The sequence below is a fragment of the Colias philodice genome, chromosome 5 (assembly GCF_061535455.1).
Source record: "Colias philodice isolate Cphi_HAF_F1 chromosome 5, ilColPhil1 Martin Lab GWU primary, whole genome shotgun sequence".
Taxonomy (NCBI): domain Eukaryota; kingdom Metazoa; phylum Arthropoda; class Insecta; order Lepidoptera; family Pieridae; genus Colias; species Colias philodice.
In genome coordinates this window covers 8,697,283-8,985,640 of record NC_143090.1, presented here as the reverse complement: position 1 = coordinate 8,985,640, position 288,358 = coordinate 8,697,283, and the positions used below count along the sequence as shown (strand labels likewise).

At 32.9% G+C, this 288,358-nt stretch overlaps 10 protein-coding genes, 1 long non-coding RNA gene and 3 other non-coding genes across 22 annotated transcripts in view; 4 read left to right on the top strand and 10 right to left on the bottom strand.

The window, feature by feature from the left end:
* LOC149488568 (uncharacterized) overlaps window positions 1-1,135 on the bottom strand; it is a 2,669-nt gene extending 1,534 nt beyond the window's left edge. Inside the window, exons 1-2 of the mRNA XM_089695253.1 lie at window positions 1,069-1,135; window positions 529-610 (exon numbers count right to left, since the gene is read on the bottom strand). Coding sequence (XP_089551379.1) covers window positions 529-610; window positions 1,069-1,135 — 149 coding nt within the window. The remainder of the gene's footprint in view (window positions 1-528; window positions 611-1,068) is intronic.
* Window positions 1,136-4,012: 2,877 nt separating this feature from the next.
* On the top strand, window positions 4,013-4,086 carry TRNAT-AGU (transfer RNA threonine (anticodon AGU)). Its single transcript has one exon. It is a non-coding gene; the product is annotated as a tRNA-Thr (tRNA).
* Window positions 4,087-7,338: 3,252 nt separating this feature from the next.
* Window positions 7,339-7,412, top strand: TRNAT-AGU (transfer RNA threonine (anticodon AGU)). Its single transcript has one exon. It is a non-coding gene; the product is annotated as a tRNA-Thr (tRNA).
* A 253-nt stretch (window positions 7,413-7,665) lies between these two features.
* LOC149488565 (glutathione S-transferase-like) lies at window positions 7,666-10,591 on the bottom strand. Its single transcript, XM_089695252.1, has 4 exons — window positions 10,439-10,591; window positions 8,844-9,011; window positions 8,416-8,555; window positions 7,666-7,869 (listed from the first exon to the last, which is right to left on the bottom strand). Exons 1-4 carry the CDS (start codon window positions 10,572-10,574, stop codon window positions 7,702-7,704), a joined length of 612 nt encoding a protein of 203 aa, XP_089551378.1. The 5' UTR covers window positions 10,575-10,591; the 3' UTR covers window positions 7,666-7,701.
* A 2,675-nt stretch (window positions 10,592-13,266) lies between these two features.
* Window positions 13,267-15,546, bottom strand: LOC149488564 (uncharacterized). Its single transcript, XR_016315614.1, has 3 exons — window positions 14,972-15,546; window positions 14,784-14,863; window positions 13,267-14,709 (listed from the first exon to the last, which is right to left on the bottom strand). It is a non-coding gene; the product is annotated as an uncharacterized LOC149488564 (long non-coding RNA).
* Window positions 15,547-53,896: 38,350 nt separating this feature from the next.
* Window positions 53,897-54,104, top strand: LOC149488563 (small nucleolar RNA U3). Its single transcript, XR_016315671.1, has one exon. It is a non-coding gene; the product is annotated as a small nucleolar RNA U3 (small nucleolar RNA).
* Window positions 54,105-58,463: 4,359 nt separating this feature from the next.
* LOC149488562 (uncharacterized) lies at window positions 58,464-96,676 on the top strand. Of its 3 annotated transcripts, none has more exons than XM_089695721.1 (5): window positions 58,464-58,622; window positions 89,751-89,933; window positions 90,830-91,050; window positions 91,277-95,195; window positions 95,285-96,676. In XM_089695721.1, the coding sequence occupies exons 2-5, from the start codon at window positions 89,798-89,800 to the stop codon at window positions 96,241-96,243; spliced, it is 5,235 nt and encodes a 1,744-aa protein (XP_089551847.1). In that variant the 5' UTR covers window positions 58,464-58,622; window positions 89,751-89,797; the 3' UTR covers window positions 96,244-96,676. The 3 variants fall into 3 exon arrangements, with proteins under 3 accessions (XP_089551847.1, XP_089551848.1, XP_089551849.1); XM_089695722.1 differs by having other exon boundaries at window positions 58,472-58,658; XM_089695723.1 differs by lacking the exons at window positions 58,464-58,622; window positions 90,830-91,050 and having other exon boundaries at window positions 89,793-89,933.
* Window positions 96,677-97,637: 961 nt separating this feature from the next.
* On the bottom strand, window positions 97,638-102,319 carry YL-1 (Vacuolar protein sorting-associated protein YL-1). Its single transcript, XM_089695720.1, has 9 exons — window positions 102,028-102,319; window positions 101,776-101,899; window positions 101,097-101,223; window positions 100,579-100,755; window positions 100,123-100,198; window positions 99,865-99,980; window positions 99,160-99,301; window positions 98,412-98,564; window positions 97,638-97,947 (listed from the first exon to the last, which is right to left on the bottom strand). The coding sequence occupies exons 1-9, from the start codon at window positions 102,156-102,158 to the stop codon at window positions 97,755-97,757; spliced, it is 1,239 nt and encodes a 412-aa protein (XP_089551846.1). The 5' UTR covers window positions 102,159-102,319; the 3' UTR covers window positions 97,638-97,754.
* A 1,491-nt stretch (window positions 102,320-103,810) lies between these two features.
* Window positions 103,811-255,555, bottom strand: CASK (peripheral plasma membrane protein CASK). 5 transcript variants are annotated; one of them, XM_089695107.1, is made up of 23 exons: window positions 255,047-255,555; window positions 254,537-254,649; window positions 250,403-250,508; window positions 250,193-250,270; window positions 249,601-249,782; window positions 248,612-248,680; window positions 246,711-246,886; window positions 246,336-246,458; window positions 245,867-246,041; window positions 245,142-245,263; window positions 243,602-243,793; window positions 118,000-118,191; window positions 116,898-117,062; window positions 115,853-115,921; window positions 115,495-115,524; window positions 114,891-114,989; window positions 113,965-114,103; window positions 112,193-112,237; window positions 111,451-111,570; window positions 111,023-111,133; window positions 109,685-109,792; window positions 109,048-109,223; window positions 103,811-107,742 (listed from the first exon to the last, which is right to left on the bottom strand). In XM_089695107.1, the coding sequence occupies exons 1-23, from the start codon at window positions 255,103-255,105 to the stop codon at window positions 107,563-107,565; spliced, it is 2,829 nt and encodes a 942-aa protein (XP_089551233.1). In that variant the 5' UTR covers window positions 255,106-255,555; the 3' UTR covers window positions 103,811-107,562. The 5 variants fall into 5 exon arrangements, with proteins under 5 accessions (XP_089551233.1, XP_089551234.1, XP_089551231.1 ...); XM_089695108.1 differs by lacking the exon at window positions 112,193-112,237 and having other exon boundaries at window positions 255,047-255,553; XM_089695105.1 differs by lacking the exons at window positions 112,193-112,237; window positions 115,495-115,524 and having other exon boundaries at window positions 255,047-255,552.
* LOC149488560 (kunitz-type serine protease inhibitor homolog calcicludine-like) lies at window positions 206,812-208,780 on the bottom strand. Its single transcript, XM_089695251.1, has 2 exons — window positions 208,196-208,780; window positions 206,812-207,138 (listed from the first exon to the last, which is right to left on the bottom strand). Exons 1-2 carry the CDS (start codon window positions 208,287-208,289, stop codon window positions 206,915-206,917), a joined length of 318 nt encoding a protein of 105 aa, XP_089551377.1. The 5' UTR covers window positions 208,290-208,780; the 3' UTR covers window positions 206,812-206,914.
* Window positions 213,311-218,281, bottom strand: LOC149488559 (uncharacterized). The gene is made up of 2 exons (XM_089695719.1): window positions 218,179-218,281; window positions 213,311-213,926 (listed from the first exon to the last, which is right to left on the bottom strand). The coding sequence occupies exon 2, from the start codon at window positions 213,647-213,649 to the stop codon at window positions 213,344-213,346; it is 306 nt and encodes a 101-aa protein (XP_089551845.1). The 5' UTR covers window positions 213,650-213,926; window positions 218,179-218,281; the 3' UTR covers window positions 213,311-213,343.
* A 2,550-nt stretch (window positions 255,556-258,105) lies between the features above and the next one.
* Window positions 258,106-268,454, bottom strand: Kal1 (anosmin-1 Kallmann syndrome 1). The gene is made up of 9 exons (XM_089695145.1): window positions 268,302-268,454; window positions 266,460-266,646; window positions 265,040-265,238; window positions 261,107-261,291; window positions 260,465-260,607; window positions 259,559-259,697; window positions 259,104-259,248; window positions 258,697-258,772; window positions 258,106-258,554 (listed from the first exon to the last, which is right to left on the bottom strand). Exons 1-9 carry the CDS (start codon window positions 268,452-268,454, stop codon window positions 258,390-258,392), a joined length of 1,392 nt encoding a protein of 463 aa, XP_089551271.1. The 3' UTR covers window positions 258,106-258,389.
* Window positions 268,455-272,457: 4,003 nt separating this feature from the next.
* Window positions 272,458-276,359, bottom strand: LOC149488556 (uncharacterized). 3 transcript variants are annotated; one of them, XM_089695716.1, is made up of 4 exons: window positions 276,327-276,359; window positions 275,583-275,655; window positions 274,506-274,659; window positions 272,458-273,824 (listed from the first exon to the last, which is right to left on the bottom strand). In XM_089695716.1, the coding sequence occupies exons 2-4, from the start codon at window positions 275,649-275,651 to the stop codon at window positions 273,649-273,651; spliced, it is 399 nt and encodes a 132-aa protein (XP_089551842.1). In that variant the 5' UTR covers window positions 275,652-275,655; window positions 276,327-276,359; the 3' UTR covers window positions 272,458-273,648. The 3 variants fall into 3 exon arrangements, with proteins under 3 accessions (XP_089551842.1, XP_089551841.1, XP_089551844.1); XM_089695715.1 differs by lacking the exon at window positions 276,327-276,359 and having other exon boundaries at window positions 275,583-275,734; XM_089695718.1 differs by lacking the exon at window positions 276,327-276,359 and having other exon boundaries at window positions 272,458-273,821; window positions 275,583-275,733.
* An 899-nt stretch (window positions 276,360-277,258) lies between these two features.
* Window positions 277,259-282,796, bottom strand: Karl (lipocalin/cytosolic fatty acid-binding protein Karl). The gene is made up of 5 exons (XM_089695180.1): window positions 282,588-282,796; window positions 279,189-279,297; window positions 278,490-278,636; window positions 277,967-278,138; window positions 277,259-277,659 (listed from the first exon to the last, which is right to left on the bottom strand). Exons 1-5 carry the CDS (start codon window positions 282,705-282,707, stop codon window positions 277,503-277,505), a joined length of 705 nt encoding a protein of 234 aa, XP_089551306.1. The 5' UTR covers window positions 282,708-282,796; the 3' UTR covers window positions 277,259-277,502.
* Between the last annotated feature and the right edge of the window lie 5,562 nt (window positions 282,797-288,358).

The following is a 288,358-nucleotide window of genomic DNA, read 5'->3' as shown; positions in this document are numbered from 1 at the left end:
TTGCACAGGTAACCATCGTCGTGCAGCCATTTACGAAAATCGCCATGCCATACTTTTCGGACGATTCCAAATGGTCGCCATACCGCCGAAAATCTGCAAAATTTTTTTATTTCGCCTATCTTTTTGTACCAGTATTGCATTTGGCTTTTTGGAGAGTATTTGATAAAATGTGACCATTAATATATTTGCCATACTTCTAGTAGGGGGAAAAAGTGCTGTCATACTTGAAAAATAAATTTATTATTAATTTATATAAGTGAAGATTTCCAACACCTAGATCTTTGAAATTTTGTATTTATATTCGTTGATTCTCAAACTTACAGGAAAAATAAGTGCCATACTGTTACAAATCGTTTGACTTTCGCTATTTTCCGATGAGTTCGACTAACGCCCACGCGTCTAAGCCGCCGGTACCAGCGTTCACACCATCATTTTTCTTTTTGTCATTGCGTACTAAGAACCCTGTAGAACCGCCATCCTGTTACAAATGACTCGAAATTTTGTGTCAGTATCTCCCGGTCTACTAGTTGACAGTACATTTTGGAAAGATGGTCACACGTCTCCGTCGATCTTAGCGAAGCACTGAAGTAATAGTCTGCATCGATATTTTCTGAAATATAATAAAAATAGTCTTCTTATTCAGATAGATTGCAGTATATATTGTATTATTCGACAGAATTATTAGCGTTATAGAGTTTGTTCTGCAATATTATGCTGAGCTAGAGCATTTTTGTTTATCGTAAGGTGATTCTCCTTTTTAAAAAAAAAATTTTTTTTTTTCAATATGAACTATGCTATAGTTGAAATACGTTTTATTTTGTTTGCTTGAAAAAATTAAGAAGAAAATATAACATCAAATTCATTTTTATTTATTTATAAGATCTTTTTCTTCTCATAATCTCTAAGAACGAAGGGAATTACGCTGAAGAGGACGATATAGTTCACAGAATAGATTCTATATACCTACTGTACATAGTAATATTAATAAATACTTTGCGATGAACAATAGAATAAACAGTAAACTAACGTAATATATTTCTTTATTCAAGAATTAATTTAAACATTTACCTTTTGAACTTCTTGCTTTAATAATAATAAAAACAGAACAGAATAAAACCAAATCTCGAACGCGCATTTCGACGTTCAGTAGATTCGTGTCGATTCCGTTAAATGAATGTTTTAATTGATTTTTCACTTAAATTAATGAGTTCGCAGTAAATATTGGAATTGATTACCTCTTCTACTCAATCTTAACGAATTTTGCGACTTTATATCAACAGTTTGCTGTGGCTTTTAATTTTTTAGTACTTAGAATTACGTAGGGAAGTAATAATATTTTACATCGTATTTTATACGATTTTCATCGAAATTTGTTACAACGATTGTTTATAATTAAAATTAACTAATTAATTGGCAATTAATATGTTTTCAGTTTCTATAATTTTCGTACCATAAAAATTGCCTTTAATCATCACAAGCTATATAATATCATGAGCAAATATATAACATTTTATACAATAAGGTACAAATTAAATAAAAGTACATTTGAAATGACAGTGAAGACTGAAATCAAAACAAATGTAAAAGTCATAAATAAATGAAATCTCCAAAGACAAGTTTCAATACGTAACTATTCCTATATCAATCTAGTTTTTCTATAACTATAGCGAGAGAGCTATATTCTCAAACATTATATTAATTATACGACAAGGAAAAGAAGAAATACTTTTTCTTCTAGTATAAGTTCCTGAACGGAAACTGATGTTAGACAATACGAACTTAACTCCAATTACATACATGTCTCAACGACTCTCGGGTGACTAAAACTTCATTTCCTTATAGAACGCAGTATTTCTTTCAAAGCATTTTCAAAGACGTAGTTGTGAAGTCTTGATATAAGGAGACTGAATTACAAAGATTTATGGTAATGATGGAATACAATCGCTTTTTATATGCATTTGTTATATTTTACTTCTATTATATCTTATGCTTATGCTAGCTTTCCACAGTGTCTTAAATCTAAAATAATAATTATACATTTTAAAATTTCTCTTTAATCACGCTTTCATCATCATCATCAAAAAACCGCATCAAAATCCGTTGCGTCGTCTTAAAGATTTTAGCATACATAGGGATATAGGGATAGAGAAAGCGAATTTGTTTTTTAATATGTAGTGAATAAATTGTAAACTTTAGACGCAACTTTAGAAGCAATTATTTTGTTGAGATATTGTTTATTAAGGGCTATTATAGTAAATACTAAACACAGCCCAAGCATTTTCTAATGTCCGGGGATGTCATCTACTTAATATACATATTAAAATAAGTCTACACCTAGTCCATTTATCATGTTCATATCTATATTTCCTAAAAAACTAACGCAAAATTACCCTCTTCATTGTAAGTAAAAAGCCGTAGTCAGAAAAAAAACGAAAAATGTTATCGCTTTAATTTCATGGTAATTACGAGAAGAAAGGCTACACAGGCTAACAAGCCGGTATTGTTCTTACAACTTCCATGTCTATGAGCATTGAAAGGACTCGTTATTCGACCATGAAAAAGCTAACTACGCCATTTTTAAAAAGGATTTTATAACTAAATCGGGGGCTCCGGCAAACAAATAATTATTGTGTGGATATAATGGTGTACATCATTATTATTATATTATGTATTTTTCGTAGACTTTATTGGGATAGGAATAAATAGGTTGCAGTGTAACTTTATGTTTTTCGTCAATTCTGGATAAATACCGGTATCTAGGTAGCAGGAAAGGAATTGATGCATGGATCCATCAGGCATAAAGAACTATTTAAATTACTTAAAAAAAGTGCATTTGATCACACATGCACATCTATCAATAGTATATTTTTGGAATAAATAATTGATTTTACTGTGTATTTTATTGTCAACACAATACGATGAATCGAAGAATAATATTGGAAAGCCCTATTATATGCGTCATAAATTACTTAGAAATAGCCTCTTTGAACACAATTAAATAATCTCTCTCTTTTTTAGGAGCTTAGACAACGATTTTGCCGCACCATTCATTGACATGGGGTATCTTGTTTTCAAATATCTAAAATGTCACCCCCAATTCATAGGGATACAAAGTTTGAGCAACAAACATGGCATTTGCGCGTTAAACCATGGGCTCATTAAAAGTTGTATAGCCTTGTCTAAATCGAATTGCCGGAGCAAGTTTAACAAGAATTTTCCAGAAACTTTTGACGGATCACAAAGCAGGCGAATAACTTTCAAAAAGCAATTAGGGCCAAACTAATTTACCAGTTTTCACCTTGGGGACCAACAATGAGTTGGAATATCTAACGGGATAGAACACAGCTTTGAAATCCGGTTAACTTTGAACAATCTGGTTTATGTCACTGTATAGGATACTTATACATATCTCTTGACATACTTTTATGTCATGTACAATGTACGGTAATGTGTCTGTGTCGAGTAGCTGTGTCCTTTATTGGGTACTAGAGGTCCGCCCCGGCTTCGCCCGTGGTACATATGTCGCAATAAAAGGTAGCCTATGTCCTTTCTCGGGTATCAAAATATCTCCATACCAAATTTCATGCAAATTGGTTCTGTAGTTTAGGCGTGATTGAGTAACAGACAAGACAGACAGAGTTACTTTCGCATTTATAATACCTATTAGTATGGATGTATGTTTGATATATCATATTATCATACAAGTTTCGTGGAAGAGAGTCGGAGAATTTGCACGTAGTCTTCCAGTTAAATACCCCTCCAGTTAAGACAATGTTTATACGCTCAATAATAATATGTATATATTTTCCATTGTATCCTTTGTTTTTCTTGACTTAGCAATTAAAGGCAAGGTAACTTTCAGAGATTACTGATATATTTAGATTTATCGTAAGTATATAGACCAAAGTAAGAGTTATTGAAACTATATATTCACATAACCGAGTTGATTACATTTTTATATTAAAGGATTATAATTTGTAAGTGGATTTGTTTTTCTAGTTCGCCCCTTGCCGGCACCGTGGCTTAGTTGGTTAAAGCGCCTGTCTAGTAAACAGGAGATCGTGAGTTCGAATCTCACCGGCGCCTACACTTTTATAGAGAAGGAAAAAATAATATTTTTAATGTCCAAAACTAGAAACTGATTTCAAAAGCACTTCACTAATATGTACATAGTTTATTCTATTGAAGAAAAATACTGAAATACATTCATTTAGATGAAATCGAGATGAATTATAATGCCTTACAAAAATAACAACAAAATATGGACGTATATTATGACGACTTTTCTACTTAAAAATAATAATGGAAAAATAACGATCTCAAGAGAATTTTGTACTTCTCATAATATGCGCCGCTTCTTACGTTTAATAAAAGATGCCTTGTTGTCTTACATTTCTCTATTTTTCATTGAAAATACTTATTTATAAATTCTAAGAATTACGCGAAGGGCATTGATTCTAACTAAGTTAATTGTATATAAGATGGATTCATAGCTTAATTAAACATCATGTATAACACCAAAAATAGATACATGTGGTCAAAATTTATAGTTCCAATTGTGATGATTTTCTTTTGTGGCTTAGAAAAAAAATAGATTTGTGGATTAATATGAATGGTCACTCACCTTCTGTTGGTGCGTTTTAATTGCTGTCTTTTTTGCATGTTGTCATTCACACATTGTCTATAATATCTAAATATACCTATTATTAACAGACAAAAGCTATGGAGCCTTATTCGAGTACCGTCACATGACCGTCACCGTTGGCACCTGTGGTTGGCACCGTGGCTTAGTTGGTTAAAGCACAGTATTACCATTATTTCCTACAGTAAGGAATCGCCTTTGATGTCGCGCGATGCCGCCGCCAGCGTAGGTAATTACGCTGCCACACGAAAATACGCTAGGGTTGCAACAAATGGGAAATAAAACAATTGTGATTATTATGATGAAATCTTTATTCATATGTACATTCAAAATAATTGCGATTATTAAATCTGATGTAATTATTTGTTCATAAATATATAATTACAGATATTGCACTGCTAAATATTATTTACGTGGACACTTTATTTTTGGATGTTCTTAATTGTAGGTATATTATAACATTTAACTAAGTAATGCATTCGCATTGGGATGTACAATCTGATTAGAAAATAATGAGGACAACATATACATAGCTTTGATTTTAATTCAACAGATACAATTAATACAATCTTTCTGAAATATGGTTTCCTTCTGGGATTTCAATGTAGATTTACATCCGTAAACCGAACAGTTTGTGCGCGCCATAATAGAATATGTAAGTACCTATGTATAATAAAATTATTACACAAAAAATACGACTGCGTCATCCTTTCGCGCTAGGTAAAGCAAACTAAGCGTGTTTGCTTTACGCGGCCCGCGTCGCCCGACCCCCGCCAGTTCCCCTCCGTTTCTCTGCACAAGTACATTCGTCGCACTACTGTAGGAAATAATGGTAATACTGTGGTTAAAGCGCCTGTCTAGTAAATAGGAGATCGTGAGTTCGAATCTCACCGGCGCCTATTCTTTTTTATCTGCTACTAGCGACCCGCCCCGGCTTCGCACGGGTGCTATGCTGATAATAAATACACTATGATACACTACAGAAAAACTGTGAACGTTGTATATAAAAACATAGCGGCCTGCTCCGTCTTCGCACGGGTATAAAATATATAGCCGGGCGGCCGGCCCGTGCCGCCGCGAACGCTACGTCCCGCAATTTTTAAATCTGTAATATCTTCGAAAATATTCACTTATATCATACGGTGTAAAGGGCCATATAGATCTATATTAAATGAACAATGTATTCAAGGTATTTAATTGGTTAAGGATTAATGCTGTATTGGTTAAAATCGCTTCGAAAATTAGCCATTATTTGTCGTAAAAAGTAAATGATAAAAAAAGTTATTGTGGGTTATCCATAAGAGATAGACATATACCACCGCGGGCTTTTCTGTAGACCTTTTCAATGTGTATAATACTTAGTACATTATTTTGATAAAACTCGTAGGGTTCAGCCTGCGTTTGCAATGTAAGCGGAAAAAATGTAATTTTTTACGACATCACATTAGAAACCTCGAAAATAACAGTACTTCTCCACTATTTAATGGATGTTATTATACATATAAACCTTCCTCTTGAATCACTCTATCTATTAAAAAAAACCGCATCAAAATCCGTTGCGTAGTTTCAAAGATTTAAGCGTACAAAGGGACATAGGGACAGAAAGCGACTTTGTTTTATACTATGTAGTAAGTACAACAAGTCAATAACTGCGTTAAAAACAACCGACTTCAAACTTGCACTTGCAACATTTACAAATACAGACAAAAATGCTCATAAAATAAAAACTACTGGGCCTATCCGAATAAAATTTTTATGGGACCAATTCGACACCATCCCGCATCGAACAAAAAAAGAATCACGTAAATCGGTTCAGAAACCACGGAGTAAACGGTGTACATACATAAAAAAAAAAAAACATACCGGCCGAATTGATAACCTCCTCCTTTTTTTTGAAGTCGGTTAAAAACAAGGATATACCTCTATTAAGAGAATATTAAGATAAAAAAACTACACCATGTCTAAATACCTTTACAAAATCAAATAGTGATTAGTTTTTTGCTTTCTATTGTATTGTTGAAAATAATTTGATCAATACCACATCACTACATAGTATAAAAAACAAAGTCGCTTTCTCTGTCCCTATGTCCCTATGTATGCTTAAATCTTTAAAACTAGGCAGCGGATTTTGATGCGGTTTTTTTATAGAGAGTGATTCAAGAGGAAAGTTTGAGTATATCATTTATAAGGTTATAGACAAGGCGGGCGAAGCCGCGGGCGGATAGCTAGTATATTTATAAAAGACTTGTGGTGCGCCCCGACTTAGATCGCGTTATATATACTAGATATTGTAACACTGTTAATAAATAAACGTTCTCAATGCTTGAGTTTTAGTTTTAGTTTTTTGTTGAGTCAACAATTATTTTATGCTAAAATAAATACACACATATTTTTATCATAAAATTATGAATTATGCAAATAACAGATATCTATTCGGATTCGTTGTTTTATGGCAATATCAAAATTTTCTAGAAATTTCAAATTCTTATTAAAGGGAATTTCGGAAAATGGCCGATGGCACTTTCTTTAACAAAGCACTATAGTTAATTTGCGTAAGTATTTTGTTTTTATTATTTCTGATTTGTAAAGCTTGAAACTATTTTTGAAGGGCAAATACTGGTCCATTCTAGAGAATAATATAATATACAGTCCATTGTTTACGCAATACTACGGTTATTTTCTGCACGTTGCTCGCCGGCACCGTGGCTTAGTTGGTTAAAGCGCCTGTCTAGTAAACAGGAGATCGTGAGTTCGAATCTCACCGGCGCCTTTTTTTTCAATATTATGAACTTTTTACATCTTTTTAATATTTTAAAGTTTTGTTTACTTTTACCATGATTGAGTGCATCATAATATTATAAACAGCTTCATTTTATGTGCTTTTACTGCTGATTATGAATTAAAAACATGAACTAAATAGGTACTTCATCCAATTTGTGTGATGATTAAAACAATTGAAACAGTTATAATAATTTAATAATATGAATTAATTCATGAAAATGTTCTTTTTTGCAACACATGCCAAAAGGTCTATAATGTTTTTTATTGTGTAAAATAATTTAAAGGTTGTAAGGAGCTCTCTTCGCGATATAGTCTTTGACACCAGGAAGTGCTCGCAGTTTGTTAACCAGGCTCACAATTGTGGGGTATTTTGTGTGGATTTCCGAGCCCAGGAATAAGTTGCTGGCTTCGATGATACCAAGGAGGATGAAATCGGCCCAGCTTAACTGAAAAGAAAAGAAATTATTAAATAAAAATTATGTATATCATCTTTAGATGTATTTAAATGATTAAATGTATTTGTCGCGATGTATTGCTTGAATCTTAAGAGTAATATTTGAAATATGACAGAATAAACAAAAATTTAGTTTTTAATTTCATTTGTTTATCTTTAATATTGTAGATGCGAGAACAAATAAATAAGTGTGTTATCCACAGGTGTTATCTACCTTCCAGTTAAAATTGACCGAGTTATTTTTGTGTGATAACAATAAGATAAACAATAAAGTGTTTATAAACAGTGATTAATAGTATCGTATTATGAACTACATATTATTCAATCTCTTCCACCGATATTTATTTTTAATATTGATTTGCCACACCATAGAAACTACATAAATACTGTATAAAATGTATAAAATGTACTACTTACTGTATAAAATGTTGTTGTTGTGTTACTTTATTACATGCTTTATCAAACCCATTAACTTATATAAGTATTATATATTGTAATTTTTTTAAAACATAAAAATGTAAGCATAAAATAAACAAACCTTTTTGCTGAAATGTCCATTGTTCTTCTTTAATTCCTTCTCGAATCTAGAGAAGTAGTAGTTAACTGTTTCCTCAAGAACTTCATTCTTGATTGCTGCTTTTTTAGCGGGATCACTCTCCTTAATGTAAGCGAGGACCTCTGAAAATAACGTTTTATACGTAGATACATTAACTTCACGCTCACACAAACGCACAACATACTTAAATACACATGAATATCCACTTTTTCACCCACACACACACGTCTGAACATACTCACTGGACCAGAAGTCATAAATGTTGAAAACAATAGCATCAAGTTCAGCCTGGTCATCAGCTGGGAGGAGTTTGATCTGACTGGCCACAAACACAACATTCACACACACACACTCAAACACATACACATTCCCCGCCCACATACTCACATGCACAATAAATGCATACTTACTTGACCAGAAGTCGTAAATGTTGAAGACAATAGCATCAAGTTCAGCCTGGTCCCATGCGTCAGCTGGGAGGAGGTTGCTCTGGCTGGCCACGTACCTCGCGATGGCGAGAGATTGGTTCAGGGACTTGCCATTCTCTTCGTAAAGAGGGAACTGGCCGTAGGGCAGAGCTAGTATGATAGAAAAAGTTTTAAACGGGGTAAAAGTAAAATAGAAAAAATTAAGAAGAAATTAAATTGTCACTTCATAACTCGTTAGGTTCGAAGTTGTTTGTTTTGTGGGAAGTAGTATAAAAATTAATGGCTATTAGCGGCCGTAATTGGCCGATCTCTCTTAACCCTTAGCTGGTATCGCCTTTTTTGGCAACACTACCGGTATCGTGGGTCAAATTTTACCCATACCAAACAATCTGTTGTAGAACGTTGATTTTTTATAATTTGTATAAAATATGGTTAGTTATGAAATAAACAAATATTTTTTTACAAAATTAACTTTGTTTAATTTTAGAATATAAAAAAAATATTATGTTTTACACGCATTTGTAAATAACCTTATTTTTTGGCACTTTTTGGTTAGTGTGAACTTAAAACATAAAAAAAAATAGAAATGTAAGAAAAAATTTAAGTAAAAGATATTTATGGCACTTCTTATATCTTTATAATAACAAAAAAATAAATTACTTCTGTGATCAGCATAAAATAAAAAAAATGACAACCAAAACCAAAATGACTTCTGACTGACCATCTTCTTCGCTCTCATCTCTCGTATTTTCTCTTATTCTCGTATTCTCCTCTTCGTTTTCACTGTCGTCAGAACTTACTCCAAAATACAAGTCACAACACAGTCTTCTGAGCAACTAACAGGTTAGGGACTGTCTCGATCGTCGTCGATGATTTCGTCGTCACAAAGTTGGGTTATATTTGGTGTCCTTTCATTTTCCGATTCCAAATCATCACTTAAGTCGTCTATATCAACTCCTCGATTTGTCTGTCGTTCAGAAAGCCGCCATTATAGTACAAATAAACACTAAAACAAAAAAAGTACGTAATTACACTCAGTGAAAAAAGTTACTTATTTGGTGTCGTGGGTCAAACGTGACCCAGACAGCTACTTACCTCCACTCCTAAGATAGTCCCAGCGCTGCACTTCCACCCCCCGCCGCAGCTAGTGACGTACTGAGAATACGTAGAAGCGCACAGTCGTTGCATAAATATTAAAAGAATTATAACCGAAAATGTTCGCTTCTGGGTCAAATTTGACCCACGATACCTGCTAAGGGTTAAAACAGATCTTAGAAGACGCCCGTAAGGTATACGCTATTGTAAGATAACCTATAAAGGTCTTAGAAAAAGCATAAGGTACACTCAATGTTTTAAAAATAATAAGTAGAGCATAGATTAGTCATTTCGTGACTTTTTTGTACTTTTGTTTGAAGTAGGTAATTACGAGGTAAGACTTGTCACTGTGCCTAAGCACTGTGCGGTCTGAATTATCGACTGCTAATTAAGGGTTACAACGAATAAACAATAGATTAATTCTTTCAACAATTTGATATAAAATCTAGGCTTGTGATAAACGAAAACCTTTTAATACTCACAGTCCTTAATGCTCTGGATAGGCCATTTCTTAAACTCATAGTGGACGTCTTCGAACTTGTGGCCCGCGTAATGCAGCATATACCTGATTGGCTCAGCGAGGCCATTGAAGTTGAAATAGTGCAGTTTTCGGGCCATTGTTCACACTTACACTGTTACAGCCACTGAAACAATGAGGTGGGGTGAAAAAAATTGGTTTATATAAACTTATGGTGATGCGATAAGAGAATTAGGGTTCCTTGGGCAAGATTTGGATATAATATTTTGCCAATATAATTTTATTGCATATTTTGTTTAACTTTTTATACTTATTAGTTATTACCATAAGCAAATATATTAAATTTTAGAATATATTGTATTATAATAAAAGTTTTCTGTCAGATAATGAATTAACAACTGATTAGTCGCTAATAAAGATACCTATAGGTTTTTGTACTTTTATTTTTCACATATTAGGTATTGTTCTAGAAAATAGAGTAACCAACATCGAATTTAGTAAAGATTAGAACCCCTCATCTTTCTGTGAAGTTACGACAACATATTTTTAAGCTAACAAACATAAAAAGCATTAAATTTTATGGTTATTTATACGACTTGATAATTCATGAACTCTCATACACCATTATCAATGTCCACTATCAATCACGTTACATTATTTTTGTTTTTTTTTTATTGTTTTGTTTGAAAAAATGGTTAATTTAAAGGGAGTAAAAGTGAGAGAAATGCTAACATTGACTATATTTTATTATTAAAAATAAATAAGAAAAAACGATCTACATCTAAAAAATATACAACTGTGTGATTAATTTGAAAAAAATATTTTTATGAAACTCAATATGAATTCAGATAGAAATATAAAAATATGAAAGCTTTAGTACAAGGAATATCAGAAAGGTAACAACGCGATCGTAAAGCTGGTCGTATTTTTATATTTTTGTACTGAATTAAATTGGACCGTAGAAAACAGGCTGAGATGTACAATTAAAATATTACTCATAATATTATTTCGTTTAATATTATGTATTACTAGATTTCCGCCCGCGGCTTCGCCCGCGTTTGCAAAGGAAAACCCGCATAGTTCCCGTTCCCGAGGGATTTCCGGGATAAAAACTATCCTATGTGTTAATCCAAGTTACCCTCTATATGTGTGCTAAATTTTATTGTAATCGGTTCAGTAGTTTTTACGTGAAAGAGTAACAAACATCCATACATCCATACATCCATACATCCATACATCCATACATCCATACATCCATACATCCATACATCCTTAAAAACTTTCGCCTTTATAATATATATTAGATATTAGATTACACGTGTTCCTGCTTTCGAAGAATAATATCAACCTAAATGAACATAAAACTGAGTAATATTAATTTTCGTGAAATATGAAATAGAAAATAATGAATAACTTTAGCCATATCTCTTCAAGAAAAATTATCATTTTATAGTTTATCCTATATGTATGGATACCTATATATTTCACATACATTAATCTAGTTTCCTCTATTTATAAAGTAAATTCTTATTATAACGATCCAAGGGGAAAGATTTTTTTTTTATCCAACCAATGTTCCACTCCTGTTAGTCTTAGCGTGATGAAAATATAGCCTACCCTTTCCATAAATGGGCAAGAAGTTCCTGAGAATAACGCGTTCAAACAAACAAACAACCCCTTTAGCTTTATATTATTAGTATAGATTTCGTTCCCAAAGTTGTCTGTCATTTGTTATAGGTAACAGTTGCAAGACAGTCGTAGGTCAGGCGCTATGTCGTCTGAATGTCACGGTCGCTAGATAAGATAAGGCAATGACAATAAAAACACAACCAATTATATTCATAGATTGTTATTTACGATTTCTTTGAGCTCTTTATTTCTTAGTAAGGGTAAATTTTTATCGGTAACATTATTGGCAGCCTCTAACCAAAGAGGGTAAAGAGACTAGACTTAGACTCCTAGAGATTCCAGTTCTTGGAAGGTCTCTGTAAGGATTGGTAATATTTATCCTATAAGTACATTTATATTTGTAATCTACATTGTTGTATAGCAAGCAAAAGGTTGCATAAATACAAGCAGACGGCCTTATTTACATAGTTGAGAAATATAAAACTAAATAATTTTATTGTAATATTTGTATCACGCTAATAATAAAAATTGGCATTCTTCTAAGAAAGCCTGGGCAGAAAATACGTAGACTTTATATTATAATATGATTATTTAGAAACCCATAACACCTCATATATTCTTTTCTTTAGTGTCTATATTACAATTTACAAAAAGTAAATAAAAGTAAACCATTACCTAGCTAATAAATTGAAGGAAAATACAAATATACAACAAAAATATGCGGTGTGTATGTTCAACCTCGTGAGTGCTTTCTTAGGCACAACTAGCTTGGAACCCGTAATTTAGTAGAGGTTTCCATTGTCGCCTAGTGGTTAGTATGGTTTTACTTTAAGCGTAATAATATGTTAACGATAGTGATATGGTGTGTTGTGTAAACCTTAATAGGAAGCAATTTAGAGTGTTTTCAAGAAACAAATGTTTTGACTAATGTCATAACGGTGAAAGCATCAAGGCATATTGTAGTGAGAATTATGTTCCAATTTGAAAACCTATTGTGAAGAGCGATAGATCAATGAAATTAGTTAAGGTATGGAATAAAAATATAAGAAAAACGATAAAAAATAGGAACTTTACATTGAAATATTATCTAAGTTGGATGATTCCTGTATTCATAGAACTACAAAGCGAAACCAAACTATTTAAAGTAAAATGGCATAAAGGAACATTAATTATTGTGAGTATATAAAATCCTTGTCCTTAAGACGATACACAAAAAAAAATCTACTGCTTGGCGGGCGGAGTCTAATAGCTCGCTATCGCGAACGCGGGTGTGCGCGAAGTCATTCTTGCAAACTCGCCGCGCTGCCGCTGGCCGACTCGGGACAAACATGTATGGAGTCGTCATACAGTTATAATATTCTTATACATATATTTAATTGTTGATTTATTGGTTTTATTTTCTTGCTTATAAACAAATAATCTTCTTTTTAACAACTACTTAGACATTATTAATAATTATTATTATTTCGTAATGTTTACTTTATTACAAAATAATACAGGTTATAAATAATCTTTAAAATAACAAAAAATATTGTTACTCTGAAAAAATGAAATGGTACTCAATAACGCGGACTACTGAATGGATTTAGATAGAATTTGATGCTGACGTAGATATTACGTCATGCCCAGAAATGAAAGGTAATATTTCTGAAAGAAGTTATAAACCCTAATTCTTCTCAGTCAAAGTCAAGAGTGGAAGATATCACTAATACAGTAAAACTGATGCGAAACTTTGGATGTTAATTTGTATATTTTTTTGTTAGTTGTTACTTAATCACGTCAAGACTACATTACCAATTTTGATAAAATATAGCTAATTGCCTGGATTTACACATAGGATACTTTTTATCCGAACTGAACACTTCTGTGGGATAAGACAGGATTCACGATATAATCTAATTCCACGCGGGCAAAGCCGCGGTCGGAATGATATTTTTTTAAATAAAAAAATTGTTTAAAAAAAACACAAAATATATTGACGCATGTATTTATTTTTTGCACTCTATTATAATTGTAATTATTCATTACAAATAATCAAAATAAAATAGCCAGAACAAAGTTAGGCCCTGGTAGGGTAGGTAGGCAGGTACAGCAATGTGAGACGAACACTGGCTTATTTATACCAATAATAATGTATTATAAACATTAAATTAAGTTTACTTTCTAACAACAAAAATACATAATATTAGCTAATGTGAAAGCGAATCAACCAATCATCCCACAAAAATGAAATGTGCACACAAATATTCATCCAAATCGGTTCATGTCATTAGGAGGAGTGACTGCAGCGCCATCTTCCGGGCCCAATTGTGTTTCCAGATCACCCAGGAACTCAATTTAATATACTTACACAAAATTTTTCGAAATGAAAACTCACATTACTATGTAAATATGAATATAAACCTGTTTTATTACTAAGCAATTTCCCGCACAGGTGTAGTAAGTATAAATGAAATAAATATCAACATCAAATTCTTTATACAACATACTTATCTACCACCTTCTAAGAAATGTAATTCTTGAAATTATTTCGTATTTTTTTTAAATATAATACTACTCCAATGAGCTCCTGTTCCATATTATGTCCGCCATACTTCCACTAAGTTCACCATGATTTTTTATTTCTTTGCACTTTGTTGCTTTTTGCTAAAAATGGAATCATGCGATAAAACCAGTAGAGCTTTGATAACATACATTTTTGACTGAATAAAGGTACTTACGAAGGAGTGGATTCACATTGTGAACAATCAGTGGGTTTATTTTCCTTCTGGATTCCGGATTTCTGAACAGATTATTTATGCTATAAATGAAAAAATCTTACACATTCGTTATGTACTTAAAACAGGGGTACATATTAAACATCGTCTATAATACAATTATCATCAAATTTAAAATAAAACCAACTTACTTCATTAATTTGTTCCAATTGTAAGCATTCTTTTTCCTCCAACCATTATGTTTCTTCTTCTTATTTTCTTTATTGTCCCCATTTGTCTCATTTTGTCTTATCGTGTTGTCACCCTTTTTTACGATTGCGCGAGCGACACAAGTTCCCCGTGTGACGGCCGTAGCGGGAATGACTCGTGCAGCGATCGGGGTAGGAAGGTACAGGGCGGCTCTCGCTATATTGGCTGGTCGCGCGCTAATTTCAAGTATTGCTTGTTTATTTCAAAACCATCGCATATTTCAAAATTCTAACACGGTAGACGTATAGGTTGTATATTTTAAAGTTAATATCCAAAAAGTCGTAACTTTACGTTTGTTATTTTGAAGATGCCAGAGATTAAAAAAAAATAACAATGAGAACTTTGTATTTTTTTTCTATCGAGAAAATATCATGGAATCATGTTTCTAAAACGGTAGACGTATTGTGTTACTATTGAACTTTCTTGTCAAGAATTTTCATCACGACAACTTTAATAATATAAAAATTACGAAGGTTTGAAAAGGGCCGTAAATGTTAGAAAAATTAATTCATCACCTTAAACAATTGGCATGTTCAATTAAATATTCATGGATTCCGAAGTCAATCACAAAAATGCCTAATGAGTGTTTGTCTTGCAAATTTATAGTTCAAGGATAAATATTTCATTTGTACTGATACAGAATCAATAATGATATTTGTATTGAATGCATAGTATTGCCGATAGTGTAAAGGCTAAAATGTTTATAATATTTAAATATTATATTTCGTACGAATATTATATACCTACCTATACAAGATTTTCAACTTATGTAACAATGTACATATTCTTCTTACTGACGAAATACATTTATTTAAAACCTTTTCATGTAGGGTCTTGTTCACGTATAACTTTCATTTGTTTACTTTATCCACCATATACAATAAATATTTTGGGTGTTAAAATGAAACAAATTTACATATTAAATGAACACAAAGAGCTTAGAGAGCTTAATACACATTTAAAAGAAAAACCGCTGCAAGCTGTACCCTACCACTAACCACAATTCCAAGTAAAATATCCGTAAAAGGATGGTGTTTATTTACCCGCTGGTGTTATAGCTAGGTAAATGCGGTAAATAATGCCTGTGTAAGCAATTGTTGGATAAATTATACTGGCCCCCGCCTCAAGGGAAATCTACCAAGTATTAAGGTTCTTTTTAATTGTTACACGTTAGATTAATAAGAATGGAATTGAAATACACAATTTGCACAACTAATTAATACTATTCTCAAAATATAGAAGCAATTGATTAGGTATGCCTGTAACCTGTAACTAATGTATTAATGGTTTCAGAACAGCGCCAACATTGCTGAAATAATGTGATGACGGGCTTCACCGTACTTAATTTATATAATTTTATTAGAAAATAATCATTACTTACTAATATTATATAGCTGAAGAGTTTGTTTATTTGGGTGGTATGGATTGTTGGTTGAACGCGCTTATCTCAGGAACTGCTAAGTAGTTCTAATTGAAAAAAAATGCGTTGGATACTCCACAACACGCTACTATCAATATGAACGGAGCAGTAAAGAAAAGAAGATGCAAAAAATATACCTCATGAGAGCAGATGTTGTATGGATCAGCTAGTTACATTATTGTAATTAACTACGATATCCCTAGAAATATCTATTATCTATCAGCTAATTATCTGGAACTACATTCTTACTATTTACGACGAAACTTATCGATAAGTGAAGCAACCTTTATTTATTAGCGCCATTATTCAGCGAGCAACAAGAAACACCCTTGGGCCAAATTGATTCCATTCAATAAGCCTCTATTAGGGATTTATTTGCTTGATACTTGCTACCTGGTTCACTTGTCTATTTAATGATTTGAAATTGGAGGGTACTTACATTTCAATTGTATTACAAGTGGTGTTTTGATTGTTGATTGTTTAGAAATAGTAGAGAAATGATTTAATATTTCACAGTTAATGACTTCTTATTGTAGCAAACATACACTACAGTATGTTTAAGCTATTGCATAGCTTCTATCGCGGGCCTTGAGCGCGGAGACCGAATCCAGAAATTCCGTAACGAAAAAACCTCACGCTCCCCACTCCGACGGGCGCGGAGGTGTGGCTTGAAGGCATAGCAGCTTTACCGCAGCAGTCCCCGAGTGCCACACGTCTTTTTTTTAATTAATTACTTCAATGAATAAACAATTATCTGCAACTGTTTTAAAACGGACTAACGTTGGTCGTTTTAAATACTTTATATTATCAAACTACCCGCACGATATTTTACCATTATTAATGTATAGAGGGTAGATAGTTTGATGGCATACTCCTACTTTGTTTGTACCGTCATTGTACTAAATTGAATATTCTTGATTGTTGTTTCTAATAACGGCGTATCATGCCAATGCAAATGTAGATATTTAGATCAGAGTCGTCATATGAAATGCTCATTTGAGTCAGATTGTATTTCATTTTATATTAAAATATATCAGTAGGTATATTCGTTAGCAAAACATATAATAATTTTCAACGAAATGAATGTAATTATTTTTCTTTAATTAGTAAAACAAACCTTAATTAATACTTATTTCAGATATTATACCAGAAGATCTAATTTCATCGTAAGTATACCTTACTCACTCAGCTATTGGAAAGAGATGTGTAATTAAATTGTGTTTCATATTCCAAGAATATATTTTCTTGTTTTATATTTTTATTGAAAACTTGCTTGGAAATTAATTTTTTAATAGAGCGGTGCTATGCTCAAAATTAATCAATACTTACTAATATTATAAAGCTGAAGAGTTTGTTTATTTGTTTGTTTGTTTGAACGCGCTAATCTCAGGAGCTATTGGTCCGATTTGAAAAATTATATCGGTGTAAGATAGCTCATTTATCGAGGGAGGATATAAGCTATATATCACCACGCTAATACCAACAGTAGGCGAACACTGCGGGTAAAACCACGGGGCACAGCTAGTAACTAATACTTATACCTAAAAAGTCTATTTTTGACTGCACTATACGGTTAAATTTTCGTGTGTCATTGTTTAACATGCAATTTTCGTATAAACTTATTAAATAATGATTATTTTTAAGTAATTTAAATGATGGATACGTTATAATAATATTAGCCCAAAGTGTCACCAGCGTACTGCGGGAAGCGCAGCCGATGCTTTCGCCTTTCTGTGCCAAATTGTTTTAAAATTTCTTCGCTCGTAATTTCAGTTTAAAATTTTCGGCTAAGTCATAATATCACAGGTTACTAAATATTACTACGTAAGTCATATCGTGTTACAATTGGGAGATAATTTGAGTGTCGCAAAGGTGGTTAAAAAGGTCTCGAAGAATATGATTTGATCGAAGTAAAGTAATCCTATTTATTAAAAAATAATTAATAGTGATACAGGTACTAGATATGAATATGTGAAATGCATCTAGAAAACTGAGGTGTTTTATTAAAGAAGTAGAAGTAGATATTTTTAATGAAAACTGTTTAATGTTTATATTATGTTGTGTCCATGAATCAAAACAATTTCAATGATGGAATAAATAATTATTATTATTGGTTTTTTAAGTTTATAAATTTATAAGCGTATTAAAGTTTTTAATCCGTCTGATTAAAATAATTATAAGCAAACCGCAAACGTGTTTCAGTACCCAACTATGCTTTACAGTTTACACTTTTGACCGGATTTTAAATCAAAATCTGTTTTCTGCTTTTATGTGAAAGCGTACCAGAAAGATACTTATATAGGATACGGAAGTACCATTTCTTTTAATTTCCTTACAATGAGTATATTAGACAATGTACCAAATTTCGTTACTTACAAAAGCGTCAACATATTATTAAAATATGAGCAGATACGCCACGTGAAAATAGAATAGAGATGTTTTCATAAAAATCCATTTTCCAAACCCATAAGCCATTTTCCAACCCTCCGGGCTGATGGTTTGCAACGCCCTAAGTCACTTCCATCAGGCATGATCAAATATGCACCCCTACGTTTCTATCTCACATCTTTCTTCTATCTACCACGATCTACCCATCAACTTCAAACTTTATCCGCTCTATACATTGCCGTTTTTGTTCCGATTCATCTTGTATTTCGACTGATGAGCGTTCAATGGAATTCGTGTCTCGTTTTCCATCGTTCAAAGAAGCTTTGTTTACAGTGAGAAAGTTTGATGTTATCGATAATGCGTTTTCTAGCAGCCACGTCAGGGATATTTGTGAACGCGACAATGTATGGCCGGGGCATTGTCCCCTTGTGTGTTCCATTTAGCATCAAAAGAGTTGCCTTGTCAGTTTTACAATTTGTTGGCTGGCTGAGCTTATATTATCATGCAGTTGACCGCAGTTGCGAATTGTACGTTTTATCTGAGCGCCATTGTTTGTTGTTTAATGTTTTTATTTTGATATCTGATTAAAAATGAACACGACATAATTAAAATAAAGATATGTGATACGGTCACATACCCAATATTTCAGACTATGGTTAACGGTAGTCAACTTGATAAATAATTTAATTTAAGTATATTTAGTTACATTATACGAAACTGGTTCATAATTTAATTTCATCGTCATTTTATTGAGAATTATGAACTTGAAATGAACTTACATTTTACACGTAGGTACTACATGATATTTCTAACATTATTTAAATAAATGCCTAGGTATCAATTAAACAAAAACATACAAAAAACACAACCCTTACTACAATCATAGGGTAAAAGTGGGATAGATGCCGCACCGGGATAGATGCCTCATTTTCAAAAAACCTCACTTCCCAGAGTCGTGACTACGAATTAATGATTTAAATAGGAGCTCCTATCACCCCGCACCTCGGGTACGCATGAGCTGTTGTTTGGTGAAGACGTGTTTCGCTAGTGCGTGTTGTAATATCCGCGGCGAACTTCACGAACACGTTAAAATTTAAAAAGGTTGATATTTGCCTTTGCATGACTTTATAAGCATTAATAAATTTCACTATATTTCTTATTATGTCTATACACTGGTTCATTAATTACAAATCTAAGTGAAAATAGTGGCTCTTTTATTTTTATTTAATAAAAAAAATACTGGGGCAGCTATCCTTATCAAAAAGTATAGTTGCCCCTTTTTTTTCGAGGGATAGATGCCCTTAGGGGCCTCTAAGGGCATCTATCCCTCAATACATATTATGTATAATATGCTATTATCGATAATCACAGGTACCGTTTATATTTTTACCTGATTGCGCCAGAGGTTTTCTCTATGTTAACCGATTTTACTCGTTTAATTTGCTTTTTTTTGTTTTGTATACTTACTTATTAATGATCTGCCCTTATACTGATTGTAGGAGAACCACGCCACGAAAATACAAAAGAAAAGAAGGAGTGCGAGCGCAAGTATATTCTTGGACAACAGAACAACTATGTTAACATGACATTTGCTGGTTTATCATATAAATTTTATTAGATTTCGCGTTTATAGAGTATGTAAGGCATCTATCCCACTCTGCAGGCATCTATCCTCAAAAAAGGTGTTCTACAAAAATGTTTATTACACATTATCTATAAAAGAATGGAATAAAAAATATATATAGTAATTCAAAACAGATAATTAACCTAGCTATATTCATACAAAGTGTTCGTATAAGATTCATGTTTTTAAAATTATGAGGCTATTTCAAAAAGTGGGGCATCTATCCTACTTTTACCCTAAATATTGAACATCAAGATTGTTTCACATCCAGCGTCCACCCTCTGGAACACATCAAAGCGAGTGCTTATTAAGATGAATATCGTTTCATTTCATAAAGCAATGTTATATTCGACTTTTTCATTACATAGCCCATACTGTGTCCATTAGTCCGAGTAATGGACTCCCCTCGTTAAGCAGAGAGCTCCGCGATTAATTTAAATTAAAACAAATATAAATGTATACGAGTAAAGCGATATTGTTTCAACTATATGATAATCTGATTATAATCACGCTCGTACTTTATTTTACTTTACAGGAAATTTGCACGAATCTTGTCCTGAAAATAAAGAGTAAAGAATTTGGTGTACCTATAGTCATTTAAAAGTTGTGCGCGTACCGATATTCATTTCGGCAATCCATACTAATATTATAAATGCGAAAGTAACTCTGTCTGTCTGTCTGTTACTCAATCACGCCTTAACTACTGAACCAATTTGCACGAAATTTGGTATAGAGATATTTTGATACCCGAGAAAGGACATAGGATAGGTTTTATCCCGGAAATCCTACGGGAACGGGTTATTCTTTGAAAACGCGGGCGAAGCCGCGGTCGGAAAGCTAGTTAATAATAATTTTCGTAAATCGAAAGAAGTAGGTAGTTAATATAGAAGTGCGTTAAAATTATATGTATGTAATTGGTTATTAAATTCTTATTTACTGAATTTTTTTTTAATATTTTGATACTAATTGAAATAATAAAAAATGCTACCAATTAAGAATCTCAAAACGTATATATTCTGGAACTGTAATGTTAATAAAATATTATTTCAAACAATTGCTAGATGTGATATCTAATTTAGACTAACTAACGTTCATTTTGTGAGTTAAAATATCTCTTGAAGCGAAGTATTTGAAAATATGAGTTTGAGGTCCATTTAGTATTTTCATATCACGTCCAATTTAACATAATTTTGTGCTTATCTGAATAGTTCCAAATGTTTCTAATTGAATAATCATACAAAATTATGACTGATTTTAATTATATAAGTAAATGTGAGAGAAGTTAGCGTTGGCTTATATCTAAATACTCATTTTTTATAGTTTAAATAAATTTCCGTTGTTACTCACAACGGAACGAACGAAACAATAAGGATTTTCACAATCGTCAACTTAAACTTGAGAATCGTAGCCATGAGATATTAATTATTATAATAACATTTGAGCAATATTTTTACTATCGCCTTGTTCGTATGTATCGAAGATTGACAACAAAAAAAACATAGCAATTGGCTTATTGAGCTAATACAATGCAAGCCAAACCACCCTACATTTGGCGTTGTCGCTTCAGCAAGGTCCATCTTTTGTAGCTATTTAATTAAGATTAACATCCGGGTGAATTGTTTTGCGGCGGTAATATATCGCGGGGAAAACCGCCGGTCTGAACCAGCTGTGACCTCAACTTTGAACTTTGTTTTAATGATGCGACGCCCAACATTTTGCTTTTAGTACTTCTGAGCCAAATTTACGGTCCAATTCGTGTTGAGATACGGTTTTAATTGTTAACTTTTTACTCAGCGACGAACGTTAATAATCATTGTTTACGTTTTATGTTAAGTATAACCAATGTACACGCTTTTGTAATAAGTGATAAATTTTTAGCGCCTGGTCGTTTGTAACAATTCGCCGCAGTTCACGATTATTGCTATTAAATACTGTCAGGCGTATATAAATTATTGTATTCAATAACGTAAAATTACTGTTATAACTATATAGTTATTACACTATTAGACTCCTTAGGGTATATACTCTAAGGAGTCTAAGGTTATAACCTTGCCGTAGTGATTAAGTCAAGGAATATCTTTAATATTCGTAATTATGAATTATGAGTGGACCCATTAAGAGATTCATTAAGCTTTTTCAATATCAAAGTCTCCGAAAATTCATTACGCACTTATGCAAAATATGTATTTGAATGACCGAAAAGAAATGATAATAAAGAAAGTTATGAGAATCCCAGAAGGAAAATCTTCGGACTTAGGCAATAAAACCTAGCGTTGGTATTACATAAATCATTGTCCCTCCTTCGTAATAAATGAAAAAGGAAATTCGGCATATTTTGGCAGCGCCAAGTCATAAGAGAAAAGCCATTCAAGGACTAAAAACATTATATGAACGATAAATTATGACAGATAATGAAAAGTAAATTCTATAAACGGAACGTACAGAGCTTTATTTCAATGAATATTTGTTTTAAAAATATGCTGTTTTATAGATGTGGTACTACTTCATTAAATATTTTAATTTTTGATTCACCTTTCAAATATGTTGGAACACAAAAAATGTTTTGACATGAAACCTACGTCGACTTGAGTAAAATCAATATAAAACCAATTAAAAGAAAGTGAATTTGTTCTTCATTTGTGTTTTTACTTACCTATCAATACTTCACATAATATCAAAATTTGCCCTGCTCTTTCAAATATATGGATATTTAACCCTACTTATGAAAAACAGTGACGAACATTTACCGTAATTTAGACCAGACCTCATAAACGAGGTCAATGGGCTATGGGCTAGGTAATTTGACATAAATCCGTTGAGAGCCATCGACGCGCCTCGTCGAATGTATTGCTATCGGAACTCCTTTACAAAATTTATTTTATCACGTACAAAATCCCTGTGTTATTGTACCCTTTAATTTTTCATGGATACTTGCCAAATGGGGTTGTAAATAAAGTCATCGGTATTGGGAGTGGATTGTCTTATTTTTGATGGTGGATAAACATAAATAATCTGTATTCTGTTGGTACAGTTATTGCTCGTGTAACGGCAAAGTTTTATAGGCGCGTAAATGCATGTACAAAATTGGTGTCTTTCGATGAGAGTAAAATAATGTGTGTACTAAATGTTTATTGAGGAAAAGCTTTCTAAAATAATTTTGTGATATTAATGTTACCATCTGTAATATGCAGCGAAAAGGTAGCATAAGAAATTACGAATTTCACATCGCAAATTAAGTAAAGCACATAATAGTGTTGTGCGAGTACGTTTTACTCTACCTACTTACGTATTCATATAATATTCTTTATACTGTATGCAACCTGAAAACATCACGATCTAGAACTAGTATTCAATTCTTAATACTACTGTTTTTTGGGCCAATAACTATATATAATAAATAATTTATTACCATAATATTACCTCAGAATATTCACATTTATCTAAATGTTACCGCATTTATTTATAAAAAAAAACCATCATACAATGGTGCACAGAGTAATTAAACATTTGAAAAATCTGGAAATCTGGATTATGTTTTGTATTTTATTTATTCTTATAACATCAAATTTCATAGAGTAATTATGTCGAGTATTTCTTAAATATGACTTTATAATAATTAGGCATTTATGTATGAGTATGACAAATTAACGCTGTTTATCTCAAACTCAATACGAAACAATGTTCTTTATAATTTAAGCATGTAGTCGAAGATATGAGCATAGAAGAGTGTAGGATTTTGGAGTGATTGTATTTTATTGACCCGAGACCAACCCGCGACAAATAAAAGTATTTCTATAGCTTATATTATGTTACTCTGTAACTAACATCATGGCCAAGTATCGTCAAAACGTGTTCACTGGTTTTAAAGCTTTCAAGATTATTAGGCCTACATATTAGCAGAATACAATTATTATACAGGATAAAATTTAGATTAATCTCGATGAGCACATAGGCTGCTTTTATATTTTTTTTAATCCTAAAACAGTTATTTACATAATTATTATTTAAAACAAAAATTATATTATTCATAGTCTAAGCTTAAGCGCCTCCTGTCATTTGTAACAGGATGGCGGTTCTACAGGAGTCTTAGTACGCAATGACAAAAAGAAAAATGATTGACTTTTGACATTTGGCGTGATTTCTGTCACACGTGTTTGGGTTATTAATTTAGTGTTTTGGCTATTTTAACAATAATATATTCACTTTGAGCTGTTTTGTGTTCGTCTTTAAGTGTTTAGTCTGTGGTTATAGTGGTAAGTGTACTAACAATTCACTAATATGGGCCCTGATCCACCCGATCCTAAGCCCCCGGACGTCCAGAAAAGAAGCATGGAATTGGACATCTCTCAGAATAAGAGGCAAAGGTGTCCGTCACCTGAGTCTACAGATGAATCTCCAACCAAACGCTTTGTTCCATCTGATCCCATTTCACTTGTTAATCCGTCTATATTTGTTGATCCTATTTTAAATAATCCTATAAGATATAGTGGTGATGAAGTTGGACCATACATTGTCCACGTATCTCGCGTAGAAAACGATCCTTCTGCCGGCCTGACCATCCGACCGATCAAATTTGGATCTTTCTTATATAGCCAAAAAGTACCTAATATTTTAAGAGACGGAGTAAAATCTGTTGGCCGCAACCGGATATCGGTTGAGTTTGCATCAGCTGAGGATGCTAATAATTTTTTATCTTTACCTGCTTTGGCCGAAGCTAAGGCATTCATTCCTACCTATCATATCACCCGCATGGGTATTGTAAAAGGAATACCGATAGAATGGACCATGGATGATTTGGTGGAGTGTGCAGAATTCCCTAACAGGCACGGTCGCATACTTAAAGCACGTAGACTTAACAAAAAAGCTAGCCTTGATGGAATTACAACTTGGGTTCCATCCCAAACGGTGGTTCTAACTTTCTTAGGTCAAGCAATGCCATCAAAAATCTATTGTAGATACACTTCACTTCCTGTAGAAATTTACCATTACCCAACCATCCAGTGCCACAAGTGCTGTCGCTTTGGGCATATCTGCGACCAGTGCCGCTCAAAAGAGAGGTGCTACAAATGTACACAAAACCACTCGGGTGACTCCTGTCCCATTCAAGAATCTCAATCACTATGTGTCCATTGCAATGGCACTCACTTCGCCATTGACAAAAATTGCCCGGAACACAGCCGGCAAAAGTCAATTAAACTTTTGATGGCCACAGAAGGTATCTCATTCGAGGAAGCCTCTAAGCTTACCCCTTCAGTGTACAGACCCTTTTCGGAAACAGCCAGTTTCGTTTTTGCACCCAGATCACAACAATCACCTGTTTTCCCCACCCCTTCTATGAAACAATCCAATAGTGTTCGCCAAACTCGTCCTCTTAATAAAACTTCATACAAAAAGACCTATTCTATACCCCCTCGCACTCATGCACCACTAGGTAAAACATATGATGTAGCTGCACACCGCCAAATAACTCAAGAATTACCCTCTACTCAACCGAATGGTTGTGCCTTATCCCAAAACCCAGACCCCCCGGTTGTACTTAGCTCTAATGTTGAGCTTTATGTTTCAGCCTTAGAAACTTTTCTTAAAAAAACAGATACAATACCGACCAACGTTGCCCATAGACTTATAAATCTCATCTCTCTATTTAACAGTAATGTCCCTCACAATCCTCCAGTGGAACGCTCAAAGCATTCGTCCGAAATGTCATGAAGTACTTGACCTTATTTCAACCCACAACCCTATAGCTTTTGCCATCTCGGAGACATGGCTAGTTCCCGGAAGTCACTTTCGGATTCCTGGCTTTTTCTGTCTGCGAGATGACAGAGCCGATGGGTATGCTGGAACAGCACTTTTACTTAAACATTGTTTAAATTTCTCTCGTATTCTATTGCCTATGCATGATCAGCGTATTAACACTGTGGCTGCAAGATGCAATAATGTCTCTATTATTTCTGTCTACATTTCTCATCCTCATCCTTCTATTATACCTGATCTTTCACTTATACTTTCCTCCGTACCGTCTCCTCTTTTAGTATTGGGCGATTTTAATGCTCAGCACACTTCTTGGGGATCTTCTGTTTGCAATACATTTGGGCACCTGCTAATGGATCTGCTTGATGACCTTGACCTCTGTGTAATTAACGATGGATCTCCCACTAGGAGAGTCCTTCCTAATCAGAGTCTCTCCTCTGTAGTTGATCTATGCATTTGTTCTTCCTCCTTGGCTCCATCCCTCACCAATTTAACTCTTTCTAGTACTCATGGTAGCGACCACTTTCCTCTTCTCTCTTCCCTTTCCCAGTCTGTTATCCCATTGTCTTCCCCTTTCCCACCCCTACTCATTTATAGACTTTGTAAAGCAAACTGGCAGGATTATGCTACTGGTCTTGACAATCTGGTTGAGTCCCTTCCTTCCGTTTCTCTTGATAATGATCTACGTACTTATTCTGACTTTGTGGATTGTATTAAAAACGCAGCAGCGAATAATATCCCTCTTAAATCCGTTTCTAACTCTGGTTCTCGCAAAGTCTCTCCGCCATGGTGGGACGATGAATGCTCAGCTTCTGTCAACTCAAGGAGAGAGGCCGAAATTCAGTATAATGCTTCCATGTCCGTTGACAATTTTATATATTATAAAAGAATAGCCGCTCGTACCAAGCTTTTTCTTAAAAATAAAAAGAAAGCAGGCTGGCAAACCTTTTGCGAGAGTCTGTCGCCTAGAACACCTGCAACAGTTATTTGGAGGAACATACGTAAATTTCGTGGCTCTCTTTCTTGTAATGACATAGATTCCAATGACTCCTCAGTGTGGCTTGAAGAGTTCGCTGATAAGTTCTCCCCTCCCTTTGTCCCGTCTTTAGATTCTTTCCCTATGGCCACTGGTCCGCTCGTCTCGTCTCATGATAACAATATGGAAGCCATGTTCTCCCTGGAAGAGCTAAATGTAGCCCTCAGCGGTCTCTTAGACTCCTCTCCCGGATTAGATGGCATTCCTTATTCTTTCATACGCCAATCCGGTCCCATAACCAAACAGTACTTTTCAAACTTAGTAAATTTATTTTATGAATTCGGTTACATCCCTGACTCTTGGAAATCGCATCTCATAATTCCTATACTAAAACCAGGCAAACAAGCCTCTTGTGCCGACTCCTATCGACCAATCGCTCTTTCTTCGTGTCTGTCTAAGATAGCTGAACACATGGTTAAAAATAGACTTGAGTGGCTTGTAGAAAATAGGGGACTGTTATCCAGGTCTCAATTTGGATTTAGAAAGGGTATGAGTGTACTGGATTGTTTAGGCATTTTATCCACAGACATTCGATCGGCCTTTGAAAGAAAACAGTATTTGGTAGGCGTCTTTTTAGATATAGCGTCAGCCTACGATAACGTACTTCTTCCGTTACTCAGAAACAAATTGTTACAGCTGAGTATCCCAGTGAGGATGATACGATTTATCTGCAATCTTTTAATGTCAAGATTTGATAGATATGCGGAAGGACACGAATGAAACGCTAGACGGCTGTTAACGAACTGACTTTAATGTCACGTAAGATGACAAATCAATGCACATACATAACAGTCCCTCCCCCATAGTGAAACATAATTAAAAATACTTTTTGAAGTCAACCTTGGGACGGTTGCGCTTCTCACGCGCGTTAGGGGCCGATTGGTACGGCTGGACTTCATCGCGCTGCTGCTGGCTCGCTTCCGCGTCGTGGAAGCACTCGTCTTCCACATCGGTCTCGGGCGGGCGCCGCACGCCTCGCGTCGTCGTCACCCACGACGGCCGTGGCGGCGAGTGCTGCTGTCCGTCAGTGGCCGGTTGAGGCGAGCCGCTGTTTACAGGTGAATCTGTCACCCTGTCGTCCCCTCTCTCATCCGCCTCTGCTCTCGGCACGGACGCTTCTCGTGTCGCGGACGTTGAAGGCGTCGGAGAATGCGATGATAATGTGCCCGATACGTTAGAATTTTCTAAGTCCCAAGGTTGCTTATCTAAAATATCGCCTTTGTATAGAATTATTTGATTCTTGTGTTTTTTAACTATTGAATTTGTTACAAAATCTTTAATACAATATAACATTTTCCCCATTTTTCTTATAATAGTACCCTTATACCATTTATAGTTTTTCTTATTAAAATGTTTTTTATATAAAACGTATTGTCCAGGCACAAATACTACATCTCTTTTATGTACATTTTTAGTTTGTGAACACTGATTAAAATATGTTACATTACTATTAGCGGATGCGGTCGATGAAAGCGGAAAACGAGTATGATTAATTATATCAAAACGGCACCTCAGCTTGCGCCCAAACACTAACTCAGCCGGAGAAACATTTGTTATCGAATGCACAGAGTTACGGTAATCGAATAAATATTTGAGTAAATTTAATCTACTATCTTTCATGTTTTTATTACTCAAAATACTAGATTTAATGCCTTTTTTTACAATTTTAACGTATATTTCGGCTTGGCCGTTACTAGCCGGGTGGTAAGACGGTGACGTTAACTGATTGATACCGTTTAACTGACAGAAATATCTAAATTCTGTTGACGTGAACGCTGTACCATTATCAGACACTATCGTATTAGGTAGCCCAAAACGAGATATAAATTCATACATTTTATCCGTTACGGCGCTCGAGTTACAACTACTCATATCATAAACTTCGACCCATTTACTATAAGCATCCACTATGACCAAGTACATTCGACCATTTAGAGGCCCAAGGAAATCCAGATGTATTCTATAGAATGGGTGCGGTGCGGCGGGCCACGGAACAATAGGCGCCTTTGGTGGTGATGACCTTAATTGATTACAAACATCACACGTACTTATCATTTTTTCAAGCGTTTCGTCTATGCCGGGAAACCAAAATCTCGCCCGGGCTTCCGCCTTAGTTTTAACTATACCCAAATGGGACGTATGCAATTCCTTTAAAACCTGATTACGTAAAGAACTCGGTATAACTATCTTGTGCCCGCGCATAAGACACTCATTTTCATATGATAACTGCAACCTACACGCAAAATATGGTTGAATTAAAGCATCGCTTACCTTTCTAGGCCAGCCGTTTAATACATAAGTAATAACTCGATTCAGTATCGGATCTTTAATAGTTGCTTCTCGCAACTCGCACATAGTGATCGGTAACGCGCCCTCAAAAACAAATCGAATATACGCTGCGCGGTCGCAGGTGTCTGCCTCCCCGCGCGCTTTCCCCCCGTCCGCTGGCGCGAGCGGTAGGCTCGCCCGCGATAGATAATCAGCTGTATTATCTTTACTCTTTACATATTCAATCTCGTAATTGTAGCTACTTAAAAATAACGCATATCGTTGTAACCTATTTGCCGATACTTCCGGAATGCCCTTATATGGACCGAATATTGATAGAAGAGGCTTATGATCAGTTCGTAAAATAAACGGTGAAGTACGACCGTACAAGTATTGATGAAATCGCCGCACACCAAAAATAATAGCGGTAGCTTCTTTTTGTATTTGCGAGTAATGCTTTTCTGCGCTATTTAAGGTACGAGACGCAAAAGCAACTGGTCTTTCTTGCCCATCACCCGCTATTTGGGATAAAATTGCCCCTAAACCACTTGGTGATGCGTCCACCGTTAAAATAATTTTTGCTTCTGCGTTGTAGTGTGCTAACACTTGATCGGAAGCTAATATTTCCTTTATTCGGATAAACGCTTTATTTTCTAGGTCTGACCAATGCCACTTAATACCTTTTTTTAATAATTCATACAGGGGACTTAATATAGTCGAAGCATCCGGTATAAAACATCTATAATAATTAATTAACCCCAAAAATGATTGTAGCTGATTTAAATTAGCTGGAATGGGGGCTTCCAATATAGCTTTAACTTTATCCGGATTTTTTTTCAATCCATCCTTATTAATAATATATCCTAAGTAGTTAATCTCATCCTTAAAATATTCACATTTCTCCCGCTGTAAAACGAGCCCGGCTGCTTGTAAGCGTTGTAATACCGTGTGTAGCCTTTCGAGATGTTCAGCACGGTCGCGGCCCGTGATACAGACATCATCTAATAAACACAGTACGCCGTCGATACCAGAAAGCAACTCGTCCATTGCGCGTTGAAAAATAGCAGGCGCGCTCGCTAACCCGAAAACTAGCCTTGTAAATACAAAAAGGCCGCGATGGGTATTGATGCAAGTGTACTTTTGTGACTGATCATCTAGAATGAATTGGTTATAAGCCATTGATAAGTCTAATTTGGAAAACTGCTGACCGCCGTGAAGCTTCGAAAATAATTCTTTTATAGTCGGTAATGGATATTTGTCAACAACTAATTGTTTATTTAGACTAACTGAGTAATCAACACACAATCGAACCGATCCGTCGCGTTTTAACACAGGAACGATCGGCGACGCGTACTCTGAGTGTGATACGGGTTTTAGTATTCCTAAATCTAGAAGCCTGTTTATTTCCTGGTCTACTTTATCACGCAATGCGAACGGCATGGGGCGTGCTTTGAAATATAAGGGTTTTGCGTCTAGTTTCAAATGTAATGAAACTTTATGCCTATTAAATTCGCCTAATTTATTAGAAAATATATCTGGATAACGTAAATGTAATGAATGTATATCACTTGCAACTTTACAATTAAATACCGGTGATAGTTGTAACTCGAACTTCGCTATAAAATCTCGACCGAGGAGGGGCGGTCCGCCGTGACGAACAACATACACTTGTAGTTTATTCGTACGTCCCTTCCATTCGACCGTCATAGGTGCACAGCCTATGCATGCAATGACCTCCCCCGTGTAACTGACGAGTTTTTTATTAGTGTTCGATAATGGTACATTCGGAAAATACATTGAATATGTTCTATTAGATATGACAGTAACGGCCGAACCACTATCCACTTCAAAAGGAATTTTTACCCCGTTTACACATACTGTTTCCACTAATGGCTCCCCTTTAATTGATCGAATAAGATATAACTCACCATCGTCATCGCTCTCACCGGTCGCATCCGTATTTACACATTTGATCGCTTTGCACATTCGACGCAAGTGACCCTTTTTATGACATCTCTTACAAATAAAACTCGCGAAACGACACTCTGACGACTTATGATTTTTATAGCCGCACACTGAACACTTTTCTTTATTTTCACTATTGTTCTTGTTATATGGCACTTTATTCGCGATTTTAAACAAAGCGTCTGATGTATTTGGCGTAGCCGCAATGGCGGCCGCGCGCGCACTGCGTAGATTCTCGACCAGCTCCACCGCTCTGGCTAATGTCAGCTCTGCCAGGTCCTGCACGTACAGCTTCTCTTTCTCGGGTCCCGGCAACATTCCCATTATAAATCGATCGCGCAACACCTCTTCTACATTACTGAAGTTACAGTATGCTGTGAGGCCGCGAAGTCTCGCCGCCCATTGTTGCGTCGATTCCGTAGGTAGCTGTTCTGCCGAATAGAATTTATGCCGTTCACCAAAACCAACTTGTTTCGGCGTAAAATGTGCATCTAAAAGGCGTAGAATGTCTTCATATGGCACCTCTTGCAATTCTTTCGGCAACGCAAGGTCAGATGCCAACTTGTAGGTACTATCTGACAATGCACTGAGTAAGAACGCTCGTCTTTTCACTCCCAAGGGGTCTTTCACCGCATCTATGTCGTTCGCGATGAACCATTGAGCTATCCTGCTTTTGAAAGTCTTCCACGTTTGCAGACTGTGATCGAAATTGGATAAAATGCTCATATTCGAAAACGACATTTTTATTTTATTTTTTATATCGCGGGTATCTCGTCGCCACTGATAGATATGCGGAAGGACACGAATGAAACGCTAGACGGCTGTTAACGAACTGACTTTAATGTCACGTAAGATGACAAATCAATGCACATACATAACAAGATTCATCCAAGTGCGCCATAACTCTCATATTTCTTCCACTAGGCTTACCTGGAAGGGGCTCCCTCAAGGATCGGTATTAAGTCCCCTCCTATATGCTATCTACACTTTCAACTTGGACACGACGGTCACATCATTCTGTGACATACTTCAATATGCAGACGACATAACCTTATTTGCTCAGTCCCATGACATGGATGAAATCACCTCGCGCCTTAATTCAGCTTTGTCGTATCTTCGTGATTGGCTGTCGGATCATGGTATGACTGTATCTGTACCAAAATGTTGTGCTGTAGTTTTCACTAAAAAGCGCCACATTCCCGCACCAACCTTAATACTGGGCGATGAACCAATTCCAGTCACTAATAAAGTTAAGTATCTAGGCGTTATATTGGATTCAAGGTTATCTGGCTCCCCACATGTTAACTACATCAGTCAAAAATGCGAAAAAGGGATTAATATATTACGATCTCTGGCAGGAGTGTGGTGGGGGGCCCACCCATACTGTCAGAAACTTATTTATAATGCTGTGGTGCGTAGTCACTTAGACTATGCTTCTTTCATACTCGATCCATGCAATAAGACGGCACTGAATAAACTAGACAAAGTGCAATCTCGTTGTCTACGCTTGATTACCGGAGCAATGAAATCTACCCCGGTTAACGCCCTGCAAGTTGAGTGTGTTGACCCTCCCCTAGCTCTCCGCAGACAGTATCTGTGTGATAAATATTTTTTTAAATCCATCTATAACTCTTCCCATATCCTTTGGCCCAAACTCCATAATCTCCTTCAAATCTCAACTAGTCAAAATCTCCGACCCTCTGCTAATTTTTCTTGTTTACTAAAAAGCTTCATAAGATTCACCCGTCTGCCTGATCCTACTGTTCAGTTTGAACTTTACCCTCTCTTCTCCGTTAACTTCCAGTCACTTACGTACAATCCACCCATACTTTTAAATTGTGGCATAACTAAAGATACAATTAACGCTAATGCTACATTTAATGAAATTGTAGCCAATAAATGGCCCAATTGGCACCTCTTTTTTACCGATGCCTCAAAAATGTCCGACACGTCATGTGTGGGAGTCGCTGTTTGGTACCCTCAATCCAGCATTATTCTTCAGTTTAAGTGCCCCCCTTTATCTACTGTTTACACTGGTGAAGCTACAGGCATTCTCGAAGCCCTCAATTTCATTAACTCTCACAACCTTGATAAAGCTGTTATATTTTCCGACTCATTAAGCTTCGGTTGTGACATTTAACATTTGGAACTGAGTGGGAAAATGCAGAAATTTTGATCAACTTGGAGCGGCTAGAACAAACACATAAGACAATACAGGTTATATATATTACAGACTACAGGATACACTAATATAGTTTATAAATATAATAAGGGGTTAATACTTTAGTTTGTTAAAGGAAATAAATTTAGATAGAATTTCAAGCTGCCTCCAAGCCCTTCTATCTAATCCTTTTCGATCTAAATCCTGTCACCCCTTGATTTTAAGTATACGTGTGGTGCTTCTAAATTGCCTCAATAAGGGTCTCCACATTCAAACCACTTACATACCCGGTCATACTGGTATAGGGGGTAATGAGATGGCTGACTCTTTGGCTAAGTCTGCTACGCAAGTGGGTTGCAATACTCACTTCAGTAATTATAGTCAAGACCTTGTTCCACTATCAAAATTGCGTTTGGATGGGAAGTGGTTGAATCTTTGGCAAGAGTCCAGCCGCACAAAGGGTAAATTCTATTGGGATATTCAGCCTACTATTCCACACAAACCGTGGTTTTTCCGTTTTCGCAAATTTGACAAACCAGTAACATCCACTATCTGTCGACTCCGCTTCGGCCATGCTTGTACTCCTGTCCACCTGGCGAAAATTAGAGTACGTGATCACTCTATTTGTGAGTGTGGTTTGGATGAAGGTACTACTGACCACTTATTCTTTGAATGTACCAAGCTTCGTTCTTCATTACTGGATGTCCTCCCTCCTGAAATCCCTCGTCCCACAAATTTTAAATGTTTGTTGACATTAGTGCCTTCCAAATTTGTTGAAATTCTATCTAAATTTATTTCCTTTAACAAACTAAAGTATTAACCCCTTATTATATTATTTTATAAACTATATTAGTGTATCCTGTAGTCTGTAATATATATAACCTGTATTGTCTTATGTGTTTGTTCTAGCCGCTCCAAGTTGATCAAAATTTCTGCATTTTCCCACTCAGTTCCAAATGTTAAATGTCACAACCGAACAAGTCTAACTGGCTGAAATTTGAGTCCTGTCTCTCCCATATATACTGGATATTGGCGAAGTCCCTTTTTATTGGGTGGAGCCATTAATTAAGAGAAGAAGAAGAAGAAGAAAAATGATGGTCCGAACGCTGATACCGGATGCGTTAAGATGTTGTAATATAAAATATAACAGTATCTTAAGATAAAATATTATAGTATCTTCACCGTGTGTGACGCGCTTTATAGTTACTCTGTACTGCAAATGTCGACCATTAGTTAAGTAACTGCATTATGCCCTCTGCTCCGCGGAAAGCTTTTTGTCAAGAACGATGGACTTATTTATTAGAAAACATTCTCTATTTACTATTTAAAAAGGAATTTTAGTTTTTAATACAAATGTTAAGAATTGTTGATATTATTATTTTCTATTAGGGTCAATTAATGAAGATGGCATAAAAACTGCATTAGATAAATTACTTCAATATATTTTTTGCGACCAAATAATATTAGAAGCAATATTAATAGGGTTGTACTCCAAGATCGCAATCGGAAATTAAAAATATAAATAGATTCTAGGGAGAAAGATGATCTAAAGAAATAATTTTCTCATTGTTAGCTTTTGAAAGACAAACAGGGCAGGTTAAATACTCGCCGCGGCCGTGTGGATTACATGTTATTTGTTACGAAATGCATACATTTTTCATGTTATTTTAAATATTTCAATTGCACAGCCGGAGCATTCGAAACAAAAGCGTTTATCGTGATATATCGGGTCACTTCGAATAATAACTCATGTTGAGAAATTATCTGGAATTACATTTGATTTATGGATAAATATTATGCATTGTTGTCTCGTTTATACGTGCGCTAGGCGCCATTTTGGAATTTTGGCTCGTTTTAATACTGTTTCGATTCGAGTAATTTTTGCATTGTTTATATTTACATTTTAATTAATATGTTGACGGGAAATAGTTAAAGTTTGATAAAGAAAAACTACTTACAAAAACGTATGAGGGCGCTTGTGCACTACAAGGAATTTTACTGTCCGGCATTCCGATTTTTTACGGTCCGGTGTGGCATGAAAAAACCGATGAATTGCTTGTGCACCTGTCCGTCTTTACTCGGATCAGTGCGGTACAGTTCAAGGAAGTATGGCGGTATAATGCTATCATAAATGATTGTTTTCGCATTTTACAAGAAACGAGTAAAAATATAGAAGGTGAAATATTATATTACTTCGTTATAATAAAAAGTAAAGTTCCGTAAGAGATTTAAAATGCGTGTTTCACTTATTTATTTTAATCGGTGACGAGGAGCTAAATCTATTCCCACTTGAACTTTAACTTACCAACACTTACTTAGATAATAATTATAGGTCAATGCTTGGTCAATGTATATAAAATAACAATACCGACTTCTCAAATCTCATTGCCAGCTAAAAGAAAGTAAAACAAGAGCTTGCTTTCAATTGGCATATGCAATAAAAAGAGTAAAATCCAAGCAAGTGGGCACTCGAAAACAATTATACCTACAGCGACTCGTAAACTCAAAAACCATCCGGAATAGGGAAAAGTAAAATGTCGGACAGTAAAATTACGTATAGTGCACAAGCTAGTATTTAGATTAATTGCGTGCCATACCGGACCGTAAAAAATCGGAATGCCGGACCGTAAAATTCCTTGTGGTGGACAAACGCCAGGGCGCTTGTGCACTACAAGGAATTTTACTGTCCGGCATTCCGATTTTTTACGGTCCGGTTTGGCATGAAAAATCCGATGAATTGGCTTGTGCACCTGTCCGTCTTTACTCGGATCAGTGCGGTACAGTTCAAGGAAGTTTGGCGGTAGAATGCTATCATATTTTTTTTGCATTTTACAAGAAACGAGTAAAAAATATAGAAGATGAAATATTATATTACTTCGTAAGATATATTATTCTATAAAAAGTAAAGTTCCGTAAGTGATTTAATCCGTCAGTCCTCGGATCACAGACACAATAGAAAATCTATTTATTTATTGTGTCTCGGCCCGATCGGGCCGCTCGGTGGTCAATGGGTTAAAATGCGTGTTTCACTTATTTATTTTAATCGGTGACGAGGAGCTAAAGCTATTCCCACTTGAACTTAACACTTACTTAGATAATAATTATAGGTATATAAAAATAACAATACCGACTTTTCAAATCACATTGCCAGCTAAAAGGAAGTAAAACAAGAGCTTGCTTTCAATTGGCATTAATGCTGTAAAAAGAGTAAAATCCAAGCAAGTGGGCATTCGAAAACAATTATATGTACAGCGACTCGTAGACACAAAAAACCATCCGGAATAGGGAAAAGTGAAATGTCGGACATTAAATTACGTATAGTGGACAAGCTAGCATTTAGATTAATGGCGTGCCATACCGGACCGTAAAAAATCGGAATGCCGGACAGTAAAATTCCTTGTAGTGCACAAGCGCCCTGACGGTATAAAGTCTCATGTCAAAAATGTAATATACAAATAAATTCCCTATCATTTTTACTAATTTTTGAAATCATATTTTGCGCACAGAAAATAATCTGAAAGAAAAGCAAGCACCTATTACTTTATCGTAAGAAAATGATGAATTTTATTAATATAGATATTAGGTATATACGAGCATGACACGTCTTTCTAACATCCCCTACAGAGCTGAATAGTGAATACAAATGATTAGATAATCCAGTTTGCATAATTATTACAATTATATCCCAAGCCTGTCTGAGTAGGTAAATAAGCCATTAAGGAGGGGAGACTAATGAGTCTCCCCTTAACACTTTTGTTTTACCCTTAAGTCTGATTGACCCTGGGTAAATACCATTTACACATACCTAAGTATATAATACGTTTTGATTTAATTTGTACCTACTATATTTAAAATTTTCATGCATAAGTGTATAAAATTTGCAAATATATAATTAACTAGCTGCTCCGCGCGGTTTCACCCCCGTGGCTCCACTCCTGTTGGTCGTAGCGTGATGATAATATATACTCTATAGCCTTCCTCGATAAATGAGCTATCTAACACCGAAATAATTTTTCAAATCGGACCAGTAGTTCCCGCGATTAGCGCGTTCAAACAAACAAACAAACTCTTCAGCTTTATAATATTATATATAGTAGGTATAGATTAAATCACATTTAACAGTAAGATTGTCACAAAATTGTCGATGTAACAATTTATAGATATAACATATTAATAATACTTATAGTAGCCTTGAAAAAATTAAGAGAAAATAAAAACGATTCATCTAAACTTGTTACCATCAAAGAAGATTTGGACAATTGTAAATATATTTAATACAAAATGAAGTACCTACCTACACACGAACTCCCGAAGTCCATTACACACAAGTCATAAAACTACGACCTGCTGAGCGTTTAATTCCAACAAATATATTTCCCCAGACAGATTCGCGCTGCAGCTAAATCTAAACGCCATTAAACGAGCGATTATTACAAGCGTGTTTAGTTTGATGCAATACTTTCTTTGCTACGTGGTGTAGTGGAAGAAAGAGATGCTATAATGATTTTTGATTGGTTACCTATTTTAATAGTAAAATTTTAATTCTTATTGCTATTGTTGATAGGTACTTACCTAATTATAGAACTGGAATAGTTCAATGATACAGAAATAGGTGTGCGGCAATAACAATATGCCAAAAAGTAAATAAAAGTCTCGCATTTTTAAGAGGCCAACTCGAAAAGTTAAGAAGCCGTGCATAGTATGTTAGTAATTAATATTTTAAACACATCGTTTTGAATGTGTTCATAGTATTTATAGAACTATACTCATTGTTATTATATGAATACCATATTTGCACAAATCAAATTATTTCATAGCAATAAAAATATATTTAAACGTAAAGAGGTAAGCCACGGGTACGATAAATTATTAGATTTTTTATTTATTAATTTCTTTCCTTTACATAAACAAATTTGTGATTGGAACACTCCTAGCAAGCAAATAAAATGCTTGTGTCAGGAGGTTCCGCTCTTCCTTAACACTATTACAGAAACAGAAATAAAACAATATGAATGAATACAATGCCAAAACATAAAAGAAAATAAAGAATTTAATAAAAAAATATCGGTATCGGTTGATTTATTATCGGCGATACCGATATATCGGCTTGCCGATATATCGGTATCGGTATCGGTATCGTTACATCCCTAGTTTTAACCTACATTCATACCTCTCGGACATTCACAGTAACATAAATATGAACCTACATAATATAATACTTGCACCTTAGTTTACTACATTTTCTATCACAGGCTCAATAATTGCAAACTACCGTCATGAATACCGTCATTATTGTTGTTAAAAAGTTTGCGATTATAGTTTGTTTAATTTGGACATTAAACAATAATTAATCGTTTATAAATTACAAAATACGAAAGCTAGAAATTTAGATGTTTAGATAATCTCCGTAAATTAAAAGGCCCGCTAAGTTTGTGGCCACACAATGTACGCTCTGGGTTTATTTTGTGCAGAGTTAAGAGGAATCACAAATGAGGCGACGCCATACGTAAATATATTTCATTTTATTCCTTTATTTCATAAAAATACTAAAGAGTGTACCTATTAACATACTGGAATATTTATCTGCTTGCGTTTCTAATATTAATTAATCTGTGCTTTTACGTAGAGACGTAAATTCAAATATATAGGTACATTTGCTTATTTTATATGCAAACCGCTCATTTACCAGAAAAATTTTGTTGATGATTGTAAGGAATACAACTAAATTGTAACTGTATATTCGTATGATATAATATATTATTAAAAGGTACTTTTATAGATGCGTTTCAATCAATTTAATAAAGCTTAACGCCTTCACATCTACAGTCACATTACATATTGTAGGAAATTAATTTTCCGGTTGCATATACATAATTCATTTACTACGCTTCATGTAGGTTGATGGAAGTTACATAAATGGATGATTGGAAGCCTACTTCGTACTTATATTATAAATGCTAAAGTTTGTGAGGATGTATGTATGTTCGTTACTCTTTCGAAAGAACTATTGGACAAATTTGGATGAAACTTTACAGTATTGTACCTACATCAGAAAAAAACAAATGAGATATAGGTATAAATACTTAATTTTTCGGCACAGCAGCCAGTAGATAATATAATTATCTACTAGTAAAGATATCATTAAAATGACTCGAAATGATAATAAAATAACTGTAAATTAAATGCATAAAAGTAATTTAATAATATGATAAGTATTTACTGTATATTACTAATTCAACAGACATTAAAATAAAGTTTTTAACACAGTTATGAACTAATTCACTTAAAGTACAAGTGTATTTAATTAAGCGATGAACGCTCATCTAAATTAAAAATCTTAATTTCTTAACTTAATCAGGGATTTCAGGAATAATAAATCACTGATATTTACTCAGACTCGAGCAAGAATTTTAGGAAAATATTAAATGGATCCATTAATGTCGAAGTAAAAGAGTGTGGTAAAAACTTGTATAAAAATATATAAAATTAGGTTATTATACTGATTTAGCTGGAAGAGAAAAGGATAAAGGATACCAGCAAATAAATAGAGTTCAAACAGTTAATAAAAATAATAATTATTATTATGAAAACAATAACTCGACTGCTATATATGTAGCCTCTCCTCATAGCCTACCTATGTCACAACCATAGTTCTGATGATAACACCGACATCTCATAAGTCAAAATCCGTCCAAGGCTGGATCTATAGGCCTTGCCAAATAATACATACAATATCCATACATATAAATAAAATACATACCTATCCGAAAAACGTAACCCTTCTCTTGCAGTCGGGTTAAAAAGTTTCAACCCCAAAACAATTATTTAGTTCTAGCTATTATATGCAACTTTTCACGGGTAGCCGATGTAGCTCTCCTGGGGAATGAATTTTCAAACTTCCCTTAGTGCCATAAGTGGGCAGGTTACGTCATCTAGGATAGCTTCATGAAACTTTATAGCCTTCTGAAGTCTACGTAGGTATGATCTATGCTGATACATATAATAAATAAATAAATATTATCGGACATTATTACACAAATCGACCTAGTCCCACAGTAAGCTCAATTATGGCTTGTGTTGTGGGTACTAGGCGACGATAAATATAATATTTAATAAATACATATATAGATAATAACACCCAGACCCAAGAACAAATAATTGAGTTCATCACACAAATATTTTCCCTGACCGGGGATCGAACCCGGGACCGTCGGCTCAGTAGGCAATTACATTACCACTGCGCCAACCGCGTCGTCAACGCGTCGTATGTATGGTATTTATCATGTATGCAAATGGAATTTTATCTTTTCCAGTATACTAACATTTTATAAGTATACCTACTGCAATAAATTAATTTAGGTATATGACCTAGGAAAACTTTTACATATAGGTACAATAAACATTGCTGGGACATGTCTTCAAAATAGTTTGACAAGTTAAATAAAATAATATCTACTAAACTTTACAAGTATAGAACATAAGTATATAAATATTATAAACTACTTTTATTGAACTAGGAAACTTTATGAGCAAATTAACAGCGATGTACTTAAGAAATTCTATTATTAGGTATAATAATAAACCAATGTCAAATTAAAAATAAAATATAATATGAAACTTGTTCGAATATCAAAAGGTAGTTAGGGACAGAAAAATTTTAATTAGCAAAGTTGAATTCGATTCATTTTGTAACGTATTTTTCTAAAACATTTCATTTCCACTTTTGTGATCGTTGTCTTTGAAAACATTATTAATTTGATATAACGAATTTTGGCAGTTTTATGCTAAGATATTTTATTATAACATAAATATGAAAGCTTAGGTATATGAAATGTATCGTAAAATGTATGTAACGTAAAAAAAACTAGGTTTTTTTAGTTACATACATTTCAAGCAATTTTAGAAATTTAATTTTAAAAAATATTCGATAATTTAATTAGTAATACGTTAGTATTATAATTATGCAAAAGTGAGTAATCTTTTACTTTGCAACGGATCGTTTTTATGATTTTTCTCCTGTCTCCAGAGTGCTCCAGACGCGTAGACGCAAGCAAAGCCGCGGTCGGTAGACACTAGACTACTGCAAAATAATTAGCTTAAATGTCTGGTCTGTAAATCTAAAGTTCAGAACTAAACTCAATATAATTTCTTTGAAAATGTTCATCAATACGCCTTAAAAAAAGTTATGTATTATCCGCATATAAGTAGATGTACTAATTCAAGAAACTACGGTAATGGTTTTTCAAGAACATGTTACGGTAGGTTTGTATTTTCTTTTTACAAATAAAGCATTAACAATTTTAATAACTAGTAATACATAAATAAAACCGGCCAAGTGCGAGTCAGACTCGCGTACCTAGGGTTCCGTGTAAACCTGTTTTTAATATGTTGAAACTGTAAATTTATACTTTTCATAAATTTTTAATTATCTGTGCTATAAGACGTTGCTACTTACTAATTTTCAAGATCCTGTGTTCACGGGAAGTACCCTGCATGTTTTGATTCCCTTGCGAATGTCGAAATCTGCTAATATTTGCAGCATAAACGGCTGTATCTTTTGATTGCGTTGGCTTATAAGTTTGATTTTTTCACAACATCAAGGGACCGTATACTTGAGTATTCAATATAATTTCCAGCTTGATACCTTCACGATTTCCTGAGAAAAAGGGTTGCTTGACAGACAAATAGACTAACAACAAAGTGATCCTATAAGGGTTACGTTTTTTTCTTTCGAGATGCGGAACCCTAAAAATAATAAACAGAAAACACACATAGTCAGAAACCCTTTAAGCGCAGTGATTCTCAGTAATTGCATTACCGTGCTTGCCTCAAGCCCTAAAAGTAAACATAGGATAAGAAAATTTTCTCTAACGAGTGCATTCTGGATTTCATTAGCACTTAATTATTATGAGGGGGAAGTGTATATGACGTTAATAACTGTATTAATTTATGCAATGGGCTTTTTAATTTGTTTCGTAGTTAGGATATTGAAAATGTATGCAATACAAATACTTTTTTATTCGATTCGAGACATCACTAATTAATTATGACGTAATAGAAAAACTTTTGCGTATTTTTGTTACCTTTCTACTACTACCAATACAAAGACACTAGAAACGCTTCTATACAAAAATTATTAGGTCCTTGCCTTGTACCAGGCTAGTAGAATATTTTAGGAGGTGTTTCCCTGATAGTGACGTCACAGAAGGTGGCGGGAAACCATTATGTCATTTCACTTTCGCACATTATTATCTATAAAATCGCTTCCATACAAAATTGAATCAACTTTCGCAGTCACTTATGTAAATATTGATCTGAATGTAATTATAAACGATTAGAATTATAATTTTGTCATGCCAGAGTCTATTAATGTCAATACGAGTCGCATAAATCATTGGTAAGATCAGTAACAAGAAATGCTTGATGGAGAGAAATTAATACAATACGTTGTGGACAATGTGTTTCATAATTTGACCTTGTAATGATCACGAATTCTGGGTCTTTGTTAAAGTATATGATTAAATTTGTCATGTTAATAATGTATAGCTAACTAAAATTATATAGGTAGCTGAAGAGTTTGAAAGTTAGTTTGCTTGAATGCGCTAGTCTCAGGAACCACGGGTCTGATTTGAAAAATTCTTTCATTGTTAGATAGTCCATCTATCGAGGAAGGCGATCATCACGCTTAGACTCATAGAACGGAGCAATTCGGGTAAAACCGCGGGCCACAGTTAGTCATAATTATAAATTACGACTAGGTACATGGTGAGAATTGTACTTACATAACATTTAACAATATTCATTATTATCCATCGAATCTTAAGGTTTTATGCCTTACCTAACAAATTTTCTGATCTAGGTACTCATTATTTTTATTACATTTAGTTCCAAAAAGATAGATTCATTTTTTTATTCTTGTGCTGGCATTATGGATATTAAGTCGTATATTACCTACTTGATATTGTCTTCGTACAGTAAAAGTAGGTTGCCTAAGCGGTAGGTTTACTTTAGGTTTATGTCCCATACAAGTTTGTGTAAAGTAGCTTATAATATACCTAAACTTTTGTGAACGTCCATCCGTCCCGTAATATGGAACTATAGACTTATAGAGCATCCATACTAATATTATAAATGCGAAAGTAACTCTGTCTTTCTGTCTGTTTCTCAATCACGCCTAAACTACTGAACCAATTTGCATGAAATTTGGTATGGAGATATTTTGATACTCGAGAAAGGACATAGGCTACCTTTTATTGCGAAATATGTACCACGGGCGAAGCCGGGGCGGACCACTAGTTGTATATAAATAAACATTTCTATCAAAGCATAATAATATAAAAGCATGCAGTTACTTGGTGGTTAAGTATTCAGTATTTAAAAAACAATTTGTGGCTATAAAATATAAACACATAAATGATAAAAATATTATACGAATTGACAACTAACAACTAACGAGTAAACGATGGACGTTTTTACAAACATAATCTAGCCAAAAAAATATTACCTATATAAAAAATTAAAAAATCAATAAATGCAATAAAATGTTCTATATTTTAAAATTGTGTTTATACTTTTTCGTGTTCTTTAGCTCATTAAATTGATAATTTTATATAAAATAATAATAAATCTTCGTATATATGAATCGGTGAATCCGGTCTAAAACACATTAGAATTTGAATTATTATCAGTGCCAATATAATATGCATATTATTACATAAACTTTTATATGATATAATTAAGCAAATGGTCTTTGTCATAATAAACTCTTTCTACGTAATAATAAATTAGAGAAATTTCGCAAATTATATACAACTATTTATATAATTTTTTAGTTTTAATTGAAGTTTGTTTTAGTTGTAAATAACCTTAATTTAGTAGTGTGAATCTAATTATGATAATAAAGTAAAGTTAACAAATTTTAATAAAAAGAATGGCATTTATTTTAGGGGCCCTGCAATATTTTTATATATTTTCTATTCTAATTTATTATTATAAATATGTGCAATGTGGATTCTTAACTATCTTGTACAAGAAAAAGTACACCTTAGAGCTCTGGTAACAAAATTATCTAGACTTGTGAATTACCTACCCACTTGAAAGTCTGGTATTTTTTTACAAGATAGTGTTCAACAAATAAAACATCTACCCACTTACATTTTCCCTTGGCATAATTTCCTTTGATATAACCCACTTGTATTATCATAATATTTCTTATCTACAAAGCGTCTTGCAATAAACCGTTAGCTTTGTAAATTAATGAAGCGTTTAAAGTACTTTTTAATTATAACAAAAAACTCCATTATTATCGTGGTATAAATGCATTTGAGATAATGAATTATTGTCTCATAAGTACATAATATTATTATAGCTTTCTTACTTTGCTGTATTTATTACAATTTACCATTATATTACAATACCATTCAATAATCTATTGAGGATATTTTACCACAAACTCAATCTCTAATTACTACTTTTGATATTTTATTAACTATATTAAATATATTATTTCTCGTAACACCTTAATGTAAATTAAAAAAAAATGTACTTAATGGTTCTTAAGTTTATTGCAGAATCCTAAAATTATATTTTTTCCATTGATTTCGCTGTTTTGAGTTGTAGTGCCAGTTTTGAAAACACTTTGTTTTGTACAAATGTACATATTATGTTGAAGTTTTTAGTGACTATACCTTAATAATATTGACCTAGGCAATACCATTAGAAGGCCATCCGGGGAAAATGGTACCCCGTTCCCAATAGAATGAAAAGACACTTGGCGAAAAATTACCCTCATAGTGTGGCGAATTTTGATCACGTTTTAGCTTGATGATACTATATTGATGGTGGCGGTTAATGTCGGTGACTTTTTCGATAGAGTGTATACTGTATAGTCTTTATTGTATGGAAATAGTCAGGGTTGTCTTGTCTAATACGGAGTTTCTGTATTGGGAGGAGTTATTAAGAAGAAAATGTGCATAATAAATAAATACTGTTATTTCCTTTTAGAGAAGCTACTGGAAAGCTATTGTACCTATGTGTATATACTTAGATATTAATGAAAGAAAAAATGTTCAGTATGTTTTTCGGTAGTGATTATCAGCTCTGCTGAGTTTGAAACAAGACGGCATTATGTAAAAAAGTACAAGTAAATGTCTCGTTTGGTTTAATTTATTTTCTTCATAACAGATCACATGTAAATGCATGTTACGTTCTACCGAATGCTTTCATGATCAATTTTGTATAATTACCGATTTACATACTAAATACCTAGTTACTGTGAAAAACGCCGATGAAATCGCTTTTTGCTGACACGCGTCCAAGTTTACATGATTCCTGTTCTTCTTAGAAATTATATTCAAATTACGTAATGCTTTGTTCTCATAATTCAAACGACAAATAAAATTCAATTATGAGCTAGTTTTGCACCCGCGGCTCTTTGCTTGCATGCATTTCACGTAATCCCGTGACATCCTTCATACATATTTAGATCCCCTGTTTGTCCCCTTTGAAGGTGGTCTCCAAGGTTATCAAGGCTCTCATAGTTCAAACTACAAATAAAATTCAATTTTTAGCTAGTTTTGCACCCGCGACTTCACTCGTATGCATTTCACGTAATGTCGTGACAACTTACTATAGGTACATACATATTTAGATGCCCTGTTTGCCCCTTTTGAAGTTATATTGCAAAACTAGTGTATGTCACTCTCCAAGGTTATACTCCAAGGCTTATACCTTAGAGAATACATAGTATACTATGTAATTAACATGAACTTCTAAAAACTGTTAAATATTTAAAAATAGCCATCTTAAAATAACATGTAACGAGAAAAGAAAGTGAATTTGAATCTGTTACAAAACACATCTATTGATGAAATCTGCTTACGATGAATCTGTAATCATGATTTGACAATATTATCGACGTCTAGATGAATAGAAAGTGAAGATAAAAGTTACGCTATTGGATTAATGTTCAACACATAACATTATTTTATGTGTATAGCTTTCTTGGTGACTTGCTTCCTGAAAATGAGGAAGTGTCCATTTTGATAGTTTTGAAGGCTTCAGGTAAATATCTTTTTTGTCATAGAGTTATGAATTGCAGCTGTAAACACTTGACTAAAAAATAATGCTAATTAAACAAAATCGAACACAAGAAAATACTAATTAAACATGAGTTTTTGTAAAAGAAAGATAGAGATGAATATAATCTTTACAATATTCTTAGACAGAATACCCTTTTTGTTAGTACGAATTGCACAGTTTTTATATCATTCTTCGGTCAGTTAATTTAAAGACGTGTGTTCGAAGGATGGCAATTTATTTCATACTAGCTTTCCGCCCGCGGCTTCGCCCGCGTTTTCAGAGAAAAACCCGTTCCCGTAGGATTTCCGGGATAAAACCTATTCTATGTCCTTTCTCGGGTATCAAAATATCTCTATACCAAATTTCATGCAAATTGGTTCTGTAGTTCAGGCGTGATTGAGTAACAGACAGACAGACAGAGTTACTTTCGCATTTATAATATTAAGTATGGATTGTATAAAGTCGTTTTTTATTTCATATTGTATAAAGTCGATGAACTTTAATAAAAAAATATACCCATCACGCCAACGCATATATTATATGAATAAGTAATAGAATAACAATTTTATAGTGCACTCTTTTGAACTATTTAAATGTTTGCTTTTTAATTTTGCTCTGATGAATTTCATAAAAATACATCGAAACTTGGAATATAACACTACAAAAATAATTCACGAAAATTAGTACAAAAACTGAAGCGTAGAGACAACATTGCAATAATAATTACAATTTAATATTTGAATAGTAGCAGTACAAATGACATCGATTTAGGGCCGATTTTTCAATGCTTGAATAAAACTTATCCGTCTATTAAAGTATTACACGATAATATTAAAATGTCACGTAAACTGTCAAAAATACGGGCAATGAGAATACCTACGTTTTTAAAATGGTAGTTTTATACATTAATACAATCTAGTATAGCATAGCATATCTATAGAATTCCTACAGGAAATACTTACAACTTCCCTTATTCTTCCTAAAAAAATCATAGTTCTCTTACCATTGTGGCACCTTTATTTTAAAAAGTGATTATGAAAATTTGTTACCTACTCAAAGCATGTAATAAAAATCTCGTGTAATATTTATAAATTAATGATGTATTAAAACATAATACAATGAATTATCTACAGATTGACAAGGCGTGATAAGTCGCACCGTACTAGGAAATGACTTGCAACTTCTTATAACAGTAGCTTCGTGTTTTAAAACGGAAAGTTCACTTTCATTGTTATTTAAAAACTATATAATATTAGGAAACAGTGTTATATTGAAACCTGTTAAATTTTGTAGAAAATCAAAAACAGGTTAGGTAAATAAGTTAAGCTACTTCTTGTATAATTTTATCCTTATATAGCTGCTCCGCGCGGTTTCACCCCCGTAGTTCCACTCCTGTTAGCCTTAGCGTGATGATATAGCCTATAACCTTCCTCGATAAATGGGCTATCTAACACCGAAAGAAATTTTCAAATCGGACCAGTAGTTCCTGAGATTAGCGCGTTCAAACAAACAAACAAACAAACTCTTCAGCTTTATAATATTAGTATAGATTTTATAGGTGTGAAATTGAAATTTATGCTGTGTAGGTAATCAAAGCAAATTCTCTCTGTTATCGATTGAAATCTGTTCCATGGCAAAACCGGCAGCTGAAGCTAGTAAACTTTATTACAAAATAATATTAGTACTTGCTATCAGATAAATTTTATCGGCACTCTAAAATTAATTGTGAAAATTCGTAGTCAAAACAGTCGAGCCGTTCTGATGTGATGTGACTTTAACAAAAATAAATTTGTTTGTATTTTTGTACATAAACTATAAGATACAAATATAATTTATAACATCGCTCTTTTGCAGAAAACAAAATATCTGTAAACCCAATAAATGTTATATCCATTGCAACAAAATATTATGAAATATCCTATAACCTTTAAAATAATGGTCATAATTGTATGATTCCGTACATATCCATAACTGTCGAAATACAAATCGAGGTTAGTCAATAAATACTATTAGAAAACAATAATACGCGTAATAAATTATAACAGTAATGTCGGTTTTAGATGTTAATCTTTTAATTGTACAATCCTTTATAATCTTGTGTATTTTCTGACTTCTTCAATATTAGCCAACCACACTGTTTAGAATATATTTGTTTCTTCTCATTTGAAAATTAATAGTAAAATCAGCGTTCTATACCTTCAGGTTGAAGATAATCCTAATCCTTAACAAGGAAGATCGAATGGGACTTAGCTAATTAGGTAAAATTATTATAATATAATAAATACAAATCTTAATATCTATCTCTATTTATCTTAACTATCCTGTCATATCCTGCTAATATTATAAATGCGAAAGTTTGTGAGGATGGATGTAATCATGTATGTGTATATACGTATGTTTGCTACCCTTTCACGCAAATACGACTAAACCGATTACAATGAAATTTAGCACACATACAGAGGGTAACTTGGATTAACACATAGGATAGGTTTTATCCCGGAAATCGCACGGGAACGGGAACTAGGCGGGTTTTTGTTTGAAAACGCGGGCGAAGCCGCGGGCGGAAAGGTAATTAAACATAATAATAAGATATTTTATGTTGAAAAAACATATTGCAATTTTTTGCTATAAACAATTACGTAATAGTGAAACATAATTCACCCATAGAGAATAGGCACTAATTAAAAATAACCCAATTTCCCTTGAAGGCCCTTGGTTACACAACTTTTCCCTCTCCACATATGAAACTGTTATAGCATATTTTCACGCACCCAATTTCCCGTGATCCAAATTATCGGAAATGTATTCAATTATCAATTGTTCACGATCGATCTGTAACACGAAACGAACTCGATTTCAATCCCATCTCTGTCGCGTGTCTCGTGTTCCGTCATGGGCGATTAGCTGCAATTGTGTATAAATTGCGATATAATGGGCCCTCTTCACAATGGACAGCGTTGGCCCAACAATCGTCCATGTTTGCCGCCACTACGTCGATTTTGAATAAACAATAACAGCCGATCACAGACGGTGAATACGTGAACGCCCTTTACACTATCGTGATTGCCTATACTCGCCTAACGCTGCCCATTGTGAAGAAGAGCATAAGAAACGTCACTTATGGAAAACAATAGAATGGTGATGCAGGGTGCTTTTTCACCATTGATGTGCGAGGGACGTGTTAGCAAAGAACCAATAGTATCATACAACGCTTAATGAAGTGCCCTTATAAAAAGCACCCTAATATTATGTGATCTAAACCTTGGTAGGGGCAACAATTGCTCTAATAAAGTCAAAGATGATTAACTGGGTCGTTTTTAGAAGTTTGAAATAGATACATGATAATATAATACATATTATGTACCTCTGTTAAGAAGGAGGACGGCAGTGTTTAAAAAACAGTCTAAGTATAAAACTACATTTAATAAAAAAAATAGTGGGTGCAAACTAAATACCTATATGGTAACTATAAAATACGCTGATATAATTGTAGTTTTAAGGAAATAGCCCATTGAAAACTATTGTCGTCGTTTTCAAAAAAGCGTTCTTCTCCGTGTGAATTTTAAAATATTATAATTAACTCACTATAGAGCGATAGTTAGTACCTATAAAAACAAAACCTAAGATTGTAAAAAATGTTCCCGGAGAAAGTAATTCACATATTTCACATGGTCAAATTATCATACTTCCAAGTAAGATAATTAACCTTCTTTGTAAACAAACACTTTTCATTCTTCCTAACTAATAAACAAGAAAGCAGTTCCACTTAACATTTCTAAAATTTGAAAACAAAAGCATTGATGTTGTTAAAATCTCATGTTTGTTACAAGTTACAATAATTATTTGGGTTGATAAAGAAAATAAGTAAATAGTAATTTGAAACCACAAGATCTGAATATAATAATATAATATACATATATATAATAATGATATTATAATATATTATAGATATATTATATATAATAGATTTGTGTTTCTTTTATGAAGGATGATATTTGACGCACCTCGTAGGTTGTAAAATGTTTTAACAGGTAATTCATATAAATCATTTCCAAATCCAAAAGCACAACTGACGGTAGGCAATGAAGCCATATAAAATTTTATTTGAGACATAAATAAATATACTTTAGAAAACAACAAAAAAATAGATTATTGTATTGTCACCATTGATAAGTGTACTTTGAATAAAGTCTATCTGTATAGAGTGGGTCAAAATCCTATTTAAATGAGTCGGTTACATACAAACATACATGTGAAGGTAATATAAGCGTGTTGAAATAACACCTTTAGGTAAAACCAATAAAGCGAAACCAATAAATAAAAACTAACGACGCAATCCAAATTCTCAATTAAATTAAACTACAAGTGAACAAGAAACTGTTAAGTAAAGGTTGAGTTGACCTCAAATCGTAGAAACCGTTGACCCAGTGCTGTATAACAATGCCTTGTTTTAGTGCATCTTTTGAGTTCACAGCGCAGCGGTACGAAACTTTCGTTCTAGTATTTCTTAATTTGTGTGATTTTCTAATTGACTACCTCTTTATTAACAAAACAATTAGCAATTTGGTTTGTCAAAGTTTATAAATATAACTACTTATGCTTTTCAATTCCTATTCAAAAGCTTTGGCTTTGTAGATGTAGATGACTACGGAAGGATTGCAAGCGTTTCCCGCTCTACAAGTAATATTAAAAATACATGTATAGTGAAAATACTATACACAATACAAGGCTTCATACTCTTATTATTAAGTTAATATGTACCTACTTATAATATAATACAAGAATAAATATTTATAACCTCTATTATGTTCATTGTTAGGTAGATATATTTATATTGTATGCTGAAAAATAAAAAAAATAATTCTTTATCACTACATAGTCCCTATGTATGCTTAAATCTTTAAAACTACGCAATCGATTTTGATTCGGATTTTTTTTTAAAGATAGAGTGAGTCACGAGGAAGGTTTTAGTATATAATTGATTAGGTTTTAGACTAAGCAGGCGAAGCTGTGGGCGTAAAGCTAGTTATTTATATAGGTTTATAAAAAAGGGCATTAAAAAGGCAGCATTTATTGTTAAAGCAAAGTAACTACTTCCTTTTAAATGTTTCTATAGTTATAAGTTACGTACTTATTCTATCCAATTAATAATCAAGCAGAAAAATTGGGCAATTGATAATTGTTCATAAGTGCGTCTCATAGACGAGGGTTACTAACGACGAGACGGGAAGCATTTGTATTGAAGCACGCACGTGACTAATACAAATCATATCACGTTTATCCCCTATGTTATGTCTGTTTTGTTTTTGTACAGAATACTTGACTTATATTATATTCTATTATATTGTATATCTGTTGGTCTTGAAGTTTTATGTAAGTATGGCAAACGAAATCATTATCAATTTGGCTAAAATAGTTTACTCAAATCGGTCAAGCCGTCTCGCAGGAGTTTGGTCACAAACTTCTCCTTTCTGTGAGCTATTATATATTCTTATGTTTGACATAATTAAACACACACAACACAAAATACACACAATTATAATACAAAAAAATAAATTTAAAATTGTCTATACGACAGAACGAATCTTTTCTTCGATATAAGCATACATAAGTATGTACAAACAATTAAAATAACTCTGAAAACGGGTTAAACCTGAAGCCGTACGCTATTGAGGTTAGAATTTACTTAGAAGAATAAACTTGTTAGAAAACATTGTGCCCTGTATTTTAAAATTATTCAACTCTATTTCCTTGCGTTGTTTGCTCTACAATTTACTTGTTAGTGTACAATTTCTGAACTCATTTTATTATTGAATTAAAATATGTTTATATATTATAGTAAATAATGTAGAGACATAGTATAAGTACAAGCTTCTATATACTGATTAATATTTGTTGTTGTCTGCTTTAGAGACTCTACACAATTGGTAAAAATGAGCCTTAACATGTTGTCGTCAAAATTCGTTTTAGTTATTATAATAAAATATAATATTGCCATTTGAACCAACATTTTCTTATTTATTTTACCCTGTATTTTAAAATTATTCATCTCTATTTCCTTGCGTTGTTTGCTCTACAATTTACTTGTTAGTCTTATTGTTAGTGTACAATTTCTGAACCTATTTTACTAGGTATTGAATTAAAATACAGTAGAGCTATAAATAATAAAATAAAATGTATGTAGAGCTGAATTTATATAGTTCTTATATTATATACTATATACATAATACATTTGTTGTTCGTCTATTTTTAGAACACACATTATACCTATTACATTATTCAAATATAATGTCACTTTGGATAAACATACGAGTTTTTCTTATATAGTGTTATTTAATACAATTTCTTTAGTCAGTAGACAGGTACTTGGCAAGATACGTTGTTCGGCGTGACGTATATGACTCGCACTTGGCCTATATTTATTTTTAGAGTATCTTGAACCTGTCCTATAAAAAGTTCTGAAACATACACTATACATTAAAATGTAGAGCTGTATCACAAGCTGTATCTATTTATACAGTGTCAGTATTAAAATGTCACATGCATGGACGTATAAAAAAAGACGGACGCCATATTACGAACAAACAACGTGAAGCCACCATAGTAAGCTAGCGATCGTGTAAAGACAATAAACACGCACACACTCTCACCATAGTAAGCTAGTCGGCCGTCATTACGTCGTGAACTACCGACTGATTAACTGCGTCACTGTTTCACAAAAAATATTTAAAATGCCGTCTTGCGTGATTAATTGGTGTCGCAACAGTACAATTTTAAATAACAAAACACAAGGGATTACATTCCACAGGGAAGCAAGTTATTTCTTTTATGTTTTAATAACAAAATTATTACGGCAATATTTATAGAAAAAAATACAGCCGCCATTGTCATCAGGACAGCTGTTGCCATGGCAACATGGCACACACACATGGATGTTTCGCCGCCATTACTAGGCTCCACTCAATGTTTAGGCGATATACCGTCCGTCTTTTTTTATACGTCCATGGTCACATGTTATTGTAATTGTCACATATTACTCACATCTGTCATCTTATCTGTACTAAATACCAAAACACTCAATAGATGGCGCTAGGTGGGTATTCGCATGTTCTATATCGCGCTATTGAAGTTTATTTCCAAACACACAATTGATTTGAGAAATGTACCAGCGGACAAGACCTTACTTCATAGGATCATTTCTATAGTAAGCTCTTCACGAGAACTCTTACATTATGTAGGATCAGACCAGCCATGATGAGGAGACGTGGCGCGGTGCCCTGAGCGTGAGGCGGGCGGAGTCAGCACTCAGCTGGCTCTAGCCCTCGATGATCGTTCATCCCCTGCTTGCAGGGGGCGTGGGGTGCTGTCGCTGTCTGAGTGGCTTTTTTTAACAATTATTATAAATTATAAAATAAAATATAAATTATAAACTATCAAAAGTTATAACAATAAATAGCAAACTCTTACGTATTATATAGAGCTATTTTAGTAATATTATATAAACATTGAGCTGATTATAGAGACTTTTTACAACTGTTCAAATATCATGACAATAGAGGTAATTTCACCAAAATATGCCTACAATTGAAATTTAAAACTCACTTCAATAATAATTATACTTAGCGATACAAGACTTATGAAATTGATATGTTGAACTTTTAAAAGTTATGTCTGTCTGAACCTGCAACTGTATAAGGACAAAAAAGCATCGACTGAGAGTGTTTTGTTAAACCAGTAGCAAACATTTTGTGAGTAAACTACTTCAATAAAAACATAATGAAATTCAAAAGCGCAAACATGTACAAATAACGGTAAGTTATTAGCAAATAAACGGTTTTAAAATATTTCCCGCATAAACCTCAATACGATTATCACGACTAACTGTAAAAGAGGTTAAGAAACTGTACTGTATATCCACATTGCATTAGTCAGAATATACAGAATTTTATAGTCGCATTGATTTTGAAATGTTCGTTCGTTCGTTCGTTTCAGCCTTGGGACGTCCACTGTTGGACAAAGGCCTCCCTCAAGGATTTCCAGTACAACCGGTCACCGGCGGCCTGAATCCAGCGGCTCCCAGCCACTCGGACCAGGTCGTCTGTCCATCTTGAGGGAGGTCGTCCCACGCTTCGTCGACCCGTTCGTGGCCTCCATTCCAGAACCTTTTTGCCCCAACGGCCATCGGTTCTACGATTTTACATTTACTCGATTATACCAACAATAATTTTTTTATATTACTTGTTACTTAGGAGTAAAAAAAATTATTCCGATTAATATCATATTAAAAAACTTCTGTAATATTGCACAGCTCTTGAACATTAATAATAGAATTTGTCTTTAAGGCTGGGGATTAAAAGTTCACCAAATAATGTACCATCGTCTATTCTCATTTTAAGCAATAAGATCGTCTAATAAGATTCTGGAAGTATATAGGATCGAGTTAAGAATTTAATGAAAATTAATTATAATGAAAAATAGTTCTTTGAAATACCAAGATAACTTTAATGATTGTAATGGGTATATTTTTTTTATTTTAGGAAAATCTCATGTTTTCGTTACATTTCGTTTCTTAAAAATTTCGACGTCTGTCTCTTCTAATTTTGACCATTCCGAATCAATTAAATTCGAATTCGTGCAAAGCAATAGGAACTGACTCCCTTCACTATTACACTAAGAGACTAAACAATAAAAATAACATCATCTAGTGAGGCAAATAGAAATTGTAACAGATAACAAATAAATTACAAGTATATTCTTAATTTTACGAATGCGACAATCGTTTTAGCAAAGATAGATCCATCGATCCTATTTTCATCAAGCAATGACAACATTCAACAAGTGATGAAAAATTTGATTGATTTCTCAATTTACTAGTCATTTTACACATCACAACTAAGCCTCTACCAGTGAAGGAAAACATGAAACATCGTGGCATGCCAGAACGAGGACTGTGCATTGGAAACATAGCTACGCTGATTGATATCTGATTACTCGAGGAAAATATCATCATCATCATCATGATCAGGTCATATACTTTCCCACTGCTAGAACACGGGCCTCCTATGAGAGTACAGGCCATAATCCACCACGCTAGCCAAGTGTGGGTAAGCGGATGACACGTCATGTCGTCGAACTTTTTGATTCTTCGACATGTCGGTTTCCTCACGATGATTTCCTTCACCGTTCGAATAGTGGTGATGTTATCAACATGAAACTTTTAACCCTTTCTTTGCATGGTTAATCATGATATTGTCTTAGAATATTTGATAGAGTAATATCAGAGCAGTGAACAGCGCATTGCGACTAATTGTAAATTGTCTGAACTCATTGTTTCTCCGAAAGACAAACACGGTTCATTAGGCAATGCTGTTGTGAAATTTGAAACTCACGCTGAAAATGTTTACCGTAATGACAACCAGTTGATAGCCTGGATTAGGTACTAGGTAGTAAGTAATAGTAGTATTACGTGTTTATATTTTAGATATTTTAACGCTATAAAATTTAAGTGATTCTCAAATCTTTAAAGATAAAAATATAGGCTAGGTTTTTTCGGCAGTTCAATATAGACAGAGAATATACATAGAGAGTTATTTCCGACTCAATCTTATTAATTATATATTAAATGCACATATGGCATAGCCAAAAAGCTTGTACCTACGTTAAATAACGCTGAAACATGTTTAAATTTCATAAAGATTAAAGAATATCACTTTAAAACACCAAATCGATAATTTTATAACGACACTGGCGTATCAAACTATATAGGTAACTACATATTATTATGTACAGTGTAATTTTTGCAGTAATACCTGCTTACATCAGTGGCTAATTCGTCCATGCCACCACGTTATGATTTTATCTTATAAAATAAAAACACGCACTTATGCATATTAATTAATTGTTTAATTTTATAATTCTTATATAATTCCGGTCTTCCGCATACATTCATAATGTTCATTAATGTTATACTTAATAATTTTTAAATATTATGAAAGAGTGTTTGACATTCTTTCACTAGGTACTAAAGCGTATAAACTATTTTTTTTATAAAAGAGTGGGCAAACGGGCTTGTGGAGCGCCTGATCGTAAGCGAGTCCACCGCCCATATTCATCTTCAGAGACTTCTGCAGACTGCAGATACGTTGCCGTCTTTTTGAGCTGGAGGTACACTCTCTTCTTGAAGACACTCAAGCTATAGACATTAGGAAATATCGCCGCGGGAATGCTATTCGCTAATTTGGTATTGTCTGGTATAAAGTTACGGCAAATATGTTCTTTTATATTGTATCTAATAAGATAAATAATTTTTGGGAAGTAAAATATAAAAGTAGAACGTTTTAAATATTATTGATGGAATTTATTTTGTACTAAGTACATAATCAAACTTAATTAAACTAAAATATGTTTATTTGCCAGTGAAAGTGCAACTGTTTGACGTATATTTATTACAACAAGAAAAACCAAATAAAATTGAACTAAATATGGCTCTACATCTCAAATGTACAGAACTAATCAGAATTAACACACTTGTTTACCGTTTACATATAAAATACGTGAATTTCCGCTCTGTTAGATAAGATAAATTACGAAACTAGACTACTATTTTGGAGTTTAGGAAGTGAATGTTACGTCACATCGGCTACAAAGAAATGACTATAAAAAATATTCATAAGCAAAACGTGAACTGTTTTAGTGATTTATTGTGTGTAAATGTTTCGCATGCGATAATTTCTCGCGTGATGTCTTTCGTATGTTCTTACTTCTTCAGTGAAGTCCCATGTCCCCTAGTGGGGTAAGGGGCAGATGCATTTTACATCCGTTCCACTGATCGATATTCTTTAAGTTGGTGATCAATCTTCTGTCCAGACCGAGACATTTTTTTTCTTCGTCTCCACCGGGAATCAAACCTCGGACCCCTCGATGCTACGTTCACGCGTCAACCACTGTATTAAAAGACGGTAGTCTTAAGTTAGGCTACGGTTTGTTGTTTGTTGTAATTAAACGAAGGATTTATTCTGAAGCCTTATAAACCCATCAGAGATTAGATGCCCGATTATGTAAATAAGAGGATGAAAAAATCTTTACAAGCTTTTCCATTGTTACATATATGCATAATGTATTGTAATTGGCTTAATTCATGCATTTATAGCAAAAAGATACTATTCTCGCTACACATGCGAGTTTTTTATTTTTTTAATAGAATTTAACTACCGTAACAATGTTGCATATGAAGATCTTAATTTGCATGCATATGTTAATCATATTAAGTCATCTGTTGCAACATAAGATGGTTTACGTAACGAATAAAAATTAAAAGTAGATAAGTATTAAAAAAAACTTAATACATAATAATAAAAGTATAATAATATAAACTACTTATTAGGTCCTTAGGTATTAGATAGTTAAAATTAAAAAAAAATCAAGTACTTTGAGATAAAGATAAAAAGGTCACTAATTAAATAATTTATTGGAAATATTTGCCAATAATAAGATTTTTTTGTCACTAATTATTTATTGATTCTAATAATTCTTAAAAATATTGCTAATGATAATTAGTGACCTAAAAAAATGTAATTTGAATTAGATCAAAAATGTAGGTCAAAAGCTTCGGTAAATAATCCACATCCAATGCATTAGCGTCCAAATCTCAGTACGGCCCAGTTCCGAAAATTTTGAACTTGCACTTTCAATACTTTCTCCAATTGGTCAGCAGTAACCTTTCTTTTCGTGACGTCACTCGATTGTGGTGCTTCGGGCCGTGTGTTGCGGCTTGCAGTTACAACGCTGCTCTTAAGCTGGCCGGTTTTGCCAGACCAAAACGCGGTTATATGGTTCTGAGTGACGTTTGTTATGGTTGTTTTTGTTTAACAGTTCTGATGGGATAATGGGATATCATTGAGGTGAGTTGCAGTGTTGAAGTTTGCGTGCACGCAGGTGTAAGTTTTGGGAATTGTTTTTTTGTTTTTTTTTTAAGATTTTTAGATTTATTTTTTATAAAGATGAAAAATGTGCGTGTGGTAAATATTATATATATAATAATGAATAATGTTTTTAATGCAATGTGTGTATTAAGTTAAAACTATATATTATATATTAGGTACTGCATTATATTTTATATTTATGATTTAAGTTATAAATTTTATCACCGTTTAAGTCGTAAACAATGCGCATTCATGAAGTCTACGTTTTATTTATATATTTTACGTCAGTTACCTACATTTCCAAGTATTTTTATCACATAAAAAATGATTTATATACAAAACATCCATCAATTTATTATAAGTTAAATAAATAAGAGTATGATCGCATTGGGTCATGAAAAAAAAACATTTTAATATTATACATACAGTAGAACTCCTAGGTATCTACCTTTCAGATATATTGACATATGTAATTAGCATATATTTCGTAATTTATCTACTGAAATTTGGTCACTAATATAAAAGAAACTCGTTATATTTATCACCTAATTTTTGCGCCGACGCATTTGGTTGCCGGTTACAATAATTCTTAAGTTGTCATTCGAAATGTATATAATACTAGCTTTCCACCCACGGCATCGCCCGCGCAGTCAAAGAAAAACCTGCATAGTTCCCGTTCCCGTGGGATTTCCGGGATAAAACCTATCCTATGTCCTTTCTCGGTTATCAAAATATCTCTATACCAAATTTCATGCAAATTGGTTCAGTAGTTAAGGCGTGATTGAGTAACAGACAGACAGACAGAGTTACTTTCGCATTTATAATATTAGTATGGATTGTATAGTGTGACTCTACAATTTTTTTTTAGTTTGAATCTACATTATTTTATTAATATAATTATTATGATTGTATATTTGCACGTGAAGGGAACAATGCCTTTATAGATGAACCTTAAAAGAAAAAGTTCAATTTTAAAAAGCCCACTGTAGAGTCAGAGGCATACTTAAGTTAATTTATGAGACGCCTGTGTACATATTATATAATATTAATATAGATATAATATAATTAAAGCCTAAATATGCGATACTCTACCAGTCTGCCGGAGATGTCACGTGGTTTTTGATATATCTTTATATATAAAAATGAATCGCAAAATGTGTTGGTAAGCGCATAACTCGAGAACGGCTGAACCGATTTCGATAATTCTTTTTTTATTATATTCCTGGAAGTACGAGGATGGTTCTTATGTAGAGAAAACGTAAACATGTACCACGGGCGAAGCCGGGGCGGACCGCTAGTAGCCAATAAATTACTGAGATTCGGGAACTAAGATGCAGACCGTACATTACAAAAGTTTGACATAAAAGTTTTTAGAAGTACTCAGCTTCTAATCTAGAGTTATAAATGGTTGTGGATTGTGAGAAAAATAAATAAAATATTCCTTATAGGTAAATGGAATATTATAACCCTCATAAATGTAAACATAAGGATATCTTGTCATAAACGTACATGTAAAATTACTTAACATTAGAAAAAAATACAGTCGAATTGAGAACCTCCTCCTTTTTTGAAGTCGATTGAAAAGTAAAAAAGCCTATCAAGTAGGTATCAACTTTATTGAATATGTCCATGTCTATGTCTATGAAAGAATAAGAAATAAACATTATTTATTTATTTTATTTATTATTTAACTAACTTAACATTAAAATAATATAAAGTCATGTTAATTTGCGTTAATTCAATTTTCATTACATGCATCCTTGTAAGTTTGTTACTAGAACCATACAGCAAAATATTGTAAACAGCACGAGTTATATTTAAATATTGACTTTGTCAATTTATATGCACAAACTATTTCTAATGAACTTTGTTACGTCTTACAACAAAAAAAATACTATTATATTAATATTATGCTTGATAGAATATACTTGTATATAAATGCAGTGTAAAAACAAATTATTGTTCTGGCATAATGATTGATCCCTCCCAAAGCTTGAGTAGTTTTGAATTCAACTGGTGAAGAAAGCTAAGTATGCATTCACTTAATTTTTTTATTTTTAAAAAGTTCAGAAATATAGGTAGTTATAGTATAAACACTTAATTTACAATCCTGTTATAAAATATTGATTAAATCCAACTAGTCCTAGACTCCAGACTTCTTAGTTGACTTATGACAAAAATAGAGGTTAATTTTTTTTTTTATAAATAGAGACTTATATAACATTCATTTTAATTGTTTAGGTTACATAAACATACATGCCATGTATATTATTTTATAAATATGGTAAGCTGGATTAAATGTTCAAAAATCAAAATATGTAATGACGATTCAAAAGTGCTTTTAGAAAAAGTCTAATTGAATAAATAAATGTTTGAGTTTGAGTATGGAAATAAGGATTGCTGGCTGGATTCTGTAGTTTCATGTTCGGTATCCAATAAAAAAATATACAAATTGTCAACTGAAGAAATCAATCACTAATCACTAATGGATAATGGATATCTTGATAATTATAATGTATCGTTATTATTTATGACTTTTAAAAAAAACAAGAATTCTGTATGAGACAAACTTGCAGGCATGATATGACAGAAGAAATTCATAGCCAATGAAAGATGTATTAACATTTTTTACATGAAACAATGTTGGGGAATTTTAAAAGTACAATTGATTCATAATTATTATTAACAAAAAAACATACAACGTCGTATTGTATCCTATACTAGCTGTGCTCCGCGGTTTTACCCGCAGTGCCCCGCTCCTGTTGGTCTTAGCGAGATGATATATAGCCTATACTCTATAGCCTTCCTCGATAAATTATTATTTAATTTAATAATTAATAAAACATTATAAAGCAAGCCTTTATTTATTTAATACCTAGATTAACTTTATATCGGATCACACATTTCAACTCTTATATAATACGAAAACATACTAAACGTGACATTTTTCTATTCGGTTGTAAATCTATTAGCTGCAACGAGATTATAAACCTCTATATATAACCTATTTACGTCATGCATTTTACTGTACATCTAACGGTGTACAACTTGCCTAGAAAATTGCTCTCAGCGTATGTGTAGTGGTCTTCATATTATGTAATATTGTGTGATAAAAATTAAATAATGGATATGTTATATATGTTTAAGATATTATTAATCATAATATAGAGAAATAAAAATTGTATGAATTACTAGCTTTCCACCCGCGGCTTCGCCCGCTTTGTCTAAAACATAATAAATTATATACTAAAACCTTTCTCTTGAATCACTCTATTAAAAAAACCGCATCAAAATCCGTTGCGTAGTTTTAAAGATTTAAGCATACATAGGGACATGGGGACAGAGAAAGCGACTTTGTTTTATACTATCCTAGTGATAATTTCGCGAAAGGTTATGCAAGTCTATTTACTATACACATTATACCTATAGAGAAAAATATTGTATCAATTATAATTTCGCAATAGGTTATGTGTGAGACTATATTTTACTGGAGTTAAGATAATAATAATAATTCATTAAGCGGTTCTGTAATAATTGGATCACAGAATAATAGAAAAGAAAATATAAATTACAGAAAGATATAATATTATGTAGTTAAATATATTTTCACATTTAAACTAAAACTAGGCTAAACAATTAACAAAAAAAATATATTTAATAAGTTATTTAAAAAATTCAGAGTTCCAGTTAATGCACATTTTGTACACCAGTTTATTAACCGCTGATGTAACACATGAAAGTATTTGCATATTGCAAGGTAATTATTTGTTAATCTATTGATCTTATCGTAAAAGATAAAACCCAAATTCCATATATTATAATAGACTAGATTTCCGCCCGCGGCTTCGCCCGCGTTTGCAAAGGAAAACCCGCATAGTTCCCGTTCCCGTGGGATTTCCGGGATAAAAACTATCCTATTTGTTAATCCAAGTTACCCTCTATATGTGTGCTAAATTTCATTGTAATCGGTTCAGTAGTTTTTACGTGAAAGAGTAACAAACATCCATACATCCATACATCCATACATCCATACATCATTACAAACTTTCGCCTTTATAATATATATTAGATATTAGATTAATGTTATACCTGTTCATTAGAACACAGAAGCAATTAACCACTTGCACTTGCACTTTATCAATTTTGAAATTTCCATCAAGCCTAAAATTGTAACAAAAAACAAATGAACACACTATAATATATAAACATAATAGTATACTTTATATGAATAAATTTGCGTATGCTTAGCCGAGTCTAAAATTCTGAGGAGATAAAAACTATAACGATATGCCAAGAACCACTGTCTACTTTTATAATAATATTTTTAAGCCTCCGAAAAAAAAAAGTGATCAGCATAATTACACTTTTATGTAGTTTAAAGTTGCAATTATTAATAATTCTATCACAACTTTTAAACTGCGTAAAGCTTAAGATAAAAACTTTCCAGACATCGATACAGAATTCACTATCTCTATTGCTACTTAAATTTAACTATTACCACAGACTAATAATAATGTACTACGTATAGAACTATTACAAACTCAGATTACAGATAATTTTCGGTAAAGAAAATTCACGAATCTGAAGATTGTAGCAGCAATTTCTTTGAAGTGAAACTTCTTTAGGCACGTTAAGAGTAAAATTTCAAGGTCGTGTCATGGGAATACCGTCACGTCATGGAGTAAGGCAACGATTTTGGTATCTTTGAATCTTGCCAAAGAAGTTTCACTTCAGACACGTGTGCGCGGCACACACGCTCTTTTTTTTGTTATAGTTGCCATACTTCAATTAAGTGATTTTTATTAATTAGAGAATAATATTTGCTATTATTAAAATCACAGTTGACAATTCAAAAGAAGACATACAGATATTAAGTGCATCTGCCATAAAAATGACTGCGAATTATCTATTTTCTATCTCCATATATCGAAAAACAGGTGTTCACAATTAAATCCATTTGTCTTACGCTAATATGATTATCATTGGCTCCCGTATAATTGGTCACGAGATCGATCCGCTCAATTTAATATATTTGTTCGTGCTAATCTTAATGTTATGAAGTTATGCAACGATAAATCAATATCTTCTGTATGTTCGCACTATTGTTTCTCGATACATATACGATTACAGGTATGACACGAGATTTCGCCGTTGATTTAATGTGCATGGCGAACTCACGCATGAATCAATCGGGTTTTAAATCCGTTTTTTTATGTTTGATAACGAATGACAATGAGACGCAGCGGCAAAATATCAGCTTATTTTTGTTTCCAGTATAGGGATATTTAGAATTAGGTACATACTGCTGCCTCATTCCACGCAAAATGATTCAAAATATATCAGTGCAGTTTATAAGTATTAATTACCTATTACTAATGACTACTGAGTGGAATACTTTTGAATCTCAATTAATTGTCAACATTACTAGAAGAAATGGTTAGCTATTGTAGGTTTATAGGCAAATCTATACTAATATTATAAAGCTGAAGAGTTTGTTTGTTTGTTTTAATGCGCTAATCTCTGGAACTACTCGTCCGATTTGAAAAATTCTTTCGGTGTTAGACAGTCCATTTATCATCGCGCTAAAACTAACAGGAGTGGAGCACTGCGGGTAAAACCGCAGGCCACAGCTAGTCTATAATATAATTGCAGTAATTAAAGTAGGTACTAGTACAGTTTTTTACCAGTTATTACCTACTATTGTTTTATAGGAAAAAAAACAATTAAAAGAAACGTACCTTCATAATATTATCAGTCACGTATTAAGACTATAAAAATCTTTTATGTAAATTTTTATTGACGACATAATATTTTGTTATATAGGTACCTGTCATTGTTTGCATGCTTCCAATAAACCAATTAAAAAATTTAATAGCATCACTACATAGTAAACAAAGTCGCTTTCTCTGTCCCTGTCCCTATGTATGCTTAAATCTTTAAAATTACGCAACGGATTTTGATGCGGTTTTTTTTAATAGAGTGATTCAAAAGGAAGGATATAGTAAATAATTTATTATGTTTTAGACAAAGCGGGCGAAGCCGCGAGCGGAAAGCTAGTAGATAATATTATAATACTATAATATCATGTTTAGATGTTACCTATGACGCAAGAACGTCTCGTACGATTGGATTAAATTTTAAGCACAAACAGTTTATAATCCCAATAAACAAGTAAAGTACTTTAAACAAGACTTAGTCTGAGCTAAACCTGGGCAGCCAGTAATAGATAATTCAGAAATAAAAAAAAATAATAATAAAAATCTTTATTTATCCATACCTTCAATTACACTGTGTATGTCACTCATTTTATATAAGCACAATACTTAAAACTATATGGACATTATCGTCTAAACTAGGCCGAGCACAGGCTCGGATACAGATCTTAGACGATGATATCTTCCCAATATGTAATACTAGCTGTGTCCCGCGGTTTCACTCGCATTGCTCCGCTCCTGTTGGTTTAAGTGTGAAATCAAAATCAAATCGGACCAGCATTTCCTGAGATTAGCGCGTTCAAAGAAACAAACAAACAATATCTTCAGCTTTATAATATAATATGTAATATAAACTAATTATTCACAATAATACTATGAAATAGTATGAAGAAGTTGCTCTTATGATTGAATGTCATGGATATATGTATGTAATTTCATTTATTGCAAAACTGAGCTTTTACTTCGATTTTTGCGTGTGTTTCAGTAATTTGAAGTTTCTTTTAAGTAACTTTTATATAATTTAAACCATGCTCCACACGCGAGTCAATTTACGTGTGAGTTTACGGGTAGAAATCGATTTTCATTAATTTACAGCCCATTGACCGCGAAAGTACAATATTATGTATTTTCTCTTTTAATTTGTCATTTAAGTATGTTGCAATTTGTTATTTTATTGATTTTCTGAGAGACTCAGTGAAATTTTGCGCTAATCGCCCATGTAATTTACTTTTATCTTCTCTTGCTTTCATGAGCCATAAATTTGACATGATTACTTTTTAATCTTTTCGCTCATTGTTGCAAATAACAAACTTTATTAATTTAAAAAATAACATTTAAACAGGTTTTCTATATTCAACACCAAATCTAATAATTATAAAATCGGGTAATTGGCCTTGTTCCTACACTAGCTTTCCGACTGCGGTTTCGCCCGCGTTTTCAAAGAAAAACCGCATAGTTCCCGTTCCCATGGGATTTCCTGGATAAAACCTAGCCTATGTTGCTTGGTGAAGACGCAGCTTTCTAATGGTGAAAGAATTTTTGAAATCGGTCCAGTAGTTTATGCGTGAAAACCATACATACATACATACATAATTACAAACCTTTCCTCTTTATAATATTAGTATAGATACCTAGGTAAAGTTAACAATAATATGTATACGAATTTAAAATCGTTCCCTTTTTTTTAATATCAAGGCTGTAACCTAATCGTTGTCCTTGTAAGATGTAGCTAGGTACTATATCAATGCATAAATCTTATTTTATCACACGATCGTATAATAAAATAAAAACATGAACTTGCGTGAGTCTTTTAGATTTTAGATGGTTTCACACAAAAACAGCTGATTTAATCTATACAGCACTTTTAAGCAGACGTAATGTGTAAAGTTAAGTAGAAAAGGCTTGTTTAACCCTGGTGGATGGAGTATCTAGTCTCTATATGGATGTTGTTATCTCCAAGTTAACAAGATGCAACTAAGAAAAGGGCATTCAACTTACACTGACATGCATGGCTTAATAAATGAAGCATGAACATTACATACCAATAACCGTAATGATTTTGATCACCACATTCTTAGATTATGTCGATATTCATCTAAATAGAGAGCTATTAATTATAGGTGCATATCATTCGTGATTTGACGATTAATTCTCGAGATATATATGTCACGGCTAAAGGTAGGTGAGAACATAAACTTAAGATTAGCCGGCTAAACTTAGGTTTATTTTCGACGAGGTGTTAATGTTAGTTTGTTCTATCTTTAGCCGGCTAAACTTAAGTGTAACCGCAGGCCCGTGGCTAAAAATGTCGGGGTGGGTAGATTTGGTTAGCGCCGGGCCGGTGGAGGGCTTGAGGGGCCCGCACAGTGCCAGAAAACACTCGCCCTGTTCCTTACATGTATTATAGTAACCAAATCTACCCACCCCGACTCAGGGCAGAAAGCTGGTGGCTAGGTTAGGTTAGGTTAGAACTCTTAAGACCCGCACGAGCCGAGCGAGCGCAGCGAGCGTGCTGCGGCAGCAGCCGGCGAAGTGCCAGAAAACACTCGCCCTGTTCCTTACATGTATTATAGTAACCAAATCTACCCACCCCGACATTTTTAGCCACGGGCCTGCGGTTACACTTAAGTTTAGCCGGCTAAAGATAGAACAAACTAACATTAACACCTCGTCGAAAATAAACCTAAGTTTAGCCGGCTAATCTTAAGTTTATGTTCTCACCTACCTTTAGCCGTAACATATATATATCTATGTCATAGACCTTTAGTTTCTGTGATCTGTGGTCATAGACAATCACAGTATCTAGTATTTACGAATAAAAAAACTATAATACCTATCTTAGTAACTTTTTAGTACAATCTAATACTACTTACTTTTCTTATCTTAAAACTAGATAGCGTTAAAATTTCCGAAAATAGGTACCTACCTGCCTATGTTTTGTTAATTTTCATACATAATGCATTTTACTGCAATTTACAAGGATTAGAACAGCATTAATGATGAAGCATTTAATGATTTAACTTCCAATACTTATCTTCCTTTCTACCACAATTGTTGGTACAACAACCTAGCCACAAATAATTTTATTATAAACTAGCGGTCCACCCCGGCTTCGCCCGTGGTACATATTTACGTTTTCTCTACATAAAAACCATCCTCGTACTTCAAGGAATATAATAAAAAAAGAATTATTGAAATCGGTTCAGCCGTTCTCGAGTTATGCGTTTACCAACACATTTTGCGATTCATTTTTAGGGTTCCGTAGCCAAAATGGCAAAAACGGAACCCTTATAGTTTCGTCATGTCCGTCTGTCCGTCTGTCCGTCTGTCCGTCTGTCACAGCCGATTTACTCGGAAACTATAAGTACTACAGTGATGAAATTTGATGGGAATATGTGTTGTATGAACCGCTACAAAAATATGACACTAAATAGTAAAAAAAAGAATTGGGGGTGGGGCCCCCCATACATGTAACTGAGGGATGAAATTTTTTTTTTCGATGTACATACCCGTGTGGGGTATCAATGGAAAGGTCTTTTAAAATGATATAAAGTTTTCTAAAAAACATTTTTCTTAAAGTGAACGGTTTTTGAGATATCAGCTCTCAAAGTCGTAAAAAGTATGTCCCCCCCCCTCTATTTTTATAACTACGGGGTATAAAATTCTAAAAAAAATAGAGGTGATGCATGCTAATTAACTCTTTCAACGATTTTTGGTTTGATCAAAGTATCTCTTATAGTTTTTGAGATAGGTTGATTTAACTGTAATTTATTATATTTGCTGCTACGGAACCCTTTGTGCGCGAGCCCGACTCGCACTTGGCCGGTTTTTTATATATAAGACTAGCGGTCCGCCCCGGCTTCGCCCGTGGTACATAATATTTACGTTTTCTCTACATAAGAACCATCCTCGTACTTCAAGGAATATAATAAAAAAAGAATTATCGAAATCGGTTCAGCCGTTCTCGAGTTATGCGCTTACCAACACATTTTGCGATTCATTTTTATATATAAGAAGATTATATGCTTAACATAATCCTTGTCACAAATAAAAATCTATGTGCTCCAAGCCATCTATACGGTTAATTATGACGTAATGTAATAATTGTTACTTGGAAAACGTTTATCCGTGCATGATTTAAACGATTGAATAATATTATGTGAGTTGTATCGTGTCATCTTCGAAAGCATTTATTTTTTAATCTTTCTTGTAAAACCTAACTTCTATTTTTTAATAAGAATCTTACGTAATAACCCTTTTTTGAATATTTATATACAATGTATCGCGAAGATTGGATTTTTTGTATGTTTGAAAACTCAAAAACAGTTTAAAACTGGGTGCAATACGAGCTATTGCAGATAGATATTAGAATTTGAATTTCATCAGAAATGAGGAGATCCGTAGGAGAACCGGTGTCACCGACATAGCTCGCTGGATTAGCACGCTGAAGTGGCAATGGGCTGGGCACATAGCCCGCAGAACCGATGGCCGTTGGGGCAGAAAGGTTCTCGAATGGAGACCACGTACTGGGTGACGAAGCGTGGGACGACCACCCACAAGATGGACAGACGACCTGGTCCGAGTGGCAGGGAGCCGCTGGATGCAGGCCGCCGGTGGTCGTGGTGGAAAACCCTGAGGGAGGCCTTTGTCCAGCAGTGGACGTCCCACGGCTGAAACGACGATTAGAATTTCAGAGAGTAAAAGCAACAAACGTAAATGGGTATTTTCAAATTTAACATTGGTTTGATTTATTTTAAACAAAAAAAAAAACAAAATAATGCACAGAACTTTGTCATGGCGTCCCGCTTTGTCACGAAAACATGGTCACGGTAGTTAGGAATCTCACGCTGTTATTTTCTTATGATATAAAATTTGACCTACAAAGATAAGAGATATAATACCTTTATACCGTTAACTTCACATTCAAGAACTGCATTAAACGTAATCTCAAACAACCGTGTGACATTAATAGCTAAAAACAATAGATTCTTTTAACCTCTTGACCTCGAAAATGATTGTTTCTCAGAATAAATCAGTAGATAAACATTCCATTGATTGAATCTGAGTCGATTGGTTTTTTTTTTACGTAGGTATTATTGTTAAAGAGACATTTTTTTAAATATATTTTTCTTGATTTATTTTTATTACAAATATTATATTACATATTAAGCTATTAGCTTAATTCAGCATCGTCTGATTTCACTCCAGATATTTTTTGTCCTAAAGATCTAATATAATTAAAATCAGTCAAGTATTTTTAAGTTAGATGTTCCTAATTCAATAAATTCAAATCTTTCGTATTTATAGATATTATTAGAGATAGGTATGCTTATCATGCATAACATAGCTGTAAGGTTAATAACACCGAATAATCATGGTAAATAGTATTAATGTTTAAACTTAAAAGCTAAATGGTACTTATATATAATTAAAATACATATTTATTGCATTCTGGATGACATACTACATGGACGTAATAATGCGGAAGGAGAGCATTTAACTGACAGTAATAACTTTCACTGAGAATTGCAATGTTTTGTCACTTTTATAAAATAAACTAATTTGCGTGGAAAACACGTTTTTAAAATGTGTAGAACGTGGTTTAAATCAACAATCAACACAACATTACGTTATAAGAGTTAAATTATCGGACTAGCATGAGTTCTTTATGAATATAGATAATGTATAAAGGAAACTGCACTTTACCATATTATCTGGCATACCATCATACCTCTCTACTATCAATAAATAACATCTGTATTAAAAACCATATAAATATTAAAAAACCAAAGTCACGACAGCACTTTGTTCAATGTTGCTCATCACATCAGAGACAAATCTAATGAGACCAATCTTATAAAAACCCGTATAAAAAATATAGCTATTGTCAATTTTCGATAGTACCTAATGATTCTAATTTCTAGCTAAGCCAAGCATTCTAATTTCTCAAAGCATTAATAAATAATTAGTGGCAACATAAAAACGCACTTATTATCATCATCTTAAAGTAGTTCTCATAACGCATAAGATGATCTTTATTTCATCTCTTTTTTGCTCTCCTTTTAATGCAATCATATTACTTACTAAACCATAGTACTTCTATTCTAAACGGTATCTATATCAAAACAACACTATTTCATTACGTACTTGTAACGTATCTGAGCAAAATTACCGTGACGGCTAGCAGTCACGAGTAACTCATAATGCAAGAATAGTGTATGTTGCAGGATGTGTGCACATTTTAAATTATTTTAGTATATGTGACAAATGTCGGTATGACTCGCCTAATGTTACAAAATGTTTGGATTTTAAGAGTTATCTAAAAAAATAATTAGAAACGTTAAAAAATCTTGGACTGCAATATGACCTTTCAATATTTTCAACTGTTTAATTGATCAGTCAATATGAATATAAAATATTTTCTAGACTAATATCAATAGTTAAAGATAAGAAACTTTTAACTCAAGTTTTCTTCTTGTACAATATGAATATTAGGTATAGAATACCTATATTTATTTAATTCTATTAAAAATGTATAGAATACTTTTCATAAAATACAGGCAGCTAAAAGTAGACAAAAAGAAGCCGAGATAAATATTATAATTTATATGGTACTTACCTATAAATTTTCCATATTTTCCTTGGTACGAAAAATTATTTATTAATATAATATTATAGAATATTCCATACTCCATATATCACATAACTAGTGCATGTTACCTACATACATACCTATTATATACCTACATGTATAATATCCCACTAAACATCGCTTACCATTTTCCTAACTGACCATTGATTGTTGTAACAGTTACATGCACAGTAAGCTATACTTTTGTGCTTATTTCTTAAGTTATTGCTTGTGAAGATGAATTGGTTTTTGCAATGCTATTACGTTTAACGATGTTTTTATATCGCGTGTGTTGTGTAATTATTATATGGAGCTTTGGTTGGATAAACTGTTCCGTTAGAAGTTAAAACTATTTCAGTTTATAAACACGTACTAAGAAATGATTATTAATAAAAACGACTTATTGAAGAATGTTAAAAGCAATTCGAATTAAACGTCAGGATAAAAAAAAATTGGCAGTGAAAATCTGGTAGGTAACTACCTACCTAAGTAAAAAATATCAATATTAATAATTGCGATATTTTTCTGAAAAAGATGAAGAGTCAAGAAAATTTTGTATACTTAAGATATTTATTTAGAAGTTACTGACCTTATGTTCATGTCACATACAATATACATCATATGATAATTAAACTCAAATTAAAAAGTTAATAAAGAGTGAAATTCAATAGTCCTACATTGATGTGAATGAAATATAATGATTGACATATCAAGCACAAGCTAGCGATGTAATAAATTAATTATTGACTTTGGACGTAGGTGTATTGTAATCAAGAGAATAGATATGCATAGACAGACATATTGTAATGGTTGCAATGTGTAAATAGGTTATTTTATTCTTTATGAATATTCATATACAGCTTAAATTATTATTCATATAAAATTATAGATTATAGGGGATTAGATTCATACATCCACTTTCACCGACTTCAAAAAATCAAGAGTCATTACATTTTTAAGGTATTTTCATCATCGACCGATTTAAATTTTGACTGAAAATGCAGAGGTTTTGTGAACCTGATTTGTTCCCCATTTTAACTGTACATAATCTTCTTATATATAAAATGAATCGCAAAATGTGTTGGTAAGCGCATAACTCGAGAACGGCTGAACCGATTTCGATAATTCTTTTTTTATTATATTCCTTGAAGTACGAGGATGGTTCTTATGTAGAGAAAACGTAAATATTATGTACCACGGGCGAAGCCGGGGCGGACCGCTAGTTTAATATTATAGAATAACATGGTATGAAACGTTTCATAATTTAACCACATAATATAGTATAATACTATAGTACCTAGTGCTTTTACTTATTGAAGACGTCTTCACTCCTCATATTATCCCGAAATTATCAGTTAAAAACATTTAATCTATCAAAAGAGATCTACCCAGGTCCCAGGCAGAGTCCGGCTAATTGCTATTTCTTTATTAATATTTCTTCTAACAAAATGGCGCCCTAACTCATTTAACACTAAACATCGTATCAGCCTATTAATTTTCTCGAAGGAGTGACGTTAACCGTTACTTTATAACATAATGAGGAAGGCAATCATTATAATTAAGGCCAAGATCTTGACAAAAACAATATTACGAATACCGTAGTTTATTGCTCTTACTGTTTTTAGACGTAATTATATTAGATTAGGATCATCTCTGGTTCTTTAGCATTTATGATTCAAGTAAAGAATGGAGAATAAATATATGAATAATGAATATTTACACAATCTTATTGGTTTACTTGGATGGAAAGTTTTCTGGTTTTCAAATGTTTATCTTTAATTCGTATTCGCGTCAAGAATCATGCTCAGATACCGTATTTCGTTATTTTTTAAGGAAATCACAAAAATACCTACTGGCGAAATAATACAACTTAAAACTTAAAAGCTGTAGGTACATACTTACTTCTAGTGCGTAACATTTCTGTGAGGTTTCATAAAAAGCCGTTGTTCTCAAAGTGCATATATAAATTCATATTTATGACTAACTTTCAATCGAAAATAGCGGTATTTAACCATTATTTGGCACAGTTTCTTCACAAGAATGAACCGGCACGTTTGAATACCTACGCCGCGGTTTGCGGTCAAATTTCTATAAACTATAAAAAGATTGGTGATTTTACGGTACTCGTTATAGAATAAAAGAAATGCATTAGCTGCAGACAGAAGACAATCGATAGAAATGTTAATAATCCCTTAAAAGCGAGAGAAAACAAAATAAAGTTTACATCGCTGTGTAGGTGTGTTGTATTGACCGATTCATTATGAAAGTGAAATGGAAATCTCAAATCGAAAGACATCGATCATGGGTGATATTTGCATAATAATGTTAAATAGACAGTGCTCATTGCTGTGTAGGTGGTCTTTTATTTTAAACTTATTGTATACAATATACATGTACCTACATACCAACGGTGACGTTTTCTTTAAAAATTCTATGTTCTCAAATCGATAGAAGATTTTCAATCTATAGCAACTTTACCTATTTTTCAAATGTGTTTCAACAAAAGAATTAACCAATTAATCGAATTTAGTACAATAACTAATGTGAAACAAATTTAATCGTTATTTAATGTTGAATTTAAACATTGACCCAATTAAATGTATTTTAGGCACATCTAATATTTGTTATTGTTATCGTTATAGTTGATAGCAAAGAGATTGTTAATTGTGATTTCATGAACTATTTTGTAACCATAAAGATGCAGAAGATTAATATCTCACATACACACACACATACACGCACACACACAAATCCGCAACATTATAGAGCCATGAAGTAGAGAGCGTTGATCGAGATTTTAAGTGATATAATTATATGATATTGCATTTTTTTGAATTTATGTATACATATTTATTTAATCTGAATGATTAAATTATATGCGTAATGCCTATTTTTTATTTTATTCCTATTTCCTAAATAATTTATATTTTAGACCATACTAATGTAAATAGCACAGAAAAGTTATGATTCATGTAGTCATAATTTATATGAATATTTACTTAATTTACTACTCATTTGTCTTATTGACTAATGTTATAAAAAAATCTAACTACTCAGAGTACTGGACTTACGCCAGAATATAGAGTTATGGCTAATAGACTTGCTTACCAAATCAATTCTAAGAGAATAATAATTATTGTAGTAAAGTATGAAATATCACCTATAAATCCGAAGTTTATAGAACCAACTAGGGGATAACAAACTTAATTTGTCGATAAATTTTTTTTATTTAGCTTTAAAGAAGTAATTTTCAAAACATACAATACATTTTACCTCTTAAAATAAGTAGGTACAAAAGCTAGGATAGCTACAATGTTTCTTTAAGATTTGCATTATCTACAGAAAACTTAACTTTCTTATTGTTTCCTCTAGCTAATTAATTCTAATAAAAGACAGTGACAATTTCTCTTCACAATAAAAATAACCTCATTCTTATATTGTAAACAAATACTTTGACAGACACAACAAAGTAATACAGTAATTAAGTACAGAAAATATCGTATAACAGACATTAACGAATGTTGATCGCATTTCTATTCGTACGAATACTACTTTCTTTGTTATTTGATACTTTAGGGGCTGTGCTTGAAATTTTGGTGTAAGTGAGAAGAGGCAGCGTTTGTAAAATCATTAAATAATCAGCAAATACAATATTGTATCCATAATATTATAAATGCGAAAGTAACTCTGTCTGTCTGTCTGTTACTCAATCACGCCTTAACTACTGAAACAATTTGCATGAAATTTGGTATAGAGATATTTTGATACCCGAGAAAGGACATAGGATAGGTTTTATCCCGGAAATCCCACGGGAACGGGAACTATGCGGGTTTTTCTTTGACTGCGCGGGCGATGCCGCGGATGGAAAGCTAGTTTATTATATGTAATAAATAACAATAAGCATAATATCTAACATTTTAACCCGTACCCATTTACTTGTTAATAGATCCTCCAGCTTCTGCTGTTGTAACTACATTCTTGAATTTTTTAACATTATAATAACGCTTTATAATATGTATTATAATGGATATATCTGTCAGAGTACTTACTTCTTCAAATTTGAAGCTATTGCTGCAATATAAGGATTGAATAGCACTTTTAATTCTTGGTATAACAAGAAACTATTTATATTTACTATAACGTAACCTTTCGTAATAAAAATGCAGGGTTTCAGAAACCTTACGAAAAAGATACATTAAGAATATAGGTAGGTACTTAAATAAAACTGTAACTGTGTTACATTCTATATACAATGAACGTATTTTATGTATGGTTTCTTCTATAATATGCTTTAGGGATGCACTTTATGTTGTAAACGAAAACTTTTTATCGTGGTTGTCTGGAACAGATCACTTATGTATAGTGACAAGGCCGCCAAATATGTTGTACACTTTCATTTCTGTCAGTAGTTGTAAGTTTTCTTATTTGTACAACTACAGTTGTAAAAATAAGAAATTTAATACATTAAAGTGTTATATAAATAAATATATAAATGAACCGCACCCTCTTGTACTTTACACCAAACCAGCGAAGACCTGTTTGTTTTAATGTTCGTGCGAATGTTTTTCTTTATCGCGTATCGTATGCCGCGTACAATACTGCTGTTACAGTTTTATTTACTTTTTATTGTTGTTTCACAAAAAAATGCTACGGTAGCGAAAATACGGTGCTTCGTGCCAAACTTGGAAAAAGGAACAATTATCTATTGTCCCTTTATCCTTGCTCGAGAATGATGAGCCTTTGTAATGATTCTGTAGGTAGGTATATTGTTCGGATATTAATTCAATTTTCCAAGTATTTCGTATCGATGTGGCTTATAAAAAACGTGTGAATGTTTGATTTCTTTGAAAATATGTAATTTTTGGTTTTTATTGAATTCATCGATAGGGTTTTATTTTATTTGTATTTGTTTTTATTCCTGCGAACATGTCGCGCCTTTCTCGAATATTTGTATAGTGATATATAGCTATAGCTGAATATGAAGTAAGACAGTGCGCGCACGAGCAACTTTGTCTCCGCAACTTTTTTGTCTCCGCAACTATTTTGTCTCTCCACCCATGGGCTAGGTATGAAAGTGCGCGCACGTAGCGACGCAACTCCCCATACAATTGATGGGATAGACAATATTAGACAATATTTTTAAACTGTCCTCAGCCTCATATAAATACTTGTACCTATTCTTTAGAATACCTAGTAGGTATGTTATGTAGCGTCAATTTTAGCTGTCCCGGCAAACGTTGTTCTGCCTTACTCTTATTACTTAGGAGTATGAAAAATAGATGTTGGTCGATTCTCAGACCTACCCGATATGCACAGATTTCATGAGAATCAGTCCAGCCGTTTTGGAGGAGTATGGTAACTAACATTGAGACACGGGAATTTTATATACCTATGAGATAAGTTATTTTTCCCAAGTATATCCAAAATCAATGATATCAAGAGGAAATAATTTCAGTGACACAATAAAGAACCTTTAATGTTCATTACGGAATTTAAGCCTAATATTGGAGCAGGCCTAGGCATTAGCACTCTGAATTATGCGCCATCTCCCTTTAAAGAGCTTTTCACCTAATTAGGACTGAGAAATTGACACAGTATATACCTACTTACCCACAAAATAATTTCAAGCTATGGTATAATGGTCCTTTGCATATCTTTTATAATTGTTTTTAATATTGATTGAATAAGAAAAAAGTAAGGATTGAAAATATGAATTATACGGACAGTATTTTGACAAACGATAAATTACAAGTGATGTTAAATTACGGAGGATTAGACACATAATTAATAATTATATTTATACGATAATTTATGCCCATTTACTAGTGATTTTATGTTAAGTAACTGTGTCATTTATTCTTAATAAATATCAAGTTTCTTACCGATTCTATTTTGTGGATATAGGTACCTACTTTATATGATATAAAGACTTTTAACAGTTTAGAACTATTAACTAGCTGTGCTCCGCGGTTTTACCCGTCCACTCCTGTTGGTCTTAGCGAGATGATATATAGCCTAAAGCCTTCCTCGATAAATGGTCTATCTAACACCGAAAGAATTTTTCAAATCGGACCAATAGTTCCTGAGATTGCCGCGTTCAAACAAACGAACAAACACTCACAAACATCCAAACATCCTCTTATAATACCATCCGTCACGCAATAGATATGGTAATTAGTCATTACACCGGCTACGTCTCCTTCCCACGAACACGCAACAAAAATCGAAAGCATAATTACTTCGAATTAGGTGATAATACTGATCTCATTCCATTACCATATTAAGCCATTATGAAATTTAATTAATTACACTGTAGCATGACTGTGAATTGCTGTTTTTATCGCTCGATTTAGTTTAATGTGATCAATTTTGTTATTAGAGACTTATATGAGAAATAGTTTTCTATTGTTAACATCAGCGACAAGCTTCTTGCTTACAACCTTTTATAATAGGTTGGAAGGTAATGATTGCGATGCTAATATACATATATACAATATACAAACAGGTCATTTTACATTTTTAATGCGTATAGTTTTTAAAAACTAATAAAAAATTATTGCACTACCCATTTATGTATTTTAGTATTTATTCCTCTATTGTACCAATGGTTGTCTGGAAGAAATCGCTCTAAGCGATAAGACCGCCAATTGTACTTAGTGTAAGTTATATTTAAGTGTTTGGATTTCTTGTTTTGTTATCTTTAAGTGCAATAAAGTATTTATAAATAAATAAATAAATAAAAAAGTAGAAAATCTAAATGTAGAGCCAATAATTCATAATTCAGTTTAAAGTATAATCCACTAAATTCTAAATATTATATTCTTTTGAGTTTAAAGCTCAATTTGATCTAAACAAAATGTAAATTTGTTTATCAGCATTGCTTGATAAATATCCTCGAGAAACAAATGCAATACAACGATATGTTACTGTTTGTATAATTATCAGATGAATCTTGCATTTGTTTGCATTTTTAACGTATTTTCAAACAACATGAGATACCTAATAGGTGGAATAAATTCTTAATGAATTCTTAATACTCAAAATTATGTAACTACGAATACTTTTGAATCCTTTTGATGTTAATTGTTGTTGTCCCAAGTCGAGTTAAGTGTAAACCAGTAGAAGGAATTTTCCTAATCTAATTCATAATTATGACATTTCAGAATATCAATGGTCAGATAGATTTCATACAAAAAGTATGTGTACCATAAGATCTTTAGGCAAATTTTTAGCTAACACAATTATTCATCCCTAATAATATTATAGTCGTAAATGCGAAAGTAACTCCATCTGTCTGTCTGTTACGCTTTCCCGCTTAAACCTCTCAACCGATTTTGATAAAATTTGGCACAGACAATCGTTAGACCCTGAGAAAGATAATAGGCTACCTTTTATCAAATAACCACGCGGGTGAATCCGCGGGCGGAAGCTAGTCTTGAATATAATTTAAAACAAAGGTAGCATCGAGTTTTACTAAGTTTAATATAAAGAAAAGTACAGAGATAACATTTATAATTTCTTAACCCACATACGCATAACAACATAATTAGATATATTATAAGATAGTTATCAAAGTAGGCGCTGTAGGTAACTAATTCTTACACTTCTGAATCACGCAAAATAACTATTTAATTATGTTTTATTCAATAGGTACCTAGAATATTGCACATAATATAAAAATCATTTCATATAAATACTTTTATACGAAAACCTGTACAACATATTTAAGAAAGTAGAGTTAGTTACGCAACATATAACTTAAAAATGGCTGAATGGATTTTAATGAGTTTTAGTTTTTTTTTTAATTGCTTTGTAAATTATTGTGTTTTGTAAACAATCGGGAAGCGCTAACTCCATCTCACCAGCTCTTAAAGCAAAGGTGTGGTCTAAGATACCTACTACACTACCTATGACTCTATTATGACTCTACCCGCTTAAAAAAAGCGTTAAGTACACACGCACGCACACGTGTCAGAATTGAAACTTCTGTGGCAAGATTCAAAGATACCAAAATCGTCGCCTTTTACATGACGGTATTGCCATGACGCGACCTTGAAATTTTACTCTAAAGGCGGCTAAAGAAATTTCACTTCAAAATTTATTCTGTGCATGCATTTAAAATATATAACTAATAGACATATAAATGGGGATACTTTGAAAGCTAAAAATAAACAATTTCAATCAGAATTATTTCGCAAATCAATGGTATTTCAGTACTTCATGTTTCCTCAAACACTTGAACTAATCTCACAATATTTCTGATAAATTTGTTACGACCAAGTGCGAGTAGATACAATTGTAGTATTGTTTTAATGGACTAACTTCTTCACCTGGTTTCGTTTATCCAACTATTACAACCAGGTTATGAGGACGATTTGTATCTTTATAATAATAATAATTTCTCTACTAATATTTTTTTTCTAAGATAAATAGAGAGCTAAATTACAGAAAGAGCGATGTTTTAAAACAATTTTTTTCAAATCAATTAATTAATACTCAATAAATATGCCTGTTTATGAGCAATTTTTGTTAAAAAATCTAAATAAGGGTTGTCAATTTGATTTTTTTTCAATCCAGATCACAAATATGTATACCTATAGGTTATCCTAGTTGTTGAAATGGCAACCTAGCATTTGTATTCCTTTATAGTTTTGTTCATAATAATATTACGAAACAGAAAGACTTTAAATGTTTGTGCCATAGGTATACTAAGTATATATTATGTACATTAAAATTTACATTGTTTCACTTTCTACGAATAGGTTTGTGTTAACCTATTGTGTACTTAAATTTAAAATCTTAGTGCGTTAATATATTCATATTGTATCAGACCTTTTCAAGTTAATAACACATATTTCAAATTTCTATTTTTTCCGTAATTATTCACTTTCTTCTAAAATAATATATTATAATTATGTATATGCACGTAATTAGTAAACAGTATTATAATGTTATTATGTAAGTATATACAGACGGACGAACATATAGAATACGTAATATCACAGACTAATAATAATATACTACGTATACAAGTAATATCTATGCTCTAAGGTAATAACAAGTTATATAAAACAATTGATAAGAAGCTTGAAAAAAATCCGACAGTCCTCTTACTGCTAGCGTGTGAGGTGATGCGTATAAAACGAAATAAATAAAAATAATAATAAAATCCTGTTTTTAATCTGTGGTCATTTTGGTGGCAGAGGATATAAATAGTATTGAAAAGCAAAAAATGTGAAGTGAAACCATAAATTGTATTAATCCAAGTTTACGTCATGTAATGATGCGTATTATAGATTAATTAATGAGATGAATTTAACAATGCTTAAGTTCGGGATAGGCTGTGTTTTAAGTGTGCAAATATAAAAATATTTGTGTGAAATCATAAAGGAATGGTCAGATAAGGTCGTAATCTATTTTGCGATAATAGATCTGTTTTTCTTAGCATTTTTCGTGAAGGGCTGAGGTGGGAAGTATCTTCGACTTCGCAACTAGTTCGTGCGTATATCATTTCATTATTTACACATAAAGTTGTTAATTGTTTGTTTTGGCGATAAATATACCAAAACAGCAAATGAAAATAAAAGTAACCTTCAATTACGTAAATATACAAATTCTCTATTCCTAAACTGATTATTTATTCAAAAACTAGCGGTCCGCCCCGGCTTCGCCCGTGGTACAGGTTTACGTTTTCTCTATATAAGAACCATCCTCGTACTTCAAGGAATATAATAAAAAAAGAATTATCGAAATCGGTTCTGCCGTTCTCGAGTTATGCGCTTACCAACACATTTTGCGATTCATTTTTATATATAAGACTAGCGGTCCGCCCCGGCTTCGCCCGTGGTACATATTCACGTTTTCTCTACATAAAAACCATCCTCGTACTTCAAGGAATATAATAAAAAAAGAATTATCGAAATCGGTTCAGCCGTTCTCGAGTTATGCGCTTACCAACACATTTTGCGATTCATTTTTATATATAAGAAGAAGATATGTCTTTATATACGTAATTCAAACCTAATTTCAATAACTAAGAAAACTCATAAAATTTGAAATCATTTCAATCCGGTAGACTCACTGACCACTGTAACTATAAAATCGTTGTAACTCATAATGTATGTAATTCAATTTCTTATTAATTTCATCAAACAATTTTTTTAAACATAAATGACCTAGAAACTCAAATCCCATTATCTCACAGATAAGAAACACAAACTGTCGAAGGATATGTGTCTTTCATCACCATCTGAATCATGAATTCTTGAAGCATTTGTCATTACAAATCGTTATATGGCTTTACGTTTAAAATACATAATATTTTGACACTCAAATATTATATATAAATGTTATCTAATATTTGGTAATCTATTAATAAAATATTATAAATAAATAGTTATTGTATCATCTCATCAATTAATAATAATTAATATTTGATTGTTAATAACATTTTTCTTGTATAAAAACATCGCCCTTGAAATAGACACGTGATATTTGACAAAATACCCTCATCATTCAATATTCGACATTATCTCCCAAATAATCTTGAGTGCTGAAATCTTAAATTTATTACTACTAAAAATGTTACAATTTTTGGCAAATAAACAGCTCTCTCATCAACATAATATATTAAATTTTGTTTTGAATACAAAAATTTTCGTATATTGTATTTTTAACAAAGAAAAAATATAACAAAACAATTACAATATTTTCGAGACAAATTTTTCTAACCTCGGATATTATATCTTATTCGCAGACATTCTAAGAATTTCTCAAGATATAGATAGTAGATAATATGATAAAACTTATAAAGGTCCATAACAATGACTCTATAAACTGAGCGACATTGAATTTGTAATGACATTCTCACGTTATTTTTGAACAATATAGTAACTTTTCAAGTTTAATTACTTTACGAAATAAAACCGCTGATGAAACATTTGAGTTTGTTTTTTTTTACCACAGAAAATAAATTGAATATCGCTCCTTCCTAAATATTTTTTTTTGTGTTTAGACTAATGACTAATGGATGCTGGATCCATTTAACAGTGTACTAATAAAACGTGTGTTGTATTGAAAATTTAGTTACATTTAAAAATATAATTTTCATATATGATTTTTTTAATGAAATCAATAGCATGCTATGATGACGCACGTTAGCTTGTGCGTTAGCTCATAAATTCCCGCCAGAAAAAAAAGAAAATCTGCTTCATGTAAAACGTCTGTTGTAAGAACACTTGTTGTTTATCTCTTCGATAAAATTGACAGGCATCATTGATAAGATCGTAGGTATCACGTACACAATGCATTACGCATTTATTTGCATTCATATTTCATTGAATAGATTTCTAGTTAATGCGTAAATGTCTACTATCAACGTCTAGTCATTCATTAATATGTTTATTGTTTATCTTAATCACTACATAGTAACTATAAAACAAAGTCGCTTTCTGTCCCCATGTCTCTTTGTATGCTTAATCTTTAAAACTACACAACGGATTTGATGCGGTTTTTTTTAATGGGTAGAGTGATTCAAGAGGAAGGTTTTAGTATATATAATTTTCTATGTTTTAGACAAAGCGGGTGAAGCCGCGGGCGGAAAGCTAGTTATTTATAAAACTGAAGAGTTAATATAGTCTGATAATGTTATCAAGCTATTCCGATGTTTAGTTTTATACAAGTAAGATAATTATCTAATGGTCTGATTAATCATTTTTATCCGTATTAAAATAGATTAATAGTAAGTAGACATAGCATTTTAGAGATATTAGAGAAATAGGTAAGTTTCACGGTCATACGAAATATCTGCTAGTTATTGATAAATGGAAAAATTGAAATAATAAATATACATACTTCTTCCCAAACACATTAATTGTTTCATCTACCATTGCTGAAGCTGAGATCGCAAACAAAAAAAGTACAGATAAAACACACGATTCAGATAATTAAGGACTTAATTAATATAGCCCTTATCGTGTGGTATTAAAGTCGGATTTACGTACGAGAGTTAGATGATAAGATTATTCTGTTTACCAAACGGCTAATGAAATTGGACAGTCGACAATACCACTTGGTCTCTAACTGGACTTTTCAAGAAAGTGACGGATATTCATAGATTGGATTTTGTTTCTTTGTCATTAAATGATTCTTGTGAGTACATTGTGCTGTTTAAAATTTATCTAATTATTGGTGTTATCTTTCGATTACCTTTCACTTGGCGTTCACAACATTTATCAATTATTTAAATAAAATTATCGCACGTGCTTTGCATATTAAATATTGGGATTTATTTTGATACCAAAAATTAAATAATTCGTATACATATTACCTATCATTTACTTTAAATACGATATTTTTCAATAATCTTAATTATCAAGGGAACGCAAATAATTAAAACTGTAATTGAAATTAAAAATAAAAATAAAACGTATTAATTAAAAATAAATATTATCATTATTAATAAAATCTGTCGCCTTCATCCACTCTGCCGCCAAAATTAAAAACGTGATCACAGTTTAAAAATAGAATTGGTTTATACTCATTTTTGTTACGATTCGATAAGGATTATAATGGCTATTTCCGAACGAGTGTAAATTGTGTAAAACGAAAAAAAAATGTCCGATCGAATCGAAACTTTATCAAAGGAATACGACGAAAATATAGTCAATGTAGAGCATTCTAGGAGTGTTGGTTAGTTAATATTTATGTATGTTTTTTATATATGATATTTTCTATTTTTTTCTACATCATTTTTTTCACATCCATTGTTATGTACAATGATAATAAACATAAACTAAAGTTCAATTATTAGAGATTGTAATTAAGAACACACAGCTTAATTTTCCCTAACAAAAACTCATTTTGGTAAAATTTATTCTACATACCTGTAAAGAAAAACCTATCAGTGAAACAGATGTGCCATCTATCGATCTTCTATTCTCAAGGGACTCCACGTCATAGCTTAAAATACATTGAAAGATCAAATCAAATCAAATCAAATCATTTATTTATTTCTCCTCACAATTCCCAATCACATAAATTAATCTACATGCATACAAAATTATCAAACAATAAGTTGGAGTTGGAGGAGCTGGTGTCTGAAATGGGTTTTAACCGGTATCACAGATCACCAGGTCCCCGCCCTCGGAACCAAAAAACAATTACAAAAATATGTTACACATAATTCATAAGTTTGTGGTTAGGTAGTGAGAACGACATAAGTTTATTGTTATTTAAAATTTACAAAAATAAAAATTAAAAAAAATATACCTACATATGTGTTTGTGTGTGTGTGTTGTGTGTGTGTGTTGTGTGTGTATGTTTGTGTGTTGTGAGTGTGTGTGTGTGTGCGCGCGTTTATGTTTGTGTGTCATACATATTTTAAAATTCATCCATTTGTTTATTTATATTTTAAATAAAAATAAAAATAATTTACACTGAAAGCAATTTTATCATTTTACCTACTGTAATAAATAATTTATTATTAGATATACTATTAATATTAATTTCATATTTACTAACATCACAAATTTCACAATTTAAAGCAAGTTTTCTGTAGCAGCATAATCCAATTTTTGAATCCATTCCTTTACCACACGTTTACACTTGTCAGTTGTTAGTGAAAAAATTGAGAGAATTTCGTTTAATTTATTGTAGATATTAGGGCCCTGGTAACAAAAAAAGCGATGTGAAAATTTTGTACTAAACTTATTTGTTTCACAAATTTTGCCCCTTCTGCGTGACGCGTTAGCCCGCTCAAGGCTGAAGGTAGTAAGAGAATGTTGGCGTACAGCTGTGTGAAGAATAAATAATTGTCGTACAGTTAGTACCCTGGTCATCACATAAACGTCCTTTGTAGGGTGAAAGAAAGGCAGAAATTTTATAACTTTTAAGACAGCTCGTTGTGCTCTTTCTATCTTAATAAAATAAGTTTTAGGAGCACCACCCCAAGATGTTATGCAATAGGTCAACAGTGACTGGCATAGGGCTTTATATACTGTTATAATGAGTTGTTCATCAGCAACATGTCTTAAGTTTTTGAAAATTGAGATAAGCTTACGGGTGCGAGTGGCTATTAAGTTAATGTGTGATTGAAAATTCAATTTATCGTCTATAATAACGCCCAGGTATTTTATTGATTCAGTACTATTTATTCTAGGACATGTGCAGTTTGGATCATTTTTGTTACAAGAGTGTGTAATTAAACTATGCATATCAGTTTTATCAGTATTTTTCATAGAGAAAGTTATATACTTTGTCTTATCGATGTTTAATGTTAGGGAATTTTCATGTAACCACTCAGTAACTTCATTTAGTCCTTGTTGGGCATTTAAAAATACTTCATTCCACGTATCACCGCTGAATACCAAAGATGTGTCATCAGCAAAGGTAATGATTTTAGCTGATGGAAATTTAAGTTTACACAGATCATTAATATAGACGAGAAACAAAGTAGGGCCTAAAATACTGCCCTGTGGGACGCCATAGTTGATAGGAGCCTCATCACTGATAACATCGTCAATTATTACACATTGCGTTCGATCAGTCAAATAGCTTTTGAACAGATTCAATTGTATATCCCTAACACCTAAGCATTCAAGTTTGTTTATCAAGATCGGGACAGAGACTGTGTCAAAAGCCTTGGCCAGATCCAGAAATATTGCTAATGTTTTCTTCTTTTTATCCATATTAGTCACAATAAAATTTGTAAGTTCGTGTACAGCATCAGAAGTCGATTTGTTAGCTCTAAAACCGAATTGAGCTGAAGACAAAAGCTTATTCTTCTCTAAAAAGTCAACAAGCCTTTTATTCATGACTCTTTCCAAAATTTTTGACAAAGCTGGAAGGATAGAAATTGGCCTGTAGTTATTAACACAGTCCCTGTCTCCGCCCTTGTGGATTGGATGGATTCTTGATTTTTTTAAAACTTTAGGAAATTGTCCTGTTGATATTGACAAGTTACAAATATATGTTATATGAGGAGATAAAATTTCACAAAAATTCTTTAGGATATTGGAAGAAATCAGATCGAGACCAACAGCGCAATCACTTTTTAGATTCCTTATTATAGATTTGACTTCATCTTCAGTGGTAGGTAGCATAACAAAAGAATGGGGGTTGGAAACATGTGCTGAAGAGCCTGTCCGTCTGATATGTTTGTTTCGGTTTATTTTTTCTGCCAACTTTTCGCCAATATTAACAAAGAAGCTATTAACGTCATTTATAGATTGCTTAGAGTTATTGCTTAATAGGAGTTCGGATGAATTATTTTTAATTTTCGATGTATTTGTGATCTCTTTGATGGCTTTCCATAGTCTTTTATTATTATTTTTAGCATTTTGTAGTTGTAATTTCTCGTAATCTCTTTTTAATTTTTTAATCAAGGACGAACAAAAATTTCTGTATCTCTTATAAGTAACTTTTAAGATATCGTTATTTGGTTCTTTTTTAGTTTTTTTGTATAGATTATCTCGATTTTTGAGACATTTTAAGATTCCTTGTGTCATCCATGGCTTAAGAATTCTCCTTCTCTTAGACTTTACGGTCTCAGTAGAGTTCGCAACTATCAGAGTTCGAAGACTATTTATAAAGAAGTTAACAGCATCATCTATATCAGGAAATGTGTAAAGAGGTTTAAAATCTGTTTCATTTAAATCAATACCTAATTTATCATAGTTTATATGTGTTACATGTTTAGTGGGTTTTAAGATTTTATTTATGGAAATATAAAGAACTACACTATTATGATCAGTAAGAGATGTTGGAAGTATAAGACAATGAGCAGCTAGTTTAGTTTTAAGTAAAACGTGATCTAAGCATGATTTATAGCGAGTAGGAAGAGAATGAGCCGGTTGAATGCCATGGAATGCAAGCATTTCTAAATAAGTGAAGGCGTTTATATCCGAGCAATTTTCGCTAATGTCAATATTAATGTCACCCACGATAATTATATTCTGAGTGGAAGAATAATTCATCAAAATGCTGTTTAGAGATTGAATAAAGTTGTTTATATTTTTATACCCTGGAGGTCTATAAATAGCAATAACGATAGTATTACGATCTGGTTGAAGAATAACACAGTTTGCGTCCACTATTTGTGGTTCCGATACCAGAGTAACTAATTCATTTCTATAATACACCACGACGCCTTCGTTTTGAGTACGATTGTTCGTACTAGCGTGATAGTGGTACCCTTCCATAATTGGTATATTATAATTAAGTGACAGCCAACACTCCGTCAAGACAACATAGTCCCACAAAACTCCACTGCTGGTAAGAATCGCTAATAGGCCATCAAAATTACAATTTAAGCTACGTATATTTTGCTGGAAAATTTTTAAACATTTTTTAGAAACTGGAAGGTGAGACCGACAGTCTTCAATATCACACATAGTAGATTCAGCTATGTTAAAGGAATCTATGTCTTTGTGTATTTGATTAACATCATCGAATTTTAAATAATATGATATAATACTGATTGTTCATTATATAAAAGGGCGTAGACGATTTTTTAAGACAATACAAAATAACGATACCTTCTACATTTGTACATAGAAACGTATATAGTGTATTTAAAATTGGGGTTTTTTTAATTGCGACAAAGAGAAAACCTAATATTATAGCCTTACAACAACAAGCAGTTGTGTCTAAATTAGCTAAGCAATATTTACTTTTTTTTAAACGGATTATAAAAGCGGTTGTATTGTAGAGGAAGTGCAAATAACATTCAGATCCACAATCAATATAAATGGTAGTTATGATGTAGTACTGGAGGATGAATTTGAATTTGGTGTCGTTTATAAAATGATAAAAATATGTGTTTCTGAAAATAATTAATGTATAATAATTAATATGTGTATATGTAATGTGTTTGTTGAAATTGTTTACATTCATTTTAGCAATAAATACATAATAAGTTGGAAGTAAAAAATAGTTTACAAAACTAAAACAATTAAACTTTACAAAGATTAGTCATTTTGATATACATAAGGATGTTAGAATATCTTGCGAGTTTACGCGAATTGCTTGACTACCCTCCTTTTTCTTCAAATAAACAAAACCTCGGGATGTCCAACAATAGCTGTAGTTATTGGTTTTTGCAAAATCTCGGGCTAAATAAAAAAGGTGTCTTGTTTTTGCGGTAAGAGATTCTGACATATAGACCTGTTTAGACGGTCCTTCAATTTCCAGATTTGTAGAGTTGAAGAAATTTGGTTTATTTATCTGATTATATTTTTTTAATGACTGTAAAAATTTTTCCTTAGTTATAACTGAATTAAATTCAACTATCAGAGATTTCATGCCTTGAGAATTTGCTTTAGTACGGAATACATCAAAGATATCCGAAGTAGCGACAGGAACACTTAGGAATTTGCCCGTGTTGATTACTATTTTAAAAAGGTCTTCTTTGGATTCCGGTATACGTGAAGGTATGTTTCTCAATTCTAGGCTAGCTCTTTTTTGATGCCTTTCAAAGTTTTCGATTTTATCTACGAGCATATTCGTGTTATTAAGAAGTGCTTTCTTTTCGCTTATTAAGGTATTACATTGTTCTTTTAAATCATCGTATTGTTTTGAAATGAATTCCGTTGTCTTACAGAAATTTGATAGTGATTTATTCATTTCTTCAAATCTGTTAAGCAAGGAGGCATATTTCTTTTCTTGTTCATCTTTAAATTCCGTAAACACCTTTTTAAAATATTCCTTTAAATCACTCAATTCTTCACCGTGCTCCAGTTTGCGTTTACGTCTTTGGCTTATATTTATAGTTTGTCTTCCATAAGACGGAGTATTTGAGTCCGATTCGGTATCACATTTTGATTTAGATGAGCCAGTCGGTGGTGTTCTTTTAAGGGGCATTATGAGTCCCAAAAAATAAATAAAAAGAAAATAATAAAAATAAAATATAAAAAATTCAATATATTCTGTTGGGACTAGAACTCGCTTTCCTCAAGACGTTGTCTCGTCCGTACTGCGGTCCAACTAGCTAAGACGACATTAATGGACGTTGTGAATTTTTTGTACAGTTTTTAGCGTTTTAATCTCTTTTACTGATGTTCTCCTAGTACATTTATTTGTAATTTTACTTCAACGCTTGCTCTTTTACTCACAGATTGTTTCACTCGCACATCCACAGCGACGCTAAATAACTTCGTACGGTTTATGCTCGCCTGGTACTGCTGACTTTAGTTTCGATTTAATTTAATTAATTATTCGCAAATAAAAATATTTTTAGAGAAACGAACACAAACACGTCCACTCTGACTGAGATCCGAGGGGGAAGGGGTTTCGCCTTTTGAAAATGTAGTTCTTTATCACAATTTTTTGGATTTCTCTAACATTAATTCTTTTAATTATTAATAGTTTAAACTAAATGAATCAACGTCCACTAAAAGTGTTCTAGCTCTGTTTTTTTTTATAAAATTCTCTTTTTTAACCATTGCATCAATATTTTTTTCTCTCCTATGTAGTTACTCCTAAATAGGTATGTTGTAGCCTAACGTCCATCTAAAAAAATAACACCATTGATATCGTATTTTTTTCATCTATAAACCTAATAGGTAATTAAACTGTTTATGAGTATGTACTGGTGTAATCAGGATATCCTGACGACATCACTAACCTACCTATTCATAAAATTTACCAAAATCATCTAAAGACGGCATCTTTTAAAGCTCTACCAGGAAACCCTAATAAAAAAAGGAAATACAACCAATCAAATATATTAGACCTACAATTGACATATAATATTGTACATTTCAGGACTATTCACGATCCCGGAGTATCCCGAACTGGAGCTGGAGCGCGGCATGTGGTCGACGGTCCTGGAGGTGCTGCTGACGACCCTGCGGTACCTCGCGCCGGCCACCCTCCTCACGATATTCTGGGGACACCAGCGTTTCTTCTTCAAGGCCTTGAAGTACGTCGATTCGGCTTTTCGAACACGTAAGTATTTGCTGTTATAAAATTAGCTATCCAATGGAGTTCTAGGAAGTATTAAAATGTTATTGTACCCAGTACAGTTGATATATTTATTAAATACTACTTCCATACCTTGAATGGGAAATTAACTCTGTGTGACCTATTTGCAAAAAAGTTAAATAAAGCAACCTGATTATTATTTTTGTTAAAAGTACCTATTTCTCAATAACTAAAATAACAATAAACTTTACATTTTGAGTAATTTAAATATATAATGCTGTTATGCGTCAGTTGTTTGGTTTTAAATCACAGCATCATCATAAACGCGTAATGCTGTAATACGTTAAGCCCTATAATCCCTTGTTAAATAGATTACTTGGTTACTAGCGTGCACGTCATATTGTATATAGTACAGAAAAGCTAAATATATTATAATAGGTAAATGTGGAATCAAATTAGTTTAAAACATATGCATCGTAACATACTTCGCATTTGCACCATTCTCCTTTCAACTCATCTTAATTTTTTCTGCACCTTTTTTGTAGTAGAAAAAAATTTCATAGGATTAGCAAAATTCTACCGATTAAATTTTATTAAAGTAGGGTTTTGTAAGATTTGAAGGAAAAGCTTATCGTACAAATCTTTGTGGGACTGATCCCCAATTATCATTCTTATGTTACTACACTTACCATCTTTCCTTCAATCTCTCCTAGATACCACTTTGAAGATTTTACAGGAGCATTTTCATTATCATACAGCACGTCTACTCATTTGCCTTCCTTGCATAATCATACATTGTGCGGCATCAATGTTCTTTACATCAGTTATCACCTACGCAAAAGTTTACTATCTTTGTCTCAATCCATTCAAGTTTTCTTCTTTATCGACTTCAGACTGAAAATTACCATCAATGTTTCCAGTTATTTTTTCAAGCGAAGAACAAAAGCAACAGGTGATACAATGGCTCTCCGATGTGGGTCCCGTGAGGGTGGACGATTTGGAGACGGTGTGGCGCCACGGGTGGATAGTTTGCGGCGTGTTGGACGCGGCCCTCCCCGGCGCATGCGCGGGACATCCTCCCACGAGGCTGTCCCTGAAGCATGCGCAGGCTATAGCTGACCATTACCTGGGAGTTGATCCGGTAATTCAAGATTTTGATAGGCAAATGAGTAGACGTTTCACATAGATCCTAGGCGTTTAATACCCCCTGATTGATTCAGAAACACGTACTAATATCTCCTGTTTAAATAAATTTATAGCCAAAAAACTCAATTAAAAAGAAAATTATCAAACCTCATGAGAAATGCTGCTCACTCAATAGTAATTTTTGCATAACCCATATTACAGGATATTTTATCTCATTTCAGATGTTCACTCGGCAAGAACTCGAAGCGAATGAAGTCTTAAGCAAACATGAAGCTTGGAAATTAATAAAGTACTTGGACAGAATTCGCACCGCTATAGCGAAACTTACGCCACCAACTGCCACATCAAAGCCAATAACGGAAAAAACTACATCTAGTTCTACACAATTTACTCTCGACTACATTGCAAGGGGTTCTGGACTTACAGCAGCCCAAATAAATAACAAGATGTTTTTTAAAATATATCCAACCGCTCAGCAGTCACTTGATCCGGGAGAAATAACTATTGTCATCAAGGGTCCAAAAAATATTTATGGTATGTCTACATTATCTCCAATATTGGGAAAAGCTCAGATGATACGACAAACTTTACTTGGTCTTCAATCGAAACCGACAAACTATACAGATAATGTTCTCCCAGTAACTCAAGGTGCAACGTACTTAAGAAATTATGGTAAAAACGACATGAACAAAACGTATTACATACCTAAAACGCAATACGATATAAGTATTGAAGTCGAGAGAAATCCTGATCACGTCAAAATTGGATACACTGTACCTACGGAAGGAAAATATGAAATATCTATAACGAGTCGAGGAGAAAATATAGTAGGGTCACCTTTCTTTGTAACAGCCTCCAAAAACATTATGCATATTTTAGAGAAAGATAGTTTTTGTTTAGAAGATGGTGAAGAGATTGACATTGTGGATATCAAAAGTGATAGAAAAGTTGTACTTCGAATTGTAGATTTTGTAACTGAAAAAATGCTATTAAAGGAAAATGGAACTCTAGAAAGGATAACAGAGGACGAAGCAAAAAATTTGATGGAATTAGATTCTTTAGAGACCAATTCAATCCACGACGACGAATTAGAAAAAATAACAAATATAAACGATTTGAACCCTTCGTCAATGCAAAAATCTCAAAAATTTTACACAATTGCATCAAGAATTCTAAAAATGAATAGAGTTTGCAAAGCTTTATATAACTTGGACAAAGAAAAGTCTAACAATGTGTCTACAGATTCTTCTTCATCCAAGCAAAATGATGTACCTGATGTAGTTAACTCAACATTCCTTGAAAATCAAGCTACTCGAGAGAGAATAATTATACCTGAAAATATTTCTGTATCATTATTTATGGATAAATCTACCAAGACAGAGGACGTCATAAGTACGGAACTTACGAATAAAGAAACAAAACAATTGTATTTACAGGATTTAGAAAACTATAAAATGTTACAGGATCCATTCGACGATGATAACATGTCTACAGATACAATTCAATCGACAAACAATCCATTTTTAAATGATATATATGACACAACATATACTGAAAAAGAATTTGGTTCATTTATAACCAGCGAATATGAAACAAATAATTCACAAAACGAAGAGTCTCACATTTATAGCAATCCGTTTATTGACTTTAAGCAAACAAGTACAGAGTGTGAAGAGGCAGTGCCTTTAAACACAGAACCTGTTAAAGATTTGCATGACAATTTATCAATTATGTCAGATGAAGCAGCTGAGCGTATTGAAATTATTGAGAATGAGTACACAAATCCATTTATTGTTCTAAATGAAACCGAAGAAAATTTAGAAAAAACTCCTGTGACCGACTTCATTATAGGGGCACCCGTTTCATTGCCACCTGTCATAGGTTCACCTATAAAAGAAAGCACATCGTCTTTGAATTGCAACACTGATAACAAAAATTTGCTTGATACTTTCAATTTTAGAAAAGAAAATGAAAACGTTTCTTTTATATCTTCACAAGAGAGCTTAGAACAGCGTGATGAAATCCCATCTATATCACCTTTCCACAGTCTAGGGTCAGACACATACAATTTCCTAAGTCAGAGTAACTTGCAACGGAGTCGAGATATTTCACCCAAAGATTTATGGGATTCTGCATACGTTAGCATCGATGATAATGCAAGTACACCAGACAATAATAACAATAGCAGTGATCGTTCTGTATCTGAAACTCTTATAAAAAATAATTTTGCAACAATTAAGGAAATTTACAATACACCAGCTATAGATAACCGGGAATTGTGGGACGGCTCCGAGGAATCAGACCACAATTATATTCCTGAAGATACACGCAACTTTAGGTGGGAGTACAAACGCCAAGTCTTTACGCCCATTATTGAAGAAACTGAAAAAAGTCTCACCTCTGGCATGAAGGAAAATGTTACTGAGAATGAAACTGATACAGTGTCGAAAGCATTTGCTGAACTTAATGAAATCTATAACGACATTTTCCCAAATCCCGAAGAGTCCTTTACTTCTGAAAATGAAGGAAGTACACTACAAAACTTCGAAGTAGAGTACATTATTGAAAATGATAACATCCGCGTCGATTCTGCGTCTGAAGATTTATCAGATGTGAAGAGACATGCGGGGAAAATAGAAGGATCGATTTCTGAGATTCAGACAAATGAAACTGAATCAGTTTCAGTAAGTCGAGACCTTCATGCCGAGGATGAATCCAACAATAAAATAAGCCAAAATAAAGAAGAAACACAATTTGGCGATTCGTCGTATTCTAATATTGTATTAGAAAAGAAAAGATATTGGGATGAAAAAATTCGACTAATAGAGGCTAAAAACTTAGAAGAATCAAAGCTACAACAAAGAAGAAAACGTATATCTGCTAAACACTTTAGACATAACGATTCTTTGAGTAAGCGAAAAGGAAAGCAAATTGTTAAAAACTTTTTGAATTCGGGTGCGCAAAAACAGTCGAAAGTAAAAGATAACGCTGAAGAAACAGTTCGTATTAATACAGTTCAAGTACAGTTCTCTGATAATTTACGCAGTGATATTAAATTGGTCGAAAAGTGGAAAAATTATTGGGATAACAAACTCGAAGAAGAAATCAAAGAAGTGACAGCTCATTCACAAAGTTCCTGTGTAAAAGTAATAAATAGTAAAGAATCAATAAACACCATAGACCATGAAACAAATGATAAAACTATTAGCAATGATATTGATCTAAATGCATCTATAACTAAAAATGATGTTTCACCTGCAAAAAATGAACTACCTGAAGAAGTATTTAAAGCATTCGAAACATGTCCTAAAAGATTTTTTGGTACTTCAAGAAAGCATATCTTGAATAAAATCGACAGTTTCTTAGGAAAACCTGTTATTGAAAGCATTCCCAAGACAGAAAACATTAGTCTTAGTCATGAAACTGGTCTAGTATCTAGTCGAATTTCTTTGTTCCACAATATTTCTCAAACCGAAGAATTGCCATGGTCGCATACACACCATAAACAAAACAAGAGCTCAATGTATAATAAACACAATTATAATAGTACAGAGTGTGATAAAAGCACGCATGATGATTCTTCGAATATTACTTCTGAAAATGACAAAAAGGAGGCGAAAGAAGGTACACAAATAAAGCAGATACACAGTAGTGGGGATATATCCAACACCGATATTATTTTAGAAACAGATAAAAAAGTTGAATCGTTAAACGATCCAGAAGCTAATAATGTTGGAAACGTGAAGCAAAATAATTCACCACAAAGTGAAAATAATAATGATATTGTCCTTGTGAATACTCAAGTAAGTACAGCAGATAACAATTATATACCTTCACCAGTTAAACAAAAACATATTGCTGAAGATCTGAGAAACGATAATGTTCAAAGAAAAGTAAAGTGTCGCAAATTGAAGTCTTTTAGCAAATCAGAAATGGATATTTTCAGTAAAATCTCAACCAGCGAATTAACTGATGACTTTGACAAACATAAGTCTGTTGAGGAATTACCAAAAATAAATGTTAAAAATTTTATCAGCCTATATGAAGATGTTTCGAAGTCTACACAATCCGAGCTAACTAAATATAACCAGAAAACAGTAGCGAACCGCAAAATTATGTACAACTCGAGTTCAAGTCCAGGTAAGATAAAAATGCGACCTTATAATTTCAACAACACTGGATTTAGTGTGTCATAAATAACGATAATTTTTTTTATTCCTTTATTACAGGAACTCCAAGCAAGTCTCACTATATGCACTCAGCATCAAAACACTTTATACATTCCAAACCTACAGAAGAAGAAAAAAATGAGACCAAATTACAAGTTATGAGCCCTGAAGATCATACACGATGTAGTTCAGTTCTGAGCACACAAGAATCAATCCCTGAAAATGATAAAAAATATTTAAGTCTTTCAGATATTGAACTAGAAATAATAGACAAGCAAGAGGAGAAAGAAGAACCACATAAAATTGAAACACAAAAACCGGAAGAAACTTTACCAGTAGATTACAAGAGTCGTTTCAAAATTGCCAAACAGTATTTCCAGTCGTTAGAAGAATTGAGAGATGTTAAAAAGAATACAAAAGTTAGTGAATGTAAAATTAAAGTTAACAGCCTATCAACTGAATCTCTTGATGAAAATGGAAGGAAGGAATCAAAGGAAGATGCTCAAAGTCTAAAAATGGAGTCTAAATCTAATACTATGCCTTCATCTGAAATTTCCAAAATATTTAATGAGATGCCTCAAGAAGGAGAAACAAATCAAGATGATGCAGAGTCCAAAAAATTAGTTAAAATATCAGAAAAATTTCATGTAGAAGACTTATTTGAGGACGTTATGGAAGGAAGGCTGAGTCGCCAGGGGAGCTTACGCGGTATTCCACATAAAAAAGCAGTTTTGGAAACGTTCAAATCAATGGAAAACGTTTCAGATAACAAACTAAATTCATACGAAATGGCAGTGTCACCGGTTAACGATTTTTCTCAGCAGACATCAACGAAAAATGCACAGACATACCTGAGTGAATATCCATACTTGCCCACAACAGATCCGTCCAAATTTCAATCAAGATTCGACGCAAGTGCATCGGGTTTAATTTCATATAATGAACTGTTGAAATCTAGACCTAGAAGAAATAGTGTGCCAGATATCAGACTAAATCCCTCATTTACGGAGAACCTATGATAACAGTATTTATTCGTGTCTAGATGTGTCATAATATTATGTGAATTCGTTGTAATTATACTGTAAGAAAAAATGCTTCGTACTAATAATTAACTTTTTTTTCAATTGGTAAATTCTTTTTTAAATAGGTTTGGCCTATCTATCGAATATTTTATGTAGAGAATACCCTTAATTTTCTAACAGTATTTAATTGTACCTTATAGTAGTAAACTATATTTAAGCTAGGTGAGTTTTGCTTGAAACAAACATTTTTGTTGCAATATTATTTCTTTGTTAACATCGTCGATTGTATTGTTTTGTTTTGTCCATGTCGTTTTGTTATTTTTATACGTTAAGGCCCTTGTACAATTTGTACAGCATATGAATCTTATTTTAATTGGATAATGCATGTAGTTATTTATTTCATTATTTGAAATTAAAATTTTAGATGTTACATGTGTGTTTATTTTGGATATTAGCTCTAATCCCCTGAAACTATGCATCCCTTAGAGAAATAATTTTAAGATATAGTTTTTGCAAAAATAATTTGATGCACCCTTCAGCTCCCTTAACTTTGCAAAGCTGTGAGAAAGGATACTTAAATATAAATTTTTTTATTAATAAATCATCCCTCGTTAATAAAATTGGTAACAAAATATTATAATAATGTTCTGTAAAGCATGTGTCCGTTAAAATGAGAATATGCATCAAAGTGCCAAACAGGCTATTTGGGACATAATATCAGTAAGTAGTGAAACTGGTCCTTAGTTTTTTATACTGTATTGTATCCATAGTAGTTTAATTAGTTCAAAAATATATATACTACAATAGTAAATATTAAGTAATCAAAGATATTACATACAAAGGAACTTGGAAGCAAATAAAATGCAAAATGTTCTTTTCATAGTTTATTTACCAGCTCTATCTAATAACAAAATACCCTTAAATACTATTTACACATTAAAACTATGCAATCACTTCCTTAATTTCATGTTTGTTCGTAATTATCTTTGTTTCCTTTGATAAAATTCAGATATAATTTTGCTATTGACAACCTGAATATTAAAGCAACTTCGAAACAAAAATGGATTTAAAGTCAATTTCCTTAATACTGTAAATTGCATTATTCCTTCAATCTTTTTCTAATCTATGTATAATACAAGCATGCATTGTTTCTTCAAATTTAATTAACAACAAAATCCAAAACTAACATTACATTAATTCAAACCAAGTTCTAAGTCTAAGATTTCTATTAAAATATGAATTCTGTTCAAACATTACGTGAAGTTAATTTAACACGACTATATACTTTTTGTCCATTATGAAACTTTTGTTCACAATTATTATTTATAATATAAATGATAAAAAAGCAACTGTTTTTTCTTTTTTTTTTTGAAATTTTCCTGAAAGTCACATATTTACCTACATTCTGCATATGCGGGTATATGCGTGTATGAAAACAAAATCAACCGCGCAATTTTTTCTAATAAGCAAAAATATCTGTACTCCACTTTTAAATTTAAGTTTACACATCATTTAATATGTATTTGCACGTAAGAAGAAGCGGTATCACTTCGTCTCGAGCGAAGCCAGGCGGCGAGGCTAGGCGAGGCCTTGTCTGCTCTAGCTTCGAGTTGTTGGTAATATGCTTCGCGTATAATGCGGAAAGCGTCTACACTGCGATATGGTAATTTGGTTATGGGATCGATGTAGCGGGCTGGTCGTCTGAAAAAATAAAAAATAATGGTTAAAATGTTTTTTTTTTCAAAAGTCTTAGGTGAGGTATATACTTAAAGTTTACAAACACATTACGGTATATTTTATTTCAAATTATATCTGATTATAGGTTCTAAATAAATATGTTTTATATTCTGATAATCTTAAACAAACTTTAAACACATTATTGTATGTTTTATATTTTTGTAGTAAGAAAATGCGACCCATAAACCTCAACGCATATATTCTTTAATGCTTAGTTGTACACATCTTGCAATAAAATTGGTTTGGCTAAAAGTATCTCATTCCCATTGGATCTTCCATTGTAATGCGTATTTGAATCACTATAAATTTAATAAATACCGATAGATGGCGCTGTTACTAATTTCCTTTGACCGGGGAAAAACCCGCTGTTATACTAAATAGCAAGATTGAAATATTACTCCTATATTATAATTAAAGTAATAACTCACTTAGTAACAGCACATAACATTTCCCGTCTCCGTTTCGGCACTTTTTGTGGGAAACACGAATTGAATGCTTTGTTCTTGATGTCGTTTTCGAACGAAAGCAACGTCCGCTCGTAGTATGTTACGTTCTCTTTGGGTTTTGGCTTATCTTCTTTTCTGTAAATTTAAATTTTATATGAAAAATTTTTAAATAAAAAAAAATCCTTACTGATGTTAGAGATTTTTTTTTCAGATATACCTAATTATTAAGAACTAGGTTTCCGCCCGCGGCTTCGCCCGCGCAGTCAAAGAAAAACCCGCATAGTTCCCGTTCCCGTGGGATTTCCGGGATTGCGTCATTTTCCCGGGATAAAAAGTAGCCTATGTCCTTTCTCGGGTATCGAAATATCTCTATACCAAATTTCATGAAAATTGGTTCGGTAGTTTAGGCGTGATTGAGTAACAGACAGACAGACAGAGTTACTTTCGCATTTATAATATGGATAATAAAGTATGTAATAAAGTATGGATTAGAACTGTATATTTGATTTATTTTAATTGCATTAGAATGATTCAAACAGTATTTTCCGTTAAAAACGCAATATTGTAGGAATACATATACTCAAACAAAATTAAACTCTATTATATGACGCAAATTAATTTCACACATGTTTCACTTATCGGTTCTCTTAATAAACTAGGTAATAGGTATGTAAACAGACTTATGTAACAAACTAGAGCTTAATTTATTAAGTGCCCAATAATAACTTACTTAGGGACGTCATTCAATGTAATTTCGTCCTCTGGTCCAACAAAATCGACGTCCATTTTAACTGGGTCGGATTGTTCATTATCATTTTCCGGTTTTGGTTCTACATTGTTACCGTCACTTAGGTCTCCTGGTGTTAAAATATCTGTAATTTGATAATGAGGAATAGTTTAATTATTTCCATTATATTCACACAAAAAAAAACATCAACATTTATGATTTTGTTAAATATACAGGGTTACCGCCTTACCGGGAAAGTCGTACAGAATATTGAAGGACATTATTATTCAGGTCATTTCTGATCGAATTGGTAACATTATGGAACCTTATAATGTCCTTCAATATTCTGTACGACTTTCCCGGTAACCCTGTATATTCTAGGAGGCAAAAGATAAAATAAAAAAATACTGTAATTAATAAAAAAGGCGCATGATAAGAAAAGAGTGCGTGTGTGCCGAGCCCAGAAAGAAGTGAAATTTATTTGGCAAGATCCGAAGATACCAAAATCGTCGCCTTACTCTATGACGTGACGGTATTGCCATGGCGCAACTTTAAAATTTTACTCTCAATGCGCCTGAAGAAGTTTCACTTCAACAAGCATTAAATAAGAAATATTTAGTTCAGAAGTAGTTATTTTTTATCTTAAGTATAACCAGAGCCAGAGCAAAGCTTAGAAACATATAAATGAACATTTTATATGATATTTACCATCTTCACTTTTGATAATATCACTTAAATTGATATCTGTTATTGGTGTAAGACTAGACTTGTCCTCAGGCGTCACTTCAGACACTAGTGGTACCGGCACGGCGAAAGAATGATATCTAAAATACAAAAAGAAATTAAAATTATTGTATTAATTAAAAACACTGTTTTCTCACTAAGGAGAATGTAAAGTATAAGTTACATAGTTTTTTTTTTATAAACTTATGTGAATAAATTTATGATATGTATGTCAATACTTACTTAATTATCGGTCCTGTAATAGTTTTCTTTATTGGTCTGACTTTCTTTCTTTCTAATTCACTTTGTTCAAATATCTCTGTAAAATATATTTTTTTCGTCAATAAACAATTAATCAAAACATTAAACAATTAATTATTTATTATGTAAGCTAATTAAACTGTATTTTAACAACCAAATTATGCAATATTTTTTTGTATTAATTTATTAATTACTAGCTTTCCGCCCGCGGCTTCGCCCGCGTTTTCAAAGAAACACCCCTTCCCGTAGGATTTCCGGGATAAAACCTATCCTATGTCCTTTCTTGGGTATCAAAATATCTCTATACCAAATTTCATGCAAATTGGTTCAGTAGTTAAGGCGTGATTGAGTAACAGACAGACAGACAGAGTTACTTTCGCATTTATAATATTATTATGGATTATGGATTATTTAATAATATTTCAGAACAAATATTACCCAAGCTTTTAAGATTTTCCTTTTCAGTGATAAGAGCTTCTTCCAATAACTCCTCTTGTGTGAGCGGCCGCTCCTCAACTTTCTTCACCTTTTTCTTTTTCAATTCCGATCTTATTTTGATCCTTTCTAGTGTCTCCGCTGACTTCACTGCTGTACTTTGCCTTATTGATTTTCGTTCTAAAATATCAAATATTGTTACATTATGTATTTGTTTCCAAAAATACTAATTATTCGCTTGGCAAAGTTTTTTTTAATCTGTTCTCAATTATTAGCTCAAAGTATTCATAATCATTTAGGATAACATGCTTATTCAATATTATCAGTATAATTGAATATACTGATGATTAGATTTAACAAGCATAGTACTTAATATGTTCTATAAATAGACTTTATAACTTGTAAGATCTCTAGTAATAAAAATCAATCAGATACCATCAGGTTTGACAAACATTTAAGAAATTAGACTAAAATTCTAAATTATATAATTATTAAAATTTAAAACCAATATTTAAACTTACCTATAGATGTATCTATAACTTTATCAACACTCTCGGCAGCTTCCTTTGGCTTCGGTTCTCTTGGTTCTTTTGGTTTCTTTGTTACCACTTTATTTTCAGCTGCAGACTTTCGTTTTCTTTTTGGATCCTGAAGATATGATAAATAATATTAATTACAAGAAATAATAAGGCAAAATAAGTGGGAAAAACTAATAATTATGTTGAACAATGAGTTTCTAGTCATACTTTTTATCTATTTTATCTAAATTCAGCATTTTGTCGAACTTTACTAAAATTATAAATAAATGTGTGCTTTTATGTCACAATGGAGTGTTTCTAAAGATAGTTAGGAGCATAGAAATTTACAAAAGCTTTTTACTGTAGTGAAACATCTACTCACAGAAATTTGCTTTAAGTCTCATCAACTCACAGAAATTTGCTTTAAGTCGCAGGTGGAAAGCTAATCAGTTAATCTATACTTATTACTATTATAAAGCTAACGAGTTTGTTTGTTTGAATGGGCTAATCTCAGAAACTACTTGTCCGGTTTGAAAAATTCTTTCGGTGTTAGATAGCCCATTTATCGAGGAAGGCAGGCTATATATCATCACGCTAAGGCCAACAGGAGCGGAGCAATGCGGGTGAAACCGCGGAGCACAACTAGTAACTAATAACAATCAGAATATACAAGTCAACTCACCTTGTACACTTTTCCGCTAACTTTCTTTTTCTCTTTAGATTCAGCCTCTTGATCCGAAACAGGTTCGTCATTCTCGTCAATATCAAAATCAGAGTCTACTAAATCATCTACTTCTTTTTCTTGTCTAAAAAGTTATACATGACATTAAAATGATTTGTTACATAAATAAACAAATCGAAAATGTAGACTGTAATTAACTGTAAATTATACATTTTATAACAACCAAATATCGTATACAAATAAAATACATACACGTAATCTCCATCTTCCTCCGCCTCTTGGAACCCTCCATAAGTAGTTTTATAAAAGTCGTCTTCCTCTTCTTCGTCCAAAAGCTTTGCCATGCGATTACCAGCATTGGCACGGCGTTCTCTTTGCGACATTTTTGTGTTTTTTAATTAATATTGCACCAATGAGTTGTTGATATTAATTAATAAATGAAATTATTGGGTTTTTATTCATAAAATACCCGAACTAAACACAGCGTCTTATGATATAAAATACAAATAATAATAAATATCAAACGTAATACAACAACACTGCAATCAACTGCACAATCAACTGCAATGGAGTTACTAAAAGTGACAACTGACACTGACATTTGACAACTATGGATGTCAAATTGATATGTGACATTATTTGATGCGTTCATGAATCATAGAATACAATACATAACATTATATTTTGAATGTTACGGTGCATTTAGATCAATCGAGCGAATGCTCATTCTTACCCACATTCTTATGTGTTCATATCCCGCTATATCAAACTATTTTAGTGTAAATTGGCGTAGAGCAATCTATCGTTGTTCTTACTGGCTACTGCGTTCGAAAAGATTCTATGAAATGTTCTAATACTCAACAATACTGAATACGAGTTTTCGTTTACACTATGATCACGAAAGAATGGTCTTGCAGCTCTTGCTCTTACTCTAGATCCATGATTTATACGTTTAAATTAAATATAATATTATTAAATAGCATTTAAAAATACTATAGCGTCGATCTGCACACTACATAATATGGAGTTAGACAGCAGACTAGGCATATATATTTTATTAAAAATTTTAAGCTAAGCATGAGGCTCAATTTTGGTTGTTTTAGTAAAATAAGTATATTGTAACTACAGCCAGTAGTATCATTTACCTATTTAGTTAATCATTGTTCATATATATTAAGTAGTATAAAAAAACATAGTAATATTACTATTGGGGGGTATAATAATTATTCTATCGATACTCTATCTATTTCACTTACAGAAAGCTACGTTATTAAGGAATTCCACGCTTATTTCAAGCGCTTTCAAGTAGCTAGTTAGTTTGTAGTTTCAAGTAGCACTTAGTTTGGAATGAAGCTAGAGAAACTTAGCAGATATTATGCTTCTTAATGTTAGATAAGATGAGTCTATTAGAAAAAATATGATGTCATATTCACTGCATGTAGTCGTCGCCAGTCGTCTAAAGAGACCTAAAGACACATTGGCGGACATTACTTACTCTTACCTACAAAGGGATCCTAAACTGCTCAATGCATATAGAAAAGGTTTTGAATGACAAAAATTTAAATTTAATAAATGTATTATGTACATAGTATCATGTACCTACCATTTTAAAACGTTGAATCTTTTTGAAATGAGATAGATACTTATCTATTAATTTATATTGCATTGCTATGGATTTCGATCATTATATTCTAGTCTAGGAACATCTTCTAATATAATATCTATAGAAAGCAAGATAATGAACAGTATCAAGTTTCCCTTTTTTTTCTTGAAAATAATTTATTGTTCAGTAAATACATAAATGTTTTAAGTGCAGTCGTGTGGCTATTATTTAAGTTATGTCTATAATTATTTATCTGTCGCTTTATTATCTGCCATTAAATGGCATTTTATTTAGGCTACACTAGGGGCAAACTCGTACCTAGAATTACGGTATTTACTGCAATAATATATTTTATCCTTCATAATCTTTACCATCCGTTTCATAACCATCTGCTACATCTAAAAAAGGGTGGGAAAATTAAAACACCATAAATATTTTGTGCGATTTATTAAATTTTAACAGTTATAATAAGATTTTACTTCAGTCGTCATTAGTTGTTATTGAAAAAACCTATTATCATCGTTACAATTCATACTTCCATTATTGCATGCAATAGAATCAGAACAAAATTAAAATAACACTAAGTCATGTTAAATTTGCTCTGATTTCACAATTTTATTTCATAAAAATTATGTTAAAATTAATAGGTAACTATTACATTTATTGCGACTTTAATTTCGTTCTGATTTTTATTTAATTTATCGTATATTTTAAACGATTTCTACTCACATTCATTCTTTGGGTAGGAAAATCATGGCCTTGTTAATAAAGTAACATAACGTTATAAATAATAAACGAACAAAAATAACAATATAAAAAATAAAACTGATGATTAAATAAAATATAAAATAACAAGAAAATAAGGACACATAGTATAAATAACTAAAAAAGCGATGGAATGTTCTTGGTGGGCGATGTTTATAACACACAAATACTTTTCATTTTCACTAAAGTTGATCTTCGTCTTTCACCACAGAGGAGCAAAATAAACTAAATTAAAATGACATAAAAAAAATACTTATTGTAGTCTGTGACTCAATTCATTAGTCTACTTAACTCTGTAATAAAAAATCATGCTTTGCATTTGCAATTATTTTATCTAAAGTATAATATTATGTAAAATTTATTAAATAATTACAATAAACAATGGCATCATTGATTTTAACACGTGTTTCGCTAAATGTTACAATAAAGATCTATATAGAAGTAATCTATTCAAAAACAACCTGATGCGTAATATTATTTTACTATATTATAAATAAATTTTCAACAGCGTAAAGGTATGTGCTTATGTTATACAATGACAATAAATAAAACAATTTCAAATATAGCAATGCTAAGTATGAAACAAAATTTATATTATGATATATTGACCAACATTCATCGCATCTCACTCTATACCTTAAACTTTAAATTCAATATCTTTTATTTATGATTATTTTAGCTACATAATTCTCTATAGATTTCCCTTACAATAACGTTTAAGATATATAAAATAAATAATAACGTTAAAACAAATATAAGATTGTATCTGTTTTTTTATAGTCGAATTCATTAAGAATAGGTAACAAATAATAAATTGTATTAATTTTAAAATCCATGTAAATTAAATTATATTTGTTTTAAAGAGATAGACCGAGAGAAAAATAAAAAATAATTTTTATAAACTACCTATTCTTAATTACACTTAACATACAAAATAGTGAAATAGTGAGAGTTGTAGATTAAAATTCTACTACAAGTTAATAATATAATGTTTACAGGAATGCATTAGTGCAAGAGTGAAAATAACAAAATATACAAACGACTACCGATTGGTAAATAAATAACAATTTTGACACCTTTCATATTTTTTATATTATGCATAAAGATATAATTTACAAAAAAAAAAAATGATACAGATAAATAATGATTTCATAGTTGTACTTAAAACATAATAAAAAAGAACAATTCAAGAATTTCTATATCCGTTTCTTGCAACCCTGTAGTACTCTAAAATTGTGATATATTTAATAATACGATGTTTTTCAACTAGGATCTCGTCGTTTTTATTATTTTGGTGGTTTTGTGGCAGTACATTTTTCTTGATTTTTTTTAATATTTTTTGCTAATAAATTCTATGCGTACAAAGTCGTACATAAATTAAGGAGTATAATGTATACTAACCAAAATAATATAGTTTTTAAATAAACCATCAATGTTAGTTTGCCCTAAAAAATAGTTGTAAATTTGTTGTCGATACTCATTGTAGTTGAAAAACATCACTGCAACATTATTTTTAATAGGATATACTTATATTAAATTTTCGAAGTAAACATCCCGCTACTCTCTAAAAGATTTTGTTTCCATTATTTTAATAAATAACCTACTAATGTATATTATGTACATTGTTCTAAAAGTCATGTTTAACGAGTTTCATTTAAAATGTTTAAAAATTGCGTTATTATTTTGCATCGCGTGTGATATTTGGCACAATTATGAGCGTGGATGCGAAAAAATATATAAATATATTGGGCTCTCTTACTATACTTGTGAAAAAGCTTGCTATTGCATAAAATTTCGTGTATTTGGTAATATTTTACTGTGCTTTCTGTGTATAGAAGCGTTTTTTCTGGATTTTTTGCAGGCTTAGCATTATTATGCATTATTTTTATTTAGAGACAGCCCTCAAATAACTTCATAAAACATCTTAAACATAACAACCACTTATTGAAGAAGCGAAACGATACATTATACTAAAATAACTCTTAATGTCTTTTGAACGTTTCGTCGCTACGTGTTTAAGTAATAGTACTAATATTAGTTTCTAATAATTCGTGATTAAGATCGATTTATCACAAAATAATTAACTTATCAATAAACAATAACCATATCCTTTGACTCGCATTTTTTAAGTTTATCAACGCAGTTTATATTCCAACAGATTTGTTTCAAAATACAACAGATGTAATTAATTCAATATTTACTATTTATTAAGTGTTAACGTTAATCGTCAATTGGAAAAATTATAGAACCGAGATTTTATAACAAAAACTGCGATGAACCTTTTTAACTAGTGCCAAATTACATTAAGACCTTGTCCAACGAACGTGTAACAAACGATTAATTATAAAATAACTTATTTAAATATAACTGGAACCCATAATCGAACTTATAACCGTCTATTTTTCTAATATTTTGCCCATTTGGGTATATTTTGTAAAACACAAAAATTATGTGTGTAGTGTCAAACTACAAACGCTAAACGTTCATTGTTAACGTGGCCTTAACTGTTGTCCAAGAAAAGTGTTCCAAAATGATACGTGCTCTTATTATATTATAATATAACCTTCTTGGGATCGAAGTATCTAAGTTTGAGCATATTCAAGTTAAGTATTAATTTTTATATTAATTGTCAAAATGGAATCAACAAAAATAATAATTTAGAAGTCCCGAAGGTCTTTGGTATGTATGAACGTACCCTAAAATAAATATAAATAATAATATTTTATTGAGTCCATTTCAACAATTTGACATCAAATGTACTACGGCACTGAGTTTTGAATGTTCTACAAACTCTACAGTGAATACCATATTGTTATAATATAATATTAGACACAAATTTTTAAGTATTTTTTGTTGTTTTTTTTCGTTAGTGCCGTAGAAAATTTGATGCTTATGATGCCATTACATGATCAAATTGGCAGCAATAGTGCAGATTCGGGACAGAATCACTCATATCTGTCTGTAATATTGTTCATATTATACAAATAATATTATATGCCTGATCGGGTGCCTATCGGGGTACAAATACCAAAACTATCCCAAAATGCTGCAAACTCTCCCAAAAAATTCACTTCAAGTAAAACTTACATGAGTGTGTCAATATACTAAAGCTTATGTAAATAAAAGTGTCCATCCAAAAGTGACCAAAAACACTGAAAACTGTCCAAAAGTAGAGTTATGTTCAGTTTACGCTGCTTCCAATTTGGCGAGCGTATTTTATTGCCCTCGCTTTTAAATAGTAGCAAGCAATCTATACAGTTCTTTAAATGTCACAAAACTGACAATTCTGTCTGTATCCATAAAAATGGCTACTCAAAACCGACCCAAAAGTGAACTGTCCTGAATCTGACCATACAATAATTTCATGTCACTCACTACTACATGCAATCAGAGTTATTTTACAGCATGCAATCAGTATGTCAATACACCCAAGCGACGGGCACCCACTGGGGCGAAGCCTTAAGCCTCGCTAGGGCTGCTTCTAGTGAAGCCAGTGTATCGTCTATGTCATTATTGACGACGTTCAGGTCGAAGTAGTGCCCGTATGTTCGACGGAGTTGTTCGGACTCACGGACCAGGACTTCTAGGGAACCGTCGTACTGAAATTGGAGAAAGTAATATTTAAAAATAAAAAAAAATTAATATGGGAAATAGATACGGGAATATATAACTTGGCATTAGTATTGGTTTAAACATGGTGAATTTAGAAAATTAAAGTACCTGCACACTGAGGCTACAGCAGAGGAAACAAGGCTCAATAAATAATGAGCCTATGTGATTATCTTGAATTGTGATTAGCGATGAGTGAAATAGACATGGGTTATAATTTTTTTGTTATTGCATGTAGGCACAGAACTTCCACAACACGGCCACGTAAGGTATCTAGGAATATATCTAGACAGACGTCTAACGTGGAAGAAGCACATCTTCACGAAACGATTGGCAATGAGTCAAAAACTGCGCACATTGTTCTGGCTGCTAAACAGAAAATCGTCCCTTTCCATAGATAATAAATTGTTATTATACAAATGTATTATAAAGCCTATATGGACATATGGCCTGCAGCTGTGGGGTTCAGCAGCAAAATCTAATGTGGACATAGTTCAAAGATTTCAGTCAAAAATGCTAAGATTAGTAACAGGTGCACCTTGGTATGTGTCCAATGATAGATTGCACCACGACCTCTGCATAAGCACGGTTAAGGAAGAAATATTTGAGAGAACAAAATTATATAAAGAGCGTATTATCCACCACCCAAACCAGCTGGCTGTAAACCTTATGAACACCCACACAACCACCAGGAGACTCAAAAGAAGGATACCCCAGGATTTGATATAAATAAAAAAAAAAATAGTAAATAAATTAAACAAGATAATATAATAATACCAATAAACGGAGTAGTCACTGGACGACTTCCGTACAAAACAACCTTTAAATTCTTAAAATATCGCTGAATATCTGTAAAGTGATAGATTGCGATGATGAATAAATTAAAAAAAAAAAAAAAAATTGCATGTAGGCACCTTGTAATGACCACAAATGTTATTTTGAAACTTTACATAAATAGTTTTAAGATAAAAATTACTAATATTATAAATTCGAAAGTTTACGAGCAGTAAGATTACAATAAAACTTGGTACATACTCTACAAGTAAATACATTAAGGGCCGATTATGTTATTGAAAAATCGGCTAAATTAATTCTTAATTTTGGCCCAGGATTAGGATTATTTTTCTGGAATAATTTCCGATTTTAATGGAATAGCGGGTTAAGCCGCGTGCGGAAATCTATCTTAGCAGGATCTTGAACGCTCCGAGTGGATACGACGGATTGTTTCTAGCTTCGTGCCGTACATTGCGTCTTCGTTTCGAGATAATCTAGTTTAGAGACAATATTACACTCACATCGGCCACGTTATTAAGCGGCGGTGCAGCTATGAACACGACGTAGGGCGCGAACTCAGCCGTGCGCAGGATCTTGAGCGCTTGCGGCTCCACGTCCAGTATCGCGATACGGCGCTCCGAGTGGATACGGCGGATTGTTTCTAGCTTCGTGCCGTACATTGCGTCTTCGTGCGTGCCTGTAAAGTGGAGTAGTTTAGATGAAATTTTATTTATTTAACACTTTAATAGTTGTAGAAATAGGAAACCTTAGAACTACTTTAAACAGAGTACATCAAATTTGGTAGCCGTATCACTTACTAATGATCTCTTGCTAGCAACCACGGTAAAAGGTAAACGAGCAAAAAGATCACTATATAATTTAAGTTATTTAAACTTTAATACAGTTATATATAGAGGAAACTACAACTACTTACAAAAAAAAAGGAAGAGCACAACTTATTTGGCAGCCTTGTCACTTAATAGTGATATCTTCCAGGCAACCAGGGTTAAAAGGTAACAAGCAAAAGAGTTTTAGGTAGTTGAATTTTAGATTTTCTTTTGTATATTTAAAGAAACACAGGTCGGATTCATAGTATTCCAAATATTCAATTCAAACACATCTGTAGTTAAAATAATTAGTTTCCGTTCAAAAACTTACCGTATTCAAGATATTCGTTAGCAGCGATATCTGCCATCATCTCATCGTGCGTCACGAAGTAGTAATGTCTGCCGTTCTCTTCGTCCGGTCTGGGTTGGCGAGTTGTATCTGAAATATGTGTTATACCTTAATATATATAAATCTCGTGTCACAATGTTTGTCCTCAATGGACTCCTAAACCACTTGTATAAATATAACCACCGATTATAATAAAATTCGCACACCATGTGCAGTTCGATCCAACTTGAGAGATAGGATAGTTTAAACATGTAGGTACCACGGGCGTACCGCTAGTTAATATTTAATTAATAGCTGGACGCAGACGGTTGACCAAAATCAAAGATCGGCAACTGTTGCCATAGTTGGAGGCCTTCGTCCAACAGTGGACTTATCCGGCTGAATGGATGGATTTAATTCATAAATTTATTGTGTGTATGTATTATTTTATAATATACATAATTTTATTTGTAACTAGCGGTCCGCCCCGGCTTCGCCCGTGGTACATGTTAACGTTTTCTCTACATAAAAACCATCCTCGTACTTCAAGGAATATAATAAAAAAAGAATTATCGAAATCGGTTCAGCCGTTCTCGAGTTATGCGCTTACCAACACATTTAGCGATTCATTTTTATATATAAGAAGATTAAATCAATAGATAGTAAGAGTAAGAGTCAAGAAGAGTTGAAAGAAAGAAAAGTTGTGATAAGTGTTGAGATCCTTTTAGAATTACAAAATAATGCTATTAGTAAGTAATTAATGCTGGAAAAATAAATATACAAATATCTGATAAATATTAGGTACTATCTATATAACTTGAGGTGCATACATTTCTCATGCCTCAAAGGTAATCACAATAGTTTCTCTCTCACAAAATTTTCAAACTTTATTCAACACAACGAAATCTATGAATATTGAATTCGGATTTAGGAACAACAATAATCCCAACAATATTAGATTGTGCAGATTCGTAGAACGTATACGTCATATTGAAACTAAATTGGTTAAAACATAACAAAATTTTGAAAACAATTCAGTTATAGCAAAAAATATTTGTTTGCTTTTTCAACAACTCTAAAAAAAACATAACATACAATAGTACGGTATTTTCAAAGCTTGATTCAATAGAAAAAACAATTTTGTTCAAACATCATACACATTCATAATCAAATACCAAGAATCCCTATAAAGAACAAAGAGGGAAAAATATATACCATCTTTTGTTAACACTTTTGATTTTATTTTCGAACATGAATCCCACTTCAGATTTATAGTTTAAGACGATTTTTTAAAATAAATTTTAGGAATTTTTGTTACCTATAAATACTAATAAAACTTACGTGGTATCGGGTAAGCGTACAAATCCGGGTGACGAGCTATGAGAGTGTTCTTTATGTGTCGACGACCAACGCCATGAGCACCCAATAGAACTATAGTTTTTCTTTGGAATGCTGGAAATTTAACATAAAAACATATAAATACTAACATCTTGTTTTTTTTCCCGTTCTGATACTTTCAATCAATGTGAAATTAATAAAAATTGCAAAAAAAGAAAAACAGAAAATAAAACTTATTGAAGAGACCACAAATTCAAAATTCAGGTATTTAATACATAAGGACTATCATAAATGGAAATAAAAAAAATACCTACTATATACCTTATTTATATTTTTAAGTGATTAAATTTTGTTTTAAACACTGCCTTACTTACAATAACAATTTCTTTACCATATATTTATACAGCAAATAAATCACATTTAATACTTACAAGGCAACTTAACGACCTCTTCATAAGTCACAACATCGAGTTGATCGAAAACAGCGTTATGTTTCGCGAGATATTTGTCTTTCGACTGTTTTTTCTTGCGTCCAAATATCGAACAGTTAACTAGAACAAAGATCAAACACTATAAATTATTTTCTTAATTTTAATTGAATATTCTAGACATTGAAGTACATTTATTTTATTTTTAATTAAAGCCAAATATCTACACACTGTAGGTAATAATTAAATGAAAAGATGAAATTCACAATTACGGGAAGTTATGCTCTTATTTTTAATTATAATTGTAACATGCAGTATATAATTTATTAACAAATTTATTCAAAACAACAATTATTTTTGCCTCATTACTTTTATAAAATTTTAAGAGCAACTTCTCAGTTTATGATTAGTATCTAGCAACATTCTATCGCTACAATTAATATGCAAGAGAGATAATAATTATTAAATGAGAATATTTATTTCTTTATGGAGCAATTTTTTTTTACCATCCCTACACTAAGCTCAACGCATTCAGATTTAAAGTTAATTAGAATTCACATAGATTTTCTATAAAAACACAATAAAATTAACATCATATTTACGTCATCCATTCCCAGTTTACGCCAATAAAGACACTTCCAATCAAAAAATCGTCAAGCGACTTCCAATTTCGACCCCAAAATCAAACCCCACAACCAACCCCGTAACTATTAAATCCCTTGCACCGCACTACATATATATTTACCTGTGTTCTCACATCCGTCGGTATGAGACACGCAGCCGTCAGTTCCTAGCCGCACAACATTACAACACGGTCATGCACACAACCCATGGATATGGTTTGGCAACTACTTGTATGGAACGGATTTCTTGGGAAATGGTCGGGTTTACAAAATTACGGTAGATTTATATCTTTTCATAAATAAAACAAGTAATACAAATGATAGAACACAAAAAGAAGTGAACGGATCATTGAAAAATGCTACTATTATAAAAGTAAAACATAACATAGTATATTTTCATCGCCCACTAAATATAAATACAGGTAAATCAAAGTTATGAAAATATGTGAGGATATGAAAAAACACAAACCGGTTTTCACGTTATAAAGATAATATTAAAACAACACGTTGGATCGGACCAAACATTTCCCAAGAAAACAATACGGTTTGAGGAGTCTTAAGACAATTCGATTATTATTCATAGCCTTCTACGATAAATCCTTTACTACTTTAGGGTATATATTGACAGACAGACATTTCAATAGGCAAATTTAAATATTTAATCGGTATTAGATTGGTATCAATACCATGCAGATTTCGGGCTTAATGAGATTATTTCGTATATGAGAACATTAATAATACACATATACAACAAATATATAAAGCAAAATATTACATACCAACTGTAGAATCGTCCATTGAAATTTGAAAGAAAGAAACATCATAATGATATAGCGCCAATACAAATAATACGGTGAAAATATGAGGTAGATATACAACACATAGAAACATAAATATGTATATATGAGAAATTACTTTTACTCGATAGATGTATTACATAACTTAATAGCTCTTTTATAAAAGAATTTGATCGCAATTCAAGTAGATTCATCATAAATAATTCAACAACTGTATCTGTTCAAATGTTATAAATGAAGATAAATAACAACTTTTGAAATAAATATCGCGTCCAATAAAATTCGTTTATATGATAATAAAATTATATGAATAAAGTAAACAAGCAAGTGATAGAAAGGGGAATAAATCAATTGTTAAAATAAATGAAATCTCCTGAAAAAGGAATCCTAACGCAACATCAACACATTAATTCTAGGTTGGCTGAAGCAGCTTGTCAAACTAAATATTTGATCAACGACCGTCTAGAGTAATAACGGGTCAGGCAATTTCACATACGACCATCTACACACGTCAAACGATGAAAACTGAATGAATACAAAATAAGCAATAGCAACAATCATGAATTAAAATCCACACATCAAATTATTTTACTAAAATTGTACTTAAGTATACCTAATTGTAATGAAATATCCCCAAAAACACATCTTGAAAAATAAGCTCAGCCACTATAATGATTTCAGATGAAAACGATTTGACCAAAACATCATCGATCATCGATATATGAAGTTCATTAAACATATTAAAATTACTGCTCAAAACCGCATTATATACCACAAAGACATGAACCGTAGTGACATCCAATTTTGTGGCTAAATGATGAACATTGCTATTCGACCCCTAAAATAGCCACTCAGTTATTGGAAACATGGTAGAATCAAAAATGATTTGATAATAACCCATATTCAAATCTTAGTACTTAATACTTAATTCTTTATTTCCAAACGATCACAGTTCCAAATACAAAACATTATTTCTCATCTCATGACTTCATGAGGCAAAATTCCTTGATATGTAAAAACAATTGATTGTAAAAACAAATTTTTATTTCGATTTTACCATATTTCCTCATCAACATCAATACTATTTACTATCTTACCTTGGTCAGTGTTAGATTTTTCAGCGGCAGCACAAGCCGCGCGCCATTCTTGTAGTTCAGGGCTTGGTATAAGACCGGCTGAACCACCAGAGGCATCTTTACGAGCTTGCCACCAGTGGGAATCGTCTTTACTTATTATCTGTAATGTATTGAGAAAAACACCAAAATGTATGTTTTTTTATGTTTTATACGCGAGTTTCAATGATAAATTAATAAGTTTTAACGTTTTTAAAAAATGATGTTCCGTCGATTCTAATTGGTTAAAGTCACAGATAGACTATATTGTTATCTTGACGGTGAAAAAAAGGGTAATCAAAAATGAATCAGTCCGTTAAAAGTTTTATTTGTGTAACAACATTCAATAATTATGTAAGTTTATGCCACTTGTTTGTGCATTAATTTACTAAATATGTACAAAGTACAATTAATTTAATTCAGTTATTAATGCCACTCTCGGTGTCATAATAATTCATCAATCTCAATTTGATGTACGTTAATTCTATTATATAATGGTAATAAAGTTTAATTACTAATCTAACAAAGTTCACATCACTCAACGTAATAAGGTTTACAACTTGTACTGTGTGCCGCATTTGTATCTCTTGAAATTATTCCATAAACTAATGTATGTAATGAATGTTTCTGTTCGTAATATAAAAGGGAACTTTTTATTTAAAGCATGTCAAAATATTATGTAGGTTTTTTCCTAGTTTGTATTTTTCCTTGCTATAGTTATACATAGCTTCACAGGATTATTGCTTCAATAAGTAACATTCAGAAAATAATATTCAGACAAATTATCTCGAACAAAAACGAACTATGATGTTAGCCTATACATTAAATTAAATGAAAATAAATAATAATAAGATTTATATCATTCCATCGATGGATTATTTTTTTAGAAAAGCATTAATATGTATATTTACCTGTAGTATGTCGCCTATATTGAAAGCTATTCCAGCTTGGGCGCACGGTATGAGTTCATCCTCTAATGGATCGTAATCAAATTGCGCTCTCACGAAGATCTGCAAATGCGTGTATCAAATTACTTAAGTATAATGAATTCAAATTATTCGGTAATATTTGTATTCCTTCATATCTTCAAGTGTCTTCTAAAACTGGTATCATTATTTTTAACAAAGTTCTAATTATATTAGAACAAATTTTTCTCTACATTTTTAGCAAAGTAGTAATTACGTTAAGACAAATTTTTCTCTACAGGGAACTAGCTTGTAACTAATCATAATAAACAACAAATTCACATCACATCAACGATCTACAAATGGAATACATGACTGAATAACATCGATATAATGGGTAATGGGAAATGATGTTTTATGCAATGATAATATAATGAATGATCGAAGCGATGGCAAAGAACAACAAGCGCACAGAAACGGTTGGAACCGGGAACGCGCGGCCATGCCCGGGTGACATTATAAAACACAACATAAAACAAACAACAAATATAAACAGGTACATATTACAAAACAACAAAAAGTAGCAACGGGTGTGGAATACGCTACTTACTAGAACGGGCGAAGGCTTTATCCGGAATAGCTAGTTAGAAACAAAACAAAGTTTTTAGTTTATTTAGTTAACCAATCAGATTTAGGACAAGCTCTATGGAGATTTATGTGCGCTTGTCGACTTTAATTTACTACTTCTGCAGTTTTTAGTTAAAGAGTCAAAGCGCGTTAGTATCACACAGTCTATTTAAATCAAAACCAAATCACACAATGTTTGCATTAATCTACTGTAAAACACAACTTGTCAAACTGATTTTAGTATTAGTTAAGAGCAGCAATTCAAACAGCATTCCTTGTACAGCCCAAAGGGTAATGAACAGCGTTCTAGTAAAAAATTACACAATAACTATGTACTTTACCTCGCAAGGTGGCGGAGCTGAGCGGTACGATGGAACTATCTTGAACGTAACGGATCCTCTGGCTTCTCGCTGCAAAATATTAATAATGTTTCAAAAACATAGCGAGTTTTTCAATATTATGTTTGCATATAATAAGGTTAACCCAAATTTGTTTTCTTTCATTATCATTCTTGTTTTATGATTAAGTCTTCATTTAGATTTATTTTCCTTTTCATTTTAAAACAACACCATTAAAATTAGAGAGTATTCATGTTTATACTCTTGACACATTTTTTCATTGAAAAAATATCTAATATCGAATGAAAAGAAATCTAAAACATTCCGTCAAATTGTCCGGTATTCAATCTCATCCAAGAAATATTATAGTAATTAGAGACCGAATTCTACGTTCTATAGACATACCGATGAAAATTGTTAATACCTACTGTAAGGCAGCTGAGATATCATTTGAAAATTCCAGCAAATTGATTATACGACAATAATTTAAAAAATAATATATTCATTTTCTAGCTTTAACTACTTCCTGCAAAATCAACACATGGAGGTTTATTAAGTGTAAAGCAAAGTTTCACTCTTACGTGCCGCGCGGTGGAAAATTCCAGCAAATTGGCTATAAGACATTTAATCTTCGATACCCGGACCATCCAAATCACTTTCAAATCCAGCTAAATACTATCGTTACATCGATTCATCTTTGTGGCATTAACTTACACGTGTGTTGTGTTTAACTCTTTATTATAATGATCAAGTGACATTACATTTTTATAAAGTATATCAAAGTACCCACATTATAATTAATATTACATACAACATCTTCCCCTTTCAATAAGATATAACATAAGGATAATAAAATAATTTGCTGACGAACGATACTAATTTACAATGAACCTTATATATACACTTAAGCAATAGAGTACATTCATTACAGTATGTTTAGCTAAACAATCAATTAGTTTGCAATAATCTATATCTATCCATTAGTGCAATATATACATCAAAGTCCCTATAATCTGTAAGGAGCTACATTAGGTAGTTAGATCCTTACCAGCATCCTCTGCAGCTGCGCCACCGACTGGTTGGCGACGGGCGTCCCATTGATCTCCTTGATCTCATCTCCCACGTGTAGTGTCGCTTGGCGATGTATCATGCCACCGTGCATGATGCGGGCCACTATGCAGCGCCCGTCGTCTGCCAGTTTGAGGGTAATACCCTGGTTTTTGGAGAATAGATTATGTTTGTGATTATGTGATTTGAGTTTTAGTGTTTAATGTATGGAGTAGTCTACTTCTGTTGGAAATTTTTATAGATATGCTATTATATTGTATTGAGATAGATAGGGTAAAATAGATTGGTATGTAAAATAGATTGGTATCTTAATATGATAGTGAGTGGCCTAGTGGTTCAAGGGGTCGCGTCGTTACAATACGATACAATTTCATATCACAATTTTTTTTAAATATTCTTTAACATTTTTTAAATTTGCAGAATAATTTTGTTTCTGAATATTACAAAATTTGCATTGCCACAATTGGTACAACGAATAAAAATTTAAATTGTTATCATTCAAATAATGCTCGGGCACAACAAAGAAACTTTTAATAAAACTGTCTGTTTCAACAGATTACAATATGCTTCTGCAACGTATATTTTAGCTTCATTTCCACAGCAGTGTGCCCCATTGCGGCGCTGCTAGCATCGCCTCAACAACTACTTGACCCTTTTCACATACTCCGTAATATAACTCTTTTTTCGTTAATTTAACTAAAATTGAGTACGCTTAATGTGTTTTGAACTAGCGTTAATTTATTACAGTTTCAAATTCTTGAATGTATAATTATTCGTATCAATTTATCACTGATGCAGCTTTCCAGATAGTTTCCAAGACTTCAAGTTTCTGTTTAAACTCAACAAACTTGAAGGATATTTAATAAATCACAGTAGTGCTCGCATAGTTGCATCCACTAATTTGGTAAAACTATCTAAAATTACTGAATATTGAATAACAAAGAACCAAATCATGATAAGGTCACGCACAACATCGGAAACAAAATGTCTCCTACCATTTACGTCTAACATCGTACACATTGTGTCGGTCACACTCTCGTCGTGTCACTTTTCTTACACCTAACACCTTCCACATCCCTTACCATTGGCTCATCCGTGTTCTTCTGGAACTGCACGAGTCGCACCCTGGTCACGTTCTCGAACTCTGGCTCCGTGTCCTCCTCGTCTTCAGCGCTGGGCTGCGCGGCTCGCCCGTTGACCGGCGGCGGGGACGCCCGCAGCGACTCCTCGCCGTAAACCTCGCGCGCGACCACGTCGTGCGCTTGGAGTAGTGCCTGTGGACAAACAGTGAATACAATTTCTACAAAAACACATATACACGCTAAAGCAGTATTTAAATCAATTTTAAAAATAAAGTGGTTACGTCGAAGTGCGGGCAATTCGAGTATAAAATATTTTTATTGAATAAATATCTTGAAAATGGCTGAAAATGTAGTCCTAATTAGTGTCCGAAAAATTCTGCTATATCGATATGGATTGACAATTTCTCAAAATCACATTTCTCAACAACTGAGTTGTAAATTAAATTATAAAAAAGGTTAAAATCTTTTAAGAAAGGATTCACATTTAAAATTTAAATCATGATCATCGTCCGTGTATTATTAAACAACTCATTCAATAATTTTCTTTGAAATAAAACTTTCTCTTCATTTTTATTCTCCACTAGTGGTTCCCCCGGCTTCGCCCGTGGTACATATTTCGCAATAAAAGGTAGCCTATGTCCTTTCTCGGGTATCAAAATATCTCCATACCAAATTTCATGCAAATTGGTTCAGTAGTTTAAGCGTGATTGAGTAACAGACAGACAGACTTACTTTCGCATTTATAATATTAGTATGGATTGTAGACTATACGTGCTTAATGTGAACGTTGAAAAAGAATAAAATATGAATGTAACACCACCGCGAAATATGAAATAGTGTGGAATGGAAAATTTCATTTGGCTCCGGCGAAAAGACGAAAAGAATTCCCCATGTATCCGTAACAATTTTTATCTCTTTTCAATTTTCGATTTAGCGTTTTGGCATTCAACTCGTTGCAGATAAAATCTGAAGTTGCCAATATGGTCGTGGATAATCCGCAACTGTTCAGTTTCATCGTGCATAGAAACCATTGGAAATAGTTTAGTGGATACTATAGCGGAGGATTTTGTAGATTGTCGTATTTAATCTCCAGCACTACCAATATGTCTCTATTGAGCAATATTTTTTGATAACGCATGCTATATTTCATGCACTACTATCGATATTCCAAACATTTTGTACAACCACATACACAAAAGTTGTAACAATCTAAAAGGTCATTCGCAAAACGCAGTCAAAAACAATTAAACCTAACTAGCGCTTCCATCTATTTTGAATTTGCATTTTGGCGAAATTGCATTCACAAATCGCAAAAAGAAAAACCCGTTTAGCTCGTTAAGAGTATCATTCATGTTAACGAGATTCACTTATGTGTTTTATTCTACCAGGGATTGCTATTATAGGGTTTTATTACATGAAACGGATAGGTGACTGTTCGATGAATCTGTGTGTTTGTGAGTATATACTATTGAATTTCTGGGTGACTGAACTAATTGCTTTTTGGTCTAATAAATAAAGGTTTACTTTTATCTAATATCGAATATTGACTTTTCTATGGGAAGTTGGCTAGGTGGCGAAATAATGTGAAAACATGGTTCAATGGATTTGGATTTGAAAATATAACTTTTGATTCGTATTTATTCAATAAAAGACTATCAATATCTATACGAAAATAATCAAAGAGCGTGTGATTCGTACAGCTTTAAGAGCATATAATATCTATATTTTAGTTTATAGATTTCCAATTTATATCCTTTAATATTTTAGACACGTAAACGCTGAAATTTAATGGCGTACAAAGCGTGCTAATAAAAAGGTCTTATCGAATATAAATTGCACGTATGCAGCGATAGAGCACGTTATAAAAACGTAAATTTTATGGTAAATTTTGTGGAAACACAACGCATTGCAGTTCAACAAATTAAACTTGTATTGGAAAAGAGCTGGAAAAAATTTGTTGCGAATCCATGCGTGATAGCATCTATTGGAGACTAAGGGTTTTATAGGTATTACGTATACATAAATAAATCTGAAATAGTGTGTAAATTAAACTTGAGTTTCAACGAAAGGGTATGGCGCTTTAAATATAAAAATACTTATTTTAACAAGACGCAGTTAGGCTAGTAGTTCTAAGAAAACCATATTAGTTATTGTTAAGAGCTCTTTCATTTATTTTTGAAGTGATACTTCTTTAGGCGCGTTGAGAGTAAAATTTAAAGGTCGCGTCACGGGAATACCGTCACGTCATAGAGTAAGGCGACGATTTTGTAAAATCTTGCCAACGTGTGCTCGGCACACAAGCTCTTTTGTCTTTAAATCACGTCAATCAATCATGATACTCTACCATACAACGCTAAATATTCTTGTGCTTCCAATACAAACATTTGATGTCCGAAGTTGTACGGCGCTTGTAAATAAGCTACACGGCGGTAATTCTCACAAATTATTAAGTATTCTGTAAAAACGTGGAGCCGTTTCCGAGGTAGCTAACGTGTAATCCACTTATGCAGCGAGCTTTGAAAATAATTTGTAACGTAAGAGCGCTGCTTTAATTTCGTTACAAACCAGCCACATTCATATGCAAATAGGATTCATTGTGTTTGCACAGCATCGCCGTGTCTTCAATATTCAGCGTTTATCTTGAAGCGTACATTTGTTTAAATAGATATCAGTTTCACGAATTATACCAGACGGCGGAATAGTGTAGACGGAATGCCGATTATAATATTTTGAATTCCGCACCTACTTCATAGTAAGTACCTATATGGAAAGTCGATTTTCGTGTTTGTTCATCTGCACATTGCTTCTAAATAATGAAAAGGAAAAAAGCGGATGCTACTAACATATTGATAATTTTATAATAGCATATACTTAATAAACACTTTATAAGTGAACTTTATGTTTAATTTCTCAACGCAAAGAAGTTTTAGTATTTAGCTTAACTATCTCCGTAACGATCTTCTACTTTACCTCGACAAACATAAACGAGATCCTTGCTAACAATAATAAATCAATGTCCAGACCGTATCCCACATTCTAAAGCTTCAATTTACCTACAGAGCGTCTAGTACAAAGCGTAAAATAAATTTCTTGGCACCCGGTGGCGTGGTATCACAAGTGCTCTCGATATGACACCGCATAGACTGGAGAGCGCTCGTGTATATTCTTTACGTAGCGGCCGGCGGCAGTACGCCAGAGCACAGGAGCTAATGCTCGTTGTATCGGAAAATATTGTGTATAGATAGACGATTATATTGCATTGGGATATATTTTTCACATTTAAAATGATCGTTTGCAAGCAATATCTACCTAGCTACCCAGAATGTACACAGAAAATATTAGTATCAAAAAATTATCATAGAATGAAGAGAATACGTATCAAATTCCGAAAATTCTGATTCCAGGCACGATGTTTTGTTTTCCATAATAAAATAAACATAAAAACATTCAGAAGTCAAAACTATGAGTCAAAATAAATACGCAAATGTAACATGGCCTCGTAAACGGCGAGGGTTGATAAAACAGTAATAGTGTACTACATATAAGAAGCTTTCACGTACTCAACAAAACTGGAGCATTTTTCATAGTTCTGTTATTCCCGGGCGTTATCGTACATATCTAACAAATACTCTGAGACGTGACCGGAATAGTTTATGACCGTTAAGTGTGACATTTTAACAGCTTCTTATTTGTATACTCTCGAGTCCGAGACGATCATTTAAATTGATTTATATTTAACTTCTTTACGAATTTCGGAGTCGCGAAGAAATTGCGTTTCGTATTTATTTAGGCAGCATGGATTATTCCACTTGGATACACGGAAAGAATAAACAGACGGATAATAGCACCTGTAAGAACACCCGAAACGTTCTGTTGTGACAATTTTAAGAACCATTCTTCATAATGCGTAATTCAAGCGTGTCAAGAGTCCTTTTGTAAAAGGGAAAAAGTTATTGAATACTTCCACGCGAAAACGTGATCAAGTTATTAAGTGCTCCTATCGGCCGCTTGAATTTACAATAGCTGGAATGGAATTTTGATTGAATGCATATTAAACGTAAAAAATGAATTCTGTGAATCAATGTTAACGAGCCAATCGTGGATTTATGTTACCCACTGTCTTGGTTTCTTTCGACGAATTTTTTATGAAATTATAAATTTAAATAATACCTACATATTTACGACCTTTCGATCGGTCATGTAAAATATTAACAATTTTATGAAACTCTTATGATTTCGTATGCATAATATCGAAAGCAAACATTGGATTATATACAGTAACATTATACATTTAATTAACAGCAAATCTATTGTTGTAAGATTAGAATAAAATACCAGGAAGATAGAAAAATACTTATACAAAAACTGATTACCACGTCAAAAAAGTTTATTTGAAAAGACGATCCTTTTATTAATTAAGTACTACATTTCTATAGGAGCTAATTAAGAATATCCTCTCGTGTCGAGCGAGCATCGATATGCATTTCAGCATTTATAACAGGAAGCGTTCCCGCGCTTTGAATTAAACTTTTAGTATTGACGTTTAATTAGATCGACGGAATCGTATGCAGGGAATCCTTGAGTTACACGCTATGCGCTGGATAATTGCAATTTCTGCGAGTGCCCGCATAACCTGCTTCACGGCAATTTAGCTAATAAGCACAAGAGATTCTCGAGCAATAGTCATTAGGGGCTTTGTGTAATTGCTAAGAAACCAACGGCTATTTAAACCTTCAGTTTATAATAACGCGACACAAATTTGCACACAGTGTATTTAATATCGAACGCAATCATACCCCAGAGACAAGCGGTCGAGGTAATCTGTCGGCTGTCTCTGGAATGCAATATTCCATGTTGTTATTACGAAACTACAAAGTCGTAAATTTGGTAGCTACGTGTTTCATTGCTTGCTGCATAGATTGGGGCTTGTGAATTGCGGTACAAAACAAGCCATGTTCATGTTTGGAAGTGAATTTGACTGTGGGTCGACGTTGATATATACGCGTCACTGACACGTTACATTATTTCGCGATGTATCATTCGTGTTATGACTTGGCTATGGAAGGGCTGACGAGAGGATATTAATTTTAAATTAGCATTTTTCTATTACCTACTTCTTTACGGTAAACTATATTAAATGAGGATATGAATACTAGATGTCTTACAATTAATCAACAGTTGATATTAGGCGGCACGAATACCAAATCCCCGCAAGCTCATCCATCAGACAGACCTCAGTCTAAAATCTAGATCTATTTACGCTAACAGCCTACATTTCCCTCGGACGTTTGGGAAAAGTGAATCACTTGCTAGAACCCGGATTACGTTGTTTATCCCAATCGGATTCAATGGAATTTCCGTAAGAGCCTTTAGCAAAGGCGACCAATTCTAAGCTTAAATGCCCATTCCAATTTGGGATTGCTAATTATGTTTACTATGTGACTGTGTTAACAAAGATTAAAATTAAGAAAAAAACTTAATGTTACTGGCCTTACGAAATTACAAAGCTTTCATTTACAAAGGAAATAACAGAAAATATTTAGACGCAACGTTCGAGCAAGAGAGGAATATTAACTCGAAACAATAACAAGGCAATAGGGGCTACGACAAACAAAATACTCTTTTTGCTACAACAAACTTTTCTAAGGACACAAGATGAATTGCCAAGAACAATGGCCGAATAAACTAACAAAATTCATATTTAATATTATTTTATATTAATTTTACGTGGTCCGTATAATTAATTCAATGATGAAGTCTAACAAAAGACTTAAGAATGATAAAATTTGTTAATCAAGGGTAATTCTGAAGAATCTTCGAATTAATTCTTCATCTTTCTTTTCTCAACATACTTTCGAGATGTTATCTAATGGATTTGGAATCTCAATATTCTAGCAACACCTCAATTCGAGGAACAAGGATTAGCATACCTAATAACAATCGTACTGTAACGGGTCTCTAAGCTGGTCTTTAATCAAATATCCCATTGTTTATGACATCCACTACATCATCAAAGCTATAGAAAGTGACAAGTCGAATGCAAATAGCATTCAATTGGGATGACTATGTGTTTAGAGCAAGTAATAACAGAAATTAAGCTCGATATATGATATTAAGACAGAAAGCATGAGCTTAATTGTTTTCTAGATATCCGTGTTTAAGGGTGTATCCAAAATTGTATTGAATAAATTGTGATAGGTACTGTTCTAGAGAAAGTGCTGAAATTTATTTAAAGTTTGTAAACTGACAACGAAGTACGTAACGTACACATTAATTCTTTCTACCATCACAATAGTCAAACGAAAAATAAACAAAAATAAGTGAACAAATCCACATTCGCCTCTGCCAGCAAATCGGAACGTCAAAACCCAATAGACACGTACGCGTAAACACGAATAATCGCGAATAGATCACCATAATTGGCACAACAGAAGTGCGCGAAATCCAAAATTTAATTGCTGCATAATCTGGCTATAAATTACCGATTCGTGTTTCGCAGATTCATGTGGTGTGCACACACGCAAATAGCACTGTAATGGATTGCAAAAGTTTTGCGGGAATTTATTGTACATACACACATATATTCGAGCTCGTCTCAAAGTTACCGTAAATGTTTGTTGAAACAAACTCGCTCAAACTTTTTTCCGACATGAAAATTGTATTTCTAAACCTAGGAAGTAGTAATAAACAATGAACAATCGCGTGAATGACGTTTCGGGGTCGAAGAGCCGCGCAAGGGACTCGATTCTTTGCTCTGAGTGTTTAATATAGTAACTGTCAAATAAATTACGCAGAACAACATGATATACGGTCTCACAGGTACGTATAGATTAAGTTTTATTTATATAATATGTTAATAATATCCGAAAGTAGCGGAATATTGCGAAGTACATTCAACTTTACATCAAGTTAGGATGATCTATCTTTTAGAATGTTATGCGACTTGCTTTTAATTATTGGGATCATAATTACAGTTTCTAAGAATAAGAAATACATTCACAGTCATTCAGTCACTCCCAAATATTGTAATTTATAAAATCTTCCAAGAGACATGGAGTTGGTATTAATATTACCTACACCACAGAATACATAATAGTAGCTAAACGCTACAGAACGGACACTCTCCGCCTCCCGCCAAAAGTAAACACTTACCTCACCCCGCACGATCAGTCTAAATATGGTCCATATTTTTCTACAGGGACGATACGTAACGAAGATTGACAACATTAATCAAATTGACTTAAAGTAATTTTATTATTTTTGATTTGTGATTATCGTTTTTCGTAGAAAATGTTTAGATATTGTGCTGTTTACGGATGTATTTCATCAGAAAAACGCGAATTTTTTTTTACGCTAGTCAAAAATGTGCCAACCATAAAGCGTTAACACACACATTTGCAGTCTCTACAATGTGACTGTCAAAACGATAATTTTGTATGGAGTGTCCGGGGTGTGCGTGTGCCTACACCTTAACTTTCTTTTCTTCTCAATTTTCGTTGAATAAATTGCTTTGTGTACTTTAACGATTTCCCTGCGAGCACATTTAAAGTTGACAACTTGTTTTGTCTAAATGTTTTAACTTTTATCTTTCTGTTATGCATTTACATGTTCATAATGTTAAAAGCCTTACTAGTTAAAAATAATGCCTACCTAAGGAATAAAAATAATAAATAAGTCACATTTTCAAATCGTTTGGCAAAACCAAAACTGTATGATATCAAAACTTGTGTCATTTGCGCTAACAAAATATGTACTACGCATCGTACAAAACTGAAAACTCAAAGAGTATTTCTCAAACATCAAGTAAGATAACTTGAATAGTAAATATTTCATCTCGTCGCTTTCTTTTATGTGAACAGCATGAGATAGCGAGATGGATTAAATATAACTTCCGAGGAAATTTAACTGGGACATTAAAAATACTAATATTTAGCGTGGGGTATTTATAGCTACTGTGATAGAGGTCACATTTGAATGACAAACTTATAATAGGGATGTAGTTTTATATACCTTTTATACACAATTTGTGAATGGTTCAAGTTAATGACGTCATAAATTGTTATAACGCATAACATTAAAACTTTTAACACTCATCGGCGCTATTCAACGACCGCGAATGCTGTTCGGCGCAGACTGTAAAACCGAATTATTAGCATAATAACAATTTTATATTACGGGCGCACAATTTTGTCTAAGCGTGCAAAATAGTTAGCGCTATTGTATTCTCTTTAAAATTGGGTGTAAAGAGACTAAATAATGCGGCAACGCTCTACCGCTCTGTGTGGAATTGTTACCATAAATTCGAGGTATTTTAGAGATAAGCCCACAGCGCATGAGTCGCCTAAAGTACATTTGGAGCAATTTTTTCTACGATAAATCGCGGCCAAGTGCCATTCTGTATGTGGCCCTGATGGAAGATACCGGAACAAGTGTCATATAAAACGAGAGACTTATCCCGTTTTTGTTTTATATACAATGTGCTATAAAATGGACATGATTGATATCACATCGCATGTTGTTAAGCTATACGCTTGCAGCTATCGTAATTCGTAATATTTTAACACATTTTCTCAACAAGATGTTTCAATTAAGGCACCTTGCTTTGCAAAAAGAAAAAAAATGGACTCTGTTATTATAATCGTATCTGCTTAAACATCTAATTCTGAGAACGTATTTAAAATTTATGCTCATTATTACTAACGAACTTAGTTGAATTTGTTCCAATTAGAATAATTTTTATGTAAGTATCATTTTTTATCAAAGCCAGCCCTTAATTCAATTGAGATGAATCGGGATAAAGTATCCAAATTGATGACGCAGCATATTCAACATCATCATTTCTTTCAGTCAATCAACTAAAAAGTTAATATATTAGTTCGAGGTACGACATGTTAAGCAGATAAATGGCTAGAATTTCTATTAATCCCGGGATGATTCCGCAGAAAGATATGGGAAATGTCCCCTAATGGAGACAGATAGGAAGGTCTGTTGCCAATCGTCGGAAGTAAACTACTTTAGTGATCATAAGTCCTGAGTAATGATGTTTGGTAACGTTAATGTAACATTTAACGACGTTTTTATTGGAGGTTATTTGAATAAAACTAGAAATGCTCCGGGGAAAATAGTTAATGCTCGCTTCTAAAGACTATGGCTCGAGATTTCAAGTTAATGACTGCGGTCAACTTTCCACTACTAAGATTACTTCTAAGTCGTAGAAAAGGACGAGGTTTTCTTTGTGAAAGTACTACAATGGAACATTACTAAGCCCTGAATGTAAACACTCGTGCTTGACTGATTTTGTACCGAATGCCGTATTACTGTATCTTTATTTTAATTTTCTCGTGCATACGCATTTCATTCGCTTTCCTAATTAGAAACGAAATTCCCTTTGAAGCGTCGAGATTAATTATTTTTATGAATGAAGCGTTTCTATAATGACGTGGCATAGATAAACATTTATTGGATTTATCTCTTAATCCGTGCAACACAGCTGACATTGATAAATAGGTTCAGGCGGGAAATTGGAACTTCAAATCGGCAACTCCTAAATTAACGACGCTTAATGATAAATTATTGCTTTGAGAAATGCGAATAAAAGAAATAGTTATCTTGGAATACACAATACGTCTAGCCAATGGTCGCGAATGATGATTTATATAGTCGATGTATCTGTCTAGATATTGACTGAAAAAGCGACCTCGAACTAGTTATTCGCGTATTTTTTGCGATATTTCTTGAATCTTTACTCTTTAGTGTCAACAAAGTCGCCTATTGTTTTGACTGGAAAATGAGAGCAGCCGGTCATCATCATTTTCAAATCTTGCATATGGTAATACGTGTGTTAATTTTAATTACAACTGCATATAAAAACATAACATACGTCACGCATAAGATAAGCATGTTTAATGGATATTTAAAATTTGAATGAAAAGAATTTCCGCATGAAGTAAATACCTACATAGAAATAATCGACATTTAGAACTAGTCGAATATCGCATAAAGGCGATTTCTTACAGAAATTCCAGCGCAAAATATAAAAGTAAACAACAAACAACTTTCAAGATGAAATAAACTCCAGTTATCAATAGATACATTTATCGTGTGCCCATCCCAGTTTTAGAAACAGAAGATAGCTAAAACAACGCAACGATCCACGTACGAACGGACTACAGGTATGCAGTAACTACATAAACTTGTTATGTTCCAGGTCAAAGCCTGCATTATAGCATGAGTTTTAGAGCGTTACATCACCAGGTATTTACGTCTATGACTGAGGGTATATTTCATGTGAATAAGTTAGAAGATTTATTACTAGAGCCGACACGTTCAGGATTTGGGTTGGACCCTATGTTATTAATATGGACCGGTAATGAAAAGTTACTGTGACAGTCACGTGGACAACTGCTGTATAATAAGGTAAGTAGTATAATAAAGATTACCAACCTTTTTTATAATATTGGAAGCGGGCTTAAAACAGGTAGGAATAAAAGTTTAATTCTAGTTGATTCTATCATGGTATATATTTATGCTTATTTATTTTAACGTTATTTTATTGAGAGTAACTGAAGTTCGCTAAGTGCATTGCCGTTAGAATTGCAGAGAGGTTAGAAAGCTGATAGTTTTAACAAAAAGCATAAGAGAAAAGTAGAAAACCTATGCATTTATCCTAACAGGATCAAGAGTGAAATCTCAATTCGACTTTGCAAAACAATCACAAATTAATAGTAAATACAAAATCCACTTTTCTGATCTACCACAACGTCCTCTATTTCCAGTTATCAGGTTATCCATTTATTACGCCACATCCTATACAGGGTGTCCCGCTATTGGTATACTAAGCGCGAAGGAACTTGTAGTTTTGCATACACTGATCACGTAAAAAATACATAAACAACAAAATTACGTTAAAATTTTTTTGATAATTTTTTCCTGAAAATCCATGTTTTCTTCTCTAGCTTCGCGCAGCCGTCATATACCGCTTCTCTAATGTGAGCATTTTGTCTATGAAAACATAATCTTAAACGATAGCTCACGTGCTAGTGGCAAAAATGGGCGGGTTGCTTGTTATGGGTGTACACATAGAGTTTTAAGAATTCATCTATTTGAAAAAAAATGCGTCTGGATTTTTTTAAGTATTTTTTACGTACTCAGCGTATGCAAAACTATAACCTCCTTTGAGCTTAGTATACCAACAGTGGGACACCCTGTATAGTGGTAAAAAGTTCTAATAATATGAGGATATTTTTTTAATATGACAGTCAGTCTAAGAAAACATTCTATATATCTAGTTCCACTTTTCTGTCATACATCTCTATTTTCGTGTGTATCTTTGACAAACAAAGTAACACTTGAAACGTTCCAAGGCATACACTGAAGAGACTGTTGGCTGTCCGTATTCAACACAATTAAAACAAACAATAAACAATGGCAGTTTTACATAGCATAGAACTAGAAAACAAAAGATCGCTGAGGGCCGTGTTTGCGTTAGATTTTAAAAATAGTATTCAGTATTCAAATATTTTTTTATTTATGATTATATTAAGGTCGACATTCAATTGTTTTCTATTTTATTTATAGAATTATTTTCAATTTTTTTACGTAGTTACGAGTTTTTGTTGAAAATAGGATTAATTATTTTATCCGTAACATTACATCTACACTTCTGAATAAAAATAAACATTTAAAAAATGCATTAATATAGTGGGATAAATGGAAAGCGTGGCGAGAAACACGTTTGAAATATTAAATAGCGCGTAAATAAACTACCTACATGTATAATTATTCTGTCTGCTTAGAGCGAGCTCGCACGAGCAACTTTGTCTCCGCAACTATTTTGTCTCTCCCGTCAATTGTATGGGGAGTTGCGTCGCTACGTGCGCGCACTTTCATACTAGCCCATGGGTGGAGAGACAAAATAGTTGCGGAGACAAAATAGTTGCGGAGACAAAGTTGCTCGTGCGCGCTAGCTCTTAAGTTAAATAGGATACAAGTATTTTGGGCTCGCGCCAATACTATACTGGAGTAATTAATACAAAGTAGTAATAAATTAAAACATTCATATTCACTAAGTGGATACAATTGCACACAGTGCGATTGAAATGCGTCCTATAATTTGATACGAATTTATAACAGTCTCTCTCAAAATCTAAACGTTCAATCCACTCTGAGTCACAGTAAAACTAGTTCAAATGACAATGCTTCTCATTAATTTGATAAAAGTTGCAATGACTTAAAAACCTTTTAGGTTTCGCAAATTTGAATGGCACCGCCGCGATTATAGCGGAGCTAACGAAATATTGCTTTCAACGTTCTTTGTACGCAAAGTTAAATTGGAAAACATTTAAATTAAACGGAAAACGCTAACCTCCGCTTACTTTTATGTTTTCGCGAATTATACGCACCAACGGTTCATAAAGATTATATTTTGTGCGTATAATATAAAAAGAAAATGGCTTTTAATATATGTAGCACGTGTAAAAAATTGTATTTTTTAATATAGGTATATCCCTATAACATATTAGAAAAATGTTATAGTACCTAAAGCATTTCATTATTGATTTGTTTGAATTACATCCTGCCTTTGTATAAAATAAATAAAAATAAAAAAATAAAGCACATGATTGCGGGGCTTAGATAGTTGTGGGCTAACATGTCATATCATCTACTATTTGAATAATAACTTTAATAATACCATAATTCCATAGTCATTATCTCTCAGACCGTTCACCACAAAATCTACCGCATAATATTACCAATTGGATATATTTGTTATAACATAGTAATATACAAAATGACACGAATTTATTGGACTTTTTGTTCGCAACAATCCGTAGCGCCTAATGTTTGTAGCCTTGTCTATACCTTGTTTTTATTAATTATCACGTGAAATTATACAATATTCTTTATTTTGCTATTCACGGATCAAATATAATATGATAAAAATGTAAGAAATCGGTACAGGTCAGAATAATAAAAAAGAACTTGACTAGTCAAATTATAAACGGTTTAAACGCTCTCCCTTGTTTTATATTTAACAGATATACAGCGCATCATTATGGAATGTAATTTAGCTCTATCTTATCTACACTGCAAAAGGAAGTCAATAAAACATTAAATAGATTAAAGGCAAGAAACATTAACTTGAAAGAAACACGAGAATGAATGCCTGTCACGAACTATATCGATACATATTCAATTCCCGTACGGTTTACACAAAAATGGGTAAACGACGGAAGTAAACTGTACGGCAGTCTACGTGAATATCACTCAAGCTTCATTTTTTGAGAGAACGTTAAAAAACCTGAGAATAATACTACCGTAAACTAACAGTACACGACAACAAAGTTACTTTATAACTAATGTAGTAACTACTTAATTTTTCTAGTGCCTAATTCGTATAAACCAAGAAAATATTACTTTTTCCGACTGTACTTTAACGTTTCTGTAATCATATATAGAAGCAAAAATTTCAATAAATCTTAGAGTAGATCTCAAAATGAAATTGTATGTAACCATTGAATTTAGACAAGGCAAGTAAACCCACACGCAATTCAGCTCTGTCAATCGAATCGGTTCCCGCCAATAAGTTGGGACCAATAAATAAAACCTCGTTTCCCTTTCAATGACTTCCGATAGTGTCCAGAAATGGACACGGCCTAGAAAATTCGACGGCCCCAGTCCCGTTTATGTCTTGTGTTGTCAATACGATTCCTTTTTACAAGTTTCTTTCACGTGTTTTGGGTACTAATGGAAACAAGCTAGCTTTTTAGGAAGATTTTGATCTGGGACATCGACATCTTTACATAGGGCGCAATACTAAACATACATCCGAATCTATTCCAGGAAATAACGTTATTTTTACATACTATAACAACAAGTAACAAGATAAAAAAATGTAGGGAGAGGAAGAGGGTTCACCGTACATTTTATTTAATTATACTGTGGCAGCTAAAATAGCATCCAAATAACAGAATAGAACTTATAATTTGAAATTTAACTACCTATATTGTTCATTATATACATTTCTATAATGCTGAAACTTTGTTCCTAGTTTAAAATTAACAACATTCTATCCATAAAGGTCAAAAGGCTTTGCTAAAGGTCCATATAATATTAAGGTCAATGTTTCTAAATATAGAATATTACGCAGTATTTATCCCCACATGGAAGTAAATCAACAATATTCTATTATCTTATCGAGCGGCGTCACCGGCAGATATTTGGATGATAATTTTTATTTTACAATTTTACAGTCGGCTGGTCGGGCCACTGAAGGACGAAATTAAAATGACCCAAGCGGCAAAAGTCAACAATCGATAAGCGCAGTATTAAGTATATAAAATATAGCGTGACTTGTAGATATAAAATTTCGTGTCATGCTTTACATATACTTGGAATTTAGGAGTTATGATATGGGAGCGATGTCGGTATGTAGTAACATATTCTTCAGTATTTTAGTAGGTACTTACAAAAAATGTATAACCTCGTCTAAACGGAAAAAGGGACAAAAGTAACATTCCAGAATGAACGAGTATTTCGTTTTTTAACACACGTGTAGAGTACATTTCGCAATTCGCACTGCCTAATAGAGTTTACGAAACAAGGGCGACTGGCGAAAATGCTATTTTTTTACAAAATATCGTTCTATATTTCGTATCTTCAACTTTCTACGTATCAATACCGTTGAGCGCGTCTTAATCTCTCGGGAGTTGAGGCTGGTTAAAAGAAAATTACATTTTACGATACTTATTACTTCGTCTCGTTTAACCAATACCACAAAATTGAAGTAACTCAAACAACCTGTCCTTTTGTAATATTTTATAAGGTTTGCTTAATTTAGCAAATTGATTTCACTCTTCAGTGAAGTCTTTATTCGTGTAACTATAAAACCTTTTTTTCCTTGTATCTTGTTGTAAATTGATTTTGAAACAAATAATTGGGCAGATGTGTTTTTGATTGATAGTTTAATTTGATATAACTTTTAATAAATCAAGAGATACTACTGGATATAAATGTAAAAGTTATATATACAATTAATTAGCATTTATTAAACAAGTGTTGTCTAGGTTATATAATAAATGAAGGTCACCTTAACGAATCGAAGCAGATCAATCAATGGCTCAAGATAAACAAAGCAATTAACTGGGAGTGTTTTTCTAAATTACATCTATTTATATCGAGATACTATCTGACTTTTATTGGGCCGCCGAAAAAGCCTTATATCGAACTTTCCTATTCAAGGGTAAGTTTATTCATACACTTATTAGAAAAGTCTTCGGAAAGATTCTGCGAGAGATATATTTTCAATTTGTTTCATAATCGAGAAAATGTCAATAAATATTATAATTTTATACAAAGTTATCAAAGTAGGTATACGGTTTTGTCTGCGAATAATTCGAAAAGAAAAAGATATCTGGTAAATCTTTAGAAAATTGTATTAACGAAACGTACATTTAATACTCGTCCTTTTTAACCGACTTCAAAAAAAAGGAGGAGGTTATCAATTCGGCCGGTATGTTTTTTTTTTTTTTTTTTTTTTTTATGTATGTACACCGATTACTCCGTGGTTTCTGAACCGATTTACGTGATTCTTTTTTTGTTCGATGCGGGATGGTGTCGAATTGGTCCCATAAAAATTTTATTCGGATAGGCCCAGTAGTTTTTATTTTATGAGCATTTTTGTCTGTATTTGTAAATGTTGCAAGTGCGAGTTTGAAGTCGGTTGTTTTTAACGCAGTTATTGACTTGTGTAGAAATATGAAAAATACGTTGTGTGCTATTCATATTTTATATCTCTCCTCTAAATGTACATTTAACATCAGAATTTTTATATCACTAATAATTTAGATTAAATAGCAAGCAAACTATATAGGTACCTAATATTATTCGGTGCTAATACACAAACTACAATAAAAAACAACTAATAATCATGGACTAATACGTCATGACTCGTAATTAGTAGATCATACTGATGCATACAACTAGGACAGTTGTCACCTACATCACACACGAGAGATTAACTTTTACGTAGCATTACTACGTGTCTCGTAGCACTGCTACGAGGAACATGCATCAAGTGTGGAGTGAACTACGTGTAGAAGTAATACTGTTTGTTACTTGAAATGTTTGTAATGTAGTTACTCTGCACTTTAGTCGCTAAATGAAATATATTACAGTTGTATTCGGTGCATGCAGGACAATGCGGTTCAACGGATAAATGGCGATTATTATTTTGGAGAACTACAAATTAATTGTGGTGTTAATTAAATAAGAAAAAAATAGACAATGGATCTCATATAGAAAAAAAAAGTAAATAAAAGTAAATTTTGATGTGTATGAATTGACTGCGACATATAGAGGTAATTTTTTTGTGACGCTAAATAATAATATCACGATATGTAATAAATAAAACCTACCAAAACAAGAAATAAATGCCAAACTATGCCGTCAAAAGATAACATGATCAGACACAACAGACATCTTATATAGGTACACTATACATATTTTGAATGAATTCTCACTCAGAGCAAATAAGTCAAGTCTTTCTATATACAATAACGCCGACTATAAAGTTGTTCATTCACATTCTTATACGAGAATTCCTTTTGATTATGCGACGATTGCTCTCATAATGTAATGAAGAGATTTCTGAATAAAAAAGAGGAATACAAGATATGTACATAGTTGTCATAAGAAGTATCAAGTATATCTACTTCCTTGTTTATTTTGATCTACAGTATTATTCTTATAGAATCTTAACTAATACCTTAGACGGGAAAATTAGATTTTTTGTTTATTACTTCCTTCCTTGTTACGGTTTACCAGTACAATTTCTTGTACTATGAGATTTTTTAATCGCGGGTCAAACGGTTTGATAATTAAGATTGTTAAAATAATTTAAAGATGCTTGTTACTACTATACGCTAAAATTGAAATTAATTCGCTATGGTCATATTTTATAAGAATAAGGTTAAAGTAAGTAAATGTAAAGTCGAGACCGAAATTAATTGTTATCTCTAAGGAGAAGCGAAGTGGTTTTATTATACTTGCGAGAAGTATTAATTACGAAACATTTTAGTTGCGGTAAATGATACAGTGTTTAACAACGATATTCCATTTTAGGATTCCATTATAAATGGAAAACATATTACTAAGACTTCTTAAATTATATTATCGCTTTCAAAGACAGATTATACGGTAAATATGCGTGGAATTGTAGAGAAAATAGATTGATTAATTATGATAATGACCTTCTTTCCATTTTTCTTATTTATTAAATAATTATTTAGTGACATGTTAAATCAGAAGTGGTAATTAAATGTTAGACTTTCGTCATCAAGAATACTGAGTATTTAAAAGTTCAACGACATGTGTGATCTTCAAGCTCTATTGGTCAGGCGTGAACAAAATAACACTCCTAGGACGCCATTTCCATGCAGTACAAAAAAGTAAATAGCAATTCCTTCTATATGTACTTGCTATACGCACTCTAACTACTCAGTACTCGCCACACTAGTTGCAAAGTTTCGTAAAGCTGTACAACATTTCACTAACACCGCAACATAGCACCCATTATTAAGGCTCATATAATAAAGGTTCATATAAAGGACAACTTTGTCAGCTTTTACATAATAACACGAACATTACCTACTGCTCAGACACAAAAACGCTTTTTACGCGATGAGGTAATTCGGTAGGATACAAAAATATTTTGTCCGCGTGAGATAATAAATCAGAGAATATGTTTCGTACGTTATTTAATTCTCTTATTGTGACTTCGACAATAGATGTACAGTCTAGACTAAAACAATATTTTAGTCTGATAGAATGTGAAATATAAATAATGTTTTATTTACGTTACGATATATTAATGTCATGTCATATAGAAATATGTACTTTAAAATGTGTAATTTTTATAGAAATAAAAAGAACACATTTAACATGTAAACATTTTACTGAGTGTGCATAGTGCATAATCCAAATCCATTTCAAACATCGATGTTCATAGAACTCAGTTCATAAAACCATAATCCACGTCTCTATATTATAAGTCTCTATATTATTCAACGCTATAATTATTATTTTATTATATCATTACCTATAAGGAACTATATAAGAACGACTGTTAAAATACGTTCACCTATACTTATGACTATCGTATAAAAAATATAGCGTCGTTAAAAGTTAGTGGCTTGGAGACATTTAACCTCATTTGCCGATAGCGAGCGAGTTTAAAACTAGTGTTCACCAAGTCTCCCGGGCTTACGTTTGTTCACTGTGCACTGTGTACGGCATATTTTTAAAATTTGTTGTGAAAACACATTAAAGAAATTGTCTGTAAACTAACTTCGAAACGCTACATCCGAAATGAGATTCCGCTTAGATTATTCCGCATTTGTGTTTGCGACATTTTAAAAAGTTCACAAAACTAGTTAATTATTATTAAGTTATCGAAGCGATTTATCTTTAAGTTTAAATGTTGTTTGTTACAGGGTCCAGTTAAGTAGTTCGGCTTCATTACTATGGGTGTCGATAAACCAAATTTAGAATGACACGAACTAGCTTGCACGACAGCGCTGGGAACGTCATTTAATTAAAACCGGATTATCTAAACTTCCAGATTAAGATTCCCGAGCAATTAGTGTCAAACTTATCCGCAGTTGGCGAGCACTTTTAATCAATTGAAGAACATTTAACCTCGTAGGATTACGACTACATGCCAGCCAAGAAATCTTGTTGCCATTAAAGGAATTTCTTATATTGCCCTGCATGGGTAACGTTGACAACAATAAATCATTTCACTTGATGAAACTCACCTGTACAAGTGTTTCATTATTTATTTTCGAACACTCAAATGTTCGCGGAAGAGATTGCCAGATGTAAATATTATCTTTCTATTTTAATAAAATGCGTCTCGCGAGGTATGATTGACGGCAGTGCCCAAGTTTTGGTTATTAATGATGACTAAGAATAATTTATGCCTGGAAAAGCGAAATATATCTCTGCAACTTTTACAGCGGCGTTTGAAACTTTTGTTAATATTTAATCTAATAAAAGCGGCAACATCGTTAAAAAGGCTTGTATAAAAATCTGAAAGAGGTCCCCTTTTGTGGCGGCGCAATTTTAGTGACACTTTACGTTCGCAGGTGTTGTTAGACAGTTAAATTAACCTCGCGACCTGGCAGCCTGCTCTCGGCTTATTTATATTATAAACAATTTCATGCACTAAATATTCTTTCACCAAATAATTACGTTACATTAAAACGTGGTTATATATATTTTTGGTTTCAAGAGTCATAAGATAAGAGCTTTTATGCTATCAAAGTATGGCAGGTTCAATTTCCTTTCTACAAGATAAGAATGTATTTGAGCAATATGTTTCTTGCGCTGGTTCTACGTGGGTTTCAGTTCGTTTCATTTTGTTAGAAATTTTGTCGTGAAATAAACTTGGCATAAACAAAAATGTCCTATTATGAGAAAATATGACATTTTTATTACAGCTATTTAGTAAGTTACGCTACACATTTCGCTAAATGATTACATGGTGACTATTGTAATAAATAACGTCCGTATAGATTTAATCTCTCATATATCAATATATATTTACAACGTACGTTTAAACAACGGCTAACAAGCGTTGGAATTTTTTGTATGTACGAAATATTTCACTTTAACTGCGCTTGTAGACGGCTATAAATTTTATTGGACACAAAATGTAGCTATAGCAGTTTCAATTGCAGAAAAGTCTGTTATAGATGGATGAGAATCGAGAAAATGATCGATCCAATCAGTCGTATTTGCACTTCGTTACAATCTATCGATGCTATAAAATAACGTTGTGCATTGGTGCGATGGTAAATAAAAATACGTAAAAAATATATGCCGTAAAGAATTTGTTACATATTTTTTTTTTTAAGTTACGGATGTGTGATGTTGTTGTATAAAGTAGGTTTATTGTAAGATATTATAACATATAATTCAGTAGTGCATTATCAATTGTAATTAAGAGATAATTATTCAAAAATCTATACCAAGTATTTGGAATATCATCTATTTTGGAGTCAAACATCCATCATACAAGACGCACGATGCACGAAACATCTGCTAAATTTTAGTTCGTTCATTGACACGTAGCTGATTGCTTCTCTAAGAAGTATGCACAGGTTCAGGTTACCCCTTATGATGCAGACGTCTCAGATTATAGGAAACGGGGTGCGAATTGGGTCTGTCCCCAATCAAGCCGACCCATTTATGCCGTCACCAGAATTCGGAGACAATATGGGGCTTAGAAATGCATGCATCGTATAGAACGCTGTCTTGTCGACATGAGAGTCATATATAAAACACAGTTTTAATAAATAAAGAAACAACTATGCCATGTTAGCATACGTCTACAGATTTTTAAGCGTAGGTACCTACTATAGAATTAAGCAATGGATAACTATAGGCAATAATTATCTCGCATAAAATTTAAAGAAACACAATTAATTTGTACATTTAAATGAAATTATTTATCGCAAACTTCTCGTCTATAGCCTTCAATTTAACTCCGTTGGAAATGCGCCGTGAATATTAATATAACAACAAAGGAAAGCACTTCACTGTCACAAACTACTGGACGTAAATCACATTGTTAAATAGGTGACAATGTGATGGTTTGCAACTCATAAGCTTTCGGAAAGTTTAAAATGATGCAACACTTTAATGGTGTCTCATTTTGTTAATTTTATTGCGTCCGTGTAAAATGTCGTCGCAAATTTTAAAATTATCTTTTACGATGACAGCGTTTTAATACTACAATACATACTTGTACCTATATGTACCAATATGTATTCAACTGATGTCATAAAGCTTGTTCTGAAAGTTTGTCTGTAATTTGGGTGGAAGTGAATGTTATTACCTAATAAAATAACGACTAAACTCCAAACCTACTACTGATTTGGATAGCAAATTTGGCTAATATTTGGAAAGCAGACTATATTCGTAATGAGGAATAAACAAAATAAACTTTTCGTGCGCTAGAGGATGCATGAGCTAAAACTAAATCAGTACTATTGAAAATTAAAAGCAAAAATATTTCAAGACGTGTATTATAAAATATCTTTTAATAGAAAAGTAAGCATCATAACAGTCTTCAAATTGGTACCAATAATAGTAGGTATTTCCGATCACTTTAAGTCTTTGTATAGACGCACTACAAAGGAGTAGGTATCTTATGAGGTTTCTAACAGATAATGATCCAATAACAGCCTGTATTGAAAAGGAATTGCTCCTTAAAAATTATCTGTAACGAAAACAATTTATTGTAAGTATATAAAAATAAAGGCTTATTCGCATGGGTGGAACAGTTTCAGTTAAGCATATTAGTCTTAAGTGGCCGCAGTATCTGGCTATTAAAGATAACGATAATCCTCTCGGTCTTTTGGAGAATTACTACAGCTGTTTCTTATAATACAATCCATTAAATTTATTTTTGTATAGGCCATTCGTTTATATGATCGTATAATGTATTCGGTATTTTCGATAACTTGAGTTTATACATGTTATCATTTTTATTTCTTTTAAAATGATAATCTTTTCATAACAGAATATATAATTACTTTATTAACTATTACTATTTAAATGAAAATATAATATTTTGTTAAGTATTCATCTTAATGACGAAAAATATCATTTAAATATTTATTTTACTTATGCAAGATGTATTTATTTAGATGACTTTACAGAAATAAAAATACAAACACAAACATACGTCTGCTTTACTTCAAAAAATCTCGAATAATTTATGATAGACTCACGAAAATACTGAAGAACATACTCCTAACATGATTAAGATTCAATAATCCTCTTGCTTCAAACATTAACTTTAATATATTGGCAAACCTTTAAATTTCCATGTCATAAAAATACGTTACCCGTTTAGCTGTGTGCCATATTCGTTGCCAAAAACTATTTGCTATTAACAAGATAATGGATTAAAATATTAATTTAAACATGAGTATCGATGGAATTCGTGAAAGCAATGCATAAAATTATTACGAGACGTGATCGTAGGTGATAGAAGTTTAAGAAAGGCTAATTTTTAATATTAAAATATTATTTTGAAGCCTATTGATATGTATATAAAACAATTTAAATTTGTTCGTATAACTTATTCACGAATTAGATAAAAGCAACACGTAGCCATCAAAAGTAATGTGAATTTAATTAAAATTTAATAAAGCTAATATAATTATAATTTTGATACAAATTCTATAACATTAAAATGTCCAATTCCTCTACATTTTCATCACAGGCAAATGTAAGAAAAAGTTCAGACGTGCGGCGCTATTTCAATTCTCATCTATGAAGAGTGAGCTGGTTAGGTCGAAGCTAAGGCCACGGTTAAGCCAAATATATTAGTTTGGATCCCGCCTTACAATTCAATTTTCTTATCTTACTTTTTGTCCTTTTTTTGATCTACAGCTTTATATTGAAACAAAAAAAAATCGTAAAAATGACACTTCACAAAGGTTCATATTATAAGAAAATAGAGTGTTAAAATGTATAAAGAAACATGGAAACAATAAATCAAGTTCACAAATAATAGCGTAATATAAAATCTTATTTAAATAGACCTATAAAAATCATAAAGCAACTTGGCTAATAAAAATGGCAGGATAAATAAAATTATGAATAAGTAATTAATGGACGGCTGTAATTAACTTCACTGAATGGTCAAAGATAAAATTAATGGCAGCGGTATTTAAAAGGTACTTTAAAGTACTTACATAGCAAAGCATTTCTATCAGAATTTAATTTCTGACTCGGTAGATTCCGTGTCCATTTCAAACTATTAACGCACACCGAGTTTAACTACTAAAACGTCAAGTATTAGTGTACATTTGTTTTTAATTATTTTGTATGTGATACGTAAAAAGTTGCCGCGTTTCAGGGTACAGTTGTCGAGTGCACACGTCCTCACGCGGCGGTCTCACAGTGACACTGGGCTGTTTCGTTTTGCCTCTTGAAGGCTTTCCCGCTCCCGAGTTACGGGTTGTGAGCTGCTCAACCCGCTTAAATCACAGTGATTTAGCGTATTTTCAGTTTGATTTAGCATAGTCCTGTTTGTATACAAACAGGATGTTCATAGTGTAGCAAGAACTGGCACTTCTTATTATAATGTTAGTTAGAGTTTATTAAATACATTATTATTACAATTTATCGAAGTGACCATTTTATGTATATTTTATTAATTTGTGACTAACTAAAATAAAACAGCAGTTCACAAAATTACTACCTATCAACGAATTATCTACATAATTATAAAAAAAAACAATCCCCTCAGAGCATACGTAGCATCCTAAATAATCCTTTCGGTCCCATTACGCCAGATCGTTAACACACTATTACCTACACATTACAGGCTCTAATAAGCATTTACGCATTTTCTACACAAGTAGGTACACCCAGGACAGCAATACAGCTGTCGTACCTCCGATAAGAGCTATCGGTACAGTCGCGTCCACTGTCCAGTTTACGACGGTAATACCGGTAAGCCAAGTGTTAACATTCAGCTGACAAGCCGGAGCTTACACGGCCTGCGTCGGATTACTTGCGAATCTGTTACTGGCGATAACTTTACAAGCATGTTGCATTTAAATTGTATATTAATGTATAAAAATTGTTTACCTAATTGAGGCTTCGAATGTTGTTATTTAGCTATATTTTAATGACATGTTAATCTGCAATATACATGTGGTAGCCTTAATACATTGTAGAAATAAGCTTATTAACTATAGTATTACTTATGTATCTTGTGACGAAATCTATTTGGTAGAGCAAAAGATAAAAGCTATTTGCAGTAATGTAACCAAAATAATTTAATATCCTTGTCTCTTTGTAACTATTTTAGGAACAGCGCGGGCATCTGATTATGCACATATTTTTATATAACAAAGTGTGTATGGTAGGGAGTGCCTTGAATTCAGTAAGCCGTCAGACCATGATAATAATGAAATACAAAGACCATTTTCTTGCCACAAAATCTCATTATTATAAATACTTTAATCCTTTTTACATGAAATGTCTCCGTCTTTGTAATGGTATACAATATGATGACATTTTACTGCGATTCAAAGAATTACAAATGCTTTTTATTAAATCAGGCTCGTTTCTGTACTTCCTGGTAAAAAATATGCCTAAGAATTTAATCTGACAACATTGCTGGAACGATTTGAGGAAATATAAAATTGCATTTACACAAAAATAAATTTATACATCTCTAGCTTCTGTAAAATTGATTATATTCTTCTCTATAATTATTAATTTCTATTACGTATTATAGGTATACCTACGTGAAGTTTTCCGATGATATTAAATTGTGAATAATTTCAATTTTTTCAATCACAAATTCTGTACAATTTAATTGTGTGTTCAGAAATTAAAAAAAAAATATATATACAAAGTAGCTCAGATATCATCCATAACGTCGCAGAATTCTGTCGGAAGTTAATTTAATTTAACGTAATCTCGAGATTTATGATGAACATCTTGAAAGTTACAAATAGGAAACATGTGGCTCTTCTCATTACATTGGTACATTAAAACTTTTATTAAATTAAAACATATCTGCAACTTATAAAACAAAGTATTTTTAAGTTTGTTCAAATATTCTTAGTTAACAATAAATCAAGTTATCTTTCAAGATGGATTTTCCATTAAGATCGATGAAATCTGATAAAACAAACTCATTTCGGAGATGTTCAATTGTTCTTTTAATTGATGAAAGACAATTTTATTGTAGGTGATGTTTTTGTGTAGATTCGTAACAGTAGTAATATAGATATAAGATAGTATTGGCAAATAAAACGATCGAACTATTCATTAGTACGGTACAAAACGTGACAACGTTATTTGTTCCCAGATTTTCGTCTAGTCTAGTCGGCTAATCTATTTTTTGTAAACAATGATAATTTATATTCGCAGAAAATGAAGGCTGCGTGGTATTATTATATAATTAAGTAGAAAATAGGTTACTCATTATTTTTATTAATTATTATTATGATTTTTGTACGAAGCCATTTTAAAGAGTTAGATTAATTATTGATTTAAGTAACTCTTAACAATTAAGAATAACAGTACACTAGCGAAGTTTGCATTAATTCACATTAAGTAATTTTTGCGTGATAACCGTAGAAATTTGAACAAACATTTAAAACAATATTTTAACTTCTGTCATATTGTTATTCTCCGCTATCCTTAAGATAGGGTTACATTCAAATGCTATAAATTCAAATATTATTACTACACGCGAACAACAAGTCAACATTGAACTTTACCTATCACCGTCTAGCGTTTATATCAAATTAACGTTCGACTTTGATAACCGAGTCTAAGCTAGAACTAGCGTGTGTCACATCAGAACTTGTACAAACATAATCATTCATTATAACTAACCTAACTTATATACGAGTTATTGCCACAGATATTGAGCCGTGTTGTACCGTGGAGCGCACTCGACTCGTATGAAACAATATTGCATTCCTGCCTAGCTATCCGCGGCCCGCAATACTGTTTAGTCATGACGCATTGTTATTTGTAGCCGCAATGAAATGAAACAGATAAATCCGCTTGTGAATCCACGACCCCGGTATATCAAGCTGGCCTCAAGAATTTCAGGCGTGGCGAATTTAAGCACAATGTATTTTCATAAGAGAAAGTTTATGTATGTATGATAAATGGTAAACAAATACAAATATAACTACAAATATTACATGTTGTTCTGTAGGTTAGGTACTCGATAGTTGTAAGTTTTTGTAGAAGATAGATTTAAGAGGAAAATTTTAATGATAATAAACGTCAGGGAAAGCCAAAAGTTAATTCAATGCAAGTAAAGACTTCTAAAATGTAAATCCACTTTTATATTATGCTTTTTAAAATCTATCAGATCGTTAACATAGTGTAAAAGAATATCACTACAAAGGCTACATGCTTTGTTACATATTGTTAGAAAGGAGAACCGAAGGCGCAATTACTCTTTCCCTGTAATACCTACCCAGTATGTGGACACATTGGACAGTAGTCTTTTAAAAGCTATAAGGACTTTGGTATTTACAAGCTTTATGTTTGAAGATAAATTACACGTGTTACCTACCAAAATAATAAACTGTATTTTAATTACAAAAACCACATTTCATGTGCAATGTGGAATCAGAACATAACAAAAGTATTAACAAACAATAGTATTACAATTTTAGATAGTAATATTTTACTCGTACTGTGCTTTTAAGCTCCGCGTTCGCTGGGTTGAAATACATGCATTTTTAGTGCTTTAACAAATGTAACACTATTGTGCCACATGTGTTTATTAAAAGCCACTTATATAATATATTTAATACACAAATTATATGTCTAATACCATGTAGAGTTAAAATTGTACATTTATTAATTTAACCAACTATATTAATTCAGAGACAATGTTGGTAACATGGAGAAAAGTAAACGAAAGAAACAAAGTAGTAATAAATTTGAAGTTTGAAACAATAATAAAGTGAGAAAGAGTAACAACAATAGGCATACAAGTTTTGTGAATATGAAATGATATATCACATATCTTGTTATAAAATACACGAGGAAAATCATGCCAGCTTTAAATGATTTAGATAAATTACCTCCCTACATGCCACTGAGATAATCCTCAGAATAATTATGAATTCTAAAAGAGAATTAAATATAAATCAACAAGCGGCTAATTAAAAACGAATATCCTGCGATGATTAATTAACTGACCGTAATACAGTGAAACCTGGTTAAGTGAGACATCAAGGGACCTGCAATGTCGTTTCACTTATAGAGGTATTCCACTTACCCAGTGTCTCAGATATACAGGTATAAATAAATATCTGTCTCATTTACAGAGGGGTGATAACGATTGTAGCTTTCGTTTTGACATTTTTCAAATAAACATCTGTATGATAGTAAAGCGAAACTAAAACTGAAGGTAATTGAAGCTCAAAATTTGTACTTACGTACTTGGAATTACGTGTGGAATTTGTGGGTTGCATAAGAATGAGTAAACAAACAATGTTATCTCAGTTACAGAGGTTTATGCATATAAAATTTACTTGCTGTCTCAGTTATAGAGGTAACTATGATGATAAATCGAAAGAACAAATCCCAGATATAGAGGTTTACCTCGTCCCACTAACAGAGGTAATCTAGTGCCAAAGTGTTGGGACCTCAGCATGAGTTCCAGTTATGGAGGTTTCTCACTTATCCAGGTCCCACTTAACCAAGTTTCACTGTATTTCATTACGTTTAAAGGACAAAGAACAAACGAATTCCTTTGGAAGTTTGTTCTTTACAGTAACGAGACAATGAGGTTTTCATTCAATGGCATTATTATACTTCTTATTATACCTGAATTATTATTAAATATCCAATTATGTACAAAAGTACCAATATTCATACGCCGAGTCTTTGACGTTCTTAAAATTTGTTTAATGTATAATGAATTCATAATTTTGTATTACAATTAATACAATTGGAATTATAATTAATAAATTGAAATGTAGGTTTAATCACGATAAGTGGCTAAGTGTGATAACATTTCGACTACCGGCCATCATTAGTACATCATTATTACAATTTAATTAAAACAATCATAACCACAATGCAATGTGTTTAGATAAATGGGACAATTCGAATCAATTTATTAGATGTGATATTTGTATTTAAAGCGATGATCATACAGCTTTTTAAACCTAATATCTTTTTGAGACGAGAATAAATAATCGAGATTGCCAACGTATGGACCACGGACACTGCCCACGTCTAGTATATAATATATTTTATTAAGAAAGCTTCTATCAGTTCGTGCTCAAGTAACGGCCACGTCCACAAAACCGGTTTAGTTCAGTCAAGATGAAAGCAAAGAGGATAAGTGGCATGTTTAAGACGGGAAAAGAGCGACTCAGTATCGTTGGTTCTGTAAAAGTACTCGACTATTTTAATCTCGCTAGCGACCTTCGGGCTATCGTGAATGGAATTCTGATTTAGCCTCGCAAAAGGGGAACGAGCTATAGCTAATCTATTTAGAGGGTGAGAAATTTGAATGAAATCGAATTATGAGTTTGAGCGTTCATTGCTTCTTGAGCCATTCAAATTACGGCGAAGTTAAAGACATAAATACGTAAAATTGGACAATATAAAAGGGGTATCTAAATGAGAAATAGGCTATCGCATCGCACCGTGTTACATAAAACTCGAGACACCGATGACAGGGTATTCTTTCGTCATAACAAACACATAAATCCTCCATAAATTCCCTTCTTTATTACCGACGAGCGTCTCGACATACACTTTTCACTTGATAAAACTTTGTTACGCTTCTACGTAACGTATACGACGTCGTATGTCTTTTTGAAACGAGTTAAGTATTACTTGATGTTCGTATATGCAAACTTATTAATACTCTTATCTTGTTTGCTCCGCACGTAATTATCTATAGGTACTAGAAGATAATCAGAAACTAATTGAGGTCTGAGTTCGGGATCTAATTTATCAATACGGTCCGGAGTTGCTTCGTATATAGTAGTGAGATTTCGAGATATCACGTTTGGGTTAATATGATTGGAAGATTCGCCCTTGATAATTATTCAAGTGAAAATGAAGTCACAAAACTTTTTCTTCCAGTACGTTAACAACAATTTAGTTGAATAGTTAAAAAGTTACTACATTTACGAGGACATTAGTCATAAAAGCTCGGAGATCGTTACTTAGTAACTTGTGAAGAGCCTGTAATTATAACGACGCGTTTTAAAATTTTATGAACTCAACGTTTAATTAAAATTTTTGGTTTCGTTTATTTAAACAACTTACTTTTGTAAAAAGGTAATTTACAAAATTAGTGAAGGTATGAAAATTATGTAATAATAATGAATTTTTAATATAATTTATTACTCAGTTAAAAAAATAATTACAAGCGTCACGTCTGCAAGTTGAATTGTTTTTGTTGGATACAGATAAAAACTAGATATATTATGTAATAAATGTTTTCTTCCTTATTACGTATCCATAATATTAAATCGTGGACCCAAACTCAGAAAGCAAACGCATTTCGTATTTTCCTCGTTGTCAAAAAAGACAAATAAACTTATAAATCAGGGATAACATTTGTACAGTGTCTGGTATCGACATCGAAAAACGAGGTTATTAGGCATATGAACTCTATAGGTATTTTTATGTCTCTATGTAGGTACTGCGTACATTTCGAGTTTCAGGATAAGGTTTTAGTTATATAAATGTTAGATTTACATTTTAATTCATCATCAATATTATGCTTGCTGCAGCAAACACAACTTTAATAAAAATATTTGTCGATTTTTATTATATTAATTGTCTCTGTAAAAACGTTCGAAGTTTATTCGAAGAACAAGTGAAGAAATTTAAATTATATTAATGAATTAAAGGAAAGATTGTTATGACAGGGATTTATTCAAATACAATGAATTTAAAATTCATGTACATATTATTTATAATATAGTATTATTTAATTCGTATACAATTTATTTCTCATCACAAATGTTCAACACCGAAGTAAGTTAATATTGGTCCAATTAGTATAGATTGATTACTTATTCATACTTGAACCACAAAAATATGAACTACGGCTAACACCTGTGGCGTTCAGCTAACTTCGTCCCGAGGGCATCCAAAACTTTCTCATTTATTTGATAATGAACTTTGATTAATGGCTTCAGCAAGTCGCGCGATTAGTCGATAACATTTATAATGTCGAATAATGTTTCCTTTGTGTTTAAGTTAACGATTTCATGGCATTTTTGACTAACTAAGATCAAAATGTTTATAGGTTTAGGCAAAAACGTCGTGCTAATTACACCCCTTATAAGTATAAAAAACTGAATGGATTTTAATATTTTTTGGTTCGTTGAATTTGACTCTGATTGGAATGAATTTGATTTCTTTCGATTGAGATATTAATTAAAAGAAATAATGCTGAATTCATTCATTTATTTTTTTTTATAAAATCATACGAAAAATTCTCAGAGTGACCATTAATTTATTAAATGAAACTAAATACAAAACAACGAATAAAATAAGGACACAAAGCGAAGGGACGAAATGCAAAAGCGTGTAAACACGAAAAGAAAAATAATTGCAAACAGCGTGTATTGTGGTTGTAAAAAGTCCTAACTCAGTATTTACTGACTGCTGTTTTAAATAAAATCTCACCACAATGCTTACGCCTCTCTTTGTTATAACAAAGAATTAATTTATAAAAAGTAATTTAATTTTTTTAATTACAACTACGGTCTACGTACAATACAATACCATACAAAATTATATTTTGTAGCGTATATAATATATAAAATAACGTTATAAATGAATAGGATATTTCTCATTAAGATGTTTATCTATCTATATCAAATAATATCATATCAAAGTTACCCTACACCAAGACGAGGTATAAATGCTGCCCTCTCTCGAAATACTGCGACAACTCAACCAGAGCTAGAACTACGATGTCTTTTCATTACGTATATCCTACGGGAGGGGCGAATGTAGCTCTGTATTCACGCTGAAAACGTAGATGTCTCTGAATAACGGGATGTTTTTGCAGACGATGTAACAGCGCCATCTATCGGAGTTATGGTAATTTGGCACAGAGACGATAGATGTCGCGCTTGTAAATACAGTAGTTGGCCAAAAATTATTACAATTATTAACAAAATAAATGTATACCTTGTTATTAACAAAATAAGCTCGACCGTTGTAGAAATTTAATTCTTACGACAACACATTATTCGACAAAATACATATTATTTTCATACCAAAGTTGTTTAAACGCTGCATTTACCTGAAAATAAAACGGCACACGTTAATTAAAAATGACCATAATTTAAACCTATAATATACAAGATTTATTCTAATCTCATTTTATAAATAATTAAAAAAATATTTTCCCAAGAGCTTGTAAAACATAAAATATGAAAGCCAGACAAAATTTCACGACGTTTAAAATTAAATAAATCCTATTTTTATCTCAGACAAAAGAACGATAAGCAAGGTAATTAGACGTAAAACCTCCATTCTGTACAATGTGACCTACGCAAAAATGAGTCGGTTGGTTTGAGGCCACCGACACTTACAAATGGTAGGTTTTCTGAAAGCTATTTGTTTTATTGGTAATCAAGCAAATAGACCTCTCGCTGTATATCGCAGTTGAGGCCTGGGGATTTGTTGTGTAACATGACACATGCTTTTTGCACGTCTGTATTTTCTAACATGGGTCGTCTATATTCTAAGTAGGTAATAGTTATATTGCTCTTTTTTGTCTGCACTGTGTATCATGCGAATATAATTATTATACAACAACATGTATCTTGCATTCACTTGCGATATTTGGTATTTGGAAATTAGAATTTCAAACCTTACTTGAAAACCTGAAACCTTATTGAAATTTAAAAATAAGGGCGTTCATACTTTCATTCCATACCTAAAGTGAGATATTGTTAGTACTAAAATAAAATAGTAATTTATATTCAAATCAAAGCGTTTGCAAAAACAGTGCTCTATGCAATATGCATTCCTGCCCGATGGGGACGTAGCACTCAAAAACATTAAAACACTTCCATATTTACTATTCACGAAATTAGTATTTATTCTCAGGGCGCGTTCCCACCGTGTCGTGACGACAGATAATCGTGTAGTTTTAAGTGTCGTGGCTTATATGTTTAAATGGAGGTGTTCACATTTAGAACGACACAATTTACTGTCGTCTACGACAGTTTTTGCAGTGACGACACTTTGTCGTGACAGTGGGAACGGCAAGCACGACAGTCGTAAAACGATAAAAAATCGTGGACTTGCCGTCCACGATTTTTTATCGTATGACGTCCATTGCACTCAGGAGAGTAAACGCACTAGTAATCACCAAGCGAACGCAGAGGCGACTAGATTTGTAGCTTGCTGATGATGTGTAAACGACAAAGCGACTGCCAGGAAACGATAAAATGTCGTCGCGATCCAATGGGAACAGCTAGATACGACAGTCGCTAAACGATAAAAAATGTTGACGACAAACAATCGTTATAATGGGAACAGGTAGAGACGACAGTCGTCGAACGATAAATTAGTCGTTACGACATAGTGGGAACGCGCCCTCAGTGCAGACGATGCGGAAAGTAAGTACGTAATAAATTTTAAAAGGGTTCTGAAACAGCAACAAAACATCCAGAGATGTGTCATTCGCTTGAAGTCGCCGTCTCTCATTACTTTTTTAGATACTGAATATTCACAAAATACTCTATCTTTGCAATGATACCTACTAACCAACGAATGTTTTAATTCACGTATGTTTTCTGGTACTTTCTGGTATTATTTGCAGCGTCAAATATTTTTTATCATATAGTACTATGAATAATTACATAACATATAAAATTTATACAAAATGCTCTAACGATTTACATTCAAGTCCCCGTAATAATTTACCAACGGTACGTGTTATCAATCGTGAACGCAACTAAGAGGCAAATATTCATGAACTGACAACCATCAATTATTGTCTAGTCGGTTATTCCTAGAAGCTATTGCATTGTGATATCTGAAACTCAATCGATTAGATATTATAAGCATCTCCTTTTCACGTCAATTTGAACAAGATATTAGAATATATTTAACAAAAAAATAAACAGTTTTAAAATTGTCAGAACTGGGCCTAATGCAAATAGAACTATTACCGTATGGCACCAGCTTTCAAAAAAAAGAATATTAAAATCCCAGTCGAAATTTCTGATATAAGAAGCCCCCTCAAAAATACAGTGGAATTGAGAACCACCTACTTTTTTCAGTCAGTTGAAAATTTGAAAGTATTTGTAAGAACAATGGTGATTTTCCAGAACACGAAGGAAAAACATATTATTCTCGCGACAAACTCTGAGTTAGGAACAAAAAGATAAGTCGAGGTGCGGTCTAACAACCCAGTGGGGAATGTATTACACTTGACCCCACTGTTATATGTTCAACCCTACTCTTATGACGTCTTCACATTGTCACGTCGACTTACAATACTTGAACGGTTTTAATGTGTTGTTTTTCTGCTTCAATGATTTTGTATTATTTGGTACATTTTATTCGCTGGGACATGACCATTGTATAATAGCTCTTACAGAATGTCTAACTTAAATAGTGAAAAGGAAAAATGAGAATCTAAGAGGACAAAATCATACTTTTCAAGGTATTAGGTAATTATCGTATTATATAATTAAACGAAATTTTGTTTTGATTGTATAACTTGCCCTTTTTATTTGAATTAGGAATGCATACAAACTTATAATTAAATATCTTACATACATCACTCTCACACTATAACAGGTACATATTTATACTGCACAAATAAACAAGATGCAAACCAAACAACAGCTTGCGAGTCAACCAAAAACCACTAGCGATACATGCTCAGATTACCAGCGCTCCATTGTTATTCCCCAGACGCTGGATTTACGTATTCCGTCTATCTTATCCGATGCAATATCTGTATTTCATGCAGATAGTCAATAAATGTGCTTTGGGGATAGATCATAGGGAACAAATTCGTTAAATAATACCACATGCTGGCGCCGTCGCGGCAGGCTGTGATATCATTTTATTTCATCGCAAACACCAAGGAAGGAGAATTATGTCAATATGTGTCACCTTATTCGTAGATATGGTTCCATAGTGCGATTTATTAGAGCCTATTTTTTCAGGCAGGTAACGTTATCTGGAGAAATTTTTTCGGTCCCTTCCTTTGTTTTGAACGATAACGAATGGATATATTTTATCTTGGATTTTTTTTTAATGAAAGATGTCTACTCATTTATTTTACAACTAGCTATATAATAATACCTAATCCTAAACTGTAATCAATGAACAATCAAACATTTCTTAATCTCTCTACTTAAAACACAGGTACGATAACTAAAACGAAAGTATAGTGATAATTTTTATACAAAAGATAAATGTTTAAAGTTCGTATAAATTATTCCCAACAGCGAAGATGGATGTGTCTCGTAACATGTTAGTGAACTTAGCAGATCATTTTTAGCAGATCAAAAAAAATGTGAGTTCTTATCGCGTGCAGTTGAGTTCTCAGTTCCTGATACTTTTTAGAAATAGTTCTGGCGTTTTTACCTTAAAAAACGCAATTTGAAAAAATGATCTGCCAACTTCCCGTACCAGATCATTTTTAGCAGATCAAAAAAAAAATGTGAGTTCTTATCGCGTGCAGTTGAGTTCTACAGTTCCTGATACTTTTTAGAAATAGTTCTGGCGTTTTTACCTTAAAAAACGACATTTGTGAAAAAATGATCTGCCAACTTGCCGTAGTAGATAATTTTTAGCAGATCAAAAAAATGTGAGTTCTTATCGCGTGCAGTTGAGTTCTACAGTTCCTGATACTTTTTAGAAATAGTTCTGGCGTTTTTACCTTAAAAAACGACATTTGAAAAAATAATCTGCCAACTTCCCGTAGCAGATCATTTTTAGCAGATCAAAAAAAAAATGTGAGTTCTTATCGCGTGCAGTTGAGTTCTACAGTTCCTGATACTTTTTAGAAATACTCGCGTAAAATGAAACACTAGAAAATTTATTTATGTCATATTTCATCACGCCGTAGCACCATGCCGTAGCATCACGCCGTAGCAAAACGCCGTAGCATCATGCCATAGCTTCATGCCGTAGCATCATGCCGTAGCATCACGCCGTAGCATCATGCCGTAGCATCATGCCGTAGCATCACGCCGTAGCATTACGCCGTAGCATCACGCCGTAGCATCACGCCGTAGCATCATGCCGTAGCATCACGCCGTAGCATCATGCCGTAGCATCACACCGTAGCATCACGCCGTAGCATCACAGCGTAGCATCACGCCGTTACACATGCCGTAGCATCACAGCGTAGCATCACGCCGTAGCATCACGTCGTAGCATCACGTCGTAGCATCACGTCGTAGCATCACGTCGTAGCATCACGTCGTAGCATTACGTCTTAGCATCACGTTAAGCTGGGTCCAGGTCGGGTTTTTTCAAATGTCGTTTATTAAGGTTAAAACGCCAGAACTATTTCTAAAAAGTATCAGGAACTGTAGAACTCAACTGCACGCGATAAGAACTCACATTTTATTTTTGATCTGCTAAAAATGATCTGCTAAGTTCACTAACATTCTCGTAACCTTAAATAAAAGCTCCACGTATCAATGTCCCAAGGGTAAAACGTCTGCTGCCATAGTTACCCATTATCTATTTACTCTTTTAAGACTTACAATGGCAAATAATATACATTTCAAACAATGTCTAATTGATAACCTCATAAGAGATATGTAATTAAATAGTTCACCGAACGTTCGAAGACATATCTCCCTCAAACTAGCAACTAAGCCCAAACGAAGGCATAACTTTCGGAATCATGAATAATAATCATCTCCAACGAATGGCAAATTTTAGTCAACGTCTGAATCTGTAAAGTTCAGGAGGACAAAAGGATTAATTATGGTGCTTTAATTCCGTCTCTTAGTTTCAAACTAACCGCGTTGCCGGATTGTTTGACTTGGCTCCGCTAATTTTAAGTTGCATGACTTTATAGTGTGTGCACTTGGTTATAATTAAGCTTTCATTGTATTTAACAGATTAACACCTTTAAATAAGAGCTGTTTAATATGCATTACGAATTGATAATGAATACTTGTAATCATTTTAACTAACTCAACATAAAATATTGATAACAATAAGTTATGGGGCATGTTGTTAAATCCTAGTTTTTTCTTCAATCTGTAGCTGTCAGAGAAAAGAAAGAAGACTGATCACAGTTCGATAAAGTAAACACAACTTCTATTTAATTTCTTATTCATCAATATAAAACATATCAACAAGTGAAGCTATATCCCAAACTCCGCGAAACAAAGCCTTAACTTTAGCAACCTTTTATTAATTTACGTCTATATAACAAATAATGAAATGGGAAAAAACAAGATGAAATGACATAAAGGCATACGAAGCGCAATTCAAACGTTCCAGTAGTTCATTAAGGTTTATCAAGTTTAGCAAGACTAGACGTTCTACGTGGGCTCACGTAAATACCCGAGTTCTAAAGTCGCATTCATAAATGTAGAGTGGCGCGAACCGAGCCAGAGCGACGAATGCCTTCGTTTGACGACGCGGTTGTTTGTAATTAAGGCTACATTTAATTTGTAACTCTAAGACGGTAGACTTAGGTGTGCATAAGTTATGGGCTTTACCTTCCTGGCCTTGTGGTTCTACGCTATTGTTATGACCGTGTATGATAACTGCGCATTTCGCATCGTTTCTTTCAATAAAAATAGATGTACAAAGTTAGTTTTGTTTCGACGTTTTGTTCGCAAATGATATATCGTTTATTCGTGTCATGACTTTTAATGTTAACATTGAAAACTTTCCCAAGAATATGTTACCCTTCGTAGGACCTTATCTATTTGTTTTCGTGTTTTAAGATTAACTGTAGCGACAATGTTGTCATTTTTAGTAGGCGAGTGTGTTGGGCCATTTTGATTTTTTTTTAACTAATAGTTTTCAAACAGATATGACACAATCTCTGGACGCAAATGTTCTGTGTTCTTGACCGTGAAAAGAGACTGGGTTGGTTTTGCATTGTTTTGTATTAACATAACGTACCTAAGTTATTTAGAGCAACCGAAATTAATTCATATTCTTGAACACAAAAAATATAACACATTAAAACCCGTTTAGGAAAAAATTATTTAAAAATTATTTGTAAGCCTTCAGTGCGTATTCAGACATAATTTTCTTGTAAGTCTCACTGAAAAGCTAACCCTCAGTCTTATCACTGATGTGCTTACCACTACCAGTCAAGATAAACTTACAAATTAAAAAAAATTGCCCGACAAATATCTTTATACTACGCCATACTTATTTTTTAAATAGAATATAAAAAAAAATGAACCATTAAACCCTTTATTCAGACGTTGATCTAGTACAGTCATTAAGGGCACTTTAAATAAATAGAAGAACCATAATTACCGCGGAACACACAGCAAAAACCGAACTGAATTTTAGATCCCTTGAGTATAATTAAGAGGATTTGTCTGCTGGCAAACACTTACGACCGTTGCAATTTGCTTTTGGTTGTATTCCAATAACAAAAACAATGTTTATCAACAAAGCAGAATAAGTTATACAACGCGAAGATAGTGATAATGATTTTAATGTTTATTATACTAATTTCTAGGAACGAAAAAAATTACAGTTTTAAAGGTAATTTATATTTTGCACACAGGTAGGAAGTATATTATTACACTGCTATTCGCTAATAGATATTTCTCTCAATTACAGTCGTTTATACGAATTGAATAACATAAGAATAATACGAACCCCAATCCCTGAACACAGATAATTCCTGCGGATTATTACATTGATTGCCACAAATTGTTCCCCCTCATCCCATCACTGTTCCTTTATCTATTAACAATAATACAACAAAAGTGGGATAAGCTGTGAATAGCCAGCTAAGCTATAATATTTCTTTGTAAGGGACTAATTAAAAAGCATGTCGATCGGTGTGTTAGTTTCCAATCGCTAAAGGGAATGTCTAAAGGCATTGTTACACGTCCTATGAAGCTATTTTTACGCTGCACTGCAGTTCAGTAGATTGCCTCTCGTGGGCCAATCACAATGCCTCCATTATAACGTTCGGTAACCTTTGTAAGGCCCTTTATATTTCATACACATAAATAAAACCTCAGTAACGATAAGAACGGTTAATCTTTTAATAATACCTATATATGAAACTATAAAATGGAAAGTACTTTTACCATACTGTTTTACCTACATCAGAAATTTTTGTTGTTACATAAAATTATGATTACGAACAATCTCGCACGTAAACATCTACTTCTTTATTGTAAGCAATTATACTTCACATATTACGAGTATTTAGCTCATCAAAACATTCAGTTATTAAATCCCAATATTTGCAATCTTAAATTGCACCACGTACAAGTACCTACTTATAATAGAGCTTGATTACTTCAATTCACGTGAATCTGGACAATGTCTTGTCCCTTCTCATCTTGAATAGAAGTCCTCATTGATACGAGCGTGAAAAACTTATAAGGTTACAGTCTACCTTCGTCACTTCTATATGATCGACGGGCTTCCGACACGTCACAGAAACGTTTCTTCTGGTAACATTTGCACGAAAATGTATGAGATATTCGCTAAATAAAAAGGTTTTTATTCCCGAGTGGCAGAGAATAGAATTTCAGCGTTCTAGTAACGAGGCAATTAAACGATTTGATGAAGTAAGCTATCAATTCATGTAACATTTATTGTATCAATAAAAATTCGTAAAATAAAATGATGAGGATAAAATATTTATTTGAATGTTACTAAGTTTGATCGATTAATTCATTGGGATATATTTAATTACTATAGGTATCAAAAATAACTAATTTTAGATTAAGCGAAAGTCTCTACAAAAGAAGATCAAAATTATTCTAAATAATTTTCGTTATCAAAGATATTTAAGAATAATACGTATATAAAAGGAATGAATGTACTTCAAACAAACTTTTTTGTATTTCTGTAAAAATGACTATTTGACTGAATATTTAACAAGTCGGTAAATATTGAATTATTCAAGCGGCCCTATGTATACGAAAGATGAAAGACTTATCTCCAGGCGATGCGGTTGATATTACGAAAAATAAAACGACTCGTAGAAACCTTTAGCGAAATAAAGTTCGACGATGATTGATGCGACACTGCCTGTAATGACGACAAATTGCTACGTTGAAAACGCATTAAACCGTTTAAATATAAGTTTTAATATCCCACGAAATTGTCGTTCGCATTTCAAACTAAAATAAAGCATAAAACGTACAATTAACATTGTCAAAAATAGAGCTACCATAAAATGTGCAATAAGTTACTTTGTAACACACGAACAACTAAATCGTACACACAAAATTGTCAACTCGCACGATCAACTAAACCGTACACACAAAAACTAAGCCACTATTCGATAGACGACAAGAAGAAAGCAACAAAACCAAAGATCACCGTTTATAGTCGCTATAAAGTAATCCGGATATCAAAATAATTGTACCGTCATCGAGAGAATAGGACAGTAAAATCGCACTTAGCTGGAATCGCGCCATCGGGTCTCGTACACCGGCTACGTTTACAGAATTGCTACGCGCTCTAGCATTGCCTTTGTTCTAGGTTTTGAATGCTTGAATACGATTTAGAGATTATTGTATTACCTGTTACCTGTGTGTGTGGCGTGTACAAGGTTTAAAGGATATACAGTTATGAACATCGAAACTAAAATAAACTACAACTGTAACAAGTAGCTCTAAAAAGTTCAATATCATGCCACAAGGTGTACTTACCTTGCAGCAAAATCTATACAATATATCAGCATAGAGCATTAATTATACCTACTTTATGTATCTTTAAAAAAATGTCCACTTTTCATTTCGTTGACTAGATTGTTTACACAAAGGACATGACTGCAAAAAATATGGTAGAAGATATCAAGTCGTAGTGATAATCTGCGATCCCTGTTGGCCTCTAAAGCGTTTCTGTTAATTTAAAACAATCTCATAATAAGTCAATAGTGAACACTAAAAAGGAGTTCCTATCCTATGCATAAAATCGAATTATTCACAATAATTAATATGCGAAAGAGCTATAATGAATAATTCTCAGTCATGAGATAAATTAGCTTATCTTTCATAACTCAATTTCCCTGTAAAATAATTAAATTAAGGAACGATAACTCTTTGTTTATACAACAATGCGCGTAGAGAAACTAATAACATTTTCAATGAATAACGATGAATGGCATTATAGTGGAACGCGATGGATTATATCAAATAATACCTACGTACAAAGGACACAACGTATATCATCAGCTCAATGGAGACTTAGGTTTCATCATGACGTGAAAGAGGTAATATCGAAATTCCACTTTAGAACTGGTCTTATCTAGGATGGCGGACAAAGTAACCACGTTATATTAATCTTTGCCTTTGTTGTTTAGCTATGTGGAACATCATATAAGTTTAATATTATAATCATAACACGGTGACGCTAACGTCGTAAAATATTGACAAGCTTCAATTTCGATATGGCAGCCATAAAAGTCTGGCAACAAGGATAATGAACTTAAAAATACTTTAAAGTTCATGGATTTAATATTCCATGAAGACCGCTTGTGTGGGAGTTTCTCTAAACTTGTTATTTCCGAGAAAATTAGACGAGGGAAAACTTTAATTACATTGTTTACACAAAGGGCAATATTGCGATTCCTGAAAAACGATTATTATTTATATGCGAGCATATTTAAATGTCTGGGAGAAGCATAATGAGAAAAATAAACCTGAGTCTGGAGATTTTGAGTCAAACAATACAAGCGTTCCAGGTGAATAGCGATTTAGTACATATCAAAATGAACCGAGACCGGCGAATATCTATTAATACACCCATATCAGACGTTAGCACATTTCAAACTATTTGAGCGCGTCGACAATATCAGCGGAAATTGAATGGGACGATCTTAAGTTATTGTACCCTACATTACAACCGCACGCCTCTCACATACGACATAATACATTGAAGGTCCGAGCTATATTGGGGTCATGAAATAAATCGGGCCGGCGATAGACTCGATGATTTACGTACATCGCGAATGTGCCGGCTAAACGCTCCTTTATGTAAGCGACAATTGTTTATGGACAAGCCCTTCAATTTTCCCCGTTATTGCGTTTACGTGAAAATAGGATTGGCGAAAATTATGGCGCCGCGACCCTGACATGAAAATATTTTTTTACATACAAATAGGTACGACAGGAAAAATTGTTCCGTTTATAGCAAAATTGAAATGATAATTGATGAAAGAAAATTATGTTTTTAATATGCCATGTGTATTTTTAATTTCTTCATAATATTTTCTTGTAAAATAAAAATAAAAGTTGAGTAGACCTTTATTCATAATCGAATATCTTTTAAATTAACTACAGTTGAAACAAACCTGTAAGTATCTATAATATCATAACTCCAGAGGGCAGATAAAACGTGCAAACACAATTCGAAGCCCCCAGTGGCATCTTAAAACTGTATCGATACTGATCTTTAACGAAACGAAATCTGAAATAGAATCTCAATATTGTACTCAACAATAATTAAGAAAGTGAAGAAGCATTAAACGTTGAAGTGCAGTAGAGTTCGTCTCTTATCTGGACCATTTACCGAATAGCAAAGAGGGTTTATGGCCCGCCCGTGCACGATATTTCGCGGTGCAAATACCCCGAGCAAATTTAAATAAAATAGCTTTTGCATGTGACGCGTCGACGCTGTTTATTTATTGAAAATCTTAAATGGATCTTGGCGATGTAGTGCATCTGTATAATGTTTGAATGTGTTTTTCGTTTTTAAATGTGGACTACCATGGGGTATTTTCAATCATTTGAAGGCATTTTAAATATGGATTTAAGGACAGAATTAGAGGCATCTAAAAATATATATGAGAATAAGCTTCCAAAATTTCGAATGATCAGAGATTATCGCATTGACGTATGTACATACAAGACATTTAAATTTAGTATTTAAATGTATTTATATACAAGTATTCATTCATTATAAACAGATAGGTCATCAAAAATCCTTATACATATTATGAAAGACAAGCAAAGGGGAAACACCATCGATCGACCTTAGCACTGACATTTGCATAACAACGGGTCAATGACTAAACTTGTAGCACCTATATTTACTACATCCATGTTCGTACCCTTGAGTAACTCGATAATGTTTCAGATGATTTCGTTAAACACAAGTTTGGTTAGATTTAGTTATCATTTCAGTGGATTATTATTTAGTTTACTCCCACGTAATGTGTTTCCAAACTATTGTCTGGGATATATAAATTAAGCGACGCACTTGCTTTGCTTTGCTTCAGATGAAATTATATCGCATATATGAATGTACGATACAAAGGATAAACAGGACAAGTATGGTGATCAATACGAGATGATTGCATTTATCCTTGAACTTTACCCATAATATGGAATAGGAACATAAATAATGCTAAAGTAAAGAATGTGATATTAATAAAACGTATAACAATAAAGTATTATGTTTAACCACCGCGTCTATTTCAGTATACAGTATGAATAATAAGCGTGTTTTACGTCATTGTGTCTAAGCGAATAAGAGCTTATACGAGAATTTCTATTCTATATTATCCTTTCAAGTCACATTTACACGTACAAAGAACACCTTGTACAAAGCATTAAAACAAAATAGAATTGAAAGTCCCGACTCGTATCCACTTCTTTAGAATGGCAAAGAAATTCAATTGATGTCGGTTCACGAATAAGTGGACACGAATGCATCAAGTGAAGTCGATTGTAGTAAAAAGGTGCTACTCAATTGTTTTAAAACTGTGAGAAATAAAGTTGAAAATAATTTTAGAATAGTTCTTTTTATTGTTTATCTCGTTATAGAATTTGGAGAGATAAACGATAAATATAATTCTAGTATTTTTACAATTTTTTTTTGGAAAATAGTCGAATACTAGTTCATTAAGCGAATTATTCTGATACAATATATTTAATCTATACACAATTACACATTCTTCTTTTCTTAAAATAAATCTATGCGCTATTTTGGTTATATTTCGAAGTCATATCTTATGTATAAAATGAACTTCTCTCGACACTTCGAAGATACAGCATTGACGCGATGGAAGTAAAAGTTTTGATGAGAGTACTCCCTGAATACCATTTCGGAATAGATTTATTGGAGCTTTGAAACAATTTTGTTGTCACACGAAATCGATATTTTTCACATTATCTTAAAGCTAATGCGCCTCCGCGGCAGCTGTTTTGAATAACACGGAGGGGATATTTTGTTATGTTTTAAAAGTATTAAACTTTTGGGCGTATATTTATTTTATATTTTTAATACACAACGATTTTACGTCACATGAAGAGCAGAATTTACTATCATATTTTGCAATTACCCAGGGAGCTGTCATGTGCTGTCATTAATTTATAAAAAAAATGCTGGGAACGTTTGCATCTGTGTCAATATGACGAAAAAATTAAAAATCTTATAAGATAAAAAACTATTCTCACACAAGACGTCCAACGTAATAGTTAACTGCGCTACAATTTAGCAAGAACATAGATTTAAAGCGTCTGCTCGTTTTCATAGAATGATTATAAAAAGTAATAACAGACGGTACGTGAAGTTAAAACGTTAACTTTATAATAGAATTTGCAATCCATTAAAAGTTTTTACGCCCGGATGGTAGAGTTACTATTAAACTGCGTCGTAAAAGCAGGTGAAAAGTTTCGTGACTTGATTACATCAGGGTCGTAGAGGCATGTGGATAAACAATGGCCAATGTTACTGTAATTATTGTTTGGCAACTTTTCTTTCTAGATTTATCTTGTATATTGTGCGGGTCGAGCGTTTGGGGGCCATGTCCGAACTGATTCTATTTAGTTATAGTTGATTGGTGTTTAGAATAATGAGGTGCTTTCGTATAAACGAATCTATTTATCACTGTTAAATAAATGTAGTGTTTTTTTCATACAAGAATAATTAATCATTTTGTATTTAATTACAGAATGTGCTAATAACAATGCCAATTAAATAAATGTGAATATTATCACAATCCTAATTAGTAAGACGTATGTAGCTATTGATACAAAATGTAAACGGGTTTCAAAACTACACATATTAAGAAAATCTTGATTAATTATTGTAAGACCTAATAACATTTCAGCGATCGTAACGCAAAGCTGTGAAAATACTTGAATAGTTAGTTACTAATTTCGGTTACGTTAATTCATCGTGATAATGAAAGCGAACTAAATTGGGACTGTTTGAGTAAAATAATTAAGCTTACAATGAGAACTCTGTAATTATAACAATTTTATATTAATTTTAGTTCATTAAATCTACTTCATTAAACGTTCACCTCATTATAAAGCAAACGGTAGCTATTTTTATATTATTGATTACCGACAGAGTGAGAGGAGATGAAAAATAGCAAATTCCATTCACATCCATAAATCACATCTATCTTCTATGATATAAAAATGAATCCCAAAATGTGTTGGTAAGCGCATAACTTGAGAACGGCTGAACCGATTTCGTTAATTCTTTTTTTATTATATTCCTTGAAGTACGAGGATGGTTCTTACGTAGAGAAAACATAAATATGTACCACGGGCGAAGCCGGAGCGGACCGCTAGTTGAATAAGTATATAAAATAAGTTAGTTATATTTAGCATACGACTGATATCTATATAAATAAAAATGGATCGCCAATGTGTCGACTCGGGAACGGCTGGACCTATTCGGTTTTTTTTGTTAAGGCATAAGTGAGTGAATGTTGAATTGAAGAGATAAAAAAGTAAAAGTGGCTACAACGCCTGCCGGGTCAGCTAATTAAAAATAAATAATTCGCATCAAGATACATAGTGCAATTAAGCTCATTATTGATATTTAAACATAGGTAACCATGATTTGATTTGATAAATGGGAAAATACGTGTATTGTAACTGAATAGCCTGGAATGCAATTTTATTTTCACTTCATCACCAACATAGTGTTAGTAAATTAATTACGCTGGGAATTGTTGACAAGGGTTAGGTTTAATCGAACGCCGTTACAGTTAATAGAAATTACAGAGTACACACGTTTCAATTTGAAACTAAGCGATTTGTTTAATTAACTGTCACTGACGTGCTGTAAAGTGCAAATTGTTATTTACCTGTTTTAGTTTACATCAAACAACGATTTATTGTGATCTGATTGAAATTTTAACTAGGCCTAATTTTAGTCTGGGTAATTAAACTACAATAAAATATAATCACAGAACAAGAACAATAATCAAGATACATCCCAATACCCAAAGAAAATAATCCGTTATACTTCACGATAGCTCAAAACTAATGTCCGATAAAAAATCAATCGATTCAGTTCAATGCAGCTGTAATAAAGCTTAGTTTCCCGAAGCAATAAAACGTAGCAATAAAAACAGAAATGAGTAATTACGCCCTAACAATCGGGACGTGTTCGTATCGATATTTATTAAAAGTCGAGGTAAAACTTTTATGAATCTTGAGAACCGAGAGCGGCGCTCGTTCGGTATCGATTTATTACATCTTAAAACTTTGTTGACAAGGGTAAGGTTTAATCGAATCCGGGCACGGTCAATATATGTGTTAGACGTTTTGTGTGCGATACTTACGCTTCAATATTTAATGAAATGTGTAAGCTAAGCTCACACTAACTTTGATTGGTAACTGATTTTAAGCAAGTTACTAACAGACAGAGATTAAATATTAGAAATTACAGTACCTAAAATATACTAACGTACCATAGAGTTTATCAAGCTTTAAGTTGCTATAGATCTCATGACATTTATTTCATTTGAAGAATTATTACTTTCATATAGCACAAAGGATAATGTTACAAAACCTGTAATTAACTTTCGTTGGGTCACCTCTTCATTTCAAGGAGTTCCTTACAAGTAACACAAGAAGCGTGCAAAATGAGTCGTAATAAATTTCCCGGAAACCAATTAAAAACGTAATAAATGTAAGGTTGTTGGCTTCGTCGAGAGCGGCTTAAGTAATTTCGTGAGGGCAATTAGAAAATGGCGATAAGTTACCTAACAATTGCCTTGACAAAATACATGGAGGATAGTTTGTTTTGGAAAGCTCTAAGGGGCCTTCTTACAATGGGCAGCGTTGGGCGAGTAGAGGCAATCACGATAGTGTAGAGGGCATAAATGTCGGCTGTCATTGTAGATGTTTATTCATAATCGCTGTATTGGTGGCAAACATCGACGATCATTTGTTGGGCCAACGCTGCCCATTATGTGGAGGGCGCATGAAAGCTTAATTCTAACTAATTTTACATGAGCGCCGTCCGTTAGGTTTAAAGTAATTACTTCCCATCATCATCCGCTGGTGAACCTCTAATCTGGGTGTACAGGGCGAAACTTCATTATTATGCAACGTCAGGTAATCATTCAAGGAGAACGGACTCGTTTATCAGGTTAGCTTTAAGATTTTAAGGAACATCTACACGAATATACTTAGTTACAGCAAATTTATCTATGTATTTTAAAAACTTTACTTTTAAATCAAATTCAATTCAACCTCTTTCTAAATTAAGATGAAAGATATAAATAATGTTTAATGACAAGAATTTACTATAAATTATATTGATCACTAGCGGTCCGCCCCGGCTTCGCCCGTGGTACATATTTACGTTTTCTCTACATAAAAACCATCCTCGTACTTCAAGGAATATAATAAAAAAAGAATTATCGAAATCGGTTCTGCCGTTCTCGAGTTATGCGCTTACCAACACATTTTGCGATTCATTTTTATATACAAGAAGATATGTTTACTGATCATATGGAACCTTAAATAAGATAAGAACAATTCACATCACACATGTGACAACGAAATCCCAATAATAAATCCAATATTAGGAGAATAACCGTCAATCCCATGTCACACCCGTCAATAGTTTTCTTTTTGCCGCTCTTTGAAGAACTATGACTTTTTGTCAAAATGTTAATATGGATGTCAGACTGTTTGGTGATGTAATGTTCGATTACAGTGATGTTTTATACTCAGTTAATGATAAAAAACGAAATCGGAATAGAGAATATAATAAGAAAGGTCTTATGGGTTTTGGGTAGATGCATTTTTTAGTACATAATATAAGTACCTACGTATCGTTAAGAAGTCGAGACTAATAAGTATCCACTGAACCACCCAAAACCTCTTTAGTTGCAACGGGTCACTTTAACAAACAGTAGTCATACGAAAGAAAAGAAACAATAATAAGTTCTCTATTATATTATTCATTTATTGATAAATTATTAGCTAGTTAAGAGCGATAAGCCCTTCAATAATAACCAGAGTTAATACATAAGTACATATACCATCCATATAGTTGAAAAGAACCAACTAAAACACAGCATCGTCATAACGCAAGCAATCATGAAGAGCCAGTAAAAGTTGCGTCAATTTTTCGAGCTTTGGGATTTAATAAAGGAGTCAAGGCAGGAAGTAATAAGACAGCAAGTGAATTGGAGCACTTCTGAACGTGAGGTCCGGTGGACGCTATTTGTTTTACGCTCCTAACTATTGCAATTTTGTACTAATACGGATGAAGACGTGGGGATCATGCACATGCGAAATCGGATAATTCAAGCGATTTCATAGTGTAGATAGTGGAGATGTGTAATATCCACATAAAGATTTTTATTGTGTATCAACTGCAACGATCTACAATTTAAAACAACGAGATACATTTTAAGTTATTACAGAAGGTCACGTGGTTAATTACACCTTTTCACGTGTGTAATATAATTTTGGAATTTTCTTTCAAATCTATAAGGATAATTAAATTGTGTTAATTTGAGAAAAAAAATCTTCAGAAAAGAAAGACCCAGAAAAAGAAATTAAAAAAAAAATTGGGCATAATTTTGGCCCAAAAGTTCGTCATTTAATATTTAAAAAAATTCATTTACCCATAGTCACTCAAACAATTAAGACGAACCTAACAACACCTCTAACGCTAAAATCAATAAAGCCCGTTACGCTGCGGTGCGTGCCAAAAATATACATGCACCAGGAAAACATTCCGTTCGACGAAGTCGAGTAAAAGCTAAAAAGGAAATCGGATAAATAAATGTGTCTCTGTAACAGCTTAAGATTTACAATTTAAAACATTTATAACTAAAGCTTGGCATGTGAGCAAAATTTTGAGTATCAATCATTTTATTATAACTTACGTACTTACTACAAAAACCTTTATCAGCTCCTGAAATACTTTCTTTTTATATAAATGACTTAAGATTAGATAAGTAATTCATTGGTCACTCGAAATAAATATATAAGCAAGTCACAAGGGATATCCGATACTCTACATGGTTAAAAGTTAGCCTTAAACCCAACCCGACAGTCCGTTTTGCACAATTGATGACGTATCGTGGGAATAAAGAAAATTGAATTGCTCAATAAATATTAAACTGGGCAAAGGTTAAATATTCTAGTAGTCGCAATACGGTCTATCTATACCGGAGTAAGATTTTGTGCAAACATGCTTGCTTTGCTATTTAATTAATTAACGATTCTCCTAATTGAAAGTTTATGTTGATTGTTCAATAAATATACTGTTTTGCTTATATTTGGATAAAAATTGAAATTGCTTTCATTGATGTTTTCTTTTAATGCTGGGGCCACACTAACGGGAAATGCCATTAATTAACGCGATAATGGACGTTAACTTTAGGTGTAGCCAGTATTATTTAACAACGGCATTAACATTGCCGTTTGGCGAGGCGATAGCTTTATCGCGAGAATTAACGCAATGAAGCGGTCACACTACGTCCATCTTGCTAGAATTTTAGTAAAATTAACGCCGTTTTTATCGCCAACAATCGGCATTCACGTTGACCGTTCAAGTGTAGCCACCCACTTAACGCCTTAAAAATTATCGGAATAATTATCGCGATAAAGGGCATTAGACGTTAGACGTTAGTGTGGCCCCAGCATAAGGTATAAAGCTTTACTCAGCCGAAATTACAGCAGCGAGGTAACAAATTTTGTGTCGGAAGCATGGATTTGTGCAATTTTTCTGATATATTGCTTTTCAATAAGCTACCTTCATTCATCTCAGAGGGAGGCTATCGCTCAGCTCAAGAGTGCTCCATGTTATTGATTCTTAAGCCTTTTTAAAGCAAATTTATGTACGTTCTATTTTACGACACTGCTGAAATGGCACTTTGCATCTTAAGCGTTTTATATTACAGTGAGAAGGTCAAAGTTATATTTTATGATCATTTATCAATCTTTATATGATTGATTTAATCGAATATTTATGTTCAACTTTAACTTCTCGGTTCTAAAAATCATATATAAATAAAAATTTTGTTCTATGGTGTACTGTAAATAAAAATGATATTAATTAATACGCGCTATTACTATTTACATCAATATTTTAATCCTAAAAGCTCATAAGAGGACTAAAATAAAACAATATTACCAAAAAACAAACTTTACAATCCAAATAAAACATACACCAAAGCGTTTGTTCGCATTCATGATAAGTTTCATAAGTTATATTTAGAACAAAAACTGTTTTAATTTCGCCTTTCAGCGCTGCACTCATTACTAGTCGTTTTAGGCTCTTCGCTAGTTTTCCCGCAGTGCGTCTGCAGCGAATTGCTTTTGTACACTGATGCCAAAATTTAAACCACACACCATGGTATTGTAATTTGTGATAGTGTCTTGTGCACTTTGAGTGTGCGAAATAATTCGATTTCAACTTGTTTATGTAAGTGCTTTTGTTCAGCTTTCGTGGAGGAAAATAGTTCTTATATTTCCTCTATAGTTCAGTATGCGAGATCAATCTTACAAATCAATTTTAACAATCAAGAGTATTTCGTGAAAAACAACTGGTAAAAAATAGAAATAAGCTCAAACAAGGACCGTATTTTGAAGCATATTTATAACTTAAACACGAAGTCAATGCTTTTCTTAGCTTGCCTCTTCCTAATTTTAGCCGTCTGACGTGACAGTGTAATATCAATCAACGTCCATTGAAACGATTCGTTGTAGCTTGCAAACCATTACAAAACGAGATGTTTCATTAGAATAAGCGTCAGACAGACGTCAGTTGTAATATCCGCACTGCCAGTTCTCCATTTTAATTTTTTTAACATTAATTATAATCGGGATTCATAATTCTGAAGTAACTAGATGATAATTAATAAAAATATAATTTTTGCGCTAATCTACCTTAATCTGATTCAGTTTTTATGTTTTCTTCGGTTAATTACATTCCAAATAAGAACAAAATTCGTAATAAGCGTAACAACGACGTTCGCCCATTTAACTTTACTTCCCAAAAAGATATTATTTTTATAATTTTATCTTTTATACAAGAACGATTCCGTTACTGTTTTGTTGTTAATTCTTACTCCTTGAGACCAAGAACTGTCTACAACTGATGGAAGTGGCAAGAAGCCAAGGCACCTTTTTACCCGCAGAGTGGATCGTAGCAAGGAATTTCATTATTTCAACTACTTGGACGTAAAGCTGGCACTGGCCCGTGTTTTTGATTTGTTTGTACGTTTTCTGGGTTCAAAGGCACGAATGTACTCGGAATTTAACATAAATATTTGAACGTACGAGCCACGTTATAATTCTTAACGGTTCAACACTAATGTGATTCATTCGAAAGATAAACCTAATAAGTTCTATACGGAAAGATAATCAATAAAGTTCCCGCTGGCTTGTTTGGGAACACAGCGGTTTCCTAACTCGACTTGTCGACGTCAGAAAGAATTCTATTTCAAGTTTGCCTTCCAAATTAAGTTTCGTGAAATCAGAGTAAAACAAATTACAGAACAAAAGGTTTCAATGAAGGCTTTAGGAGGCGTGCTGTACTCAAGTTATAGTTTATGTATTGGAAAACGATAGCTTTCCGAATACAATGCTATTGAATGTTTAGTTTAAGTTCTTTGACTAATGGGCTGGTGTTATTAACTGGGCGCGGGGTATTTAGGTCATAATCATAAAATAAAGGAAATTTATTACTTTCAGTCTCTGTTGCCGTTATACCTCTTGAATAAACAAAGTTAATATTATTCTCAATTATTTTAGAGACTGACTGAACAATTTGTAGAAATAAATGATGTTATAAATTATATACTAAATTGAGTATCGGATGCCAACATATAAACGGTCGAAATCGAACGTAAACCGACAAATGAGAAAACAAATTGAAATCGAGCATGTTCATCGCAGAAGAAAATCGACTACAAACTAAAAGAAATTAAATATCCGACTTAATATAAATAGATCCGATGGGCGAGTCATTCGCGTCGTCGATTTTTCCATTTAGGTTTACAAAGCTCACAACTCGAAGAGAATAAATCGTTCCCAGACTCAGATTTTTTATTGGTGTAATTATACGTTGGGCTGGCCGATTGGGAAAATCGGAAAATATTTTTATTTGCAGATTGAAATCCAGTGATTGATGTTTACTGTGATACGCGATTTTATTCGTGATTAAGCTGTAAGCTATTTACATTACAAGATTGAAGTTTTACACTCGTGTTATTATTGAATGTTGATGGTATACGGGAAAAGTTCAACATAAATAGTATTTAAATATCACATTCGTTTTAATCGCATGGTTTTTTTATTGGAATAACTACGAGTTAACGGATTTTCTCTATGCACTTGATTGTGTGGAATAAAAATCGCATTGCGGATATTACAAATACGTATCGCTGTTAGCGCTTGTAGTCGTTAGAAATGTTGTCATAATAATATGTCCAGAGAGTTCTTCGAGAGTAAATTCCTAACAACATAATCCATTTATACTAGCATTCCAATTTCGTCTACTGAATCAGAATATTAAATAAAATTATTTGTATACAAACGTCACACTTGAGCAGTCAACCTTTTTGACGTTAGTGCAAGTGTAAACAATTTAGTTGCTGCTACATTCAAAGGGAAAATTGTGCAAATAAAATTGTGTTTTAAACGAGTATGATATATGAATGAGCAATGTTTAAGCAATTAAGAAAAACTTTGTATTTTATTTAGATACAGTGTCTATTTGGTTACAGTGTCTATCAGCGTTAGTTTCATAAAAAAATAATCAAGAAATATTTTTGCACACTATAAACGCTTAAAAATTTAATCGAATACCAAATAAATATAATAATGATTATTAATGCACTTTATTCAAAAATTTATTAGTACTTTTTATATTGAAATCGGAGTTGAAATCGGAGACATTGGCAGTTGATATTATTATTGATATTTTTCGAATTAAGTAATAATTTGTAATATCAAATAGGTACCTACTTATTTTTACTCACGTATTATAATAGAGAATTAATATTTTTATCACTTCGGTTCATTTTTGTCGACTTTCCATGAATACTGATTCAAGCGGAAAATTTTATACGAATATTGGCTTCGATCACAATTTTCAGCAATAACAATGGAATAAAAACAGGTGCAAAAGTACTTATAATATTTTATGCTAAAAATAATAAAACACTGTACTTATTCATATGTTTGTGTTATTTTACATGGAAATATAGTGAAGTCCCGTGTCCCCTAGTGGGGTAAGGGGCAGATGCATTATTCATACATCTGTTTCACTGATCGATTTTCTTTAGGTACAAGTAGGTGATCAGCCTTCTGTGTCCTGCCAGACCGAGACATTTTTTTTTCTTCGTCTCCACCGGGAATCGAACCCAGGACCCCTCGGTTCTACGCTCACGCGTCAACCACTGTACCAAGGAGGCGGTCACACAATATGGAAATATAACGGTATTAAAAAAGGCTGGTAGATTTTTTGCAAAATTGCTATGTATGATCCACGTTGCGGAAATTCACCAATTTACAAGGCGCTTTTTCGGATATAACTAGATTAACAGCCAGTTTCCATAAACAATAAATCTTTTTTGCTCAACAAGTTACCGAGGGACGACGTTATTTGATAAAATGTTATGTATCCTGAATTTGTTTAGGTAATATTTAGATCCATATTAATAAACGGATAATAATATTTTCAACTGATCTTTTTGCGCAATTTATCAAAGACTAGTTCGCATTGATTGTAAGTCCAGTAGTGTTTGTATAAGTTTTATTTGCTTCGTATTGTGCGGGTTAAGTGGCCCTTCCAGCAAACCAGTCGGTGCAATCAATTTCAATAATCCACGAGTTACCAGTAGGTATTTGCTGTATAATTTCATCACTGAACTTATGATTTTGTTGATCGGGTGCACATTAACTGGTGTTATGAATTCATCCACTTGTGTTTTCATGAAATTGAAATACTCAAATTTGCAATACATTTAAAATTAATTTATTAATTTAACAACTCGGGAAATAGGTAATTGGAGTTGCGTATTGTGCAATTCATTGAGCTGTTTACGAATTTCACTGTATAAATATGAATTAATTATTATCGGAACTAGTAAATTGGTTTTTAAATTGGGTTTATACGATTTCTTTCGGACGCAATTTGAAAAACACTTTAAATATTTTTATTTAATTTTATCGAATTTTAAATGTACTAAACTTAGTCCGTTAGTAAAATTTGAGCTTTAAATGTTACACAGTTAGGTAGCGCGGCCTTACTCTCGTGGTAGTGATATGTTGACATATTTGCACGTTCCACATTCTCTTAAAAAGCCATCAAAAGGTCAGCGTCTACTTACATCCGCCCTGCCTTGTAACACAGTCGAGGCAACAATGTTCTTCCCCTCACAAATGCCTTCCCTAGCTCGTAGCTACGTTACATGTGTATAGTAATTAGCTGCATACAATCCTAAAAACGTTTATGAAAAGACCTAATTTGTAAAAATATAAATTCAAACAAACTATGTAATACTTCTGATTATTAGGCAAATGATTACCTACTTATTATTATCAGACCACTGATTTTAGTGGTAAATACGGATCGCTTGTAAATATTTTACACGCGCGAGAATACGATGAAAGCTAATGGACCGCACATCGGTTTTGTCTACATAAATAAAACCAGTATGTATCGTATTAAATAAATCACACGTGCGCACCGCGGATTTTTATCGACCGGTCGGTATTGAACCGTCAAACTATTCAATATAAAGGGAAAAGGATGAGAATTATAACAGTAGGGATGTATCAGGGTCCATGTTATGTTGGATGGAACTTTTCACGCAGGTAACGAGTCCGCCGAGTGAGGAAATGAACTCTGTCCTCGTTTTCATTATTTATTTGTAGTAGATCGACAAAGGCCATAGTTCGGTTTGATGTTTTATACAGAACTTAACGCTGGATTTATTAAAAACATGCAACATTTCATTCTCGTCAGCGAAGCCTTTGTTTGATCGTCCTTTTTTATTTTACTCTATTTCGGACAATAGTTTTAAACCAACTCTCACTATATTCGAATAGTTTGGCAATGCTATATTAAAATTAAAACACAATAACCTTTTTAATCGTTCCGATTAGATTTAATGATCCAAAATGCAGAATATCATTAAATAATAGCTTAATAATTGCCGGAATAAAGCGTCAAAAATATTTTTGAACGATGCCCAAATTGCCTTACGCCCAAATTTGTATTGAAAGCAAAATAATTATTTAAGAGGGTTAATTGTTGGAGGTGTTCTTAAAATGATAATTTAAAAGCATAATTTATTTCGCCTTAATGGCATTAATAAAGATAGCTTGAGGAGATTTACTCGCACCAATTTATGTATACCTACAGCTAACAGCACGATCCCCAACGATACCGGCAAAATGTTCCATTTAATGAAATACAAGTATCTACTGAAATTATTAAGAAAATGTAGTTGATGAGTATTTTCACTTTTCACAACCGGCTCAAGACCATTAAATGTTGAGAGAAACTGGCGTCTGGGTGATTTTACCTATTTTATCAATCTTTTCAAAGCTTTTATAAAGAATTCGTTAAAATTAACACAACTTGGCAAAATTTATTAAAATAAAAATAATTATACACTTCGGGGAAATTCATTACATAGAAATAATATGGCTCACAAATAAATTACATGCACATTGAAATTTAATTTTATACAATTTCAGTTTAAAAACTTACAACTGGAAATGCAATGTTTTATGTTTAACAATGGAAACATTTTGTGTTGCAATGTAGAAATGTTCGTAAGTCGCTATTAGTCTTTCTAGTTTATTTTCATTAAAATCATAGGAGCAAGTTTTAAGATGCAAACCGAGGACCGAGACGTAACTTTGTGCACTTAAAAACTTCAAGTCATTAACTTACTGTAACTTCATTATCAAGTTATTGTCAATTAAACGAATAACCTTTAACATTTTTAAGTCTACATATTTAAAAAAATCTTTATTGGAATACTATAACACTTTTCTATTATTATAAAGGAGAATAAAGAAGAAAGATTTGTATTTTTATATGTAATGAATAAACTCGTATACGATCCATGTCAAAAATTATTTAACCATTGAGAAGGAGAAGCTTTTGGGCAAGCAAATAGCTATTCCATGAAGCCATTGAAAATTTATTCATCAAGGAAAACAAAGCTACAATAAACAAATATTTCCGAATAAAAACACACACCTATTTATGCGATGCCAAAAAAATCTGTCCATATTTAATAGTAAACTGTTTCTGCGTACATAAATACCGGCCATTATTTACTAGTCGTTCTGTAAGCCACGTTATTTATGCAACATTGTATTTTTAAGGTAAAGCAATCTGTTCTGACCTCAAGGAATCCTATGCAGAGCACGGCTATCTAAAGCATTAAGCTCGACATTGCAAATTATTTATTCAGCCTCAGGAACGGCACTATTAGTCCGTTAAAGCTGACCCAAGCAAACATTTTGTCTCTTACCGCTATTTATGGCGCCAACCCTAATACAAAATCAAGAGAATTATATGTGCACGATGTAATGAATAAATTTAGTCACGTACGTGTTTGTTTTAAAGTGAGCAAAAATGTCAGCTTTTTGTTGAAATTAAAGAAGGTCATCATTTGTAACGTGAATTCTAATGAACGCTCGGTTTTCCGAATACGCTGAGTTAAGGGATTTTAATATGTTTTTAAAATTCGTATTTCGCTTTTTAATTAAAATTGGAAGAATATAATTGGGAAGTTTTTACCGTGGATGTTTTTTAATAAGCTAGCAGGTTGTACAAAAATACAGGAAGTCTTATAAAGGAATATCCAAATAATATTCGTACATATTTAATTTTCGAGTGTGGCTCGTACGTAAATCGTGCATTCAATTCAATGCGGTTGAGCTTAATGCGTAAAACAAAGCCAAGCTGTTTAAATTATCCTGGCTAAATAGTTTAGAGAAGACAAGTACCTATTCTCTGAAATATGATATCATAAACATTAAATAAAACAGTAAGTATGTGCTTTGTAAAACTCACTATGGTTTTACTTCTACGAACGAGAATTTATTTGGCGTAGTAAAATATTCATCATCGTAACTTAGCTTACCTATGTTAAAATAATAAAAGTTTTTATTATTTATTATAAAATTACCTGCCTCATTTATTTTATGGAATTATTATGCTCGGTTATTCGCCTCATATTAAACATGTATATTACAGTACAATATGCCAGACAAAACATTTTATACATTTATTTAAAAATGTACATGACACAATCAGCCTGAGAGATGAATTCTCCATACACACGCAAAAAAGTCAACCTCTTAAACACACCCTTGCTCAGCTTGAGCTATTCCACGAACAACAAAAATCTCTTGATAAAACCCGTCCATATTTAATGCGAGATCGCGGCAGGGTACATGAAAACGTAAAGAGTACATTCCCTGGAATGCGGTCGAATCGAGTGGCGCGTTAAAACAAAAGGTAAGTGCGCTCCGACATCTGAAATACATTCCTGAAGTCGTCAAGAGGTTAGTTCCTTGAACGAAACGGTGCAGTGAATGTTGAAGAGAATCCATAGATGATAATGACGCTTTGGTTATTTCGCAACTTAAAGCTGTTATCTACCTATTTGAACGACGTTTAAGGATTAGCAAAATATGTAACTATAAACTTCTGGCTTTGTAAGTTTTAAATATGATTGCATTATTATAACACTTTTAAAACAGCAGAAAGTATTTACCTCTATCTAAACCACTTGCTAATAACTAACAGTTTAAATAAATGTGATGCAAATAAGCATTTTTTGAAACAATTATATAGAGAGGAAAGTAAGTTTTTTTCATTGAAAAAAAAATGGTCTTTGAAATAATTGAAAAAGTTAAGAGTTAAGTTTAGTCTTATCCAACTTTGTAAAAGTGAAAATGTGAAGAGCTAGAACGAACACGTAAACCGTATCCCGTAAACGAATGGAAATTTCTAACTTTTGTCGCAGTGTCAATAGTTTCTAATTTAATTCTGTGTCGTATTGATCACTCTAAACATTTGCTGACGTATTTCTACTGTGAAAAATTAAAAAAAAATATTGTTGTAATTCGCAATTATATTCGAGTATTTTATAGTAAAATTTAATTAAAAGAAGAAACAACAACAGCTATTAGACCTACCTATAATACCATAGCGAAAATGTATGTATTTTAAAATTATCGTGTCACAATGTTTGTAACGAAGGATTTTTGTGTTACTTTTAGGTAAGGTTAACATGAGAAAAAATCATTAACTATTATTTAAATCCATAAAGAGGTAAAAGAGTTTGGGCCGAACAACATTTATCGAATCAGCTAGTATAAATATCTAAAATGCTACTGCATTTAAACTTCTAATAGTTATTTGTTTTACATCTAAGAAAATTTACAGTTGCGTTGTATTGCGATATTCTTGAATAGCGAGTTCCGATTCGAGTCATAGGTTTGAATAAACATTTGCGTAGTTAAATTTATTTCTACGTCGTTGTAGAATTCTGTAGTGCATAATAGATCTACAATCCGATTTTTCGAAAGCTTAACTGAATCCCTTTTTCCATGATTGAACCACGACCAACAAAACTGTAGTATTGAATTCAGTTTACGTAACTAAAAGCGATTTGCGGGCGTTAAAGATTTATTTTTACTATGAATATTTTAGAATAGTTTTTAGGTAGTTTGGAAAAACATTCGATGTTTTTAATGGTTTGTACGGATGTTAAAGTCGTATATTTCATGAGTCAACGTCAAACTGTGAAACTAGTTGAAGTTATACTTACTGCACTTTATGCATAATATATTGTGGAATGAAAAGTACCTGTAACAAAATGACAACATTTGAAATATTTTATTTAAACAGAGTAAAATTGATACATACTCAATACCGTAATACATAGATACAAACATTTACGAACATTTTCTTGTTACAAAAACTTGATTATTATTAAAATTAGGAATATCCGACCCTCGTTGTAATAAGCAATCTTATCTTATACGTTTAGTACATACGCAATGCCAAAGAACTCTGACAAAGCGAAGATAACATTGAAATAATTTGGAAAATCCAAAAGTGCACGCCTCATAATTTTTTTAAATAAATATTTATTAATTATTATTTTTGTTTATTTAATAACAATTAAACCACATCGAATCAGACCCTGACAAATGAAAGGGTTCTATTCCTGAGCATACTCAAGCGTAAGAGAAAAAAAAAGACTCGATTAGTAAAGTATTTCGGTCGCTATCGTGTTAACAAGAAAAAGGATCCGCACATACAGACACACGGACGTCCAAGACAGAACTTTTTTAAACTGTTTTTTAACTAGTTTAAATAACAAAAATGACATCAAAAATATCATGAACGTTAAAAATAGTGTTTTTTCTTAATATGTGTGTGTATGTATTATCTTACAAGTGCAATGTATGATACATAAAGACATTTTAAGTTTGAAAAATCAGATGTTTTGCGCGAAGTGACAGTAGTACCCACCTCAACGCTTCGCTTATGAGGCGTGCAATAAGATTTAAGACACACAGAAGATGCTTAACCATGATAATTAAGGTGGATTAAATGCGAGACGGAAACAAGATCGAAGCTAAAAGTTGGCGTGAAATGTGTGATTTATTCACGGGGGTCTGTTTAAGGCTGCTTATACAATTGAGTATTTGAATAAAAAAAAATTGTTGATTTTTTTTATGTATTTTGAAACTTTATTATCAATAATATTGATATTTAATGAAAATAACTTCAAAAATAATTTTTTTCCGTTAATTATAAGCAATTAAAAATTGATGAAATTTAAATTAGAATCACGTGACTACAAACGCGCCATGACTGGTCACCATAGTTGTGACGTCATAATGTTATAGCTATTAAGTACATAGCGTTTACGGCTATTACACGTGACTAGACAATAATATTGAAAATTTATTGCTAAGATGCGATTTGTTTGTTGGTTCCGAATTAGTTAGTTAGTTACGAAAATAATATTCTTGATGTTGATATATTTATGATCACCGATTTTTGTCAGGAGTTGCCTTTGTAGTATTCGTACAAAATGGTACAAAACGATAACTTTTGAGGTTCGCCATTTTTAATATAAATTTAAATAATATAATTAACAATTAATATAATTAATATATAATTTAATAATGACAACAAAATTAAATAGATCAAAACACTGTATTTATTATTAACACGCTTTTATTAGCTTCACCTGTATGTTTGTATATAACCGACTCCTTTCGAAGTTTCGACCCGATTTTGACCCACAAATTTTGAACACTTATCAAGGTCCGATGACAATACAATAATATCATAAATTTTATCCTTTTATACTGATAAGGATCGCCAGGATCAGCTTAAAACCATGGCTTAAAACATATGTTTGTAAGTAGGTAACCAATTCTCCTTTCGATTAGATTTAGACCCACTATAAACCGACGGATTTAATTTAAATTTTGTATACTTATAAAAACCCGGTAACAATACAATAATTTCATGCATTTATCTTATTATCCTGTTTAGTTTTTCAAACTATATTTATTTTTCTATCAACTGCAATGAGTGAAAACTAACATTATGACGTCACACGCGCTCGGGTGACGCTTCGCGAGTTGTCGGCGTGTCTTCGGTACTGGATTCAAAGACTAATTTTTATTTTGAAATAACTTTTGAATTATTGCAAAAAAAATAAAAATAAAAACAGTTTTGTTATAAAACTAATATATAATCTTTCCATTTATCACAAAAAAAATTTTCATTCAAATACTCAATTACAGTGGAAGCGGGCTGCGGAAACTCCGTTTACATCAACTGGATTATCCATCAATGTTATAGAAATAAAACAAAATATTAGAATTTAGTGAGATGAAGGAAACAAATACAAGAATTCAACAAAAATAAATAGAATTTCGGCAAGGTATAGGTACTTAAATAGCATAAACAGCATCAAAGCCAAAAAGTATCTAAATTAAAAGTCTCAAATGTTATTAAAATATTTGTGTGAGTGTTTTTTTGATGTGTACATACTAGGTAATTGATGGAATAATTGTTTTAAGAATGTTTGTTAGAGGGTAAACTACAATCCTTAAAGAGGTTTACTTCACACTTCCTCTTAACTTTAATACGTTGGATAGAATACGACGTAAGCAGTACTTTCTGAGCCTCATTTGTAATCACCGCGTGTACGATCCTCGCGTCTCATCCGTAATGCGCACTCCTCGCACCTTTGTAATTTTGATTCCGGTCGGAGCGCTCGCTGGAGCCCTCTTAATTATATGGGAGGTCTACTATTGCGTGTCGGTCGCGAAGATACTCCCCTTTGTGTAACGAAGCCAATCGCTTTCCGCCTTTTACGCGCGCCGAGGATTACTAAGCACATTTCGAAACATTTAAGCCTTCAATTAAAAACAAATTTATGTTAAGAAACACTCCCGTTTCCAATTCGAATAGTATAAACTCATTGTTATGTTTTATCGAATAGTCAATATTATTGTTCTCGATAATATTAGCCGAACAATATCCGATTCCGTTTATTCAATAGTAAACTACGGCGTCGCTGTAAAATTTATTATGTGTTCCGTTTGACGTCCGTAGTCCATTATGAGAGAGTACATCGCCTTTTTCCCCGTGAAGTCGCTAGATGGTGCTAGTTTTAAGCCCGTCACGTGGTACCGCCGCCAGCGCCGCGAGTGGTGGGGGACAAAACTCACCACAGTCCCAGCAAGCCACCAGAAATATTCTCATTGTTGCGTCGTTTTTCAAACCGTACGCAAGTCGTTAGATTATATGTAATTTTAAAATACTGTATTTTAAATTACATATATACATAATTTAAATTTAAATAATAATTTTATACGAACTTTCGAGATTGAAGTAGAAAGTTCAGTTTTTTCTTTTTAAATAGTTTTTATTTAAGTCCGTTACGTTTCATAGTGAAATGAATATTCAAGTGTTACCTGCGTTATCGTTATTTCAAACGAATAACGAAAATCGGATTTATTTGAAGTATAAATCTGCAACCACGAGCGTGGCATCGCGACCATAAGTCTATAGCGCAGGCCAAGGGCCTACCGAATCGTGTCGAGCGTCTTAACAGCGCGTTTTCTACGTGTTCCGAGCTGAGTTCTTCTTGTCCGGGGTCCAGCGACGACGAGGAGCCGCCGCAGCGTGTATGGCGCCGCCAGCGCGCGTTCAGCCGCTCGTGTGCAGGTTTGAGATTTTGTCTCAACACGGTGAGTCATGTTATTAATACATTATACGTGATTTACGATGATTTCAATACAAATCTTTCAACGTTAATGGTTATTACTAGATGTTACGCGTTAGATAACCTATTTTCACAAATATCGGTTTTAAGATAGTATATTAATTGCCGAAAGCAGATTCGAAACGTGTTTCGATCTTTTGATTTTATTCCTCCTTGAATCGTATTCGCTACGCGGACATTCTAAATGTATGTGAATTGTGCCTTCCTTTTTCGAATTGAGGGTAAATATCAAAAACGAATTCTTAATCTCGTTAGATTAGAAAATTCATCCGATACGAGTCGAATCAAGTAGAATGTAGTTGCCTATATCTTGTAAGCACAATAGAAATAGGTAAATTTTTACGAATTCTTAAAATTTATTAATAATTTTTGCCTGACGCATTAAATTAGTCCGCGACTCTGTGCCTAATTACTGCTAAATTTTAAATGCGACTTCTATTCTCTATACAAATAAACTTAAGAATTAATAGAGATGCTTTGAAGGGGATTATTGATAAGTTTAAAGTCTTATAAAATTCGTCCCGCTGTGGAAAGAATTTTTAACTTACTAACATGATTAGTAGCATATGCAGATAGGCGGATTTGATAATTTGGTTTAAAACTCGTCACAATCAGTTTTTACCAGTACATTCAATAACCGTTAAGATCGACTTTTTAAGTCGTTTCAAATCATTTCATGAATACAAAAGGAAACACCAAAAGAATAAAAAGGGGGGGGGGGAGATTTTCAACAAATAAAAGCTTAAATTAATCTCGTCACCCTCGAATACCATGTAATTCGAAAACCAGCCATAGTTTTCACTTAAGAGGTAATAATACTTATTTATTCTTTAACTCTGACATCATACTTTATGTCTTTGAAGATTCAAGTCACTATTGAAAATCAGGGGTTCGTCAAACGAACACCATGACTATTGTTAATCACCCCTTTTCATAATTAAGAAAAGCAAGTTCTGCAAATACAGAGTAATTTTCAATTTCACACCCACTGTTAACTGTGACATGACATACTCAACATAAAATCATAAATTTTTGTATTTGCGAGGCTATCGACTACCCGTACGTATCGACGCCTCCTATATCCTTGTATCACTATTGTATACCATATCGATATTATAATTATAAATACATCATAAACGAAGGTCAATTACTTAAGATAACGTATCAGCCCTTCGGGCTAGCGTCAGCTCAAAGAATGTTTGCAACAGTCACAAACTGGACTGCTGAAGAACCAAGGGGCTGTGGCCTTTACTTGGTGATTTACATGGGCAATGATTTGCGTTCACCAGAACAGCATGTACACCACATTGAAACGAAATGAAATGAAATGAAATGATTTATTTTGCAAGAAATGTGAAAAATTTACATATGTTATATTGTTTCATTATTCCGCACAAATCGTCAATTGATTGGCTTGCAGAGACTTTGGAATTGCAATTCAACTCAATTCAATTCGAAATAAAGTTCGTCTCTAACCTACTTTGGAATATCAATCCGATAGAATCTATTCTGACACCCGAGCGTTGCTAAGATTTTCTACGAATGGTTTGGAGCAGGAAGCAAATTTGAAATTGGCGATGGAAATTAAATTGAAAGTGTCAGTGCCTAAAAACAGGCTTAATAGCAGGCAGTTGGTCCCTCAAGCAGGCATACCACCTCTTAGGGTTTCTCAACTTTGCAACCTTCATCACCCTCCGGGGAAGGATGCACTGCCGCATGCTATAGCGCCAAGGGAACGCCTCTCGGGGCTTATTACCTTTGCAACCTTCATCACCCTCCGGGGAAGGATGCACTGGCGCACGCTGCAGCGCTACAGAAACGCCTCACAGGCTTATCAGTTTTGCAACCTCTATCACCCTCCGGGTAAGGATGCACTGGAGCACGCTGCAGCGCTACACGAACGCCCCACGGGCTTATTATTATTTTTGCAACCTCCATCACCCTCCGGGGATGGATGCAGTGGCGCAGCACGCTGCAGCGGTACAGGAACGCCTCTCAGGCCTTTTATTTTGAAACCTTCATCACCCTCCGGGGATGGAAGCACTTACGCACGCTGCAGCGCCACAGGAACGCCTATCAAGGTTTGTCATCGTTGCAAATTTTATTACCCTCCGGGGAAGGATGTACTGACACACGCCACAGCGTTACAGGAACGCCTCTTTGGGCTAATCAACTTTGAAACCTTTGTCTACCTCCGGGGAAGAATGAACTGCCGCTCTTGTTAAAGATCTAGTTCAAGAACATCTTTTAAAAGCAAGTAAGTGAAAAAACAAGTATAATATCTACCAGCCGTACCCAATTCACAGGATAGTCTTGGCAGTGAATGAAAGGACCTTGGACCCAGTGCTATTGAAATGTTTGCAGTAATAGCTTTCCTAATCTTGACTGTCGAGGTAGTAAGAAAAAAATTTCATTCAAAGGCAGAACGAAATCTCTTTGACAAGAGTTATTAGTTTGAACGTTTGAACACTTCACAACCTTCTAGGGCTGTACAGCTAGGAAGCCGAATTCTCGCGCAATTGCACCGGCTCCTACTACAACGTGCTCGAACAGTCGACACAAACATTTCCATTCAGAGGGGAATTCTACAAATAAATTTTAATCACAGCTCAAACAGGTTATTTCAAGTAAGACAGTCTTAAACAACCAGCTCTATTGCCTCGAGTTCATTATAATAGTACCCAAGTGGAAGAAACCCTCTTTGCACCCAGACCTCAAGAGGCGTGCTACTATCAGGATAAGTCCTCTCAGTCGTTCACTGACAAACACGCACAGGTTCAGCTCCAAAGCAAATACGGAACCTACAGCTGAAAGTATGGCTCATTTTGAATAGGTGAACCTGTTGTACACCTTGAGGGACAGCTTAAAAAAAAAAATAAACATACATAGACTGCTGGTGGCCTCTGACCAGGCTATAAAAGGATGCTAAATACTTGGCTAAATTATGTATAACTGACGGTTTAGTACACTATTCTTATACATAAAATCAGTCGGTTTGTATTAAAATAAAATTATATTAAAATTTCATCTGATCATTTAAGCAAACATTACCTTAGCTAGAACAAATCTTTCAAAATTACAAATCCGGAAGGCAAGGAAGGTTATTCAAAAACTCTTATCGAGATATTTTTAAAATAAATCAGCATAATAAAAATAATTATTTAACTATGTGATTTATAAAATTAATAAAAAAAAAAAAAAAAAAAAAATTGTTTGCATTTATTAACGCGCAGCTACTATACTGTTATTAGCTTTTGGACGTGTTCTCTATTTATTCCTGTTTACATTGCAATTCAAAACAATGGGTCGAGAGTGAAGACGCGTTTACCTCGCATTCCGCAAGTTAGCTAAATTATTGTCACATATTATGTAAATATGAATCCAGTTTCAAGCGCATTTTCCAATCCATAAGAGGTTCTCTGACTAATCTGTTTATTACTACACAGCATCCGGTGAGACCAGCTACAGCGGCTATCATAGGTGGCAGGGTAAAGTGAGCTCTTTTAGAGTCGAGTTTGAAATCTGGGTAATGTTACATAGTTATAGTAGCATCATCAATCTATTTGGAGAAATATCTAGATATGTTTATAAACATTATTATTTACTTACAAATTTTTAAAGAATATAATAAATTCGATCACAAGGTGGGATTCAAACCCCCGTCTTTCCGCCACAGGGTGGAATTATTATTATATTATTGTCGTAGTGTATCTAATACTAATCAAAATAGAAGTCATTAGTAATCACAATCGAGATTTTTCAGCCTACTCAGGTTTAAGTGCATATTATACTGATTAAAATGTTGACAAGATATACTTGTAGTATATTTGTGGATGTATTTTATGCATGGTATTGAGACAAATTTTCAATAATTATCAAAGTCATGATTTTATACATTATATACTTTGTTTATAGGATGTATATAAGCTTTTTGGGGCATTACTCTATCACATTGTTGCATCTTATTTATCAAGCCACCAGGAGATATCAAACAACTCTCTCATAATGGACTACGGACGTCAAACGGAACACATAATATATAAATTTTACCTTAAAATAAAATTTGTATTATGTTTCCTAAGACGTCCGTAGTCCAGATAAGGTCTTCCTGGTGTTATTTTTGCACCATTCATTCCGTATCATTTATGAGACGAACAATGAGAATATTTCTGGTGGCTTGCTGGGACTGTGGTGAGTTTTGTCCCCCACCACTCGCGGCGCTGGCGGCGGTACCACGTGACGGGCTTAAAACTAGCACCATCTAGCGACTTCACGGGGAAAAAGGCGATGTACTCTCTCATAATGGACTACGGACGTCTTAGGAAACATAATACAAATTTTATTTTAAGGTAAAATTTATATATTTTCCAGTTGCGCAACTTAGTAGCGAGTTTAATTTAATTTGAGCAATATCGAATTCTAACTCCCGTCATTGCTTTCACAAACACTAAATTTAATGTGAAGAAATAGATTTACAATTTGCGAAGCGTTTTGGACCAGTAAAGCAATGGACATAGAAATATACGAGCAATAAACGCAGCGTGTACACCTGCCACCTAATTTAATGTTGTGACATTCAAAATAGGCCCCTAATGCGTTCACTTCACGATCGTTATTGCTCCACCCGAAAATATTGGCAGAGTAAAATTTGCATGCACGTTGTTTGTTTGATACACGCAGACTATTTGTCAAACAATAGAAATGAATAGCATGCAGTGAAAAGTTAACAAATCGACACTCGGTATTACAAAAACAGTTTGAAAAATGTATGAAACGCTACCACGGGTCACTAGCATTCATGTCCAACACAGTAGAAATGTCGCAGATGTTTTAAGTTTTGACAGCTCTTAAGGGACATGTTTCTCTGGATACACAAACGTTCTTGTTATTTGCTAAAAATGCTTTTTCTAGATATGAAAGTATAAATATCTTAGTTCATAGTCAAAGTGAAAACATAAATTCAAACGACTATTTTCTAGAACTATTTTCAAATTATAAATATGTTAGAACGGTTTCACATAAATTTCATTTCATTATTTTAATGGTCACAACTATCTAAACCGTAAATAAACCAAACGTCTGGTTACATACCGACTTGCTCATAGTAACAGTTTCCCTATTTTCAGAATTCATATAGTCGCAAACAAAAAAGTAATATGAGAATTGCCCATAGCAGTCGCATTTTGGCAGGCAAATAATAATAGCATCTAAAGGAATGCAATATTCAGATTCACTCACAACCTCAACTCCCACTGTTATGTGTGGAATGCAGACCTCATATCGCTACTATTATAAACGTACTGCGATATATGCTACGGTTGCTACGGTCTACGAAAGTACTACGACGTAGGTGGCTACGGTTAGGTACGTAGTTTATATATTTTTTTGGTTACAGCTTATGCAGGATTTTTTAAAGGGTATTATTATTCAAATCTATAGTTTAGTACATTAATAAATAGGATATAAGCAAAAACGATGTAAACATTGAATATACAAGTGATGAATACACTGTTTACATTCTTTAAAGTCATTTAATTAAATCACGGAGCAAGCAAAGTTATATGTTTATTCTATATCAAAGAGCGTGTTTACTCTAGTCTACATATTCAAAACAAAATTAATTTGCTCCACAAATCCAATCAAGAGCGTAGGTACACAGTACACACATTAAAAATCGCACAGGAGTTAATTAAAAGCGCTGTGAATCGATCGAGGAAATAAATGGAATGTTAAATGGGAGCCAGATAACTGATGCTCTTGTACGTTCCATCTTCGCAACCCTTCGAGGTTTGCGGTAACGCTCTCCACTGCGCCTGACGCATGACGAAGCACGTCCAACTTACTTCTCGGGTGATTTATTTTATACGATTGGTTGAGGGACCAGACAATGTATTGTTAGTTCTATTGAAGCGTTCGCAGTTGAATGAAACAATTTTTTTTATACAAAACAAACTTGAAACTTACACAGTTCTGTTTCTTGTATTGTAAGATCACTTTTCCGCTTTATTGTACAAGTTACTTTATAACTAAGTTGTTATAGTTTTAGACGAGTATTTGCTATGACATTATACATGACTGTGCTTTTAAGTTCATTAACATTTTAAAACAGTCGATCGAAATTAAAATTATGTATATGAGACGATATGCAAAATTCGTAGAACACACCGATAAAAGAATTCACTGTCTCGAAACAAAGAACGAACAGACGGGTTCACAAACAATGGCAGCATCGAGTGCAAACAGATTAAAAGGGAAAGCAATTATAATGCAATCAACTGACGACAACTAGCACTCGCAAATCCTAACGCTTTTCGTTCAAAATTAAATGCAAAATGCAATTTCGCTGTTATAGTTGAACATTTCTGCTTTGTGAGGCTGAGGGCTCTCAACTTATTCCATTTTGAAGGAGGACTGCTGGCTAGGATGTCACGAATTGTCATATAATATTTTAAGATGTAGCTAACACTTTGCACTGTGATAGAATAGATATATTTAATACATAGAGTACATTACTTAAAGAATAATGTGAAGCTAACCAAGTATTAAATAGTTTGAATTTATTTAGACTTCCCAGAATTTATTGCTGTAGATAAGCAACCGCAATCCCAACACAGCTTTTAGATACGTTTGTGTTGCACCTGCTTCTAATGCACCAACATGCATTATATAATATATTACGCCTTACCACCTGCGGCCAATTGCTCTCAATTTCTCAATAAATTATTGGCATATCACAATATCGGAATGTAATAAGGTGGAACAAATAACCACATCAGCCAATATAATAATCTATGTTACACGGGGATTAGCTTGAATATCGGTCGTTTTGCGGTGAGTGCATAATACTAAATGTTTAATAAATGATGTTTAATAACATCGATCTATCGGCATATTGCGTGATATTGCTGCGTCAGCTGTGTTCAATATGTTAAGCAATACAGCCTCGTAATGCTCCGTTTTATTTACAAAATACACCCTTAAATCTATAGAAAATAAAGTTCAAAGAGTAATAAAAAGTACTGCAATTATAAGTTCGGTTCATTACATTATAGATAGGAGAACTCAATATTTATTAATTACAGCCCCGTTAATTTCTGTACAGTTAATTGTCCAACAAATGTATCTCGTAAAATAGCGCAATAGAACCTAAACGTGTACAGCCTTCCCAGAGTAATAAAATTAAACATTAACAAGCAAAAAAGAGTCATAAAACGAGCTCATTTGATAACATTTAGTGATGAAGTGGCAATCTTTGGAAGGAAATGACTGTGAGTCGGCAAGGAGACATTTCGATGTCTATTTCCTGTTTACACTAGGGTCTGTAAAGCAGGAAAGAAAACACAAACTAAACCACATTATCATCTTTGATTTAACGTATGCTGTATTTACGCAATCATAATATGAATAATGTTAATCAGTAACATACAATGTAAACGTATATACATATATGAGAGCATATAAGCGCTTATAATTTCAAGTTACTGAATATTATCACATTAATATCACATTCAAATATATGTTAAGCCTTACCATAACCGTAATGTAACATGTTAACCACGTACTACCAATCATATTCACAAGGCATATGCAATATACCCGTGCACCTACACTGTATAAGCGAAAACATCGTTTCAATAATAATACAGTCAAGCGTTTGAATATTTCTCAATTATTTTAGGAACCTCTCGAACTGTTATCGCTATCAGAGTTCCCAAATCCGAATTACATTATTCTGCAAACCGAATACTACACAAACTATTACACAAGCCCGCTTGAGCATTCAAGGAATCGCAATAGATTAGTTCTACGCTAAAGTGGTACTGCGAATAATATATGCACATATTGAACGCTTATTTGTTCCCTAACTCGAACATGATAACTTGATTAGAAACTGCACTTGCTTTGGTCGAGTTTCGTCTTACAATAAATATGGCATACATTTTCTCAAATATTAGGCCATAGCAGAGAAGCTTAACAATGCAGTTACTAAGCAACGTATGGGTTCTTCAATGTCCGGATAATCCAAGGATAATGATTTGATTTTGAATGATTCTCAAGAAAAATATAGCCTTCATCAAATTTGATACTTTTATGCACTTTTATTTATTACTAGCAGTCCGCCCCGGCTTCGCCCGTGGTACATATTTCGCAATAAAAGGTAGCCTATGTTCTTTCTCAGGGTTTAAAGATTGTCTGTGCCAAATTTCATGAAAATCGGTCCAGTAGTTTAGGCGTGAAAACAATACATACATACATACATACATACAAACCTTTCCTCTTTATTATATTAGTATAGAAAAATGTATTAACTTATGCCATAGATTGGGATTTGTCAGGATGACGAAAAAAAAAAAGCACCATAAAAGAATCTGAGCGATTTTATTATTATTTATATTAAGGACTGATAAATATTCTAAAATATGTTAAGAGCCATGTACTCTGCGTGAAATTCGTACAACAGTTGTTATTCCTGGTATTTATTCGGGTTGCCTTTTTGGCCAAGTGGGCCTTTATTTGTGCTATTCCATTAAAATAGCGGAGAGGGGTATGTATTAGAACGGTCTTTGTTTACAATTATTTACTTTGGCGCGTGAAGTAGTAACGATGTTAAATTATTGTGTTTTTACTGTTCCGAGTAATTATTTGCAGGAAATTGTAGGAAAACAAATTAATTAAAATATCTAGGAAACTATATGTATTCTGCGTCAAGTACATAAACATTTTATTATTTTTGTATGTCAGATGATTACATATCCATGAACTCTCATATAGTTTTAACTAAACGTAGTTTTTATGAAGGCATTATTTAATATGAAAATGAATAAGCCATTTGCAAAGTAGCCGTTCTAGCGAAATAATATTTCATTCCTAAAAAAGTACTGGCCAGTATTAGCATTAAATTTTCAAGCATTTTTATTATCCCGAATGAATTACAACTCAAAGAACTAAGAGACCACGCCGTTATGATTTCACAGAACACTAATGTTGCAAACGTAAATTAAATTAAAACAAAGCAATTTCATTTGTGGACAAAAAAATTAAACTGTATAAAGATTAAATAGAATAAAGGAAAATATACGGCCTAACGAGACATCCGATCGTAGGAGGCGTGGGCAAACTAAAGATAAATATTGAAAATCGAGCTTTTCATTTAAAAATAAAAGCGGAGAAAGCTCTCTTTGAAATAGTCTATTAAACATTGCTTTTAGTTTATTATTTTCTTTGTCTGTTTTGAAAGCGACAGTACTAGGTAGGCAGAAATCTTACTATCTTGTAATTATTCTAATGGCCTATATCTATGATTGATCTTTAATTAGAATGCCGGCCTTATTAAAGCAATATCTTATGGAAGTAATAAGATATTGGTATTTATCGTGGTTTTTGTATCAAGGATATATTGAGAAACATATTATTTATGCAAATATAAACTCTTAGGATAATTACAGAATTAATATAATGAATTAAGATTGATTTAAATATATTTTATACCATACCTTTGATACAAAAAACAGGTAAAAGCAATTCGTGTAACGTGTAGGCGTGTTCATTAAATAGAAGCGAGAATAAGGAACAGCACGACTCTGAATCAAAAAGTTCAACTTAGAAAATGGCTTCGTGTTATTTGAGCAACCGAAAGACTTTGCCATGAAATAATTTGTCAAACACCTTGACCCAGTTTCATTCCTCGTGTATAAATAAGAAAATGCGGGTACTTACTTTACATCGTAACGATATAGAATTTATAATATTTAATATTTGAGCGGTTACCGAGTTAATATGTGTAATTTTATAAACTAGGTATATTTATTGTATTTATTTTTCAAACATAAATTTTCATGTAAAAATTTGTAAGCAATTACGTCTATAAAGTTTTAGTAAGAATTAATTTCAAATCAATCTTATTACTTAGAAAAATAACATATTAAAAAAGGTAAAACAACACGCGTACCTCTTATTGTGTGCGCAGAATGTTGAGTATATGTTTATTAACGTAACACTAAGAATTACACTACCCACAAAAGCTTTCGAACCAGAGGAAGTATGCAAAACTGTCACACACCTACAAGCTATGTATGCACAAGTTTCTATCTATTAATTGAACCGTTTACTCTGAGAAGCTGTGTACGTTCACACTTGGGACGATAACCAGAAGTTAAGCCACAATCATATAAGTGCTTTCGAATTTTGGATTGCTTCTGCCGGATTAAGATAAACTTCTATAGTAGTTAATAAACATTCAAAATGTGGTATTTCATTATTATTTAGGTAGAGTAATGATATAATATTGCTTTATTAACACAATTTATATTTAGAGCATGAAATCAATCATTGAATTCCAATACTCAATTTTGAATAATTATAGGTTGTACTTTTGCGTATTAATATTATGTTACACACATAACATATAATTTTAATTTAGAATCCGTTATCATAACATTCTTGATTATTGTTTTTATAAATTATTAGTTAGTTAGTTTAGAACTACAGTAGAGCACAACTTCCCACTCATGCAGAAAATATATGTTAATAAACGTCATTTTAAACAATAAAACACTAAAATGCATATACCCGTGCCGTTCGAACAGACCCTTACACCGTTACAATCCCTCGTAAACAAACAAATCCTTAGGCATCGATGTATTTCATTCGATAGATCTACGCCTTTCACTTTTGTTATATCGCAAAATACGGTGAATTCTGTCATATTACTCCCCTATTCTCACAATTCATTTTGCCCGCGGGCGCACACGACAGCCGTAATTCTGAAAATGGAAAATTCATAAATACCGAAGCTATCAGATGCGAATGTGTGATGTTAAATATGTATAACACGGTTATAGTAAATTTATTCGCATGTCATATACGGCGTACCACTATTTCTTGAGACATAATACAAAACAACACTTAAGGCTTTGTCAGACAGGACGCGTACTTAGCGCGCGTCAGAGCGTTAAGTTGACGCCGCGATATGACGCTAAGATGTGTTCTACTACCATCGTAGAATACCGTCAAACAGAGCGCCGGCGCTAGCAGTACGCAACGCTCTGTCGCGGCGTTAGGACGCTTTAACGTCGGGTGTTGTATTTTTTTACAAATTTTATTTTAGCGTCGGAGTTAATAGGCGTAAAATAATAATAAAATACTGCATAATGACCGAAAATTTGATAGAATTGGTTAGAAAATATCCATGCTTATATAATACGAAGGATAGATCATATAAACTATAAATATATATAAATGAAGGCAAAATTGTGGGCACAAATCGGAGAAGAAATTAATGAAACTGGTAAGTAAAAATTCTTCCAACTCCGGAGTTAATATCACTGTACCTTGTTTTGTTCGTAAGTGATAATTATGTAAACAACATGCAGCTTTAATAATATCAATTGCTGTGTCCTAACGCGCGCTAAAGCGTTCTGTTTGACGAAGCCTCGCGCGACGTTAAAACAGGACGCTGTAGCGCTACTACGCAGCGCTAAAATACGCGTCCTATCTGACAAAGCCTTTAATACAGATGTGTTAATGATCTTGTATTACAATTCAATTGGTACATTTGTATTTAACTGTTTTAAAGCAGAATATAAATCCATTCATTACTCCAACTGGAATCAGCGAATCACATCGATAAGGATAATAATGAGTACAGACAAGTTTAACAAGCTCCAAAGGGATGTTTAAATAAAATTAAATCGCGCGTATTGGAAATACTCATGCCATATAAAAGATATTCGGCTTTTAGGCCGCGATAACTTTCCGAAGCTTAATTTGGTTGCGAATAGTCCCTAATGAGATACACGTGTACGTTTTCAGTCCACAAATATACCAGAGGATATTATATCTTGGCAATGGTGGAGCAAATATTCTGACGGTCTCGGAAGCGGGTCCATTAATCAAGCCTCGCGAATTTGTCTTGGAGCCTGTACCGGCGATCTTACAAAGTAATAGGGTATTGTTCAACTTGTTCCCCGTGAAATATATCGTTTCATAATTTCAATATTTTACAGTGACAGCAGATAAAATTGATCGTAATATAACGGTGGGTATTGCAATAAGTTAAGTGCTTTTGTAATTAGTTGATCATCACATTAGTTATGTTTTAAAAGAACTTTACAATATTGCAGAAGTAGAGATAGACAATATGGTTTGTCGTAAAACAAATAGCTTTAATAAGGAACACGCATTCCTATAACGAAAGGCCACAAGATAAAAAGTAAAACAACTAAAACCCAACTACGACAAAAAACGACGCTGAAAAAGTATAAAACAAAAGTTAAATTGATGAACTAATAAAGAAGCTATGAACGAAAAGATGTGAATTATATGCAATCAGCCCATGAATACAGGTAAAGACACAAGCAAATGCTAGTAATATATATATATTCAAAATGTGCAAGTAAAAAGTTTTCAAATGATACCAAACACGGCATATTTATCTTAACTTTATTTTTTTACTCTGTATGTTTTGTCCGCTAGAGGGCGCCACATTAGATTTTGTGAAACCCCATATAGCCTATAACCAGCGGACAATTAAGACGCTTCTAATGATATGTCATTTGTCGAATTCTGATAAGTAGTTTAGAAGTTACGAGGGAACAGATGAACATACATACATACATACATATATACATACATACATACATACATACATACATACATACATACATACATAGCCTGTCAAAATCATAACCCTCCTTTTGCTTTGCCGTAGTCGGGTAAAAGTACACACGAGTGAAGCAATAAACGAGCTCTAGTATTCAATGTAATAATTATAACCCAAAATAATCTTCACGTACAATGTGTATTTTGCCAAAGTTGTTAACGAAATACTCGCAACAAATTTTAATCCAGTATAAAAGTTTGGGAAAAGCCTGCAAAAGAAATGAGAAGCTAACTTGGTAAATGTTCCTCAATTTATGAATTGTTTGATAATAAGATAAAAGTTTTAATTATGTTTTTATTATTTTTATTGTTCCCTATAGAATTTTTTTGTATGCATGAAAGTCATGATATTAACATAACTTAACTCAAGAACGGCTGGATGAATTTTATAATTTTTGTTGCCTCTTGTATTGGTTTTTGAATTTAAAATGTTTGCAAAAAATTCAGCCGCGCTTTTGAAATATACATTTCGACCCTCCACGGCTTCACATTAGTACCTACTACCGTTCGTAGGTTCGTTCGTTCGTTCGTTCGTTCGTTTCAGTCGTGGGACTTCCACTGCTGGACAAAGGCCTCCCTCAAAGATTTCCAGTACGACCGGTCACCGGCGGCCTGCATCGGACCGTCGTCTGTCCATCTTGTGGGAGGTCGTCCCATAATATAGGTAACTATAATTTAATACTTAAGAATATTACGGGCGGTTATACTACTTATACCTACTTGGTAACAATATTATAATAGATGAAATCAAATTATTTTATAAATTTGAGGTAGGTATAATAAAATACATCAAAGAAGCACCCTTCCGACGGACCATCCGCTACGAGCAATTAATTATTTTAAATTTGTGATCCCTTCTAAAATATTCATTTTGTAGATAGTATAGAACGTATTTATCAACGTTTAAGCTTCGTCAATCGCAAGTAAATCATTTTTAGAAATATAATATTTAAGGAGCATTCATATGGGTTACATGTACTTATTGACTATAGTATAAGAAATTACACGCGAGGCAAGGTTAAATATTAGTTTGAATGTAATAACAATGTACTGCGATTCTACACAGCTACCTTATTGATGCAGGTCATCATCATTAACAGCCTATGTTTGGCCACTGCTGGACATAGGCCTCAGTCATGGCACGCCATTGAGCCCGGTCATTCGCTCGTTGACGCCAGTTATGCCCAGCAACCCTGCGGATATCGTCACTCCACCTTGTAGCAGGGCGCCCTACGCTACGTTTGCCGAGCCGCGGTCTCCACTCTAGTACATGTGTGCCCCAGCGGTTATCCAGGTAGTTGATACCAAATCGCAGCAAGTGAACGACTATGCTTAAGTGAGGGTAGTTGGGACACGATTCAAAGAAAAGCGGCATTAATACTATAATATTTGACAGTTATTAAGCATGTTCGGACAGGAAATAGTGACAACTATAATGACAACTATTCATCCACAGAAATATTAAATCAAAAGTTACGTCTAACAATAGGAAGTACATTTTAATTTACCAACATGTATTAACTATTAAATTTTCGCCGCAATTCGTACGACGATAATTTTATAGTTTCTTAATGTTTCCACCGACAAGATTGAGCCTTTCTACTGTAATATTTTCAGTCTACTTGAATAAATAGTATCGTCTATATATTTTACTGAAATCTCGGCCACAAGATAAATCATTATTGATTGAGTCAATTTTCTTTGGGTGCGATGTTGATTTATAGCGGAAGGTATCATTATTCTTCATTCCATAGTTACGAGAACAATATAAATTTAGTGTTTTACAACAGCAGTAAACATTGGTTTTATTTCATCTTAAAAACACGCTAGCTCATAACAAGTCATTGAATTGTTTTGGTATCCTAATACCTTGTCTTAACGAGAAAATGTATAAGAAGTTAGTACAATTTCGCAAAACAGAATATCTTTGAACCTCATTTATACACAAATTAGTGCGCGTCGCACACTGCATAATGTAGGTTCCATTCCACGAAACATCTTTACTCAGAAGCCTCCTTAAGGTGGAGTGGTATTAACACGCACACAAGCTCATACATTACTGACTTCTCCATCACACCTGGCCACAATATATTTTCGTGAGAGCTGCTATGAGGCGTGTTATCTCAGAGCCGTTTCGCTGGAAACCGAGCATTGTTTGTTCTCGGTCTCACTAATTAACATTACCAAGACTATCAACAGCCTTTCAGCGCAGACGCCGCGGTTGCTAGCGGGCTAATTCATTTAATAGCTCGCTCTTTAACTATTTTCAGGACTAAATTAAATGTAAAATTCCACTCGATTTGGCTCAGTCGGTGCCTTGCGGTGAAACTGTTTAATTATATATAATAAGGTTAATGTTATATTTTAATTAGCAACTTTGTTTTAGGCAAGGTTGGGAGTTCATATTTAGTTCAAGTAAAATAATTTACTAATGATACCTTCTGTTCTGGAAGTTTTTAGTGAGTACCTACAGTAGAAATTTTTTGTACCCTAAAAACAAAAGGTGCGCAATGAACACGATTAAATCTGACGGAGAGACAAAGCTTAGAACAATGGAGAGTTGAAATAATAGTCAATCGAAATCCTTTCTTTTTTGCATCTTAGAATAAGAATATTTGTAGGATAATTTCAATCGGAACAGAACAGACAATCCACGTCTATTAAAATACTAAATCGAAAGTTTGTGAGAATATATGCATAATTTGATGTACGGATGATGAATGGTCCAACCATTTGTACCGACTTATCCGTTGTAGATGAATTTAGCACAGATGTAAACATTTAAGTTAAAATTAGCACATTTTACAGGTTTTTTTTAAATCTATATGAATTAGGCCGCAGGATGAAGCTAAATGAAATATATTCATAAGAGTATATGTGTACCTATATTTAAACATGTAATTGAGTTACGCATTAAACGAAAAACGGACGTCCGTACACGCTGTTATTCACCATCAATCATTTCTCACAAGGAAACGAATGTATCATTAGAAACAAAAAATCAGTTAGCCGAGCGGCGGCTGAGTCTGCATAATAAAGGTATAAAAGGCGGGTTAGGGAAAATGCTGCAGCATATGATATTATTTTATTTATTCCGCGATCTTTGCACGACGCTGGCTTTCCCCGAATGAATTCGGCCATTTGAATTCGGGCAACGCTTTATACGCAAGGGTAAAAAATATTTTGTGTGTGTTTCTGAAAATTCTTCCGTAGAATCATTAATTATCTGACGCAAATAAATAAATAACCTCGGCTTTTATTCGAATTTTAACGTTCACGTGAATTCCAAAAGTATAGGTTCAATTTTTATATTTTGGTCAAAATATGTAGAATGTAAAATTAAAATATATTTCGATACGTATTAATAATTCAACGATTATACTGTACTGAATAAAAAATATAGGTATATATTTCGAACTGAATCGTCCGTGCCGGGGGCGGAATAAAAATGAAATATTTCCACGGTTTCAAAAAGGACAATGACACAACAAGACACCATCATTAAGTGAGACAAGTACGAGTCTGTCTTTGTTCTTGTTAAATTATGTTTGTACAAAGGAGCGAGTCCTTGCTATATAACAAAGCCTAAGAAGCCTAAAATGACGTGTTCCTACCTACTCTTGCATTCGTTTGCCTCGAGGTGTCGTAATTCTTCTTTAATGCTTGCGTAAAATTAAACCGTTCACATGAACTATCAACCGTGACTCTGTTATGCTCTTGAAGCATCTCCTTGAGATAAAAACAACAAACTTGAGCATTCGCGAAATACCGACACTGACGAGTTTTACGCTCATGCAGTTAGGTTTCCAACAAACCGCTCGTATCTCGTATGTAGATTAGTATTCTATTGTTTATTATTCGATAATATTTCACACACGATCCATTACTATGCAAACAATGTAAACAAATACGTATTAATATTAATTTGGATCATAATAATTACTTTTCGACAAATTGATGTGACGGTCGCATTGTAATTAACCACTTTTGTATGTTCGATCATTTACAACATTTATTCCGTCAATATGTACCATTGTGAGCGCGCGGTTTTGTTCGAGAAAACAATTCGTTTCACCCGCGAAGGTTCATTTATTAAAATGTGCTTATACATAGTATCATTAATCACTGAGTGCCTTATTATAGCAATTGTTTAGTGGGGGTATATAATGTATATAGGACGTGTATTGCGCTACATTAAAATTAATATTCGTTTCAAGCATGAGAATGTGCTTTCTACGTACAAACAGTTTCCTTAACAATAAAAAGGAGACGTATGCCGTGCGTATTGGATATCGATATTGAGTCACAAAGGTTTTATATTGGTTACTTTTTGTATTACAACTATCATCCTATACGACTAAGAATGCGTAGGTACGTTCACAACAACAAAATAATATAAAACACAGAAAAGCCTTAATAGACTACGTTAATAGTTGCAAAATAAAGTTTGTAGCAAAATCAATTTACCCTAAACGTTACGCAAATAAGGGTAAGAATCTCATTATAAAAGCCATTCGTTGTTTGATAGAGGAGTTCTCCTTTGATAACGATAATGCCCGACGTGGCCGCTGACCCTTTATAGAGAAAATGACAACTGTTTAAGTTTGTATACCCTATTTAAGTTTAGCCCAGGGCCTCATTTACAATGCCAATGTAACCTAACCCAGGGCTCAAATGTATGTTGTTATTTCAGGAATAGTCCGAGATAGGACCCCGGAGATATGCGTTGGGCAAAGTTGAAGTAAAAGTTTAAGCTTAATAAAAGTGTGGCCATGTTATAATAGCTAAATTACTACTATTTGGGGCCTTTTAATATTTAATATAACATTATAATGCCATAGTTACTGATTATGAATATAAGTCGTTATGAAAGTTATAATATTATATTAATACTTACTAAATCAGTGATGTGAATTAGTAGATAAATAAATTCAATTCCAAAGAATCAGAATAAAATCAGAATATCTCCGAGATCGAAAGCTATCAAAAATTAAAGCAAAATTTTTAGTCAGCCAAATTGCTAAAACATGTTGAAGCTTAATTTAAATAAGAAAAATTGTAAACGGGCGCCTCCTACCAACGTATTTAACTCAGTTTAACGAAAATTGCGTTCCACGTTCCCTGGAGAAATAACGTTTACCTAGAAATTCCTGAGCTTCAAAAGCTCTCTGCGGAAAAACTTGTAATGTTTCTATAGCTTAAAAAATCAGGTCGGTAACAATGCAAAATGCGGTAACAAATTGTCCTGCTGCTTTTATTCTGAAATTTATGACGCGAAGTTTGCGCAAACAAAATATTTTATGAAAGATACCTCCAAGTTTAAAACTCTGCAACCGAGACCGAGACGCGACTAAGAGAGCTGCATAATACTGTAAAACGATAACCATCGTACTCGCGGGATTCCTAGACCCGAGCAATGATGTAAATTGTCTTGTCTGCTTGTCTCGCCGAATATAAGCGTCTCACTGCCAACATGCTGAATTTCAATTCACCATTTCAATTTCACCATTTTCTCTTTCATTTTATGCTGAGTGGCAACGTAATAAACAGCTTTGGATGTCAGTAATCCCTATATATACTTTATACGTGGATGTTGTTACGAATCTCGTATAATCAGTATTCATGAAAATTATTGCCTCCTATAACCCATAATAAACAAATTAAAATAATAACCGAAAATCCCTGAGTAGGTAGTCTGAAATATTTAATTTTCTATACGAAACATATATTTCAAGAAATAACCTTATCTAGGAGAAAGTAAGTAAAACTAATGGATTTTTTTCTTGTTCTTACAAAGCCTTTTAGTGAAAAATCATATTATAAAAGAAAATACAAAAGAGCAAATGGCAATATTCTCTCTACCTGAATAATATTTATGTCACAATCAAAATAGACAATATTAATGCGTTCGCCAGAAGCCAGTATCGGACAAACTAAATTAACTAATGTAAATATGATAACTAAGCGGTAGCTTTAATTTTAGCAAAACAAGAGTTATTATCATTCATGCATACATTCAGGTGTTGTGGTAATTATGAAATATTATACCGAATTCAAATGAGTCGTGAAAGAACAATTGTTTTTTATTCAATCCCTTTTCAAAGCTTGACAGGAACGGTTATAATGATTCCAATCAATTTTTGGGAAGAGCATTGTTTTTTAAATTCCAATTTAATGGAAATCCTTTAACGTGTAAAAGGTGTTGATGTTGGGATAATTTAATTCAAATTGGACTACAGAATTCGTTTTCATGGCACGTCGTATTTAAGTAAGTGAGTAAACAATTTCAGCGGGAGTTTAACACAGAGCATGTACGTACCGGAGTGTTGTCGTTGTAGTGTGCACAATTTACATTGTTTAATTGATGTTTTACTTGATACTACAAGTGTGAATTGTTCGCAAGAAACACTCCGCCGACTGAGACCGTACAAATTAAACAAATCGCAACATTCGTTGTACTTGGCAGCATGTAACGTGAACTAAGATAATTGTTTCAGGATTCAAATGTATAATACGTTTAAATAAATCGAACAGTAATAATATGTGAAATACTTGTGCGCAAAACAACATTACAAACCTACTAAAAACCATACATATCATTTTATTATTGCTTCCATTCAGTCCTAAACAATGCGAATTTTCCTTTCATAAAATAACATCCCTACCCATCTAAATCACAATACTATAACGACAACTACCATTACAGTAGAACCATTTAATTACCCTCAACATATCCACCCTATTACCACATCGCTAACTGAATTTATAGAGACAATTACAGGAAATGTATGTCAGTGTGCACAGGGCAAGTCATTCTATAATGCACGCGGCCGTGTCTACGAGCCGGGAATTATTAAAGCGAGTCAATGCACCATGACGACCGCATGGCTTGACACAAATTTCCTTCACTTACCCGCCGCAATATTGACGCTGTGCAAACGGTATGTTAATTATGACCTCTATTAAATTAATTGCGAGTGCCTTTAGTTCTCTCATACTGAAATAAAACATTATATTTGAATTAATTGGCGCTAACCTTCCTCTCAATTGAGGTTATACGTACGTACGCTTTGATTAATTTGGTTTTATGTGTATGTTAAATCGCATATATTCTGGGAGAATAAATAAGGTTTTTTTTAATACCGTCTTACATTCGTCTACTTTTTCCTGCTTTATTTTCCTTTGTACGCTCATCCAAATTAACATCCCACGCAGTGACTTGAATAGCACGAAATTATCTTAACATTTTGCAAAGGTACGTAGATGTAAATTGTGGTTAAAATATTACACAATACCTGGTCTCGGATTAAAAATTAAAATGGATTTCCAACGAATTTTAGCTTAATTTTATAAAAGTCTGAGACAAAGGTGTTTAAAAAGGGGTTATCCTGTGGAAGCAAAGGCGATTTATTATTTGTAGAGCCCCATTACAGGTAATATAAGCCGATTTTGCATGATAACGAGCTCATTCCGTCCCAAGCCTGAATTAATTATCCAGGCTAACCAACGCTAGCTATTCGAGAATTAAACACTTGTGTGAGCCATGTCAATGGGCCCTTTGAGTGTGTACCTTATCTATGTATCTTTGGGCACATCTTAAGTATGGCTATTAATTTTAATGCTCATTCACATGTGCCGCTTATTTCGGCATTTCTTGTTCGCTTAGTGGTTATGGCCCGCCGCTGTAAGACTAATTGCCACGTCGAAACATCGTGTAATTAAACAAGTCGCATTATAAATTTTACTTATGTTTGACAAGAATCTTAGGACATTAAATAAGGATGTTACAAAACATGTTATGATTACATTCACGGTTGTAAGATATACATAGAAAAAAAAACAATTTTAATAAATATTGTATTTTTTTATATAATGTCTAAAACTTATTAAAATAGGATCTCGCTTTTTTGACACTTATTCTTAAAAACAAAATATAATGGACGATCATCTATACTACTCCTAGGTAGGTTATAAATAAATAAATAAATAGGTACTACTTTCAGACCGAAGCGTGGTAAGCGAACAAGAAAAAAATATGCAAATCATATCCTCTAATAATCTATGAATCTGTACACTTTATTTTATCTACAAGAGATAATAACAAACTCAACTCTTCTATACATGTCTTACAGATAAATACTAAAAGAGTTGCCTTGTTTCAACACTTCTAAACACGTGGAACAGCACTTGACAGACAGCGAGGTCCAGATTCCAGTTAGCAATTCTATCGTTCCTAAACTCACAAAGATAACGCTTGCATGGCATTCTGATGAGCATAATTAGCATATTATGGATGGACTGCAGCTGCACGGTTACTGCTTTGAAGTCAAACTGCAACTAAGTATCAATTTATCTCTGTTTATAAATGTACCTACATAGAATTTGTCTGTGAATTTTCCACTTGCAAAATTTCTGCTTTTATGCTTGTTTATCATCTTTATTCACAATAAAATATTATTAAAGGTAAAATGAAATGAAAATATATACCATATTTATTTTTCTAGTTACTTAATTTGCATTTGTGCATCTTGTGAAATTTCTCAAGACAAGAAAAAGCAAACAAGCCCTTTGTTTTCCCCTAGGAAAACTAAATATTCTTATACTTTCTGCCTCATTATAGTTGCAACATGATAGTGAATGGAGCTATGAGAAAAAACTTTCTTCAATACTGTTAATTAAAAGTACTCTCGCCTGAGCGAAGGGCTGTGGAAATGCTCTAGGTATAAAGCTCCATCTTGCTCCATTCCGTCCTAAAGCGAGTAAAGAAACACATTTTTATATTATTACATAATAGGAACATTTAAAAATATCATTAGTACATTTCGGTTGTACTGGAAAGTAATGAAGGCGCGCCAGAACATATCAACGGAAATACGCGAGTGAGTGATTTATTTCCATAAATAACGGTTAAATTACTCGCAAACTACCAATACCAGCTATAAAATATTGTAATCTGAAAAACCAGGAAAACAAAAATATTCATTGCTATGGAGAGAACTGTAAATTCAATTTTCTATATAATTTGAAACCATTGTTATGATTGAATGCATTCCATTCACACACATCAACGAGCAAATGATTTTCATTGATTATTGCGTTACCACGATTACAGTTTTAACTGTTTAATATTAAAAGTATGTAAATTTTCTGATTTACACTATCTACGCTTTAAAATATTTATTATTTTGAAGACTAAAATAGAGAGATGTTAGTTGAAACATACATAATGTAACGGGATGTTATGTTTTCCAGAACGAAGAATGTACAGAAAAAGCTTATCTACAAAAAACTAGCACCCAATTTAAAAGCATCTGATCTCACACGAATTCTTTCAAATGCGCAGTATTGCATGTTAGTGAACTTAGCAGATCATTTTTAGCAGATCAAAAAAAAATGTGAGTTCTTATCGCGTGCAGTTGAGTTCTACAGTTCCTGATACTTTTTAGAAATAGTTCTGGCGTTTTTACCTTAACAAACGACATTTGAAAAAACCCGACCTGGACCCGGCTTAACGTGATGCTAAGACGTAATGCTACGACGTGATGCTACGACGTGATGCTATGGCGTGATGCTACGCTGTGATGCTACGGCGTGATGCTACGGCGTGATGCTACGGCGTAATGCTACGGCATGTGCTACGGCGTGATGCTACGCTGTGATGCTACGGCGTGATGCTACGGTGTGATGCTACGGTGTGATGCTACGGCTTGATGCTACGGCGTGATGCTACGTCATGATGCTACGGCATGATGCTACGGCGTGATGCTACGGCGTGATGCTACGGCGTGATGCTACGGCGTGATGCTACGGCGTAATGCTAAGGCATGATGCTACGGCATGATGCTACGGCGTGATGGTACGGAATCATGCTACGGCATGAAGCTACGGCATGATGCTACGGCATGATACTACGGCGTGATGCTACGGCGTGATGCTACGGCGTGATGCTACGGCGTGATGCTACGGCGTGATGCTACGGCATGATGCTATGGCATGGTGCTACGGCGTGATGAAATATGACATAAATAAATTTTCTAGTATTTCACTTTACGCGAGTATTTATAAAAAGTATCAGGAACTGTAGAACTCAACTGCACGCGATAAGAACTCACATTTTTTTTGATCTGCTAAAAATGATCTGCTACGGGAAGTTGGCAGATTATTTTTTCAAATGTCGTTTTTTAAGGTAAAAACGCCAGAACTATTTCTAAAAAGTATCAGGAACTGTAGAACTCAACTGCACGCGATAAGAACTCACATTTTTTTTGATCTGCTAAAAATTATCTACTACGGGAAGTTGGCAGATCATTTTTTCAAATGTCGTTTTTTAAGGTAAAAACGCCAGAACTATTTCTAAAAAGTATCAGGAACTGTAGAACTCAACTGCACGCGATAAGAACTCACATTTTTTTTTTGATCTGCTAAAAATGATCTGCTACGGGAAGTTGGCAGATCATTTTTTCAAATGTCGTTTTTTAAGGTAAAAACGCCAGAACTATTTCTAAAAAGTATCAGGAACTGTAGAACTCAACTGCACGCGATAGGAACTCACATTTTTTTTTGATCTGCTAAAAATGATCTGCTAAGTTCACTAACATCAGTATTGCAAAGTAAATGATTGCGTTGTACTTGTGACCGCTCCGTGGCCACACGTTAATGAGACCAAAAGTGGGTCAGCGGTCCTTAGGCGCGTGGATTCATTAGCAATGGTATCGCTGTAGGAAGCTTCAATGGCTCCAACCGCATACGGTTATGTGCGTGTCAATCCCACTTTTGTGTTCGCCTGTTCGGGTCACGCGTGCTGAGTTTATCTTATTCAGATTTATGACCAGATCGTTGGACATGAAAGGCCAGATTTCATTTGAGCATACCGTTTATACAATTTATTCCCCAATGATTTTAGATGTTAATCTGTACGAAAAGTTATATATTATACTACTATGAAAATCGTAATCCGTAAGGAGTTAAATCGGAGATTAGTTTCTAATTAGGTACAACAGTGAAGCCTCGGTAATGGCTTTTATTTGAAGTAGTTACTTGTTAATCCTAATAAAATCACGACTTTAATATAAGTAGTCTTCACTTCTTGTCATGATGATCACAATTTACCAATATTTCGCATTTCTTAATATAACCAGTAATTCGTTTACAGTTAATGAAATCCTATTTTCAAATACGCATTAATAATTCATTCGTTTTAAGCGGAAAATTGTCAATTAACCGAATTAATGTCGGCCATCCTTAAGTAAATTTAATTCAAAGATTCAACGTAGGTACTTATATAATTTGTTCGTTTATTAATAATGTTCTTACGTCGTTCGTTTAATATTGTTGAGAATATTAACTTTCCTCAATCATTTGCAACACAAACCAACGTATAAAATTATTCTGAGGCGTAAAAGGAAATTGATGAAAGGATATGAGGTAAAATAACATACAGACATTTGACATAGACTCATAAATTAAAAAACAGCTCAGTTAAGTATTCATAATAAACAAAAAAATCTAAAGCGTTTAACGTGAGTTAAATCGTTCATTCTCAACGCCATTTATATTGCAGCGTAAATATTCTAGTACAATTATGAAAGTAATCTCCAGCAGCGCTGTCAAGTGTAAAATATTTTTTCGAGCCAATTGAGGCGTTCTCTGTGTGAAAAAGAATACCCTCGTCTGCAATGAATTCGTGGCATTCGCGAGTGTTCAACGCGATAACGAAGCTTGTTTAAAAGGCGGAATAAGAAACCCACATACAATTCCCTTGCGCGTAAACAAATTAGAGAAATGGTGCGAGCCTCCGCTTCTAATTCGTGTGCTTTAATTTTGTCTTTGTTCCATATTTCGGATCTTAAATTAATTTAGGAGATAAGACGTGGGCAAAGATAATATTTACCTATTCCGATTCAAATAATTTCGAACGAGAATAATTGTCTGTTTTCTTATAAGGACATTTAACAAAAATAATTAGACTAAAATTGTATGTTATTTCTACGTACATTTCTGCACAGCTGTAGAATCCTGAATAAATGAAGAGTCGCTTCTTCTATTGGAGCAATATGTAATAATACTGTATGCTCATTGATTTTACGCTAGTTACACAACCCGAACTTCATTCATGAATACTAATTTCATTGTACATAGTATGTTATCGCACCGTGCGCGGAACACATCTCTAGCTTAATAAATCTAACAAGGGTTACACAAGGGTTACACTATAGAATTTTGATTTATTTGTATAGGCGTCCTTGGAGCTTCAATATGTTAAAAGGGCCTTGTAAATGTATCTTATCAGTAGATAGTAGATATAATAAATGTACCTTCATTTATTCAAAATCAGAAGAATCAAGACTGAATCAGAAGATATATATTGAGAAATATCTTATATTTTTTTATTCATCAATCAATAACTTATGAAAATAACTTGACACTGTTAAGTAACAATTAATTGTATCGTAGTCTTTCACGTTAAAACTGTATTCCATCTCTTTATTCAAAGAAAAAATAAACAACATAATGATCAGGTAGTTTTAGCGTTATATCTGCATTGATATATAACTATATCTATCTTGTATTCATTAATTAGAATGGTTTACGAAACAAAAGCTCAGCATGAGTCCGCTCAGTTAAGACGGAACATGTCTCATGTAACCCAAAGGACAGTTTAATCAGCTGTCTTATCCAACACAAATTGCACTAGTCGCAATCCGAGAATTAACAAGGGGTGCACGTCAGTAAATATATACCTGGAAGCATTGACGTCATATTGATATAATGTTTATTTATATCGCAGATCTATCGATCTATTAACAGTAATAATTCGCTCGACCAAATATCGCTCATTTGCTTCTATAACGTGACAAAGTCAAAATCTCAATTGTTGGGAAAACGCATTTGAAAGTTTAAAATTCCTGTAACTTTTTAATTATTATGCTTAGACTATTCAGCTCAATATAACATATTAAAACGTTCTCGTTTTTTTGAATCAAATTATATTCAGAACAATAAGTCAATTATTAAATTTATTATGATTATTTATTCCAGAAAGGGCCCTTCTTGTTGCGTTTTTCTTGTAAAAAGTGTGCAGTATTGCGTTACAAACAGATATGTACCATTCTTCTTAAAAAAAAAAAAGAATAATAATCTAAAACTTTACAAGTTATGTCGTATTGTTACGTTTTATTGATAATTCAGTAATCTAAATGTATGGGAAATTTTAATTTAGACGTGTTACTGTAGTAGAAATATTTTTATTTTTGTATTTTGTTTTACAAAATGAAAGATATTTTTGCGAAGTTATTGTGTAACTTTCTCTGAAATACAAGTAATATACATATTTAAAAAAAATTATACAATTATAACCAGATATTAATATTTGTTGTTTTACTTTTACTCACAACCGTTGGCAATTATAATATTACGACCCGCCCCGAATTCGCACGGGTGCAATCCTGATACTAAATCTGTAATATCTTCGAAAATATTTAGTAAAGCGCCATATAGATCTATATATTAAATCAACAATGTATAATTGGATAAGGATTAATGCTGTATTGGTTAAAATCGCTTCTAAAATTACCCATTACTTTTCCTAAATCAAATAATAAACATATTAGCAAAACAAATCACAGGTACTTGTTTCGAGACAGCTTCTTGATCTCTCCTAAATTCCAGTAATCTCTATTTCACGTTCTTCGGAAAAAAAAAATTGACACTTGAAAATGCAGGTTTCCTTGCAGGATTCTCTTTTAGTTGACGGGGCGGCACAGTTTTTTTGTGATGCTTTCGATTCGTAGGACTGTCCTGCATTTTAAACTGATTTGTAATTTTTTTTTTTCATTTTTCTTTATTCACTGGTCTTTTTTCCCTCATTTATGCTAGAAAATAAATTAATTGTTTAATTCATTAGTAATTCGAGAATCAGTATGATCTTTTAATTTTTCTAGCATAAGTGAATGTTCATTATTTCCTGGGACAAGATTTACAATCTTCCTTCATTTCTTCATCAGACCTTCAGACCTTTCATCTGAAAAATAAATTAAGTAATCAGACAACATTTTTATCATTTATAATGCAACATTGTGGTGTATTCGTTGTAAAAATGTATTATTTTTCATGAAAAATGTGTTAACTTGAGATAACCAACATAAAGACAAAACATTTTGTACTTTTATTATCAACTGTAACGGAACATATTAAATTAACCAACAAAAAACATTGTTCATTTCAGCAACAACGGGACATTCCTATGTAAACCGTAGCATGCGAATACTATTTTTACTACAATAATGACCCACATGCAAATGTCCCGTTATAGTTGAAAATATAAATCACTAAAAAAACAAAAAGCTGTACTTACCTTTCAGCAAAACCGTGACACAATAAGCTGTTACGATTTTACCGCAATCGGGCAGCAGTTTCCTTCTCAAGGGAGTAGCAACAACTGACATGAACCGTTCTTGCATTAAATTCAAGAGCCTAAAGAGATTTCGCTAAACCGATAGTCGCCGACCTTTTCCCTCATAACTCGGTCATTTTTGGAGCTAGAAATATCGCGTTTTAGCAGAAAGTAGAGCGCGATGCGCCGGATTCTACTGTGTCATTATTCCATAACGATACATATGCTCGTTAACACGTTCTTGTCGCAAATGAGCGATATGTTCTTAAAATTGAGTTTTAAAGTCAGGCACAAGAACACGACCTTATCTATTGCAATGGAATATACTATGACCTAACCAAACGTCGACGCAGTTTTTGCTTGAATATTTAGTTGTAACACTATACGAAACCAAGACCAAACATTGGTATTTCATATTCAGATATATATCAAATATATTGTACGAGTATCATATAATAAATGGAGTCGTAGATCAACATTCATGGCGAGTTATATTTCCAACAGCCTCAAGGCAATTGTTTTAACTGAAACGAAATATAATGATCAGCAAAATATATTGTTCTGTACATTTAAATTCTTCGACTTTTTTCACAATGTATGTAGCACGATGCTTGTGTCGTGAATCTGTTCTCGTTGCCCCCACATCCAGAATATATCATGGGCATACATTTCCTTCGAACTACGTCAAAGAACCACACGAAGAACATTCCTTCACAAGGGCCTTTGGACGGCACTTGGTAGCAGTAATAGGGCATATTCTTTAAACTCGAAGGGAACGGTCCGTCGTCGTATCCTAGAATGAAAACTCTTTGAAAAAAGAAATCTAGTTCACATTGTTTGCAGGCTAATTTTTATTTGTAAGTGAAACTGTAATTTTTCTGTATTTTATTTTACGGATTCAATTCAGTCTGAGTTCCTCTACGCAGTTCTTTTACATGTGAATAAATATCAAATAATTGCTCGAAAATTCTAGAGACTAAAAAGGAACTCTTTTGTTGGAACTATCATTTAATACAGGCTAACTGTAAGGCCCTTTTAAACATAATATTTAAGGTCGCTGTCACTATCTGAAATCAAGAGATGTTCGTAATAATTTTATGGGGATATAAAATTATACTTATCATGAAAACACTTATCTCAAAAAATACTACCTTGTGTCAAAATTTTGTTTTGTTATTTTACGCAAGATAGAGATTAATCCCTCATAAAATATAACCTTATTAACTGTCAATGTTTCCTGTGAAAGTAAACTGAACATTATTTGGAAAGTACGTGTGGATAATCCAAGCCCACATAAAACAAAGTCACGTATCCCCGAGGCTCGAGAGCAAGGCTCGAGGTCGACACATTTGTTTCCCTGATCCAGACCTTACTCACTCTTTAGCCTTTTATATATTTCTAGACCAAAACTAATAGTTCACTACTTGCAATAGTTCTAACTGTCTACAGGGATGAAAGGATTCCCCTTTATCTATACGTCTACTACGGTAATGCTCGAACAAAAAATAAAAGTATCCAAGCTAAAGTTGGCATAAATTATTATAATTTCTGAAGAGTTCCTTTGAAAATTGATTTATTCGTTGAAGCTAATTTAGCCTCTTGATTACAACGGGAATTCCGAGATTTTCTTATAAAATCTGACTTGAAACTCGTTTCATGAATGAGATTTCACGAGACGCTCTGATTTTTCATTCTTATTAAAATAACGTTTTAACAATGGTGAATAATGAAAAACGTAATTTACATTTACGTTATTTCTTTCGTCGACGAGATTGTGTGCAACAACCCTTTCTCTTTTGTTCATAAATATTTTTATGAGAGCGTTTCTATTAAAGTCCAAAAATACTCACTGCCATGTTTCACGTAATCATGGTAGGAAAATGTTATTGCAACAGCCGAGAGGAGAATTATTGTACAAACAGCGCAGTTGGAGGCAACCGACATTTTCAGATCCAATATCTACTGAGCACGGCGCATCTCATATAATTGCACGAACCGCAATCAAACAGCGTTGCAATCAGAAACAATCAATGTTATATTGGTGTGGCCGTTTTATTATCCCTCTTTATGAATTTCTGATAACCGACGCGGTTATTTCTGTCTGTAAAAATATGGATTTTAAATTATATTTTTATGGACATATTCATTGTGAGGCAGTTTTCTAGTCAAAATTTAGTAGGATAGATAGTGACACAGAATTGCAGATAGTACCTGCATTAAAGATGGTACTTAAAATGTTAATTTAAGTACCTGCAAAACAGTTCAAGAAAATTAAATTCGTGCCTATAGACTAATCCGCGCCGTAATCAATTGCAAGATAAGATACATTGTGTTTTTTAATTAAACTTGTGATTGTAAAATTAAAAAAATAAATAAAATAATAACTGTTCCCAGTAATCAGAATTAATCCGTTATTTGCTTTATTCATATTGTGAAGAAATTCAATTATTATTTTAAATTAAAATTTTAACAAGAATAGGTATGTGAATCGGTATAAAGTTTATAGTAGGGGAGGCCAAGAGGGGGATTTTGGGATTTACTCGAGCGCGTCAGATTACTATAAGGGACGGTACCTTAGCTATTCATTAGTACCTCTAGTCAATATGAGCTATGGTTGGTGGGTGCGCTCAGGGGCCCCGCTGGAAAATTTGAATAATCCATAATTCCCTAAGGTTGAGCTCGAATCGTCAGATTAGCGAAATGGGGACTTCTTATATTGTAATTAACCCCCCCATATATTAATCTGACGCGCTCGAATAATATTACTTTAATTTTTTACCCTTTCTTCATAGCGATTAAATCGCCACTTAAATCGTCAGATTAACGTATACTTTTTTTCAGTGACGTCCTGGAGCATGCAAAATATCAATATCTAACGCGCTTGAGTATTTCCAAGCCAATTTTTTTCTTTTTTTAATTAAAAAAAATAAAAAAACCCTTCCCCACCGCTAAAAGTGAAAACATTATAGGACCTTTTTTTCTCGCTATGGTCTAATCTACCAATTCTAATAGGTTCCCGTGACGCTCAAGTAAATCCACATTTAGCATCCTGGGCTCCCCTACTATTATAACGATCATTTCACCCGATTTATACATATTAAGTTTTTTCTTACGTTACTACTCCTACTCAATTAAAGTAAAATACTAATAATAGGTACTGCTTATAGATTATTCGAGTTCTTCTTGTCTGCAAACACCGAAAATATTCAAATAAAACTTCCAAGAAATATACAAAGATTTAATAAGATTGAATCCGTTGAACGCAATATGAAGAAAATAATTTGATACGTAGGCATATTAGTTCAAGAGAAAGTCGTGTTTAGTCCAACAATGTGACAACATTGTATATTAAATGTCTACACAATGTAGGTCGCGCCTAGGCGTCAAGACTCCGTTAAAATTCCTGCAATAAACGGAGAATGAAATTACCAGGCTTTAAATCTCCCGGCCAACAAGCGGCAGAGAACTGACGCCTTCAGACACGACTAATTGCTACGAGAAAACGTGCTATTTGTTAAACATAACTACTTATTTATATCACTAGTGTTTAACTACTTGAAGCATAATTAAGTAGAGGCCTTGTGATCTTCAGAGAATTTTCTATTCATAAGAATTGAATTTTAACTGAAGCAAGCGTTATTTTTAATCATCCATACAAAAGCCTCCTACTCACTGTCATATTCTTTGATACCCGTACTTTGAATATGATAAAATATCCTCCAACATTATTAAATATTGGCCCAGTTCCACAAAGTTGTACCTTCACGTGTGACCGTTAGTAACTGTCCTCCCCCACATTCACTAACAGCGACCTAACTTTGGCAATTATCTATTCAATTTTCATTGTTTCTAGCTGACGTAATGAAAATTTCTCGTCCTCCGCAACCAAGCAATCGATTCAATTTATTACAATCTTCCTTCATCTCTTTATGTGCGGGCAATCGATTTATCGTACCTACAATCTCTTTCAATTTTGGTTGCAGGTTTACTACATGTTTTAAGATTAGAAAAACATTTCTAATATTTGAATAATATGAAGCACATTGTTTCATATTCAAGCCAGACAACTAAGCTTACCCGAACAGCTAAGAATGTTAGTAAAAGATGCAATGAGTTTATTTTAGCCCGGTTATAACTACAGGGGTTGTTAAACCCCTTAATTTATAAAACTCACGAGCTAAGCGCAATATTAAACAATGAGAACATTAAATGTAAATGATATAGCGAAAGTTAAAGAGCCGTGAGACTGAAGTCATTACGAGAATATTATACTTAAACCTTATTAATTGCGTTGAGTATTAACGTGAATATATCTCGAATCTAGAACAATCCAGCTTAAGTTATATTACATCCTATTAATATTATAAAGGCGAAAGTTTGTATGGATGTTTGTTACTCTTTCACGTAAAAACTACTGAATGGATTTGAATGAAACTTTACCACAATATAGCTTATACATCAGAATAACACATAGGATAGGTTTTATCCCGGAAATCCCACGGGAACGGGAACTATGCGGGTTTTCCTTTGAAAACGCGGGCGAAGCCGCGGGCGGAAATCTAGTTTGAAATAAACATATCAAACAGAATTTGACGGTGAACATAAAAGTGTTAATATACTATACAAATAGACATTAAAACGTTCATAATCTTTCATATGTGTTAATCCAATTATTTCCAGAGAGAACAGAATATTAAAAATCTAATATGAATAAGCGAATGGAAACAAATAAAACAACACATATTTTCTCTATTCGCATAATTGCTACTGATGCAAATAAAATTGATGCAACAGAGCGGAATTTTGCTGTTTATTTTTTATTCATATTACATTGAAGTCCCTTTAAAACAATTTTCATTGGAAAACTGCATTTGCTTGATTAAAACATTTTAATATGAAATGTGTCCCATTTATTGTGCTCGGTCAATATTCAATTTGTTTTGTATTAAACAAGAAATATCGATTTTTTCAATAACTTCTGTGTACTAACATTACGTAGCTTTTATGTCAGAGTAATAATAACAAAATCATTATTGAAAATATCGATTCATGAACAATAAATCTGCGCAATTATTCATAGACCAGCATCCACCAGCTGTAATTTAAAAACCTCATTTTCCCGCTTCTAGACTACACGTGATAAATTTTCATAAAAAAGCGATTCACATCATACTTTATACAGATAAAAACACTCGCTACTCATAAGTTATAACGGAAAAAAGTAAGTTGTATGAGTTGGAAACTCATAAGTAACAATACTTTGAAGGATTACTTCATACCTTCACTTTGTGATACGTATACGTAGGTACGTTTAGTTTTTTATTGTGCGCGAGGGGGTAATATCTCGTACCAAAAATGATTAGTTCAGTGAATTTGATAATGTACCGAAGATAAAAATATATGATGAAATGATCTCTGCTGAATAGTTTTTACTTTTTTATAGTTGTATTGTTATTATAATTTTATCCTGAAACCTGCAACAACATAATTTTCATCTGATTTGCAAGTGTACATTATGAGTTTTTTGTAGTTGTTTTTGAAACGTTGTTGTATCGACAATCATTATTATAGTAGACTAATTGAATGACGCATTCATTGAGTTTTTACCTGAGAACCTCCAGAACAGAATAACAACCACACGTCTTAATTTTAATATCACTCCCCAAAAAAATAAATGATACTATAAATCTAATTCGAACATAATGCTTACATAAATACATCATCCCCTCGCATTACGTATACATTATGAAGTAGATCGCATCAATCAAGACCAGCTGCGGCGCGTGACAATGTTGTCACGATACTATTGGAAGTTGCTAATAATTCTTGGCAGGGGTAAAATTATGGTAAATTGCACGCATTTTTATATTACTGAGATTACAGGTGACACTGAGTGAATTTGAATGATTAACAACGTGAATTTTCGTGTTCTTAGAAGCTGATTATGCCAGTACAGATTTTGGTTACAATTGTTCTATGTAGAGTGAAACAAACAAGCACTTAAATTAACGATTATAGAATAGACATTAAACATTCTAATCGTGTTATAGTCAAATATAATTTATTGTAATAGAAATCACAGCACTAATCCGATGAATGCATGCTTTGCTATTGAATTTTTAATGAACTATTATCGCGACCAATATCAATGGGATTCTACATTTCTTTATTTGTAAGAATACTGGATTGTAACGGTATTAAATAGAAATAATTTATTAGAAGTTATCAGTTCCTAGTAATAAGTGGTTTTTAATCTTACCACTCCGTCCCATCTTAGAATTATATCCAAGATTATAACACGCATTAAATGTACTTTATGACTCGCTTCAACCTCCATAAAGCGGAAACGACTCATTCAAATATGAATAATCGTTCAATTTATTTTTTGTCGTTTCCGAGTTATCAAGTTACTCGTATATTTGATATCTGCCGATGAGTACTTTGTAAAACATATATTAATAATTAATGTAATGAGTTTATTTAAACTCTAGTTAAAAAGGTTCAAATAAGTAAGATATAATATTATGTAATTTAAGACATTTTGCCTAACATATCTAACAGCTAAATAACATAATATATTTTAAGTCTGTAGAGTGTAGAGGTTAGTCACTTAATGCCACTAAATGTGACTTTCAGTGTTCTCTTTTATTTACTCCGTCGTATTCACACGGTGTTTAGTGTTATTTCGAGTGTAAAAATAGATTGTAGGCTAAATTAATCGTCCTAAAGGATTTATTCCGTAAGTAGATTTAAATTCAGTGAATCATTATTTACTCCACAGTCCACACATTCCACGCAGCCTACTGTAACCGCGACCGCCATAGTTCGCTAAGCGAAAAGTGGTTTACTAATGTGCGACCACAAATTGAAATAACTGTATCTATAGGTACGGTTCAATCTGTGTGCGAACATTCACGGAAATAAGACTGCAGCAAATATACCTGTATATTATCTACTGATGCTATACTAATGAGAAATAGAAAGAACTGGTCTAAATATTACTGAAAAACAAGATAGAAAGGCGACGACGTAAACATAGTGGAACAAACCTGTGCATGAGCAGCGCAGTACTCCGGCGTGGGCTGTCGGAAGGGGCTGTGCACCGGGCAGGAGAGCGGCTGCGCGTGCTGCAGGTGGTGCGCGTGCGCGTGCGCGTGGTGCGCGTGGTGCGCGTGCGGGCCGTGCGGCAGGTGGCGGTGCGGCATGCGCGGCGCGTGGCGGGCGCACAGGTGCGTCGAGCTGCCATGGTGCTCCGCGAGCGACAGCGTCGAGCAGGACGGCCGCCAGTACCCTCCCTCCTCCATCTCAGGCCCGGGGGGGCATCGCGCTGCGCCACAGCATGCGCAGCGCCTTGTGCACGTCAGCGCATGACGCCTCGCCTCGTGCGGGCACCAGTCCTCGCGCTCGCGGCCCGACACCCTTTCCGCTGCCCTGTACCGTTCACGCTAGCGTCTCCGACGCGAACGCCACCAACCGCGCATCGTACCATCCGACCCGACACTGAATTTTATGCGTTCGTTTACGCTTAACACACTGCACTGCACTTCGAATTGCTCGATTTACAAATTACGAAATCCGCATCTTAAAAAAAATGAAATCGATCACTATTCTATTATTGCTGACGATGTCGATCTCTTTAAATATGCGCTCGAGTTGGCTTAAAATTTTGAACTTATTGCTTTGTGGGGTTAAATTGATAACATATTTCAACTAACGTATGCGACTTCTTCCAAGTAGGTTATACAAAACAAGCCAACGGCCTTGTCCCGATAAAAGTGGGTCACATATTTAAGGCCACCATTTTTACATTAAAAGTAGATAACAACAAAAGTTTAAAGAAAATATTCACGTCAAGAGAACGCAAAATTCACAAAACGTAAGAAATTAAGATTTATAAGAATGGAATGAACTAGACGGTCTGTTAATATTGTATAAAGCTTTGCGAATAAAATTCTCGAGGTGTGTAAAACCAAATCCGAGCAGCTTCGTGCCCAGGATCGTAAAACGTTAAAAATTCATTTCTAAGTTGTGGATATCACGCACGTCAGTTACGGACAAGAGCGTTAGTCGTAGATACTTGAGTGCGGATAGCAAAAAAGGGATCTCACGTGTTTGAGGAGCAGCGTAGTGGAATAATGGGGTAGGTGCAGAATTACAGCCCCAGAGGTACTCGCTTATACTGCGGTGAGCCATGCTGAGTTTCAACGGGAAATGTTTGGCTGATTAATTCAGTTTCTCGTCTCTTGTTACTCCCCATGGAGCAAACGAAACAAGAAAGATAAACGAGATCGAAATTCCTATTCAATTGTCTTAATGTTGTTCGAATTTCAATGAGTGCAAGTCTTGACCTTGTTTGGATAGAAAATTGGCAAGATGTTGCGGTTTGGATACGATATTCATTTTTAGTTTTTATTTTATTTTATTTTTTAAGCAATTAACATCAATATTTAGCCATAAATTACATGATGGAGTGTAAATACAAAACGTGCAAATTTTTAACTTGGATACATTACTTTCTCGATGTGCCTTCCGTTCATTTTATGAGGTTGATTCGAAAAACCCATAAACACGCGTAATCACGTTCAAACAATGTTACTCAGCAAATCTTTATAATTAATTAATTAACTTGCTTATGCAAAAACACGGGTAGTCTGAGTTTAACCAGACATAGGGGAATGTTTTTAATTCTTCCCAGTCAGGCCTGAAGCGGAAGAAGAATGGGTTATTGCGCCCTACATTAATTTCCCGGGAGGTCGCAAACATAAAATATTCAAGTCGTGCACTATAAGGGCATTCGTTAGAGCACGTTTTAATTGGCGCCCGGAAAAATTTAAGCCTTGTCCTGAGCCGGATAATCGACCGAGTTCGGCAATTATCCATTAACAAAGGTGGAGCTTTATCCCAAACTTGAGATCCCATTATTTATATGAAAATATCATAATACAGCACGGATGAGCTTTATATTAAATTTCATCATTACCGATAGTTATACCTATTTCAATAGATACATTTCAGATTTAAAATAGATGTTATATTTGAAACAATTTGAAATATTAAAATCTCAATTCAATTAGGAATATCAATATTTATTATTTCCGTGCTTTGATAAATAATACATTGCTCGAGATACATTTTGTTTATTATAAAATTGTGCAACACAAAGCACAGCTCTCTAATCCAGCTATTATGTAGTATAATAATAGATATTAAAAGCTAGTTATTATTTCGAAGCAGCAGCTGTGGTCTTTGTATTTATTTTCTTAAATAAGGAACAAAAGCTAATCTTAAAAGGATTAATTTATTATCACTTAATGTTGACTTGGTGAGTCTTAAAAATGGAAATGAAGAAGATAAGAGATACTGTTTTCAATTATGCAAAAAATCTTTCGCCAGTTCGCGACTTCGGGTTTGATTTCGATAATTAAAAGAAGTTGAAACGTTCACAACTTTAGACAATTGCGATCATGAATATGAAAGACCTGAGTTGGAATCAGTGCCAGAACGTGAAATAAATAAGGTTTACAGATCGCTTTCTGCTGCAGTCCAGAATTGGGTCAGTGGGTCATCAGTTCGGAATCCCCTGTCATAGAATGAGGTACTGCAGAGCTAAACGGATTTACATCAGCTGTTGCCGAATTCTCTTAACAGGGCCGAAAAATGTCAACCGACGCCCGCTTGCCGCTTGAACACACATACGATATAGGTATGCTCTCATATTATAAGGAAACAATGCAAAAATTTAATAAATCGATTTTTGTTACTTGGACCATGACCCGAATCAATTTACAATAAAGATAACAACATGATATTCATTTCATAAAAACGCTTAGTCCTCTTTACATACTAAAACTTTAGGAGAACGTAAATCGTGTATGTGTGATGGTCTTGAATATTTAACCCTCATAAAGTTTTATATTTTATAGGTTTTCCTATCCACGCTCTCGGTTGTATAGGATAATGAAAATAAATCATGCCTACTTGATACGAGTTCATGATAGTCACAAAGCCGGCCACAGTAACTGTGTGAGGGTTGAGTCAACAAGCCCTAATGGAAACATAATACGGAGAGGATGTAGGAAATCTCTGTTCGAAGATACAAAATGTAAAACAATGCGGTGAGTTCTCTTTATATCTTGTTGGATCAAAAATCTTTGCGAGCTGAGTCATGCATATATGGATTTTATAAAGAAAAATGGCGTGAGATTTGTAAGTGAAGAGACGCACGAGAAAGATTCATTTACATCGTTTTACTGTCGTATTACCATTATATTTACGTTTTTATATCTTTTCTCAGTGGATTAATGCTGTGCTTACGAAGCTTTTAATGATATAATATTCTGAATTAGCAAAGTTTTAAGCAATAACAAAATAAATGTTCCATTACACGACTCATTAGAGACGTGAACACCTTAACAGCATTGTCATTAAAACTTATTTTTACAACTTCGCATAAAAGACACATTTTACGTATATTAGGAAGTGGATCATCCTCAGCAATGAGCAAAATGGGTCATGGTCGCGTTAGGTAAACGTCCCCATTTTGCCTTTTCACGGCGAACCTCAAATAATACTCCCTAACAAGGAAACAATTCCCCTTCTTTATGCATAAAAAAATGAATTGGATAAAAAAGAAAAATCCTTTGCTGGATTACTGAAAACCATCTTACTTAGCGATGGCTTGTTACAATTACGTTCTCCGAAATTTTGGAAGCATTTCCAGTGAAATTCTATTAAGATATGAACAATTTTTCGGGCTTCGAAATTTTTACCCGCAGTACAAGCCTTAGACAGAGAACTAAGCCAATTTAATCCGACAAACGGGTCCGCTTGCGCAAAGTAAATCCTTTTCAATTTCTCGAACACTTATCGCATGGACTGGGTACTTAGTTGCGGCGAGCGAGAGGATAATTCTGCGTCTTGCAAAGTGCAAATATTATAATACAGCTCTATTCTGCGATACACGTATACATAACTATATTGGAACCTACTCAAGGCCAAATAGATCGATAAAACAATGGAATAATTTACCCCGGTCCCGACAAAATTGAAATTCAAACGAGAGGCTGCCATTAGATTACTTCAGTGAAATGTATCAACGAAAGCTCCCAAGAAGAGGGTAAGGTAATGAGGTTATACATTTGCGAAGTGAATTTAATTTCAGAGGTTGATTTTAACAAAGATTAATTTGCAAAATTCAGATTTTCGCAAACAAAGGATGATCGCTAAGCTCAGGAACATCGAATAGGCGGACAATATACTAGTTCAGTTCTAATAACTAGGAAAGGATTAAAGCAGTAACGAGGGTTTACAGACTATTCGATACATAGACTGAAATCGACAAAGACAGTTCCAAATGTCAAGAGCTTGCCAACTGGCAGAATTATCGCACACTAGCTGAATAAACTTTGGCTGGAAATCCATTGTACAGCACGATACATCACAATAATAGACAGTTAAACAAGTTTTTATTTGTCTTAGATTCCAGATAAATCTAATGCTATGATCAGAAAGGTGCAATAAACATTATATTCATGATAAATACAGAAGCGGAATAAATAGGAGCTGAAATAAAAGGTATCCATCTAACGAGACATTTGATTGGCGCGCACATCAATCAACCCGCATCAGCTATCTTCTACGACCTCCAGACAAGTCAGGTGAATCGTGTCATAAAATTTTACGATTCGCATCGCCAACTGCCGTAATTGTATTCTAATGTCGCGAAAATGCTTCGGAATAATTGCGTTAAAGCGCACAATTAATACGGTGAAAGAGATCGACATGTATTTTTATTGGGGTTCGATATCGATTCGGACGGGGTGTGATTACTTACAATGTTGAAAGTGTCACGTTTATTGTCACTATTTGGTTAGTTGATAAAGCGGTTAGCTGAGGGAGAGACGGATACGTGGTAGTGCGCGCTCCCCGCGGCGTCGACTGGCGGCCGACCGGGGCGTTTGAGGCTGCGCGAGCCGTCCGCCCCCGCCTTCATTCACTCACACGTACCCAGGAGGCCTAGCTTATAACAGCCGGACTTTAATGCGGCATGTGCCGCTATCTTACAAAAATGAATATGCGTGCTACGAGATTTAAAAACATTATCCGGTAGGGCGATATAAAATGAAGACGAGTTTTTTAATGTTTTACAGTTCAAATTGTTAAATTTTACAGCCTTGTATAGAATATGACGATAAAGCGCCTACGTAAAAAGTTGAGTAGCTAAAATAATTTCGTTCCTAGTCGTACACTTAAAATGTAAATATAAGAGATGATTCGTTGCATCATTAGATAATTAAATTAAATTAGTAAATAGTAATGTAATATTTCGAGGTTAGGCAGCTTTAGGCAGGTTTTATAATTATCGGTAAACCATATCACATTTCTAACACAATTATTTTGAAATAAATTTATTGTTCGATAAAGCTAGATAATTGATTCCAGTTTATTATTACTTTTAATTCATTCATGATTATCCATTGAAATTGATTTCCCACATATCTATTTTACACCACAAGAAATATAGCATCATTACAACTGAGAAACAGTATCATAAACGAATAAAAAATAAACGATAGTACAAATTTTGTTCAAACAAAATACGAATCTATGCGAAGAACTAATGTAAAACTGGGTGGAAGTTGAAAACAATGAAACGAAGTGTGAATTTATTTTCCGCTGCTCTTCTACGACACGAATTATTCATCATCTATTTTCATAAACTATTGAATGCATTTGCGTTATGGTTTTACCGTATAATATCAAGCCGTTGCATATATTCATGCGAGTTTAAAAAACAAAGTGTTTCGCTACATAATTTTGATCAAAAATACATCGAAGAAAAAAATGACGCCGTAAAATTATCGTGTACATATAATTAAATCTTATCTACCGCAGATTAGGCGAATTATTTATGTATTACATAGAAATACAGAGGGTTTAGTAAAGTGAAAATTGCAAGAGAAAACCGTAAACACCTCACCGGCACTGATTTAGGGGTTAAGAAGGTAACAGGTGAACGTTGCTGACCTTGAAGTAAGCTTTTATACAGATTGCTAAGACTTTCGTCGTTTTATAAATATTATATGAGAATTGTTTAAACCCTCGCATATGAATATACAACAAATCTCTTCTATATAACAGCGAGAGGGTATTTATTTTACTTGAATACTTACTGTAGGTACGTAATAATGTCGACTGTTTTATATTTATGTAGCAGGAAATTTTTAAATTTATTTTTCAAGTGATATTTCTTTAGGCGCGTTGAGAGAAAAATTTCAAGGGCATCAAGGCAAGAACGTCACGTCACGTCATGAACGTCACGTAAGGCGACGATTTGGATACCTTTGAATCTTGCCAAAGAAGTTTCACTTCTGACAAGTGTGCTCGGCACACAGATTTTTTTTATTTAATTTTTAGTATAACTTAGACCCATAATGTAGAGATGGTAAACAAAAAGTCAGCAAGTCTTTAACTACGTTGAACTTGTTATTTTGCTGAGCTTTAATTGATATACAAAAGTTTGTTCTTATCTATATAGAATACACTTACCCACTGCAAACATTTGGTTTTTCTCTTACCTGTAAAAAGAAAATTTAAACGATTATTAGCATCTTGAGGTATTGATTCAATAAATGTATAACTACGTAGGACCTAAGACCTTACAATGTTTTCAAATCAGAATAAAGTTCAGGCCATAGAAAATATTATTTTTGCAATAAATCTCATTTATGTAGACAATACTAAATACAATTAATACAAATTACATTTCAGTAACACACAACTTCAAAGGCTGCAGCGGTACAAATAAACGCGTACCATATATTTCATTTGTGGAAGTAAGAGGATTTGGTATAATTTAACAGACATAAAGGACCCTTTTTCAAAAACTTGTTACACAAAATATAAGGTAAAACGTTTACAATATCACAAATAGGATATCTTTTGTTACCCTTCCGAGTTATATATTGAACTCCTATAGGTACATAACATGATAATAACATGATTCGGATCATGGAAATAGTCACTTATTTCGCAAATGAATCTTTATGGATCGGAAAATTTGATAGCATTTTGATGATTGAGTGATCGTGTTTAAATTAAAATTACCAAATAGCTGCGTGTTATTGGTAAATAACTTTCACAAAGTTAAATTTGTGAATTATTTTTTGATATTCCGTTTGTTTTATCAACTCTGCTTTATAGTAAATCATTTTGAATGTTTTTTTAATCTACAAATTAATTTTGGAACGTTTTATATTGTTGTTAAGATTTATGAAATGAAATTGAACTGACTTAAACACCAACTCTTGAATTCAAAGCACCAGATTGTTTATTTTTATTATTTTTCTTTATATTGATAAAGTTGTTTAATTTTCGCCTGCAATCGTCCTCCGCCCACTTATTTCTTACTTGATTCATCCATTCCTGCGATAAAGCCAATATATTTGTGCTCATATATCATTACTACATTTCTTGTAGGTTTTCTACTCGATGCACGTGCCTCGTCGATTTACAACTTAGTATTACGAGAGTGTTCGATTATTTCTCTTGTAGCAGATGATCAGTTAGTGAGCAGATAGATTGCCAAAAATCAAGCATACGTTACATCGCATGTGCTGCAAGTCCAAAGAAAAATGGCAACCTAACGTGCAGTGCACCTGGATAGCAATAGATTACTGCCTAACTTTAACCTTACAAATAAGAAAAAAAGTAGGTACTATCAAAAATGTATGTGTACAGAGTTACAGCTACATGAAGAATACATAAAACATTTAAATATCGTAATAAAATGTGTGAAAACAATACTCGACAAGATATAGCTAATATATTCAGCACGCATCGATCTAGTGAACGCATTTCAAATCATAACACGTGCAATCTCTATTTTCCTTAGCAACGTGGATGTATAAAGACAGGCCATAAAAATGGAATATCAAATGAAAATTTTCCTTAGCCTGGCCGCTTTATTGCGGTCAGCGCAACGGAAGACTGCAGCACTCCGATATTTTGTTTTCTTGTGCACGAACCCGTAATGTAATAACGAACGCTGAACGATGAAATTTCATAATTGAATATATTTTAATACTTCTCTTTGTTATGAAAATAAACAAGACTCTAGCGCTGTTTATTAATTTCGAAGGACGTCCAACAACTTTAACTTGCAGCAGTTCATAGCTTCATACTTGTTATAAAGATTGAGTTTATCGCACATGTAACATGTTTCGTACACGATCAAAGTAGAACAAAGTAATGAACAATATGTTTAGCGTGTAATGCACAAGATTTCAAATTAACATAATAAAATACGTACCTACTGTACAGGCGAATAATTTGACTCCGTTAATTCGTGTTCTCGTTAATTTCTTAATGATGTTAAATGGTTTGAAGGAGGCTTGTTTACCAATGTTGTCAAGAAATTATAGCTTATTGTTATCAGAATAATGAGAGGGCGAGAAATGAAAGGCTGACGATTAACGTTGATACATTAGCTAGATACGAGGGCGGAATTAATCACTAGCACGCAGAAACCCACTCAACGCGTTGTAAGTTACTTTTATTGTTTGTTTGTTTCAATCTTTATTAAATTTTTACAACAGTCAAAGATGGTATTTATAAATCACGGCTTTAAGACTTGCTCTTAAGTATTTGAATCCTTGCAACAATTTTTCTTTTAAACCAATATATTTAAATTAACAATATATTAACGAGGTTATTTTTCATTATAAACATTAAATATTACTGAGCCTCTGAAAAGCAAAAACGTTTAACTATCAACCAACTAATTGTCACCGCGTAATCATAACAGAACAAACTAATTAATTTTATGATTATACTCATAAAATGAAAAGACCATCGCTCATTAAATCTATGTACTCAGAGTGCTTCAATGTATGCTTTCCATTTTACCTTGTCAATGTAAGAAGCAGTTTTAGTTTAAAATGATTCAATAAAGTCTAGACAACAACGTTCATAGCCCGTGGGTGCCTTGAACTTTAATTAACACACTTACAGCGAAATCTTAGCGACACTAAATGCAATTAAGCGAACATGTTGTATACGGCCTTAATATGAATATTATGAAGGACGATGCATGCAACTAATGCGAAAACTTAAGATTAAAACAGATTAAATTTATATCAAAATCTACTTAGGAAGCATGCAAATGATCGAATAAGGATAACATAGTAGTTGATTAGGTTATTTTCTACAATAAATACACTTAGTTGTTAAGTTTTGTTTTAATATACCAGATAATTAATATAAAAATTAAAAATCTATAGATTCGTATGGGACCTACTTTTCAGGTGTGAGGTTACAAATGATACTTGCATATTTTAATTTTATAATTTGGTCTCATATGCAGTCTCTTTCGGATGCAGGAGTGGTTACGAATATAATATAAACTTTATTTATCTCAATTGTTAGGTATACATGTCAAAATATTGTATCAGATATCAACTTTCATCATCTCAAGCTTGAAATTTCAATATTGAATTTATATATACGTGCCTGTTCTGCTACTGACAGTTAAGATTAAATTCCAAAACGTGTATTATCTTAATCATATTACACGACGTTTCTCAAAGTGATCATTTGTTGAAAAATATAAATAAAACATATAGGTGGTAAATAATAATATTGAGTTAGAGCTGAGTGTTTTTAAGTCTAAATTGTTTGACAACTGAATGCCGTGAAGGAGACGAAACCGCACATAAATTTCTACCGTTTGTGAGCACTATGCAAAAACTCACACACATGTTAACTACAGAAAAAAAAACGGTCGTCAATAATAATACAAATACATTAAAACGTTTTTATCTCAAAATCTATAATTTCATAAGCCATTTTGCTCCTCAGAGAACGGAATCTAGATAAAGTAGAAGAAGTTTCGCGTAAGAATTTCATCTCAGCAGCAAGTTGTAATACGTGAAATAATACAGCAATTAATGAACTATTTATAAATAAAATTTACATTGTCGATATTCGATCTACTTCAATTGTTGTATCTTTTAAGCCAATATAACATCTTATATATAAAATTCTCGTGTCACAATGTTAGTCTGCATACTCCTCCGAAAAGGGTGGACCGATTCTCATGAAATTTTCTGTGCATATCGGGTAAGTCTGAGAATCGGCCAACATCTATTTTTCATATGTACCACGGGCGAAGCCGGGGCGGACCGCTAGTATTATTATAATATAAAATCTTACATATACTTAATACTACATTCCCTCGGTAACACCGCTTCAAAATTCGATAACCACCATTATTTTAGCACACAAAATGATCAAATATAATCTCCCGTTCACGTGAATGCGTTAAGCCTGATCAAGGAAACAGAAAGCTTTATGGTAAGGTGGAATTATGTAGAACAGTTTCGATTGGCAACTAAAAGAGGGCAAGTGTGCGATGAAATAAGGATATGTGTAACGGAAAGAGCGCATTTCGGCTTGTAGGAAACAATATATTGGCGGTATTTGTAAATATGATGGTTTATACATGCCTCATAGTTACTTTATTTTTTAGAAACTAACATGAACACATTTCCTTTGCTTTTCGTAATTGATTTAAAGAAATCTTCGACCCTCTGTATGTTTATCGGCTGCCTATTATTTTTATTTTATTTTTAATTATATGTATGGTGTAAAATAAAGCAAATTTCATTTAATTTCAAAAAAAGTAGTTCATGAAACATCTTATTTTTGGAAACAAAGTACAACCTAAGATAGAACATTCAATACCCCACCTGGTATACAAAATACAGTACAATAAATACCAATCGTGCGTAAAGACAAAGCACTAATTCGGAAAGCACATTAAATTTTACAACTAACCTTTCGCTTGAAATGAAACGATAATCCCGCCATTACAACAATATTACAAAGCAAAGATAAAATACCTTTCAGATTCTACCACACTCTGCACACTTCAAGTAATGAAATGAAAACCTTTTTCGATATAGACTTTGAAACGTTCGTTTTCATTATACGAAATCTAAATCTGTTCGTTTGATACATAAATGTGTTTCATGTTATAACATACTTGTCGATAAACTTTGAAACGATTTTATACGATTACTACGTATCAGAGCCACAGTATTACCATCCTACAGTAGTGCGACGAATGTACTTGTGCAGAGAAACGGAGGGGAGCTGGCGGGGGTCGGGCGACGCGGGCCGCGTAAAGCAATCACGCTGAGATTGCTTTACCTATCGCGAAAGGACGACGCAGTCGTATTTTTTGTGTAATAATTTTATTATACATAGGTACTTACATATTCTATTATGGCGCGCACAAACTGTTCCATTAATCGAAATCCCAGAAGGAAACAATATTTCAGAAAGATTGTATTAATTGTATCTGTTGAATTAAAATCAAAGCTATGTATATGTTGTCCTCATTATTTCCTAATCAGATTGTACATCCCAATGCGAATGCATTACTTAGTTAAATGTTATAATATACAATTAAGAACATCCAAAAATAAAGTGTCCACGTAAATAATATTTAGCAGTGCAATATCTGTAATTATATATTTATGAACAAATAATTACATCAGATTTAATAATCGCAATTATTTTGAATGTACATATGAAATATGAATAAATGATTTCATCATAATATTAATAATCACAATTGTTTTATTTCCCATTTGTTGCAACCCTAGCGTATTTTCGTGTGGCAGCGTAACTACCTACGCTGGCGGCGGCATCGCGCGACATCAAAGGCGATTCCTTACTGTAGGAAATAATATTGTAATACTGTGTCAGAGCTGTTACATGTTATAAAATGATTTCGCTATCAATTTGAATACAAATATATCTCAAAGAAAATTAAAACGTGTCCAATTTTTATTCTTTAATATTTTAGTCACTGATAGCAAACCAATGAAAGGTACTTAAATACAAAAATTCAGGTTTAAAGTTATCAAGAACTTAGGTACTTAAGTACATTTTTTATATAACTCCCACACACATAAATCATATATTGTAGAAAGCTACAATATTATGATTTATGTGAAACGGTTATTCATTATTAATTGTAAATAAAAGGTACCTAGCTCTAAAGTAAAAGTAACACAGGTGTAAATATTGAATGGAGCAGGCCTAGACTAAATAGGGAACATAATGTTGATTGAATAATTTATGCAAACGAAAATGTCAAGCCTCATTTGGACCAATAAAACAACTGAGAATCTGACCTATTTAGTGTGGTCGAAGCATGACAAAAGCTCTGTATAATATAATAATAAAGGCGATGAGAATATTCCGAATGCATTAGCAACAGTTAGCTGAAGAAAAGTGCTACGAAATTCTTTTCTCTTATAAATTCGCGCACACTGTCAGTGAATAATGAAGAATGCCAAGAGAACTAATTATACATGAAGTATTATGCTAAGTAGGGATAATATCATTCTGATGCTGGTTTTAACTACTTTTATTCAGTCCTTATTTGCACTCGGCTTTACCTGAAAATCAAGTCTGTCGCATTAATATAATAAACTTTGAACCAAAAATGATGTCTTTCTTTCAATTTAGATTTACATTTTTGATAACAATATAATACTTGCCATAAATAACAATCTCAGCTAATTTTATAACATAATTGAATGCACATCTCATTAATATTTCAAGAAGAATCTGTCTTGAAAATTAAGCAAAATTTTAGTTTTTGTGCAAATACAATCGTCGTTTTTGCGTTCGTTACGACACAACTTTGTTCCGCACGCTGCATTACCCTTGCTATGGAATTATAAAGAAACCAGTAAAAATCTTACAATAGCTCAAAAAGCATTGCTCTTTTGAAATGGAAAAAGGTAAAGACTTGAAAATACTGCGTTTTTTCGCTACTCGTATAAGCATCGCTTATTGCACGCGACAAGCACACTATGCTCTATGATACAAATGTAAAACGTACTGATTTTTATGTTTATATAATATAGTTCGTCTACACGTCAGTAGTACGAATATGAATAAATATAACACAACTATTTCAGGGTAAGAAAATATCATGTGTACATCTTTTACCAATTAAAACAACCTGTATTCAACCAAAGTAGAAGATTGATACTATCAATAGAACCTAATACAGAAAAATAGTGTAAGGGTTATTTTTATTTCGTTTGTCCCCAGATTTCGGTAAAATAATAGAACCCAATCTTGAAAACAAAATGTAGCTGAAACCAAATCTCACACTTTGTTAGTATCCGAGTATATAAAGACTATTTGGAAATGTCCGCAAAGTCGACCGTAGGAAATGGTCAATGTCGCTTTTTAAATTGCTTTCGCTTTAGCCACGAATTACATGAAAAGAGTCGCAATAAACGTCATATCATGTCTTCATAAAGATAAGATTATGTATGTCCATTTAGTTATGCCATAGATCTCATGTGTATACAATATCCTAATGGATAATTATTTTACCATGGAATTCATGGAAACCCTACACAGAAAAAATTCCTATGTAATCATGTATAACATTCTTACCTCCATTTTATAATATACATATTTTCAATAAAATTTAAACTTTGAAGTATGTATATTGTATTCAGTGTATTAAATTCAAAGACTGCTTATCTATAAAAAAAATCCCGAACAAAATAGTCCCAAAATACGCCGTTACAATTGAACGAAAATCAGCAAACGTGATTGCTCAGAACGTATTTAAGTTCTCCATCAACAAATCGATTTTCAAAGACATCTTTCGGTACAATCACACCGTTTATAGTCAGTGACTTTCGCTTTCCCATGTACAAAGAGTGAAATGGGAGCAACGGACCATGATAGTCGGAGTTCTTTACAAATCGAAGTCCTGAAAGGGATGAGAATTCTTTACGCGTAAAACTTAAATGAAGAATGTAAATAATAGAACGTTATCAGTTGGACTGGTTGTTCAAATGTAGAATATATATATATATTACTAGCGGTCCGCCCCGGCTTCGCCCGTGGTACATATGAAAAATAGATGTTGGCCGATTCTCAGACTTACCCGATATGCACAGAAAATTTCATGAGAATCGGTCCACCCGTTTCGGAGGAGTATGCAGACTAACATTGTGACACGAGAATTTTATATATAAGAGAAGATATAGACGTTATATTTTATACTTAGACGTTTAGTGGAGCGCCGTAAGGTTTATACCTCGGAATCCAGGGCCAGTCAATGAATCTTAATATAAACCTTGAAAATATGTTTTTAATAGTATATAGAAAAATGTTAAAAAAAATTTTTTTCGCGCTCTCAATTTTTTTTAAATTATTATAAACAATTATTGATTTTTTGGAGTTTTCATTAATTTATATTAGTCAAAAGTCATATTTTAAAAAGAAGTAGATAATAATATACCGATGAAGGTCGGGTTGGAGAATAGAGGGGATAACAGCAGCTGTTCGGTATTGTTCATGGCGGGCCCTCACAGGATAGTACACGTTGTAACTTGCTAGACTTAATACGTAGCTGTTGTTTTCGTTCCGAAAAATATTTATTTCAGATTTTTGTTTATTAAAAATTAATGTTTATATTATTGTGCAGTGAGTGTGATAAAAGTTAATTACTGAACAATATTTGTTGTTGCAGCCACGTGTCGCAATGGGTGAACCATCCAGTATTGATGTACAAGCAATGATTGCCTCATTTGTGATAAAATCGGATCTAGTTCTGAATTAAGCTCTGAACTAGGAGATATTATAAAAGTCACTAGAGGCATATCATCATTAAAAGCTGCATCTGCGGAAAGAGGGGATGGACTTTCTCAGTATATAAATACTCGCGACTTTGTCTACGTGCATTCGGTACGCAGACAAAAATATATTAATAAAGGATGAATTAATTCTTAATTAAAAAAAAAGAACACCACATCTGCATGCTCTCCACCTAAAAAAAAGCTTCGAACAGCTACTTCAATTGATTTTGATTGGAAAACTAGGTGCTTCTTTTGTGAAAAAGAAGCACCAAGCTCATGCAAAACAGGATGTGGTGCATCTTGTGGGTGCAGGAAAAGTGGATTAAACTGCACTGCAGCTTGCTTAGAATGCAATGGTGACAGCTGCACTAATCCTTCACCTACAATCTATATCAACGAGATCGACGACGACGACAATAATGTACAATGATGTAACAATGTGTATAGTTAATGATAATTTTTTTTGTAACTTATTTTTTACGATAGTCTAATAAATTAACATTGAAGTTACTCTGCACATATAATTTATTACAAATAAAATTAAATTTTTCACTATAAACACTTTTTCCCCCTTCCGCCTCTCATTTTTCAGTAAATTGTTGTTAAAAATTGTTGTAAATCGAGATCGGTCAATTTTTTTTTTTTAACTTTTTTATTTGAGGTTTTAATAATGCAGTCTCATACTTGATATACAGATTCATTGACTGGCCCTGGGTTCCGAGGTTTGACCATTTTTATGCCTTACGGCACTCTACTAGTTATATTTAGACGTTATATTACGACTATAGACGTTGGGAGTATTGAAATGTGTCATAAAGGGCACATTTCAGGTTCAAAATAAGCAATTGTTGTAAGATCATTAAAAAAAAGAACTGATGTCACATAAGATTCTCAAAATACTAAATAGGTATTCACTTTCAACAGTGGTTTAAATAAACCTTCGGTGGTTTGGCTTTACCATAAATATTAAATACATATTCTAATCTTAGTAACCGATATAATTGATAATATATTAGAAATGCTATCAACAACTCAATTTTATTGTTTGATCACGATTATAAAAAACTTTTTTTACTCAGGAAATTACGAAACAATGCTTTATAGTATATCGCTTAAGGTAGTTAAATGTTAATCGGAATCTGCAACTGAAACACTGTACTTACGCAGACTTATCATAACGATCCGGTATAATGGAGAGCTTTTAACATTTTACACCGCAACGTTTTAAGTGATTTCAATAAATGTTTGCAGTAAAACGTCTTTGTTTATATTATAGGAAACATGGTGCATTTAATAAAGAGCACAATACAGGTTAAAATAAGAAAAACATTTCATTATATTGAAAGTTAGCGTATAGCAATCAAGACTAGATGTTATAAGAGAATTCAACAGACTTTAAAAGAACGAAATATTTTTGTATTAAAATATGAAAATAAAATGTACCACGAAATATGTGAAAGAAATTCCAAATACAATGTGACTACAGACAAATGGACACAAATGCAGGCATGATGAGGTTATATTTTCTGCAGCGACAAAACATATTTCAGGCTCACAAATACGTGCTTATATTACAAGAGATGAAACCTTTTAAAATATTTCATTTCATACTTAATTAGAATTGTAAGAAATTAAATAGTAACATCGTTATGAAAACAATGTATATTAAAAAGTGTTTCTAACGAGAAGCTAGCTGTTTTTAATAAGAATATACTGACATTACTGAATACAACCTCTTTTTATACAAAGTGCTACATTTTCTCGCTTCTTTCTCGTAGAGGCAATATGTTACTGCAATATCATACGCTTTGGACACTACATTTGTTTACGAAAATCATAACTTTCGTATCACGATTGCATGTTCTAATTGCCACCGTAACAACTCTCTTTTCACTCGAAGCATAAAAGGGTAGGTTGGATTTAAGTTTTTTATTTCAAAAATATTTGTCGACACAATTTTTGTAAGCACGTAGATAAAGCTTATTACAGTTTTTCGTAAATAAAAGAAAAAATATTGTCAACTCTCACAGTCATCTAATTAATATAAATTGTCATTAGTAGCTTCTATAAGGAACAAAATATAATAAATTTAATAATTCAATTACGAACGAGGTTATCTATTGCCATTTAAAGATAGTAATATTCTTTCTGACCTAAATTCTTGGTGCAAAGGTTCATTTAAAACTACAAACTATCCAGTGCAGACTAAGTCTTAGATAAGTAGGTCTTATAATAATTATGTCGTTAGTTTTATTATACTTTTTTCATTCGATAATGCTAACTAATGGATTGCTTTACTTCAGCATCAATAATAATTAGAGATAGCTACTGTATCATATTACTTATTAGTATGGGTATTGGTTAATCATATTAGTTGTATGTAAATTAGCACTTTGACATGTATTTGTTATGATTATCTACAAATAAAGCAATTATTCATAAAGTCGATTAAAATCAACACGTAAATAATTCATACGACTTTAGATATTGATTCTTTCACATACTACCACACAAGAATATGCAAATGCAAATCCTTTTAGCTACCGTTATCCAAAGAAAACCCGCCTAAGCACCTTTCGATTCCTGACTTGTATACATTGTAAAAATAGGTAGGTAATATCGACTGCTTTTCATTTCTTAACAACGCTATGCCTTTGAACCTATCAACCTTTGAGGGCAGGAGTAGCGGTAGGGGTATTATGAAATCAATATCGGGATCGGTGTCCATAATCCTCTATCAAAGGGAAAGGAGCGTTGTGTATCCTGTATAACCTAATAATGTTATAAGGCACGTGAGCCAATTTGGTCGTAAACGTGGCATTTTACAGGTAGGTATACAAGGAGCTTTCGACACGAGAAATCACTTCCTGCAATCGGGTGATTGTCAATAGGTATCAGAAAATGTTGATTTAAAATTGAAGTTAAATATAAAACCTCTTGATTACAAGTAAATATATTTTAATACGCATTATTTTGTATATCTTGTACTATGTTAGATATAAGTTACATATTATGTAATATTGACATGATTTTAATAGAGCAACTATGGAGTTTCTTGCCGATTCTTCTCCATAGATACTGCTTTCCGAATCGGTGGTAAATGTTAAAAATACTTATGTAATGACGATTCAAAAGTGCTACCAAATAGTAGTCTAATTGAATAAATGAATGTTTGAGTTTGAGTTTATGACGCGAATAACAAGCTACCTTATCTATGTCCCATCTATACATGATTAAATAGGTATTTCGATGGTAAATAGGTTTGTCATTTACATAATTCAGCGCCATAACAATTAGTACTAGCACCTGAGCATTATCTCAACAATGCTATCGGCTTTATAGCTATGATTTATACACGGCTTTTGTCATTTTCAAGTGAAACTCGTGGCATGTGTGCTACGCTAACAACTTGCACTATGTCTCTACTCTATAATAAATGTATATGTATGGTTTAACGAGTACTATTCATATTGGTGTACTGTATTTTACAAGTTTCTTAACTGCTGCACTTTATTCAAAATGCGAATCGCGGAATCAAAGTTATGTAACATGTCAAATAATTTGTTTGTTATTTCATAAACATTAATAAAATAGTCCAATTAATCTCGATGTTTTAAAGGTTACGTGCAAATCATATTATTTATTATTAGAAAATAGAAATAGAAAATAGAAAACATATTATTTTTATAAAATTTAAAAGTAAATACTAAATCTCATAGTTACAGCTTTAATATGTGTAACGGGGCGGCCTTATCACTTCAGAGGTAGTTATTATAACAGAGTATGTTTATAAACACAGAAATTGGTTTATAATATCTATTTACAATAATTCAAAGAAAAACATATAAGTAATTCAGATAGAAGAACGCAAGGTAAATATGAACCGTATTCTATAAAAAAATGTAAGCAAAATACAAAAACTCCGGTAAGCGAATCACGTACTACGGTAATCTTATTTCTATCTGAACATCAAATAAATTGTACATTGAACTACTTCGTCTCCAGCCGTTTACAGCCAGTATTAATAAAAGTGAAGTAAATCTTAAAAATTATTGTGTCTCAGGAGCTTTATGTCTCAACTTTTTATTAGAATATAAGAGGGTAAAGTATGGAATAAATTATTTTGCGCGACTAAGGTTTATATATGACGTACTAAAATCGTTTATAACGTAGCGTTTTACCGAATACAAACATGGTCTTTCCAAGGCTATATAAATGCTCAATGAATCAATAAAGAGCGTTTTCTTACTGTAAAATGAACAGATTTTGCACCGAATACAAGAAATGCGTTTCACAGAAATGACACTACCACACACTGCAGTTATTTGTTGACGTTACACGTTGTAATAAGTTCAGCAATATCGATGTTTTCGGTAAACACGAATAAAACGTAAGGATATGAGAGTGTTGCGCAACTTCTGGCACAAGGCCACAGACGATCTCATGGTGCTTTTGCGCGATATCTACGGTATATCTAGACTTGTAAAATATGAGCGGTTGAAACCGCTGGCGCACAGGCGTTCATTATAATAAATTGGTGTACAGATGCGTATGCTTCGTAGATAATTTTACCTTGTAAAATACTGCACAATCGCGGGACTTTATTTCCTTATACAATCTTACAAAAACGAAGGCTCTTACAGCTGCCTATTCCCGTAAAGAAAAAAAGCAAAAGCAAAGGTCTTTATCCACTTATAAATACATTTTATATAACGATCATTCGTTTAAAATAGCGAATTGTATCCTTATATCCACGTATCAAGTTTAACAAGTAACAAATCCTCCGCTATAGCGAGCGTTTGAAACCGGCTGCAATACACCAGTGCATCGCTGCTTCCACGCTTTACAATATAGCGAACATTTCAGTTCTTCCAAACGCCTGGAAGTTTTCCGTTCGATTTGCTCTTAAGCTTCATGTGCGTCAAACTTACTGAGCGGGAATCGAGGTGTTGCAATTTATACGAATTTCCTATACATAACGCACAGATTCGACCGCAATGCGCTGATACACATAATTGAATAAGTGATAATGGCGAAATTATAAAAACTGATACTAAAAGTTAGAAAAAAGAGGATAAGACACGCATAAATTAAGACATTGTAGAAAAAGTAAATAACATTTCTACAATATAATAGTAGGTAAATGAAAAAAAGGTTGAGAAGCGTTATGTAAAAATGCTTAAAGGCTTCAGTGTGCAGGTATATTTCAGTCGGGCGTTAATCTTGAAATCCGGGTAAGAACGGCAGACATTTAAAAATGATAGTACTTATATTTGCGGACATTATCCCGGTCCAGACACAAGTGCAGAACCGACTGAAATAAATGCTACATCATGAGTGGATAATAAGTTACGATTTGTAACAATTCAGGTTTTCTACACACTGACATTTTCGTACCTTATAAAGGTTACATCGTAAAAGCTGGTCAGAGCCTAACATATATCGCTTTCCAACTATTCCCTTGCATTATAACAAGGTTTTGGATTCCATCCAAATTAGAAATAATACAATCTTCGCGGAGAGCGCGACTAATATGTGTGCCAACACAACTTGCGTTGAAAAGGCTGCATAATACTGCGTTCTAAATGACCAAGTACTCGTATTGATAAATTAACCATATCATTTTGAGTGTTATATCATATTGCCATCCATTACAAACGTTACGTAACCCCAGCGAGTTTTTGAGAAAAATCTAATTAGCTTTCAGAATTCTAGAGCGGACGTGAAATACGCGCGCACGTACCGCCTAGTTTTTGCAGAGTAACATAAAACATTGCCGTATAATTAAACTCACCCTTAATTACTGGTAAACAAATATTCAGATTTTGTAATAGCTGTACAAAACAATTTACGATTACGAATACTAATGGCGTATTATTTTATGAAAATTAAAGCGGTTACACAATTGGTCAATTACGTGCTTTAATTTAAAGCCAGATTCTTTATATAAATAATAATTGAAATTTTCAGCTGACTGTTGAATCAACAAAACGAAATATAAAAAAAAATCGTCACAGAAAACGAGGAAATTTATTACATCAAAGACCTGCCTTTATATAACATTTCCTAATGTATTATCTTCGCTTTGACAGATGGGCTTTTTTATTCAAACACCGCAGCTTATTGAATTAAGTTTCACTTTTGTATCATTATATTAACTGGCAACAGTCCAAATAAAATCACTCGTTTACCGGGTATTTGGCGAACAAATCTGGATGACCCAACGCCGCATAAAGAGTGGAAAAATAATATCCATTTCCCCTTCAATGTATTACATGAAAACTAAAAACTGCCGTGACCCACAAACTTTATTACATTCAACAGAAATTCTGCTGTCTAGAATTGCACAAGTGAAATTTCGTAAGTCAATAGGTCGCACATTTGAATCGCTCGAGCATACTGCCAATTGGATCATGTGTTTTATGTCGTGAAAACTAACAGTAACATGAACTGAACTGGCTAAAGTATTAGTCATAACGATGGTTGAATCATCTTTTATATCTAATAATTAATCGTAGGTAATACAATTTTTCATACTTTTTTAAACTTATAACTCAGGTCTCCAAAATACAGATTGAAATGTGGATTGAAACGATTTTGATACTATCCATATTACCTGTCATTAGTTTTTGGAAAAAAGGAAATTCGTTATCAGTTTCGCTACCGCAGTTTCTTTTAATAACTCAGGCCCCGGAATCACAGACACAATAGAAAATCTATTGTGTCGTGGACCGATCGGGCCGTTCGGGGCTCAATGGGTTAAGTTAAATTTCGTTGATTGATTTTCATCTCAAATTCTATTACTACATATAATGTCCTTATCATGTATTATATTATGTACATGTAGGTATGTAGGACAGTGCACAGTAATTAGTTTAACAAACCATAAATTATGACCTAATTTTAGCTCTAATTCAAAACATGATAGTTTGACACACTTTGAAACTTGTAAACCCGAGGGACAAGTGTTATGATTCATCGTATTGGTGGATAAACAATAATTTTAGCTTTCATGTGAAAATAATCATTGCGTCTATTTATTTACCGTCAACATCAACATAATGCTATCATTATCAGATATTAGGTCATTGTACTTGAGTATTTTTTTTAGTGAAAAACATTAAGAAGGCAATATTAACTACATCTACTTTATCAAACGAGAGAGAGTATTATTCCATAGAAAAACATAGAAATGTTAATAGTAAAAACATTTTGATATCAATTTCTCGCCAATTATGTATCGTTTCATATTATGAACAAAAATAACTCTTTAATTATGATGAAAAACTTCCACGTGACTTTGTTTCCAATTAAAATTTTAACAATATTATTCGGACAAATGAAGGTTGCGTAGCAGATTTAAATTTACTACAATTATTTAATATGTTCAATCATATAATAAATGTAAATATTGATCAACAACCGAATGAATAGTTGGACGTATCCGGCTAAGACAGTTACTGACTAACCACGCGGTAACTTTAAAATTGAATTAACTGAGACGTGGCCCATATTGTTCGGTTAGTGAGCTCTAATTATATTTACTCTGTCTCCTGTTACAATATTACCAGACTCGAATCAAGTTTCAGTTTTAACAGTCTCTTCATGAAGTTCTACATTTTGTTTCGAACTGGGTTTCTTTGCCCCTTTTCTTTCGAGTTTTCACTTTGAAACCTTTTGTCGTGGATACTTTCTTTTCACTTGGATTATATACAATTTCATCGTTATGTATACATTTGTATATATTTTAATCCGGTTTGCAGAAGTTTCGACCGTCTACCAACTGCTCAAACATATTGATGTTCTCATGAACCCTTCGAATCAAAGTTTTTCTTTATTCGTTTCAGAGGATATATGAATTTCTCGGAAGTAAATTAAATACTGAATTTTTTTTAATTTTCCTGGACATAGCGCGATTGATATTATTATATTTATTTAATACGAATGTTTTCTATTTATCTATGTACCATCATAATATGGATATACCAAGAGTGGGGTCCTAACTGTAACATAATTATTGTATCTTAATGAAATGGACATGTAGCTATAACATTGTGTAAAATCAAACCTTTACAAACATGCAAAAGCATTCCAACATCCAGATTGCATTCATTTGCTGTGTGTCATGTTTTAAACTTTCAGTGCATACGAAACATTGTATACCGTCAAAAATGAAACGCTTGACCCTTTATAATTTTCTATTTTTGAGGCACGCTTTTCGGCAGCAGATGTTCATCATTTGTTTCGCCTACCTGGCACGACTGAATGAAACATGAAATTTTCATATCCTTCGAAAAATACAAAATGTCCGTATAACAAGGATTTATCACAAAATGTTAGGAGTTGGGACCGGCAGCAACAATTTTCAACCCCAATGTTTGTTAATTGTATGTACATGTATTCATTATAACGACTGTTATTTTTTGGATTCATTTATGGATATAATAATATGGCTGATATACTGACAACATTTTAATATACTTCGTATTGCATTTGAAAAAACACTCCTCAAATTAATCCCAGCGAAATAGTCCTGCAATATTCTAATTGATCATGTACTTTACAAACAATGCAATTCAAAGCGATCCAATTTAACTAGATTCGCCTGGGGCAGTCGATTGCAGTCAAAATCATCTACCTATTGTCCACTAGTGACAATCACGACTTGTAGCTAATAAATCAATGACCTAACACGATATGATAATAGACTGAAATGACAAACGATGAGTTATAATCATATATGAGTATCACACAGTATATTACAACAACTATGGATACAATTCGACCTAACTAAAAGCTTAATACATGATTAAATCGAGGTCATTTAGGTCACACACATCGGCGAATCTGAAAAGAGCATCACCGAATGTTTATATTTAAAAGTTCCACCTCGCACCCTCGTATCTCAGATCGGCACCCGTTCAAAACCGCACGGTCGGTTGGTAGTCATTAGTCTGATTAATGAGTGGACGCGTTCAGGATTATGCGCTAATTCCGCAAAAAAATCCCTATCAGAGGTTGGGAAAAATAACGGTGGCATTGCTGGCCCGACGAATTTCAAGCGAGTTTTAAATTAATCAGCGGGCTTGGTTAGCGCAAGAGGCAATTAAAAATTTGCAATGGTAATTTGGGAGCTGGCGTATGTTGTGGTCTTTGGAGACCTAATAAAAGGGATCATTGCAACCGTGAATATGTCCCAGATTGAATTGCCACACCAACGCGAGGCGGAAATGAAAATACAGCACAAAGTAGCAGCTTGTGATGTGATATCATCAGCTAAATATACATTTTATGCACCATGATAATAAAGGCCATATTTATTAACAATTAATGAAATGTTCCCAATGGAAATGGTTAAAATAATATATAAAAAATGTGTAGGTGGTAGGCTCATAGGCGATTGCGCGTAGGCGGAAGTTTCTTATGTGAACTTGCCCACGTAGCATTTAACAATATAACTGTACGTATTATAAACGGAGAGAGTATATTAATAAAAAGTGAGACTGATGAAACGTAAAGATTAATTTCAATATTTTAATTATTTATGTATCTCAATTAAAACCTAACCATTCAATAGCACGTCGTTTCTGTATCTATCCATTATAAAAGAAAGCTGTAACAATATACACCTAGCGCGGTAGGTAAGTAACAGTTGTCTCTCTAAAACCAAGCTCTCACCGACACTGTATCCATTTTTCACGAATGTACTCGACGAATTCGCGGCATGTGACATTTGCTAAAGTTTTTATCCTATCTCTTGAATATTCCACACTCCAACGAATGTGACAAGCACTGCGCGTTCCGAAATGAAATATAAGTTTTCGTTTTTGTAGAGCTTGTGTGCATAAAGGACCTAGGGGCGCGAGAATAAATATTAGACACTTGAATTAGCGCTTCTCTTTTGTGCGTCATAATTACCTCCGGTTAAAGTTCAGGAAATCGTGGGTTTAAATGCAGTTGTATAACTTTATAATAAGCAACATTAAGAACGTAAAACTTTGAATGTCTTAACTGCAAGCAAACATTGATATTCAGAATTAAAATAACATTTGAAAGCGGTCGTATTTGTGAATTAACGTGTCCCTTATTATTCTAGTGATAAAGCATACAGCTTACTTCTAATAAAGTAACAAATTGAAGCCGTTGACGACAAGTTACATACAGAATAAAATGCTTCATCCGAGTAATACTACGAGCAAATATTTGGGCAGTGTCCACATGGTGAAAGCCTTTGGGCCAAATCTAAGGGCGGTTCGTCTGTGTTGCGCTTTCCTTTGACGAGGCTGCGGACATGATACAATAGTTGCTGGGTACACACTGACGAGAATAGACAAAGGTGTTGATGTAGCATAATGCAAAATTGATTTAGGTACCTACTAAATTTATTAATAAAGAAAAATCCGTTATTGTTTTGCTTTCGTATGGTATATATTTATTTTTAAGCATCAGCTCTAACTCCTAACAACTCCTTGTGTCAGTCAAAAAAATAACATTGCAATGTTAAAGTATTCAACAAAACCTGTCATAACATCAGATGTATGTCTATCACTCCGTTTTGCTCGTAAAAAATTATTAGGTACTCCATGACTACATTATTCGTTAGGTAGGTACTTCATATTTTTAACGTAATCTGTACAAACCGATCCTAAAATGGTTTTACTTAATGAAAGCTGCATCACACTTTGTTCTGCAATTTTTTGATGGAATTGCATTTTAAATCACGGAGAAGGAAATTTACACTTCGCTTCACTGGTTCCACTTATTTTTATACACTGGTTTTATTTTCTATACCGGCCTAGATACGTCATCGTCGCTTATAATTTATTGATTGGTGTGTTTATTTTAATTAATTTAATATTGTATGACACTTCTAGAGTGGATTAAAAATTATTTATGGCCGATCGAATATCGAGTACCTATACGAGTAGTTTTTTTAATTATTTTGCTTATAAATTCCTACCAAACACATACTGAAACCGACCTATCATTTCATAATTTTGCAAAAGCTTAAATCGTTAATGTTTAAGTATCAGCGAGATACAAAAATTACACCTTCAAGAACAGATCCCAGTATTCAGTTACGTGACTTAATCCCTCTAGCCAGTTGTAAAATGCACGGAATCCCAAGTCGCGAGGAGACGCGGGGAACATCTAATAACATCTGGTAATAAGACCGTCTGCCAACTTGGTACCGAGGTGAAGTTATAACAAGGATTTGCAAGACGAGATAAATAATATATCAATTATTTGCTCGTGTCGAAATGGGAATTGGGAAATTCTGTTATGAAATTGCATGCTATTATCAGAACAGGTAAACAAATACGAATTGCGAAAGTGACGCGATTGAAAATATGGTACGAATAATGGAAAGACGAGGAAAAAGGTATTAATAGACTTGGGAGAAAAGTTGATAGGGCAAAAGTAATATAAAAAAATCATCCGAAACTTTAGAACATTTTGGCATAATCTATAAATGTGGGTAGGTATTAAATCGATTTCGTTGCAGTATGTATGAAATGAGAGCCAATAATATAGACCAGTATCGCAATATGATTAAGTGCCTCAACAAAAATGCGTAGGCGAACATGCCTACACATAAAAATTTAAAGAACTGTTTGAAGCATCAATAGGTTATTTATTATCGCTTAAATAATGAAAATACGTATTTTTGTGGTTCAATTTTCATCACTTACAAAAAAGTGATTAAGACCCTTCCGATTAAATATTATTTTTAAACATGGAACCTTATTTGTCTCCCCAAATCTAACTCAATCTAGAACATTCTCGAAACGTCCCAGCAATTGGAACAAGCAGTCCCACCGCAGGTAATACGTCTGAACGTAGCTGCAATGTGACGCATTCAATGGTGCATCGTGCGACGCTTCGCATTTGTACGTCTCTTACGCGGACATTGATCAAGTTGAGCGTAGTTGGCCGTTAGTTTTGAGCGTAAAACGGTATGCAATTGTGGATGTGCACTCGATATGAGTGGATCGTGTTACGTGTATGAGCTGTGAATTTAATACGATGGGAACGAGTAATCAACTGATATGAGTATTGACATCGGTTTCAGAATCACGTGAAGTGCCGAAAATTACACAAAAGCAAATGAAATGTAGTTAGTTAAATCAACTAGGAGACGTGTAGAGATATAAGTCTTTGAAAAACGATAACAAATTCAACGACCATATTCCAATCAGACGGAGCATTTCCTAAAGCGTAGAATTTCCATTTTGCGCAGTAATTAAAAAGAACAAGAGTCGCTAGTTCGCTCTCACTCAATGACGATAATAACAAGCAATAACAAGCGAATAACAGAGTCATACTGTTCCCGACACATAATAAAAGACGAATATCCAAAACACCTCCCGCTGGCCCTTAAATTAAAGAGGGTTGACACTTTCCGAACTTAGCGGGATAAATTATGACGTAGCAACGACTGGCGCTCATTAATAACAACGTTATTATTTAAAGTCAACGTTTAATGTAAAATGTGATCCAGGTTGTGTCGGTTCTAAAATCTGGTGTTTGAATACGCGTTACGGGGGATTAGATGATTAGTCTTTGTTTTATTAATAGATTTTACAAATGGTCCAGATGTATACTTTTATGACACAAAAAAGACGGGTTGCACTCCGGGAGTGCCGGCAGAAGTGAAAACGTGCGTAGTAGAGAGGGGATAGCTGTCTACTCTCCATCCGTCTTACGCTTTTTCGATCAGGTCACGTGTCCTGACGCGAGTTTAAGATTTTATACCCATTACAGAAAAAGTGCTCAACGCCGCTAAAGAAGTTTTCACTTCAAAAACATAATACGTTTGTCAGCAGACCTGCGTGCATATTTCGAAAGTATGAATAGATATGTCGATGACGTTGTATAGAATATAGTCTTTTTTAATAAATTGCACAGTGGTATTAAATCTTACGATATAATTTATATTGTAAATTATTGTCAATTAGGTAGTTTTTATAAATTTAAGAAATTATAAATTCTATTATTTCATATGTAACATTATGAAAAAAACCACTTCCCAAAATCCAACTCTCATCCCTACTCCACACACTATATTTTATCAGCCTACACAATATTATTTCCGCAGCTTTAGATCTTAATTTCAACTAGTGTCACATAACTCACACCAGTGAAATGTATGGGCTACGTGCGAATTCGTCTGACATGTACGTACACGCGTACGTACCGTGCGTTCAAATATTTTATACACCTAGCGGGAAATACCTACATTTAGTCGGAATTTATGTGTAAGTTAGAAGTTAGGTTATAAGGTGACGGATACAAAATGTACGAGTAATTTGTTTTGTAATAGAGACATTATTGTGGGGATTAAGGTTATAACTTATAAGGGCAAATGTAAACGTTGGTTAGCAAATTTCATTTGTTTTGTAATGGTGTCGTTATGGAATAATGTTATAAATTAATGTTATCTTTTGATTGCGAAAAAATCCTGATTATTCTCATGTACATTGTTTATGTATAGCACAATGGCGTGTGGTATTTAAAAGAATATTTTAATTTATTTACGTTAGATAGACTTATGGAGATTTTTAATTTATAACATAAGGTAGATAAATAAGGGGAATAATAAAACGAGTGACTGAAAATAAAGTGAGCGACTGATTATGAGATACTGATTTAATAACTTGAGCGGTATGAATTTGAGTAATCGACAAATAAACTAAACAAGCAACGAATATTGGTTGATAATAAAATACAGATTGAGCGCACTAAAGGAGGGTTGTGATCAATCCATTTAATACATTAGAATTCTAACTGTGTGATTACATTACTATTTGAGCGACTAAATTACTAGTTGAGCGAATAGATTACTAAGTGAGCGACTAAATTACGCTCATCTAGAGCGACTAAAACACCAAAATAAATTGTTCAAATAGTTATTTGATAAAACTTTCAAAAACAAATTGAACTGATAGTACCTACTCTGTCCATTATAGTATTTTGCAAAGTGATTTTTCTATTCGAAATACCTTGATTAAATAAAATGCCAAATAATGAAAATAATACAAGATGTAATTTTGTCACTCAAACGATTAATATTAGGTCGCTCAAATATTATGAAGCTGCTCATTTTGTATTTTATGTAACGCAAATTAATGTTTGTTAGTTGCTGATCTTTTAATTTTTCATCGCTCGCAGTCAGTCGCTCACTTAGTAATTCTGTTACCCCAATTAATTATTTTTGATAACTAAAACTTTAATTTACAGTCACTCGTTTAAATACTACCCGATAAATAATATATTTATCAAGCAGAATAAATATCTCTAAAAAAAGTAAACCATTTTTAAAGAATCAATTATAGTTTATTGTAGGAAGGTTATCTTTTATTATAGAGTTTCATTATTTAATGCCTGTTATGAACAAGTTATTGCAGAAAAATAACTGCGATACAAAAAAAATAACGCCAGCCAAAGAGTATATTATATTTATACTTACGCCCTCTAGTGAATACGGACCAAAACAACACAACTTTAAAATAGTTGATGCTTACAGAATGGTTCCTAAAATTCATACAAGATGGCGTTTTACAGTACTTTTGAAAATTGAATTTTTTCCAGTCTGTATATTATTCCATCACAGGTCATCACGACAAACGTTTTAATAATTGTTTATTATTAACGTAATAAAAAACTAAGTGGTTCATCAATCACATTGACAAGCATTTAACTATTTATATTACGTGGATAACGGCGGCAATACTCTAATATTGTTCAGAGGCATCTATAGTTAGTTTAAACTTAAAGAACGGCAGTGACATTTGTAATAGCGTATTTGACTGCGGCCTTTACTTTTAAAAAAGGTAACGGAGCGCGTATGGCGGCGGCAGTACACTTCACTATTAATAACTAACAAATGCACGGATATCTTCCAACGCGGCGCAGCACGTACAACGGCGGCATTACTCGGAACACCGATCTCGTCGAACGGCGGCAATAGTTTGACAAGCGGCGGCACTAACTGGATTAACGGCGGCACTAACTGGATTAGCGGCGGCACTAACTGGACGAGCGGCGGTATTAGCTTGACGTACGGCGCGTCCAGCACGCAGATCGTATGTGAAGGCGGCATTATACCATCAGTATATCAAACGACGGCACTGGCACAACCTTAACATGCAGCGTAACGCCTGTCTATGTCGATCAGTAGAAGTATGAGCGTGCCAGCGGTTTTTTCAAGCGTAGCCAATGGTGTTGTAATAAGGCACGTTTTTTTGCGTTAGTGAAACATTGTAATGTGACATAATTATTATTAGTTAAAAAATTCTCAGTTGTTTTTTTTTTCGCTCACGAGTAAAAATCTCACTTTCGCGTCTAATCGTGTGTGTATTATTTTGTACTTATTTTCATTTTATATTTTTAATTTTTTTTTCTATGTTGTATTGATTTTTTTTTTTTTATGTGGTGAACCTTATAAAATGATTTTATTCTTATTCTTATTCATTACTCATTAGTATACCAATTTTGTAGATCGAATGTTATTTTGGTAACCTATCTTTACGTTTTTATTTTTGATTGCAGTAGCACGCACGCCACACTCACCTTGACGTGCGGCGCGGCGAGCACGCGGCGCAGCTCGTGTATCGCGGCGGCGGTGCCGGGCGCGGTGCCGGCGGGCGCGGGCGCGGTGCGGGCGCGGGCGGCGTCCAGCGCGGCGCGCGCGCGGGCCCGCCCCTCCGCGGCCGGCGCGCGCCCGCTCGTCACCACCACCGTGCACGCGATGCGGTCGTACACCTAAGGACAAACGAGCGAGTGAACCGGTATAGGTCGCGTCATGTAAAAAGAACGCTGACGGTTAAGCTGCGCATTGGCGATTTATTGGTCTATTTGGTGTTATGAGGTGGTATAAGAATAACAAATATGTAGTTGCGAAGCCAGGACTCGAAAGCCTACTTCAAAAATAAAATAAGCAGCAAATAACTTTCGTGCTAAACTCGATACATGCCAAAACAAACCCCATCACTTTCATCCAGCGTTCTTTTTACATGACGCACCTTGTACCTACTAGGAAAGCGCGTACCATCTTAGACATTGAGGTATTAGTACTAGAGAGGGCACCACGAACAAAATCCGTGCGACAAGCGCGGCAGCGCGGGGCGGCTAGTGAGTCATACACTTTGTAGATATTCTGCCTCTTATTACTTATAAATTAAAACCAATCAATGTAACAAATAAATATTGTTTATCTTATTAAATATTTGAATAAACTTATCAATTCAAACCAATCAATGTTACAAAAAAAATTGAGTTTGAAACGATTGACTCTAACTCGTGTTAAAAAAAAAGTGTAGTAGCGATGTCCTCTCTAGTTCGTAGTACATGTAACTCAATGATCTTAGATCACATCTTAGCTTTCCATCCGGCGAGATTGTGGTCAAGCGCTTCCCTATCTACAAAAAAGAAGACGGGTTGCACTCCGGGAGTGCCGGCAGAAGTGAAAACTTGATTTTTAACGTTGAGCATGTTTGATATTTTGGAATGGTATCCGTCTTACGCTTTTTCGATCAGGTCACGTGTCCTGAACTCCTGACGCGAGTTTAAGATTTTATACCCATTACAGAAAAAGTGCTCAACGCCGCTAAAGAAGTTTTCACTTCAAAAAAGTTGAGTAATGAGGAACGAAGCTGATTTATGAGGTATAAAGCTAAATAACCAATCGTCTATTAGATGATACGTGTTATATTCAAGACCAAATCTAAAAAATAAAATATACATAAAACTGGATGATATTTTCGGTTCTGTTTAATCAAAAATATTAAAATTGACTCGATAAAAAAATCACGGAGATACCAAGACTTGGTCTTGAATATTACACGTATCATCTAATAGAAGATTGGTAATTTTGCTTTATACTCCCTCTTAAGAGACGCTAATAGGACGCCGTCAGTTATCATACTTATTTTACTGCTCAGTTATAAAAATATACAAACAGTGCTAATTGATTACATGTTTCACTGTCCAAAATATTAAAATGAAAACAAAACACCGCGAGATTTGTTAAAACTATGAATTTAAAAAAAAACTGTAAAATGCAATTTAAAAAAAAACCTACTTACATCATAACACGTATAAATGTAATTACCTCCAATAAAGCACGAAGCTGCAGATCATCAAGAACAGTATGGAACAAATCTGGGTCCATGAAAATCGGTCCATCTTGCAACACGGCAACATCGTCCAGAGATTCAACTATCAGATTCACCGCTACAACAAATTACATAAATTATATACATGAATAATTCTACGAGTACTACACACACAAAATTATAAAGTGACACTCTAAAATTGATTAAATTTCATCATCAACGATATTTCTTCCAAAGTGACCGCTACAATAAGACGTGTTACATTGCACTATGTATTGACCATGATTCACAGAATTATTTAGTTAAATTACCCACATCTAATAGGTGATATTGGTGGCAGCAAAAACTATATAAAAAAATTCTCGCCAACAAACTTCCGGAATTTGCCTTCAACAGTAGAGCTTTACTCTTAAAGCGAGACATTCATTAGCTGCCGTACACGGGCGGCTCGAGCAGCTAACGGCTGAGCGACGTATACGGACTGTTCGAGCGGTCGGTCGAGCTGTCGCTACAAACCACGCAGTTGACGGCTTGAAGTGGTCGCGACTGCTCGAGCAGTCCGTGTACGGCAGCTAATGAATGTCCATAGTTCACCACGCGGTCGCGGCTTTAAGCCGTCGGTCTCAACTGCTTGAAGCGGTCCGTGTAGGGCCGCCCTTACTCTTAGCAGACTCCTCCTCTTTTTCATATTCAGCCAACTAATACAACACTTTCTACCAACCTGCAGCATTAGCCTCTTCCAGCAGCGCCTGTTTCCTGGTCGGTTGTTCCTCCTCCTCCTCATCTTCCACAGAAGCAGCAGCAAGAGTAGCAGCTCGGAGACGCCGACGGCTGTTGAATTTCTTTAACTCTTCCACGGTTCCCGCTAAGTGGATGCGGTTCTGCTTGTCGCGATCCTGGTGATTATTTAGGTCAAATTAAAGAACTTTAAGAAAAGTGAAGGAAGTAATAATGTAAATGAGCTAAACAAAGTTGCAAAATATTTCCTAAGATTGCTAATAATATAAGGTCCTATTTATTACCTTGCCTAATAAAATTAGGTCAGCACAATAACTAGAGGTCATTTAAAAACTCTATCAAATATTATTAATAGCAATTCACAATTTAATTCAAATTTTATAGTAACTATGTAATCATCAATAAATAATTTAACACAAACATGCCTCAAAAGAAAAAGTATTGATTCTTACTCTTATCCATCGATGGTTAAGAACTTCTTGTATGTTGATTCGTTGCGTATGATCAACTGTTAACATACGCTGAACGAGATCTTTGGCTGCATCGCTTATGTCATCCCATAGAGGAGCATCAAACTGTAAATAAGAAGATACGTTAATTGCTGTAAAAAGAAATCGTAACAACATAAAAACAACATTAGTTTTAGATAAAAGCTCAGTTGGTAAATAGTCAACTAAAATTAAAGATTAATGGTCCAAATCCGTAAAATTAAACACTTTAGAGCTCTTCAAACGCACTAATAAAGAACTCTAGAACAACATTCATTAGAATCGTAACACGGAACTGTGTGATAATAACACATTCATTTAACAATTTTCTCCACCTACCCGCAATCTCCCGCGACAAATGGCTTCAAACAGCCTCTCCCTTGTGCCAGTAAACGGCAGATAGCCAACTAGCAACACGTGCAAGAGAATTCCAGCCGCCCATACATCAACTGGCTTGCCGTACAACTGGCTCGACACCACTTCTGGTGCCATGTAGTGTGGTGTTCCAATACGACCTTCGACGAAACATTTAGGTATATAAGTTAAGGGTTCTTTATTGAAAATTGTATGGAACAGGTTTTATTGACAGGGTTAATGAACAGACAAATGTTAGTCAATCGTTTTGGGTGATTGTGATTAATAATATCAGTGATTCTTTAAATATTTTTGTAGAAGTATGGTTGATTTTTGTCATAATACTACCATACGAGAAGAAGATAATAAAATGGCTCTGCTATTTTAGCTTTTAATGTTAATCAAGATAGCATTTAATATTAGCAAATATTTGTAAAAAAGATAAAAATTCCTACTTTATACCTATTCATACTTTTTATTCTAAGTAGCCTGTACATTTGCGTGTAGTTTCATAAGCCTACGACTAGCCTTGTCTATTTTAATTAAAAGTGTATGACCTATTTGGTGTTCTTTAAATTATATTAAATCATTTCATTGATTTTATATCTAGAATGTGAAATAGCAGTAGCGGTAATTTGGTTTTATAATTTTAATAAACTTTAAGCGTGTTTTCAAGCTGCATGCGGAATTAATTGTTAAAACATATTAGGTTTGCCAATTGAAATTTTAATTTTAAATTTAGAAGAGAAGAAAAAGATTTATTTCTTGTTTAATTTATCTATTTTAAACGATATTTCAAAGTTGACGTGTCATAATTTTGAAAAAATAAAAATAATTTTGCTCGAACTCACAATAACACAATTAAGCTGAATAGGAATGTAAATAAAAAATAATCTGGATTATTTTTTAATTTACCTTTCAATCTTTACTTCATTTAAATTTCATTCCAATGTATCAAATGCTTACGTAAACAATCTTGGAAAATATATCTTTGCATCAATATAATTTACTAAATTTTTTGCAAGAAGCAAGCTTTTACTAGATATTTTTTCTAACTTCTATAAGCTTCAAATGGCTATGTGAGTTCGATAGTACTATGATAATAGGGTTTAGGAACACATATATCAGTGTATCTATGAAAATGTGCCAATGCCTGGTGTATCTCTGCCTGATATATTAGACATTGATGAAATGAATGACACAAATCCAGACCAGGTATTTGAACCACCTCAATTAATCGAGTGAAGTTTTTCTAGCTATTTCTGGTAAATAAAATAAACTCTTCTGCGTTATTTTCATTGTTTTTACAATTTTTATATAATACTAGCGGTCCGCCCCGGCTTCGCCCGTGGTACATATGAAAAATAGATGTTGGCCGATTCTCAGACTTACCCGATATGCACAGAAAATTTCATGAGAATCGGTCCACCCGTTTCGGAGGAGTATGCAGACTAACATTGTGACACGAGAATTTTATATAAGTATAAGAAGATTTTAAAATTTCGGTAAATAGTTCATTTATAATTTTGAATTTAATTAATTATTTTAATACACGAGTTATACAGCATATCTTATATATTGCACTCATTTATTTATATTGCGTTATTCACAACCTATGTAAAATATGTACAATTTCTAATTAAAGTTACATAACATAGCAATGCAAGTAATATTCAAGTAAACAATATTAACAGATCATTTCACATCATTAATATGTTAGTATACTTTAACTCCATATGAGTAAAGTTTCATTATAAACCAAAGTAATCAAACTCCACTCGATTAATTAGGGCGTTAATTAAATCTGGAAAGTGTTACATGTGCCAATGAAATTTGCACACAATGTCCATGCAGTTAGGGCACAATATTGTCTGCTCCTGTCTTACCATACTCATCTGATTTGAGATAGGCTTGGCCCATGGGACCCACTAGGGGCCGATTGTCCATCACCAGCTCTGTGTAACATAGTCCTTGGTCAGACTTTATCCGAATTATCATGTTTTTATTAAGGCTTCAGTGGCCTTTTATACTTTTCTTTATATGGATATATAGTTAGAATAAACACTACTTATTTAAATAGACTATTCTACTACTTCTACTAATTTTGATACATTTTAAGACAGTTAAAAGTATATTAATATTGTATAATCAGTAGGGATGAATAAAAAACTCAATTTTATCATTTTAGTACTGAAAATTGCTAAGATTCTAAATGTAACAATTTTCAAATGTGATGATTAAAAAGAAATTATTAAGCCCATGTCAAAAATTGCAATGATATCAAGATAAGAAACAGCTAATTTTATGACAGCTTTGTAAAATAAACATTGTACTCACTATCAAAATTTGTTTAACACAAGTTTAACTAGCCTTATCAATATAACAACAAGTTCAGTTGTTTTCATAATTTTAACGCCTATCACATTATGATTAAGATCATCTGTATCAAACAATGACATTTGCAGAATTTTTGTTCCTATTGTAGCTGTATGTAATTCATACTAGATAAATAACAGGAACTAAAGCCCCAAATTAACGTATGATTATTATAAAGTTATTTTATTTAAAGTTTTATAAACATATAGGTTAAACTTTTGCAACAATCACGCATAAAAAGCGAAGTCCATATATTATCTCAAATGTCAATAAACATTTAGACCACATTCAACCTATCAAATCTGTATCTATTAAATTATTATCGATAAATACATTTTCCTTATCACGAAATGTTTGTTAAACTGCAGGCGGCTTTACCCTAACAGTAAGCCATCCAAAAAAAACTGCATAGCTTAAGTTCATTCAGTCTCATAATATTAAAGAAAAATAAGTTATCAGGTACTTTTTGATGCAACTGCATTTAGTCTATTTTACTCACCAGGTGGAGCCCTATGAGCAGTGGGTGTAGGCAGTTGGGCAGCCACTCCAAAGCCCCCAAGTTTAACCGGAGCACAGTTATCTCTACCAGCGAGGAGCACACAGTGAGGCCGCACGTCTCTATGCACTATGTCATTTTCGTGACAGTAGCGGAGCGCTTCTAGTATTTGACGCATGTAGTGGCTGAAATAATAGGGAGTTTTAGTAATAAGACATAAGATAAGCAAAGAAATATTCAATTCATCAATATGTGACCGCAATGTGTGAAAATGTATGTTGCAAGTGTAGTTTTATTGGATGTGTAGATATTATTTACACATCCAATAAAACTAATATTATAAAAAGAAATAATTTTTTGTAGATTTATTCTTATAATTGCGATAATATTTTTTACAAATGGGTAATTGCTTTGATAAATCAATTAATAGACACACAAAATTAATATTTCCTAATATTACAACAGTATTACAAATACAATTTAATTTCAGTGGAAACTTTGCTGATATAAGTATAGTATTTTGTTTTTTAATTTTAAGAAACACTATATTGTTTGTTTCCCAAAGACAAATAAATAAATAAATAAATAAACATACCATGCCACAGCTTCACTGTACACAAAACCAGCGGTTGCTCTTCTTACAACTTCAAAGCAAAGATCAGATCCGTCCATACTGAAAAATATAAAGACACATTACGTACCTACTAAATTATACGAAAAATGCAATATATCACATCAAAAAAAAAGTAAAATTACTTGAGTTTCCAAGAGGTTTAAGTAGATTTAGGAATAGAATATTACTTACTATTCGAAGACCATGTAAAGCATGCCTTCGGAGCTGTAGGTCTCTAACAGCTCCACAATATGAGGATGCTTTAGCATGTGACATATTGTAGCTTCACGTTTCAAGTCTGAAATTGAATTACAATAATTATTTTATTATTTATTACTATCTGAAAGTCCAGTTTAAGATGTTGCTTGCATTTGCTTTGGATTTATAAAAAAAAATCCAACAAATAATTTTAAATGTTGAGCCAATTTATAAAAACAACTTAAGGCTGCAGTCTAGCAAAATTGCGTTTTCAACAAGTTATTTGACAATTTTTTCCCGGCTAATGAAATGATAAACTGAATTTTTTTTTCTTGTTTATCAATTAGTGTTATATACGCAATGCGCGTGAATTTTTTCACATTTATAAAGTTACTTTATGTTACCTTAATCAGGCCTTCAAGATAAGTCTCTTTCCCCCAAAGACATTTCGAGCTAAGTTTGTGCACTCACTACGTTGCAACCGATTACAATTTACACAATCTGATCAGCGCATTATTATCCTTATATAGTCGTTATTAAAAACTGCTGAATACAATTGCCGAAAAACTTATGATTTTCTTAATTAGAACGTTATAAATTCATTAAATTTCCCATTTTTTGCCTTACAAAATCTATTGATAAATACTACTAAAAGTTATTTTTTCCATTAATTTATTCGAGTTGGTTGAAGACCGATGAGTATTAATCCTTTAAAAAATTTTTTTTTTGAATTTTGATAATTCTTTAAATATTAAAAAAATATTTAAAATAATTAGGAAAAATCCTAGCGAATTTCTTTAGTCGCGCTCCTTGGGCCGGAGCGTTCTGACGTGTGCTCTACGCTCGATTTTCCTTCATACCGAAGTGAAAGTTGCTCTACTTCATTAAATTTAATATTTTTGTTAATTGATTATTTTTATCTTAGTTTTGTGCAAATATTCGTATTTTTAAACATTTGATTTCGATATAGAAAATAAACGAAAAAAATACGCGTGTAACTACACTAGAAAAAAAATTATCTTCGAACATAAAGTTAATGAAACCAAATAGATTGCAAAGGTGATTGGCAACAATTTCTTTATTTTACGGGGTGTCAGTAAAGGGATGTATATTTCTTTAAAACTAAAGTAAGCTCATAAATTTTCTTATAATATAATTTTTTTGAAGTTCCAAAAATGTTTATTTTTCGTTTGAGAAATACGAAATATAATATAAACTTGTATTGAGAACTTGAACTTCCCAAGTTCATCCGGGGAAATCCCCATACGGGGAAAATGATTTTTTTACTCCAAATTGATCCGAGGTGTTTTAATTTTTTATTCTAGTCATTTTCAACGTAGCGGCATGTTGTTTGATTATTAATTTTGTAACTTAAATACAGGATGTTGGTTTTATATTCTGATCTTACAGACGCGCTGACAAATTTAGTCCGCCATTTCTAGTTTAGTCTACCAACTCTAAGTACCAATATTAAAACGAATGGATTATCATCACATCATCAAAACTCAGATGTAATGGAAGATCACAATAACATAGAAAATTCAGTGGGTGTTGAGAACTAAACAAACAGAAGTAACAGAGACGCGAAGAATAAAAAAAGAGGACGAAAACGATAATTCGTTGATGCTTTCCCTTTTCGACGTATTGTTAGGGTACATCACCAATCTGCAATAAACAAAACTGATGATTCCCAATTGCTGATTAAAAATGAAAAACAAATAATCGACAACAGTGGTGAAAATTTGCTGATCACAATGAAACATCCTTCAGTGGTAGCAGATTTACTCATTTAAAATGTATCGGTGAACAGCGTAAAGGAGAGGAGGACAGGAAAACATTATGAATGTGGATGGTGGATTGTATACAGGGTGTAATCGATAAGTATGTGCAGGCGATTATGACGTTATTATTGCAGGTATCAAAAAACTTAAAACTGATATCGAAATTACTTTACCTAATGAGCAAAATGACAATAATAACTTTTTAAAAGTATAACGAGAAATATCTAAAAAATTTACTTTATACACTCCCATATCAAAAAGGGAAAATGGGACTAGTAGAAGTTAAATGTCTAATTCCGGCAAAAGACATGAATGCGGAAGATGCGGTTAAAAAAAAATTTAATATTTGAAATACAATGCAAAAAATAACACTTTTGTCATAGATAAGAATCATGACTATTTTTTCCAAATTCAGGGACAACTAAACGTTGCAGAAGCAGAAGTCTGCTTATTTGCTGTTTGGACTGGAGTGAATCATTCGTAACGTTTAGGCAAAATAAAATGATGGACCATTATCAAGATTTTACATAAATTGCCTACTGTCAGAATTGATTGATTCGAGACTTCAGCATTCGATGCCCATCAAGGACCCATCCTATATCATTCAAGCGATTGAAAAAAAAGAGATAAATCCAGTGCGATAAAGCATCAAAATGCTAGCAAAAGATTTATTAGGTTTATCAATATAAATCTATATATTATACATAATATAATAAATCTGTAGAAGACGCGAAGACTGACATCCGCGCGGACGGAGTCGCGGGCGGAAGCTAGTCAGAAATAAATATCTTTTGTTTTCATTTGCGTATTTTTCTATTTTATAATTTTTTAACACAAACATTACATTTTTTTTATTATATACAAAATTTGTTTATCCGTTTTATTAGTTAAACTGAACAACTTTCTCTAAGAAACTTAGGTCGAAAAAAATGTATAGAGTTATGCATTTTGTATGGAAAGCTTATTTTTTTTTATATTTCGTCCAAATTTCTTTGTAAAAGTTGATCAGTTATATAAACATGAAGTTGAAGATATCAATAGAAAGTATTCGCAAATTTTGTGTACTGATAAAAAAAAATCACCCGGTGTAATTTTCACGAAAATTGTTTCAAATTGTCATGTTTGGTACTTATTACGAATATTAAATTATACGAATGATTTAATTTTTAAAAATTAAGTGGAGCAACTTTCCCTTAGTACATTTGTATTATTTACATATAGGATGACAGGATGCATTTGTTTGCACTACTAGACCAAGCCCTTAAGTATTTTATCCATTAAAATATTGTTAAAATATAGAAAAATTCAATTAATTAATATGTGACTGAAATGTGTAAAAATATATGCTACAAATAATTCTTTCATATACTTCAACTATATTGTAGCTTTAAAAAAGAATATTGGTAAATATAACATGGACATTTATGTTTGAAAGTAAAACTATTAACTCAACTCTTGTCTAATATGATTACAACATAATCTGTTTAGTATATAAGTTTCTCATGAGTACCTATATTCAATCAAGGAATACAAGGTTGAATAAACCTAATCAAATAAACATGAAGATGATTTCAAAAATATTCAGCTATTGCATAGCTTCTATCGCGGGCCTTGAGCGCAGGGACCGAATCGAGAAATTCCGTAACGAAAAAATCTCACGCTCCCCACTCCGACGGGCTCGGGGGTGTGGCTTGAAGGCATGCTATGCAATAGCTTTACCGCGGCAGTCCCCGAGTGCCACACGTCTTTTTTTCTTATTCATTCAGTCTATGCTATGTTGAGAAGATGAAAATGAATCGCAAAATGTGTTGGTAAGAGCATAACTTGAGAATGGCTGAACCAATTTTGTTTATTCTTTTTTTATAATCCTAGAAGTATGAGGATGGTTCATAGGGAGAAAAAAACGTAAACATGTACCACAGGGAAGCCGGGTCAAAACGCTGGTACATAAAATTAAGGCAAATTAGTCCTGTTTGGGTTAATTATTATTTTTATAATCATTTGTGAAATTGATTTTATAATATCAAGTAACATTTCAGGTCTAGAATAAAACATACTACAATGTCCCATTTTCAAAGGAATTGTATTTTGTACTATACAAGTCAAATAGTAGAGAATAACCTCTAATATAACAAGCCAAATAATTTTGAAATGGAAGTGTAATATCATTTAATGATTTCCTTAATAGAATATTCAATTAAAACTTAACTATTACATACAGATAGGGTACAACCATAACATGTTTACCAATTCATGGATATTATAATATGTCAGAATCAAAATAATTGTATCAAAACTTACTTATTAAAAGTAAGTCTATATCTCAGAAATATTTTCATCAACTTACCAGCAGTACTCAATCCAGGGCTTGCTGTGAACCGTGCTACATCAACAATCTTCACCGCAAACTGTTGACCAGTCTGTCGGTGAACACAGCGTCGAACAAGACTAAATGGTCCTCTGCAATACAAAATTTTGTTAATTAATTCTATCAATAATATTATATTACATTAATAAATAAATGTTTAACTTTTGTACAATATTTAATTAAGAAATTAATACTCTGTATCAGTTAGTTTTAATTGATAAATAGAAATAAATACTAAAGGTATGAAGATATATAGCCAGTTATTGTCTTTATTAAATTTTAGTTAGTTCTTTATTATACATAAAAAAGTGAAACAATATTATGTTAAGAGAATTCTATCAAACACATTAAAAATATTATACAATACGAATTTATTATTTAGAAAATTACTTAAATGTTGAATTATGCATTTTTAAATAAACTATTTGGAAATATACTACAGGAGCCGAAAATCTTATTAGACGTAAATTATATTCATTTTTTACTTACTTTCCAATAATTTCACAAAGTTCGTACACATCATCGAAAAGAACTTCCTCTTCAGCCATTTTTCACCAATTATTTATACACTACGTTTCAGTAAGGATTAAAAAATATCATTTTCGCACAGCCTTCAACCCGAAAACGAGAAGGTTACGCCCAGGGACGTATTTCAAGGATTCAAACTTACGAGGACATTAATAACTACTTGAATACAAATTGATATTTAATGAGAAAAGTTGTATAATAATAATTAATAAGAAAATCAGTAAATATTCGAAAATTAGATAAATACTTTACAGTTGAAAAAATACGACCTTTCGCTTCTTTTTTAAAAATCGAACACTTCACAAATATGGAACTGGTGTATTATTAGAGGAAAATTATTTTGTTTATATTACTACTTGTAGATAACTGAATAATATAATAGAAATATACAATTATTTATTAAATTTTCATTTCCACTATTTTCTATTTACTTTTGACATATTTTACGATTGCAAATTTTTGGTGTGAAGTTAGCAACGCACGAGGAAATTGTTACCATAATCCGCACTCGATATTGCTTTTGAAAATAGTATTGCCATAGTGAAAAATGGGAAAATAAGAAGTAACCTGCAACGGGAATAATTGAAGTGAAACTTCTTTCGTTGGAAAAAAATTTTGTGTAACATTTTTCCGTTACGCGCCATCAATTACATTTTACATAGAAGTCATTTGCAACAACAAATCGATTCCAGAATAAGGAGGAGGTTGACTGCATTTTTTTGTGTACTCAGAATTATTCAGAACTTTTGACTGGGGGGAACCGATTATAATTATATATTTAGTGCCTTCTGATTGGTCCCGTTTCCAATTATGCAGGTAGTTTTGTTTTTTGATAAAAATGAAAATTGCTAACTACACGGAGTATTAAAAATATACAATATACCTACGCCTGTTATTAAGAATAGGGGGTAGATACATTTTGAAGTGAAACTTCTAAGCGCGTAAGATTTCAAGATTGCCTCATGGCATGAAGTAAGGCGACGATTTTGGTATCTTTGAATCTTGCTAAAGAAGTTTCACTTCTGACACAACGGCTCGGAACACACGTTTTTTATGATCCGATACAACTTCGACAGGTATGTGTTGTTTTGATTAACTGAATGCACATAATATTATAACACCTAAAGTAGGTATATAAAAACCTGTCCTGTTTAAACTCAAGTCGGAATATAATATTTAAAGCAATAAAGACATGATAATGGGCTTTTTATTATATAGGTCAAGCATGAAAAATAGATAGGACATGCGCATTAACCTGACAACTTCACGCAAAAATTAAAACTGAAAAGCAAATAGGACTAACAACGTGTGCCTGCCTCGGTGCCTGCAAAAAAATGTCGCATAGTATATTTGAGATATAAATATAAATTTCTGTCAATTTCTACTTCATAAAACATGTTCATTGTTCACTCTTAAATCTTTTGCACATTTGTTATGTTGCAATCTTAATTCTTATGTAAATTTTCAATTTCCTTTTACACACAACTAGGTGTCCGCCCGCGGCTTCGCCCGCGCATAGTCAAAGAAAAACCCGCATAATTCCCGTTCCCGTGGGATTTCCGGGATTGCGTCATTTTCCCGGGATAAATAGTAGCCTATGTCCTTTCTCGGGTATCAAAATATCTCCATACCAAATTTCATGGAAATTGGTTCAGTAGTTTAGGCGTGATTGAGTAACAGACAGACAGACAAAGTTACTTTCGCATTTATAATATTAGTATGGAGTATGGATATTACCATTGCCGTCGCGTCGGTGGAAATTGATATGAGTGTAACTACTGTTACCTAGAGTGAAGTATGTACGTAATTTTAAGTGGTATAAAACAATTTGTTGGTATTAGTGCACTTAATGCGTGTTTTGTTCTGCGGCTGACTGACTGAAATGATTTTTATCAATTGTTATTTAATTAATTAGAAATAAATGTTTATTATATTTTAATTTATTGATTTTAAAATGGTAATTTTTCGATTTACATGTATCTAAATTTAATGTTTTTGGACATGATTTATCAATTATTAATTAATTAGAAATGAAGTATATTATATTTTAATTTTTGTATTATAATTTTTGACATTGTTATAATAATGCATGTATTTTTGAGTTATTTTTGATTTTGTAAAATGATAATTTTTGATTCATATGTACCTACCTAAATTTATTTACTATGGACTTCATGTGTCTGCAAATAAATGATTATTATTATTATTATATTATTAGAGCTAAGTTCACGCTAGAAACTCAGGTGGTCTAATATTATATAATTAATGTAATAATAAGTATTATTTAAATTCAAAAGTAACTCTGTCTATCGGTCTGTCTGTCTGTCTGTCTCTTCTTCACGCCTACCACTAAAAATGAAAATATATTTATTTAAAAACCATAATAATTATGTTTTACACAGTTACATTTGGATTTATGTTGCACTTTTTACATACATTTGGCATAATCTAGGTTTATTACAAAGGATTACATAGTACCCACATTACATAGTAGGTACCAGGCAATCCTGTATCGTGGGCACTGAGACGATTATACAAAAATTATACAAAATTAGGTGTCCTCGCAGGCTCGCTCGGTATAGATAATCTACTTCACTTCATTCGGTATAGTCTACTCACTGAATCGATTTTTTATTTTTGATTTGGTATGGTATTTTGTGATGGTTTTAAAAATAGCATAGGATTTATTCCGGAAATGCCGCGGAAACGAGAACTATGCAGGTTTTCCTTTGACTATGCGGGCAAAGCCACGGGTGGAACGCTAGTATTTAATAAAAATATATGGTCTCATTTATTAGATAGGTACTTACATTAGATGCCAAGCCAAGAAAATTTAGAAATACCTACGATTTTATATGTATATAATTCATATCACTTACCTATTCCAAAAAAACAAACACTAATGGGGTTTTTGAACCCCATTGTGTTGAACTGATTGCATAAAATTACGATTACTTAAATATTTAAAAAAAATAGATTAGAATTGCAAAATAAGATCAAAAAAATAAAAATCTTTCGAGTTCATAGTTTTAATTTTATTTATTCTTTAAAAAACTTATAATAAATAATTCCTACATACAATTAACGTACAAAACCTTATATTAATGATGAATACATCGTAAATTTTTTTAGTCTTTTTCAATGGGTGCGTTTAGTTTCATTACAGTTTAAGTAGATAGGTAATATTAGAAACAATTAAATTATTATCGAGCTGTAATTGCATAATTGTTTTCGACCATTTACTTCGACCATAAATGTCTTGCACCTATTTTAATACAATATCCTAAATAACTAAGATTTATCATCAGGTCTTGCAATGTATTGTTGCGTTTATTTTTCGTTGGAAGTATTCACATGAAGGCACTGTTAGTATGAACTCGGAATCAGGGCTGATAGTGTTGCCAGATGCATTTACATTCACTTTGTAACTGCAGTGATAGTCTAGTTCGTAGATTTCGAAAGATGTCAGCTGAAAAGAAAAAGAAATAAATAAATATAAATTCGACATAATGTTGCTACCTTCACAACTTTACCAATATCATTTTTTTCAATGCAAGTAATACAATAGTTTATTCTTACTATTATACGTATAATTACAGTAAAATTGTTACCTCAGTAATCGCTGATAGATTTTTCATTTCTCTAATAGGGTGGTGACATTTGAATGTTCTCCAATGTACATAGAATCTGAAATAAGATTACAATTTTTATAAAATTATGTATACTTATGTATTAATTGGCCCACATAGGGGCCACAGGACATTAAGTCAATATAACATAGTTACGTGCCTATAGTATAGCTTATAAACAACGCTTATAAAATACTAGAGGTCCGCCCCGGCTTCGCCCGTGGTACATATTTCGCAATAAAAGGTAGCCTATGTCCTTTCACGGGTATCAAAATATCTCTATACCAAATTTCATGCAAATTGGTTCAGTAGTTTAGGCATGATTGAGTAACAGACAGGCAGACAGAGTTACTTTCGCATTTATAATATTAAGTAGTATGGATAGTTACCTTTTTGGCTGTTGATCCTTATTAGCCACAGTTTGCCAAGCAATCCTCGCCTTTATTTTATGATCTTCCCACAAGAACCTATTCAGTCTTACGGCTTTAATTTTCTTTTCTTCTTTACGTTTCAGTAAAGGTTCTGGCCGGCGTTCTGTAAAATTGACAAATTATAATATTAGGATACAAATGAATAGGTGCAAAAATTTCTGAACATGAATAATATAAAAAAAAACTACAAGTAAACAACAGCCTTTTCAGATTCAATTATATGAAAAAATAGTATGTATTTAAGTTAGTATCAAAATTACGAATAAAAATATCTCGTACAAAGAAAATAGAAATAAATTTATACTGAATATAAAGTCAAGAATTTTTTTGTCTTTTATATTAATTACGCCTATGAGTTTAAATGGCAACCATTAACCTACATTTTCACCAACTTAAATTTTATAGCTGTTTACCTTCAGTTGCGGTTGTATTGTAAAAAATGGCCGCCTTGTCACTGCGAAGTTTTCCGAGACCAAACAGACTTATTGTTTGAACTTGGAGGAAATACAGAGAATTCGGCTGCAGATCCTTTATTTCGACAGAATGCTGATCCTGGAAATAGTAATTGAATCTTATATACCTAATAAGTATTGCATTTAGGTACCTATGAACTATAATTTTTAGTCAGCTGAAAATCTTTCAATCCTGGTTGCTTTTGAATATAAAAAGAAAAATGTTAAAAAATTAAATGCGGTGTCCATAATTTCATGTCTCATCATTATCTTCTAAATTAGGTATAAAATGTACAATCTTCAAGGAATTGCAATTCATTGTGACCTATTTATTTCTTTAGATAGTAATTAATTATGTAGAGAATACATAATATAGAAAAAGCTAGGTGGTGCTTATATCAGAATCGAATTGATAATATTATAATTACACCGTGTCATGAATATGTAGGTATCTATTATTTAACATAAGCTTAACATAAGCTTTGAAAAATGTGTCATTAAAAATATTGTTAAAATATTGCTTTCGCCTTTCGAAATATATAACATAACTCGGTCCGCCCCGGCTTCGCCCGTGGTACCTACATGTTTAAACTATCCTATCTCTCAAGTTGGATCGAACTGCACATGGTGTGCAAATTTTATTATAATCGGTTAAGTGGTTTAGGAGTCCATTGAGGACAAACATTGTGACACGAGATTTATATATATACATATTAAGTCTTAAGATATTGATACAAAGGCTTTGCATAGTAATTAAAGACATTCTTCATACTTCACGTCATGCAACACTATGCATATAATAATATATAAGTATATCTAGTAATTTGACGTTAATTAATCGCGTGATAAGTAATCAACTTGCCATACCTTTGGTACAGTCTGGTGATTGACCAGCACGGAATCCAGCTCTCCACCCAGACCGCGGACTCGTCTGCTCCAGAACACTTTATACTTCATCACAGGTAGATCGGATCTGGGCTCCTTCCACTCCAGTCTTATTGTGACGGTTCCTATAGCATTTGAGTAGTTTAAATACAACAATCTCAATTCGGGTACACTATCTTGTATTTTTGTACGAGTTTTGCTTTACTTTTTATGTGGCTGAGAATGATTTATTGACTTTGAAAGAATATAAAAATTAAAAATACATAAACATAGTAGTTAGATACATAACTTTATTCCTCAAAAATAATAATTGACTAATTCATGAATAAAACACCAATTAATTATACAGTTAAGACACATTTGAATATTTTTGTTTTTTTTTTAGGAAAAAAAAAATAGAAAACGTAAGGCGAGATTCGATAACAGATTCGAAACCGCGTCCTTCGCCGTACCATATTTTTTTTTTAATACATTTAGTTTCAATTGAATATCATACTATTTTTTAGGAAAAAAATAGAAAACGTAAGGCGAGATTCGAAAACAGATTCGAAACCGCGTCCTTCGCCGTACCATAATTTTTTTTAATACATTTAGTTTCAATTGAATATCATACAATACGCTCACCATTTTCAGTACGCACTGGTTGTACTCTCAACTTCTTCGGCGGTGGTGGTGGCCTAGGTCCCTTGCGTGGGGTGAAAGGAGCGCTGGGTTCCGAGAAACCCCTAGTGCCAGCAGCACTGACAGCTGCTACTCGGAAGCGGTACCAGCGGCCAGGCTTCAGCAAGTTCTTTAGGGACACTTTCGTTCTGAAAACAAGATGATTCGGTAACTTGAAATGGTTCGTGTTTTGTAGGTGTGTATTTTTATTTTTTTTTTTATTTGGAATGCAAGAACTTAAAGTAGGTAATTCTATACGTTTATAAATTAACAGTGAATTTTCATATAAAGTATTTTTGGGCTATCAAATATTAAAGGTTACCTACCACCACCTTACCACCTAAATTGTTTACCAAAATTATTTGATTTACAACATAATAAATAATCATAATAAATTAAAACGTCAATATTTTTGATAAATGTGAGTAGTTAATTATAATTCTAACAAAAAAAATATATTTTATATGTTCTAATAAATAGCTCTATTATCCAGGAATGGAAACTGCTGCTTTTTGTCTTCCTCCACACAATTGAAATCAATTAGCTTTCGATATCATCAATCACATGCTTATCAACGGCCCACAAGTTATGTGAGAGAACAGGTTTTATTGTTGCTTGTGATAAATAATAAAAAGTTATCTTAATGCATTTAGGCTTATAAATGATACAACCTCCTACGTTGACAAAACTTAAGTAGCTAAACATACCTTTAGTAAAATTTATGTTTAGGATGTATTCAAATACAGATTCAGAAAAAGTTACGTTAAAAAAGATATGTCTCGCAATTTTTAAATTCAGTTAAGTACTTGTTCTATTACCTTGCCTAAAAGTAGCGTTAGCTACTATTAAGTAGGTATTCTTTGCTAAAAGCTCAATCTATCTACGTTTACGAAAACTTAGATGATGAAAAAATCGCATAATAGGTACCTACAATCTGAACAAAATACCGGCAAACTAATTTTAGTCATGATTATCTTGTAGATATCAGAAATAAGATAAAGCGTTGTTATATTTTTGAAATAATCATCCAGACTAACAAAATGCAAGCGCAGGTAAAAGTTACCGAGAAACAAATTAAGAAGTTCCCTTAACGTTTGATTGACAGTCGATCGATACAAACAGAGCGCTACTAACCACGTTAAGACCGGCTACTCACCTACCTGCTGCAGGGACAATATTGGGTTTGCACCCTTAATTGGTTGCTTAATTGTGATGTGTGTAGGCAAGCAGGGGCAATTTAGAGAACAACAGCTGAAATTGCTCCGACCGCCGACCAACCGAGATTGTACGTACCAATATCGCCCCTGCGGCAGGTACGTGAGTAGCCGGCTTAAAGGATAAAAAATGATACCAGGAATCGATAATTAGAATAACAAATTGTTGTGTTTATAATCAGTGATGCAATTCTGTGCATCGTCGTGATGTAAAACTTGCACGCTACACGGAAGACAGTTTAGAAAGCATTCAATTTTATTAATTGATACATCATTGTTTTAACTCGCTTTGATTCGTGTGATTGCTTTTTCAGATTATCATTTCATGCTTCATTTCTTATCGTCTAATTAAAGTACTAATTGGTAGCAAACATTGTACTTATAAAGGTTTCCTTTTATTCGCTTGATTGCAGCGATTTAAAAATCAAATTTAACTGTTCAGTCTTTGTTCAGTATTCTTACCATTTGTGAGAAAATAATGTATACATGTTCTTTAAATTGAAAGTCATCAAGAGCCTTTATAAAACTGATCATAATCTCCATAAACAAAGGAGATTGAAAAAATAACACGTAGTATTTGAAACGGGTTCCGGGTTCGATTGCCGATTCAAGTGTCTGTGCCGGAACTGACCACGCCGTCTGTTATGGCTTTACGAGTGTTATTTATGTCCTTGCAATTTTTATTTCAACTAATATTTCAATCAGAGTTCAATGGATTACAAAAAATACCTTTTTTTTTCAAGTATAACTTGAATCTATTTTTAGCATGAAATGAAATAGATATCATTTAATCCAAAGCGATTTATTACAATGATTATTATTTAAAAATATAAAATACCTTATACCTAAGGAATAATTTTATAATCAAACTAAATAAAGAACCAGCCCCCATCTCAACAAGCCACTTCATTTGTAACTTCTTTAGTTTCTTAAGAACTCATTAAATCTCAACGACTCACGGGCCCAGTCAGTCTGGAAAGTCTTAAAGATAAATTTTGCTGTGCTTTGTATAATATACAAGACATCTAGTATAGCTGTTTATTGTTATATCATATTAGTCATATGCTATATTATATTTCTAGAAAAATAATATACATACCTAGATTGATATTCAGACGGATTTCAGTACAATATAATCTGTCTCTAAATTACGCATAACTCTTACTAAATTATGTTTGACTAATCTGATAAGAAACGATTTTTTTAACGCAAGCAAAGGGGCAGTTGGGCCATCTGATGTTCGGTAGTCACCACTGCCACCGGTGGTATTACAAGTGGTTATGGAATAATGTTAAAGGAAATCTAAAAAGCAGAATTACCTCATCAAAATAATATCTAATAAATGTCATTCACAATATGGGAATGATAATAATATTGTAGTAATAATATGAAATTTATGACCCAAATGAATAATATCTTATAAAATTGTTAGGTATAATAAATCAAAATATATCTCAAATAGTAATCATTTCATCATTCCTTTCTTGGAAAACCACAGATAGCTCAGAGGCTCAATACATTAAGATTGTTTTCAATATAATTGATTATTATATTATACACTTACCTAGTAGGTATACTGTTTTATTTAAATCTGATTTAGTGCTATGTTAAAAATTTAAATTTACAGGCATTTAAATATTAAAGGCAAAGTAAGGATTTTTATTGTCGTATTAACTTTAATTGAGCTTTACCTTTTATTGTCTGAATGAGTCAATGACCGATCGGACATGTTGTTAATGGACTCATAAACCAAATGTCACAACATTTTGTTATTACAATCGATCATATTTGTTTAAGCCGATTCGTAAGTGGGAATTTCTTGTTAATTTGTATTATATCATAGTAATTTTGCTATTACGTGTTGTTGGAAAACGTTGAATGGTATGCAGAACTGTGGAGCGCTAACCATTCGTGGGTAATGGCCGCTTAAGTGATGATTATTGATGTTTTGTGCCAACTGCCAATATGCTAACAATGTTGCAAGTTAGTAAACAAGTAGCTTTACTCTTTAAGAGCTAACATTGAAACATGATTTACAATTTGCTTTAGATAGTGCATTCTACATTCGTATCAAGGATCGCTTATTTCACAATGTCTTTATCATCTTAATCGGTAAAATATTAGCGCAAATGTTATGAATGGGTAGGCCATTAAGATAAGAAATAATAATGTCGAGAGATTAAAAGTATCTTCTCATTGTTGTTTATAAATTTTAAATACTTGATAATGCGCTTGTTACTTAATAGATGTAGGTATACCTTAATGTAACAATTTAATTTGATGATTATATTTTGTTTGTACCTTTTTCGGAGCCTAATAGTTAATATGTCTAAAGTTATAATTTATTTTTGTAATAATGTACAATGCAGATTGCAGAAGAGTTCATTGCTAAATGCCAATAATGAGAGTCGTTCTCATCGATCAATAGTAATTAATTAGAGGTTAATGTCTAGGGTAAATAGTGCGGGAACAATAAAACGACAAGGCTTCACGCAGAATTCGTTAAAAATAGAAACGTAAACAAATAGTGTCAACTCTACTACTGGTAGAGACAATCATTAGAATGTTAGAACAGAACTTATACATTTAATAATATGTGTCATGATTTTTGCAAAGAAGTCGTATCACTATATTACAACATCAAAACAAAACATACAATTATAAAATTAACAAATATACATACTTATTGGTCCTCGTAATCAAGTTCCAGTCTCCCAATCTCGCTTCCTCATATTTAGGTCCGAGATGATGCTGTTCTTCCAAAAGATAGAGCACTCTGCCTGGTACAGCTCTCGCAGAATCCCCCACACCACCGGACCATCTCACCAACACTGACTTGCGCCTTTCTTTTGCTTCTTCCACTTTTGGTAACGCGGGAAGACCTATTAACAAATGATATAATGATATTTTATTGTACTTTGAACTTATTTTATTGTAAACTTATTCATTAAATTCATATTTTATTCACTGCCATTTTTAATTATACAGACTAATCAGGCTTGATGTAAAATCCAGAAATCTGAATTCTCAATAGCTCTTGCTCTAAACAAGATTTTTAACAACATATCTCAATCATTTTCTCGTTTCTCATGGCTGATGGACGTAGACTTTTTCTAACGATTTAAAAGTAATTCGATTCAATTGTAATAAAACGAACACATCAAAAGAATGATCGAACAATCGAATCATTGTAATATTTTTATGGTATATGAATCCCACGATTTCACCGCAGAGAGTGTTCTATAAAAACTAGTCTATCTCTGTGTATACCTACCAACGCTAATGCATGTTCTTACACCTAAGTCACAAACTACCTTAATTAATAGCCTAGCTTCTTTATCAAAAAGCGCTGTTAAATTAAAAAAATTTTGGCTCTATCAGAAGAATTGGTCCATTGGCTTATGAACAAATTGAAGTACATAGTCAGTTCTTTATAATATGTATTAGTAAAAGCTTCTGCTGAAAATTATACATACAGGCCGTTGCCGTTAGTTGAATAGCACCTTTAATAAAGAGGCTAAGCTATTAATAGAACAGCTATATTATAATATTATGTATGTGTATTAATAAATTTTCTATTTTTATATTCTTACGCAATTAGTCTTTAAAACTCTTTTAAGGCGCAGTTTGAGAACACATAATTGGACACAAAAGTAATTAGGCATAATATGAATTACCAAATACCTAAGAGTAGTAATTAAATATAATTTTTATGATGAAGATGTTTATCTGATGCTCGAATAATAACACATTGTAACTTATTAAATAAAGCTGCTATTTAAATAGATTACATCTAATTTGTATATAATTATGCCTCCTTTTATAGCGACTTATCCAACGGGGAATTTTATTCAATTGTTGTTATTATTTACCACCTGAGTCAGTTATGGCTTGATCAATTAAGTATTATTAATTAATGACCACTCAATCAATACGATCAAAATACATTCTTAGTAAAGTAGAGAATAATAGACTCACTTAAAGATTTTCAATCATCCAAAGTTATGCTTTTGTAGGATTATTTTATAAATTTTCAAATATCATCTAGAAATCAAAAGACCATATACGGTTTTGCATTTGCTCTATACTTAGCTAAAAAATACCTGGCAATGTTAGCAAGTCGACAGGCTCGTTACAGACCGAGCTGCAGCCATGCTTACAGCATCTCTGGGTGCCGTCACACTGCGAGTCCTGGTTGCAGGCCTCCACGCACGCGGCCTGCCACCTCGGGTTGTCGGATATCGGACAGGTGCCAGGCTTCAGCTCTTTAGCACGGCATTCTGAACGGCACTGTTGGTGTTATGTTCAATGTTAATACGCAATTTTGTACTTTTTATCATCATCAGAACAGTTTCAGGTACATTATAGATAATCGTTTTCTTAAGATCAGAACAGTTTCAATAGATTAGGCTAATTAATTTGAATGCTGAAGAAGTTAAAGATAGTAGGAACAATAATTTTATATAATATCCTCTATTCTGATAACATTTCCTAATTTATTGCAATGTAATTCTTGTTATTCTTGGATAATAAAGTGTTATAAATAGACTAATTTTCATAAAAAAATAACACGTAAAAGCTCTATGTTTAGAACTACAAATGCTAATGTGTAAAGTACAACTATGCGAGTAATAAAGCCGGTGTTTATGTGTACCCGTTACAATGCACATTAGAATATAGTTAGTGCAAATGAACAAGACATAATGGCTCCTTTGAAGACTGAATGACTCATGTTTAGTGTAACTGTGCCTTTAATTATCAGCTCTGGAAGAATACTTTAATATTATGGAATTATTTTCATCGAGTGTCAATAGAAATGTTAAATTTAGGTAGATATTTTTACAAATTATACACAAATTACAGAAATTACGTTTTCGATTATATCTTCAAATAACTTTTCACCAAGCTCTACATCACATATTACTTGATTTTAAATTGGTAGAGAATATTTTTTGACATGAAAATATGAGTGTTTAGTATATATGCAATCATTTATTATTATTTCAAATTATTTCCCATAAAATACAAATAATGCAATGTATTTAAAGTTTACATTTGGTTTTAAAGTCAGATGTAAGTTTAATAGTCTATCCAATTCTGTGATTATCTTAGTACAGTATCAACATAATTTAATTGCTTCTACGCTTATACATAACCGAGTTTCAAACTCTACATTCACTACTGCTACTCTATTTATCGAGTACAGAGAACTAGTGTAGAGCAAAATTATGATATTAATTAACAGGAGCTTCCATCTACGTCGACTTGTCAAAATTCTATATCACTTCATATTTACGTCAGCACTTAATTAGCACCTAACACACGCAAGTTGGATTTACGTACAAGAAAGCAGATTAAAAAAGCTCTATATTTGTGAAGTATGATATAAGTAATAATATGTACCTATGAGAATTATTGGAGAGTTTATTTCAATATTTTTCTAACATGAAAGCTTTTGCAAAACGATCATCATAAAACTAATATTATGTAAGTAAATAAGTATTATTAATTAAAGAGAAAATGAAATTATTCCAAAAATTTTTTATATAATTTATTGGAAGTCGAAACCGAAAAAAGTGTTGTTTTTGTTTGGGAAAACCACGTGCTATATAAAACACGTTTAGATTTATATTTGTAACGTAAATGGCTGAGATAAGCAACGTAAAAACCTTCGATGTTGACTATCATAGAAGATTTTTACGTTGCAAGACAGATATCATACATTTCACCGGTATATATGTATTTTATTACAATAATATAATTACATAATTGATTCTAAAAGCGCTGTATAATATTATGAACCATTTTCTTTGAGTGTTTTTCATTAGGTTTTTTATTTGATATTTTGTGTTTATCGAACATATTATATCGTATTAATCGAACAAAACACATGTTCTTGTGATGTTCGATTAATAACTCTGTTAGTGAAAGTTAAAGTTTGTTACCTTAGTTTTAGTCTCCTTGCTCGCGTCCAGGCAGATGAGATCGCATCTCGTCTTCGATAACGGGTCAGTTTGGAGTCTAGAATACCGCCCAGCTTTCGATAAAACCACTGGCACAAAACTAATAGCAATAAATAACAAAATGTTCGTATTCATTTTGCTTTATTTCATAAACTTATAGCTTAAACGTGTAATTGTAACATCTGAAAAAAAACAAGCCAATCTAATTATAATGAAAAGTAATAAAGACAGAGTAATGGCTAATAAAATGTGATCAAGATGAAATTAGAGTGTGCTTATTAGTGATTATGGATATTTTAGGGAAGAGAATCCGACTATATTGTTTTATAATGAATTGGAACTGTTTGCGATTAATAAATTTGTTTCATAAAATTGCAACATAATATATGATTGAGAATTGAGATTATATAATAATTGACTTAATAGTCATATTCGACACATATAATGGACATTAGGAAGAAAATTGTAGAGTATGTTTTTCTTTCGTTACAAAACTAATTTATTTTATTTGCAACGGTGTTCTTACATAATTTATAATATTCAACAAATTATATTTATATTGTTTGAAAACACTTTTAATAATAATTGTATTAAATTTAAATTGTAATTAAAAAATATGCAATCAAATTGCACTGCACATCCAAACAAAACTGCATCATAATAAAAATCATATTTAAAAACCGACCACAAGATCATAAACATTCACCTCATTACATAAACACTAATTAAGTAAATCCGTATCAATGAATTGGCATGTCGGAGTCATCGACCCGTGCGTGATGCGTGTGTATGCACCGGTTGAAATGCGCGGCAACACTGAGTTGCGCGTACGCATGCCTTCGCCCGTCCCGTGCTCCGCTTCATTAATACTCATCACCGTACTTTCCTGTCTGCGACGATGACGGAAGGTTGCTTTTACTCGAACTGTTTCCTAATTAAAAAATGCACGTCTTCCTGCTACGCGGTATGTGCTAGCGCTTTGAAATTCCCTTTTTTATTCGCTTGCTGCGGCTAATGGGCTGGAAGCACAGTATACTGTTGAGGCAGTGTATTTTGTAGATCAAGCAATGGGAGTAAGAATTTTAGTAAGAATCAGTAATAATACTTTTCACTCCTGTAATAGATTTCAACTTTTATAGTTTGTGGTAGTATATTGTAAGTATACTTAATTAAAAACAGAGATCTAGAAAAAAGTCATTTAAATGGTAGTTTGTCATCACTATTTTCTAACATGCAGTTAAGCTCAATAGAGTACGATACCTGTATTCAGTTAATGATGATGCCACACGTTGATTCAGCTTTATACGCAGGTAATAACTTTAACTGGCTTTGAAAAACAAATATCGAAGATAAGTCAGTAATGCCTGATCCTTTATTAGAAGCAATATGTTATAGAGCATATTATATGGGTACCTAGCTACATTATACATTATATTAATTCCTTCATAATCCTAAGAAATTTAAATACGTTCACAACCATTGCATCAACATAACACAGTTCCCACACGAAACGTTCGACCGTTGCTCTAATTAACTGATACAATCTGGACCTTTACAAATAATCCTTTTCAAACAGAACATAAATCAGTCTCTTGTTATCGATAAACACCATCAATGCCTAACTCCTGGCTAACTATGTACCACAGAAGCTCTAATTAATCTCGAAGGGCGTCCGGCGCGGGGAAGCAATCAACCGGTCGTTGATACCTCAGCTTCATTGTCGACGATAAATCTTTACTTTTTTACTCACGAACAGAGAAAAGCAGCTAATGAGAATCCGTTTTGTTCTGATTCGCTGAAATCCGCCGTATAAATTAATATGCGACATGTAGCCGATCCTAATTCGAGCATAACAATGCACATTTGATATTGTAGAGATTTAGAGCTTATTCCTAAGATATAGAGTTTATGTTGGATTATCACGTTTGATCTTTTTATAAGCACAATGTGCTTTTGGTCATTAGGGAATATCAATACTGATTTTAAAAGGACATTTTTTAATGCATTAGTAGAATTATGACGACTTGAATGTTGATGTTAATGCATTTTAGCATTTTGTAGTTATTAATAAATTCTAATCGTATATATTATGTTATCGCTTATCAATAATATCTTATGCACATCATACAACTAGATATGATTATGCAAAATGTACGCAAATATATTTGATTAAATTATTTATAAACCTTATATCTTAAATCGATAAGATTATCATTTCTTTTTAAATATCAGTCTGGAAAAATTATAGCATATTACAGGTTTTTTATATGTATAATCTAATCCAAGATGATTCACAAAATATTTTTTAGATCAGTAGGTAGGAGCGATAGAGGGCTTTATGCTTTGAAAGAGATTAATGAATCTACGATTATCTTTAGCGTTTTGGAAATACTATTTATTAAAAAAGTGAAGAAGTGACAGACGGACAGATAGAGTTCCTTTTTCATTCATCAATATATAGTATAAAACTACACACATCATGACGTCTCCATCGCTGTCTGTTCGTCCGTATGTATGCTTAAATGATAAATCTTAAAATTATGCAACGAATTTTGATGTGTTTTTTTTTAATGATAGAGTTATTGCCGAGGAAGGTTTAATTATACAATCTATTAGTTTTTAGACAAAGCAGGCGAAGCCACGGGCGGAAGCTAGTAATATTATATGGTACGGATTAATAGATTAATTAAAAAAAAAACAAATACAATTAAATCCTGTCTATGACTCACTTGCGTACACTTCACCTTATCTCGCGATTATTGCTCTACTTATTAATTTCTGCTGCTATTATTTAATCCCTTTTATGTTTTGTTATTTAAAAAGAAACTCAGTCTATGACTCACTTTTTTATAGTCCAGCTATCAACCTGAATGAATAAAATCATACATAGGTACCTACATACAGTTTCAATTCATTCTCACGCACATGAAAAATATATAACACAAAGTCAGGTTTATTCCGTCTCGTATAATATAAGTATCGAATATCAAAAGATAATATGTAATAAAAATTCTCAAAGAATAATACTTAAATAATTCATTTCTTTCTTCATTATCTTGATTTCAAGAAATATATTTAACTGTGCAGTTTCTTAGTTACATTTACAGGATTTTAACTTTAAAGAATCGCTCTGTTCTGATCCTAACTTAGAACAGTATTTATTGAATCATCCTAAACAGTTTTTGTGGCGCCACATGCACGACATTGTTCATGATAAATTATTAATGTAGTTTCAAATTTAACTGCACTCCAAATGTAAGTGAAAACGATCGTGTGACTCACAAGCAGTACATAAATAATGCACTTCATGTTTTATTAGGTACATGCAATATTCGATGGCTTGAATATTAATTTTTGTTTTACTTTATACGCCAATTGAAATATCTGCAGTTTTAAGGGTTTTGAGGAGCATTATATGAAATTAATCTTACTTACCTTTCTCACACATACTACACAGATTAGATTAAGTTTATTTATTACGTTTTTTATCAACATCATTAATATTCCACGTTGCCAATAATTTAATCAAAGGATCAATACAATACAATACATAGGATATTCAGGAAAACAATATGTTGAAGAAAGAAAAGAACGAAAAAAGAAAAAGTGAACTACTTATACTAATCTGCACTAGGGCACAGAATAATAACTAGTAGCTAGCTAACTAGGGAGAGATTCTATCATATCATAATATTATTATGTCTGTTTAGATAATATTACAAAATGAAAAATCAGTGAAAGTAGTAAATGATTTCTATTTATTGAAAGAAATGCCACTACTTCAGTTTAATTACCTTTTGGCATTTGCGTAAATAATAAGGTTCTTCGCTTAACTATACCGAGTGTTTTTTTAATTTATTTATTTTATTTGAAGTAGGTACAAAACATATAATATACTTAACGAGTAAGAAGGATGCTTTATATTACTATTTAGTTAAGTACCTAGACGTGATTTTAAACATCAAAAGGAGCTGTGCAATTCATCTCTGCCCACGATTAATAAGTAGAGCCAGCTTTGAGCAGTTAATTAAAAGGTATTTGCATCCAAGAATATTAGTTTCCCTTTATTATTTTGGCGCATATTTAAAGATTAAAAGCAAAACAAATCCACATTATACTTCAAATAAACAACACCGAATAGTTTTTAAACAATTTATTTCCAATTATTTTACAGGATTTCCTATTACATTAATTATCATAATTAAACAATTAGTGTTCTTGATTTCAACAAATATATTTAAGCGTTTCCTTATTTCATAACAACTTTTTTCTTAACTTACGCCCGACTGCATAGTTATGCTACGAATAGGTAGATGCTATTTAAGTAAAAGATAGAACATGAAACATACAATACAAAGTTGTTTTTTTTTATTTCGTATAATATAAAACAATAATTTATGAATTACTTATCGGTATAAACAAAATATAAAGAATATTATATCTAATATAAAGAAATAATTAAACCACTTTGGGATTATTGCGAAGGACGGGGTAAAAAGTATAAATAATACGTAGCTGGAAATTATTATAGGTACTTCGAAGAATTATAAATGTAAAAAAATATATTAAAATGTCATCATAAATAAAAAATGCGTGTGGTTTTCACCTCTAAAATATTTTTGTTCATACAGGAAGTTTAATTTTCACCCCAAATAACTACAAAATATCTACATTACAACATCAAGTACCTGCTTATATTATGGCAATGTAGTATGTAGATATGTTCCGCTAGTAAAAAATACAATTATGTAACAATTACAATTTCTAGTAATGCGTAACGTATGTATGTATAACAAAATGTATGCAAAACAATGCATAAATGTAGTTAGGCATGATATTTAGTTCTATAAAAAACCTACAGTAATTACTGTATTTTCTTGTTTGGTTTACGCGAGATTTTTACAATTAAAAATGAAATGATTTGTATATCAAAAGAAAGAAGAACATTTTACGATCGTGGTCATTGGCAGACAGACAGCTTTTGTCAGAATATGGCTGCTGTGCACAGTAGAGTAAACGGTAGAGTGAACTAGCATACTACTCTACCAATTCTAAGTACTCTACCAGTTTTAGTAGAGTAACCGGCATACTCCGTCATAACCGTCTACCAAATTTTAGTATTCTACTCTTCCAATGGTGCCTTCATTAGTAAAATAAGTAGAATAGTTAGAACTCTACCGCTCTATTCTACCGTTTACCCGAGTACAGCGGCCATAAATGATAACATAATGAATACCTGAACCCCGTATATAATACGTTATTTTTCCTGTAAATCTGTAAGATTCGCGTAAAATCAAACACATAAAACAAAAACATTATAAATGTAAGCTTATTTCTTAGCAGTGGTAGCAGCTGCTGTAGTACTCCCCCCAGCGGCTGTGGTCGGAGCCGCGGTGGAAGAGTCAGCTGGTGGTGCGCTCGACCCGCTCCCTTGAGCATCTACCATCACGGAGAATGCGCCGTTTTTGTTGATTATGTCCAAAACTGTGCCTTGAGATGCCGCTGCTTAGAGAATACGTGGTGTTTAGTATTATTAATGAATATTGAGATAAATATATCCTACTAATATTATAAATGCGAAATTTTTTATGTTTGTTTCTTTGTTACTCCTTCACACAAAAATTGCTGAACCGATTTTCATGAAATTTGGTTTTCACATAGAAATTGAATTAACACAGAAGAGGTTTTATCCCGGAAATCGCATAAGAACGGGAACTATGCAAGTTTCATTTTTTTTATACGGGGCGAAGCCGCGGACTAAAAGCTAGTACACACAATTATGTAGAATATCTCTCAGTGATTCTGAATGCTAAAAAACTACACTCTTGACTTTATTGCTTTACGCCCACTCCATATTCAACTGATCAATATTTGATATGTTTTGAATACAGCCTTCTTATCTATTCATGTATTGACTTATCTAAAGTCCCTACAAAATATACTCCTATGCTCTAACACGCCTTGCTAAGTAGGTAAATAAGTTAGACAAAAACAACAAGTTATAAAATATAATATTCCGTGGCTATTCCAACATCATATTCAAAAAATGTTTGTTAATCTTTTGTCGCCAAAAATATTTTTAAATTTAATTGTACATTACTATGTTTATGTAGGTACTGTGCTATTTTAAGAAACGTGTAACTAATATGATTCACTTGTTATATAATCAGTTTTTACATTACTTACGAATCTTTATATTGATTTGTTGATCAGGTGCTATCGAAGTAGAGGTAGTTTTTGTCTGTTTGTCTGAGTCTTCGGAAGAGCTGCACCCATCACAGAAGTCGTAGTCTGAATCATCGTCACACAGAAAGTCGCAGAACAGGGACTCGAATATAGGCTAAAATATTATTATATTGATTAATTTATTAATTGAAAAAAAAAAAATACTCAAAATATTATGTGGCACGATGTGTGGTTTGCTATGTTAGGTTGTAAAATATGTATATTGCATTTTTTGTAAATCTGAAAAATGTCACTAATTTTTACTAATTGAATTGCACATTTTAGTAGTTACACTTTTAGTATTTACACATTTTAAACTTTTTCGTAACAAAAAAAATGAGAAAAGCGTCTTTCTTTTCAGGTTAAGCTACGCGTGTGTTAATACATAATTAACAGAAAGTAAATTGAGTAACAATACCGATAAGGTACAAAAATAAACGAAGAGCCTTTGGCCGTTATCACTTTAATCTCATTTTAATTAGGTACCAAGGCTTTTAAAGGAAAATATAGCCGCCTTTTTCTTTTGCACCAACTGGTCTGCGCTATCTACACAACAAGGAAGATAATTATAATTTTTATAACTTAATATTTTACGTAGGTACAATGCGTTTTGTTTGTTTTTTTTATTATTAAATTAGAACCTAACTCATATTTTCCTACTTATATGCACATATCAATCGTAATTCCTTTAATTTAAATTTATATTCAAAGAAGTTTAGTCTTGTCCCGGTCAAGTCAGCGCACTTTATTGTTGAAGTCTTCGCAAATACATTTATTATACACATCGCCGTAATCTAGGCCAGTACTAGGAAGAAATATTAATAATGTAAATTATTATGATTGAAAGAAATATTTTCTTGAAAATATATATCGGTTAAACGCTTTCAAATTTTCGAACTAGGCCCCTAAATCTTAAAGAACATTCGGTAAATACAACATTAAAGATATCTGAAATTGTATTGTACCTTCATTAAAGATGTTGAAGTTAACAATTTCACCGTTCATGAAAAAATTGAATACTTTACAGTTAGTACTTACTTGCGCAACAATATGTTGTAACTCCACTAAAATGATAAAGGTGAACACGCACGACTTCACCACACCCATGTTTCTGGAAGTTTTCACAAAAAATTCTCAAGCAGTTTCCTTACATACTACTTAATGAGACTTTGCGCAATCTGCCTGAAACGATTTAACCTAGAGGTGCTCTGTCAAAGATTATGCTGTACTTAGAAATAAACATTTTAATTTACAGATCTTTACGCAGTTGTTTCACTAATTTTACCTGTGAAGTAGCACCGTGAATTATATTTTCTGGAACTTTTCTTGTTTATAATGTCATTACAATACATATGGATTAAAATATTGTCTGAAAAAAGGCTGAAGACTGAAAACAATGTTTTTTGTTTAGATGGATGAAAATATGTAAGTATAATATAGATCTTATTGTATGTTTTAAACATAAATTGAACATACAGTTTTAATTTATCGATAACTTACGCTGGTATTATAGGTTCCTTTAGATGCGTAATTATATTGGCAATTATTTTGTGTAAAATTGAATAAATGTAAATATAAAAAATGAAATACAATTAAATATTTTTATTGATTGTACGACTTTTCTAGCTTTTTATGATTTCTTATAATATAATGAAGGTATGTGTGATATTCAATTACAGATTATTAAACAGTTACTAACTGAACTCCCGAAACCACAGTGCCGTGTCTGTCGACTACTCTTTGCCACAACAAAATCGTTAAAATAATAAGTGTAACAATTACCTCTGTTATACGCTAACGATATTTTCAAAGCATAAAGAACTATTTAGACACGGTCAAGTCCTGAATGTCATAGCGAACGTGTTTATACAGAGGTGCGTGCCTACATATTGTCTGCAGAATAGAAATACATCTGCGGCATACTAATTACAAGTTATATTGTTCAAGCGCTATCAGTACTTGGTTTTCCACTTGTTTAATATAGTCGTAACTCAACCGACAATAGCGATAACTAAGGTTATAGCGGGATATTCCTAGATTTTCGTGAGATTAATTTGAGGCGGTTAATCTTAAAGAGAATTTGGTCCTCTCTACATATTTTATAAAAGCCAGTATTCTCCATATTATATAAAAAAGGCCTATATTTCTCGGTAAAGACGTAGCTTTCTCATGTTAATCTTTGAAGTAGTTTTTGGTGTAAATTGCTACAAATAAACAAAAAAAAATATTAATATAGTTTATGACTTTTGTTTACAAATATATTTATGATTTAAGCGACATTACTTCACCGACGTCAACATATATATTACTAGCGGTCCGCCCCGGCTTCGCCCGTGGTACATATGAAAAATAGATGTTGGCCGATTCTCAGACTTACCCGATATGCACAGAAAATTTCATGAGAATCGGTCCACCCGTTTCGGAGGAGTATGCAGACTAACATTGTGACACGAGAATTTTATATATATTACTAGCGGTCCGCCCCGGCTTCGCCCGTGGTACATATGAAAAATAGATGTTGGCCGATTCTCAGACTTACCCGATATGCACAGAAAATTTCATGAGAATCGGTCCACCCGTTTCGGAGGAGTATGCAGACTAACATTGTGACACGAGAATTTTATATATAAGATAAATAAAATAAAATAAAAATAAAAATAACACGCGCCTGTGATTTCAGAATACACATTACACATGGAAAATAAAAACATCGATTCAATTGTAGAGTTTATTAACAAAACATACCTACTCATATAAATATGTAATCACATGGTTTATAAAAAAAAAAACTTTATTACATTTTAAAATAGGCTCAAATAGTATCTATATATATTATTATATTAGACACTGATATTTATAAATAAAAATAACATGGAAAAGAGGCTGCATACAATTAGATACCGTGAAATTTTTTGAATGCAATATACTTCTGAAAATATAAAGTTATTTATGCAAATATTAATTTCCAAAGGCGAGTTTGTAGCTAACATCGGTTGGTCGTTTCGGTATCTTGCTGTCCACTTCCACGAGAATGGGGGAGTCGTCAGGTCGTGCAGGTTTGGAGGAACAGCTCTTGTGTGAGATTGGGAACACGTAATTAATGTCCACGTCGTATCTATAAAAATGTTTTTAGTTTACTGTAATTGTTCATTTCAAAGAGATATGAAAAAAAATTAAAAAAATACAATTTGGAAGTAAATAATTTACAATGATAAAATTAATTTAAATAATTATAGTAGTGAGTTTGTGTACCAAACAACTGTTTTTATACGTATGCTCTATCTCCACCATTCGATTTTTTTTAATTATTGCCTAGTAGTCTTATCAAAAAAAATTATATCGGCTTGGAAGAAAATTCGAAAATTATTGACATTACCTATTCGATGCGACATACAATTCGTTATAAGATTAATATACTCTACCTTGGCAGTTTATCCCGTAAGTACGCCATCACGTTTTTCGGCAGTCCCGTGGTCCTGGACAGCACGAACGCTGTTAAGTACCTGGCGCCTTCTCTTTGTTCAGCACAATGCAATAGCAGTGCCCACGTTTTGTACTCTGTGTCTAACACGTAGGTGTTGTAAATGCCGTCATCTGTAACAATAATAATTGCAAAAAATGTTAATTAGCTAGGACCTCTTTAAATGAAAAAGTTATGGAATAGCGATATGAAATGAGTACCTAGTGATATAAACAATACTACTTATTACATGTAAGTATGCCTTTGAACAAACTCAGGTTTTTGTTGGTGATAAATTTTCACATATTTGTAGCCTTGGTAATATATGGCCTCTTTATTATTTACTTAATATTAGTTTCATTTTATCTAATAACTTTTATTTATTAGCATTCCAAACCTTCCTATCCCTTGAACCAAAACACTGCCTTTCAAACCGAATACCAAATGAATAGTCAACTGAGTGACAGCATAATATGAAGGTTTACACGTCTGTTCGGAGTGTGTCCAGTGTGCGGGCTCATTGAGATCGATCCTCCACGTGATGTTCCCATACAAGTTCTCGCCTATAGGGTCGTCTGCAAAGCGGTAGGTGAAGTTCATTGTGACGCCCGGAGTCCATTCTATTGTCCCGTCTGAAAGAGGTATTGTGAATTGCGTTGCGTATAAAATGGTCGTAACTCGTAATAATATGTAGTATGTTATACATTTCAAGATATTTGACAAAATTTAAGCATATTTATTACAGTACAGTAGAGCAATGTAGAGCCAAGCATTTACTTGTTATCTTTCTTATATATAAAAATGAATCGCAAAATGTGTTGGTAAGCGCATAACTCGAGAACGGATGAACCGATTTCGATAATTCTTTTTTTATTATATTCCTTGAAGTACGAGGATGGTTCTTATGTAGAGAAAACGTAAATATGTACCACGGGCGAAGCCGGGGCGGACCGCTAGTTATTAATATATTGATGTAACTTTTTACGACGAGCTACATTCCTGCTAATAAAGATAACTTCACTAAACATTGTACTCATCTTTGTTCAATATATGGAAATGTAAATAATGCCTTTATTTGAAGAATTTGATTTAAAAAAATTCTCATTTGTTTTACAATCGCAAAAATTCCTTAAAAGTTAAGGAAGAATCGATCAGTAGAAATCAATACTCTAATTGAAAATTACCTTCAGCTTGAACATGGTCTTCCGCGTTAAAAACAGCGCGCATGCAACTGTACGACAACGCTTCCTCAGCACTCGCGTAATATTCCACCACGAACCAATCGCCTAACATCTGTAAAAACAATAATTTTAATGAAGTTATAATAATATTATGTACCTATAATACCAAGATACTTTTTACTCATCATGAAGATTGTAGTGAAGAAGCTATCATACTAAGCTTCATATTTTTCTTTAAACTTCAATATAGAACTACCTAGTGTTAAAAATTGTTAAAAAATATATTAAATCAACTCTTTCATTAAAACTAATGGACAAAAGATCCAGCAGACCTATAATATGGTTGTAGTAAAATAAATATTTTTAATATATTTAAAATTATATTGCTATTGCCTGGATGTTTGAAAATTTAAGAAACGTAAACTGATCAAATGAATAGCAGGTTTGTCTTAAGAAATGATTGCTATTAGTTTCTGTTCAGGCGTATTAAATTTACTTTGTTGGCTCAACAATAATTACGAATAAATACCAAGATTAGAAACAATAAATCCGATATAGATTCATTACAGTAAAAGTTAATTGATTATATCTATTCGTAGTTGTTATAATTATCTTCTCTTTCATTCATTTTATGCGGAAGTCGATCTCCGAATTGTTCCAAATAAATAATTCATCAAAATGAATAAAATAACATCCCATAAAATACTGCTGCACAATGACAAATAGATATCATTATTCTCATGCAAATAAAGTGAACATTTAATGCAAGTAGCGATCTAGCTCTTTTGGCTGATCCTTTTAAACAATAACGGAGGCTTATTCATAATAATATTTAGCATAACAATAGTTGTATGTTTAGCCGGTTGACATCTCAATGTAGCTATTAGCATGGATTATACAACGATATACTTATTACAGTCGTTAAGAAAGCTTACGTTAATCCTTTAAGTGGAGCTGTAAGCCGTTTCACTTTCTATTTTATGGATGATTACATTAGATGTTATCAAGAGATTATTCGTTCGGATACACGTGGGTTAGCAGCTATTCATTTAAACGTGATCATTTATTATTATACTTTCAGTTTTATTATACACTTAGTTATTATAAAAATGTTTACTTTTGAGTTTATGATGGCGAACTTTATAAGCTTTCGATATTTACAGAGTTTTGAATAGGTATGACATTTTTTTCAATCTTCTTTAATTATTTATTTGTCGCATTAATGGAACTTTTAGAAAACATTGTAAACAACTGTAGGAGCACGGAAGAATCTTCTTCGAATGTTGGATGTACAAAGTTTTTACATATAACTTCGGTTGTAAATTACACACAAATTTCTGAAGCTTTTAGGTACACATGTCTGCCTGCATTCTTCTTAACTTCAGACCTAATTTCACACCAACATAAACAAGAACTTTGATAAACAAATGCATATCAAACACAAATTAGTGAAACAAGTTCGTGAGATATGCAAATGCTAACCGTTAGATTGCTTATTATTCCATCTAAACGTCGAAACATCAGCAAGCGTGTCAATCTGTCCTTTACTATTGACCTACATAAGTTATTCCTGTCCTGGCAACCCAATTTTACCCCTCAATGAGATTATATGCCGTCAGATAGATAAGGCACACTTTAATGAGCTTTGGACAGAAACGACAGTGGGGTAGGTAAACAAGATTGGAGCGAAGCTATTCTTTTGGTACAATCATAGTTGACATAACAATAATGTTCTGTAAACAAGTGAGTGTGGATCCCTATAGGTACCAATTGAATCACAATAAAACAATGCATTTGCGATTTTCTTTAATAAAAGTATGTAATAAATATAAAAAGACTATCATGAGCTTTTAAGTAGGCAATGTTATAACTCAATGTTCAAATCAAGAGATCAAGAGAGAACATTACATTTTGCAGCAGGTGCCTACCCCGTGATGATGACATGCTAGGTATATCAAAAATTTTTTAAACAATAGCGACTATCCGAGAGATATTTTCTCATTGTCACGTACAATGTACATGCATCTCATTTAAAATTTGGTTAAGCTATACATAAATATAGTCAGTTATATTTTTATTAGGTATGTGAATATTCTCAAGTCTTAAATTATAACTATACCTATAAACTATGCGAATATTGTACTAAAATAAATTAAAATTCAATTTACAATCTTGATAATTATTAACTGCATGTATCATGTTCACATTTCGATAATAAAACTAAGTTATCAATTCGCCAAATTAAGGCTTTTAATTATGGTTTAAAAATTAAGGTCTCAAACTTTTATAAAAATTTGTGTCTAGTGCAATTAAGATATCATCACGAAATAAAGTTGAAAATTAGATTAATAAAACCCGGCCTAAACGTAAACATGTTTCAAGTAAGTGATTAATTAACTTTCTCGATCCAAATAAAGAATATTATAGGCTTCTTAGTTCTTTGAAATATGTAATTAAAATTTTATGACCTACAATCGTAAATTTTAGGAAAAGTAGGAATGTTTTTTATTTGTTACTCTTTATGAAATTTTTCTGAAAGAGCCTTAAACTAAACTAACTACCTAGGTATGCGACAGAAAACCTAATATTTCTAATACCTTGCAATATTACATACATTTTCCAATCAAAACTGTTATGTTATGTTATGTCAACCAATTCTTTCAATTTATGTAAAAAGGTAAAGGGGCACTTAGGGCTAGTAACAGCTAATGAATACCAAATAATATTAACATAATATAACTTTAAACTCGTTGTATGATGCTTTCACGTATAAGATTAAGTACTTATTGATAAATGAGAAAAGATAGACCTTAATAATACTGACATATTTCGATCAATATTTTTTAAGCAAAGGTACGTAACAATAGCCTGGGTCATTAAATGTATGTAGCAAATAATGGTGCAAAATAAACGATTTATTTATTGAAATGAATACCTATTACGTTTGCGTGAACTGTTATCGAACATGCGTCCGGCGCCCACGCAGCACAATGCTTCCACACGCTAACATGTTAGTAAAATACATTTTATCATGTTTAGTTCTATTCATTTAAAAAAAATGCAGTAAACTTTTCAATTTCGATATTCTTCTACACACACAGTAGAATAAGTAAAAGATTGAAATTGGTCTAAGACATTCTTTTAAAGCTCCACTAACCGCAAAAGTTGGATTTTTCTTAAGCTTGATACTGTCCTTTATCCGGTTAGTTCAATAATTTATACTTTAATTGCTGATTAGATCACAGATAGATAGTTCTTAAAACAGAGATGTTACAGATATATTATACGTTATATGTATGTATAATAGTGGAAAGATCTCACATAGTAAACGTTACAAAATAAAGTAAAGCATGCGCAATCTGCATTAAAGCTTTGTAAGTTTTTGAATTAAGCTACACTTACTTGAGATAAATCAAAATGTGGAGCAGCGCGGACTTCAGGGCATTTCCTCTTATCCACAATCCTAGCAAAGGCCACACTAACAAAACCTAGCATAAAACAGAAAATTAAATATTTCACCATCTTGCTTACTTCTATATCACTAGAAAAACTTTTAATATTTTATGAATTATGTTTTAAAACGTATTATTCATTCGGTAGGCAGTGTTGAACTAACAAAAGGGAATTCTTATCATATTGTATGGAACATTAGTTAATGTTGCCTGGACGCGCTCGGAATCCCATTATCAGGTGCTGTGACTCATATTTTATTTGTATAGATTTTTGTGACTTGTTTTAAATGTCGTTAATCATAGTAAACGCTTTCTAATACATATTTTCCATTATACAGTTAATTTTGTTTGGAATTTTATCTGCCTATTATCAAGGTACCTAAATCAATTAATAGGTAATTTGTTAAACTTTGAAGTCGGTTCAATATATTTGCCATCTATTCACATTTTAAAACAAGCATTCGCTTCGAGATACTCAAATATTTTGTATATAGAAGAAAAAGGGATTAGGTATTCATAGTTTGTCGAAAATATGAACTTATTACAAAATAAATTACGTTTTACGAGGACAAACAAATATTTTGTATACACACCGTAAAAGCAATGTACATAGCTATGTACATATCAATTTCAATAAACTCAATACCGCCAAAATAAACGAAATTGTATCTGATGAGACGAGTTTCTTGTTTTAGTTATTGTTTACATAATATTTCAATAATTACAAATCGTTATCAATTTAAGCCCAAAAATGTTCAAACTTCGTATTATTCACAGCTTTTTCTGATAAACTTCAGTTATCAGTTAGTGTAAACTCATTAATTATGGCATAACCCGTTATCATTAAGTTTTATGAGCTTCATGTATGATTACTGTGCTAACGCTTAAAATAATTTTGTAATTAAAATTAAGAATGCTACTGATACAGTTTTATGGGGAGAAAGTTTATTTTTTGACATAATTGATGGCAGGAATGACACACTAAAGTAATAACGCTATAAAGTTACATGCTATTTTTCTGTTCATAGGAAAACAAAGACATAATATTATAGTTTGTATTCTTTCTAAAATGCAAACAGCTAATGAGGCTCTACCTCCTTGTTAATGATTAATTACTCTCGTATTCGTTTGCACCTTTGTAGTAACTATGTCTCTGTGTCGAAGTTTCAATATTGGTTTAGAATAATTGGTCTGTAATATAACTAGGTACCATATCATTCGTATTACAATTTTCAAAGTAAATATTTATCATTTAGTTATAATGAATGAATGAAAATTAATGTCGATTATAACATACCGCACATTAAAACAAAATTAAAAGGAATTGAAGACGTCTCGTTTTCATAATATTACCTTATATTTTGTTAGAAATGGCAAACATAAAATCAGTGATTGCTGCAAACACTGCAAATTAGCAAATAGCACTTAATTTCACGTATAGAAAACGTTGGTGGCGATGCTTCAAGTCCATATTTATTTGAGCTACATAAGCACAGGTGTGATCGTAGACTGGTTTGTAAGTATTAGCAAAATTTGTGTCATTACAACTAGTTTTATATAACCTACTTTTATATAAAACATATTTTTTGTAAGCGGCCGACGAGCAAAGTTCACGAGTACAACTTCTTTATATTGTGTTTTCCTGTAGCATATATTAAGGGTGAAAATCCACTATCAATCGATTTTAAATACCATAAAAAGTAATGAAAGATTTTATGTGTAAGCAACTTCTTTAAGATAAAATGCACTTATCTGAACTAAGATACCATGGATGACCAAGAATCTAAGTACCTAAGTAGATTAACGTAAAGGGTACCTGTGGTTTTTATTTTTTCTGCCCGGACGAAGCTGTCTGAACGGCTATGTTTCAACATTGTACAGTCACCAACCATAAATATAAATATTAGTGATGTCATTCTTACATTGTTAGATATTGGTATTGTCGTCACGTCTTCTGAGTAATAGTTTTTATTCCAGCTCTTTGATACTTAATGTTAACATTAAACTATCAAACACACTTTGCATCTTATATCTCCCTATAGTCTAAACTCAATATATTAAAACGTAAACATATACGTGAAATATAAAACGACATAATGCGACCATATAAAAATGTTGTCTTCCCGATTCCTTTCTATTTCAAGTGTCAAAATTTCGTCGTAAGAATGCAGTTATCAGATGGTCGGTTACCGGCGCGAGCGCAGAAAGTGTTTTTACTTTTGCCGGTTGGTTCGCGTTTTCACCCATTCCGTGTTATCTCGCGGTCAGGGGAACGTCTTTATTATTCAAGACAGTGCGTTACTGCGTGTACTACACCGTGTAGTTCGTAGACTCGACCGAATATATTTATTTGGAAAGCTTTTTTATATTTGGAAATCCTTTGTTTATAGGTACCGGAAAAAGGTCAGTCCATATCTCATCGAAATATTTGAAGCACATTAAAACTTTTATGAATTGTTAAAACACTCATTTTTAATAAATTGCATTTCAATTTCTTCTAACTTATAAGAAACTGTTAAGGTACCTAATTGTTTGTGTAATATGATTATACAAATTGCAGGAGCTATGGAAAAGACTCTATCGAAGGCTCCATCTTAATCTGCTTCTCATAGTATAGATATAGAATGTAAAATACTTAATTTCATTGCATTGAAATTAAAAAAACACATGTTTCAATTATACTCTCTAAATATGTGCCTGGTACCTAATTATTGCTCTTAAACTTAGTAAAGATAAATACTTCCATCAAATAGAATGGAAATATTAAACAGATATATCCACAGTTGTGTCTTCTATTAACAACCTATTATACTAGAGACTCGCTCCAGGCAACATTTATGGTATTTAAAAATAATGATATAAAATTATCGTCTCGATAACAACCTACATCTGTCAATTTATAATGTGTAAAATTATATGTGTGTAATAAAAGACATGATTTTGTGGTTAACATGGGAAATTTTATAGTTATTACATTGACAAGCGATTATTCTTCATAGACACGCATTATATTTAATTCTAATCACATACTTAATAACACATATGCGAAGAAAATTGATATCCAACATTCCTTTTACAAGGAGTGCTTATATATTTAATCATTAAATTATATGTCAGCTTTCCACCACCTGTAAGTCTATTAGATAAGGCATGCTACATTATTAGGTACCTATGTCTAGCAATGAGGTTATAACAGTTTTCTTAAAATTTATTAGAACCTTAGAGGGGTTAAAGTTTCACAAATCGTGAATTATTTTAATTACTTTACTAAAACAAGTGACTACCTCTACCAAGAGATTACAATAATCGTGGCCATTGTTTTTAGATAAGTATAACACATTTCATGTTTAAACCTCTTACCAAGCTTAACTTTTGTAGAGCCAATAAATATTTATTCCGAAGTTACTTGTCTACAACTTCATACACTCTGCGAACAGAATCAGTTGCGAATCTAAATTAGTTTGTGCCGTAGGAATCACAATCGATGCGTTTTTGTGGCAAACCTTACAGTAAACAGAGCACGTACAATCTGCGCTTTCCTAGCATTCCTCTAACTACAAATTATACAAACACTGGGTTAAATTGTGTTTGCTTTTAGTTTTACTTCTGCCTTTGTGAATTTTCACAAGAAATTGTATGCCGGTGAGATTATGAGCTACACATTTGACCTTCGAGCTTATAGTTTGCCAAAGCGTAGCTTTTTCGAAAATTATCATAAATTTTAATAAAAAAAATGGCAGCGATGAAAGAAGTATTAAATGAAGATATCGTACACTTAAAATGTATGTTCGCCAATAAATATTTTATAGCCCATAAAATGTATCTCTCAACCGAATAATGAGAGCTTTTCCATTTATTTTACGTTGATTAACTATTTTCTAAAAAGAACTAGTTTTTTTTTTTTTTTTTTTTTTTTTTATTGTGTGATAGGGAAGCGCTTGACCACGATCTCGCCTGATGGTAAGCTGAGATGTGGCCTATGATGGAGCGCGCTTCCCTAGGAGGTACCCGTTCACTCTTCGCTTGAAGACCCCCATATTGTACTCGTCGGGGAACACATACTCAGGAAGCATGTTCCAGTCCCTCGCGGTTCGGATGAAGAATGTCGATCCGAACCGCTTTGTCCGGGTACATGGAACATCCACCAAATGGCGATGCCTAGAGTCTGTGCGCCTCGACGATCGATGGAAAAACGGGGATGGTTTAATAATAAAAAATAGTTTCCTTGAAAGATATTGTGACCTCAAGAATTTTAATATGGTTGTCACCAGGGGTTTATGAAAATCAATTACTCAATTAAAAATCAATAATAATGAAGTTTCTGTTTAATAGGATAAGTATTTAATTAAAACTTTTTAAACATAATATTATAAATCCATTCACTGTTCCAGCAAGCTGCATTCAATTACTTATTGATCCTGTTTATATCATGAATATAAATAAACTTAATTATTCAAATGACAGCAATTATTATTATTAATTAATTACCTAAATGAATTTATAATTTATTATCATTATTCTTATAACATAGTTTTATACACATTAAAATAATTTATTTATTTATTCATGTTAATAACACTGTTTAATAATATACAAATATTTAATGTTTGTAGTCAAATAATAATATTAATATGAAACTAATAGTTAGGGAGCCAGGTGCAAATTGGGTTCATTATTTCCTCTCAAGAGATAATTCGTCAGAAGCATCAGAGTATAGTATTATAAAGCCTCGTGAACGTCAGCTGGCGCTCGGCTGGGGGGGTGAGCGGTTGTAGCCTCCCACGCACGTAGGAAAAAAAAATACATTCATTCATTTCCTCTCAGCTAAAAATTTGTCAAATTGTAGCTAACCCAATATCTCAACGAAAAAAAATAATCAGCTGGTTACAACGTGGTGTATTATACGTCAGCTGGTGTCTCGAACATGAAAAAAGAACAATTATTTTCCGTGATTTCCTCTCAAACAAAAATTTACCTGATGATAGCTTATATGTAACTGTGGATAAATATATAAGTCAGCTGGCTGTATCTTGGTGGAAAAACCGTCAGCTGATACTTTGAAAGTTATTACATAGGAGTTAGACAGAAGCATCTATTGCCAATTTATATGCATCAGCTGACTAGGTTTTCCTCAACTTATTGCTAGCTGATTTTTTAACCGACTTCAAAAAAAGGAGGAGGTTATCATTTCGGCCGGTATGTTTTTTTTTATGTATGTTCACCGATTACTCCGAGGTTTCTGAAACGATTGACGTGATTCTTTTTTTTTTGTTTGATGCGGAATGGTGTCGAATTGGTCCCATAAAAATTCGGATTCGGATTTATTCGGATAGGCCCAGTAGTTTTTATTTTATGAGCATTTTTGTCTAATCTCGATGACTTAATTGAAATGAAGCAAGTAAAGTTGATTCACTTCCTGGTAACCGATTGAGCTGAAATTTTGTATACGTATGTAAATTGGATAGCGATGAAACATTATCATGATATAGAGCTGATTTGATGATGGAATCGGAAGGTGGCCATAGGAACTCGGTAATATATTGACTCAACTTTAGGTATCGAGTTTGGGCTCGTTGGATTCGTGTTGAAAAATACACTAAAAAGTATTAAATAAAAATAACTACGTTAATCATTGATCTTTTTTAGACGATTAAATCCGTACATATGGCAAACAAACTCTTCATTTAACATTTATTAACATTTACGAGAAATTATTTCAAT

Coding starts and splice junctions, on each gene's coding strand:
- LOC149488562 (XM_089695721.1), top strand. CDS start 89,798: ATGTGGTCGACGGTCCTGGAGGTGCTGCTGACGACCCTGCGGTACCTC. Junction 89,934..90,829: donor CGATTCGGCTTTTCGAACAC/GTAAGTATTTGC, acceptor CAATGTTTCCAG/TTATTTTTTCAAGCGAAGAA. Junction 91,051..91,276: donor ATTACCTGGGAGTTGATCCG/GTAATTCAAGAT, acceptor ATCTCATTTCAG/ATGTTCACTCGGCAAGAACT.
- LOC149488565 (XM_089695252.1), bottom strand. CDS start 10,574: ATGGCCCGAAAACTGCACTATTTCAACTTCAATGGCCTCGCTGAGCCA. Junction 9,012..10,438: donor TATCCAGAGCATTAAGGACT/GTGAGTATTAAA, acceptor CTATCATACTAG/CTCTGCCCTACGGCCAGTTC. Junction 8,556..8,843: donor CATTTACGACTTCTGGTCAA/GTAAGTATGCAT, acceptor CGTTATTTTCAG/AGGTCCTCGCTTACATTAAG.
- Karl (XM_089695180.1), bottom strand. CDS start 282,707: ATGGTGAAATATTTAATTTTCTGTTTTATGCTAGGTTTTGTTAGTGTG. Junction 279,298..282,587: donor CACATTTTGATTTATCTCAA/GTAAGTGTAGCT, acceptor TTGTTTTTACAG/ATGTTAGGCGATTGGTTCGT. Junction 278,139..278,489: donor GACACACTCCGAACAGACGT/GTAAACCTTCAT, acceptor TTATTGTTACAG/ATGACGGCATTTACAACACC.
- Kal1 (XM_089695145.1), bottom strand. CDS start 268,454: ATGAATACGAACATTTTGTTATTTATTGCTATTAGTTTTGTGCCAGTG. Junction 265,239..266,459: donor CGACTTGCTAACATTGCCAG/GTATTTTTTAGC, acceptor ATTTGTTAATAG/GTCTTCCCGCGTTACCAAAA. Junction 259,249..259,558: donor CAATACAACCGCAACTGAAG/GTAAACAGCTAT, acceptor TCAATTTTACAG/AACGCCGGCCAGAACCTTTA.
- LOC149488559 (XM_089695719.1), bottom strand. CDS start 213,649: ATGGAGGAGGGAGGGTACTGGCGGCCGTCCTGCTCGACGCTGTCGCTC.
- LOC149488560 (XM_089695251.1), bottom strand. CDS start 208,289: ATGTCGGTTGCCTCCAACTGCGCTGTTTGTACAATAATTCTCCTCTCG. Junction 207,139..208,195: donor TGATTACGTGAAACATGGCA/GTGAGTATTTTT, acceptor TTTTCATTCTAG/GATACGACGACGGACCGTTC.
- YL-1 (XM_089695720.1), bottom strand. CDS start 102,158: ATGTCGCAAAGAGAACGCCGTGCCAATGCTGGTAATCGCATGGCAAAG. Junction 100,199..100,578: donor GGAAAATCTTAAAAGCTTGG/GTAATATTTGTT, acceptor TATATTTTACAG/AGATATTTGAACAAAGTGAA. Junction 99,302..99,864: donor TATTATCAAAAGTGAAGATG/GTAAATATCATA, acceptor ATCAAATTACAG/ATATTTTAACACCAGGAGAC.
- LOC149488556 (XM_089695716.1), bottom strand. CDS start 275,651: ATGGGTGTGGTGAAGTCGTGCGTGTTCACCTTTATCATTTTAGTGGAG. Junction 274,660..275,582: donor TACAACATATTGTTGCGCAA/GTAAGTACTAAC, acceptor ATAATATTTTAG/CCTATATTCGAGTCCCTGTT. Junction 273,825..274,505: donor ACAAATCAATATAAAGATTC/GTAAGTAATGTA, acceptor GTATTCTCTAAG/CAGCGGCATCTCAAGGCACA.
- CASK (XM_089695107.1), bottom strand. CDS start 255,105: ATGGCTGAAGAGGAAGTTCTTTTCGATGATGTGTACGAACTTTGTGAA. Junction 246,042..246,335: donor TTAACCATCGATGGATAAGA/GTAAGAATCAAT, acceptor AATAATCACCAG/GATCGCGACAAGCAGAACCG. Junction 111,134..111,450: donor AGAGGTCGTTAAGTTGCCTT/GTAAGTATTAAA, acceptor TTAAATTTCCAG/CATTCCAAAGAAAAACTATA.